The sequence below is a fragment of the Erinaceus europaeus genome, chromosome 4 (assembly GCF_950295315.1).
Source record: "Erinaceus europaeus chromosome 4, mEriEur2.1, whole genome shotgun sequence".
In the NCBI taxonomy this organism is placed as follows: Eukaryota; Metazoa; Chordata; class Mammalia; order Eulipotyphla; family Erinaceidae; genus Erinaceus; species Erinaceus europaeus.
In genome coordinates this window covers 50,034,016-50,322,373 of record NC_080165.1, presented here as the reverse complement: position 1 = coordinate 50,322,373, position 288,358 = coordinate 50,034,016, and the positions used below count along the sequence as shown (strand labels likewise).

Sequence of the window (288,358 nt, the reverse complement as noted above, 5' to 3'; positions counted from 1 at the left end):
ATGAGGCATCATTGCAAGGCCAATTAATAGATAACATAGTAAATCATGTTATAAAAAAGATGTTTTTGGCTGCTCTAAATGGATAAACTAAGAGCTGCAGCCACTCCCTTGCAACTATGATCCAACTGCAGGGTCACACAAATTTAAAAGCTTTTACATATCAAGAGAAAATTCTTATATTTTATTATCAACTGTAAACCATTAATCCCTCAATAAAGAAAAAAAAAGAAAATTCCATAAGGATAAACAGGAAACCCAGCAAATGGGAAAAGATATTTACACACTGCACTTCAGACAAGCAGTTGATATCAAACACCTATGAAGGGATACAGCTCAAAAAAAAAATAGCCCAATAAAAAAGTGGGCAGAAGATATGAATAGGCAATTCTCTAAAAGAAAAGATACACGTGGTCCACAGACATATGCGGAAATACTCCAATTCACTCATTATTAGAGAATAGCATAATGCCAGAGATGATGATCATAGTGTGGAAGCGCTCGCGCCCCATGAGGAGCTGGCCAGTCTTGCAATGATGTTATTCCTCGCGCCCACCTTTGCTGCAGTTTTTATGAGATGTTCGTGAAATAATAGAGTGCGATCGAGAGTAACGCCAAGATAGACTGGCTGGGCTTCATGCTGGATTCTCGTATCGCCAAGCTGCACATTAAGCTCACGCGAGGCCGAGGCATGGTGTAGATGGAAAACAGATGATACCATTTTTGCAGTGCTAGGGATTAGTCACCATTTTTTACAGTAATCAGATATCAGAGACATGTCTTTTGTGAGTGTTTCCTTGAGGATGTAGAACTTGGATGCCTGAGTTGCACAGCAGATGTCATTGGCGTAGATGAACTTCCTTGAAGAAGTTTCTGGGAGGTCATTGATGTAAATATTAAATAGCGTAGTAGCCAGAACAGAGCCCTGGGGGAGGCCACTTGAGACAAGTCTCCATCTGCTAGACTTGTCACCCAGATGCACCCGGAATCTTCTGTTTTGGAGAAGAAACAATATAGTGTTGGCCACATCATCTCTGGCATTATGCTATTCCACTGCAGAATACTGTGCCCCAGTATGGTTCCATAGCCCCCATGTCCACTTGGTCGATTCCAAATTATATTCCTCCATGAGGATAATTTCTGGAGCCATCCGTTCCACCCCGGTTCCATGGCTGCCAGTTCTTAGCAACATCGCCCCGCCAGATATTCGTCGGGATGCGGCATCATCTAAGTTCATTTCCCACGTCTACACTCGACCGGACCTGCCAATATACACGGATATCTTCGCCCACCCTGTCCAACACTTGACGTCTCGTCACCCAATCTGGTCTCCTACGCCTACACTGAACTTCTCTGTTCCAGACTCTTGGAAACAGAGTTGGCAGTCAGCTGAGGTAAAGAACAAACACCTCATCACAGACCCCTGCAAGTGTCAACCCGGCTTTGACCTAGCACGTTATGATTGGGCCCTCCTCAATCGCTATCTAACAGGCACCACTATGTTCCACCGCTGGGGAGCCAGAGTCGACCCGAACTGCCCCTGCGGCTACAGACAGACTATGACCCACATAGTCAACGACTGCCACCTCTCCAGATTCAAAGGAGGTCTCGAAACTACATCAGGCTCAACCTGACGCTGTTGACTGGCTACGGAAGAAGGGCAAACGCTAGAAGAAGAATCATTAGAGAAATGCAAATTAAAACCACATTGAGATTCAACCTCACACCTGTGAGAATGGGCTCCATTAATAAAACAAGGAAAGATAAGTGTTGGGGAGGATGTGGAGAGAGAGAGAGGGGAACTCTACTACACTGCTGGTGGGAGTGCAAACGGGTATAGCTATCATGTAGCACACTATGGAGAATCCTTAAACAACTACAGATGGAAATACATGCCTTATGATCCAGCAATTCCACTCCTAGGCATTTACCCAAAAGATATAATAACACTGACTTGAAGGGATATGACAGCTGGGGATGGTGGATTCATAATGCCAACACTAATCCCCAGAGATAATCCTGGTGGCAAAAAAAAAAAAAAAGAGAGAGAGAAGAGAGGAGAGGAGGGGAGAGGAGGGGAGGGGAGAGGAGGGGAGGGGAGGAGAGGAGGGGAGGGGAGGAGAGGAGGGGAGGGGAGGAGAGGAGAGAAGGAGGGGAGGGGAGGGGAAGAGAAGGGAAGGGAAGGGAAGGGAAGGGAAGGGGAGGGGGAAGGGAAGGGGGAAGGGAAAGGGAAAGGGGAAGGGAGGGGGAAGGGGAAGGGGAAGGAAAGGAAAGGGAAGGGAAGGGAAGGGAAGGGAAGGGAAGGGAAGGGAAGGGAAGGGAAGGGAAGGGAAGGGAAGGGAAGGGAAGGGAAGGGGCCACCTGGTGGCTCACCTGGTTGAGAGCACATGTTACAATGTTCAAGGACCTGGGTTCAAGCTCCCAATCCCTACCTATAAGAGGAAAGCTTTGCAAATGGTGAAGCAGTGCTGCATGTGTCTCTCTACCTCTCTATCTCCCCCTTCCCTCTCGATTAGTGTCTGTCTCTGATTAACAAATAAAGATTAAAAAATTCAAAAATAAAGTACAACATATATTTGGTGAATTTATTATATCATCCATCACAATTATTCTTGATGATTAAGAAGATAAGTTCTGGTAGTACAGCGGGTTCAGTGCACGTGGCACAAAGCACAAGGAACGGCATAAGGATCCAGGTTCAAGACCCCAGCTCCCCACCTGCAGGGGAGTCGCTTCACAGGCGGTGAAGCAGGTCTGCAGGTGTCTGACTTTCTCACCCCCGCTCTATCTTCCCGTCCTCTCTCCATTTCTTTCTGTCCTCTCCAACAACTATGACATCAGTAACAACCACAATAATAACTACAACAATAAAACAAAAAGTGCAACAAAAGGGAATAAATAAATATTTTTAAAAATTTTTAAAAAGAAGATAAGTTCTTATATTAGCTCTAATTGAAGACATACTAATGTCTATTATACTGTATGCTGTGAATGGTTGGATGGAAAATATTAAAGTTACCAACAGAGTAGTGGTTGGTAAAGCAAACATTTTATCACATCCTGTCTGCAAGAACCAAACTTCATAAGCGGAGCAGTGAAGCACTGTTTCAGTGTCTTTCTTTCTCTCTCCCTCTCTGTTTCCCCCTGACCTCTCAATTTTTCTGTCTTTATAAAAAAGAATTTAAAAGGGGGAAATAGCCACTGGGAGCAGTGGACTCATTGAACAAGTGCCAAGCCCTAGCACAATAACCCTGGGGCCAATAAATAAATGATTAAATAAATAACCAAATCTCTTTAGTCATTTTACCCTTTAAAATTAATTTTGAAGAAATACTGTTTTACAAGACTGTGGTTATCTCTGGGATATAATCTCATGTCTCCCAGAAATATGTATTTTTAAATTTTTTTGTATTTATTCCCTTTTGTTGTCCTGTTGTTTTATTGTTGTAGTTATTATTGTTGTCATTGTTGGATAGGACAGAGAAATGGAGAGAGGAGGGGAAGACAGAGAAGGGGAGAGGAAGATCGACACCTGCAGACCAACTTCACCACCTGTGAAGCGACTCCCCTGCAGTTGGGGAGCCAGGGGCTCGAACCCGGATCCTCCCACCATTCCTTGCGCTTTGTGCCACATGCGCTTAACCCGCTGTGCTACCGCCCAACTCCCCAGAAATATGTATTTACACAGCTCACCCAATGCCAGTATTTCCTGCCACTATAAAGTATTGAGCCCCCAAACCTCATTCAGGCCTCCCCCCACTAACTCTACACCCTCCATTCTTTATTCATAGAATAAAGGGGTTTTTTTTAGTGTCTTTAAAGTGGTAGAATGTTGGACATTTTAGGGAGTCAGGCAGTAACGCAGTGGGTTAAGCACAGGTGGCGCAAAGTGCAAGGACCAGCGTGAGGATCCCGGTTCGAGCCCCCGGCTCCCCACCTGCAGGGGCGTCACTTCACAAGTGGTAAAGCAGGTCTGCAGGTGTCTGTCTTTCTCTCCCCCTCTCTGTCTTCTCCTCTTCTCTCCATTTCTCTCTGTCCTATCCAACAACAACAACAATAATAATAACTACAACAATAAAACAACAGGGCAACAAAAGGGAATAAATAAATATTAAAAAAGAATGTTGGACATTTTAAAGATTCCATATTTATAGTCCAGTAAAATAAATCATTTGGATCGTAGTGTGCTGCTTTGCCATGTGCACAACGCAAGTTCAAACCCAGACCCCCTTGGACTGAAGTAAGCTTTGTTGTGGTGGTGTATTTTGCTCTCTCTCTCTCTCTCTGTCTCTCTCTCTCCATTTCTTCTTCTAAGTCTATCAAAAAATTCATAGTCTTTATATTCTGACATAATATTTTTTGCACTTTTGGCTGATTCATCATGTAAAGGTATCCTCATTGTAATAAGATATTCTTTGGTTAACTTCAATAATTATATAAATTCTATTGTTACAACTATTTCAAAGCAAAATTGTGCCTAGTCCTAATACTGGGTTTTACCTCAAGTAATCCCAATCACAGGAACATTAAAGTAGTTCATTTGACTAGCAAACCCAGGTTTGAACCCAGCCTCCACCACACTGAAGATTCAGTGCTACAATTTCTTTCACACATATTCTTTTTGCCTCCTTGTCTCTATCTAAAAAAAAAAAAAAAAAAAAACTTGTGATAATCTTAAAATATTCACTATAGAAGCTCTCAACTTTTGTATTTTTCTTTGTTTAAATCACTTTTTTTTTAAAGAAAATGTTGCTTTGCAAGGCTCTCATTGTCACAAGGATGCAGTTTCACATCCCCCTAAGACAGGTGTCAGCACTCCTCACCCACCACCAAAGACTCAAATGCACACACACACACACACACACACACACACTGTTTTAAAGTCCAGAAGCACACATAGTCCCATTACTGTTCCCAAAATGATTTCATATCAGCTTGACCAACCAATATTATTTCAAGTGTTTCCCCCGGTTGTTACCTCATAATGCTTTATCTGAGTCATGGGGCATATATTGTAGCTACAGCCTCCAGTGAACAGAGACAAAAATATTTCTCTCTTTAGAGTAACCTGTTTTCATTCTTTAAGGTAAGAAACTTTTTTTCAGGTTCCCCAAAATAGTATTTCATGCTTTATTACTTATTTTGAGAAGGAGCTTTCACATCTCCTTCTCATTTTGCCTGTCAAAATTCATCTGCAGCGGTCAACCTAGATGTTGTTATGGCCATTTGTCATATGTAAAAATCAGATTAAATCAATGTAAAGTCCCCAGGCAACTTTGATAAGAGTTTGAAGGAACTTATGATGAGAGAAAAAAATTGAAAATTATTGGTGAAAGTCCCCAGAAGGAGTTGGGTGCCTGAGTCAATACTTGCATTGCTCTGCTTGGTTCTGCAGAGAGAAAAGGTAGAAAGGTAGCAGATTATGTATCAAAGCAAATTATGTGAAGCTTCTCCTGAGCATGAGCACCATACCAGTGCATCATTCTTCTCATTCCCATGGGCTGATTTCAGAGTGAAATTCTTACTTTGTATTAAAGTAGTGCAATGTGGCTGGATTTCAAAGAGCGTCAGCTCTGAGGTCCAGTGGGCAATGAATGGGTCATGACTGGAGGCATTACAAGCACCAGAACTGTGGCCTAGAACTATTGTCACACAGTGGGGAGACCATGACCAAAGTATTAGTGAGCAGAGTAAGTAAAGTCTTAAATTGCCATCTTTGTGATTATCACAGGCAAACAAAAAAGAAGGAAAAGAGTGTTTAGAAATAAGCAAGCATGTGAATCTGGAAGAAACAAAGGGTAATGCATATATCTAAAGAACAGTATAGGAGGGACAATGACACAGCTCATCTGTAAAGCGTCTGCCTTACTATGTAGGGGGTCCTGGATTTGAGCTCTATTACTACACGGAAGCATCATGGTACCCAGGTAAACTCCATGAAGGGAAGAGCATTGTTGTGGTACCTCTCTCGCTTTCTGTCTGCTTCTCTCTTGGAAAATATCCACCCAGGAGCAGTAGAATCATGCATGCATGAAACCTCAGCACTGTATTTCAAAAACAACAGCAGTAAGATAAGGAGATTCTTGGAAAGATCATGAAGGATCTCATAAGACTTTGACCCTGTTTTCCAGCAGGGACGGGTCTGATTACACTTAGACTTTAGAAAGATTGATCTGCATGGAGTAGAAGGACAGCAGATTGGGACTGGATGGTAACAACAGGAGAAAAAAACAGGCCTGTTTGCCTGAAGTGGCAGTAGTGGCAGGAAGGAGAGATGCTTTGAACTTGGTGTGTGATTACTCATTAAGGACAAAGTATAGTATAGTACAAGTGGTTCTAGGTTTGGCAACTCATAGGCAATAGAATGAAATATTACCTGAATAGGAAGGAAAGAAGATGAATTAATTCATCTAGGGCCCTTTAAGCCTGGCACCCAGTGGGAGTATCAGAGGCAGTTAAAAAGGCATTGTGGTGGCAGGGCTGCAGTTCAGGAATGTGGTTAAGCAATAGAGCACGTCTTGCATGTGTGAGGCTTTCAGTTCTTTCTTAGCACTATATAAAATGGCACAGTAGGAGGCTGGGCCATAGTGCAGCGGGTTAAGCACACGTGGTGAGAAACACAAGGACCAGCGAAAGGATCCTGGTTCGAGCCCCCAGCTCCCTACCTGCAGGGAGGTTGCCTCCCAAGCAATGAAGCAGGACTGCAGGTGTCTATCTTTCACTCTCTGTCTTCCCCTCCTCTCTCAATTTCTCTCTGTCCTGTCCAACAACAATGACAGCAATGACAATAAAAATAACAACAGGAGGCTGGGCGGTAGCACCGTGGGTTAAGCGCACATGGCGCAAAATGCAAGGGCCAGTGTAAGGATGCCGGTTGGAGCCTCCAGCTCCCCACCTGCAGGGGAGTCACTTCACAGATGGTGAAGCAGGTCTGCAGGTGTCTGTCTTTCTCTCCCCTCTCTCTGTTTCTCTCTGTCCTATCCAACAACAATGACATCAATAACAACAACAATAATAACCACAACAATGATAAAACAAGGACAACAAAATGAAAAAAAAAAAAAAAAAAGAAAGAAAAGAAAGGCCTCCAGGAGCAGTGGATTCATAGTGCAGGCACCGAGCCCCAGCTTATAACCCTGGAGGCAAAATAAATAAATAAATAAATAAACAACAACAACAAGGGCAACAAACTGGGGAAAACTTGTGGAAGTTGCACAAGCAGTGAAGTAGTGCTACAGGTGCTCATTTTCTCTTTATCTCATCCTTCACTTTCAATTTTTCTGTCTCTAAAAAAGAGCTGCCAAGAGTGGTGGATTCCTCATGTAGGTACAAAGTCCCAGTAATTATCCTGGTTTGAAAAATAATAATAATAATAATAATAATAATAATAATAATAATAATAATAAAGGTTGTCTGGAACTTAAAAATACAACTGGGGTTTTCTAGATTTTTTAATTAATTAATTTTTATGAGTTATTTAATACTGATTTACAAAATTATAAGATAACAGGGGTATAATTCCACACCATTCCCACCACCAGAGTTCTGTGTTCTCATTCCCTCTGTTGGAAACTGCAGTAGCCTGTAGATGGTAACTGAGTCATAGGTATCACTGAGCTCATCCACCTAGTACATGTGGCATCAGATCTGGTCAGCTGTGGATTAGGTGATTACCATGTGGACACCTCATATACTCCATATACTTCCATAAGTCCTGTGGATATAGTGGTGATCAAGACAAACAAATCTCATAGCCATCACGGAATTAGCAGGTTTTCAGGAAAGAGGCCAAGGGGATAAAAGGCATTGCTTTTGACATGTCTCTTCCATGTTCCATTCCCCATCTGGAGCATCTGCTTTAAAAAAAAAAAACAAAAAACCTCCTCTTGCAGTAGGAGAGAAGACCTTCTTTGCTATCATGCTCCACTAGTGCCTTTCTATTTCCTTGTTTCATCTGTTTAAAAATGTACCTCCCTCTCAAATTCAAAATGCAGAAAATCAAAGGTAACTTTGTTTTTTATTTGCCCGAAGTGCTGGTGTACTTTCCCAGATCCAGACTTTAAAATCAGGGCTCTCAGAACAATAAGCAGGTTTGTAAACGCTAGTGAAAGCTGTGACCTTGCTCTTCTGCAGCTTGCAAAGGCTCATTAGTTTTGTGCAGCAGAATGAATTCTTGTCGGCTTCCATAAGTCAGTCCCAAAGCATACAAGGGTCTTGTCGCTTCTCTGGGGAAATAATGTAATTCACAAAGACAGCAGACAATACTCCCCTGCTCTGCATAGATTTCAAAACATTCTGCCACCGCATCTTGTGCCATTTGTCCTTACTGCATTTATTTTAGTCTTTTCATGTAAAAAAAAAATGTTTGTTTGGCTGGTTGTTAGTTTATGGCCACACTAGAGTTTTTTAGACTGACCAAAAAAAAAAAAAAAAACAATAAGGTGCATTTCTTAAATTTTGAAATAAAATAGAAGGCTCTTATATGGAAACTAAGAGAATGTAACATTTAATTGAGAACCTCATTTTTTTTTTCTGTTCACAGTAATTAGAAACCATTTAGTCATGCTGCATGGTAAAGAAGAAGTCATTTGAGGCATGAAAACCATTTTGTTGCCCATAGAGAGCTTATAAACCAGGGCCACATATCTTAAGAGGAAAGCTATTGAACTGGATCACTTGAAAGTGTATTAAATTCTTACCTTGAATAATTCATTTTACATAAAATTTAACTACCAAAATGGCCTCCCTTACCACTTAGCCTATGAATGGTTATGTCTAAATACATAACCTTGAAAAAATGCTTACTATTAGTCTATACCAGATGCTGTTATCTAAATCTGCTGCAAGGTGAGATTAAGAGATGCAATACATGCAGAAGATGCCTTTATTTTTATTCCTGTTATCACCTACTCCTTGATTATTTACAAAAACTGACTGGTAGGGCAGACAGAAGCTCAGAGGGGCAGGGGAGTTAAATAAGAGAGGGGGGCAGAGGGAGAGGAAGTCTTGCAGCAAAGCCTTACTGTTGATGAAGCTTCCCCCACTATAGGTGGGGAGTGGAGGTTTGAACTTGGTCCATGTATAAATTAATGTATGTGCCCAGTCCTTGGTGTGCCACTGCCCAGCTCTACACAATCGTTTATTTATGGGTCTTATAATGAATGAAGTCAGTAGCTATTTTTGTTCATGAATTTGACAGGTATCCTTGGGTTTGCCCCTAAAATTTTGAAGTTAGAACTTTATCACTTAGATTTATGAAAAGTAGTTCTATCTATGAGGAAAGGCAATATTTCTTATTTTACTAATATAAGCAATCTTTTTTATAGTCCAGTGTTAGAGTAGTAAAAATCATGTATAGGTACTATCCCACTTCCTAAATTTACAAACCTGCTTCCAGCACTCCCTCCAGATAGCCTCTTGTCATGATAAAGAGAGTTTTCTCCTCCAGTTGAAAAATAAGACTTTCTCTGTCTCTTAGGTCCCAACACCACGTTGCTTCCCAGGACTCTTACACTATCAGGTGAACTTTCTCCCTCTTTATGGGTTTAGTTTCTCACTATTGCCAGCACCACTTAATCTAAATTGGTCCCATTAAACATACTTATCCATTTCACATTTAAAAAATAGAAGCCTCTCGAGCCCCCGGCCCCTACCTGCAGGGGGGAAGCTTTGCAAGTGGTGAAACAGTGGGGCAGGTGTCTACCTCTCTTCCTCTATATCTCCTCTTTCCCTCTCAATTTCTGATTCTATATAATAAAGATAATAAAAATATACATAAGCCTCATCAAAGTTTTCTTTAGTCCAACTCTCTCATTCCCTTTTAAGCCAGATATTATAGATGAGTCCTCCATGATTTTTATAGCCTTTTTCTCACATCTTTTCTCAGGTCATGCCAGCTTGGTTCTTGTCACCATCAAGGCAAAGTCATTAATATCCTATATGGTGCTGATTCTACATGATATTGGCCTGAGTGGGCATTTTTATGGCCTCATCTTATTTCAATAGCTCATGCCCAATGTCTGTTCTGTGGTTTGATAGTCTAGCTCTTATCCTACTTCCACATGCTGTCCCTCCTCCAACTCCTTGGTATTTTTGCCCTCTTTACTTTGAGCATTAAATTCTGTAACACTCCATCCTAAACATTCTCTCTTCATTCAGTGCTCTCCATACTCCTGCTTGCAAATGTCATCTAGATTGCACACTGGTCACTAACCCCTCACTGATCTAGATTTCTCCTCTACTCAGCTTCACATATCCAACTGTTTACCTCCTTGCCACCTCCACTTTGATGTCACAAAAGCACTATGACTCAACAGATCTGAAAATAAACTTCCCTTACTTCCTTTTCCTATCTTTCTTCCAAATGCACTGGTTACCTTACCAGTGTTCACTGTCCTAGTGAATGGAATAGCACTACTATCCATCCAGTTATATCCTAAGAGTGTCCTCTGTATCTCCCCTCCCCATATATGAAGAGGCACTCTGTAAGTGATAGGTCCATTATCTTTCAACATGAATTTCTAAAGAACTTGAATATCTGACACCATAGCCTAGTCCAAGTAACCTCCACATGTGTGTGCATGTGCGTGCACATGTGTTTACCAGGGCCTCACATATGCACTTTCACTACTCCTGTACCAAAGTTTTCACTCTTTTAGAGAGGGAGAGACACCGTAGCATTAAAGTTTTCACTGGTGCTGTGGCACTCTCACATTTTAATGGAGCTCAAACTCAGAACCAGTATATGGCAAACCACATGCTTCCAGGGAAAGCTATCTTCTGACTACCTGTAGTAGCTTTTTAAAATTTCAGCTCAAACTGATTTTTGCTTCCTCACCCCAGCCCCAGTTCTTTCTACATGTAACAACATAACTTGTTAGAAATCTGAAATGTTCATTCATTCTGTCACCCATCCTAAAATTTAAAACTCTTCATTGATTTCACACTGATCCTTAAAAAGGATAAAAATCGTATACACATTATGATTCACACAGCATGAGCCTGCCTTATTATCTCATTCTACTTCATCCATCCTCTCCCCTCCAGCACACTGACTTCTCCATGCTTCAGATCTGGCACACATCATTTTTTTCTAGGGAACCTGTCTTGACTTTTACATTTGACCAGATCCCATTACAGATGCCTTTCCATGAAAGCCCCTACTACCATTCAGTGGTTATTTCTGTGACTGACTATTGACTCCTCTTCCACCCCACTGCAGTCTGTAAATTTCAGAAGGGCAAGCCCTTGGTCTGCTTTTTTCTTAAATACTCCATTATCTAATGCAGAACCTGACACAGAGTTGGCACTCAATTTGTTGAGTGAATGTGATTTTTGCATGTGACTGAGTATATAGTATCTACTTTTAAGAACAGCTTTTGACAGGACTGAGAATAGGAGTGGTGACATAATTTGAGGAATTGAAAGGGAAACAATCCAGAGCTGAGATAAGAGAGAATCCCAACAAAAACCTCTTCACAAATTTTTCTGACACCCTGCCCCACTTCCATATACCTACTGATCTATTTTTGGCTGACCTTGATGTCCATGCTGAGATGCTACTTGGATCTGCCAGTGTTAAGTAGATCAGTAGATGAAAGAAGTGAAACCAGTGTTAGTCTTAAGCTCAGAATCCTATAGAAACTGGTGACAATTAGAAAGGAAGAAAGCAGAATAGACATTTCTGAACTCACTTAAGTACTAGGAAAGGCTAACTGGAACCCACACAACCAGTTTAAGAACACGTGTGTGTGTGTGTGTGTGTGTGTGTGTGTGTGTGTGTGTGTGTGTGTGTGAATAGCTGATAGGGACTTAACCTCTGAGCATGCCAAAGAGAATTTATAGAGTCAAATTCAGCCCACCAAACTCCAGTTTGGAACTATAGACTAGGTATTCTGATGTTTGGCAAAATATCAGCATCCCCACAAGAATGTCCCAAACCTACAAATAAATTACCTTTCAATACAAATGAGACTTTGTGACTATGATTAAGTTAGAGATCCTGAAAGGAGATTATCCAGGATTATCTGATTGAACTTGATATAAACACAAGAGTTCTATAAGAGGAGATCCAGAGGGTCAAAGACAAAAAGAGATTGGAAGATGTTATATTATTGGCTATGAAGAGACAAGAAGAGATGTAAGGAGTATAGTCAGCCTCAATAAGCTAAAAAGGAAGGAATAGATTTTGCCTTCTTCCAGAAGGAATGCAGTCCTGTTGACACCTTGCTTTTAGCCAATGAAGCACTACTTGGACTTCTGACCTCCAGAACTGTAAGATAATTTTTGTTACTGTAAACTATTGCATGAGTGTTAATTTTTGTAAAACAACATTAAAGATGACCTGGAGAAAAAAATCACGGGGGTTGGGTGGTGGTGTACCTGGTTAAGTTCACATATTACCGAGCACAAGCACAAGGACTGGGGTTTGAGTCCCTGCTCCCCACCTACAGGGGGTCTGCTTCATAAGCCATGAAGCAGTGCTACAAGCATCTGTCCTAATAAAAATTAGGAGAAAAAAATTTTAAATGACCACCAGGAGCAATGGATTTGTAGTGCTAGCACCAAGCCCCAGTGATAAACCTGGAAGCAAAGAGAGAGAGAGAGGAAGGACTCACTAGATGTGACATATACTTTGCCATGGACAAAGTTAAAGCCCTAGTACCTACCACATGTAAATGTTGTGGTAGCAGGGAAGACTATGATGCTATGATATTCTCTCTCTCTCTCTCTCTCTCTCACTCGCTCTCTCTCGTCAGCCCAGGAACAAAATTACTCATAAATGAGGCCCTAGATTAGGAGATGGGTGGTGGTGGGGTTAGGGTAGTAGGAGGATGAGAAATAGAATTACTAGACTGACTAAGAGCTTTCAAACTATAGAGACAGATCAATGAGTTTAAGTCCTGGTTCTGTCCCTTACTAGCTGTGACCTGAGACAGTGTATGCAGCCAGTCTGTGCCTCCATTTTCCCATTTTGCAATAGAAATAATAATGGCGCTACTTCAAGGGATTGCTGTGGAATTAAATGATTTGCAAAGTCTAACTCCTAGAGCTGTACCTGTACGCTGTAGAAATTAAACCAGTAGTAGCTTGTTTAATGGCTATTTCTTATTTACAGAGAAAAGAATACAGATCTAGAGAGGTCTAATACTCTTTACAAGGAAAGCCGTTTCAGAGCAGAGCCTGGACTAGAACCCATAACCCTTAGCACCTAAGCTGTTCAGTGTTTTCTTAGTACTATACTATAGATTGCATTTTTCCTCCTGAGTCTCATTTTAAAAGTAAAAACTGACTATAGTGCATGTCTTTTAAAAGGACTTAACTCTTTTTTTTGCAACTGTGATCACTCTGGATATGCTCAGACCTGTCAAGAGAAATGAATCATAGAGAAGATAATTTGAAACACAAGTGTTTGACAACAAGGCTACCTAGTTAGTAACAGAACTTTCTATGTTTATGGTTCACTTGTTTTGCCCACTCCAAAACATAATTCATAAGATAAGCATAAAAGGCACCAAAGAACCATACAATGAGTCTGTGATGGATTCCAATCAAAGGCAACTCGGCACAGGCCAGTGAGGGAGCATACTACAGATAGACATACACCCAGCCCAAGCCCCTACTCTGGAGTACTTGTTCAAAACACACAACCCACCAAATCCTAGCTTTTTAATACTTGGGAGTTTTTTGTTTGTTTTGTCTCCTAATGACTTCATAAAGGGGACTGTGAATGCTTATGAAAGAAACAAAATATTCTTGGGGGAAATAAATGAAAAGTTGAGACAGAGTCTTTGTGAAGCATCTAAATGAAGCTAGTAATTGCCTTTCAGACCCCTGACACCAATTTCCTGTGTCATGTGACCTCAAGGCTCTTCTTACAGTATGAGAATGTTGCTCAGCCCGAATTTAGAACTTCTGATACTTGGCTTTTCAGATACTAGCTGACCTTTATTAATAGAAATAAATATTACCTTACTGGGATGTTCTGAGGGTAAAATGTATACTAAAATGTGACAATGTTCTTTTAACACCTTAGAAAACAATTGCCAGCCATTTCCAGGATTCTATAGAGTTTTCAGACAGGTGTCTAACAAAAAAAGTAATAATAAAATTCTTGTCTCTGGCATTGAAATGGCAGTTAATTGTTTTTCAGGCCCAAGACAACAAAGTGAAACACAAATGGCAACAAATACTGAGCATAAAATATTTAAACTTGCTTGGCAACTCCAAGGGATTTATATTTTTCACTCTAAGATCTCTGTTTAAATTCCATCATGCCAGTCATAGACAAGCTGCAACTATTTGGGAATAGGCTGCAACTTCTAGAAGGCGAGCTCCCTTTCCTACCCCTTCAGTTCCAAATGTAGGACTCCAACAAGGCTAAAATTTCTTCCTCAATTTCTACAACACACACACACACACACACACACACACACACACACACACACCTCAGTTACTAAAATGCAGTTGCTGAATAATCGCAGGGTTGCTAAATGATCTCCAAAGTCTTCAAATACCTGACAGCTGAGGCCCATTGTGTTTGTGTTGGTCATTCCTATAACTGTATGAAGTCTTCTCTTTGGTGACTTCTGTCATGGTATAGTGCTCAGACCCATGGTCTGTCCCCATATCCTGCTATTGCATCATAACAATTTCATGCCTTTGCCATAATGTTTCACTAGCTACGGCTAAATTATGAAGCTGGCAAGAGAAGTGTCACTTCTGCTCCTGTTCATTTATCATTCCAGGTCTAATAAAACCTTAGTAGTGATGGGTGGGGACAAAAAGAAGACAGCTATTGTTCCTTACAGACAAAACATGCTCTTTCATATTTCCCGGGGGGGGGGGGTGAGATGGGTGGGAATGGGCCTCTTCTATCTGGGTCTGCACAAGCATGGCAAGAAGCAACCTCTAGCCTCAGGGGTCAGGAGAGATAGACAGAGGCCACCATCCCAAAGTGAGGAGGTCAGGAGGAAAGAATGGGACTTCTGTGAGGAGAAGAGTCCTGTCTATGTTTCTGTCTACTTGCCTGGGGCACCAGTGGAGTTGAGCTGGGGAGGGGCCAGCAGGAGGAGGAAGGCGGAGGGTCAGCTTGGCATGACGTGACGCCTGGTGCCTTTCCTGGAGTTGAAATTGAGGAAGTGAGGAGGCAGGCGTTAGTGGTGAGTGTCAGTCTTTCTGAGCACAGAATGGAACAAGAACTCCAGCCTCAGACAAGGGCTCAAGAGATTAATGACCCAAGGAGGATATGATATGGTCCAAAAACTTTTCCTGGATTTTTTCCGCAGGCGACTGAGCCAGAGGCCAACTGCTGAGGAATTGGAGCAGAGGAATATTCTGAAACGTAAGTAGCTAGATATGGAGTGATGCTTTGTGGCGGCTTTGGTTATTTAACTGTGAGTCCCAGGCTTTCTCCCTCAGCTAGGGAAGAAATGATAGAGAATCTTTCTGATGCTTCGTCTTTATGTAGAACATTCATGACAGCTTTTCCAGAGAAGACAGGCTCTTGTATGTGTGGTTCACAAAAAGTTCACAGGCTACAAGAAGACCCTCCATTTACTGTGTTATAAAGTGAGAAGCTGCAAAACTAGACTGAGTGAGCTCACCGCTAATGTTTGTTTCAAAGCAAGCTAAGATATGAACTTTATTAAAAGCTAAAATAAGGGTATAGCCATTTAAAAGTTGGGGCTAGAAACCATGGCTTTCCATCGTAGTTGGCTGCTGTTGATAAAATCCCCACCTTTTGAAACATTAAATTTCAGGTCTAAGAAAGCACTTCCAAGAGAAAAAGCTGTATGCTTGTCTCAGACTTCCACTCCTGGCCTGTGATATGCATAATTATCTCATCACCATCACTTATGACCGGAAATAGTAAATAGCCTAGACCAGGACACATGGTTTAATTAAATACAGAGAATCTACTCTGTGTACATATACAAAAATGATACTAAAAGAAATTTGTATGTTAAATGGAAGTCAAGCATCCCATTAAAACTAACATGCCTTAACTGGGGGAGGTATTAAATAATTAAACAGCACAGCATCTGATTATTGATTATTACCACTCTCACCAATAATTTCCTTAAGATGATCAACAGTGCTATTTTGCTCAATTGTTAACCTATTGTACTGTATATATAAACACACATTTCCAATTTCCCTCCAGAAGTGAAAAATAAATACTTTGTAGAGCTTCATAAAAATGCTGCCATGTTTGTGCACACACACATACACACAGAAATGCACAAGTGTGTACATTAGTCACTTGAAACCTTAATTTGAGTAACCGGGTATTTCCACTTACTCCAAACTCAATTATTTTATCTTCTCGTGTTCTTGAAACTTGGTCTGCATGTATATTTGCTGAGCATAAGCTGTGGGATTCAGCCAGGAAGGGCTGTGAAAGGAGTCCCCTTCATTGCACTTGCCTGTCCAATGCCTGCTGTCTCAGAATCACCTGCCTCAACCACCCCACTCCAGAACCACTGCCACCTTCCCTGCTTCTCAGTGAGTGGTGATGTCCAGAGCAGCCTTCCTCAGTCTTGAGTGTACCTTGTGTATTTCCTAGGTCTCCAGAAATGTGTGTATATGTTTTTCTAACTAAAAGATTGTGATTTTAGTGGGCATGTAGTGGCACACTCTGTAGATTCTGCACATTACCATGTGCATGGACCCAAGTTTAGCCTGCATTCCCCACCTGCAGAAAGAAAGCTTCACAAGTAGGGCAGTACTGCAGGTGTCTCTCCCTCAGTCTCTTTCTTCCTATCTTTCTCTCTTACCATCTATTTTTTTTAAAAAATGCCAGGAGTCAGGCAGTAGTGCAGAGGGTTAAGCGCACATGGCACAAAGCACAAGAACCGGCATGAGGATCCCAGTTCGAGCCCCGGCTCCCCACCTGCAGGGGAGTCACTTCACAGGCAGTGGAGCAGGTCTGTAGGTGTCTATCTTTCTCTTCCCTTCTCTGTCTTCCCCTCCTCTTTCCATTTCTCTCTGTCCTAACAATGATGACATCAGTAACAACAACAAGAACAAGAACAATGAAAAACAAGGGCAACAAAAGGGAAAAATAAATAAAATAAATGCTACCAGGAAAGTTAAAGTGATGCAGGCACTGAGCCCTAGCAGTAACCCTGATGACCAAAAAAAAAAAAATCTTATTTTATAAGCAGGAAGGATAAAGGCAAATTCCCAAATACCAGATGATCTCACTCATATATGGGACTTAAGAAACAAAGCAAGAAAAATACAGGATAAAATATTAATAAGCTGTGGTCTATTTCAGAAGATTCAAGGGTTCAAAAGAGAGGTAGGAAAAGGGTCAAAAGTAGATCAAGGACCTGGTGAATGGAGTTAGCAATTTGGTGGTGGATGAAATGTTCTGACATCTGTTTTGGGAGGTACAAAACTACCTCTGTGACTATAGCAGTCTTGTAAGACAGATCTCCTCCATACATTTTAAAAGAAATGATTCTTAAGCTTTTAAGCTTAAAAAGTCTGTTATTTTACTATAGATTGGAATTCGAATACTTTTTCATTTAATTCCATAGTCAGGGAAACCTATATGATAGTGCTTTCTGCCCCAAACTACTCCCTGACTCTATTTACTGGGTAAAAACCAAAGCGTGTTCCACTTCTTCCTACCGTCAGAAATTGGGCAAATATGCCCCCTTCTCTTGCTGCCCCTTCACCACCACCACCCCAAACACACACACCACCTAACACAGATTTGTTTATTGCCTTCTGGACTCTATATAATGTCCTTCAGGGGGGTATAGCGTGCTCATGACCTCTGATCTGCAACCTAAACTCAAAAGAAGCTAAAAAAGTCTCTGGACAGTTGTTCAGGTTTCAAAAGTAGTGGTTTCAGCAAGGATAAAGGAGAGAAAAGATCTAAACAGTCTAGTCCCCCTTTACCTTCCAAAAGACACCCCAGTGGTTTTCCCTATCTGGGTCCCTGGGAAGGCAAGTTGACTCCTTTGGGAGTTGAGTTTTAACTGTCATCCAGGAGGTATTCTAATCTCAGAGATAGTGACTTGCATCTATCAAGTCTAGGGGACAGGGAGTCGGGAGACTGAATGACTGAAAGGAGTCTTTCTGTGTTGCCCCTTTCTTCTCTCCTCCTGTTGAGATAGTTTAAAGAACCACAGGGCCAAATTAAAATAGGCTCATCGCTTTCTAATTTGACTTTGCAAAAATGAACTTGGCTTCCCCATTCTTTTATTATCCCTGAGTCTTGGAACTTCATTGTCCTATATCTGTTTTTTTTTTAAATCCAGTTTGATTTTTTAATATTTATTTGATAGAAACAGAAAAATCAAAAAGGGAAGGGGAAGACAGGGAGACACTCGTAGCACTGTTTCACTGCTCATGAAACTTTCTTCCTGCAACTGGGGACTAGAAGCTTGAATCAAGGTCCTTGAACATTGTAATTCATGTGTTCAACTGGATATGTCACCATCCAGCCTCTTAGTTTCACTTTTTAAGCATGAAATACTTAGGGACATAAAACAACACTCTCACTTTATTCTAGAACTTACTTTTATGAGCTAACTCACTTGAGGAGCCATCTCTCCAAGGTTGTTAGATAGAGTAAGGATAGCATTACTTGTCATTGGAGTTTGGAATCTGCCTCTGACTTCCCAACCCTACCCTGCCTGCCTTATGGGTAGAACATACTTTGTTCTGCAGCCAATGAGACTCCCTGCACATTTGAGCACATAATGAACATACTCTGATGATGGCAACAAGCAATGACATCATGGGCCATACCTGGCCTGTCTTCCTGGTTGCCTAGTGGGGGTTGTCTTGGTATCTTCTGCCTGAGAATTAATGACCCTGGGTTTGTAAATGGATCTGAAGGTATAGATTCTCCCATCCAAGTACTAACCAAGCCTGACCTTGCTTAGCTTCTGAGATCAGATGAGACTAAGCTCATTCACGGTGGTATGGCCATAGACTAACATTATAGATTCTGTAGGAGGTTCCTTGTTGCCCTGACCCTTAGAAAGCTCTAAAGCAAACTGTAGGCGAGGATGGCCCCATGCTTTGACAGAGAAAGCCACTTTCATGGTTCAGAAGAGGGCCTATATGGTGAGGAGATCTTTCTAGTATCTTTGTAATAAGGAGAAGCGTAATCCCCAAGCAAATGTTGAAAGGAGTTGGGAGATTCAGTGAGTTTCAACAGAGAGAGAGAGAGCTGAACAATTTGTCTTAAGTAATTAGACACTTAGTATGTGACCAACCCCTTAGTTCCTCTGGGCTGTCACATCCTCATTTACAAACCAAGACTGGCAGGTGAGGTGAGCTCTCAGGCCTCACAGCCATAACACGCTATGACTCTGCATTTTAATTAAGAACATTCCTGGGCCCTAACCATCCAGACTGGATCTCTCCTTCCATCATCTCTTTCACCTCTAGACACAGCTCTCTGGGTCTCCCTTCTGGGGGGTTTTCTGCCTCCCAATTTATCTCTGATATATTAGTTCTTACTAAGATATTAGTGGCTGGCTAGTTGAATGGATTTTTTTTTCCCTAAGAGGAATTTGCATTTTTAAAGGAAAAGCTGGGAGGCAGATAAGATCTTTAAATCTCAAGGGAGAAGAGGGGGGTGGAGTAAGCTATACTGGACACCTCTGTAGACTCAGGCTCATTGCAGGATGTGGGCAGTTCTTGGACCATCTACAAATAAGAACCTGATCTTTGCAGGAAGACAGAGAAACCACATGATTCCAGGGGTATTGCACCAGGGCTAAAATTCTACTGTGGGCTACTATCAGTCCTGCATTCCTTCCAGTTGCCCTCTGCAGTGTGAGTTGGTTAGAGTGCTGCTTGCACATGTAAAACTGGCAAGAAAGGCAAAGTGACTCCCCCACCCCTTCTTTGCACTTGTTTAGTCACTGGGGATATTGCTATGACTCAGTGCCTGCAGGGCTCCACCATTCCTGGTGTCCATTCCTTTTGGACAAAGGGTTAGAGACAGATAAAGATAATGGGGAAGAGAGAAAGAGAAACCTGCAGCACTTCTGCACTGCTTATAAAGCCGCCTCACACACACAGCAAGTAAGGACCAGGGACTTAAACCTGGACCTACATATATGGTAATGTATGCACTCTGCTTTGTGTGCCAGTGGCCCTATAGGGGTTTCTTTTAAAGCTATGCCCTATACTGAGATGTCTGAGGAGCAAGTATTACACTGACATGATGTATTAAGTAGGCTACAGAAACATAATTTACCAACACTGATTTCAAAATGAGAGAGTAAGTGCCTGAAGCCTCTAAGTGTGTACCTGGAGCCAAAAACCAACTCAAAGCAGATTCTCTTTGTTAATGTTATTTTTCAATATAGGGACATTTTTGGATGCCGGTTGTTTTTCATTATTTTCTACAAGCTAGAAATATGACTTATTCCCATGCTTCTACACTCAGGCCCAGAAGGAAGGTGAGAGACTCAAGGTCATTCGTTTTACTTAAAGAGAGATGTAAGGTGTAAGCTCAGCTCCACTGTATTGAAGAAGCATATCTACTCTTCTCCTAGACCCTCTTACTATGACTCTTAACAGCAGATGAGTACGTCAACCCACATATCACATTGCCATCAGTTAGGCTCTGCTATCTGCTCTCCTAAGATACTCCTTCAGGGTCTAAATGCAGGCAATCATATCCCACACTCTGGCTTCCCAAATGTTCTATGGACTTCTTGGAAGATTCAAAGAATTAATGGAAGCAGGGCTTGCAAAAGGTGAGAGTTTTGAACTTTCTCTTCATAGAGCTAGTTTTGCAGTTGGTGTTACCCAGACTCCTGTTTCTACAGCTGACGCCAGGCACCCTCATGGGGCTTGTCTTCTGTTCCACTCCCACAATGCACTGACACAGGACCACATCATAATAAGCCCCCTTCAGTCTCTATGAAGGCTTGTCACTTTGACTATCCACAACACCCCTACTGTTTCAGGACCTCCCTCCTTGCCTTGTAGCCATACTCCTACTTGGAAACTCTAAAGCCTCAGTGATAGCAGGAAAACAAAATAAGGTCAACCTGCTCACCATCTATTTGAAACAAGGCAGGTGGTTTGGGAAATATCTTCCATTTACAAAAGGGTGGCTGAGCTAGAGCACAGGAACTAAGACTGTAAAGACCCAGAAGGGTGTGTGTGTGTGTGTGTGTGTGTGTGTGTGTGTGCGTGTGCGTGTGTGTGTGTGTTTAAATAGATCTTAAATGTGTCTTCCAGCTCGGAATGAACAAGAGGAACAAGAAGAGAAAAGAGAAATCAAGAGGAGGCTTACTCGAAAGGTGAGTAGATGCTTTCTCAGTGTCCTTACTTCTAGGTCTTCTGTTGGCTTCACCATGCTTGAAGCTACCTTGCTTGGTGGCATGGTCATCAGTGGTCCCTTTATTGGCATATCAAACCATGCAGTTCTTAACATTATCAGACCCCCTCAGGGAACAGTAGTCAACACATTTTCCTAATCATCTTTTTGACTGGTGACATTCTCTTGCTTAATTTTGTGGCACCCACTGATGCCCAAGGGACCTGATGTCAAAAACATTACATTTTTAATTACTGTGGTATTCTTTAATTCATATGACCTTATCAAGCTTTCAGAAATTCATTGTCTAAATTAGTATTTAGTAATCAGTATTAGCAAAGCAGTTTTCTGTGACCCTAAGAAAGTATTAGCTTTGCCTGTCTCCCAGTATGACTTTTTACCTATTAACGTGGATTTATCATTCTAAGTTCAGTTTAAATTAAGGAAATATCAGAAGCCTTCATAATTTTAACTGATGGCATTCAAAAGGCTCTTAGGTAAGTCTCATAGCTAACGTATAAATTTTAATACATACACACACACAGAAACACACCACATAGATAATTTGGCACTGGAATCTATACCCAAATAATTCTAGTTATATATCAGAAGTTTTTTGGTGCTTTTTAAAAGTGATTTCATAATTATCAACAAGACTGTGGGGTAAGAGGGGTGCAATTCCACACAATTCCCACCACCAGAGTTCCGCATCCCATCCCCTCCATTGGAAACGTTCCTATTCTTTAACCCTCTGAGAGCATGGACCAAAGGTATTTATGAGGTGCAGAACAGGGGAGGTCTGACTTCTGTAATTGCTTCACCACTGGATATGGGCATTGACAAGTCAATCCATACCCCTAGTTTGTTTCTTTCTTTCCATACTGGGGCAGGACTCTGGGGAAGTGGCATTCCAGGGCACATTAGTGAGGTTGTCTTCCCAGGGAAGTCAGGTTGGCATCATGGTAGCATCTGCAAGTTGGTGGCTGGAAAACATTAAGATATAAAAGAGAACAAACTGTTTAGTAAGCAGGAACCTACAGAAGTTTTTTTTTTTATGACTAACTTATTTAAGGCTGTTCTTGGGTGATATTGACATATTTAATTGATGGTGCAGTATAATAGTCCATTCCCTTCTGATTAGGGTGTTTTAATCAGCCACCTACAGTGACTATCTTGAGAGAAAGATACTCAAATTTTAGAAACAGTTGAGATCATTTCAAATTAATTTTTAAAAAGCTTATTAATGGATTTTTCCTCCCCAGAAATATCATACAAAGGAAGAAGTTCAGAGACCTTAAAATCACATAAGTATTATAGTGATGATTTCTATTTCTCAACACATGCTTTCCCTTAGAGCATATCTGACATCTAGTGACAAGCCAAATGCCACCCCCCAACTAAAAGGAGCAGGATAATCAAGTACCGAAAAGGTCAGGTGACAAGCTAGCATCCCCCTGGTGGGGACTAAAGCAAGAACTAAGTAACCTTACTCCAGTTGCTCTTTCCTCAATCAAAATCTGACTCTTAACATCCTTAATACCACCCAGTCTTTAGATATAGAGAAACTTTTTCCTGAGGCTAGTGAGGTAGACCAGGGAGATGTGTTAGCTTGTTCTTACTGTATACTTGAAGTGATAAGGGTATCAGGAGGAGGCTCATGATTACCCCTTCTTTCTTGATGCATAAAGTTCTAGAAACCTTTTTTTTTTTTTTTTTTGCCTCCAGGGTTATCACTGGGGCTCAGTGCCTACACTACGAATCCACTGCTTCTGGAGGCCATTTTTCACCATTTTTGTTGTCCTTGTTTCCATTGTTGTTGTTGTTGCTATTGCTGTCTGTCATTGTTGTTAGATAAGACAGAGAGAAATTGAGAGAGAAGAGGAAGACGGAGGGGGCAGAGAAAGATAGACACCTGCAGATCTGATTCACAGCTTGTGAAGCAATCCCCCTGCAGGTGGGGAGCCTGGGGCTCCAACCAGGATCATTATGCTAATCAGTGAGCTTCCTGTCATGTGTGCTTAATGCACTGCGCTACCGCCCAGCCCCCTCTAGAAACATTTTAAAGCAGAGTTCCTTAAAGTTCATTAGAGTTGATTGCTGAGGCCCCAAAATTTTCTTAAACTTTAGGGCATCTTGCTACAATTTAGTAATGGGAAATATTTAGATATACACTCAAATTTTGTCTCCTTAAAGAGGATGTAAGATGTGTCAAAGAAAAGCTTAACTTTTTTGCATAATGTAACAGGAAGAGGCAAGGTTAAGAGGGGTCCCCTTCCATATTCATCTACCCCAAGACAGGAATGCTGGAGATAGGTTCCTCCAGATAACCCAGGTTATCTGGGTTCCCAAGACAAAGCAAATGAGTCTTTTTTTTTTTTTGCAGTTTCCCAAGACAAAGCAATTAACTCCTTTTCTTCCAGGTCAGATCACTTTCCTTCCCCCAGAAGCTTTGTCTTGTAATCTCACCACTTGCCCTCCCCCATGGGAATTAGAAATAATGAGCTTGAGTAGAGGGACAATTGTTTCTATAGGGGAGACTTGGAGAAGCCATACATCTATTTTTATGAAGGAACATGAACAACAGGGAGTCTATCAACTCCTAACTCTGGGCAAGTTCTTTTCCTGAGAAGCCTTTATCTCACCAAGACTAAATGTCAGTGATGTGATTACTTTTCAGTTACTCTTCAACTATGGGTTTTTCAATATATTTCTACTTGATTTTAACATACTAGTGAGAAAAAATAAAATATAGTCACTGATGATGGTGGCAGAAGATCATTTTCTTCAATCAAAGGAAGACAAGCCTAAAAATTAAAATGATTCATTTTCTAATGCCTGCTTCTCCCTTTCAAAAAAAAAAGTTACCTGACTATAAGGACAGATAGATGGGGAAAAAATGCACTTGAATGAGGTTATATTAATAGTGGAATTTGGGTCTCAATTTATTTTTGTTAAGTATTTGCTTGCAAATGATATTGTTACTACCCTAGGCTAAACATAATGTCTACAATACCTGCTTCCTCCCTGTCCCCGTATGATCCTCAGAAAACTGACATCCGTAGCAGAGATTACTTCTTCAGCATCCAAGACTGATTCAATTCATGTGTCCCAAGGAATATAGCCAGCCATAGTCAGAGACACTTCTCCTGAGCCCCTGAGACTAGGCTCAGGGAAGACAGTCCTGATGGCAGGTGGTATTGGTTAGTTGAAACACACACCACCTGAGACTATCCCAGAGGAAGAAGTCAATTCTCTCTCTCTCTTTTTTTTAAAGAATTTATTTATATATTCATGAGAAAGATAGGAGGAGAGAAAGAACCAGACATCACTGTGGCACATGCGCTTCCAGGGATCGAACTCAGGACCTCATGGTTGAGAATCCAATGCTTTATCCACTGTGCCACTTCCCAGACCACAGAAGTCAATTCTCTTCTTACTCCCTCCTCTGGAGCATTGGGTTGGCATGAATTACTCATCTGAAAAAAGTCGTATCTAAGGTCCTCATGGGATTCAGGCATGAAAAACCATCCCTGACTTTCATATCTAATAATTTTCTGTTCACTCTAGAATATACTATTGGCAGGATATCAATAAAATCCAAATTGTGGTTTCCAGAGATACAAATGAGAAATTCCATGATTAACAGCCTTTCTCATGTCTTAGAAATAATGTTATTTACAAAATTTGGAACCTGCTAGTTCCAAGAAACAGTCTGGGAGTTCTGAATAGGTGCCCTCATTTATCAGGAATATAAAGGGCAAATGTTAAATGTTTGTCTATATTTTGATGATGGATAAGAGCTCCCTGCACTCATATTTTGTGACTGATGCAGCAAAATAACTCTCTAGGATGGTGTGCCTGCTCTGGCATGCACACGACCAGGTTTGAGCCTACTCCTCAGGTCACTGGAAGAAACTTTAATACTGTAGTCTCTCTCTCTCTCTCTCTCTCTCTCTCTCTCTGCCTCTCTCTTCTCTTCTCTCTCTCTCTCTCCCACTCCTCTCTCCCTCTCCCTCTCCCTCTCCTTCTTTCTCTCTATCTTTGCCTCTCTTTCCTTCTGAAAAATTTTGGGTCAGAGAAATTGTTTAATTATGCTCTTTTATTGTGGGCAGCAAGTTGGAACATTCTGGCACCAGTCAAAATGTATGTAGCAACTGCATGATAGTCGGAACAGCCAAGGTGGTTTGGATTCACTGATGTTTGTTTTACTTTGTGGTGAGATTCTCTCTGGCTGCATTTTCTATTAATAAAATTAAATACAGCACAGAACGTGGAGGGGGAAATGCTTTTAAATAATGTGTTGAACATGAATTGGCAGCATCCTCAAGAGAGACCAATTATGTTGCTCAAAAAAAATAATAACAAATAAACCTGGTGACAGAGATAATAGAAATGTCAGCCTTCTTTTGTGAAAGTACAAAGGAGAAGTGTCAGTGAATTACACTAGATGATTAAAGAAATGTGAATTTTTTTTCTTTTTTTTAATCTTTATTTATAAAAAGGAAACACTGACAAAAACCATAGGATAAGAGGGGTACGAGTTCACACAATTCCCACCACCAGAACTCCATATCCCATCCCCTTCCCTGATAGCTTTCCTATTCTTTATCCCACTGGGAGTATGGTCATTATGGGGTGCAAAAGGTCTGGCTTCAGTAACTGCTTCCTTGCTAAACATGCACATTGACAGGTCAGCCCGTACTTCCAGCCTGTCTCTCTTCTTCCATAGTGGGGCAGGGCTCTGGGGAAATGGGATTCCAGGACACAATGGTGAGGTCGTCTGCCCAGGGAAGACCAGTTGTCATTATGGTAGCTTCTGGAACCTGGTGGCTGAAAGAAAAGTACTTTTTTTTGGTACTTCACCACACACCTATCCCCTGGTTCTGTCTTGAGTTTTTTGTTGTTTGTTTGTTTGTTGGGGGGGGGCATGAACTCTTAGATTGCTCCTTCATTTGAATTTCACAAGGATCAGAGTCTTCTGTCTTAAATATTAGCATATTCCTGTTCCTATATTCCACACTGTTTTTGTGTCTAAAGGAACCAGAGTTATAGCTTACCTGACAGAATGCCTGCTTTGCTATGTACTCGACCGGGTTTGAACCTCTGGTACACTAAACGAGAGTACTGTGGCACACTCAGAAAGATTTAGTGCTTTGGCCTCTCTTTCTCTCTCTGGAAAAAAGTGACCCCAGAGCAGTGAAGCCTCAGCAACAGTGAAAAAAATTTTTTTAAGTAAACATATATGAAAGATATTACAAGCTTTTTCTACAGAGTACTAAATTGAACATATGAATGTGGACTCTCGGATTCAAAATGAGACAGAATCATGTGTAAGGTCCCTCTCACCTGCTGAGTGAAGGGACAGAGATAGATACTTCACAACAGACACCATATCCACAGTAAAGTCCAGCTACATGTATAGACTTAGACACTTCAGTGTTACTAAGAAAGAGACAACCAGCTGTCTATATGGCTAGGCCTAGAGGTAACTCAAGGGATATAAAGCCCTCTCTTAAGAATTCTAATAATGCCCAGGTCCAGGAGTCAAGATCCCTGAGTTTCAAGCCCAGCTCTGCTCCTCACTCTCCAGGTGGCATGTCAGTTGCCTCTCTGCGCCACCTCTCCCACACCTATAAATCCAGACAGGCCTGGTTGACTGATCTGTCTCTTCCTCTTTGTAGCTCAGTCAAAGGCCCACAGTGGAAGAACTTAGGGAAAGGAAGATCCTCATTCGCTTCAGTGACTATGTGGAGGTGGCTGATGCTCAGGACTATGACCGCAGAGCAGACAAGCCATGGACCCGCCTCACTGCTGCTGACAAAGTAAGGCAATGGGCTGCAGAGGATACTCATGCCCAGTGTGCCCCTACATGGCCTTCTCTTGCTTCTACAAGCCTGTACTGAGACCAGCAATGAAGGCAAGATTGCAGTCTTAGTAATGGAGTTGCCAGGTACCTGTAGGAAAGTCCAGTAGTGCTGCTGCTTCCCCAACACCCTGCAAGTCTTCAGATCATCCATGCTGAGGTCACTGAATCATCCCCTCACTGTTATAGAGATGGCACAAAGCAAAAACCAAAGATTTTCCTGCTTTGCTGGTGGCTGTACCCTGAGAAATAGAATTGTTCTATGAGGAGTTGGGCGGTAGTACAGCGGGTTAAGCACAGGTAGCACAAAGTGCAAGGATTGGCGTAAGGATCCCGGATCAAGCCCCACTAGCTCCCCACCTGCAGAGGAGTCGCTTCACAAGTGGTGAAGCAGATCTGCAGGTGTCTATCTTTCTCTCCCCCTCTCTGCCTTCCCCTCCTCTCTCCATTTCTCTCTGTCCTATCCAACTAAAATGACATCAATAATAACTACAACAATTAAAAAGTTAAAAAAAAATTGCTCTGTGTGGGCACAGAACAGTTGTGCTCAGGCTACCCTAGATGGTGTCTGTTGAGGACTCTATCCTCAGAACTCAAGGGAGATCTGCAAAAACAGACAAAGTCATTGTCTTTGGGTTCATGTAACCTCATAGCAAAAATAGGACAGAAGTCATAGAACTTTCATCAGTTTGGAAAACAGAAAGAATAATATGTCATTGAGTTTGTTTTTATATGAAATGTACTGATGCAAGCGATAAACTGTTCTTATTTGGCCACATATCAAAATGGACCTTCAATTGAAAAGCCTTTATGATTGTAGTCCAGTCACCATGAGGAACTTAGAGGCCTAGGAACCTTTATTTTTTAAGTCTTAATCGATATTAATAACAGTGTCCATTATAAGTGTAACAACAGGGAAGACTCCTGGGGACTTCTCCTAAAGTTTCCTGTCATCATCCCCATGAAACTCCAGGGTTAGTGGCTTCCTTACTCACAAAGCAGGAGAATCACCTATAACCAAGACACTAGCTGAGTTCAAGTATGACAGGAAGTAGGAGTGTAAGGCAGAGATACTGCTGTATTTGAGTGGACTTAAATACTACCAGGGCATCTATATCTCCCAGAAATAACCATGGGAGATCATTTGTCCAGCTCTTAATGGCAAATCATTCTGTCCTACTCTTAAACACAGCACTCATTGCTTCCCTATATAAAAAAACATGTGGTGAACAACCCCCAGAACTGGCCCCACCATGTATAAGGCAGGCAGGCAGACCCAGTCCTCCAGGCAGCTATGTCATTGAACTCTGAAGTAGGAGACCTTAGCTCTTCAACTCTTTTGTTGACACTTTCACTGCAATATACTTGCTTCCTAAGGATGAAAGCATCAGCAAATGGGAAGTACAACATGTCCACACACTGCTCATGCAAGCTACTGTTCTAAGTAGCCATGAGACAGGGAACATATCTACTTCCTCAAAGGCTGATGGGGACAGGAGAAAAGGAAGTGCCCCCCGAGCCCCAGCTGATACCAGGCACTTTAACCCAAGTATGTCTTCCTACCTTGTGGAGAGCCCCTCTAATCCAACCTCAAAAAACATACTTAGACTTTTGGTATATTTAATATTCCCACCAAATCAGACATCATAAATAGAGCTCGGCAAAAGCGCACACATTTACAATTTCAGCCCTTGAGATAAAGTCTCCTTCAGAGACTCCTTTATTCCAGTCCCTCTCTCACCTCTCTTAGCAATCTGTCTGCCTTCCCCATCAACTGCAACCCCATCTATGTACTGTACTTTAAGGATAAGGTTATTTGGTTTTATCTCAGAATGTCTATGGTTATTAAAAGCATATTCCATAAAATGCATCATCTAGAATCAAGGAAATTGTAATGTCATAAAGGTGTTATAAATAAAAGGAAAAAAGGGAGGTGGCCATTGTTCATTACCTTTATTTTGTTGGGAAAACGTGATCACTCATTCTAGAAGTATCCATTCTGAGGCTATAGTGTCCTTAATAAGTGAACTTCTTGTTGACCTAAGAAAGATGCTATGTTGATATGTAAATGTGTACTTGGGTCTGCAAGCCTTGTGGAGTTGAGAGTGGCAGATATATGTATTGTGCTTGCCTGGATGAAGCCATTCTAAGGAAAGAAAAGCTAGATACTCTGGGCAATTTCTCATTTGTAGTATAGATTGGGCTGAGGGAGGGATTCTTAGTAGAATATAAAGAATAAATTAGGTTTTTTTTTTCCCAATGAAAGAATTCATCTTATCTACTTAGAATTTTGATATATATTTCCTTTCCAACTGACTTATCTGTATATTCAATGACTTTTCTCTGTCAGGCTGCCATTCGAAAGGAACTCAATGAATTTAAAAGCACTGAAATGGAAGTTCATGAATTGAGTAGACATTTAACAAGGTTAGTACCAAGGATTATTTTTTCACCTTTGTTTCCTCTTAAATTGTAATATTAGCTTCCAAGCTAAAATATTCTATCACTTTCTGGATCTCAAGTGATATGGTGGGCGAAGTGGAGGAGAAGCTAGACATAAGGTCAACATGTAATTAAATAGTGGTTATAGAAAAAAAACATTAAACATCTTATTAATCCAACTCTTCTGAAAGGCAACTTACTAATTAATTCAAACTAAATTCATATATATATATATATATATATACATATATATGTATATATATATGGAGAAGGGAGAGGGAGGGGGGAATGTATAAATATCTCATCATTGCCAATTTACATTGAGTCAGTAGAAGCCAAACCTGTGAAACATATCAAATCTACCTGAGATTTTCAAAATAGTCTCACACCTGCAATCATAGTCATTCTCCCAGGCAGTCCTTTGAAATGGTATTTGAGAGAACTGAAGCAGGAAGAGAGTTAAGGGACTAATATCAAGTCACAAGGGTAGGTAGAGACAGAACCATTGACTTCATGCCTATTACTCTAGCCTTCAGTGAACATTTAGAGAAACAAGCAAGTGGTTAGTGCTTGTACTAACAACACAGTTGAGTTCCCCACAATGATGGTGATGGCAAACTCTCCACGGTGGTGGTGATCTAGACTGAGGCACAGGCTGATGATCTCCACAGCTGTCCCAGCTTCATGCTCAGGAACTCCAGAATCAAATATTTTTTAACTGAAGGTCATTTTGATGGGGCTCAAATATTTAAAGAGTTCTTGAGGAGTTCAGCCTCTGCTTGGAGATTTCAGCCTCCCTGCTTTTTGGTAGAAAGTGAAAAGAACATTAGGATGGAAAACTTGAACTGTTGACTACCCTTTGGTCATGACTTGATTGTTTGTTTTCCCAGGTTTCACCGACCTTAACAGTAAAATTCCTCTTGAGTGCTATGCTGTCTTCAAAACATAAATTTATAAGAACCATAAGTGCTGGTATTTATTCACTTCCCCATTATGATGTAAATCTTCTGAACTGCCTTTTTTTTTAAAGAAGACAAAGAAGAAGAAGAGAAAGAAAAAGAAAAAAGAAACACAACCAGGATTCTATTTGCAAGAACTTGGTGGTTACCGCTCCATGGTCAGAGCTGCTGGCACATGGCTGATATGGGAACATGTCTTGCCCTCAGAGCTGCTGAGGACACCAGCCTGGCCTCACTGAAGACTTCCATGCACTCATAGTTCCTGGGTCTCTCTACCAGGCCTGTAGGTGCTGTGTCCATTTAGGTTCCAGAAAAGTTCTTCCTTGAAAGTGTTTGGCACCTGAATCCAAAGAAAGTGGTTTGGCTTGGGGATGACCAGGAAAAGCAAATGATGTTGGCCATCTAAAGGCAAACATCTAAGGCCTTCGAGATTTGGCCAAACACTGGCTCCAAACCTGGCCTCTGGTTTGGGGGCCCCTTCTGAAGTGGCTGCCTAGAAGGAGCACTGTTCTCAGTTGCCCCTGACCTTTCTCCCTTTACACCATCAACCAGGAATGGCATTTTCCTGGGGGATACTGTGGTTAATGGTTAGTTCTAAAATATGTGTGCTCCCAGCTATGTGTCAGGTTAGATCTTGGCAACCCTCCCATCTCCTAATGCTGAGCTGAGCAACTTTCCAGGAGACTCTGGTTTGAAAATGGGATGTTATCTGCCCTGTTCAAATTAATTAACCCCATTAATGTTTTTAAAAATATTACAGGTGATCATATATACACACAAACAGCCATTGTGAAGGTGCTCCTGTGGAGTTTGTGCGTTTGAGTATCAAAGCCCTGCTGAAGACACAAAGGCCAGGGAGAAAAATTGTTCGCCTGATATTTATTTTTCTCTCTGCATCCCCAGAGCCAGTGACTGTTTGACTTGGAAGTCCACGCCCTCCTATTAGTATAGGACCAATGCATGCAGGCCAGAAACCATTCCTGTCAAGCTGGCCTTCCGGTCACTGAGGTACTGATCACCTGAGGACCTTTTGGCCTCCTTTCTTTGCACTGAAAAGTTAATGTGAAGAAGTCCCAGGTGCACAGAGCATATGCCAGGACCAGGCACACACCAGCCCTCCTGCCCATGCTGTTTCTCCCCACAGCTTCTATCTGGATAAAGTCCTCCTCCTCCCTCATTTGCTCATAAGGCTGGTGAGCAAAAGAGGAAATATTTCTGAAACTGCACACTAAAGATCACAAAATAGCAGTGCTTTCTTGACGGGGTCCTTGAGAGTTGGATGAGCTGTGAGAGAACGCCAACAACTCTCATGAGGCCCGACCGATATACTGCTTTGGTCTTCCTTACTGAGAGAGCAGAACAGGTAGGCCCTCTTTCATGATGCTCTCTGGCCTCCTGCTGTGGTCTCAGAGCTACTATCTTCTTTTCAGGAAGGCTCATTCCTTACCACATACGCCCAGGATTTAGACATGCTAGCTTGGCCTACACATGAAGCAAGAGTTGACTAGGCCCCACCAGAACTGTGTGGGAAGCAAGTTGCTCTAGGGATACAAAACCCTCAATGAGGCCATTTAATTTTCTACAGGCATTACCCTGTGGCCAGCATTAGCCCAGAAGCTGTGTGCACTGTGGGAAACCCAGGGCAGTACTTTAGGCAGTGCCTACCAGCCCTTGCAAAGCTGCTGTAGGCTTTTCCTCGCACCACCTAGAGCGAGCATGCCACTGCCCAGCCCCAGGAGCATGTTGGCACTTGATCTTTTTTTCTCCCCCCCCCCCACCTTTTTTTTCTTTGAATGCTGAATCTGCATAGTTACTGCCGCTGTGAGTAGAGGTATTGTTCAGGGAATATGTGGTCGGGATTTTAGTGTGGCTGTAAACACTTCCCGAAAGGCTTACTGACGTCTGAATGTGCAAATGGTATGGCGAAAGATGTAGGGCTCTTTCGTTTGACTTCTCTACAGCTGGCAGAGTTTCCAGGCCGAGGTGCCTGCCTTGCCAGGAGTTGAGTCTGGGCTCCCTCAAACTCGCAGCTGTGCTTCGGGAAGCTCACAGTGTGCCCTGGCATGATAGTGTGCCTGTCTCACAGTGTGCCCTGCCCAGGCCCAGGGGCGAGTCCTTAAGGGAACTTTCATTACCAGAACTCCTCCCATAAAGGCTAGTGGACTCTCTGTTGGCCTTGGATCTTGGGCCTTTCAGGTTCCCTGAGAACGTGATGCCCAAATCAGTTTTCCTACAGCCAACTAACCAGCCAACTAACAGTCCAGGTTTCCTGCCCGAAGTGCCCTATTGTTGCAGTTCACTTTGTGCATGGAAGGAATGGAACAGTTTCCACTTCTCTTCCTGCAGAGCACTCTTCTCCAGAAGTCACTTGCACAGAGTTAGGGGTGTACCCCCCTCCATTGCCACTGAAAGCACCATAATGGAGGCTAATTCAAGTGACTCAATTATCTCAATGGACCACAAGATGAGCCCCTTGCTGTCTCTTTTCTTCTTAAAGTCTTGAGGTCTTTATGGAGATCAATTCCTTTTTTTTTTTTTTTACCACACTTATAACCAGGAGATGTATGTAACTTTTCAAGATGAAAAATTGACACAAAAAAAAGTAGCAAGAGAGGGAGGGGCTAGATGATTTATGATGTATCCCTTTTCTTAACAAAAGATAGTTTTCAAGTAAGGATTTATTTCTGTGTGTCAAATTCCCAACTAAGTCTTTTGTCACTGGATTGGCATGAGTGGGGAGGGGGGAGTGAAACTTGTCAGATCAAAATGTTTCCCTCTTGAAATCTGGCATTGCCCTTAGCTTCCCACCACCCATTCCATAACAGAAGAGACCATGGGCCTACTCTCTCTTTCAAAATTGCTGATGTATCTCCATAGGCCCACAAAGCCTTGTAAAACTTTTAAACTTTAGCCTTTATGTCAGATTAGAGAAACCAAACGACGTGCTGGTAGATGTGATAAAAACCTCTGAGTTTATTTTTCTCCCACTTATGAACGTGTATTTATATTTGCCGAATGAAAATTGTGATGTGTGTGCTTCAATGAATGGAATTGCAGGCTCTCCTTGTGCACAGCCAGTGGGTGAAAGTCACCTTCAATAACTTTTTCTCCCCCTTTTGTCTGTCTGCCTCCCTCCACCCCCAAGCCAGTTGCTTTTTCCAGTTGCTTCCTGAGTGTTTGTATATAGTTTGTCTTTGTATAGGAGCGCATTCCTGTGTTCTAATTTAACAGATGATGGCTGTGTGAAGAAGACAATGTACATATAATACAAACTAAACTGGATCCCTATGGCCTAGGTTTTGTACATACAGAAACTGCATGGTATTTAAATTATTGTTTGTCTCTGATGATGTATGCAGTTTCTTTAAAAACAAACCAAAAAAAAAGTCTAAAAAAAAAAAAAAAACACTTTCTCGAATCCTGTGTGTTTTGTTAACCACCAGCAGGAACCACCAAAAATAATTTGTTCAGAGAGTCAGGGTTGCAGAGGAGGGGAGGGAGAGAGGGGTAGATAAACTGATCAGCAAAAAAAGAAAGAAAGAAAGAAAGAAAGAAAGAAAGAAAGAAAGAAAGAAAGAAAGAAAGAAAGAAAGAAAAGAAAGAAAGAAAGCATTATGGAGATACAAGATATCCTGTATATCTCACTATTGGGGAAGGAAAGACTCTTCCCCATAAATGAGTGTTCTAGTTAAATGCTTTCATATACTAGGACTTTTTGCTTCCAAGCATCCTTAAAAGGCTATCTGAAATGTGCTGTCAAATGTCCTTTAATGGTCCTACACTAATGAATATAAATGGATTTGTTAAATCACTCAGAATCATCTTGGTGTGATAACATAACAAACTGTCTTACTGAGCAGCAACTTGGGAGTTGGGGGAGGGGTGGTTTAGGCTGTCACTGCCTCTCAGCAAAAACCCCAGAAGATTTTGCTTGGTAAGCAATACATCTGTTTCCTTTCTGAAAAATCCTCCCTGAGTGTTTGTCATGTGAAGTTAAAAACTTCCAATCTTATGTTTTTTTTAATTATTTATAAAAAGGAAACACTGACAAAACCATAGGATAAGAGGGGTACAACTCCACACAATTCCCACCACCAGAACTCCATATCCCATCCCCTCCCCTGATAGCTTTCCTATCCTTTCTTTAACCCTCTGGGAGTATGGACCCAGGGTCATTGTGGGTTGCAGAAGGTGGAAGGTCTGGCTTCTGTAATTTCTTCTGCGCTGAACATGGGCATTAACAGGTTGGTCCATACTCCCAGCCTGCTTCTCTCTTTCCCTAGTAGGGTGGGGCTCTGGGGAAGCAGGGCTCCAGGACACATTGGTGGGGTTGTCTGTCCAGGGAAATCAGGTTGACATCATGCTAGCATCTGGAACCTGGTGACTGAAAAGAGAGTTAACACACAAGGCCAAACAAATTATTAATCAATCATGAACTTAAAGGCTGGAATAATAGTGCAGATGAAGAGTTGGGGGGCACTCCATTTTGTAGATAGATAGTGGGCATATTTTAGTTATATTCCAAAGGGCTTGTAGCTATGCTAGTTTTTGTTTCTTCCCTGAACCTGAAATCTGGTATGTAGGTGGATTCAAGCTATTGTCAGCGGAGATGGTGTTGTGGCTGGAAAAGGAACAGAAAGCTGGATCAAGGGAAGAGAGTAGCTCCCTAATGTGGGAAAGGGGTATAAATATTGTTGACTGTAAATATTGTTGATTTGATTTGATCTAGGGCCCATATTCAGCTTAAGAGCCTAACCCTAACCCCTAACCCTAACCCTAACCCTAAAAATATTGTTGACTGTAAATATTGTTGATTTGATTTGGTCTAGGGCCCATATTCAGCTTAAGAGCCTATGTGACCTCTGCATCCCTGTAGATCTGAGCTCACATTCTGTGGTCATGAGTGGGAACATTCCAAGCTGCCCTAATATCAACCCCTCTTCCTCAGGCATAGCATAGAGTATGTTTGTCCATCCTCCCTTCAGAGGATGGAACATTCTCCACCATTGTTGATCCAAGTTGAGAGCAAGGTCCTATGGGGGCCCACAAAAGGGTCTATTTTGTTGCTCCTGATAGAGATGATTGGTAACAATGGAGAGAGGGATTTATTTGAGGTCTAGACCCATCATGTCTGTTCGGGAATCTCAGGACTCTCCGAGTAGAGCGCCAGCTGATGGGGTGGCCTGATAGTGACTAAAGAGTCATCATTAAAGTATGCCAGTCTCTTGCCCTTATTCAGCTTTTGCAGTCCTTGCTTTGATAAGGTTAGCTTATGTTTCTAACTTGTCTTTTTAGAGGTTTGGGGGAAAAAGGTGTCTTAGTGCTTCCGGCTGCATTTCAGGTGGACAGAGTAACCGTGCAATATAACTTTAGTCCAGCAATGTAGGAAGGTGGCTCTGGGAAAGAATCAAACAGCACTGTTTCTCAGACACTTTTGAGGCTCTTATCAAAGTGCAAAGAACCATATGGTAGATCGGAACAGCACCTAAAATAATGGCCCAGGAATTACCCTCATAAGAAGTGCAGACCCAGGAGGTGGTGCAGTGAGTAAGGCACTGAATTTGGAAGCATGAGAGGTGTCCCTAATTCAATCCCTGACCTCCCATGAGCCATTTACCTACCTACCTACTTACCTACTTACCTACTTACCTACCTACCTACCTACCTACCTACTTACCTACCTACCTACTTACCTACCTACCTACCTACCTATCTTGTATTAATGAATCTCAAAAAAATAGACCAAACCTAGTCAATTTATTATTTATTGCCACCAGCATTTTCACTGGGGCTTGATACCAGCAATTTGAATCCACCACTCCTGGTGGTTATTTTTTCCCCTTTCTATTTTATTTGATAGAACAGAGAGAAATTGAGAGGGGAAGAGGTGATAATGAGATACCTGCAGACCTGCTTCAGCACTTGTGAAGCATCCCCCCTGTAGGTAGGGAGCAGGGACTTGAACCAGGGCCCTTGCATAAGATAGTGTAACCACTCAACTGACTGTGCCACTTCCTGGCCCCCTAAAACCTAATAAATCTTTATTAGAAATCCTGAGTAGCAGCCTAGGAGGTGGCACAGTGGTTTAAGTGTTGAACTGGAAAACATGAGTTCTAGAGTTCAATTCCTAGTTATGTATGTGCCAGAGTGGAGGTCTGGTTCTCTCATAATTTTTTAAGGGTCGAGGGTGCTGAAATAGCTCACTTGGACTGTGTACTTCTTTGTCATGTGTGCGGCCAAGGCTTGAGCCTCGCCCCTCACTGCAATGAAGGAAGCGTCTATGCTATGCTCTCTTTCACTCTGTCTGCTTCTCTACCTCTCTACCTCTACCTTAAAAAAAAAAAAAAAAAGGGAGTCGGGCTGTAGCGCAGCAGGTTAAGCACAGGTGGCACAAAGCATAAGGATCCCGGTTCGAACCCCAGCTCCCCACCTGCAGGGGAGTCGCTTCACAGGCAGTGAAGAAGATCTGCAGGTGACTTTCTTTCTCTCCTCCCCTCTGTCTTCCCCTCCTCTCTCCATTTCTCTCTGTCCTATCCAACAACGACAACAACAATAATAACTACAACAATAAAACAAGAGGGGCAACAAAAGGGAATAAAAAAATATTAAAAAAAAAAAAGTATGGGTATTGGAAAATCATTGAGAGGAAGCTTTTTTCTCCTTGTCTGGAGCTCTTTAGTCTCAAAAAATCACAATGAGCACATGCACTACTAATCACTATACTAAGCTACAGCAACAGCACCCATGCCTCCCCCCTTACCACCAACCTACTCAATTAGGAGTAAAGATCACATCACTGTCCCGCAATGTCACATCAGTGTCTGTTCTGGAGGACTCTGGAGTAGGAATGAACACCATCAAAAGGGTTGTGGCTTTCAAGTTTCAGGCTAAGAATCCCTCTCCCCTTGTCATGTCCTCTTTTCACTCCCCAGACAGAGTTCTCTGATCTGCAGAACTTGGCGCAGTTATCTAGGGAAGTGAAAGGTCTGGGGAGACAAGTTTTTCCTTGTAGGAGGGAAGGAAATGTAATCATTTTAGGAAGGAGTCCCCTCCAAAGTAATCTAAGATCACAGCTACACATTCTCAACAGGGAGAGGAAGCCATGGGTGTCCATCCTTGAACCTGTTTCAGAATCCTGTGACAAGGTGACTACCGTGATACTTTATTGGATAATTACAGCCAACATAGTTGTTCTTGGCCCGTATGTCTCTTTCCTGAAAAATAAGCCTGTTTAACTGGATGTCTTCTCTCTATGATTAGGTTGTCTGAATTTTTAAAACACAACACTTTGTGGGCTTATGGCTCACTTGGTGATGTTCACATTTTCCCATGTGCAAAGACCTAGGCTTGAAGCCCTAGTTACCACAGATGGACCTACCTTGGGGAAGCTTCATAAGTGGTGGAACAGCGGTGGTGTGGTGTCTCTCCTTTCTCAGTCTCTCCCTCACACCTATCTAAAATTTAAAATAATTTTATAGGGATCAGTGGAATCATGTAGGCACAGAGTACCAGTGATAACCCCTGTAGCAAACAAAACAAAACACACACACAACAAAACACGCAACAAACCAAAACACAAAAACAAAAAACTGTGCTTAGTTTTTGGAGGAGAGCGAGCTTCAGTGGATGCTGCTGGCTATCTCAAAGTTCAGATTCCTTTTCTCAAATCTGACATGAACTATCTTCCTGGAGATATGATTGGTACTAAGACCTGCCCTCCCTCATGGACCTTCCTGGGAGCTTGTCCTGATCTGCTGACAGCAGATTAGCTTACATTTTCCTGTCTAAGTTCCTCTGGAGAAGGTGCCAAGCAGCTCTATGGCCATGAGCAGTTATGTTTAAGACATAGCTTGGAGAGTCAGGCTGTAGCGCAGTGGGTAAAGCTCACGTGGCACAGAGTGCAAGGACCGGCGTAAGGATCCCAGTTTGAGCCCCAAGCTCCCCACCTGCGGGGGGGGGGGGGGGAGTTGCTTCACAGGCAGTGAAGCAGGTCTGCAGGTGTCTGTCTTTCTACCCCCTCTGTATTCCCCTCCTCTCTCCATTTCTCTCGGTCCTATCCAACAACAATGACATCAATAAGAACAACAATAATAACTACAACAATAAAAGGTAACAAAAGGGAAAATAAATAAATGAATAAATATCTAAAAAAAAAAAGACATAGCTTGATGTCCCCTACAGCACCTTCATATGTAATATTAGAAGTATACTATGGTGGGAGGCGAGAGGTAGTACAGAGGGTTAAGCTCAGGTGGCACAAAGCGCTAGGACCAGAGTAAGGATCCCGGTTTGAGCCCCTGGCTCCCCACCTGCAGGGGAGTCGCTTCACAAGCGGTGAAGCAGGTCTGCAGGTGTCTATCTTTCTCTTCCCCTCCCTGTCTTCCCCTCCTCTCTCCATTTCTCTCTGTCCTATCCAACAATAACATCAATAGTAACTACAATAATAAAACATCAAGGGCAACAAAGGGAATAAATAAATAACTATTAAAAATAATAAACATTAAAAAAAGAAATATCCCGTGGTCTGAGAGATGGTGCAGTGAATAAGGCACTGGCCTCTCAAGTATGAGGTCCTGAGTTCGATCGCCAAAAAAGCACATGTACCAGAGTGACTTCTGGTTCTTTCTCTCCTTCTATCTTTCTCATTAGTAAATAAATAAAAATATTTTTAAAAGAAGAAGAAGAAATATCCCTTCCTGGTTTTCCACTGACCTTAAGTGTTCTCTGGTTTCAGGTCACCCAATAGTTACAGCTGTGACTTACATGTGCTCTGCACTCCTTATCCAGCATTACAAATGTCAATGTCTATGGCTATTATAAACATCTGGTTGAAGAATCATCTAAGTTACTCTTTTGGTCAACCTAAAATAACAGCTAATGCAAGTAGATGAGTCATCTTAGACTTTAAATATCACTGTTCCTATGAAAAAGATTTTCATAAGTGGTAGGGGTGGCTAGGTTGTTCATCACAATATTCAGAGATTACCTTTTTAACAAAGTTACCACAGAAACACACCAGCCGATCTGCCTGAGACCCCAGCATCTGCAGGTTCAGTCCTTAGCATCACCTTATGTTAGAGCTCTCATCCTTTATCTCATTCTTCTCTCACTGTCTCGCAATAAATAAGAACTTTAAAAAAGAACAGGGGCAGACAGTGGTGCACCAGGTTAAGCACACATAGTGTGAAGCACAAAGGCCCTCACAAGGATCCCAGTTCGAGACTCCTGGCTCTCTACCTGCTGGGGGAGTGTTTCATGAGGAGTGAAGCAGGTCTGCAGGTGTCTTCTCTCTCCCTCTCTCTCTCTCTCTCTCTCTCTCTCTGTCTCTCTCTATTTTATTTATTTATTAATGAGAAAGATAGGAGGAGAGAGAGAAAGAACCAGACATCATTCTGGTGGTGCATGTGCTGCTGGCTATTGAACTTACAATGTCATGTTTGAGAGTCCAATGCTTTATCTACTGCACCACCCCCTGAACCACTCTCTCTCCCTCTCTATCTCCCACTCCTCTCTCAATTTCTCTCTGTCCTATCCAATAAAATGGATAGAATCACTGCCAGAAGAAGTGAATTTTTAGTGTAGGCACTGAGCCCCAGTAATAACCCTGGAGGGAAAAAAGAAAAAAGAACAGATTGTGCTAAGTTTACATGTCCTCTAATTTTGCACAAATTATTTAATCTAGCAACAGAAATCAAACAACCTTAATTGTGCCTTAATATCCTCATCTCTAAAATGGGAATATAACATTTTTATAGAAAGATGAAAATTAGCTGCAACAGAAAGTATGAGATATTTACAATGGCATCTGTAATATACTTAGAACTTATTATCAATATATGTTAGCACTGATACTTGGAATACCTGTCTGACAAAATCATTATGTTCCAGACTTTTTTCCCCCTATTTTCAAGGTCTACATCTGCCCCAATCTGCCAGGCTAGCATTGTGGGCGGGGAGAGAGGATCCAGGAACTCATGGCGGCGTGGTAATACAATTCTTTATTCACACAGGAACGTCCCAGTGTTGGGTGTGAGCACAGCAGGTTAAGGGACACTGGAGAAAAAAGAGAATGAAACCAGGAACAGAAGTGACTTTTATGGGGTAAAACCAGAAGTGGCAAGTCAGGAACAGAGATGGCTAGGAAAGGGGGTGAAAAAAGAAAAATGCACACTGGGAACTTCCTTAGCTACCTTTGCTATGGTTTTAGCTGGTGGGAATTAGTAATACCCTGAGGGGATAACATGGTGGGGAGACCTTTAGTCATTTATAAGACAAAGCAGAAGATTGGTATGTAGATAAAGGGACTGGCCATACTAGCATAAGGTGGTTTGTGGGCCCTGCCTAACTCAACCACATCTGCACAATTTCCCAACACCAATCCTTCCTTTTTTTGTGTATTTATTTATTTTCCCCTTTTTGTTGCCCTTTTTCATTGTTGTAGTTACTATTGTTGTTATTGATGTTGTTGTTGTTGGATAGGACAGAGAGAAATCGAGAGAGGAGGGGAAGACAGAGGGAGAGAGGAAGATAGACAACTGACCTGCAGCCCTGCTTCACGTGCTTCACTCCCCTGTATTGGAGAGCCGGAGGCTCGGACCGGGATTGTTAAGCTGGTGCTTGCCCTCTGCACCACATGTGCTTAACCCACTGCACTACCGCCTGACTCCCCCAATCCTTCCTTTTACAGTTAATGACATTTTTTTTTTAACTTGGAAGTTACCTGCTCCTCCACTTATAGCTCATTATGAACTTCTGATAGTTCTAGAAGCTACTCCAGTGCTCTTTCATTAAGACCCTCACCTTCCACCTGGATGATTATAGTCATGGTCTCTTCATATAAGTCCTGCCATGAGAGTCCTCTCACCAGACAGACTGCCCCACACTTCTTTCCTGTCTACAGCCACTCCCACTGTTTAGCCCATAAAATCTCATCTTCCAGTGTAGCAGCCTCAGTGCCAGTAGGGTCCATCTCCCACCGTGGTCTACTGCTTAGGGGGTCTGAGCAGGTCTATGTGGTGTGTATGCCCCAATAGCCCTATTGCCCTGCAGGGAAGAAAAAGAGCTTCTGACATCATGCTGTAAATCACCTCAGGGACAGGCAGACCTAGCAGAAGGTTTCAGAACAGAAACCTCAGATTCCAACAAAGACCTTAAGGTGGCAGCCTTAAATGCTAGTGAGAAGGTAGTACTTATGGATACTTATGCAAAGCAATACAAAATGGTGTGATACCCCGATTTCTTTTTTGTTTGTTTGTTTGTATTTTTTTTTAATTTTTATCTATAAAATGGAAATATTGACAGGACTGTAGGATAAGAGGGGTACATTTCCACACAATGCCCACCCCCAGAACTCTATATCTAATCCCCTCCCTTAATAGCTTCCCTATTCTTTATCCCTCTGAGAGTATGGACCCAGGATCATTATGGGGTGCAGAAGGTGGAAGGTCTGGATTCTGTAATTGCTTCCCCTCTGAACACGGGCACTGGCAGGTCCATCATACTCCTAGCCTGTCTCTCTTTCCCTAGGGGGGCAAAGGACTGGGGAGGTGGGGCTCCAGGACACATTGGTGGGGTCATCTGCCCAGGGAGGTCCGAGTGGCATCATGGTATCATCTGGAACTTGGTGGCTGAAAAAGAGTTAATAGCAGAACAAGTTGTTGACTAATCGTGAACCTAAAGTCAAGAGTATTGCAGATGAAGATTTGGGGTCTCTGTTTTGTAAAAAGCTAGTAGGTCTATTTTAGGTATATTACAAAGGACCCATGACTTTACTAGTTGTTGCCTGTGCCAGACATCTAGTATGCATGTGGACCCAAGTTATTGTCTGAGGAGATGGTGTCATAGTTGGAAAAGGGACTAGAAAGCTGGGTCAGGGAAGAGACTAGCTCCCAAATATGGACAGCCCTGATTTCTTAACTACAGCTCTCTAGACCTGTGCTTTTTACTGATACCACTGCTACATTCACAGTTCCAAATTGTTAAACACTCATATGTCCTTGGCACTATGTCACTTCACCTTGACTAGGTGTTTTATTTAAATGTTTATTATTTTTAATTTGACAGGGAAAATGAGAGAGAACAGAGACAACAGAGGCACCTGCAACACTATTTCACTGCTTATGAAGCCTCACCCCTTCAGGTGGGACTTGGAACTTGAACCCAGGCCCTTGAGTATGGTTAACATGTGCACTCAACTAGGTGTACCAGTGCTCAGTTCCCATGAATTGTTTCACTATTTCACTTACTCCTTGTTGTTAAAATTTCGGAGGCTCTTGCCGGGCTGGCTTGCTTCACGGCGGGTAACAGAGACGCGGAGACAACGGCTGGGCAGGGAAGCTGTATTTCTTTATTCAGGAACAACGATTCATAAACTAAGACAAACTAATCACCAAACAGAACTCTGCTGTCTCTGCGGCAGCACAAGCACTCTCTCTCTTACTCTGGAACTAAGGAACTCAGGAACCCTCCAACTCTGGCACTCTGAAACTCTTCAACTGTGGAACTCTCTCTTACTCTGTAACCCTGAAACTCTCGAACTCAGGAACTCTCTGACTCAGGAACCCTCTCTCGGGGTTCTCAAGCAGGCCCGCGAAATTAACAGGACTGATCCAATTCTCTTGGCGGGGGAGGGCTAGAACAAACCAATGTAAAGCATAGGACAACTCCTTACACATATCTACTTTTCTTTCTTTCTTTCTTTCTTTCTCTTTCTCTTTCTTCTTCTCCTTCTTCTTTTTTTTTTTTTTTTTGCTACAGGCAACCATTTTTTTTTCTTTCAACTTTTTTTTTCTGACAGGACAGAGAGAAATTGAGAGGGAGGAGGAGATAGAGAGGGCTCTGTCTATCTATCACTAAGACATCTGCAAACTTGTTTCACTACTTCTGGAGTGTACCCCCTGCAGGTGGGGAGCAGAGGCTCAAACCCGGGTTCTTAAGCATGGTGATATATGCACTTATCCAGGTGCTCCACCACCCAGACCCCTACACATATCTTCTGACTTCCAAACCCGGGTCTTTTTGCTTCTCAAGTTTCACTCTTGTAGCTGAGTGAACTTTTCAGCAGTAGAGCACCACACTTGCATTCACAAGGTCCTTGGTTCAATTCCTAAAATCCCTCAGAGCAGGAGTCGGGGCTTGCTTTCCATCTGCAAGTATCTTATAAACATAATAAATCTAGAAAATAAGTAAATCATCACTCTCGACTTTCCTGCTAAGTGAACTCCCACATCACTTAGCACCTCTACTCTTGAGTTTACATATTCTTGGCATTCATCCTGTTATCCCAATTTCCCCATCGTAAGTAATAACATCATCTGTGTGCATTATCAATGAAGCACAAAGCATGAAATATACCCAACTATATCTTCACCTCCAGGCAAGAAGAGGCAGTTTCTTTTTAAGCCAGCTCCTCCCTTCCACTCCTACCCCACAACTGACACACTTAGACACTGAGCATCTGTGGACAGGCTGATTTCCCACTGTAGTGACCTCTCACAACCATGAGACAGCCAATATTTATGACTTCCTGCCAGGGAAATAATGTTGAATGAGGCACTTACCCAGCATGGGCCCCACCTAAAGTTAAGGCAGAAACAGGAAGAGAGCAGTATGTTTCCTAATACCAGAGAGGAAAGCACATCCGACAATCAGTCACAAGCAAGCAGTCAATCCCTTTCCAAAATTCTATTTTGAGTCAAAGAAAAAGTGTTCTGTTCATTACACACCATTAATCAAAAAATACTCTGCTTCTTATAAGAGAACATCACAATCATTCAATATTTCCACAGTGCAACATCCAGAGTAAGGCAAAGGACCTTTATTGAATGAACTAATGGATTTGTAGAAGAGGCAAGACAAGTAAAGCAAAAAGTAGAATTTTACTGGCTCTTCTTCCAACCTGTGAGAGCAGTTGTAATGCATGCTACATAAGGCTGGGATACAAGATATTCATTTCTCTCCTCACCCTAATAGATGGAGACTTGTAAATCTCTCTCTCTCTCTGTGTGTGTGTGTGTGTGTGTGTGTGTCTGTCTGTCTGTCTGTCTGTCTCTCTCCCTCCCTTCCTCTCTCCCTCTCTCCTTTGCTCCCTCCCTCCCTCCCTCCCTCCAGGGTTATTGCTGGGGATAGGTGTGAATCCACTGCTCCTGGCTGACATTTTTTCCATTTTTTGGATAGGACAGAGAGAAATTGAAAGAGGAGTGGGAGATAGAGAGGGAAAGAGAAAGACAGCTGCATACCTGCTTCACCACTTGTGAACCCCCGTGCGCATGTGGGGAGCGAGGGGATCAAACCCAGATCCTTGGCAGGTCCTTGTGCTTAATACCATGTGTGCTTAACCCAGTGTGTCGCCACCTGGCCCCAAGACTCATTTATCTCTGAAGCTCAGTGATCTCAGAGGCAGAATGGTGAGAGGGAGGGAGACAGAGTTGGTCTACTCCTTCTTCTTCTTCTAGCATTTGCCCTTCTTCTGTAGCCAGTTAACAGCGTCAGGTTGAGCCTCCTTAATCACCATAGTAGGTAATTACCCATCTTAAGATGACTGTTGGGCAGGGGTAGATAGCATAATGGTTATGCAAAGATACTCTCATGCCTGAGGCTCTAAAGTCCCAGGTTCAATCCCCTGTACCACCATAAGGCAGAGCTGAGCAGTGCTCTGGTAAAAAAAAAAAAAAAAAAAAAAAAAAAAAGAAGAAGAAGAAGACTGTCACTCTGAAATCTTGTCCAGAGCTGGTCTCTGAGACCAGAAACCTGTCTTCAAAAGGTTTGGGTTGGGGGAGGGGAGCTCTGGGGTATCAGAGATGCACACCCATAAGAGGGTGAGCCTGTCTCTTCAGCTTTAAGGTAAATATGCTTTATCTGGGGCCAAGTGATGGTACACTTGGTAAAGCACATACACTATTGTACTGAAGGACCTGGGCTCAAACTCCCCACCCTCAGCCTGTAGGAGGGAAGCTTCATAAGCAGTGAAACAATGCTGCAGATACCTCTCTCTCTTTCTCTCTCTCTCTCTCCCTCCCTCCCTTTCAATTTCTGTCTGTATCCAAAATAAATACTTTTTTTCAAAGATACCATTCAAGGGTTAGTTTATTATCTCTGAAATCCTCAGCACACACCAGAGGTGGAATCAATAAAAGAATTATTCCCAGGGGCTGAGTAGTGGTGTACCTGATTAAGCACACACATTAAAATGTGCAAGAACCTGGGTTCAAGCCCCTAGTCCCCACCTGCAGAGGAGTAGCTTCACAAGTGATAAAACAGTACTGCAGGTATCTGTCTCTCTTCCTCTTAATCTCCCCCACCCCTTTCAATTTCTCTCTGTCTTTATCCAAAATAAATAAGTAAATACTAAGGGAAAAAAGGGATTACTCTCACATTCCAGTAGCTTTGTCTCCTTGTAGTACTTGGGGCAGTGCTATACAAGCGCTTCCCTATAGCTTCTGATCTCAACTACCTCACAAACACACCAGTGTTCTGGTCCTATAAGACTGTAGAGGATAAAACAGAAAATCTATTATTTATTAAGAGGTTGGCCTTCTTCTTCTAGCGTTTGCCCTTCTTCCGTAGCCAGTTAACAGCGTCAGGTTGAGCCTGATGTAAAGTTTCGAGACCTCCTTTGAATCTGGAGAGGTGGCAGTCGTTGACTATGTGGGTCATAGTCTGTCTGTAGCCGCAGGGGCAGTTCGGGTCGACTCTGGCTCCCCAGCGATGGAACATAGCAGCGCACCGGCCATGGCCTGTTCGATAGCGATTGAGGAGGGCCCAATCATAACGTGCTAGGTCAAAGCCGGGTTGACACTTGCAGGGGTCTGTGATGAGTTGTTTGTTCTTTACCTCAGCTGACTGCCAACTGTGTTTCCAGGAGTCTGGAACAGAGAAGTTCAGTGTAGGCGTAGGAGACCAGATTGGATGACGAGATGTCATGAGACACCTTGTTGCAGGCAGGGGTGGCTGAGGCACTCTCCTAAGCTGCCATTAAAATGTGTACTGTTTAAGTTTCACTTTGCATTTTCGCTCTATGTCCTTAATTCTTAAGTTCCATCTATAAGTGAGATCACCTGGTATTTATCCTTCACTTGTTAGCTTATCTTATGCAACCTGATTTCTTCAGGTGTGCTGTACTGTACCAGAGCAAAGGACTTTGAGGAAGGAGGGGAAGGGAGAAGGTGGCGAGGGGTTGGGGTCCTGCTCCATATGGTGGGGAAAGTCCTAAGTTGGAGATGAGAATGTTTTACAAACACCTGTCATGTAGAGAGGAGAAATTGTGCCCACATGTCAACTATAAACCTTTAGCCCTCTAATAAAATGATAAACAAGTAAATAAATATTTAAAATGCTTACTGTCAAGCAAGGAGGTTAGAGACAACTATTAGTTTAAATTACATGTCAAATACAGAGAATTGAAACATATACACTTGCAAAATAAATAAACAAATAAGTTGTCACTAAGACTTTTATGATGACTATCAGTAGGGAAAAGGGAAAGGCATAGAATTTTGCTGATGAATATAGTATAGAACTATTTCACCTTCTGCATCCCATAAAGAATTTTGGTCCATACTCACAGAAGGATAATGAATAAGGAAGCTTCCAATGGACGGGATGGGATAGGGAACTCTGGTGGTGGAAACTGTGTAGAATTGTACCCCTTTTATCTTATAGTCTTGTTAAATTACTATACCCCTGCAATCTCATAATCTTGTAAGCCACTATTAAATCATTAATTTAAAAAAGTACAAAAAAGGGGAGTTGGGCGGTAGCGCAGCGGGTTAAGCGCACGTGGCGCAAAGCGCAAGGACTGGCGTAAATATCCCGGTTCGAGCCCCCGGCTTCCCACCTGCAGGGGAGTCGCTTCACAGGTGGTGAAGCAGGTCTGCAGGTGTCTGTCTTTCTCTCCCCCTCTCTGTATTCCCCTCCTCTCTCCATTTCTTTCTGTCCTATCCAACAACAATAGCATTAATAATAATAATAGCAATAATAATAACAAAGGCAACAAAAAATGGGGGAAAAATAGCCTCCAGGAGCAGTGGATTTGCAGTGCCGGCACCGAGTCCTAGCAATAATGTTGGAGGCAAAAAAAAAAAAGGGGGGGGGGGGATTGGCCAGTAGCGCAGCGGGTTAAGCACACATGGCGCAAAGCGCCAGTTTGAGCCCCAGCCTCCCCACCTGGAAGGGGGTGGCTTCAGAAGCAGTGAAGCAGGTCTGCTGGTGTCTATCTTTCTCTCCTCCTCTCTGTCTTCCCCTCTTCTCTCCATTTCTCTCTGTCCTATCCAACAACAACAACAACAGCTATAACAATGACAACCATAACAAGGACAACAAAATGGGAAAAGTAGACTCCAGAAGCAGTGGATTCATAGTGCAGGCACCAATAACCCTGGAGGCAAAAATAATAATAATAATAATAATAATAATAATAATAATAATAATAAAGAAAAAAACAAAATTATCCCCCCAAAATGCTTACTGTTATCTCCACCAGCCCCAACTTTATCCCATCCAACCAGTCATAGCAAAAAGAAAAAAAAAAAGTAGTAATTTGTTGCAGTTTAACTATATTGGGTAATCTTTAACTCTGCCTCACTCCTCTAATTACAACAACCCCAGAGCAGATAGTACAAGCCCCTGTGCAATTACACCTTTTTTCTAGCAGAGTACACAGCGTTCTGTGCCAGTGTCAGACTGCTACTGAGGCCTAGTACTTGAGACATAGGTTTGGAATAAAGGCTTTTTTTTTCCTCCAGGGTTATTGTTGGGGCTCGGTACTTGCACTGCAAATCCACTGCTCCTAAAGGGTATTCTGTATACGAATCCACTACTCCTGGTGGCAATTTTTTATCATTGTTGTTACTGCTGCCATTGTTATTGGATAGAACAGAGAGAGATGGAAAGTGGAGGCGAAGACAGAGAGGGGAAGAGAAAGACAAACATCTGCAGACCTGCTTCATTGCCTGTGAAGTGACCGCCCCTGCAGTCTGCCGGGGCTTGAACTGGGATCCTACACCGGTCCTTGTGCTTGGAGCAAAGGCTTTTAATGCATTCTGGTTACCTGTTATCCCCCACATGCCTTTTCCATTTTTGCTACAATTTTTTAATTTGTTTTATTTTTATCATTTATTTATTTATTTTGCCACTAGGGTTATCACTGGGGCTTAGTGCCAGCACTATGAATCTGCTGATTCTGATGGCCATCTTTTTTCCTTTCTTTTCCCATAGGACAGAGAGGAAGAGAGAGAGACATGTAGACTTGCTTCACAGTTCATGAAGCACCCCCCAACCCACAGATAGGGAACATGGGATTGATCCCAGGTCCTTGCATATGGTAGTGTGTGCTCTCAACCAGGTGCACCACTGCCAGGCCACCTACAACAATTTTTTAAAAGATTTTTTTTCATTTATTCATCAGAAAGATAGGAGGAGAGAGAAAAAGAACCAGATATCACTCTGGCATATGTGCTGCTGGGGATTGAACTCAGGACCTCATGCTTGAGAGTCTGATGCTTTATCTACTGCGCCACCTCCTGGACCACCACCTACAATAATTTTAAAGGAAAAATTAAAAACACTGGGGCGGGGGGATTGGCAGTGCTGTATCTGGTTGAGCACACACATTACCATCCTTAAGGCTCAGGTCTGAGCCCCAGTTCCTCACCTGCAGGGGTTGGGAGATGCTTCAGGAGAGGTGAAGCAGGTCTGCAGGCGTCCTTCTCCTTCCCCACCTTGCCCTCCCCTCTCAATCTACCATTATCTTATAACATGAAATAAAAAGAAAGAAAAATAGCTTCCAGGAATGGTGGATTTGCAGTGCTGGCACAGAATCCCAGCAAGAGACCTGGTGGCAATAAAAGAATTGAAAACAATGTGCATAGAATGCTGGCTACTTCTAACCTTACCTGAATAAGGAAACCCACCTATGTGTACCATGCCCACTCAGACAGACCTTATTTCAATGTTATCCCGTTTAACCACCAAAGAACACCACACAATAAGGAGATACACACAGACATGTGCAGAAATGCTCTAGTTCACTCATCATCAAGAAATGCAGATTAAAAGTACATTGAGATTCCACCTCATACCTGTGAGAAATGGACTCCATCAATAAAACAAGGAAAGATAAGTGTTGGGGAGGATGTGGAGAGAGAAGAACTCTACTACACTGCTGGTGGGGATATAAACTGGTACAGTAACTCTGGAGAACAGTATGGAGAATCCTTAAACAAATACAAGCAGAAATGCCATATGACCCAGCAATTCCACTGTTGGGCACATACCCAAAAGATATAATAACACTGATTGAAAGGGATATATGCACCCACATGTTTATAGAGCTTTATTCACAATAGCAAAAACCTGAACAACCAAAATGCCCTTTGACATGACTGGATAGAAAAGTTATGGGACATATACTTAACAGAGTATTACACAACAATAAAAAGGAATGATATTGCACCTTTTGGGATAAAGTGTATGGAGTTGGAGAAGATTATGCTCAGTGAATCAAGTAAGGAGGTGAAGAACAACTACAGTATGACTTCACTCACATGCAGAATATAGAGAATTGAATATATAATGTGAAAACAACAAAATAGCAATCTATTTCCAAGACTCTGGAAGAACTATAGTGGTTATCTATGGTGGCAGGGATGGGAACACAGACCTTTGGTGATGGGAGTGGTGAAAAAAAAAAGTTGGATTAGGGGTGACGTGTGGGGGCAGGATTGGTTGAAGGGGGCACTGCTAGGATTTCGCGGGGCATGGTAAAACCTGGGGGCGGAGACTGCATCAGAATAATTCCTCAGCATCACAGAAGAGTAACAAGAGTTCAGGTCCTAGAACATGATGGTGAACAAGGATGTAGGTGGGGGGGGTTAGTGTTATGTGAAAAAGAGAAATCTTACACGTGTACTATTATCTTTACTGTCAGCTGTAAACCATTAATCCCCTCCAATTAAAACATTTTAATAGGAATGTCAAAACTGGGTCTGCACTGTCAAACTGTATATGTTTGGGTTATGTCAGTAAGCATTAAATTCAGTAGCCTCCAAGTGACAGAGAACCCAAGTTGTGGCCAGAACATCTGGAATTATTATTTTTTTCTTTCTTTCCCATCAGAACAGTCTCTAGGGTCCTGTGCCTGCATGACTCTACCACTCCCAGTGGCCATGCTTTTAACCTTCTTTCTTTCCTTTTTTTTTTTTTTTTTGTTTTTGATAGAGGCTGAAAGAGAGAGGTAAAAAGGTAGAGAGGGAGTGAGGGAAAGGGAAACAGAGAGAAAGAAACCTTTAGCACTGCTCCACCACTTTTGAAGCATCCTTCCAGGTGGGGACCAGGATCTCGAACCTAGGTCCTCATACATGTTAGTAATGTATGCTGTACCAGGTGAGTCACAACCTTGCCTCTGGCATTACTTTTAATGTAAATGAAGTCTGAAGTTAAGCAAGGAAGAATTTGTGACATGTGATATACCACACTCCTGTTTTTTTGCCTCATTATCCTTATAATATGGCACCTACCCTTGAGGTTATTTCATGCTCCAAAATGGTTACTGGAGCTCCAATTACTATGCATGTGTTCCAGACAGAAAGCAAGAGGAAACTTTACCTACTAGCTGAGTAAATCCCCTAGAAAACATTTTTATGAGGGAGTTGGGCGGTTAGCACAGCTGGTTAAGCGCATGTGGAGCAAAGCGCAAGGACTGGCAGAAAGATCTGGTTCGAGCCCCTGGCTTCCCACCTATAGGGGAGTCACTTCACAGGCGGTGAAGCAAGTCTGCAGGTGTCTATCTTTCTCTCCCCCATCTGTCTTCCCCTTCTCTCTCCATTTCTCTCTGTCCTACCCAACAATGACAACATCAATAACTACAACAATAAAACAACAAGGGCAACAAAGGGAAAAATAAATATTTAAAAAAATTCTTAAAAAAAATTTTTTTATGGAAGTCCCAACAAATGATTTCTCCTTTCACAGTTACTGTCTCTCCCTCTCTGTAAGAAAGGCCAAGAAATAAAGTTTTATTAGCCCACTCTTGCCTCACATAGTACTGAGATTCAGTTAGTAAGGAAAAAGGGAAGTACAGGCACTGGGAAAGTGATTGGCTAGCTGGCACAAAGCTAAGCTTGGTGTTCAACTGACTTGTGAGACAGAGTGAACACATTTCAGGTGACCTAGCCAGGAAAGAGGACAATGGGTAGAACACATCCATGTCTCAGTACAGAGACTACATTTGGGTTTTGATCAAGTGGCTTTATTAATTTTTAGCAATTCTCTCATCATTGCCTAGTTCATGCTAAGTATTTAAAAATGAGAAAACCATATGTGTGACATGCTTCTTTTTTCTTTTCTTTTCACCAGTCAGCCTTAAGTTTCACACAAAGTGAAATCAGCATTCCCTGGAGTCCTTGACCAAGATACCCCAGAAGCAGCAGGTTCCTCAGGGGATTTCAGCAGTGCACAGCCTTAAACCAGCCTAGAGCTGGTACATCAGAATCTGCATTTTAACAAAGACCCCAGGGGACTCCTAAGCACAATAAAGTTTTAGAAGCCCAGTTCAAACTCAGGGACTTAATGAACCTGAAACAGGCCTATAAGCTCCTGAAAATCTTTTCCTCTATAGCAAATCTGCTTTAAGATGTTTATTCTTTAGTGAAACGGTGAGGCATAATATCACCTCTCGGGAGAATAGGCATTGTAACTGTGACACAATGCTCCCTGGGTTGTGTGTGTATCCTGTGCCAGGCAGTCCTCTGAAGATTCTGTATTTCTGCACTGCACCATCCTGACTTTTCTGTGAGGTGGCTTCTATTACTATCATCTTTCCCACTTTATGGATAAGGACCAGAGATGCAGTTAGAAAGCAGTGACTTAGGGATATCTGGACAACACATTTTGTAGATGAGTTTATTCAGACAGATAAAGGGACTTTAAGAGTCAGAACAGAGGAACTGTGTTTCAGGATGAGAAAGTTTTCTCAAGTGGAGTGTACACGCTGGACAGGGAGTCGAGTACCTGGGGTCTAGAGCCTATTTCATTAACAGCAGCGACCTTGCACATTCCACTTTACCATTTGCACCTAACTTTTCATATCTAGGTCATGAGGAATGGCAGTGTGAATGCCCTGCAAGCTTTCCTCCCATCCTGACATTCCTCAGACCTAGGTGTGTCACCCCTGTAATCTTGGATCAGTGGGCCATAGCAGCTGTCTTCCGTGACTGATTGTGCCCAGGTGCACCCAACTGCCACGAGGCCTGGCCAGAGCCCAATTCAGTCTAGAGATGCAGAGGTCAGATACCCCTGAGGGACCCATACACCCTCCTAAGTTACCAGAGACACATATCTATACCTGCTTCTCTACTCAGGTAGAAGGCAGGAAGTTTCTTGCCTTCTACCCCAGACTTGTTCCTTCCCCTGGCACCCTATATGTCCTTTATGCCACCTTTACCACATAGGTTTAGAATGACTTACTTGTGTTCCTCACTAGCCCGTGACCTCTTTGAGGTAGAGATCATGTCTTATTTTCTTTTCAACTTCCTTGGTGCCAGGTACAACTCCTAGCACCCCTGGGCTCACAGTCACGCTAGAGTACTCCTGACAAAGAAGACAGTGAGCCTGACGACAGGTGAGGCAGCCTACTTTCTGGGAGAAAACACAAGAAACTGCCCCAGGCAAAACAGAAATGTTCCAAAAGGATAAAAAAAAAAAAAAAAAAAAAAAAAACCACAGTGTCTGGCTTCATTTTAGAGAGGAACCACACAGAATATTTGGTAAGATTTCAAGACAATCAGAAGAGAGACATCTAAAGTGTTACTGCTAATTAAGTGTGGTGCCTACAACATGACAGGAGCTCAGAGGAAGTTGACGAGAGACTGCTCCAAGTAAACCAAGTTGAAATAAGCTTAGTGCAGGTCCAAACACCTGGTCACACTTTGCAAGCCATGCTATGAAATAGTTAATGACCTGGTTAAATAGCTCAGTAGAATAATGTGTTGCATTGTCATGTTCACAGCACACATCACCCCACACTGCACTCACTGGAAGAAGCTCTGGAGGTATAGTGTCTTTCACTCTCTGCCTCTCCTTATCTAAAAATAATTAAATAAATAAGTATAAAATAATGATATGTACATATAACATGTACAAATTCCTGTAGGCTTTCACATTAAACTTGTTTGATGTGCTCAACATGCTGCTGAGGGGTAAGGATGTGAAATCCCAATGACTGAGGTTAGTCAAATAGCTCACTTGAATAGTGTGCCTGTTTTAGCCATGTGTGTGACCCAGATTTGAGTACACATACCATAGCACTGGAAAAAACTTTGGTCCTGTGTTGTCTTTCCCTCTCTGTGTGTCTCTGTCTCTCTGAAAAACAAAAGTCATAGTTGGAAAAAGGACTAGAAAGCTGGATCAGGGAAGAGAGTAGCTCCCAAATATGGGGAAAGTATATAAATATTGTTAACTATAAACCCCACCAGTTTGATCTGGGGCCCATATTCAGTACAGGAGCCTATGTAACCTCTGCATCCTTGTAGGTCTGAGCTCACACTCTGTGGTCACGGTTAGGAACATTCCAGGCTGCACTAATTTTGGGACCCATCTTCCTCAGGTAGTAGGTAGACTTCTACCTTCTGCATCCCACAATGATCCTGGGTCCATACTCCCAGAGGGATAAAGAATAGGGAAGCTATCAAGGGATGGGACTGGATATGAAGCTCTGGGGGTAGGTATTGTATGGAAATGTACCCCTCTTATCCTATAGTCTTGTCAATATTTCCATTTTATAAATAAAATCATTAAAGTCATCCTAGAGCAGTAAAGCCCCAGTGAGATGACAACAAAACACACACACACACACACACACACACACACACACACACACACACACACACACACACAATGTTTGTTTAAGGATGGGGGAACTGAGCTGAGACACAGACTAACACCTTTGAGGATCACAGAACTAGTGTACAAAGCAGACCCTCCTCCCTGTACCCTACCTGTCCCCAGCCATGCTCCTCTCACCTCTTCCATTACTAAAGGAGGAGAACAAAAGCTATGCAGCTCAGCGTAGTTCTACTCTTCCTCTGGAGATTCTGCCAACCTCCTTGTGCCAACTCAGGGGTGGAGAAGTGCTCTTAAAAATTTAAAGAATAAAATAATTTAATGCTGGCCTTTCCTGCATAATTATGTTTTAAAAGGATACTCTATCACTTGTTCAAGCAATTAAGCTTAGTGCTTGGTCTATAATTAGGCACACATACAAATCTGTTTTGTGATTGAATGGGAATGAATGAAAGAACAAATGAACCAAATAGTCTGGAAGAGAGATATATGGGAGGAGAGATGTAGGCTGGTCAAGGTGTAGAGTATAGACTCTGACATTACCAAGTGCCTCCTCCTGGATGCTCCCTTCACTTAACCTTCCTAATAGTCTATCCAGATGATAAGCAGGAGGGTAGGGAAAGGAAGATATGTTAAGATCACCAGTAAGTACCAGGGCTAAGGGACATAGCCAGGAAGAGACCTGTGAGGGAGGGAGCTCAGTGTATGTTTAGAAGTGCCTAGCATATGTCTATCTAAGGCCCTGATAAACCACAAAACTATTTTAAGTATGCCTTGGAGGTCTGAACACCAAGCTCTTTCTGTGACAGTCTGCTGGTTGTTCTTCTGTTGACAAGCTTCTTGAAGGATTTTTTTCCCCCGTGTCCTTGCCTATAATAAAACCTGGCCCAACCAGAGATAGGGAATTATCAGCTCACCTAGTAGTTAGCAGTTCATTATTTTTTTAACCTCCATTAAGACAAAAAAGGGGGGAAATAGTCGCTGGTTAAAAAACACTCCCTGCTTTCCCTCTAGTGCCCCCCCCAAATTCTCACCTCCCTCTACTCTCACTGTCCTCTCTTTTATCACCCACCTTCTCTCCCACTCACGTTGCTGCCAGCTCTGGATAAGCAACAGCTGATCTACAGAGGCACAGCTTCTTCCAAGAGCCACAAGCAGTTTCATTTGGCACGGAGTCTGAAAGACACAGCTCTTTGTTCCATCCACCAGAGGGAATGCCAATGACTCCTGCTACAAAATTCCCACATTCCCCTCTTTGTCAAGGTAGAGAAAAGTGTCCTTCAGCCCTTCCCAGCTATGAACTTGAAGCTAAAAACAAAGCTGCCTAGACTGTGTGACTATCCACTGACAGAAACAAAATGCAGAAGCAGGCACTAGATCGATCATCTGCCTGCCCCACATGCTCCCCAAGGATGCCTTTGGCTAAAGAACTCAAGACAGCATGGCTGCTTAAAATCTCAACGCACCCAGAGGCTGTCAGTTTGTGCAAGAGACTAATCTTTGGCTCCAGTCCTGGGTACATAAGCTCTATTTTTACTCCACTAGTCCTCATAGATTTCCTCCAGATTCTTTACTTCCAGGGAGGAAAATAACGCTCCAGTCACAATGCAAAGTGATAACCCTGTTGTCAGGGAGTGACCAGCAACAAAGACGTCTTATGCAATTCAACACAAGGCAAGAGCTTCTCACACCTGGAACAGGCATGCAAAGCTCATTCTGTGTATCATGTGATTTGATGTTGCCCCACATGTTCTAACAAACTTTCCATTAACAGAAAAAGCACTTCATTCAAATGAACCCTGACCTTCATTTCCTGAAACACACACACACTTACTTGTGTTTAAGAAGACACAGTAGAAGGAAAGGATTATAAACAAAATTTAATGTTGAATTCCACCTTTCCAAAGAAGAGGGAGAACTCCACATATTAGCCACAGCAGAAACCCTTGGCTTTAACATGGAGGGAACATTCTGCAGCATCCCAACAAACTTATTGCAATAAAGTGATTATTGGGGTATTTTCATTAGGAGCTGTTCTCTGGCAGTGGGTAGAAACACTTCAAAATAATTAGCACACAGCAAAATAAAGTTCCAACAACAACAAAAAAATAACAACAACATGACATTGGATCCTCACTTATCTCATCACTGTCTTCACAATAAGCATTAGAATGCTGAGGAAGAGAGGGGGAACCTGGATAGTACATGTAGTATTCTGCGAAGGAGCAAAGGACTCTCACAAGGATCCAGGTTGGAACCTCCACTCCCCACATGCATCAAGGACACTTCGTGAGTGGTGAAAACAGGTCTACAGGTGTTTATTCTTTCTCTCTCCCTTTCTACCCCTCCCCTCTCAAGTTCTGTTTTATCAAATCAAATCACTCTGCTGAGATGGTGCCATTTAACTTTCTAGTAACCTCTTGGGATGGTCTCAGACTGACTCACTTAAAAAAAAATCCTGCCCACACACTGTAGCCAGAAAGTTTACAAATTTAGCAAATTTGGTTTAGTGGAATACTTACTTTCTTTTTAAACTCTTAGCAATATAGTAATAGTGTTCCGTTTCATCTGGAACTCCCAAATTGTGAAGACTTCAGCCCCCTCCCCCCAAATATTCCTCCTCAGGGCCAGGTAGTGGTGCACCCAGCTGACCACAGTTATTACCATGTGCAAAGACCTGGATTCAGGCCCCACGTGCTGAGGGGAAGTTTCACAAGTGGTGAAACAGTACTATAGGTGTCTCTTTCTCAATTTATTTATATCCTATCAAATAAAAGTAAAACATGGCTGCAGGGAGCAGTGGATTCATGGCATAGGCACCAAGCTCCAGCAATAACCTTTGTATATAACAACTTAAGAGCCTCAACAACTGTTGTTTCAACACTCATCCTGTCCCCAATTGACCTCACACACTATGACTACATCTTACCTCAGCTTTAAAGGATGAGTAAGCATGAGTGCATACAGTGTAACCACCTCTTGTTGAGAGATTGTTAGCACTATTTTTACTTTTTTTCCTGGAGTTGGGATTCACTAACATCACCTTACTTTATAATGTCTATTTTACTGGAAGGCTGTAAATGCGGCAAATAACTTAAATATTCTTTGCTTTATAGTTTCTCTGTGAATTTCACATATGCCCCAAGGTCATTAGCTAGAAGACAATTGGGGCAGGAATTTCTTCATGGTGTGTGTGTGTGTGTGTGTGTTTCTATATATCCCAAACCAAATTGAAAACTCCTCAGGATTAAAGGTATCCATAGAATTTTTTTAGCGGCAACTATTAATTATTAGCAGAAGTTTCCTCTAAGAAGTTTCCCTCTGGCTCTGAGAGGTGGCTCAGTTGGTAGAGTACATGCCTCAAGTCCTGATTTCATCCCTGGCACCATGTGGAATTACCAAGGATAACCCATAGGTGGTGGAACAGTGCTTTGGTGTCTCCTACTCCTCCTCTTTTATCTAGTTATAAAATAAAAACAGGTCCAGAGAACAGCTCACAATATTGATGTATACAAAGCTCTGGGTTCATTCCCTAGCACTGGCATTAAAAAAAAGTTTTCCTCTGAGTATATTTTAATTAATATTTTATATTTAATAACACATCACTATACAGAAGTACCAGCTAGTTTCAACAACTCAGTTTACTCTGAATTTTCTCAACAGGTATTTTACACCTTAAGGAGGGACTGGATTCCTAGCGTTCTAACTCCATAATCCTTTGGGGGGTGGGAGAGAGAATCCAACTCATTACTCAGGTTCCCATGGGCCTGATATCTGAGCCAGTCTTCAGCAAAACATCCCCTTTCACTTACCAGCTTCAAAGTCTACAGCTGTCCAATAAATAGTGTATGGCATATTATAGTCCCCTGGGGGTGGAAAGGAGGTCTGCTTAATAACACCTGTTATTTCTCCCACTCTACTCTAGGTGACAGTGTGCTCCCTGACTCAGCATTTCATGATCCATCAGGACAAAGCATGAGTCAAACAACATTCTAAACAAATACTTTTTTTCCTGTTAGGCAAAGCTGGGTATTTGCTTTACTAATCGAGTCATCACAACTAGCACAAAGAAAGAGGGGGTTGGGGGTGGGAGGGAGGGAAACAATGTATATCCTTTATTTAAACCTACTTAGCAGGACAACTCCTGAGAAAACAGTTGACTTGGATTTCACCAAGTATAGCATCAACAAAAGCTGAATCTGAGTAATCAACAAAAGGAAGTTGTTCTTTATTCTAGAAATAGACCTTAGAAAGGAACCATCTTGGTACTAATTAGAAAGAAACAGGGCATGCTTGGTTATGCACCGCTTATTAAAGCAGCCACCCATCTTGACTGCAGTGTTTAAAAAAAAATTGGTAACATTTCATGAACTCTTTTTTAAAATGCTAATCAGAGCTCAACTCTGTACCTCTGTGCAATCAGATGTTCTTCCACAACACAGCAACACAAGGTATCTTAGTCAAATAATTTTACTGGGGAAAAACAACATACACTTTGAGCACCAAAGCAAAAAAACTCTATTTCCAATCAGATTAGTAGATCATATCCCATGAACAAAATGCTCAAGGTGGGCCTGGCAGATGGCCCCACCACCATCCAGAGAGTTCAGGCTGAATGCACTGGAGTCCCACAGTGTTTATGCCACAAGTCGATAGCCTTGCTCACGATCGCATCCGAGCTATCCTGGGGAATCTGTGAAGAAGCAAACCGGACAGACTTAGCAAAATGTCAGCACTCCAAAATCAAGATCTCCCTCATTCACTGTGTGTGAAACTTACTCCTATGGGAATTTTCATGAAAGTGGATCATACCTTTGGTTCACAAGCCATCTGAGGACAAGTTAAGAAGCTCTGGTAGAAGACTGCCTGGATTCAAGTCCTATATTGCTTGCTATGTGCTTCTGAGCAGGTTATCTAAGTCCCTTGGGTTCAGATCCTCCTCTCTGCTTTATAGAATTGCTAATAGAATAATATGAAATAACCTATGGATAATATCTAAAACAGACACTGGCACCGTATCCAATAATTATTACGTTATTTCATTCATTCAGCATACTTAGTGTTTATTATTGATCAGGTCACTGTTCAAATGTTCATACTGATTAATAAATAAACAAATGGGCCAGGAGGTGGCATCGTACACAAAGCACTGGACTCTCAAGGATGAGGATTTGAGTTCAATTTCCCACATCTTTTGTACCTGAATCATGCTCTGGTTCTCTACCCCCACCTCCTCCCATAAATAAAGAAATCTTTTGAAATGTTGTGGAAATATTTAAAAAAAAAAAAGACAAAGAAAGAAAAACCAAAGTAGATTTTTCTAGTCCAGTGAATTTCATTCAGGCATAAATCTTTTTACATCTACCTCCTGCCTGGTTAAGAGTATTCTAAGATACACAGTGAAGGAAAAGTTGACTCACTCAGGCCTTTTTTTTTTTCAGCATGTACAAATCCAGCTGGGGTTCTAGCAGAGATAGTAATAGAACTGAAAACACTTACACAAAGCCTTCCCAAATAGGAGGGTTTCATTTACATTAACAAAGATTACTCATTCTCAAGTGACAGACTTCACTTCTTCCATTTCTTGATGAGATTCCTAGTAATCACACAGAGTCGGGGGGGGGGGGTGTCTGTCTTTAGCAGAATATACTCACAGAGACAATCTTGATGCTCAGATCATCGACTCAGCCCCTCAAACAGGAAAGGCAAACTATAACCCACAGATAAATGTGAGCGGAGCTTTGTCAAAGGAAACAGGCTTCTTAAAACTCAAAATTACACTATAGGGGCCTGACACTGGCCAACACATTGAGCACACAAATTACCAAGTGCAAAGACCTGGGTTGCAGCTCCCTGTCCCCACATGCAAGGGATAAGCTTCATAAGCAGTGCAACAGGTCTGTCTCTCTTTCTCTTTCCCTCTCTATGTCTACTTCAGTGAATTTCTGTCTTATCTAGTTAAAAAACAAAAAAAGTGGGTGTGGGGGAGGAAAAATGGCCACCAGGAGTGGCAGATTCATTGTGTAGTGACTGAAGCCTAACAATAACCCTGGCGGCAATAAAAATAACAGTAATAGTAAAATTTTTAAAAATTAAGATACACTACAGTATTACTCTGAAATAACAAACTGTAGTATAAAAATCTGGCTTATTGGACTAACTTCCTTTCTAGATTCGAAATTAGATCAAATAAAGCATACTTACATTTTCCAGAAATTTTGTGATCTTCTCTGCACTATTCAGTGCCATCACTTTTATTTTAAAAGTTAGTAAAATTTCCACAGCTACGAAAACTAGAATCTTACAGGATCCACTCACAACTTTATCCCAAATCCTACAGAGATAAAAATATATCATCGAATTATATGAATTTGAAATGTATGTACCCAGATATCACACATAATAAAATTAAGTCAAATTACAACTTCTATTTCAAGTATTAATTTTAGAGAACTATAATAAAAATCATCACTCAAAATAACAAAACAAATCGGTGATCTGAAATCTATTTCAATCATAGTCAGCACTGAAAGAAAAAAAAAATTATATTCACTAAAAAGTGATCTGTTAGAAATTTGTCAGTGGCCATCCCTACCAATGACATTTTGAGGAAGGAATGTTCTAGAATCAAAATACTAATTTTACTAATAGTTTTCAATGCTTATAAACATTATTACAAACTAAGTAATAATAAGAGAGACATGAAAATTTGGGGACTGGGTGGTGGTACACCTAGTTGAGTGAACATATTATAGTGGGAAAGGGCCTGGATCAAGCCACCAGTCCCCATCTGCTGGGGGAAAGCTTCACAATCAATGAAACAATGCTAGATTTGTCTCTATTTCTCCTTCCCTCTCTACTCCCTTCCTTCTCTATTCCTGTCTGTCTCTATCCAGAAAATCAATGAATTATTTTAAAAAGGAACATGTGAAATGGCATTCACTCCATTTCATTTTCCACCAGCTCAAATTTCTTAAATTTGTCCAAAGATTTAATTAAGGAGATATTTACTGATCTATGAACTATGAAACCACTCTATAATAATTATTCTGATAGTTCCACTCTTAAAGTTGGTAATTTGCTCTATATGCCTAGTATATCTTGTTCTATAATAATTTCTATGTATTGCCTTTCTTCTCTACTACATTAAAAAGTCTTAGGCAGAAGAACCAGGACTCCAATGTCTGAAACTGATAAAGGAGTTAAATCTGAGTCTCTTTGACTATCTTGAGCTACATTTTTAAAGATGTCATGATAAAACTAAGAAATGTTGTGGTTTGGGAGGTGGCACAGTGGATAAAGCATTGGATTCTCAAGTGTGAGATTCCAAGTTCAATCCCCAGTAGCACATGTAACCATAGTGATGTCTGGTTCTTTCTCTCTCTTCTGTCTTTCTCATGAATAAATTTTAAAAAAACAACTAATAAATATCAGGATTTTCTTACTCTATATTAGGATCTACCATATTTCTGGGAATCAAAAGCCCTTGTTTATATAAACTCTGGAGATTTCTCTAGATGTGACAATTGTATAGCATCTAATACACCAAGGGCTTTCAATTTTAAACTATGTATTCTAATATTTCTAATAGTAACATTAGCTTATGCTAAAACTAAAATATATGTAAATATGTATCTATATGTGAGAATCATGTGTTATGTTAACTGCTGGAGAAGTTAGGTTCAAGTTACTGTTCTTTTCTAAGATAAATTTATATTCTGAGTGGTGGATGATGATCACATAAAAAAAAAATCCAGAATTCTTCTCTAACTTCAAGCCTTCATTATGTCTTTAAAAGAAATACTTGCCTCTGTAGACTGGATTCTGGCAAGCACCCCGCGAAGCATCTCTTGAACCAGAGATCATAAGGAAGTTTTGACACCGCAGAACACGTCTTCAGATGACTTAGCAGTCTGCTATCTTCCAGATTCAAGTAATGTTCAAACGCCTTTGGCTAATAATGCAACAGGAAGGCAGATTACTTGTTTCCTATGACATAGCATTACCTGATTTTACAGACCATGATGAAAAAAAATGTCAGGGCTAAATGTCAAGGAAGTGCTAGAGAATAAAACTTTAAAACAGTCCAAGTCACTGCTGATGTAGCAATTTCCATTTCAGGACTAGCCAGAAAAACCAACTGTCCCAAGATGAAGGAGGTGTTTGAGATGGTGTCAAATGACATAGATCATTTGGTTACCTCACTACAAACTGTACTAGTAGGATCAACAATCTCAGGTAAAGTAGACGTCAGCAGCTGTTCTGGGGAACTAAGTAAGGCCAGGCTATTTCTGGCTTTTCTGTAGCAAGAAAAAAGGGGAAAGAGGAGGAGTAAGACCAAAGCAATAGGAAGGGGACAGGTGGTGCTGGGTGGTGACGTACCCAGTTGAGTGCACCTGTTACCAGGCATATGGACTCAGATTCGAGTCCCCAGTCAGTCCCTATCTGCAGTAGGTGTGGAATGGGGGAAACCTTCACAAGTGGTGAAATTGTACTTTAGGTGTCTCTTTTTCCCTCTTGACTTCTCCTTCCCCTGTCAATTTCTCTCTGTCCTACTGAATAAAATAAATATTTAAAACAGTAAAAAACAAAGAAAGAGTAAAAGAGTAAGTGGGGTGAAGGAATCAGGAAAAATCAGACAAAAACCTGGAGATGAAAAGGCCCATCAGGCAGGGAGTGCACAGACGTCCACACTGAACTCTGCTGTACACCATACTGAGAAGGTTCATGTAATAGTGATGTCTAGAACCTACAAAGATGCCAATTACATAGGCTCCTGTGCTGACTATGGGCCCCAGATCAAATCCATGGGGTTTACAGTTAACAATAGTTATATACTTTCCCCATATTTGGGAGCTACTCTCTTCCCTGATCCAGATTTCTAGTCCTTTTTCCAACTATGACCATCTCCCCAGACACGGGTCCACCCACATACTAGATGTCAGGCACAGGCGAAAACTAGTAAAGCCACGGGCTCCTTGGAATACACCTAGAATAGGCTTTTTCTAAAAAACAGCTTTTTCCAAAACGAAGACCCCAAATCTTCACCTGTAATACTCTTGCCTTTAGGTTCATGATTAGTCAACAATTTATTCTGCTTTATATCTTAACTCTTTTTCAGCCACCAGGTTCCAGATGCTACCATGATGCCAACATAACTTCACTGGGAAGATAACCCCACCAATGTGTCCTGGAGCCCTGCCTCCCCAGACCCTTGCCCCACTAGGGAAAAAGAGAGACAGGCTGGGAGTATGGATCGAGCTGCCAATGCCCATGTTCAGCAGAGAAGCAATGACAGAAGCTAGACCTTCCACCTTCTGCACCCCATAATGACCCTGGGTCCATGATCCCAGAGGGATAAATAATAGGGAAGATGTCAAGGGAAGGAATTAGATAAGGAGCTCTGGGGGTGGGCACTGTGTGGAAATGTACCCCTCTTATCCTATAGTCTTGTCAATTAAAAAATAGTGGTGTCTAGAAATTTTATACCATCACAAAACAAATAGATGTCCCATTCCTTTTAAAAATATTTATTTTTATTTGATAGGATACAGAAAAATCAAGAGAGAAGGGGGATGGAGAGGGAGGGAGGGAGAGAGAGAGAGAAAGAGAGACCTGCAGGACCATTTCACCACTTGTGAAATTCCCTTCCTGTAGCTGGGAGCCATGGGCTTGAACCCAGTGTTTGAGCATGGTAAAGTGTACATTTAACCTGGTGCACCACCACCCAGCCCCAATTTCCTTTTCTTTAATGTTTTATATGTAGAGAGACCAAAGCACCTAGATTTTATCTGGTAGCCTTTCCCATATAAGGTGAAGAAACATCAATAGTAGAATAGGAAGCTAACAAAGCTGGTGCCCCAGACTGAGTCACAATATCTTGCACAGATTGCTGTATTTAGGGCCTATGGGATTAAAAAAAAAAAAAAAAAGGCCATATAGGTCAAAATCAAAAATCTGGACCCCTATCTCCAACACAGTAAACCAGATCCTATGTAACTTAAGCAAGTGCAAATATCTGATTAAATAAACAACTATATCTCTGTCCTCCTGCCAAAGGGAAAGTTCATAGCCCTTACAATGTCCCCCAAAATTTAGATGCTGTTAACTGTAGGGAACAGAAAAGATAATGATAAAAACCTACTTTCAAGGAGTTTATATGGTGGAAGATACAGATTTAAGAAAGGTAAATTATATGGGCTTTCGAAAATATTCCAGAGCTGAGCAGTGCTCTGGCCACAGCTTGCATGCTCCCACACTTCTCTCCCTTCTCTTTCATCTCTTTCTCTCATAATAAATATGTAAATATCCCTAGAAACAAAAATAGAAATAGGCACAAGTGCCACTTCACTAGAAACTGAGGATATGGGAACTAAACTAAGATACCATGTTACTGTTAGATTAACAAAAAATATCAGAGGTTGATATTACCAAGACTTAGTAGTGACAGAAAAACAGAAAACCTCAATACTGGGTGAAGCAAAAATTGGCAAAGCTTTCAGATGAGGAACCCAGAAGGTAAGGTATTTAAATGGCAAGCCTGAGGGGTCCGGATGGTGGCACACCTGGTAGAGTGCACACATTACAGAGTTCAACTCAGTGGACTGAATTTCTAAATTCTAAATATCAGCTTTGAGATATAGAAAAAAAATACTCTTGGACAGTGCTCTGTGAAGCTGAAGGATCTTGCAATTGTCCTGTGGACACTGTACCAGCAGGGGTCCTCAGGGCTCATGTGACCTTCACCAGTGGACCCTCATCTGATCTTGCACCCTTGGATCAGACTTACTATTTTCAGTAAAATTGCCTAGTGAAAAGACTTCATGCCTTAGAAAAACAGATTTATTTTTACAAATGAGGAAAAACAATGAACAAAACAATACAAGAAAATGCAAGACCACTAACTTATGTGATAAAACAAAAGAAAATGAGAGAAAGGGAGCCAGGTGGTGGCACACCTAGTTAAGCACTCACATTAAAAAAAAAAAAGAGAGAGAGAGAGACCACTGGCTCATAGGATGAGACCAGTATCGTTGAAGTCTATGGACTCCCCACTTTGAAGACAGTAGACAGTAGTTGCCTCCCTCATACCCACTCTTCCTCCTCTTCTTCAGTAACAGAATCCTAATCTGATGGGTGATTAAGTTGTACCAAGTTAAATACACACACACACACACACACACATTTTCCAGCTTCCACGGCTGACAGAGGTGGTCACACAACAGAGTCCTACTACTCATATGCATGAAAAAGGCAAGTCTGTTAAAGTGAGACAGGTGTCTGACCTTCTAGCAATGAGACCAACAGACTAGGTTAGCTTAGTACTTGGGGTCTGAGGCAGAAAATCGATCTATATTATTAATTTATTGGATATATATATAGAGAGAAATTGAGATGGAAGGGGGAAATAGAGGAGAAAGAGAGATGTATAGCACTGCTACTTCACTACTTGTGAAGCCTCTCTCCCTACAGGTGGAAACTGGGGGTAGGGGGGTGGACCCAGGCCCTTGCGCATTGTACATGTGTGCTCAACCTAGTGTGCCAACACCCACCCACCCCCAAGGCAGACTATTTCTACATGCATGGCACATGTCATGCCCAGTATTTATCTTGCAAGTATACAAGAAAGGACAGCACCTAAGATGCTGCAGCAAAAGGACAGGAGCCTGCGTTCTAGTCAGTATCACTGCCATCTTGACATCAATACTAAAATGCCTTTTCTCTGCTCTTTGATTACATGAAAGAAAACCATAAAGCTTGTGTTACACAGACTTCTCATTTTATACAGTCAAACTTAAATCTTAATAATACAAAATGATAATTCTAGATGAAACCAGGAGATTCTAGACTAGAAAAAGGAGAAAGGGTTGGCAAACTATAGCCTCCAACAGGCCACAACTATCATTTTATTATTGTCCAGGGCTGCTTTTGTGTGACAACAGAAATATATGGCTTCAACATGTTGGATAGTATGCCAGCTCCCCCTGGCTTCTGCTTAACCATATGCCTATATAGGGATAGATTTAATCCCATTCAAAGCTTTGGTCTATTTACATAAATCACTTTTACATTTACATAAAGCACTCCAGGGCATTGGTGGTTCAGTGATAGGATTCTCACCTGCTCTGCCCCCTCCTTGTCACACTCTGATTTTCACCAGTCACTTTTCTCTCCACCCTCTCTATGTCACATCCTGTTTCCACCCTACTTGGCAAGTATATATAAAGACAGCATTGTGAGTTTTACGGTACTTGAGTTTAGCTTAGCTCGTCTTAGATTGTGCTGCGTCCTGCATGAATAAAGAGATACTGCCTACAGCTCAACCATGAGTCCCTGGTCGTCTGTTACCCGCCCGTGAAGCCAGCCCGGCGAAAGCAACCTAGCCCGGCGAAAACAACACAACAGAGGCAGAAAAACCATGTGGCAAACCATGCTGGAAATATTTGCCAGTTGGCCTTCTACAGAAAACATCTGCTGACTCATACAATGGAGGGTCCACTAATAATTGTGCAGTATCAGCTGCTAAGAGCACTCCCGGAAGACTTCCATTATCATTGTTCATCTCCACTACCCAATAAGTCAAAGTAGAATCCCATTCCTCACCAGTTGGGGTAAAGCATCCTGGTGCTTATTTTTTAACTGGTTCACAAAACATCGGATGATCCAGTAACAGTCAACACTATCTTCCACCATCTCTTCCATGGATTTAGCAATGGCAAGAAATATTTCATCTTCTGACTCCTGAAAGATTAGTAATAAATCTCAAGAGAGATGCAGCAGAAGAGGGGAATATACAATTTTTAATAAAAATGAAATCTCACACCCGCAATTCTGGAGAGGTTGTATTAATAAATCAAAATGGGATGAAAAAGCACACAGTTAATCATTGAAGCAAAGACTCAGGAGAGATAAGGATGAGTAGCCAGAGAAATTGATCAGATTCAGTGTTGCTTATAAGTGTTCAGGTTTCAGGGTAAGGACTCAAAAGACTTTCTACCTTCTAATACTGGAGCCACTGGATAATCAACATAAATCATAAGTAAGGAGCAGACTCTACACCCAAAAACATTTTTTTAAAAGTCTCTTTTTAATTTTTATTTATTCCCTTTTGTTGCCCGTTTTATTGTAGTTATTAAATTATTGTTGTTGTTATTGATGTAGTCGTTATTGGATAGGACAGAGAGAAGTGGAGAGAGGAAGGGAAGATAGAGAGAGGGAGAGAAAGACAGACACCTGCAGACCTGCTTCACCGCCTGTGAAGGGACTCCCTTGCAGGTGGGGAGTTGGGGGCTCAAACCGGGATCCTTACACCAGTCCTTGCACTTTGCGCCTAGTTAAGCACTCACATTATAAAATAAAATGAGAGACCACTGGTTCATAGGATGAGACCAGTATCGTTGAAGTCTATGGACTCCCTACTTTGAATACAGTAGACAGCAGTTGCCTCCCTCATACTCACTCTTCCTCCTCTTCTTCAGTAACAGAATCCTAATCTGATGGGTGATTAAGTTGTACCAAGTTAAATACACACACACACACACACACACACACACACACATTTTCCAGCTTCCACTACTGACAGAGGTGGTCATGCAACAGAGTCCAACTACTCATATGCATGCAAAAGGGAAGTCTGTTAAAGTGAGACAGGCACTTCGTGCCACATGCACTTAACCCACTGCGCTACCGCCTGACTCTCCCAAAAACATTTTTAGTACTGGAGAATTTATTTCAAAAGGATACAGTGGGGCTTGTGAGAGGGATAGGCAAAGGAGACAGCATAATGTTCATGAAAGAGACTCTCATGCCTGAGGTTCCAAAGTCCCAGGTTCAGTCCCCTGCACCTCCATAAACAGTGCTCAGGTTAAAAAAAATAAATATCTTTCAAAAAGGTATGACGAATGGCACAAATAATAACTGGAGACAGTTATCAACACATTAATTTAATGGAAAAATCACATTAGTCCAAAAGATCTAATAAAGCCTTCTTTACTTCATAACTATCTTTAGAGTTTTGTTCTATCTTCAAGCACCTAAAAAAGTAAAATGCCCTTAGCATCAGGCTTTTAGGAATCAGAAGAATGCCATTTCTCAAACCTTTTGTCAATACTCAGAAGATGCAAATAAGTTTCAAGCAGAAAAAAAAAAAAATAAATGTTATAAAAACTTGGAATTTATTTGAAAATCTATTTTATTTTCAAACTCTGGTCTAATACAAGTAGCTTTATATTGTTTTCCAGAATTTAGTATCTAAAGTATTTTAATGTTATAAGGAAATCAAAAAGTATCTATTTGCCCTAAAAAGTCCCAAGTTAAATCAAAATTCCCATTTTAAATAAAAAGTATTATGGGACAGACAGTGATGCACACGGTTAAACACTCATATTATAGTGCACAAGGACCCAGATTCAAGCCCTTGGTCCCACTTGCAGGGAGAAAGTTTCACAAGTGGTGAAGCAGGGCTGCAGGTGTCTTTCTCCTTTCTCCCTCTCTATCCCCTTCCCTCTTTTTCTCTGTCCTATCAAATAAATAAAGTATAAAATAAATTAAAAATATTTCACTTTAGGCCTCCTTTCAACTTAATATTCTACAAAATGTCAAGGGTAACAGGTCTAGAATTACAGAAGAAAACCTTTTCCTAAGCATGTATTAATATGTTAGAGGAGGAGAGAGAAGAAGGAAATAAGGGAAAAAGAAGTCTCTTTTGTTCAGACTCCCACCAGATGAGCACTATAGGAGGAACTCATGAGTGTGGCCTGTCATTACTGTCCTGGCCATTCTGTGAAGCCAAAAGACATCCTTCAACAAACTGTGTATCTGTCATGTTCCAAACACTGTCACACAGCCTTAATAACAGATTAGAAAATGAGACTGAGTAGGCTTTTGTGAGTGGGGAGGTGTGGGCTGACAGGATCTCCTCAAATATCTGACAGCAGGTCTGCTGTAAGTCTCTGGATTTGAATCACTGACCATGGTGCTGTGGTCTCTCTCTCTCTCTCGTTCTCTCTCTCTCTGTGTATGTGTGTGTGTGTGTGTGTGTGTGTGTGTGTGTGTCTGACTGCATTGGCCCTGGACTCTGGACTCATACATGTGCCAGGTTCAGGAACTGCAGACAATAAACACATAAATATATAAACAAAATAATAATTTTAAAATATAATGAAAGCAGATCAGGGGCTGTAAAGCAGAGACCAAAGAAGGATCAGGGCCCAGGAGGTTGCCAAAGACTATAGGCAGGGACAAAGTAGTGGTAGTTACATACAGGGGAGTGAACAATAAAATAAATATATTGGAGGAGGCCAGTGGCAGTGCACCGGACTGAATGTGTATGGCATAATGCACAAGGACCCCCAGGTTTAAGCCACCTGTCCCTACCTGCAGGGGGAAACTTCATGAACAGTGAAGTAATATAGCAGGTGTCTCTCCTCTCTCTCCTTCTCTACCTCCCTCTTCCTTCTCAATTTTTCTATGCTTCTAATTAATAAGAAATAAAATATTTTAAAAGGTGTTATTGAGGGATATTAATGGTTTACGGTCAACAGTAAGTACAATTGTTGATACATGTGCAAAATTTCTCAGTTTTCTGCAAAACATCCTAACCCCCTGCTAGGTTCTCTTCCACCATCATGCACCAGGACTTGACAACTCCACTACCCACGCCCACAGGGTCCTTTACTTTGGTGCCATACACCAAACCCAGTCTAAGTTCTACTTTGTATTTCCCCTTACCGTTCTTATTTCTCAACTTCTATCCATGAGTAAGATCATCCCGTATTCATCCTTCTCTTTCTGGCTTATCTCACTTAACATGATTCCTTCAAGTTCCACCCAAGGTAAATCATCCTTAATAACTGAGTAGTATACCACAAGTTACTCAACCACTTATCTGTTGTTAGACACCTGGGTAACTTCCAGGTTGGGGCTCTTACAAATAGTGCTGCTATGAACATAGGTATACACAGATCTTTTTGGATGGGTTTTAAAATATTGTTTTTAAAAAAGTAAATATACTAGGGAGTTGGGCTGTAGCGCAGCGGGCTAAGCGCAGGTGGTGCAAAGCACAAGGACGGGCATAAGGATCCCGGTTCGAACCCCGGCTCCCCACCTGCAGGGGAGTCGCTTCACAAGCGGTGAAGCAGGTCTGCAGGTGTCTATCTTTCTCTCCTCCTCTCTGTCTTCCCCTCCTCTCTCCATTTCTCTCTGTTCTATCCAACAATGACAACAACAATAATAACTATAACAATAAAACAACAAGGGCAACAAAAGGGAATAAATAAAATAAATATAAAAAAATTAAATATACTGAAGATAAAAGGAGCTAACTCATATTAGCAACTGTCAAAGGAGGAAGTTGCAGACATAGGAATGGTAAAGGCTTCCAATACTGAATTGGAATGTGAAGCACTGAGCCTCATGAGCTCAGTTATTAATATAAAGAGATACATAAAATGTGTGTGTATGTATTCAAGCATATATACTTCCTAGTTCTATCTACTGAGGTCTAGAAGCAATAATACACCAGCAATAATGAATATATCTAGCGTCCTATTGTTGGCTGTTAAATACTACACTCTACTGAAAAAATTAATAGCCAATTCCTGGTCTGGGGTAAGGAAAAGAACAACAAAAACCTGAAATATATATATTTTTTTGTGTCAGACAGTCAGGAAATGTTCAAAATGATAAAGGACTGTCAAAAAGATAAAAAAGCCAGCTTAAGGGGCTCCCATTAATCAAATATGGTATAAAAAAAAAGTATCAAAATAAATAAAGTAGCACAAAATTTTTAAAAATCCATAAACTCATATGAATACAAATAATAAATGGAAAATCTTCCTTATAATAGAATGTCAACTAATATGAAAAAATGTTCAACATCATTGATTATTATAAAAATGCAAATCAAGACAATGAGATACCATCTCACACTTGTGAGAATCTCATGCTTCAGAAATGAAAGAAACAAGTGCTGACAAGCATGTGCTGAAACAGGAACCCTTTTAGATCGCTGATGGTAATGCAAATTGATCTAACCTCTCGAGAACCCTCAAAATATCAAAAATGCACCTATCATACAATTCAGTAAATCCTCCCCAAGGCATCTAATCAAAGAACACGAGAACACATAGCTGGAAAGATTTATGCACACCTGTGTTAATCAAAGAGCACTCCATAATAGCCAAGATTTAGAAACAACCCAGGTGTCTTAACAAGAGATGAGTGGATAATGGAAATGTGTGTATGTACACAATGGAATGCTACCCAGCTGTATGAAAAGATGAGCTATTTCCTTTTTGCTACAATACTGATGAGACTGTAAGGAATCATACCATGAGAAATAAACCAGAAAGAGGACAAGTATTAGATGATTTTACTCATAAGTGGGACATAAGAAACAAAGCAATGGAAAATACACGATGGGACAGCAATAAGTTGTGGAGTAGTATTCTGGCAGATCTAAAGACTCAAAAATGGAGGGGGAAACGTTTCCAAGGGGTCTGGGGGCCATGTTAAAAGGAAATGACAATTTGGTGGTGGGCGAGGTGTGCTAACACTTATCTTGGTGAGATAGGAAGTTGTATCCCTGTGGAATCAAGTCTGGTACATGAAGATTTCTTCAATATTAAGTGATCTAGGAGTCGGGCTGTAGCACAGCGGGTTAAGCGCAGGTGGCGCAAAGCACAAGGACCAGCATAAGGATCCCGGTTCGAACCCCGGCTCCCCACCTGCAGGGGAGTCGTTTCACAGGCGATGAAGCAGGTCTGCAGGTGTCTATCTTTCTCTCCTCCTCTCTGTCTTCCCCTCCCTCTCTCCATTTCTCTCTGTCCTATCCAACAACGACAACAATAATAATAACTACAACAATAAAACAACAAGGGCAACAAAAGGGAATAAATAAATTAAATAAATATTTAAAAAAGAAAGAAAGAAAAAAAAGAAGTAAAAAAAATATTAAGTGGTCTAGCTTTTTAAAAAAAATAATAAAGCCAACTAACTAATGCAGAAGAAATGAAAATATTAGAAAATTGCTATTTGGCAATCAACATAGTTAAAATTGATTCAGGCAAGAATTATTAGTGGTTTGATATTTACACTATCCCAAAGTACCTCCCCACAAGTTACCTATTAATAACAAAGAGAAAAATAGTAACCTACACTGGAGAAATCCGGCAGATGCCATCTTAACCAAGGATTAAAAATAGTAGCAACCAGAGTAGTATATTTCTGTTGAATTCCTGCCAAGTATGCATAACCAGATTATAATCATGCAGAAATATCAGATAAGTCCAAATTGAGAAACTACTGAACAGGCCTCTTAAAATTATCAAGATCAAGAAAGAAAGGGACTGTTTCAAATTAAAGGTGATTAAGAAAACATGACAATAAATTTAATGAGTAGTCCTTGACTGGGTCTTGGGCCAAAATAGAGACATGAGTGGGGCAATAATTAAGATTTCATTGTGGTGTATATATTAGCTTAGAATATCATTTCATTATTAATTTTATGGTTTTTGTAATTATGTGGGAACACCATACTACTTTTTCCTTTATGTAAAATGATGTTAAATGAACAGATAAAACAAATATATTTTTTTTAATCATCCTCAGCACTTCACCACTGTGGGTTGATTTTTTTCAGACAGGGAAAGAAAGAGAGGGAGAGACACCATAGCACTGAAGCTTCTCTCAGTGCAATGTGAACCAGGCTCAGACCTAGATTGCATGAATGGCAAAGCACGGTTGCTCCTTGGTGATCTTCCTTGACTAACCAAGTATGTTCAAAATTTAAATCATTAATAAATAGCATAACTAGTGGGGGAAGTTTAATAAGTAAATTTGCTAAGTTCTGAACCAGAGTTTTTACTGTTTGTTTATGATAAAGGGCATTACCAAGACAATAGTCAAATTTGAATAGAGCATGTGGATTCTTAGTACTGTATGAATGTCAACATTGTGGTTCTCTTGATTTTAACATGGCTATCTAAAGAAGTGTTCTTGTCTATAGGAAGTATGCATTGAAGAAAACTGAGGTAACGGAAGATCGTCTCTTCATTTTACTCTCAAATGTTCAGGCAAGAATATGTTTACAAATAGAAGGGGGAAATGGCAAAGCAAATGTAGCAAAGCACTAATAACTAAGGGGTCAGGATAAAGCATTGGGGATTTTTGGTAGTAGTCTTGCAAGTTTTCTATAAGTCTGCAATTACTACAAAGCAAAGTGCATTTTAAAAAGTTAAGAAGATTGGATCAGAACAAACATGATATTGAATGTCAGGGAAAGATGTGTTGCTGTCATGAGGCAGACAAAAGGAAGCCATTGAAAGTTTCCAAGGTAAGCATGTACAGCCAAAGGCTGGCAAGACAGGAAAATCTCAAGTTGAGCTAAGTGTCAAAACACTGTATCACTGACCAGTGGAAAGGAGGGACTTCGAGGCAACTTCCCAGATTCCAGTTGATACATACGGAGATAGATTTCAACCTGAGGAGTAGTTTCACTGATGAACCGAACAACTTTCAGAGCATGAAGGACATCAGAGTACTGTTCCTTGCGATATGTCATCACCTGAGCATGGGATTCATGGTGTGGAGGTAGTATTCCTATTTAGAAATCCAAGGGGAAAAGAAAAAGGACAAAAATATTTGGGTACTAATCCAAATCTCTCTATTTAGATGCTATCTGTGAGACTCAGTCCACAATAACTAGACTAGAAGTCATACACATATTTCATTACCACACTGATCTTCTTTTAAAAATCTTTACTTAATAAAGCAATCTTATATGTTTCAATATTATTTATATTTAAATATGGATATCATTGATATTGAAGAGATATGAAAAAACAACAGAGACATGAAGTAGCATTATAAAAGTATTTGAATAAGTATGGTTGTCAGTTTAAGGTCCCCTTAGCTCTGAGAAGCTTATCACCTGTTTTTGCCTTTGATCTCCACTATGGACTGAATCACAGCTCTCCAAAATTCATATGTTGTACTTGTAACCAATGTGTACTTACCCACCAATGTAGCTATAGTTGCCTTCCATAAGAAGGCAATTAAGACTGACTACAGTCAGAACAGTAGGACCCTAATCCAGCAGAGCTAGAGGTCATGGTAAAGTAGTGATGAATAGGTTTTATCTGTGTTAGCAGACTTGATAGTGATAATAAAAAAATCCTTTGCGCAAGAGAGATGCTGTCAGTCATTTGTAGTATCTAATATACTTCCCCCTCAAACCCACCCCCCCCACACACACAGACACACAAACAGTACACAAGATCTTTTCCCCTTTCCCTCCAACTAATCCTGGCTGAAATTTACTCAGTTGTGATTCTAGGAAGGAAATACTCTCCAAATCTCTTTGACCACTACAGTGGGAATCACAAACACTAACAAATTAAGACTTAAAACTTAGAGGAGTTAATTCAGCTCAATATCCTCATTTTTACCCAGCACTGGGGTCTGATGAAGACTATTCCAGTGTCACTCAGCTGACAGCAAAGCCTAGACCAACTCTGTCTTCTAGCCCTATTCTCACCCTTCCTTCACTTTGTCTCAAATTATGCATTACTTTTTCTCCTTTGAGTAATAAATTGACACTCAGAGTACTATTTAAAGTATTGCTGCTGAAGTCTCCTGAATGATTTTTGTTGTTTTTATTTTACTTTATTTTACTTCTTATTTCTTACCAGAGCACTACTCAGATCTGGCTTACAGTGATACTGAGGACTGAACCTAAGACTTTGGAGCCTCAGGAATGAGAGTGTTCTTTTTTTATAACCACTATGCATCTCCCCCACGCTTCCTGAAAGATTTTTATAGTAAGCAATAATTCAATATCTTTAAATTAATCCCATGATTCAGCAGTGGGTCTAAGAATTTTCTCTTACTAGTAAAATGACAGGTAATCTCATCACTCAACAACTTTGAAGATAAACCTTCTAATTCTTGGGTCTCATACCTAGAAGCACCTTCCATACCAATGCACGGTACATGGATGGGAGAGGGAACCTCTGACTAAAAGTACAGAGTTTCTCAATATCTAGAAGAAGAAAAAGAGAGTTAAAAGCTTTTCATGCTGATGACAAAAATATAAAAACTAATTCACTTTTTAAAAACTGAAAAGTAGAGTGAGACATTTATTCAGAGGAAGTCAACTATTTCCTGTCAGTAAATCTGGGAAGGGCAACATTAGCCATCAAGTAACATTCCAGCCTGGGTATTCCACCTGCTAGCTATTTTTCTAATTAGCATTTTACACTACGGAAAGATAGAAACAGGCTAGGGGTATGGATCAATCTGCCAACTCCCATGTCCAGTAGAGAAGCAATTACAGAAGTCAGATCTTCCACCTTCTACACCCCATAAAGAATTTTGGTTCATACTCACAGAGGGGTAAATGACCAGAGGGCTCTGAACTCTAATTCCATCAGGACCCAGAGAGAAAAAAAGGGGGGGAAGGGCATTCACAAGTAGTAGGTGTGACTTAGAAAGAAAGAAAAGGGGGACCAGGCAGTCACACAACTGGTTAAGTGCTCACATTATAGTGCACAAGAACCCAGGTTCAAGCCCCTGGTCCCCACCCGTAGGAGGAAAGCTTCATGAGTGGTGAAGCAAGGCTGCAGGTGTCTCTCTGTCTCTTTACCTATCTCCCCCTCCTCTCTCAATTTACCTGTTTCTATTCAAAAATAAATAAATAAATATTTAAGGAAGAAAAGGCAGAATCACTGAAAAAATAGACAAGTATATATAAATAGAGATAACTACAGATATAATAGCCAACACATATATTTTATCTTAAGAGAGCAAATACCGTTTCTAATGAAGAAAATGGGAATACAGAACTCTGATGGTGATAAAAGTGTGAAATTATAATATCCCTGTTATCTTATAATTTTGTAAATAAATATTAATCACTAATAAAAAATGAAAAATTAGCATTTTAGTACAGTAAAGTAAATTCACCTTTCATATATTATTTTGTTTCTCATAACATTAGCAGTAGTAACTACACCTAGAATTTATTTCATTTATTCTACATCAGAAGCTTGTGGAATAGTTATTATTGTAACGATGCAAAGACTTAAGTGAGAGTTGACTGAGTTGAAATAACTAGTGTGTGGCATGGTCAGCCCTCAAGCCCCCCCATTTTCCAGTAAATCACATCCAACCATCCTGCATCTCAATTCCCTATGTGTCAGACAAAATAATAATGTCAGCCACACTAATAGTGCAGACTGTCGAGTAAGGATCAAAGATCAGGTGGGAAATGTTTTGGAAACTTTGAAAGCACTCACATGTATACATGTACTATTTTAAACTGTGGTACAATATTTTTCACTCCAATCAATAGTAGAACAGACCTTAACTGGCATAGAAGAAACTAAGTTGCCAATACTTAGTGCAATGCTAATATTTCCATAAAAGAAAACCATGCCAATAATAGTTGCGAATTTACCTAAAAGCTGTGATGACACCTCTAGAAATTAAAAAGAAGAAGGAGGAAGAGGAGGAGGAGGAGGAGGAGGAGGAGGGAAGGGGAGAAGGAGGGGGAGGGAAGGGGAGAAGGAGAAGAAAGTATATTGGCTGAATAGAGAAATACTGACCTCTTATTAGGCCTTTTCAAGAAATGTCTAGCTCTGTCTTGATGAAATATAAATTTGAAAAAAAAAATTAGACAAACTTTGCCCATATTAATACCATCTTGCTGAAATCCTATCACTGAAAAACTTAAGCAAATAACTAATGCCTTTGGATGTCTTTCAGGGTAATATTTCTGAACAACCAAGATAACTGAGGATTTAATCATCTTAATGTAGTAAAACTCACCCAGACGATCATCTTTTAGAAGAATTTCTAATGATTTTTTTTCTTCAACTCCACGAAATCCCACTTTCTCATAATATACTGAACGAAAGTTCCTCTGAGAGTCTTCAGTCATGTTTCATTCTTGGTGGAGAGAGATAAGGGAGAAAAAGTCAGCCTAGAAACAAAGAGACAAGAAAAAATTGTAATTTTTTCCCGTAAAATGATATACTATTAAAAACTGCCTACACTTGAATAAATCCCAATATTAATCTTTGTTTTTACACAAACTAACCACCACTTGGCTGTACTGCTTGGCCCAAAACAAGGCAAAAAGCAAGTCTCCTGAGATACTAAAATAGCAGAACACTCACACAGTAGGATTCCCACTTTGCTTAGGAATTTCCTAGACATACATGTAAAAAGAAAAAAAAAACTTAAATGTCATGCAAGAAGGGTTATAAATCAGTAAGTACTGATTTTTTTTTTTTACAAACATACATTTAAAAATTAGAGAATATTCTGAAATGGTAACAAAGGTTAGATAGGATTGCACATGAAGGTGATTTTTTTCCTTTTGTGTTCTTTTCTAAAATAATTATCTTGTAAAATGAAAAAACTGTTACAAAAATGTGTAGTTACAAGCTCGTTTTTTTTTTACTTTAGACACAACCCTATCAAATATAATTATTACAACTCAAAAACCCACACAAGATTACCACCATTACATTACAAACAGAAATAGTTAATAATAATAGTAATAGGAATGTTACCAGTTGATAAGGGGTGCCACAGAGTTGAACGAAAGAATAAGGATTTAAGATCTGGTATTAGAACTCAGAAAATTAGGGGTCTCAAGTTCTTTAACAATAATCTTCGTAAGACTGATGCAAGTCACTAGGAAAAGGTCATAATCTTAGGTTGGTGTTTAAAGAATAGAATAGAGGTATAATGTATTTTCTAAATTCTGGTGTTCAGCCTGATCACAATGCTTTTAAGTGTGGGTGCAAAAGTGAATATAATCCTAAGGATTTTGGATTCTTGACTTTTACACTGTGACCAGGGTAGAATCTTGAGGTCTTTTTTACTGAAAAGTCAATCTCTGAATCCATTCAATCTCAGAAAAAGTTGTGACTCCTTCAAAATGAGAAACCCTACAGGATTTGAGATTTCTGAACCGAATTAAAAATAAAATCCCAAAGCGTTCAACTGATTATTAAAAAACAAAACAACATCATCCAAACAGCTACATGGCGATGCAATGCCTGTTTTCTCGTCTCAAAACACTCCAATGCAAAGGCGTCCTCTTAGAGGAAAGACTGTACATCGCAATCCTGCCCACCTGACGGGAAAAATAAATACAATCTGCTCAAGATCCCAGGTCCCACTCTCTCTACTATGCTTCACCTCTAGCAGTGAAAATCACACCCGGGTTGAGACTAACTGATGCGGGGGAGGCGGCTGAAACCAGGCCCAGCGCGCTGACCCGCCAGCACGGGTAGGCGGCCACCCCGGCTCACCCAGGGCCCGGGGGTAAGCTGCGAGAGACACCTGCTCGCCCCGCGACCCGCCTGGGACACAGGAACACACCACCAGCGCCGGACGTGATGTCAGCTCCAGGTCGAGAGGCGGTGTCAGAAGTGCGCCTGCGCCCAGAGCCGGAGCCAAAGCTCCACCCACCCGGCGGGGCCGAAATGCCGATTCCATCCCAGAGAGATAGAGAATGGGAAGGCGATCAGGGGAGGGGGTGGGATGTGGAGATCGGGTTATGGGAATTGTGCGGGATTGTACCCCTCTTATTCTATGGTTTTGTTAATGTCTCCTTTCTTAAATAAATAAGTAATAAATAAATAAATAAATAAATAAATAAATAAATAAGAATCGCTCCAGCCTGAGAACTGGATGTTTTCTTCCTTCTGCATCGTTTCCCCAAGTCTCCCACCGGCAGCACCTGTTTCCTAAGTCCGGGACTGACCCCCTGGAGTGGAGAATCTCAGGATCACCTTTCCCTCTTGTCCTGTCGTCCGTGTCTGTGATGTTCTTTGTCCCCCAGCCCCTGAAAATGCCTCTCTGGAGGCAAAAGCCCACAGTCCTAGGACAATGCTTCTCAAATCTGCTGGAGAGTGAGGACCTCTGCTATGTTTTGTTTACTTGCTGCTGGCACTCCCTTCACCTCCTTGAGAAACAAATGAGAAACACAAGCTTTACAGGGGTATCAGGCATCCTCTTGCATTTTGGCACAGACTCAAAGGCAGGCAGAGAAGTGGGGAAAATTGAATGGAACAAAGGGATGATTTCAAGTGACCCCTGATTGCAAGAAGCAGGCGAGCTTGTCAGAAGCAGACATCCTTTGTGATCTGAAAGTTGAGACGAAAATTAGAGAAGCTGTTAGTTATTAATAACGGCTATTTGGGACCAAGTGTTACTGTAGTTATTGGTGCATTGTTACTAAACCACATTGTGTTTTACTAGAGCTAGCAACCTGACTTCATACATCCTAGGCTGACTTGCTAAAGTGATTATTACAGATAGTGGATTAGTTTTCTGGACATGTGGCAAACTGTGGGTCAGTTAAATACATAATCTAACCACGTTATCTGTATATTCAGTTTCTCATGTAAAACCTCTGGGGTAAATCTAGTTCAGGTTTCTAGTTCTGCCTTTACAGAAACTCGTATCTATACAGAACAAACCCAATTCTAGGGAATTAGGAAGCAATGCTATACAAGTCAGTAGTATAGTTAGTTGGATTATCAACAAATCTGTGCTGCAGTGGCTAGACAGAACTGCTGAACCCGGGCAATTGTGCCTCTCCAAGACCCCCCCACTCCCATCACCATTTTTAGTTTCTCATGATTGGTCTACTTTGCTTAGACACTGTTTCTTCACATAATAAGTAGAGTTCATCAAGTTATGGACTTGAGAAATTACATTTATTTCATCTAAAATTTTGGACCGGCCACTAGCTTATATAATCTGCTTTTTCTTAAAATAATGCTAATACTGCTAACACAATCATGGAGGACACAGAAGGATAGATGAGGAATTATGTAAAGTGCTGGTACAGTACCTGGCATATGGCACAATGGGCCATATAGTTATTTGCTAAAAAAAAAAAAAAAATAGGGAGTTGCTTCACAAGCAGTGAAGCAGGTCTGCAAGTGTCTATCTTTCTCTCCCTCTCTCTGTCTTCCCCTCCTCTCTCCATTTCTCTCTGTCCTGTCCAACACTGACAACAATAATAGCTACAACAATAAAACAACAAGGGCAACAAAAGGGAATAAATAAATAAATATTGTTTAAAAAAACATTAGATAAAAAATTTAAAAATGACAATATAGTTACCTTTGTGGATTCTTGAAGCTTGTTTTTTAACTTTATTTATTTATTTATTTATTGAGAGCTTGTTTGGAGGTTCTAGCAGAGGAGCACAACTACTCGTGTACCCTCAATGGAAGAGCAGTTTGTCTCCATTCAGGGAAAGTTGTCCTCTTCAATCAAGCTTTGGGAGGGTTACATATGGACCAGAGAGGAAGGGGACACCTGCCTAGCCAGCCAGATCAGCCAAGTCAACCCTGGCAATCAGTGAAGTGACTGATGTTGCAGCCAGACATGGATTCTTTTTTCTAAAACATTCATTTATTTCTTTTTTACCTTTTATTTTTTAAATCTTACCAAATCACTTTCCATCTCTGGTTTATGGTACTGTCAGGGAATGAAACTGGTGCTATCTCCCAGGATATATATTTACTTATTTATTCATTAATGAGAAAAGGGGAAGAAAAGTGGTGCATCACTCTGGCATATACAATGCCTGGGATTGAACTTGGGACCTCACGCATGTAAGTCTGTCACTCTATCTGCTATGTAACCTCAAAGGACAACACTATGAGTTTTGATAAGCTATAAAAAGGAAATTTGGAAGCTGTTATAGGAGGTAAGTCTCGTGGAAAGTATCCTTATCCATTGCAGCCAGAGTGATCCTTGAAAACGTTTCCTCTTTTGCTCAAACTCTTGCAGTGGTCCCCCATTTTACACTGAGTGAAAAACCAAAGTTCTCACTAAAGTTTATAAGGATTTTATGAGCTGCCTCTTTTTACCTTCCATCTAGTACTAGGTATGTTAGGATATGCTCATGTCTGTTCCTGAAGCACAAACAGCCTAAACATTGTCCCTAGAGAGTAGTATTCTTTCACTTCAGTTTTGGCCAAATGTCCCTCCCTTAAAGGTTCTAATTGTACTCCCTCAAACTTCAACCCCCATTATCTTAGTCGAAAACCCCTCCTGCTCAGCTCTTCTTCAACGATACTTATCACCTTACACAGTACATACTTTAATTATTTATGGAGGTTTTTTTTTGTTATTATTGTTTTTGTTTGTTTTATTGCCTCCAGGGTTATTGATGGGGCTCTGTGCTGGCACTGCAGATCCACTGCTCCTGGAGGCCATTTTTTCCCCATCTTACTGGATAGGACAGAGAGAAACTGAGAGAGAAGAGGAAGATAGAGAGGGAGAGATCAAGATAGACACCTGCAGACCTGATTCACTGCTTGGGAGCTCAAACTGAGATCTTTGCACAGGTCCTCGCTCTTTGTACTATGTACACTTTACCAGATGCACCACCACCCGACCCCCTACTTATATTTGTTTTAATTTTGCCTATCATCCCATTAGAACACCAGTTTCAGAAGGTCAGGGGTCTTTTCTTTGCTGACTGATGCATTCTCTATTTCATAGAACAGTTTCTGGAACATAGCAAGTGCTTAGTACACTTACCATGAATGTAAATGGATGGAAATGTGAGTTACTGAACGCAAAACAAATCCCTCCAACCTGAGGATGGACAGCCTTTCTTTATTGGTGCCATATATTTGGGTCATGTGCTGTTGGTGAGCATTATTGGATTTCCAGAACAGAGAAGTGAGAGTAAAGCAGGCAGATGATACATTTCTCATGAAATTTGATTGAAATAAGGATTTTGCAAGTCACAAGCATGCTTCATTTTCATATAGACCCCTGATTCTCTTGGAACTTGAATGCCCTCTGGTGGTCAGCTATTCTAAGTAAATTATAGAAATAACTGCACTGTCAAAGAATCAAACCTCAAAGTTGAAAGGGACTGGAGAGATCAGCCAAATTCATTAAATATGGCACAGAAAGCTAGACTTCAGGGTGTGAAACAAAAGATCATGGTTTAATTTTGCTAAAAATGGAAAGAAAAAAAAACAGGATGGGAAATGGAGTAGTTTGCACAGGACTCCACTTAGACTTAATGCCCAAAGCAATCCAAAAACTTAGCCTTTATAATATCAATCTGGAGCAAGGTAAACTGTACAAGAACCCCTTAACCCCTACCATCCTCCCCTGAGGAAAGGTAGTTTTAGTGAAATGATCTTTTCATTTGCCAGTAACCTTGTCTCATTCTATTTATAAAACAAAACAAATAAAAGTAAGCAAATGAACAAAACCCTTCAGTTTTGTATTTGTCTGGGCAGGCCCTTCTAATTACTAGAAAGAAACATCTAATTAAACCAATGAAATCTCTAAATTTATAAATTTTGTTGTTGAAACAGTATGCTTCCTTTTTAAAGTAGGACATCATTTTTTAACTTTATTTACTTAATTTTGATAGCACAAATAAAAATTGAGAGGGAAGGTATGTAGAGTGGTTGAAAGAGACAGAGAGACACCTGCAGTATCTGCTTTACCGTGTGTGAGGTTTACCCCCTGCAAGTGGGAATTGGAGGCTTGAACCCAGGTTTTTGCACATGGTAACGTGTACTTCACCAAGGACACCACTGCCAGGCCCCTGAAACAGTATCTTTCAACTCTTAACTTTCATTTATGGTGGACTAGTATTTGTTAAACGCCACCATTCTCAAACCTATTTTTCCTTTTAGTAGATATTTTCTGCTTCTTTATTGGATAATAATAGAGAGAAATTAAGATGGCAAGGGTAGATAGGGAGGGAGAGAGAAAGAAAGGCAGTTGTAGCACTGCTTCCCCACTCATGGAGCTTTCCCACCTGCAGTGAAGAACTGTGAACTTAAACCTGAGTCCTTGCACAGTGTAACACACATGTTCTACTAGATGTACCACCACCCAAGTCCCTCCCTTACCCTCTCTGCTCCATCCCCTACTCCCCCCCCCCCCGAAGTGAAAAAAGCAAGATGAATCCAGTGAAGTTATTACTCTTAGGCAACTATAATCATCTTCAGCAGCAACTAAAATTGAATAATGTAGTAAAAATATGTTATAAGCTCCGTGATGAATCTATAAACTCTGGTGATTTATGTGTTAAATCACATCTCTAAAACATCAGAAGAGAAACAGTTCTGCTTGGTTCAGGAGACCCCTCTATGCCTGCGTTTTTATCATCTGGCCAAGATATGGCTTGTAGGGTTTGAGTTAGCTCATTTGAATATATAGAAATCAGTCTGTCTGTCTATGAGACCCCTCCTTTCCCTAGAGCCATATTTTCTACTTTACCACAACTCCATCCTTGTAAATTTCTATGATATTGAGGGCGTGAGGGTGTAAGGGCGTAGGAATACCTTTCTATTAGAATGTTGGCCACAATGCATTAGGCTCCCTGTGTCTGAGCCTAATTTGTGAGATAATTGGATTTAAGAGATTGCATGTGCTTCTAAACCATTTAAATCTGTCTAGTTGCTCTCAGTAATGCCTTCTAATTTTCAGTGTAATTAGGACTTGTGAATCTTTTTGTTAGATTCATCTGTTTACAAGGGCATTTAGAATTTTTCTGTTTCACTTCTTTGCTAGTATCTAGCAATATACTTGGTTTTGTATTTTTACCTTGTACTTTGTTAGTTTTTAAAGTCCAGATAATGTCATGTGCAAATAAAAACAAGCTCACTTCTTATTTTCACCTGCAGCACTGCTTCGCTATGTGTGAAGCTTCCCCCTGCAGATGAAGACCAAGTACTTTAACCTGGGTTCTTGCGAACTATAATAATATGTGTGCTCAACCAGCTGTACCACCATCTGACATTTATTTATTTATATATATATGTATTTATTGACACCAGGATTGTTGTTGGGAATTTAATGTTCTCAGTGGCCTTTTTTTTTTCTTTCTTATTTTTATTCAATAAGACAAAGAGATGTTGAGATGGGAAGGGGGGGTGAATAGAGAGGTAGAGAAAAAGAGAAACACCCTCAGACCTCCTTCACTTCTCTTGAAGCAGCCCCCCTGCAAGTGGAGAGCAAGGGCTAGAACCCAGGACTCTCTGCATGGTAGTATATGTGTTTAACTGGGTATGCCACCACCAAGCCCCCTTTATTTTTATGTTTTGTATTATTTTATTTATTTCTTAGATAGAAAAAGCCAGAAATTGAGAGGAAAGGGAGTGATAGAGAGTGAGAGATACAGAGAGACACCTGCAACACTGCTTCACCACTCACAAAGCTTTCCCCCTGCAGGTGGGGGGTAGGGGCTCAAACCCAAGCACTTGTGCATTATAACATGTGCGCTCAACCAGGTGTGCTACCACTGACACAATAACCCCCTTTATTTATTTATCTATCTATTTATAATTTAGTGTGTGACTTCCACATTTGTATTCAACTGTTCCATTCAGATAAAGAAATAATGGGAGAGAGAGAAACCACAACACTTCTTCATTGTCATAACCTCCCCCCATGTGATGCTAGGCCTCAAACCAGGGTGATTTACAAGCCATACCTAGTGAGTTGTCCCTCTGTATCCCTTCTTCATTTTTATATTTTTATCTTCTACTCATGACTCCATATTTCTACTTTCTTAAGCTCTGCTAGTTTAGTTCTTTAAAGGATTGTTTTTAATTTCATTTTATTTTGAAAAATATTTGTTATAAAAAATGTATAGCATCCTTATTAACCCTCTAGTGACTCTGTAGTATTTGTAGCTAAGTGTTCTATAGTGCTGCCATCTGAGTCATTCATTATATTGGTAATAAGGATCTTCTGTCCTTTTTTTTTTTCTTTTTTCTGATCATTCTGGCAGGTTTGTCTGCTTAATGACTGTCTAAAGGAATCAGCAATCGATGACACTCATTTTCTGTCTTATACTTCATGATTTTCACTTGATTTCTATTCTTCCTATAGTTGTGTAGTTTAAGTTGCTCTTTTGTAGTTTTGTAAGTTGAAAATGCTTTGAAAAGTTTCTCTTCCTTAATACATTTATTTAATGTTTAACTATCTAAAAAGTTACAGTACTGTAACTTTCCCCTAGAGATTACATTAATGGCGTCCTACAAATTTTAGTATGTTGGTTTTCATTTTCACTCTTTTCAAAATGTTTCCTAATCTCTCTTTTATATCTTTATGAGCAAATGGATTGCTTAGAAGTGTGCTGATCAGTCTGAAAAATTGTTCAAAGATCCTCATTTTTCTATTTCATTTAAATCCATTGTGGTCAGATAGCATAATTCTTATGATTTGAATTTTTAAACTGTTAAGAATTGTCTGCAGTCGGGGGGATGGAGGTAGATTTTCAAGTCCATCATAGGGGGTGGGGACACAAATCTATATATTTTTAAATTCTTTATGTAATTTTTATTTATAAAAAGGAAACACTGACAAAAACCATAGGATAAGAGGGCTACAACTCCACACAGTTCCAACCACCAGAACTCCGTATCCCATCCCCTCCCCTGATAGATTTCCTATTCTTTCTCCCTCTGGGAGCATGGACCAAGGGACAGTATGGGGTACAAAAGGTGGAAGGTCTGGCTTCTGTAATTGCTTCCCTGCTGAACATGAGCATTGACAGCTCAATCCATACTCCCAGCCTGTCTCTCTCTTTTCCTGTTGGGGCAGGACTCTGGGGAAGCAGGGCTCCAGGACATATTGGTGGGGTTGTCTGCCTAGGGAAGTCCGCTTGGCATAACAGTAGCATCTGGAACCTGGTGGCTGAAAGAAGAGTTAACATATAAAGCCAAGCAAATTGTTGACTAATCATGAATCTAAAGGCTGGAATAGTGCAGATGATGAGTAGGGGGGTCTCCATTTTGTAGTTAGTAGGCCTATTTTAGTTGTATTCCGAAGGGAATGACTATATTAGTGTTTTGTTTATTTGTTTGTTTGTTTGTTTTCTGAGCCTGACATCTGATATGCAGGTGGATCCAAGTTATTATCTGGGGAGATGACGTCATGGCTGGAAAAAGGACCAGAAAGCTGAATCAGGGAAAAGAGTAGCTCCCAAATATGGGAAAGGTGTATAAATGTTGTTGACTGTAAACCCCATCGATTTGATACGATCTGGGGCCCATATTCAGCTTAGGAGCCTATGTGACCTCTGCGTCCCTGTAGATCTGAGCTCACTTTCTGTGGCCATAAGTAAGAGTGTTCCAAGTTTCCCCAATTTCAGAACCCATCTTTCTCAGGTGGAAGATAAAGTATGGGACACAAACCTTTAGTGTTGGGAAAGATGTTAAACTACACTCCTATTCACTCATAGAATTATAAATCACTATTCAGTATACCATGGGAAAAGTAGATTGAATGTCTCAAGTTCTTTGCCTAGATTTCAGTTTTGAGTATATATTCCTTTAGTTTAAGCACTTAATGTTTCAAATTTATGAACTGATTGAATTCTGACAATGAGCTTAAATTGTTAAACCATTTTAAAAAATAACTTTTAAAAAATGCTAAGTTGCCTACAACTTTAGACCAGATAGATTGGAATCATCTGGTCCTTTCAGTATCTAAGATATAGCTATTAATAGACATAATTAAATGACATAAATCACGGTGAGGTCAAGGATAATATGGTAAATCCTAACCGTGGCATTTTCAAAGCAAACCAAGCTCCCAAGTAACTTGGCTATATTAATATTTATTGCTTTCTTAAACTCTAAAACTACAAAGAACCTTTCTCATTCTCTTTAAAATCCATACTTCTCCCAGTCCTGAAACCCCTGGGACTTTGCTTGTATTTCTTTACACCTCTCCTCTCAATTCATACGCCTGGTATACTGCCTCTACTGATCTCAACTAAATCAGTGCAGCCAGTACTGTCATGCCATGTTCTGACCAGAGGACTCTGAACTCCAAATCCATCAGGACCAAGAGAGAGAAGAGGAAAAAAAGGAAGATATATTTGGAAGTAGCAATAGGTATAGGTATGACTTAGAAAGGAAGGGAAGGCAGGACCATAGGGGAAAAATGGGCAAATATGTAAAAATATAGATAGTTTTAGAAATAATAGTCAACCCGTATCTGTGGCTTTGGGAGAAATACTGCAGCTTCCAGTGGGAGGGATGGAGACACAGAGCTCTGGTGGTGTGAACAGTGTGGAATTATACTCCTGTTATCTCATAATTTAGTAAATCAATATTAAATCACTAATTATATATATATTTATATGTACACATAGATATAGATAAGTAGCTATTGAGTCAGCCCTTATTGGTGACCTGGGGAGAACAACAGCAGTTTCCAATAGATGGAATGAGAACAGAACTCCAGTGGTGAAGCTTTATGATATTATTCCCCAGTTATCTTACAAGTTTGTAAATCAATATTAAATCACTAATAAAAAATAAATTAAAGAATTGTCTAATGGTCTATCTTGGTAAGCTCCATGTACTATTAATGTGAATCCTGCTGCTCATGGATGGGAGAGGGGACTTCTTCTTCTTCTAGCGTTTGCCCTTCTTCCATAGCCAGTCAACAGCATCAGGGGACTTACACATATCAACAAGGATGAATTGGTTGACTGGATAGTTCAAGTCTTCTCTGTCCTTACTGATTTTCTGAATACTTGTGCTATCTATTGTATAGTTTTCTCTACCTATGTTGAGGTACCACAAGAGCAGTTTTCAAGTATACAATACAATATTATCTGTATATATAGTCACCATACTGTACATCAGATCTCCAAAACATATAATTGAAAGTTATATCCTTTAACCTGTTAGTTTTTCTTGTTTTGTTTTGTTTTGATTTAATTATTGGATAGAGACAGAGAGAAATTGAGAAGGGAGAGGGACATAGAGGAGAGAGAGATAGAGATAGAAAGAGATAGATAGATAGAGAGAGAGAGAGAGAGAGAGAGAGAGAGAGAGAGAGAGGGAGAGACCTGTGGCCCTGCTTTACCACTCGTGAACTTTCCGCCTGCAGGTGAGGACCAGGGGCTTGAACCTGGGTCCTTGCTCACTTTAATGTGAGCACTTAACCATGTGTGTCACCACCCCCCATTGGTTTTTCAGTAGAATGTTGGCTAATGTTAATATATTTATATCAGTCTTCTAGTTTTCTTCTTACAGTTGATTTCTGGTTGCATATCATTGTGATCAAATGCTAATATTATGTCAATCTTCTTAAATTTATTAAGACTGGGTTTGTGACCTAACATATGATCTACCTGAAAGAATATTCCATGTATATTTGAAAGAATGTGTATTCTGTGCTTTTCTAGGGGGTATTTTTTATATTCTGTTAAATCCATCTGGTCTGACTTGTTGATTAAGGCCTATGTTTCCTTATTGTTTTTCACTCTAAATGATCAAGCCATTGACTAAGGTGTGGTATTAAAGTCCCCTGCCATTACTGTTTTGCTGGCTAATTTGCTCTTTGTTTTTGTTAACATTTGATTTATACAGAGATGCTTTTATATATTCACTTAAAGTACTTATTGATAGTTAAAATAAAGGCTTACTAATTTATTGTTTCATGGTCCTCTCTCTCATGCTGTCTTCCTTTGTCAATTATTTTCTGTGGTGGTGTGTTTTGATTTCCTTTCATCCTTTGTGTAGTAACTGTAGATTTTTGCTTTGTTATGTTATGTTATAATTACTGTGTATCTTATACATAAAACTTCTTTTTTTAAATATATATATATATATATACTTATTCCCTTTTGTTCCCCTTATTTATTGTTGTTGTTACTGCTGTCATTGTTGTTGGATAGGACAGAGAGAAATCAAGATGGGAGGGGAAGACGGAGATGGGGGAGAGAAAGATAGACACCTGCAGACCTGCTTCACCACCTGTGAAGCAACTCCCCTGCAGCTGAGGAGCCAGGGGCTCGAACCGGGATTCTTAAGCCTGTCCTTACGCTTTGCTTAACCCGCTGCGCTACCGCCCATTTCCCAAAACTTCTTATAGTTATAAAAAATATATTTTATCTGACAATAATGAAACCTTGACCACATGAAAAAAACCTTACCATGGGCTGGGGAGATAATGGATATGGAAACAGACTCTCATGCCTGAGGTTCCAAGGTCCCAGGTACAATCTCCTGTATCACCATAAATCAAAGCTGAGCAGTACTCTGATTAAAAAAAAAAAATCTTACCCTTTTACTCTCCCCAATATTTCATGTGTTTGATGTCACAATGTATCTCTTTTATCCTGTATATTCAGTAATAAGTCTGTAGCTGTTCTAATACTTTTGCTCTTTAACCTTTATGTTAGAGTTAAGCAACTAACACAACAATAGTATGTTATAGTCTTAAAGTAATTTGAGTTTTTCCTAATGCGAGAATTTTTTCTTTCGTTTTTTTAAAAAATAATTTATTAGATAGATACAGAAAGAAACTGAGAGGGAAGGAAGAGATAGAGAGGGAGAGATGAACACATACTTGCTGCATTGCTTCACCACTTCTGAACCTTTCCCCTTGCAGATGGGCACCAAGGGCTTGAATTTGAGTCTTTGCACACAGTAATGTATGCACTTAACCATGTGTGCCACTGCCTTGGACCTAGTGATTTAAGTTTTAATGTATGCTTAGCGTTACCAATGTTTGTAACTTCCAGTTTACCAACTGAATATATTTAAGTATGATTTTTAAAATAACTTTTACTCATGATTTAATAATGATTAACAAGATTGTGGTATAAGAGGGGTACAATTCCATACAATTCTTACCAGAGTTCTGTATCCCATCCCCTCCATTGGAAGTTTCCCTATTCTTTATCCCTCTGGGAATATGGAACAAGAACTTTATGGGGCACAAAAGTTCTGGCTTCTGTAACTGCTTCTCTGCTGGATGTGGATGTTGATAGGTCGATCCATACTCCCAGCCTGTTTCATGTCTTTCTACATACTATTTCTCATGGTCCGAACTCTTTGTGCTGGGTCATATTTTTAGCATGTATTATAGGTTGGGTCTGCTAGTGAGAACTTTTTTCTAGGTTTTAATATCTTAAAAAGTTTTTTGTACCTTCACTTGTTAAAGGTATTTCTACTGAGCATAGAATTCTGAATTAATGGGCTTTTTCTTTCATGACTTTCATCTCACTTGCATTATGTCTAATAAAAAGTTTTCTGCTCTCCTTATTTTTGCATTTTCACCTCTGGCTACTTTAAAAGTTTCTTATCACTATTTTTTTTTTTTGCCATCACTGGAACTTCACCACATTGAGTCATCCTTTAAATTTTCAGATGGATAGAAAGAAATAGAAACAGAGTGAGATTGAGAAAGATATTATAGCAACGAAACTTCTTCCTGTGCAGTGAGGGCCTGGCTTGCACTAGGTCATGCACATGACAAAGCAGATACACTATCTAGGAGAGCTATTCCCCCCATTTCTAAATTAGTGACTTAATAATGGTATATAAGATTATAATATTATAACTATATAGTTCCACACCACATTCATCACCAAAATTCTGTGATGTACCCCCCCAAACACACACACACACACACACACACACACACACACACACACACACACATCCATCAAATGGTAATAACCATAGTTTTCACAAAATCTTAGAAATAATTTGGTCACCTTTTTTTGAAAGCTCATGTGTTTCAATTCCTTATAGTCCACAATGGAAAGATAGATTAGATATAGATAGATAGATAGATAGATAGATAGATAGATGATAGATAGATGCCAACATACTGAACAATACATAAGAAACACATAGAAAAATAGGTACCATTTCTTGGAATGTTAAGAAAATTCTATGGAGAAGATAGCCTTGGAGTTGAGTTCTAAATAATTTTTGTGGAAAGGGGATTCACTCAAGTAACTACATCTATAGATACATAGATGATAGAGCTAGATAAGTGTAACAACAGCCTGAACAATACATAGGAAACACGTAGAAAAATAGGCACTGTTTCTTTGAATAGTAAGAAAATTTTGTGGCATAAATAACCTTGAAATTGAATCCTAAATAATTTTTGTAGAGAAGGGATTATTTTTGTCAAAAGAGGCAGCTATCGCTAAATACATAGAAAATGATGAGTTGAAGGATGGGAGGTGATTGTGGCAACTATGTGTTGAAGAAAAGTGAGTAGGAAGAGGCAGATGTAGAAGGCTAAAAGAACTTGTATCAAATGTGAGACATGAAGAGGCAACTCAGACCATAGAGAAACTTTAGGACAAGAGATTTCAAAGGCCTGTAATGGGCTCACAGATGGTGGTTAGTAGGGGCATATTTGGAGGCAGGAGGACCTCTCCAGAAGTGCTAAAGTCCTTGAGAGGAAAGGAAATATGGCTTTCAACAACTAATAGAATATGAGAGCTCACAGAGGACTTGGTACTCAGGGATAGTTGGCAGCGCACCTTGTTGAGTACACGTTACAATGCTCAAGGACCTGGGTTCAAGTCCCCAGTCCCCACCTGCAGGGGGAAAGCTTTGAAAGTGGTGAAGCAGTGCTGCAGATGTCTCTCTGTCTTTCTCTCTCTTTATCACCACTTCCTCCTCAATTTCTGGCTATCTCTATCCAAATAAAGAGATAAATATATTTTTTAAAAAAGAATCTGTACTCAAGTTTGGGAATTTGAAACATGGGGGCACAGAAAGCAAACATGAAGATGTCAGCAATGTGCTGCTTTGAGAACTGTTCGTGTTCAATTATAATGGCCTGAGCTTGAGGTAACAAAAACCATTTGAAGATAATGTGCAGAAATAGTTATTGATCATATGTTCATGCAAAGATTCAAAGCTATGATGTTAAAGACCCTGTAAAAAACTAATTATTCTAGGATATGTAATCAAATCCTGAATAAGGTACCTATTAATTCCCTACAAATGTAGTTAGATTTTGCTGTAAATTGTTTGGTGTAATTTTCAATGGAAGCAACAGAGGGCAGCAACAGTCAGTAGTTAGACTATCCCTCTCTCAATAAGGGGAATGTCATTCTAAAGGGGCATTTGCTCTACTGTCTCCAGCAACAGAAAGTCGTAGGTGGTGTGGAATTATATCCCTATTATCTTATAGTCTGTAATCACTATTCAATCACTAAAATGGAGGAGGAGAAGTTGTAGAAGAAGAAGAGGAGGAGGAAGAAGGAGGGAAAGAGAAAGGAGGAGAAGTAGTAGAAGACTAGCAAATTTAATGTCTACTGTTCTAAAACTGTAAGCATATGATGCATTTGATTGCCTTCATAGCTTGAGAAAGTTGGCATTATTACCATCTATATTTTTGCAGGAAATAAGTGCCAGAGGACACAAATTATAAATGTTTGATATTTGGCTCCAGAGCCCACATTCATAATTACTATATTATATTACTATACAAAGAAGTCTTATTATTGAGAAAGACAGGTAAATGCGTGTGTATGTGTGTGTTTGCTTGTGTCTCCGTGTACTCCTTGATGGTTAAAAGATTTTGTTAGTATAATTTGTAAGAACTTGTGTGTGTTTTAAGCCAAAACACTGTTAAGGCAGAACAGGCCTCTTTGTTTTACTGGGAAGTTTCTTAAAGTTTGGTCATCTGACTAGTCTGTGAACTATTTGTTATGGGTTTGGAAAAAGGTGAGTACAGAAACTCAGAGCAAGTTTTTAGACATTTTTAAGCAACTTGACAATTTTATGCCTGTTAACTCTGATAATAAAAATTGGGTTTTAATTTTTATTATCTTTATTTATGTATTGGATAGATACTGCCATAAATGTCAAGGGAAGGAGATAGAGAGGGAGAGAGACAGAGAAAGACCTGCAGCACTGCTTCACCACTTGCAAAGATTTCCCCCTTCTGATGGGGACTGGGGACTCAAACCCAGGTCCTTGAGCATTGTAACATGTGTACTCAATCAGGTGTACTACCACCCGATCCCATAAAAATTGGGGTTTTTAATTCTGTGTTTCATTTTATTCTGTTTATATATCTTTTCTAGTGATTCATGTTTATTGTATTTGAGAGCAGTTAAGTTCACAACAGACTGGAATTTTTTATTTCAGTTTTTTTTTAATAGTGAATTTTTTTTAATTTTTTTTATTTAAGAAAGGATTAATTGACAAAACCATAGGGTAGGAGGGGTACAACTCCACACAATTACCACCACCCAATCTCCATATCCCACCCCCTCCCCTGATAGCTTTCCCATTCTTTATCCCTCTGGGAGCATGGACCCAGGGTCATTGTGGGTTACAGAAGGTAGAAGGTCTGGCTTCTGTAATTGCTTCCCCGCTGAGCATGGGGCGTTGACTGGTCAGTCCATGCTCCCAGTCTGCCTCTCTCTTTCCCTAGTAGGGTGGGTCTCTGGGGAAGCTGAGCTCCAGGACACATTGGTGGGGTCTTCAATCCAGGGAAGCCTGGCTAGCATCCTGATGGCATCTGGAACCTGGTGATTGAAAAGAGAGTTAACATACAAAGCAAAACAAATTGTTGAGCAATCATGGACCCAAAGGTTGGAATAGTGGAGAGGAAGTGTTAGGGAGGTACTCACTGCAAACTCTAGTGTACTTCTGCTTTCAGGTATATATTTTGCAGTAGTTTATGGATACGTGTGAACATACGCTCTCTCTCACAGAAACTGGTGTATATCTAGGTTTTGGGACTTTGTTAGAAAGTGAACCACCTGAGACGAAATTAGAGTGTACTATAAAAGGAAAGGTCTCACCCGAGTAATGAAGCTGAAGGGTTGTCATTCCACACGTGTAGTCTCTGGACACAGTCTGAGGTGAAGCATGTTGAGGTGGCAATCATTGCATTGGTTAGGTTGTGGTAGGCAGATGCAATATTATTTGGTATGGATTGGGAGAGGCATACGGGAAAGTGGGCCCTATCCAAGGATTCCAGGACTGGGGGAAGTAGGGGCTCTATAGTGGAGATGTGAGGTTCCTGCTGTCTTAGGGTTCAAAAAGACGATCGATAGTTAATGTTATCATTACATTATTTGGTAATTGGGTTAACTTTGAAAAGTCCTTTTGTTATGGTTTGCTGTATAGTACAATTGTGATTCTTTGCTACAAGTTTGCTTGAGAAGAGTTGTGGTAGACTTTGAAACACAGATGCATAAGTCTGTAAGATTTTACAACATGGAGGAACTACTCCTTTAGATCCAGCTCCACTAACAGTTATGATTAAAATAAAGTGAAGGAGGATATGGAAGGGGAGGAGGAAAGAGTGAGGAGACAGGAGGTGGTAGGAGGAGAATAAAAAGGAGAGAAAGGAGAGATCTGAATAAAAATTAATGAACATGACATATTCACCAATTATACTGAGTTAGACCATTGCAGTCAGTACACGTAAAATGGATGGAGTATAACTTTTAAAAAATATTTATTTATTTATTTATTTATTCCCTTTTGTTGCCCTTGTTGTTTATTGTAGTTACTATTGCTGTTGTTACTGATTTCGTCTTTGCTGGCTAGGACAGAGAGAAATGGAGAGAGGAGGGGAAGACAGAGAGGGGGAGAGAAAGAGAGACACCTGCACACCTGCTTCACCGCTTGTGAAGTGACTCCCCTGGAGGTGGGAAGCCGGGGCTCGAACCAGGATGCTTAGGCTTGTCCTTGCACTTTGCGCCACCTGTGCTTAACTTGCTGCGCTACCGCCCAACTCCTTGAAGTATCACATTTTTTAAAAAAATTTACTTGTAGTTCATGAAATAATGTATCTAAACAGTTATTTTTTAATATTTATTTATTTTCCCTTTTGTTGCTCTTATTGTTTAACATTGTTGTGGTCATTGATGTCATTGTTTTTGGATAGGACAGAGAGAAATGGAGAGAGGAGGGGAAGACAGAGAGGAGGAGAGAAAGACAGACACCTGCAGACCTGCTTCACCGCTTGTGAAGCAACTCCCCGGCAGGTGGGGGCTCAAACGGCCACCTGTGCTTAAACTGCTGCGCCACTGCCCGACTCCCTGGAGTATAAGTTTAAAAAAAAATGTGTACTTTTAGATACTTCTGATGCATTTTTGCATGGTTTGATGCAGTAAAGGATCCTGAAACCCATGCAATAAACCAGGCTCCCACATGAATTTATTCTTACACAGTTGTCATGAAAAATACCGATTTTTAGTTGAAAGATGAGTGATGAGTTTCACTTCAGTTTTAACATCAGAATTGCTACTTATGAATCTTTAAAAAGCCTCTAGAAGTGACATTTCTCAAAAAGAAATACAAAATCAGGCTACATAACAACATTATAAGCCTGAGTCTCCAGAGGTTCAGTCTCCAGCATCTCCATGTACTGAGAAGTGTTCATCGTCCTGAGCTCCCTCTCTCTCAATCTAAAATTAAAAAAATGAAAATGTAGGCTGAGAAGCAGTGCATGTGTGGCCTGCCTAGGAACCAAAATAAAAATTTTTTTTAAAAAGGAAGGCAGGAAGGAAAGGAGGGAGGAAGGAAGGGAGGGAGAGAGAGAGCGAGAGAGGAAGAGAGAGAGGGAGAGGGAGAGGGAGAGAGAGAGAGAGAGAGAGAGAGAGAGAAAAGAGAGAGAACAGTATAAGGGATGGTAGTGGCTCACCTAATAGAGCTTGCATTTTACCCTGTGCAAGGACCCATGTTCAAGCCCAAGTTTCCCATCAAGGGGGAAGCTACACAAGCAGGAAACAGTGCTGCAAGTGTCTTTCTTTCTCTCCTTCTCTGTATATCCCCCTTGCTTCACAGTTTCTAACTCTATCAATAAGAGAAAGCAGGAAAGAAAGAAAAGAAAAAAAAGAAAGAGAGAGAGAAAAAAAGAAAGAGAGAGAGAGAGAGAGGGAAGGAGGGATAGAAGGTGAACAGGTTACCAGGAGCAATGGGTTCGTCATGCAGGCACCAAGCCCCAGAAATAACCCCAATGGGCAGAGATAAATGAATAAATAAATTAATACATGTTTAAAAAAAATTAAAAAAACACAAAAAAGGAACTTCTTAAGGCATAATTAAAGTTCATTCTTTACTTATAGTAAAGGAAATAAATAGAATAAGGCATAGTTGTGTCTTGGTTCAGGAGTACCTGGATCACACTGCATAAACAATAGATGCTCATCCATATATAATTTACCAGTAAATGTTTCCAGTCTTCCCTGAAACAATCTTTCCTCTCCTGTTGCTGCTCTACATTTAAATGTTCTTTCTGTGTTTTAATATTCCCTCCTGTTAGAAAACAAGTAAACAGTCCTGGGAGGATCGTTACATTCAACCAAATCAATCATCCATGCCCTAGTATATAAGAGTTTACTAGATTTTATCCTGAAAGCTTGATTTGATATGAGGACAATAGATGCACCTGGCAGGTGCATCTATTCATTCTTTAACAAAATTCTCCACTCTGTGCCTGGAAATACATGCACCAACCCCAAGAAGTTTACAATTTACCAGAAAAATTTAAAATAAAATAAAATAAAATAAAGCACCTCAGAAGACCACAGAGATTTGACGCTTCAATGCCTACATTAGGTAGTTTGTGGTGGACACAGGAGAATTCACTCAGACTGGGGAAAGGTAACAGAAAATGAAGGCATAAGAGATAAGATATGAGGCAATAGGAATGCATATAATACTTGCAAGTGATACAACTAGAGAAATTAGAGCCTGAGACACTGTACCCCAACTTTGTGTGCATACATCTGATGATGGTGTCAGGCTGCTCTAATTTATTTCCATTTATATCCATGAAGATTGATTAAGTACAGTTTACTTTGGAAAATCACATTTTGATTTCCACCCTCTGAATAATTAGCTCAAAGCTAATTTCTTGGTTAATTTTATTGGAGGGTTAATGGATTAATAATCTTTAACACATATGCATAACTTCTCATCTCTCCTTGACTGGTGCCTAAGAGACACACTAAGATCCCAACGTCCCTTCATCCTATTCCTCTCCCTCCTTCCCCAGAGTCCTTTGCTTTAGTGCAAATAAATAGTCCAAGTCCCACCTATGTTTTCTCTCACTGTTCTTTGACAAAACAATATCATTTTTTTTCACACACACCCCACATTTTATTAAGTGGTTAATCCAAATCAACCTTAAAAAAAGTAACACAGAGAAAGCAAAATATTCCTGTCACTATGAGGCACATATTCTAATTAAATAAACACTGTGAATATAATAAAATAGATTAATTTGGGGGGTAAATATTAGATGAGGGAATGCTGACTGGGTATTTGGGGTGAGGCTGCATGTCTTTACTTGAATTAAAAGCAAAGGCTGGTATGTTTGTAATTGGTGGTGGAAAGATGGGCGTGGGGCAGAGCAGTAAAAAGGATAGTCTGAAAGGTTAATGGCAGAGGTAATAGTGAAGACTTTGGTTTTTTTTCTTTGACTGAAATTGGAAGTTTTGTGTATACAGGTGACATAATCAGAAATATATATACATATATATCTTTATAAACATATATGTGTGAAATATATGTATTCACCACTTTTTTGTTTAATTTTTATTTTTTATTGCCACCAGGGTTATCACTGGGGCTCAGTGCAGGCACTAGGAATCCACCACTCCTGGCAGTCTTTTTCTCCCCTTTTTTTTTCTTTTCTATTTTTGGTAAGACAGAAAGAGACATTGAAGAGGAGATAGAGAGAGACAGAGAAAGAGAGAGACATTTGCAGCACTGCTTCACCACACGTGAAGTAACCCCCCACCCCAAGTATAGAGCTGGGACTTGAACTTGGGTCCTTGCAGAACATACTTTTTTTTCCCTCCAGGGTTATTGTTGAAGCTCAGTGCCAGCATTACGAATCCACTGCTCTTTCTTTTTTTGAGTGGTGAAGCCCCAGTATTGAAAGGGGGAAAAATGGATCTTTGACTTGGAGAAACAAGAAGAAATTATTGTTATAGCTCCTGTTTAACAAATGATATACCTGTAGTTTAAAAACTATCGGATGATTTAATTTCCTAAAGTCCTACGGCCAATAAGGGGGTGGGGAGTTAGTAAGAAATCCAAGATTCCTGGTCTGATCATGCTCTGTCCTGCATACTGCTACACCTCTGGCTAATGACTGGTCATGCTCAATTAAAAGGAATTAATTGCCTTTGTTCTGGGTGGAGTCTATGGGGGAGCACAGACAGGTTATTGACAAAATTAAGTAAAACTGCAAAGAACAGTGAGTAGTTCTTGAACCCTTGTGTTCATGCGAATCACTTGAACAGCTGTCACTGTAGATGTTAAATCAGAAGCTCTAAGGGTGGAAGAAGAGTATTTGTATTTTTTTAAAGCAATTCTTTTTTATATTTATTTTATTTATTTATTCCCTTTTATTGCCCTTGTTGTTTTATTGTTGTAGTTATTGTTGTTGTTGTTGTTGTTGTTGTTGGATAGGACAGAGAGAAATGGAGAGAGGGAGGGGAAGACAGAGAGGAGGAGAGAAAGACAGACACCTGCAGACCTGCTTCACCGCCTGTGAAGTGACTCCCCTGCAGGTGGGGAGCCGAAGTTCGAACCGGGATCCTTATGCAGGTCCTTGTGCTTTGCACCACCTGCGCTTAGCCCTCTGCACTACAGCCCAACTCCCAAGAGTATTTGTATTTTATATAAGTTCTCCCAGATGGTTCAAAGGTGCATCCAGGTTAAGAGTTATTAGAATGTAATTCTTTTTTATGTGATACTTAAATTCAAACACAGAATCTTATATATGCACTCAGTTTCTGGTGAACCATGTTCCCAGCACACTATTTATTTGCTTATTTAATTATTTCTTCGTGGGGGGGATTAATGGCTTACAGTCAACAGTAAAATACACATTTATTTAATTTTTAAATTAGTTAATTCCTTTTTGTTTGCCTTGTTGTGTTAATGTTGTAGTTATTAGTGTTGTTATAATGTCATTGTTGTTGGATAGGACAGAGAGAAATGGAGAGAGGAAGGGAAGACAGAGAGGGGAAGAGAAAGGCAGACACCTGCAGACCTGCTTCACCGCCTGTGAAGCGACTCCCCTGCAGGTGGGGAGCTGGGGGCTTGAACCAGGATCCTTCTGCTGGTCCTTGTGCTTTGCAGTGAGCTTAACCCGCTGTGCTACTGCCCGACTCCCAAGAATGTGATTTTAAATGCAAGTGGTGGGGTCAGGTAGAGAGAAGACAAAGATTGCCCTCACATCATTCCCCTGGAGGATTTGTTGGACCCAATGACGAAAGGGATTCAGTAGGTCTGGGCAGGACTAAGGATTTTTTAAACAAATCTCCCAAATTAATGCTACAGCTGCTGAAGTTTGTGTGTGGGGGGAGGGGGAGTTGTGAGGTGGGGGAAACTTTCACTTTATTTTTATTTTCAATATTATTAGTGATTTAATAATGGTTCACACTAAATTATGAGATTACAGAGGAATAGTTCCACACTGGAGGTGGAGGGCAGGTACTGTTAGAACTTGGCTTCGGTTTATTTCATCAAAGATGTCCTTGAGGTGTAGGTGGGAAAGTGTTTTACCAGTGTTTTCCTCTAAGTATTTGATTGTTTCTGGTCTGACATCCATGTCTTTGATCCATTTGGAGTTGGTTTTTGTTTCTGATGAGAAAAAGTGGTTCAATTTCATTCTTCTGCATGTTTCAACCCAGTTTTCCCAGCACCATTTATTGAAGAGAGCCTCCTTCTTCCATTTAATGCTTTGGGCCCCCTTATCAAAGATTAGATGTCCATAAGTGTAGGGATCTATTTCTGGGCTTTCAATTCTGTTCCACTGGTCTGTGTTCCTATTTTTGTTCCAGTACCATGCTGTTTTGATGATGATGGCTTTATAATATAGTTTGAGATCTGGGAGTGTGATGCCTTCATTTCTGTTTCTTTTTCTCAAGATGGTTTTGGAAATTCTAGGTGTTTTCAGGTTCCAGATAAATGATTGTAGTGGTTGTTCTATTCTTTTAAAGAAGCTTGGTGGAACTTTGATGGGTATTGCATTAAATTTGTATATGGCTCTGGGGAGAAAATTCATTTTGATGACATTTATTCTTCCAATCCATGAGCGTGGGATATCTTTCCATTTCTTGGTATCAGTTTCTATTTCCTTGAGTAGCGACTCATAGTTTTCAGCATACAAGTCTTTCACTTCTTTGGTCAACTTTATTCCTAGGTATTTTATTGATTTTGCTGAAACAGAACATGGGAGTGCTTTCTGGATGTCTTCTTCTTCAGATTTAGTGTTTGCATAAAGAAATGCCACTGATTTTGTACATTGATTTTGTAGCCTGACACTTTGCAGACTAAAGCAGAAACAAACCAATGGGACTACATCAAATTGAAAAGCTTCTGCACATCCAGAGAAACTATTAAATAAACAAAGAGACCCCTCACAGAATGGGAGAAGATCTTCACATGCCATATATCAAACAAGAAACTAATCACCAAAATATATAAATGGCTCAGCAAACTTAGCAACAAAAAAACAAATTACCCCATCCAAAAATGGGTAGAGGATATGAACAAAACATTCACCTCAGAGGAGATCCAAAAGGCTAACAAATATATGAAAAACTGCTCTGGGTCACTGATTGTCAGAGAAATGCAAATTAAGACAACACTGAGATACCACCTCACTCCTGTAAGAATGGCATACATCAAAAAGGACAGCAGCAACAAATGCTGGAGAGGCTGTGGGGACAGAGGAACCCTCTTACATTGTTGGTGGGAATGTAAATTGGTCCAGCCTCTGTGGAGAGCAGTCTGGAAAACTCTCACAAGGCTAGACATGGATCTTCCATATGATCCAGTAATTCCTCTCCTGGGGTTATACCCCAAGGACTCCATAACACCCAACCAAAAAGAGGTGTGTACTCTTATGTTCATAGCAGCACAATTCATAATAGCTAAAACCTGGAAGCAACCCAGGTGCCCAACAACAGATGAGTGGCTGAGAAAGCTGTGGTATATATACACAATGGAATACTATGCAGCTATCAAGAACAATGAACCCACCTTCTCTGACCCATCTTGGACACAGCTAGAAGGAATTATGTTAAGTGAGCTAAGTCAGAAAGATAAAGATGAGTATGGGATGATCCGACTCATCAACAGAAGTTGAGAAAGAAGATCTGAAAGGGAAACTAAAAGCAGGATCTGACTAAATTGAAAGTAGGGCACCAAAGTAAAAACTCTGTGGTGAGGGGGAGCGTGGACATGCGGCTTCCTGGGCCGGTGGGGGTGGGTGGGTGGGATGGGACATAGTCTTTTGGTGGTGGGAATGTTGTTTATGTACACTCCTAGTAAAGTGTAGTCATATAAATCACTAGTTAATTAATATGAGAGGGGAAAAATTAATTGTATGTCTCGATGTTTTTCAAACACAGACCGAGTCTTTTTAATATATAGGCTGTCTAGTTGATATGTGGACTCTCTCAAAAGCCTAGACCAAGTAGATCAGAAACAACCAATGGCACAGCTACATACAAGATACTGGGTACTATACAGCAAACCCTAACAAAAGGACTTTTCAAAGTTAATCCAATTACCAAATAATGTGATGATAACATTAATTATCCATTGTCTTTTTGAACCCTAAGACAGCAGGAACCTCACATCTCCACTATAGAGCCTATATTTCCCCCAGTCCTGGAACCTTCGGATAGGGCCCACTTTTCCGCATGCCTCTCCCAATTCATATCAAATAATATAGCATCTGCCGATCGCAACCTAATCAACGCAACAATTGCCACCTCAACATGCTTCAGCTCAGACTGTGTCCAGAGACTTCACGTGTGGAATGACAACCCTTCAGCTTCATTACTCAGGTGAGACCTTTCCTTACATAGTATTCTCTAATTCCATCCCAGGTGGTTCACTTTCTAACAAAGTCCCAAAACCTAGATATAGACCAGGTTCTGTGAGAGAGAGCATATGTTCACATGTATCCATAAACTAGTGCAAAATATATACTTGAAAGCAGAAGTACACTAGAGTTTGCAGTGAGTACCCCCCTAACACTCTCTCTCCACTATTCCAGCCTTTGGGTCCATGATTGCTCAACAATTTGTTTGGCTTTGTATGTTAACTCTCTTTTCAGCCACCAGGTTCCAGATGTCATCAGGATGCCGGCCAGGCTTTCCTGGACTGAAGACCCCATCAATGTGTCCTAGAGCTCTGCTTCCCCAGAGACCCACCCTACTAGGGAAAGAGAGAGGCAGACTGGGAGTGTGGACTGACCAGTCAACGTCCATGTTCAGCGGGGAAGCAATTACAGAAGACAGACCTTCCACCTTCTGTAACCCACAATGACCCTGGGTCCATGCTCCCAGAGGGATAGAGAATGGGACAGCTATCAGGGGAGGGGGTGGGATATGGAGATTGGGTGGTGGGAATTATGTGGAGTTGTACCCCTCCTACCCTATGGTTTTGTTAATTTATCCTTTCTTAGATAAAAAATAAATTAAAAAAAAAGAACTTGGCCTCGAGGTATCTTTTAAAACTATATTTGCCAGTCCCCAAACTATGGGTTTTTTTTTTAATACCCTATATAGTAGACTTGGGGTACATGGATATGGAAAGAGGAGCACTCTATTTAAGAATTCAAATAAAGATGATTATCATTTGTGCTATCTCTTTAGTGTCCTAGAGCAGAAAAATGTTGCAAGTACCAACCCAGGACATACAAACCAGAATTGAAAGTTGATTACATTTTTTTTCCTCAGCTAAAACTATAGGTTCTCAAAACTCATTCTACAATGAGTTAATCTTTGGAAAATAGCTGTTAAAAGGGGTAGCAAATTGTCTACTATAAAGCACCAGGACAAGCCAGCTACTGGAAGCAAGATCTTTTATCTCATGATAAAGCAGCTGACCAAGAGATGGAGCCTGCTTTGACCTCCCTGGGGCATGGCGTGTCTCCCTTGCCTTATAGGTAATTACGGGGATGTAAGTCCCAGAATGAAACTGATCTCAGAGGAAAAGCAGCAGTGCAGTGAAAGCATGAGGGGTGTGGCCCTGGGACCTACAAATCAGGTCTCTGCTGTTCCCTGGATTCCATTTCTTGAAGATGAACCATGCCTCAAGGCAGGCAAGACTACACAGGGACCAGGGAATGAATGAGCAGCTAAAAAAAAAAATCTGATGAACAGACAGTGGAACAGATCTCTGAAAGCATGGCAGACAGGATTGGTAATGTGAGAATGAGAGATGCCTTGTGTGACGCTACAAAAAGGTGGCTGTTGGTAGGAAATAGAAAACTGACTAGACGGGCCAAGGAAATAGCTTATTTGCATAGTGTGCTGCTGCACCACATATTTGACCCAGGTTGGAATCGGCCCACACTACAATGAAAGGAAACGTTAGTGTTGCAGTCTCTCTCTATTAATTCATCTCTGATTTCATCTCCATTTCTCTTTCCAGAAAGAAAGATAAAAATAAATAAATAAATAAATAAATAAATAAATAAATAAATAAATAAAATGAAGGAGCGAAGTAAGTTGTTAAGAGTCTGCAATACTCTCCTAGACTCAGAACCATACTGTTAAGGTGCTGCTTAGGGAGGGAGTCCTGTAGGAAAGACATTAGATACCCCTCACTCTGTATCCTGCAAGTAGTCAAGAAAAAGGTCTAGCAGTGCCAATGTGTCTGCATCCTGCACTGGCAGTGTCTCCCTCTCTATCTGACTACCAAGGCCATAAATGCAAATCAGCACCTGAAATTTAAGGTGAAATAAATCCCCTCATGGTCCCTCGGATCCTGGAAGCCACAATAAAAGTTAGAAGACAATGAGACTTGGGACCCTTGCTTCTCTCTTTCTTTCTCTGCCAGTCCCCAATCTATGAGGTTTATCTTATACCCTATATAGTAGACGTTGGGGTACATGGATGTGGAAAGAGGAGCATTCTATTTAAGAATTCAAATAAAGATGATTGTCATTTGTGCTATCTCTCCAGTGTCCTAGAGCAGAAAAGGGTTGCCAAGTACCCCCCCCTCCCTTTTTTTCTCTCTCTCTCCTCCTCCTCCTTTTTACCAGAGCACTGCTCAGCTCTGGCTTATAGTGGTGTGGCAGATTGAACCTAGACTTCAGTGCCTCAGGCATTCTCTCTCTTGCTCTCTTTCCTGGGTCTGCACAACTCTAAAGCATGTATTTTTTTATTTCTCTTTTCAATCCAAGCTTTGCCTCAATAAGTGCTTATCTCCCTGAAACATTGCTGTTTCTCTTGTGATTCTTCCTTGTAGATGAAAGTCAGGAACCCTACCAGTGGAGCTTAGAGGAGACCTCTGTGTCCTTTGCCCTGTTCCCTCTTTCTTCTCTGCTGTAATACTTACCACAACAAATATCAAAGCACTCAATGGCACGGCAACACTTTCTAGGGAGTAACAAAACAGTGGGAAAATTCCAGGTCTTCAACAGAGTGGTTTCACTCACCAGCAAGACCCTACAGATAAAGATTTAGACGAATCTGTGTCCCATCTGCTTGAATGTAGGAGACTGTCAGACTTTGACAACTGAGTTTTAAGTGATTTCTTATTAGGGAGAACAAGAACTTTTGGCAACTTTTCTAGGTCACAGAAGTCCTTTGATTAAGAGTCTGATTCCTTTCAGTCAGTCAGTGAGCAAAATGAGACTTCCCTGAACTATGGGTGAAAAAGGCACTGGGACAATAGGCCTAGGATTAAAGATTTTACAACAGTGATAATTTCTGGGTCAGTTTTTGTTCCCTAAAATGGGAGCTGTTCCCTGAGCCCTTGGATAAATGGCAGTACATTAAACCATACAGATACACCACATGGTACTGAATTTCAGGGGATTTAACCTATCTGAACATGTTACTTGTAAAAAGTCTTTTTCTAAGCCCTTTAGCTGGGTCAAGGATACCAAAATGCCCATTAGAGAAAGGACACAGAGTCTTTACCACAGACCGCAGGGTTGTTTGTGACCAGACCTGAATTGTTTCACAAGTTTTGGCCTAATTTCCACAAAGCTTTCAACCCTGAGGATGAAAGGCATTCCTGAGTTGAAAAGTAGTCTCTCCTCACCAATGCTGAGCTGTTAGAGGTAATGCCAGCTTCTGACAGGCTTCTCCCCTCGGGAGAGAAGCCTTTCATGCCACTCAAACTCTGTCTTAACAGCCACCCAGGGAAAGGAGAGGATTTGTTTCTCTAAAGAAAAACAAATAGCTTGTTTTCTTTTAGGTTCTGCAGAACAAGAGAGTATGAATGGTGTCAGAGGAAAATGAGAATTCAATGTCAAAAAAACTGTCAGGTTGACTGACCAGACCAGGAGGGGTGTGTGTGTGTGTGTGTGTGTGTGTGTGTGTGTGTGTGTGTGTGTGTGTATGTGTGTTTATGTTGTTATTCATTTCCTTTTGTTGCCCTTGTTGTAGTTATTATTGCTGTTGTTACTGATGTTATTGTTGGATAGGACAGAGAGAAATGGAGAGAGGAGGAGAAGACAGAGTGGGGGAGAGAAAGATAGGCACCTGCAGAACTGCTTCACCACTTGTGAAGAGACTCCTCTGTAGGTGGGGAGCCTGGGGCTCAAACCGAGATCCTTTTGCCAGTCCTTGTGCTTTGTGCCACGTGCACTTAACCCACTGTGCTACCGGCCGATCCCTGATTGTTTTTGTTTTTGTTTTTTATGATACCACCTGGGTTCTTACTGAAGCTCAGTGATTGTACAACAAATCTACCACTTCCAGCAGCCATGTTTTTTCTTCTTCTCCTTCTCCTATTTCTTCTCCTCTTTCTCTTTCTTTTTATTTTTTATTTGATAGGACAGAGATAAATTGAGAGGGGAAGGAGAAGTAGAGAAGAAGCAAGACAGAGACACACCTGCAACACTGCTTCACTAATCTTGAAACACGCCACCCACCCCTCGCCGTAGGCAGGCCTTAAATCTAGGTCCTTGCTCATGGTAACATGTGTGTGCCATTGTCCAGCCCCATAACTTTAGCTTTTTAAAGCCTATGGGGTTATATCAAGGTTCAAGCCTGACTACCAACACTTTGCACTTTGGAAGAAGCTTCAGTGCTGTGTACCTCCTGTTTTTCTCTCTCTCTCCATATATATATATATATTTAGAGTAGTAAAGTCTCAGTGATGATGAAAAGAAAGTTATGGGAGACAATATCACACATTAAAATTAACCACATAATTTTAAGTGCATATTTTAGTGATTTTGTTATATTCACATGCTTGTATAACTATCAGGGTTGTCTTATCTCCAGAAATTTTTTAAAAAATGCTTATTAAAATGTTAATGTAGATTTCCTTCAGTAAACTAAAGAGAAGAGGCTTGTATGTTGATAGAAAAAGATGTTAAAAATATTTCATCAGGGGCTGAGCAGTGGCATAACCGGTAAAGTGCTTTTATTACAGTGTGTAAGAACCTAGGTTTAAGTCCCCGCTCTCTCCTATGGAAGGGGATGCTTCATGAGCAGTACATCAAGTTACAAATGTCTCTTTCTCCTTCATTCTTTCTCCTGCCATCTCACTCTATTTCTCTCCAGAAAGAGAGAAAGAGAGAGAGAGAGAGAGAGAGAGAGAGAGAGAGAGAGAGAGAGAAAGGAAGGAAAGAAGGGGGAAAACAAGAAAGAAAGAAAGAAAGAAAGAAAGAAAGAAAGAAAGAAAGAAAGAGAGAGAGAGAGAGAAAGAAAGAAAGAAAGAGGGAAAGAAAGAAAGGGAAGGAGGGAGGAAGGAAAAGAAGAAAGAAGGAAGGAAGGAAGGGAGAGAGAGAAAGAAAGAAAGAAAGAAAGAAAGAAAGAAAGAAAGAAAGAAAGAGAGAGAGAGAGAGAAGGAAAAAAGAAAGAGAAAGGAAGGAAGGAAGGAAGGAAGGAAGAGCAGGCCAGGTGGTGGTGCATTGGGTTAAGCGCACATAGTACGACGTGCAAGGACCCACACAAGGATCTTAGTTCAAGCCCCTGGATCCCCACCTGCAGGGTGTTTGCTTCACAAGCTGGTAAAGCAGGAGCAGGACTGCAGGTCTCTATCTTTCCCTCTGCCTTTCAACCTTCTCCTCCCCTCTCAATTTCTCTCTGTTCTATCCAATAAAATGGAAAAAGTGGCCACCAAGAGCAGTGGATTCGTTATGCTAGCACCCAACCCCATCAATAAGTCTAGTGGCAATAATAATAATTTTAAAAAGTTAAATTTATTTCTGTATGTGCAGTAAACCCAGAGTCTCACAATGCAAATCCTGCACTTTACTATTGAGTCACCTCCCCACCCACTATTTATATCATTTTGAATAAGCAAAGAAAAAAATTTATAACTGAGAGTTAAGGATCTTACCAAGGCCCATTCTGCCATATTTGGGGATTCTAAATATTTTTGTGCTATGCATATTTTTGGAAGTCTGGTGAAGCCAATGAGTCCCTCCTTACAAAAGTATTTTTCCTTCCTAGAATATTTACTCGGGCCAGTGAATTACCTCAGTTCTGCAACCTACGTTCAAGCCCAGGCCCTACCACATTGAAGGAAGGTGCTATAGTCACTTTCATTCTGTATCTCTGCCTCTATCTAAAAAAAAGATGATGGTGATGTCTCTAGCGATACATATTAATACAAAATAACAAATATATTAATATAGAGTTAGACCTGAGATTTTTTTATTGACAGAACAAATATGTACATTTAACTGAAGTATTAAATCATAATCTTTGTAACCTAATGATTTTTATGATTTCAGGGAAATGATTATAAATGTCAAAATATAGTTGATCCTTATACAACAAGGGCTTAAAATTCACAGATTCAATTACATGTGGATTTATCTTAATCCAAAAGTTCTGCATTCTTGAATTCACCCAACTGTTGTTGTCAGATGTTGGTTGGTTTGAATAGCTGGATGTGAAACCCAGAGATACTGAGATACAATTATAAGGAAGTTGAGTATCTATGGAATTCAGTATGGAGTGGGAGTGGTTTCTGAAATCAATCCCCCATAGATATCTAACTTAACTTTTAGAGGAGACAAAAGTTATATGAAGATTTTCTATTGTGCATATTTATACCTCTCTGTAAAACCATAATGGGATCTAAAAATATATGTAGATATCTACTGGGGACCAAGGCACAAATACTGCTAGTACAATTGTTTTTATTGAATAAAAAGCTAGTGTAGGGAAACTGAGGACATGGTTGAGCTGGGTGTAACCTCCCATTGAAAGACGGGCGCCTGTCAGCCTCTCTCTACCAGAGATTGAGCATGGGAGAGAACGGCCTTCAGCTTTACCTGTCAGACTCTCTGCCTCACAGGGACTCTGCATTCCCAATACAATAGCTTACTCCCTTGTCTTTAAACCAAATGGTCTGCTTATTCAAAAGCTATCTCCTTCTGCAACCCCTTAAATGCCTTGCCCCTCTGATCAATAAACAGATCATTGCTATCAGCTTGGTCTCCGGGTCATCTCTTGTCGCGGACACAGAGTGAGCCCCTGCTGCCTTGGATGACATTCTCTAGACCCCTGCATCTGATGCGAAACAGGGTGGGCACGCCCGGAGTCTGCACCCGAGAAGAGGCCTCCCCACAAGAAGAATGGCATACTAGATTTTAGAGTGAGGGAAATCAAGATATATATTTCTTCATTAAAGTTTAATGAATCCATGCATCCCTATTCCAATCAGAAGGATGAAGGGAAGAATTCAATGAACAGGGAGAAAGATGCAAAGGTGGGGAATGAGAGCAATCTGGGGAAGAAATGAAACCAAAATTAAAGGAAAAGAAGGCTGCTTTTGCTTTCTCTAAGAAGGATAGGAAAGCTATCTGGGCATGGGCATAGGAAGTGGTCAGGAAAACACATGGAGAGGTTCATATCAAATGATCTTAGTTTGAATGAATGAAAGGAAAAGGCCTCCCTTGCAAACAATGGGGAAACCTGGATGTTACAGGCCCTGATAAGAAAGCAAGAACAGAATGGAGTTGAGGAGGTGAGGATGAGGTGAGGCAAGGTTAGATCTACCCCTGAATTTTCATTCATTTTAGGTCAGGCTCAATCCTCCAGGAGATATATAAATTTTATTCTATTTTATGAGAGAAGGAGGAAGATCAGAGCACCACTGCATTGTGTATGCTACTGGGGATCAAACCCAGGACCTTATGCTGGCAAAATAGCTCACTCAGATTGTATGCCTACTTTTTCATGTGCACAGTGCAGGTTTGAACTCGACCCTGTGCACTGGAGGAAGCTCCGGTACTACAGTTTCTTTCTTTATCTCTGTCTATCTAGAAAAATAGAAGGGAAAGTGGGAACAAAGGTTTCTTGGTGATATTAAAACAAATTAATTAATAATAATATATCAGGGCCTTGTGTGTACTTGGCATATGGGCATATGTTCTTTGCACTGAGACATCTTTCCAGTCTTGGTTGTGCTGGAGAGTTTCTTCAGAAATGGCCTATTATGAGAGGAGAAGACAGAATATAATGAGGACCTGGTGAGCAGCACCCCTGAAAAAAATGCATTAAATTGCAGATTCCTGAGTGGACAATATAAGAGTCCCTAGGAGGAAACTAACGGACAAGATAGAGTTAAGCCCATGAAGACATCATGCTTGGAGGAATTGTAAACAGGAACAGTAATAAGAAAAGAAGATGGGATCCGAAGTACATGTGGGTTCTATAGCTCAGCAAATATGTTGTTTGGCATTAAAATTCTTCTAGCAAGTGTCAGCTACTTGATAGCTTTGAATAACTCAAGAAGTGAGTCAGCCAGACATTTTAAAGTTTCTGTGAGAATTCCTCCCTCATTTCATCTCAGCTGCCATCCTCCTCCTCATACAAGCTGTTCTCAGAGTGCAGATTAAGGCCTGTCAGCCACAGGCAAACCACATCTCCTGTAACATTTGCTTATCTTTTGAACTTTCCCTTTCTTAGATACACACCCTCTGGCTTATCATCTCTCTCTCTCTTTGTTCCCCCTTCTTTATTTTTACCCTTGGCATGGTCTCCACTTGTTTTCCTGCTCTCTGTTCTCTCTGATGTGCTGCCCCCGTCACTGCCAGTTCTTTCTCTCTTTTTCTCCCACTCCTCCTCTCCCACCACCATTTGTCTTTTCAGTGATACATACAACTTTAGCACTTTTCAGTAGGACTGAATCACAGCTTCTTTTCCCAAGGTAATTCTTTTTCAGTTCACAGTGGGAACCTGACTGTCAAGTCCAGGTCACTTAGCTTAGTACAGTGAGAAGTGCCTGGCTTTTGCAGGCTTACTTGTTAGATGCCACATCGGAGACAAGTGATGTCAAAAGACCTAGAAAGACAGCAATGCTTGAGTCTTGATCCGTTTCCCTCCATATAGTCTGATTTTGTTTGTTTGTTTGTTTGTTTTGTTTGTGTTTCTTTGCTTTACCAGACTACTGGTCAGCTCTAGTTATTGGTGATGGTGAGATTAAACCTGGGACTTCTCATATATAAGTCCTGTGAACTATTTCCTTGGCCCCCTCCCTTATAGTCTCACCTAGCTGCTATTCCTGCTAGGTCTTTAATGGTGTGTGTGTATGTGTTGAGTGTGTGTGTTGAGTGTCTCACTACTCCCAAGGCAGCCTCCAGCAGCGGGAGAGAGTCAAGACTGAGAATTGTCTTCATGGTCTCCTTAACAGCTGTAATTTACTCAAGGCTTTTTTAGGGCCCCTTTTTCCCAGGTTGCCCTTCCTCCAAGGCTCTGATGGTCAGTGATAAATGGGTCAGAGACAATGAGGTTTACACACAAAGATAGTAGAGATTATAATTCTGGGTTTTGAGCCCCATCAATATACAAATCATCGAAAAGGAATTGAATTAATCTTTACTTGTGCAAGGTTGCTAAAAGTTCTTTATTCTTTTATTTTCATTCATGACTAAAGAAATGTATTTGGTTTAATCCAAGGAAATCAGAATCTGTGGCAATTTAGGAGAGTAAGGCATTCCCATGTTTAGGATGACCTTTTAGAGTAAATCCAACCAAAACTAAGCTAGTTAGATACGGTAAATTGGTGGAGCCATATCAATGTTACTAGAGCTGTCACAGATCAAGTCATCTCTCAGGAATTTATCCAGCAGATGTAAACTCAGATAGCATTCAAGAGGAAGCTGAAACTTGAATGAATATGACAAAGAATTATGAATGTTCTGCATTGGCTTTTTTTTTTTTTAACAGAGTTTTTGGCTCATGTAGCATTATCAGTCAAATCCTGACTTGTCTTGAATTCTTTGAAGTGGCGTCTTTTTCATCACTGATGTCTAGACTTTTTTGATAGTCTTTCAGTAAGAGACACTTCTGTAGCCAAATGCTTATAGGGGCTGCTTAGGAATATCTAAGTAGAGGGATCTTTTCTGCTTAAGTAAGTTCAGGTAAATGTGAATCTATTGCTCAGAGTGAGGTAAAATTATTTTTTTCATTTCTATGCAAAGTCCTGTAATCTTTAGAATTCATTTCCGTAACAATTGTGGTCATTTACTTTCTGCACTGAATCACTTAGGTTTGTCAGAAAAGGTGCTCGCTCATAATGAACAAGAGAACAGAAGAGGCAAAGCTAGGATGCGGTTCTGTGTAATCTATCTGTGTTAACTGCGGGTGGTTGGGTGTAGCTTTTTTGAGGAAGATAGACATTTCTCTTTCCTCTTACTGATAAAGAACAACCTAAATGATTTATCATGCAAACACATCTGTTCTTTAAAAACAATAATCCTAATCCGAAGACTATAAAAGAAACACTGATCATAGCCTGTGATTTAGTAGGAGACAGTATAATCCCTGGTTTATAAAACAAGAAATGTGCCTAAATTGAGAAAAAACAGTATCACAGAAAAAGGAAGAAAGAAAGAGAGAGAGAGAGAGAAAGAAGAAAGAAAGAAAGAAAGAAAGAAAGAAAGAGAGGAAGGAAGGAAGGAAGGAAGGAAGGAAGGAAAGAAGGAAGGAATTGAAGGTACAGCTAACCTAGGGCTTAAGATGAAAAAAAAATTCTAGGAGAGTGAATTTTTCTATCAAGGACTGGTAGAAATGGGGAATGCTCAGAGGACAGGTCACTACAACATCATTTTACATTTAAGCAGGTGGTATGATGAGTTTTGACAATGCACTGTCCCTTAGTGCTTTGCTCAGAACTGCTCCTGCATTTCTGATCGGCAAAGTATGAGAATGTCATGGGTGTGTGTCCTAATAATGATCCATAGGGACACAGGAATTTGCTTCAAATTCATTGTTTTCATGGACAGGTTTTGTTTGGAATGCATTAACATAAGGACTGATGATGAGGAAATAGCAAATAACAAGATTTCAGTTTTGGATAATTATCTTTCATTCTTTTCTTTGTTTTTAAATAGGAGAGGGTGGAAAGACAGTAAAAGACAGAGACAGGGAAAGACACCAGACAGAATACCTACTCTGACATGTGTGGCTCTGAACCTGGACTTTAAACAAATGTACAAATCCTGCACACCTCCTGCAGGCACATCTGAGACAGCAATTTCCTGGTTAACTGTCTTCAACTGAAAGGAAAGTTTGTGCCAGAAGAATGAGCTGTATGCATTCTCTGAGATAACAGAGGGTAATAAGGAAAGGCCAGCCTGTCCGTGAGAGGCTTTTTATTGAGTAGAACTGAAAATATTCTGAGCTAGGTTCAAGAAGGCTGCCCTTCTACATTGCTAAGAAATAAGTGAAGATTCTCTTGAAAATAATCAAGTATACCTCAGGAACATGTCTTTTACAGTAGTAGAAAAATTCTAAAGTGTGTTTCTCTCATCTGATGTCTGTGTTGTCATCTTCCTGTTATCTAGACTAGCCTTTCTCTCTCTCTCACACACACACACACACACACACACACACACCCCACAACACACAAGCAATATAAATACACACATCCTAAATATAACACTATTATTCCTACCCCCACCCTTGCTTCAGAGCCCACAATCTGGCCAGGTATCCAGTTCATGAGTAAGAATTAATAAACAGGAACACAACTGGAATGGTATCTTCTATTTAATCTTTATTTGCTACTTTCACTCCTTCATCCCACCAATACAAATTGTGGAGGGCGGCAGGAAGCCATGTTTGAAGTGGCTCATGCCAACCAGCTGAGTTGTGCTAACCATGGCTGCAGAGCGCAGAGCCAGTGGCTTCATGGGGAAGGCCCTCTCCCACAGTAGTTTGGCCTTTTAGACCTGAAGAACAGCTATACTCACTGCCCTCCCATTTTTTGCTTTAATAATAAAAGAGAAAATCAAAAACATTCTATAATTTATAAGCTATTTTTGCTATCTACATTATATATAAAATATAGACTCTGTTTGCTTTATAACACACATCTTTTCCCTTGATAAATAACTCTTTAAAATATCTAGTATACATGCCTTGACTTTTTATAATATAACTTTGCATTTATACATATACATACTCATGTTGTAAAACACAATAAATATATACTTGACAATGACAACCAAACAAATACAATTTTGGTAAGAAGGAAAAAAAAATGAAGTACTGTAGAAGCACCAGGCAGCAAACAGAACACTATAATTGCTAGAAATTCTCCCTCCCCTGGGCAAGGCACAGGACAGAATACTAAATACTTATGGATGCTTGAAAAAAATGGGAGGGGGCAATGGGGTCACTGCAGGTCACTTGCTTTGTTTTTTGAACCTGGAAATAGACTAGATCACAAACACATCATCTCATTTGGAAGAAGAAAACAAGGAGCTCATTCAATAACTGAGCCTGCTGAGGGCTGCAGGGGGCAACAGAGACTTGGACAGGGAAGGAGAAAGTCAGTGGCAGCATGCTACCATCATTATTCTGTCATCCTGCCTCCAATGCTGTAGTGAGACTTTGATTGGCACACTAAGTGTAGGCTACTGTCTATAAAATAGCCTTGGTATTATTGTAAACAGAAAACGGGTGCCACAAATTCAAGAGCACTCAGTAGAATAACACTTATGTAGCCTAAGAGCTAGATATTTTTGGTGGCCTTCTGAAGTACTCTAGCACAGAGGGGCTAGACTATGAGAAAAGAAAATGTTAGTAGGCCACTGTTTTCTGCTGCTAATGATTGTGGTCGCCTGGCTACAGTACTGACTTCACTTCTAGGTCTATCAAGGAAACTGATTCACGAGTTCTTGCAGAACCTCATGGGTGAGGGGTCTTCTCTGCTTACGTGAGAAATCCTAGAAACTGTCTAAATTATGCTGTCTCCTTAAATTAAGAGCACCACCCATCTGCCCACTTCTCTGCCCAGAATGGGGTATGCACCTGCTGGTGGAGGCTAAAGTTATACTGTAGATGTTATACACTTTCTCTCACCACCCTCTCCCCATCCCTAAATGTAATTGAGAGGCAGGACTCTGATAGTTAATTTTTATTTTATTTTATTTTATTTTATGAGCTCTGTCCTTTGAACTTCAGGGCACTGATGATCAAAAAATGTAGCAGTGAGTGGAGTAGGAATCCTCAGCTGCTCAAGGCCTAGATATGAATTTGAGGGTGGGGAAGGTGTAGTCTAAGTAGAACTGGCCTCAGGAACTTCCTACAATGAGCATCTGAATAAGTGACCACTATCCTCACCATGCCCAATATAAATTAGAGATAACTGCTCACATTCTAGCCACAATGGGAGAATTTCAATGGCTAGTTTTCTAAGTACATCCAAGACATAAATGAATTTCTTAAAAAAAAAAAAAAAAGAAAGAAAATAGCTTAACTGCGACTGTTTAGTTACAACCTGCTGCAAGATGAGTTCTAATTACAGCTGCTCTACCAATTAGCCATAGAACTTCAGACAAGTCACGGTAGTTCTCTGAACCTCCCTCATCCCATCTGAGAATGCTGACAGTATGGTGTGAGGCAAGGTGTGTAGCTTAGTGTCAGAAACCTGAGCTCTACCCCTGAAAAGCAATGTGACTTTGACCATTACTTAGCTTCTCTGGGACACAAAAATCAAAGAACTGAATATATTGTGTACTAAGATCCTTTTTAGATAGTACTGGGTTTTACTTTCTTCTTACTATATAGGTAGCAATGCTAAGTCCTTCCTTCATCTCATATCCACCAGAATAAAAATAATCTGATCAGAAACCTCCTTTATGGCTATAGGTCAAATTTAACAGCTGCTGCTATGAGCTATGAGTTAAGAGAGAGTACAGGTATGAACGTAATGCACAGATAAATCAGTCACAAATGAACACTGAAAAGCCCCACTCCCTGAGAAAAGGTATTTTCCTATGTTAGACCACCAAGAATAAATGCCAAGGTCATCTATAATAAGTGACCAGCAAGGTCTTTGAAAATCCTCAGCTCTGAGGTTAGTTGTATCACTTGCATCCAAATCAGCTTAGGAATTCTGCTTTAAAAGAATCTGACTGACATTTCCATTTTGGAAGGGAAAGAAAAATTGACTTCTCTGTGTAGTTCTATGGCTTGCTTCTGGTGGAACACTGAATGTATTATCCTGTTTAACAGGTATTGACAGCAGTTATCTTATCGTATTTGCTCTACATAGCATCCCCTAGCTTGTTGGACAAAAAGCACTTTCCTGCATGTCAAGAACTGTAGAGACCAAAATTTCTCTGCTTGTGAGGGAACATGGTCTAAAGAAGAAGAAAGGTTTTGGATTCAGGTCACTCCAAGAGTTGTGTGACTTTCAGCAAATTGCTTTCCCTTTAGAATTCTTTTTTTTTTTTTAAATGTGTAAAGTGGGTATAACAATGCCCACCACCATAGGGTTTCCTTATGGATTAAATGAAGAAATCTTAAAATATTTTGCACACAGTGGAAAATAAAACAATATTGGCACACAGAGGGTACTTTGATGGTACACAGGAATTCTTTGCCAGGCAGGCTAAGGGTTATCTATAGCCATCTGCAATGCCTCTTCCATCTCCAGGCTAAGTCACAAAGAAGTGAACAATAGTCAAAGACACTCCAGAAGGAAGCTCAGAGAACCCAAATTTTCAAAACAAACCCGGAGTATTCCTAAACACATGTAGATACCAGCTGAGAAACCCTGACATATACTTTCAAAATTTGGAATTTGGGGCATTTACAGAATCTATCAGTGGCATTTGTCAAACTGTCCAGCACCAGAGGCATCTATCTACAAAATGATGGGGAAAAATCAGCTATGTTATTAACTCTGGACACATTAAAGAGATACCTTCTTTTCTCTAGGTCATTAACACACAGTAAGCAAAGCAGAAAGGGTCTAGACTATTGCTGGGACTTAGGCCCATATGAAAGTTAATTGATATGGCCATGACACCTGAGGGCACAATTGGTGTGCTAGGGCTGAAACAAAGCCCTTCTACAAAATGTTGTTGAAAGCTTGAAATTTTAGTTTCATAATGGCTCTCCTCATTAAATTCTTGCCTGTGTAAGACAGGGTTAAAAGAAACAATAAAGAAGTATCCCAAACCTATTTGCTTGTGTGTTTGAAAAAAAAAAAAAAAAAGAACTATCTAGGGTTTTTCTTCCTCTCATTCTTTCATCTACCTACTACATGCATTTCAGTAGGTAAAATTTAAGTATGCCTACTAGATTATTTTTTTCATGCTTTTAAAAAAGAATATATATTCTCTCTATATACTCCAGCCTCAAGTGTGAATTTTTGTCTTAGACACTGAATATTTACTACATAGCTCAGAGTCATTTGGGAGAAAAAGAAATATCCCAAGCATTACAGTTCAGTTTAGAAACATAAAATTGTTTTTCAACTTCGGCCTGAGAGTGAGATCATCCCGTATTCATCCTTCTGTTTCTGACTTATTTCACTCAACATGATTTTTTCAAGGTCCATCCAAGATTGGCTGAAAACGGTGAAGTCACCATTTTTTACAGCTGAGTAGTATTCCATTGTGTATATAGACCACAACTTGCTCAGTTGAAAAACAAGATTAGAAAAGAAAACACAGGGGCAGGTGGTGGCGCACCTGGTTGAGCGGCACATGTTACAGTGCGCACGAACCCAGGTTCGAGCTCCCAGCCCCCACCTGCAAGGGGAAAGCTTCACAAGTGGTGAAGCAGGGCTGCAGGTGTCTTTCTGACTTTCCTCTCTATCACCTCCTTCCCTCTCGATTTCTGGCTGTCTCTATGCAATAAATAAATATAATAAAAAAAATTAAAAAAAAAAAAAAAGAAAAGAAAACACAAGTCAAACCTGAAATGGAATTGGAGTATTACACCAAAGTGAAAGACTCTGGGGTGGGTGGGTGTGTGGGGAGAATACAGGTCCATGAAAAAATGATGAATGAAATAGTGGGGGTTGTATTGTTAAATGGAAATCTGGGGAATGTTATGCATGTAAAAAAAAAAAAAAAGAAGTAGAAACGCAAAAAAAAAAAGTGCAACAAAAGAGAAGAAACAAATAAATATTTTTATTTTATTAAAAAAAAGAAACATAAAATTGAATGCCTAGAATTATCCATAGTTATATTATAAATGACTTTGAACATTGAGTCCTCTATTGTCATCTAGTGTTATTTCCTTTCTTCCTCAGTCATGACCTTTCAGACAACTAGAAAAAAAATCTTTCTATTCAGTTTCCACAAAAAAATATTTATCCAGAAGGCAATTTAGGGGAACCTGAACTAGAATAGTCTATGGAATGACCCTGTGCTCAAACTGTTACTGAGAGACTTCCATTCTATCAGATCTCTATAGTTTTGAACTGGTAGTTAGTAAAGCTAGGATGTCTGTGAAGTCTGTCAGCGAATTCGGACCATAAGGTAATACTGAAAGTTTCTGTTGACAAACCTTACCTTTTGAAGTAAGGCCCAAAGAAACTTCTTTCTGAACAGGTAATCCTAATCTTCTGTGCTAGAAAATGATCATCATTCTGGGGCTGGGTGGCGGCGCACCTGGTTGAGTGTACATGCTGCAATGCTCAAGAAACTGGGTTCAAGTGCCCAGTCCCCAATTCAGGGGGAAATTTTTGCAAGTGGTGAAGTAGTGCTACAGGTGTCTCTCTTGTCTCTTTCTCTCTTTGTTTCCCCCTTCTTCTTGACTTCTGGCTGTCTCTATCCAATAAATAAAGAAAATTTAAAAAATTAATTTTAAAAAGCCATCATCATTCTTATGACGTTTTCTTTGTATTGCTGGACAACCAGAACTTCACAGGATACTGATCCTGGGAAAATGGAGGATACAATTGACAGTAATGTTCTTTTTGAATTCTGCTTCCTCAGATACTGGGAGTCCACTGCTGGTTCTAAGTGCCCTTCTAGTTTTCTTTCAGTTACCTCAATTATATGCCAAAGATAACTACTGGAGGATTTCGGTGAGCTATCAATAAAGCTTGTGTAGGTTTACAAGGAGACTCCACATTCAACTTCCACAGATGTATTATCTGGGGTGGAGATTTAAGAAAAGTTTAAAAAGAAGAGCAACAATTCCCTATTTTCAGAATGTAATTGATTTGGTGTTTCCTTTAAGACCAGATCTGACATTTGGTGGTACTATGCATTTACAAACCCGTGTGTGTGTGTGTGTGTGTGTGTGTGTGTGTGTGTGTGTGTGTGTGTGTGTGTGTGTTACATTTGGGCACTGCCTATGCAAGCCTGCAGTTGGCCATCTCTAATAAAAGCTCTGTAAACAAAGATGACAAGACCAGAAAGACAGAACTTCATGGAATAATATGTTTTTCACTACATTAACCTCTCAACTCTATGTGATATGAACTCCTCGGACAGTTCTAAACACTATTTGAGAAACACTGAAAACTATAATCCTTGTTTTTCTTTTTGCTTTGTTTAATACCTGTTCAAACATTTCCAGAGGTCAGGATAATGAAAACAAAGGTCAGAACTACAGAAAGAGACTTGACCTTTCCCCCACCCCTTTAAATGAAGAAGATTCTTCTGGAAAGAACTTAAAAGGTTTGCTTCCCTTTAAAACACACAAGTACTGACTTGGTGGATTTCCTCAAATTTCTTCCCCACTTTAGAAAGAAAAATGGTTGAGTATTTGTGCAAGAAACAAGTCTAAGGCTGACTCACTTTCCCTGCTGGTTGGTGAATTCCCACTGCAACACCAGAGCTCCCAGCTGACCATAGCCTTTGAGAACAGCTTATAACTTGTGAGCAAACTCCGAGATCCTACCTGTGTCCTTGAATCTGCCTGAAGAGTCATATAAAGTGAAATGAACTCACTTTAGCACCAAACGCCTTTCATAGTCATTTCTATTTGTTAATCATAAAGGTGGCTCCTTGATCTCTTCCCCATCTGTTTGCACACACTTGTGTGCATTTGCTCTCTCCTTTGAGTTTAAGGAACCCCTCTCTCTGCTTGCTCTACTCAACATTCTTTTACCCCACCTCAGGCCTGCTGGGGGGCTATGAACCGCTTAGGAAAACACTCCTATGTGTTTCCCATAAAGAAGGCCAATCAATCATGAAAACTGTACACTTTGAAACCATATGCTTTTTTTCCCCCTTTAGATATTTTAAGTGACTTCCTGGGATTTAAGTTATATGACCTGCCCACCCCCTACACACCATCACCACCACCATAGCCACGACCAATCCCCAGCTTAACAGGTTTGTCTAGACAAGATGTGCCTTCTCCTGCCAGTGGTAGGTATTGTGGAAAACCATTGCCAAGGAACTTGCTATAGGATACAGTGCCTTAACCTCCCAAGAGCATCTGATTGCACAAGAGGTCAAGGTGGAGGTGGGAAGGGTGTAGTTTGAAGGAAAGCTATCCCTCCTTGCTTTTCACAGTAGTGTGATAGAGGCAGCTAACTTTCCCCTCATACAAATGACAGGGAGGGGCTGATTCCAAGAATACCTTCAAGGCTATTAGCTCAATTTATCAAAAGTTCTGTTTGGAACGCGGGTGGGGTTCCGCCTTCCCAGATGCCAATTCCTCACTCTGCCCCTCTACCTCCCTATTCCCACACTCCATAAGGGGACCTCTCCCCTCGGCCTTTCTCCATTCCATGGGTCCAGACAGAAGTCCGACTTCTGCACTAACAGTACAGGGACATCCTGCTCCTGCGCATTGCCTCGCTGATCAGGTAGGCGGGACTCAGTTCGGGCTCCTCTGTCATGATGGCAATGTTCTGCCACTCGCCGGTCTGGCTGGACCTCTTGATGGTGTCCACCACACACAGTGCATACAGGCAGTCATCAAAGGTGGCGGCCATGGTCAGCGGCCGCCCATCCCACGTGCGCCGGTCGTCCTGGTCCTGGAAGGCCTGGCGCACCGCCTGCATCATCTTGATGGTACCACGCAAGTAGGGCGAGGGGATGTCACTGAAGGCCTTCTCCGGCAGCAGAGAACTGCTGACAGGCGTGGCGTCCTGGAGCAGCAGTTCCTGCTCGGGGGCGCAGTTGCGCTGCCCATACAGGTCGGTGCCCACGGCCAGAAGGCGCCCGGCGGAGCCCACCACCGTCACATCCTGCTTGAACTCCCCAGGCACGTTGAAGTTGAGGGTGACCGTGCAGCACACTCCGCCCTCCAGCACCATCTGGAAGGTGCAGAAGTCATCGCTGGTGATCTGGCGGATGCCCTTGATGTGGTCTGTCTGCTTTACAAAGGTCTTGAGCAGCCCGTGGACCTTGACGGCCTTCTGGCCAGTGAGGAAGGTGAGCAGGTCGATGATGTAGGTGCCCACCGAGTGCAGGCCGCCGCCGCCCATCAGATCATCACAGCTCCAGTTGTACTTCTTGCCCAGCAGGCTGCCGCTGTGCACTTGCACCTCGCACACCAGCAGCTCGCCCACATATCCCTCCTCGATGAGCTGCTTCATGTGCACAAAGGCGGGCAGGAAGCGCAGCACGTTGCCCATGATGCTCATGAGCTTGGGGTAGTAGTGTGCAGCAGACATCATGCGGAAGGCGTCCAGGGGGGTCGCCGTCCGGTCGCAGATGACATTCTTGCCGATGCCTGCCAGCAGGAGGAAAAAGAAAATCAGAACTATAGATAAAGGGAGTAATATAGGTGGGTGTTGTGGCTTCTACACAATAATCTTTAAAGCCTTCTGATAAGATATGCGTATTACAATTTTAAGACATTTTATACAACCTTTTATTTATTTAACAATAACATTCTGTACGTCTCAATTATTACTACCAACATTCACGTCAAATTACTTAATTTTAGTATTATACCATTAGCATTGATGTAAACATTAAGATTGATTTGAATATACTTTAAATAGTGTGCCCCAGAAATATTTTAAAATTTTTGCCAAAGCAATGTATATGAATTTATATGTATCTGTACCAATTTATATGCAAGTATATTTTACTATGAGGATATAGAATTAAAATATTATTTAACTAAAAGAAAGTTCTATTAAAGTATACACTATAAATTAAATATACTTTCATCATATTTTTGAAGATTTATTTGGGGAAGAGTGAATAAGAGAGGAAAAAAGAAGTAGAGAGGGCCAGAGCACTGCTAAACTCTTCCATAAGGTAATGCCAGGGATTGAGCCTGGAGCCTCTGGAGCCTCAAACACAGACTGATGTTTTAACAGGCTGAGTTATCTCCCCAATCCTAAGGTTATCTTACATATGAAATGTTCTGTTTTGCCTTATAGGTAAAATATAATTTTAATTAAAAATTTCTAGAGAATTCTGTCTTTATTTGAATAGAGCCAGAATACACGAGCTTAAGTCCCAGTAAAGGCTAGTATGATTGAGTATGAGGAAGAATCTCTGAATGATATCCTTCACAGGTCTAAGCTTTTACCTATCTTCCCCATGCTCCAACAACCACTAACAATAGGCAATATTTTGGTGTTAGCTTGCTTGCTTGCTTATTTTGAATTATGGATTAAAGCTGCTAGTGGTCACAGATGTGTTTATTTAATGTTTTCCTGCTCTTTACAGGAAGAGCAGATATTCCCTGAATCAGAGGGGTGGGCAGGGCCTGTTTTCCTGCCATCCCATCCATGCTACAATGGAGTTTGGTGTCTTTCACTAGTGGACTTGAGGCCAACTAAGTATTAAGCCTATTAAATGAGTGTAGTGGGTATGCAAATCACAGGAAAATACAGCTCTTTAGGATATTAAGAGGTCCTAGGTATGGAGGGTTTGGGGGAGGAGGTAGTATCAAAGGAAAAAAGAGTGGCAGAGAATGAAAAAGGGCTTCATTCTGTAGAACACAAGAGTTAGGTTTGAAAAGTGATTGAGATGAATTGAAAAATGGTCAAGTAAAACTCAAAAATATAGTTAGGAATAAAGAATAATGGGGATTTCTTAGTAAAGCAGATGAAGGGATGCTAGCTGAAAAGATCTGAGGACCTTTTTTTAAACTTGTATATTTAATTACTTGATTAATTTTTATGAGACAGGGAGAATTTGCAAGAGATGGGAGATAGCGATAGAGCTAGAGACCACTTGCAGCAAGTTTTACCACTTGTGAAGTTTGCCCACTGCAGAGGAGGACCAAGGACTTGAACCAGGCCCTTGTACACTGTCATGTGTGTGCTCAACCAGGTGCACCTTCACCCATCCCTGAACTTCTAAATCAATCTGTAGCTTTCTGTTGTCCATTTGTGTTCTGTACAAGGACTCTTTATTGGGGTCACAGGTAATGAAGCTATAGATGCCAGGAGATACCACTGGGAAATGAGGTGAAGAGATAGATACACACGCTCACCTCGGTTGTTCTAACTGCAGGCACTACACTAAACAAAACAAATCCCATGAAACCTTGCAACAAACTGTGCTAAGTTAAGTTCTGTGGATATCTTGCAACTGCAGGTGTCTATCTAATGGGGACTTCTGGACAAAGACATAGCCTGGCACAGGGATGGCTCTCTTCTTTTCTTTTCGTTTCTTTCTTTTTTTTTTTTTTTCCTCCAGTGTTATTGCTGGGGCTCCGGTGCCTTCACTACAAATCCACTGCTCCTAGAGGCCATTTTCGTTGCCCTTGTTGTTATTGCTGTTGTTGAATAGGATAGGGCGAAATTGAAGGAGAAGGGGGAGACAGAGAGGTGGAGAGAAAGATAGACATCTGCACAGACCATGAAGCAAACCTCCCTGTAGGTGGGGAGCCTGGGGCTCGAACCAGGATCCCTACGCGGGTCCCTGCACTTTGTACCAGGTGCGCTTAACCCGCTGCGCTACCACCAGGCCCCCTCTCTTATTTTCCTATGGGAAAAACTAGACAAGTAGAAATGGTCAGCACAGATGGAGGGGGTGGCTGGGTGGTAGCACACATAATGCAAAATGCAAGGAATGGCACAAGAGTCCCAGTTTTAGCCCCCAGCTCCATTTGCAGGAGGGTTGATTCACGTGTAGTGAAGCAGGTCCGCAGGTGTTTTTCTCTCCCCCTCTCTTGTCTTCCCATCCTCTCTTGATTTCTATCTGTCTTGTCCAACAACAACAGCAGCAGCAACAACAATAATAACAACAGCAGCAACAACAATAATGGAAAGAAAACATGGCCACCAGAAACAGTAGATTCATAGTGCAGGCACTGAACCCCAGCTGTAACCCTGGTGATTAAGAAAAAAGAAAGAAAGAAATGATCTGCATGACTCGGAGAAGACACATATATCTGGTGACTGTTACTCTGTGCGTGTCTAATCCTTTTCCTGAGTGAAAGGTCTGGGGGCTGCATTATATTATATCTCCTTGCCTTTCCCAGATTGGCAGAAGTGGATTGGATTTCTTTTTTAATTTAATTAATTAATTAGCTAATTAATTATTTTTTAATTATTTTTACCACAGCACTGATCAGCTCTGGCTTATGATGGTACAGAGGATTCAACCTGAGACTTCGGAGCCTCAAGCATCAGAGTCTCTTTGCATAACCATTGTGTTATCTACTAAAATCATGAATAAGCAGTAAGAAGTTCATTTATTTTGAGCAACAGTGAAAGAACTGAGGCTCTGGCACAGGAATAAGGAAACATTGGTCTGTATTACCAAATTATCATGTATCTGTGTAACACAATGTTCTGGCAATATGATTCTGTCGGTATTAGGGTAATGTAACACAGGTCTTTCTGGTAGGAGTAGATTTCTATGTAAACAGATTGGTAGGTCACTGAAGGGACAGGTGAAAAATGCTGCCAAAACCCGACTCACAGTTGGTGGATATGGGCTGTGGTTTCTCCTGTACCTCACCTTAAGGACCCCCCACACCAGGGCCCTGACTACCATTCTCCTAGTACATTGTGATTGTCATGTTAATGGTGAATGTAAATAATTCTTCTCTCTCTTTTTTAAAATAATTCTTTAAAAACTTTTTTATTATCTTCATTTATTTATTGGACAGAGGTGGCCAGAAGTTGAGATGATGGGGGAGACAGAGAGGTAGAGAGACAGAGAGACACCTACAGCCCTACTTCACCACTTGCAAAGCTCTTCCCCCTGCAGGTGGGGACCGGGGACTTGAAGCTGGGTCCTTGAGCATTGCAACGTGTGGGCTCAACCAGGTGCGCCACTACCCAGTCCCAATCTTTCAATTTTATAAGTACTACAAAATAAGCTAGAAAAAGAAAAAAAAAAAAAAGGAAATTAAGAAAAACAGTTCATCCCCTCTCTATGTATGCAAAACATTCATTTGGTGGGAAATTTCTTGTAACTTTTTGTAACTCTACAAATGAGAAAAATTCCAATGAAAGCTATGGACTGACCCCCTCTCTAGTAAATATAATCTAAGCACACATAACTCTACTCTATCTGAAATCTCATGTGTGCAACTCAATACACAAGGTTTTGAGAAACAGGGTGACTTCCTATAGGCTATTTTGTATATTGTGGTTTACCCTATATAGTAAAAGTCTGTCAAAGGTAAAGGTAGGGTCTACCCATTTCTTGAGTCTCTTTATGCCCAAGAAGCCAGTGGACACTACTGCCCGTTCATATCTCTCTACTCCCAGTCTTATGCCATGTCCACACTTAATAGATTGGTACCAGCAACATCTGATACATCTGATACATAATATCTTCAAAGTCAAGAGACTTCTAGGGATCTGTCATAGAGACATAATCTAAAATGTAAATATAGCCTCTTGCCCTAAATGCTTCTCACTGCATTATTTATTAAAGTGAAAAGCTGGGAATAATGCAAATGCCCTACAATAGAATGAACAAGTAAATTGTACTACAGCCATATAATGGGATATTGTACTGCCAGTGAAAATGATATTCATAAAGACTTTCTAAATGCCAAGCAAGATGATTCTGATGTAATGATAAGTGAAAAGGGGCTCTATTCATAGACATACTATGATCTCAACTCTTTCAAAGGACAAAAGAAATAGGAAAAAGCCTGTTTACTTATAAAGACAATGTTTAGTTATAAGGGTTAACACTGATTAGTTGAACTATGATCACTTTTTATTTCTTCACTACATTTTCCATTTTCTATGCTTCTTTAAAAAAATTTATTTATGTATTTTATTTGATAGGACAGAGAGAAATTGAGAGGAGAAGGGGAAATAAACAGGGAGAGAGAAAAAAGAGACACCTGCAGCACTGCTTCACCACTTACAAAGCTTCCCCCCGCAGGTGGGTCCTGGGGACTTTAACCCAGGTCCTTGTGTACGGTAATGTGTGCACTCACTCAGGTGCACCATTGCCTGTCCCCTAATTCTCTAAGTGCCTATGTTTTTTATTAGAAAAATAAAAAATAAAATTTTCCATACAAAGTCCATTGAAAAGTGGTGCTTCTGGATGGCAGAAAGACTCTTCATGGCCCAGGGTAACTGACCTGGTCCCTGAGGTAATGGGACTATCCTAGTACTTGTGCCCCGGAAGCTAATGAAAGCCTCAACCATGCTGAACTATGAATGCTTCGGAGCCCTGGGCAATATGACAGGACTTCTTTTTTTTTTTTTTATTTTTTATTTTATTTTATTTTTTTTTTTAAATTTTATTTATTTATTCATTCCCTTTTGTTACCCTTGCTGTTTTATTGTTGTAGTTATTATTATTGTTGTTGTCATTGTTGGATAGGACAGAGAGAAATGGAGAGAGGAGGGGAAGACAGAGAGGGGGAGAGAAAGATAGACACCTGCAGACCTGCTTCACCGCCTGTGAAATGACTCCCCTGCAGGTGGGGGGCTGGGGGCTCGAACCGGGATCCTTACACCAGTCCTTTTGCTTTGCGCCACCTGCGCTTAACCCGCTGTGCTACTGCCCAACTCCCCATGACAGGACTTCTTACTCCAAATTAAAAAAAAAAAATAGCTCCAAATCCTTAGTATATCCTTATGATATTGATGAAAGCTATGGATTCTCCCACCCCACCCACCCAAGTTGCAATTCAGCTGTGCACATAAACCTTTACTCAGATCCCCAACTCCACAAATAACACCATCAGATACCTGAGGAGCAGGCATCTCCATCATAAACCAACGACGTTTTGAACCCCCATGACAAACTTGTGAAAAAGCAAATGCAGGCTATTTAAGTAGCTCACTTGAAAGTGTGCTGCCTTAAAAATGGAGGGAAAATCTAATGATTTGAATTTTCAAAGGAGCTAGTAGTCCCTTCACAGATTTGTAAAGCCAGACTAGTTTTCTCTCCCTTTGAGTCATCTTCTTATCTCTGGGTGGGGCTTATGTAAAGCCCACTGTGGATTCATTTTCCCAAACAAAAATCTCTCCTACCAAAGTGCTGAGAACCTGAAGTTCCAAGGTTCTTAATTAAATAACAAGAATCCAGCAAAGACTCAGTTAAAGGAATACAATTCTATTTTTGGCCTTTTTTTTTTTTAACTTTATGGATGTGTAATTGGCATAGAATAGTGTAAGAAATCACACTATGTATCTTGACGATTGATGTACCTTGCAGAGGGAATCAGCCCATCTAGATAATTAACATATCTACCACCTTACCTGTTATAGTTTGAGAGATTTTTGTAAATATATGAGAACATTTAAATTTGATTTATAGATTTCAATTGCACAATACATTGCTATCAACTTTAGTCACCATGTTTTACACTAGCTACTCAGCTACTATTCATCTCATAGTTGGACATTTCTATCTTTAAAAAGACACTTTTAACTGTAAATAGAGTGTGTATGTGTGATTTATTGCTGTAACACAGACCATTCCCCTCATCTCTATAAACATATTCATTACAAAAGGATTTGAATTTTTAAAAGACATCTATGTTCTTGTTTTTGTTTTATGGACAAGCTTTAAAAAGTGCCATTTTGGTTTTCAAGACCTACAACAGTTATGAAAATCTGATAACAATTTTGATAACAACAGTTATCAAATTCTGAAATAAAAATGCTGCTGTGGCTCAGACCTTGGCCTGCTAATCTGCGTGCACAACTCTTCTGACCCACACAGACACAGGCACATGGAGCTTTTGCTATCTGACCCCTCAGTCCAAACTCATAGGCCCTGTGTGATAGAGGCTGTCATGCATGGACTGCCCCTGTGATGCCCAAGAGCCTAAGGGACTTGCATTGCTAATGCTGAGCTTGCCTCCTATCATACTGCTCATGCCCAGTGCCATTGAATGTACACTGATATTTCCTCCAAAGAAAGCAGAGAGACGATTGCCTTCCAATGGCTTGGGCTTTAGAACTGGCTACCTAAAAAAACACCATAGATGTTTAACTTTATGAAAAGCACAGAAGATCATCTCTACATTTTACATTCAAGCATCTTTCAGTGTACCACACAAAATACACTTTTTGGTTTGTGTACCCTTATGGCAAAATGTTTTCCTTCTGAGACAAAAAAAAACCTCTGAAAACTTTGGAACCTTAATCTTAGAGAGAATCAAGAAAAAAATTAATCACATGGGCTCACCTTTACTCTTGTCAGGCACTGCAAAGTGAACAAACAGGCAAAAATACTAAGGGCCCAGCACAAAATTTTTGTATTTTGCCGAGCCCTGAGCATTCCCTTATTGGTGGTCAATGTTCAGTGAAAGTCACCTAACTCACAATGACAGAGGAACAGTAGGCACTTTTTAGGCACTGGGGGGCTAAGGGAGATAGATAGTGGTGACTCTTCCACTTCTCTGGAGGTCTTGAGCCACAGCTCCAGCATTTCTTGCTCAGCTCCAGCATTTCTTGCTCAGCTCATTCCTTCAAGGGCCCTGTTTCTGACTTAGAAACAAATAAATGTTACTTCATTTGTCAGTGTAGTATGGTGTGATGACTACAGGTGGATGACAAAGAATGCACTTGGACTGGACATTCTAGAGTCGTCTTCATAAAGCATCTCCCTCCATAGAGATCATTTCCCCTTTTTGCATGAAGACAAAGAACTTAGATTGGATCCTTTGGGGCCTTTTGACTGGAACCAACTTAATTTTGTAAGTTGGAAACCCTGTGTCAGCACATGAAGTGAGAGCTCCTTATCTCTATAAGGTTGGGGCTACTGGTTCCTCCCCTTTGCTAAGAAGCTGCAGTTGGCAGAGGAGATGAAGATGATGACAAACTCCAGGAGGGTAAAAGTGCACTGTGTAAGGTCATGTGGCTGCTCTTTGTCAGAAGCTTTTAAATTAAATAATTTCAGAAGGACCTTTACTGCCCTCCTGAGATCCCTCATGGGGAAATGGAAAATGGCCTTCCTCCAAAGCCTGATGAGTGTGTTCTTGGTCACTGAGCCAAAGTATACACTGCCCCAAGGAGGGCTTAGTGCTATAGGGAAGGAATTTGCAGCCAATAAATCTAAAGGCTACCTCCAGACAACTGCTCCCCTCACATCCTCTAAGCTCTAAACCTCAAAGCTGTGACTAAGTACCCACCCTTTATTGACACCAGTATTTATATGAAGGTGTTATTCCATCTAAAAGGGCTCCTCAAGCAAGGGTCTTTCCATGGTCTCCCTAAGGGGAAAACCACGTGTTCTATTCTATCCCATGGAGCAGCTGCCCTTCCTGCCATAGAGTAGGTAGTGATCTCTGGGTAGTTGGGTTATATCTGCCACCAGGCTATAAGACATAAGTGCCATTCCATAGTACAGTCAGCCTGGAACTTCAAAGCATCATTCTCTGCCAGCATACTCCCAATTATGCACTCTTTTATTTAATTAAAAGTGGAAATCTACAAGACCCATGCTGCTTTCCCATCAGACCTTCTTGATTATCTCACTTGTGTTAACAGTCCCTTTATCTTCTGAAAGCCAGAATGGATACTGGTCCTGCAGGCAGGACTGCGGCTGGCTGAGCAGCTATGCAGAAATCTCACATTGTCCCATCAGATAGGGCTTCCTATTTTTTCCCTGGCTATCAAACAAGAAATCCATTATCTTCCTTGATACTTTATTCCTTCAACATTCCTGTGCTAGATATGAGGGGGGAAAAAAGATTAAAAGTGAATAGGAACTCACAGCCTAGTAGAGGAAGGACACCAGCCAGAAAGCAAGTGATTAAAAGATCTAATAGTTTATATCCCCAGTGCTAGAACAGTGGATAAGGTAGTAGACTCTCAAGTATGAGTTCCTGAGTTTGATCCCTGGCATTGCATGTGTCTGACTGATGCTCTGATTCTCTCCCCTATTCCCATTCTCATAAATAAATCCTTTTAAAAATATACTAGATTGCAAGAGTTACAGTATTTAATAGAGGGATGAACAGTAAGATCACAATGGAGGGGCCATCTAGATGATTTAAGTGTGGCTTAAAGTGTTACTCAAGAGGTAACATTTGAGTCAGCTTCTGAAACATATATAAGAAGACTGGGTGGTGATATGCCTGTTCAGTACACATGTCACCATGCACAAGGACCTGAGTTCAAACCCGTTTTCCACCTGCAGGGTGGGGGCAGGGGGACTTCACAAATTGTGAAGCAGTGCTTCTCCCTGATTTCTCTCTGTTCTATCAAAAAAAAAAAAAAAAAGGAAGGTGGGTGGGGTGGGGGAGAAGGAAAGAGAGTGAGTTGCTGCTGGGAGCAGGCACCAAGCCCCAGCAACAACCCTGTGGCAGAAAGAAAGAGAAGGAAAGGAAGGGAGGGAGGGAGAAGAAAGTGTAAGAGTTTGACCATCCATTACCTATTTATTCAGACAGAAGCTTTAGGAATCAGTCAGGAAATAGGCTAAGATGTGTATTTATCCTGGGATCTGAACATTAAAATTAAACTTTTTACATAAATTTTGTATATGTATACTTCAATGTTCTATTTTCTAAGAGAGAGCATTTACTAGAATTTTCTTTTAAAGTCCAGTTCTCAACACTGACACCATCTTCCCAGACAATACTTTTAGTCTACCTGCATGTTAGCTATCAGGCTCAGGCTAAAATTACTAAAGTTATAGGAAATATACCTAAAGTAGACTCCCTAGCTTCTTCCCACACAAAAACCCTTAGTTCCATTTGCTGTATTCTTTCCTTTAGGGTCCTGATTATTAAACAATTTGCCCTGCTTTATATCTTACTTCTTGTCAATCACCAAATTACAGATGCTATCATGATGCCATCCTTATTTCCCTGGGCAAACAACCTCACCAGTGTGTCCTGGAACCTCATCTCCCCAGATCCCTATCCCACTAGGGAAAAACAGAGATAGGCTGGGGGTATGGATAGACCTGGCAACCTTCAGTGGAAAAGTGGAAAAGCAATTACAGAAGCCAGACCTTCTACCTTCTGAACCTCATAAAGATTGTTGGTCCATACTCCCAGAAGGATAAAAAATAGGGAAACTTCCAGTGAAGGGGATGGGACACAGAACTTTAGTGGTGGAAACTGTATTGAACTTCACTCCTCCTATTCTATAATCTTTTTACTTATTATTAAATCACATTTAAAAAGTATGATTCAAAGGATATCAAGCCTAATTGGAGTTTGAAGAGGTCAAGGGGTATCACTCCTGGTTGAGCACACACATTACAGTGTTCAAAGACCCAGGTTCAAGCCCCCAGTTCCCACTTGCAGAGAGTAAGCTTCATGAACAGTTAAATAGTGCTGCAAGTCTCTGTCTCTCTGTATCTCTCTCTCTGTCTCTCCTTCCCTCTCAATTTCTCTCTATCTCTATCCAAAATAAAGTAAAATAAAAAAATTAAAATAACAAGAGTTTGGTGTGAAAAAAACATAAACAAGTCAAATCTCTGCTTTTGACACAATGAAGTGTCTGAATGAATAAACTAATAGTTCCTTGTCTGCAGCCTGAGAGGCAGAGCATTTAGTCAGTTTCAATCATTCACTGCAACACTTCATTTAGAATTGTTCTGTCTCTTTCTTCTTTCATTGTCCCCTTTACAGTATCTTCTCCCTGCCCTTTCAACACATACTTAAATATCACATAGAGACACAGTGTGACACACAAAGAAATAACTTTTATTTCTTTATTGCCACAATGGTTATTGCTAGGGCTTGGTACAGGCACTACAAATCCATCACTCCTGGCAGCAATTTTTCTTTCTTTCTATTTTTATTTTCACTTAATAGAACAGAGAGAAAATGAGAGGAGAGGAGAGAAAAAGAGGCACCTGCAGCACTGCTTGCTCATGAAGCCTCCCCCCTGCAGGTGGGGAACAAGATCTTGAACCTGGGTCTTTGCACATGGTAATGTGTGTGCTCAAACAGATACACTACTACCCAAACCTAACTTCTGCATTCTGACTGACAGAATTAAGATAATACTTGATTTACAATTTTAATGCAAGTTTGTTCTTTGCACTCCACACTGAAATTTTTGGGACTGAGTGGTGGTGCACTTGGGTGGGCACATATTAACATATGCTCAAGGACCTGGGTTCAAGCCCCCGGTCCCCACCTGCAGGGGGAAAGCTTTGCAAGTGGTGAAGCAGTGCTGCAAGGTGTCTCTCTTTCTCTCTCTCTCTCTCTCTGTCTCTCCTACTGTCTCAATTTCTGGCTGTGTCTATTCAATAAGTAAACATAATAATAATAAAAAAGAAATTGTTTACATCACCTGGAGAAACAACATCCACTGGCCAGAAATATAGCCCCATTCTTGCTGGTCACGTGTACCTGTGCATACACATGCAATTCTTGTACCATATGATACCATGGGCTAGGGGTATGTGTGTAAAAGACTCATGGGACTGATTGGGTGGGCACCAGAAACCAGAGTGCTGGGGCTGAGAGTGCCTACTGTCCAGCTAACTGACTGTCCAAAGTCCCAGCATAACTTTATGTAGTTCTTCCTTAATTTCAAATTTGAGGTGGAAATGGACCAATCAATCCCTTTTTCAAGTCCCTGCTGCTGACAGTGAGCTCTGAAAGAAGCAACTAACCAGTGTGGCAAATATTGACATAACTTGCTATTTAACAGAATCAGATAATTAAGTGATGTTTTAATAGCCAGCCCCAATCCCATCAGCCTTCAGTGAACTGGCCCCCACTGCTCAGGCCTGTTAGCTGAATCTTTCCTTTACCTAGGAATCAAGGTCTGGTAGTTAAACTTTCTCAGATTGTTTCAAGGGCACTAGTATTATCTAATCATTGAACTTGTAGCATGTATAAGAGTGATAGTAGTCTTGAACTGTTTTGTAGTTTTTGGTTTCCTAATGAGTAAACCTAGTATATCTCTATCACAATGGTGTTCCTACATTTTGAGAATGAGGACAGAATTTTGGGAAATCACTAGCCAGCTCCTTCTAACCTGGGAATTTTCCAGGAGAGAAGAGCAAAGCCTGCCACTTCTAGCTTAGGAGAGACAGAGGGTTAGAAACAGTTGGCAGGGATGTGGGAACCAGAAGGCCTCCAGACTAGTGGTGAGTTTTCCAAAAAGGAAGACCTGAGACAATTCTTATCTACAACAGGTGACACATACTGACCCATGTGTGAGGAGCAAGGAGGTTGTGAGAAAGTCCAAGGGAGTAGCAGAAAGGCCCAAAGTGGACAGATGCCAAAAAACTAATTCTGGTTGGTTCAACAAATGATATTCAGTGTTTAAACAACTGGGAGAAAGTTTAAGGTCATCAGATAGAGAGGACTATAAAAGTTGGATAAGGGCAAGAGACTGGCTCACTTATTAATGGTCCTTTTGGTCAATATCACACCACCTCATCATCTGGGTCCCTAATTAGGAAATCCTTGGATTCCCATATAAACATGATGGGCCTAGAACTCTAATGGATCCCTCTCTGCACTACTACTGGTCACTTCTATCAGGAATGTCATCATAAGCCCTCTTGTGGGCCTCCCTTTCCTTACCATAAAGCAGCAATGGTAGGGACTTCCCAAGTCTCTGAAGGGAGGCTGGGGTATCCTACCCTGCCACTCAAGGAAGACTGGTCCTGAAATGAGTGCAGCCTGCAATGTTCTCAGCTGTGACCATGAGCTGTGGGCTCAGACCAATAGGGACTTGGCAGGTACACAGACTCTGGTGCTAAATATAAATATGTATATGGGCCCTAGGTTGGGTGGATGGAGGTAAGTAGTTCAATTTATCCATAGCATTTTTTCAAGATGGAAGCTACTCTCTGCTCTAATCCACCTTTCTAGCCCTTTTCTCTACTCTGACACCATTTCTCAGACAATATTTTTATCCACCTTCATGTTAACTTTCAAGCTCAAGCAAAAACTACCATAGTTGTGGGCCCTGAGAAACATGTCAAAAATGGACTTCCTAGCTTTCTTCCACCCTAAGATACCTAATGTAATCTGCTCTGTTCCTACATTTTTGGTTCCTGTTCATTAACCATTTTGTCACACGTTATGTCCTACAACCTTCCAGACAACAAGTTGCAGACACTACCATGATTCCATCCTGACTTCTCTGGGTGGATGAGCGTGTCCTGGAAACTTGCCTCTTCAGAGCTCTACCCCACTAGGGAAAGATGGAAGCAAGTTGGGGATATGGATCAACCTGCCAACACCCACATCCAGGGGAGAAGCAATTACAGAAGCCAAATCTATTTTCTGCACTCCCAAAACAATTTTGATCCATAATCCCAGTGGGGTAGAGGTAATAGGAGGGAGAGGATAAGAGGGCCCTGAACTCTAGCTCTAGCAGGACCCAGAGAAAGAGAAGGGAAAAGGGGGGAGGGACATTTGGATGTAGTAATAGGGTCACAAGTGGGTTGGAGGGGAAGAGAAGACTGTGACTGGAAGAAAAGGGATCAGTTACGTACAAATGTAGTTGTAGAGATGATGTCTGCAACCTTAGGAGAAATGTGGTGTCTTTCAATGGAGGGATTGGGGATTCAGAACTCTGGTGGTGGGAACGGCATGGAATTATACCCCTGTTGACAAATAATTTTGTAAATCAACATTAAATCACTAATAAAAGTTTTAAAAAAGAAAGTCCAAGAGAGAAAATGTATGGGGTTGGTAGTAGGACTATAGTGGTCAGAGGCTTGGGACAGAGGAAAATAGTCAGGACTAAGAAACTTACCAGTTGAGTCCTGCTACATTGGTCTCAAATAGTCAAATAACACCGAGTAAACCTTTGGTGGTTATTATTCTGGATAGTGGCCCAGAGCAGACTATCCAACGTGAAGTGCCATTTCACACCTAGACTGGTTAGGATCCAGAGTGCAGCACCCAGACACAAGGAGCATAGTCCACTATATAAGTCATTCTCTCTCCATAAAAGCAGGCACCCTCGTACATGAAAGGCAGAAAAGGGCAGAATGCTGAATAAGTGGGTGACCGGATACTTAATAGAAAATGTAAGTCATTGGATGAGTGAGATTAGAAGTGTATTGTGATTCTATTCCCTATGCACTCATTTAGCTGGATGGGGGCCTTAAATAGCAATCACACTGACTGCAGAGGAACAAAATTATACCTTCTCTTTCTAAGTATACTGTGAATTCTCATCCCATCTCCCAAAAGGCAGGAATTTCAATTTTTCAAATGGTCTGCCATAAGATCTCAGCACTTAATTGTCAGTTGCAAGTGGACATGTGAAACAAACCTAGCCCCACTATTCTCTATGCATATAGTATTTAAAAAAGCAATGAGCTTTAAATGAAACAAATAAGCAAACAAAAAGTAAGGAATTCTCCATTCAAGTGGGACTACACTACAGTAAAGGAATATAGTTATATTTACCCAGCAGATGCCCCCTTTTCTTTTTAAATCCTGATATTTTACACAGTCAACAACTGCCCTCTATCATTTAGAAAAAAGTAGTTTATTTTTATTTTATTGGGAGAGTCAGAAATCAAGTGGGAAAGGGGATAATAGAGAAGCAAAGAGAAATAGAGACACTTACATTATTGCTTCACTGCTCTCAAGCTTTCCCCCTGCAAGTGGGGACTGGTGGCTTGAATTCAAGACCTTGTGCATGATAATGTTTGCTTAATTCAGAAAATGGAAAGATCTAGAAACACTAGCTTTCCTCTCCAGCGTTTTCTGTTCAACAACAATGAGCTGGAGCAGAAAGTTCATTTCCAGTATGTTACAGTCCCCACAAGTACCTACTACCTATCTATGTTAGTTTTCTGTTGCTATCATAACAAACTTCCACTAACTTACTAACTTTTGTTGCTTAGTAAAATACTCATTCATTATTTTTCAGTTCTTTCAATCAGAAGTCCACCTGGACTGAGCTGGGTCTGTGTTTAAGTTTTCATAAAGTCACTATAGGAAGAAGTATACTCCTGAGTTCAGCAGAGGTTGTTGGCCAACTACAGTTTGTCCAGCCTCTAGCAGTACCTTCCTTCCTCAAGTGCCAGGCTATCTTCCGACCACCAAAAGCCTGTGGAAGCCAAATCCTTCTCACGCTGGGAATTCCTCTGGCTTCCTCTTTTATCACCAGCAGAGAGAACATTGCCTTTAAAGGGATCCTGTGACTACATTAGAGCCACCCAATCGTCTCTTTTTCCACATAACTAATCATGGCAGTGACACCAGGGGGTGAAGGATATCATAAAATTATTCCAGCTCTGCCCACTCATTTACATGTGAGTTCCAGAAAGCAGTCAAGTGGAAGATTCCTAAGTATTCTCACTCCAAGATAGGACCTGGTTTTCTTTTCAATTGTTATATCAGTAATTTTCACTCTAACGAGGGGGGGGGGAGGAAGGAAAAAGGAAAGAAAGAAGGAAATAAAGAGGAAGGGAGAAAAAGAAAAACCTTAATGAGGTACTCTAGGCATTTAAAAACCTATTATTAATGTCCTTGTTATCACAGAGATTGTGTCCCCAATTCAAGGCTCCCTGTAGACAGCAAGAAGAGGAACAGTGAAGGCTAACTAGTCGCTAACTCCAGAGGCTGAAATGAGCACAAGAAAATGAGGAGGAGATGAAGCTGTAATGTATCCACCAGGAGCTAAGGATTTCCCAAAGGCTCTCAGTAAAGCACCAGACCAACACCATTATCTCTATTTGTCAAGAATAGGGACCTGAAGCTTAGAGAGACTAAACCCAAGGTCACAGATATGTGTGTCAAGTTCCAGTTACAAATGCACTTCCATTATCCCAAAACATTTCCCATGATTCATTTATAGAACTGCTATAAATGGGATCAGGGGTAAAGGACTGAGCCTGGGAGCTATTATATAGGTTAATTTTTAAAAGTCCTAAAACTCTGGAGTCTTAAAATACCTCAATGTGGAGTTGAGAAATGATTTGGGAAGGCAATGGAGAGAGGGCAGAGGTTAGTGCTTGAGGGAAGAATGCCTGGAAAACAAGACTGGTTAGACTGAGAACTACAGCTGTTGTAACTCCTAAAAGACAGATGTCTAATTGCTCCACCTGTATGGCAAAAAGCTGTCCAGAGCAACTGAAATAATATTATCAGAAAGCAGGTAGTCAGATGGATCACCTGTTAGATCACAAGGACCAGAGTTTGAGCCCTGGGCCACCACAAAGAAGAGCTTGCAGGGGTTGGGGAGTTTCATAAGCTGTGGAGCAGTGCTGCAATGTCTCTCTTCTTCTCTATGTGTGTTTCTTTCCCTGTCTGTCTCTTGCTGTTTCTCTCCCTCTTCCTGAAAAAGAAAAATAAATGGCCACCATGAGTGGCAAAGTTGTACAGGCACTGAGTCCTATAGGTAACCCTGGTAGCAAGATAGGCATATATATATTTTACCAGGAAGAAGAGTGAGTGAGAAAACCGGCTGCTATGGTGACTGACTGAGCTCCCACAGGTGAATAAAGAAGACTAAGCAAGAGTTTTATCCTCAAAACGTGTGGTGCACCTGATTAAGCACACTTAAGTGCACACAGACCCTGATTCAAGCCCTTGGTCCCCACCTACAGAAGGAAAGATACACGAATGGCGAAGCAGGGCTCTGTCTCTTTCCTTCTCTATCTCCCTATGTTCTCTCTGTCTCAATTAAATGGTAAATAAATAATTTTTAAAAAGAGTTCTACTCTTTGACAGGGAGTAGCCACTTGCTTAGCAATAGAAGGAGGGCAGAAGCAGGCTTTGCGTGCTTCACGTCTGAGAAAAGGTGTGCCTGGGTTAGGAGGTGGTGCACCTGGTTAAGTGCACACATTACAGTGTGCAAGGTCCCAGGTTTAAGCCCCTGGTCCTTACCTGCATGGGAAAAGCTTTCAAGTGGTAGAGCAGGGCTGCAGGTGTCTCCCTGTCTCTCTTCCTATCTCCCCTTCCCTTCTCAGTTTCTCTCTGTATCCATCCAAGAATAAATAAATAAATAAAGATTTTTCAGAAAGTGTGCCCACAGTAAAACCTCAATGGGCCCTTGGAGAGTCCAGGGAAAAACACATTAATGTTAACAAAACCTGTCCAGAAAAGGAAAACCATTATAGAAGGGATGATACCTCACGAATAAGGCATCTCACCCCCAGTCAGAAGTACAGGGAAAGACATCACTGTGAGAATTTCTGGTTCAGGGATGCTGTGTTCCTGCGAGACAGCCAAGAGGCAAGCAAAAACTCAGCTCCCTAATATCAGATCAGGAAAATCACTAGCAAACCACTTCCCAAAATTCCTTCATTGCCATCATCTCTATATATTAGAATAAGTCTGTGATACTGTGGGGGAATTATGGGAAGATGGCAATGGTTAAAAGCAGACCTTTGTGGTCCAGGAGGTGGCGCAGTGGCTAAGGCACCAGACTCTCAAGCATGAGGTCCTGAGTTCAATGCCCAGTAGCACATGTACCAGAGTGATGTCTGGTTCTTTATCTCTCTCCTATCTTTCTCATTAATAAATAAATAAAATCTTTTTTAAAACAACAGACCTTCTGCTGGAGAACCCACACAATGCTAGAAATGGACCTTCCTTATGATCCAGTAATTACTCTCCAGAGATACATCCTAAAGAGTAAAACACACCATCCAAAAAGATAGGTGTACGTCTATGTTCATAGCAGCACAATTCATAATAGCCCAAACTTCGAAACAACCCAGGTGTCCGACAACAGATGAATAGCTGAGAAAGTTGTGATATATATACATAATGGAATATTACTCAGCTAATAAGAATAATGAACCCAGGAGTCAGGCAGTAGCGCAGCAGGTTAAGCACACATGGTGCAAAGCACAAGGACCAGCAGAAGGATCCTGGTTCGAGCCTCCGGCTCCCCACCTACAGGGGAGTCGCTTCACAGGCGGTGAAGCAGGTCCGCAGGTGTCTATCTTTCTCTCCCTCTTTCTGTCTTCCCCTCCTCTCTCCATTTCTCTCTGTCCTAACCAACAATGACAACATCAATAACAACAACAATAATAACTACAACAACAATAAAAAGACAAGGGCAACAAAAGGGAAAATAAATAAATAAGAATTAAAAAAAATAATGAACCCATCTTCTTCAACCCATATTGGATGGAGCTAGAAGGAATTATGTTAAGTGAGATAAGCCAGAAAGAGAAAGATGAACATGGGGTGATCTCACTCATCAACAGAAGTTGAGAAAGAAGAACAGAAAGGGAAACACAAAGCTGAATTTGACCGAGTTTGGAGTAAACCTGGGGGGCCGGGGTGGGGAAGGGTAGGTTTTTCAGCTCCACTGTAGGGGTGTGAGGGTAGGCACACAGACCTTTGGTGGTGGGAACGGTGTTAATATATAATCCTGCTAACTTATAGTTTTATAGATCACTATTTAATCAATATGAGAGGGGAAAATAAATTGACTGTCTTGAGCTTTTTAATGCATAGACTTCAGTTCTGAGTATATATTCCTTCAGTCTATACACCTAAGGTTTCAAATTAGTAAGCTGATTGAATTTCAACACTGGGCTCAAGTTGTTAATGCATTTTTAATAATAGCTTTTTTTTTGAAGCATTAAATCACCTATGATCGTAGACCAGGGAGACCAGAAGCAAATGGTCTTCTCAGTAGATAAGATGTGGCTCCACAATGGTAAGGACTATTCCATTATCCGAAGGGAGGTTGGATAACATACTTTATCTACCACTCGAGGAAGATGGGTCCTGAAATTAGTGCAGCCTGGAATGTTTCTAGCCATGACCACAGAATGCGAGCTCAGACCTACATAGGTTACATAGGTTCCTGTGCTGAATATGGGATGCAGAGGTTACATAGGTTCCTGTGCTGAATATGCAGAGGTTACATAGGTTCCTGTGCTGAATATGGGCCTTAGATAAAATGCAGAGGTTACATAGGTTCCTGTGCTGAATGCAGAGGTTACATAGGTTCCTGTGCTGAATATGGGCCTTAGATAAAATCGATGGGGTTTACAATTAACAATATTTATAAACTTTCGCTGTATTTGCGAGCTACTCTCTTCTCAGAGGCAGATTTCTAGTCCTTTTCCCAACTATGACACCATCTCCCCAGACCAATAACTTGGGTCCACCTGCATATTAGATGTCAGGCTCAGGCAAAAATCAATGAAGTCATGGGCTCCTTGGAATATACCTAAAACAGATAATACTAGCTTTTTCCAAAACGGAAACCCCAAATCTTCCTCTGCAATAGTCTTGCCTTTAGGTTCATGAATAGTCAAGAATTTGTTCTGCTTTTATATTAACTATTTTTCAGCCACCAGGTTCCAGATGCTACCATGATGCCAACCTGACTTCGCTGGGCAGACAACTCCACCAATGTGTCCTAGAGCCCTGCTTCCCCAGACCCCTGCCCCACTAGGGAAACAGAGAGACAGGCTGGGAGTATGGATTGGCCTGCCAACACTCATGTTCAGTGGGGAAGCAGTTACAGAAGCCAGACCTTCCACCTTCTGAACCCCCTAATGATCCTAAGTCCATACTCCCAGAGGGATAGAGAATAGGAAAGCTTTCAAGGGAGGGGATGGTATACAGAGGGGGATGGTGGTGGGAACTGTGTGGAATTGTAGCCCTCTTATCCTATGGTATTGTCACTATTTCCATTTTTTAAATAAAAATTTTAAAAAAGAATTTGTATATGGGAGAAAAAAAAAGATATAGTTATTTGTAAATAGCCTTAAATGACATAAATCATGGTACGTTCTTATACGGAACCTCTGGGGCTTTGCTTGTTTTCCTTCATGCTTCTTTTGATCCATACCATTTGCTACTACATCTGCTGATCTCAACCAAATCAATGCAACCAGTACCACCTCGACAGGTTTCACTTCAGACTGTGACCGGAAACACCAGACCTACGATGTCAACACTGTAGCTCCAATACTTCAGTGAGACCTTTCCTAGCTCATAGGACTCTTTAAGTTCCATTATGGGTGGCACACCTCCTGGCAGAGTTATAGAACCTAGATATAGACCAGGGCCCATGAGATAGGGCACATGTACACATGTATCCATAAGTTGGGGGAAAATATGTACCTTAAAGCAAAAGCACACAATAGTTTTCAATGAGTCAATAAGTGCAACAAGCAACTAGAAAGACCTTAAAAAAAAAAAGACAACATAAAGTACTTAGACCTAGACACTCTCCTCACCTATCCTGTTTCACTTTCCTCAATCACTCTAAGTCCAACTGTGTCAGATAAAGTAAGGACTACAAAAACTGGATAAGGGCAAGAAATTGGCATACTTTAATGATGGCTGTTTTGGTCACTACCAGGCCACCCCATCATATGGGCACCAGTCAGGAATCTTGGGATTCCAACAGATATGATGGGCCTAGACCTCTAACAAATCCCTCTCTACATCATTACTGGTCATCTCCATCAGGAACAACATCATAAACCCTCTTGTGGGCCTCTACAGGACTTTGCCCTCAATGTAAAACAACAATAGTAGGGACTGCCCGACTCTCCGAATGGGTGGTTGAGTCAACATACTCTGCCATTTGAGGAAGATGGGTCCTGCAATGAGTGCAATCTAGTATGTTCCTAGTTATGACCATGGAAGGCAGCTGTGCTCACCATTATGCCACCAAAGCCATATAGCTATGACCATGGAGTGTTAAGTACCTAAGGGACATGGAGGTTACACAGGCTTCTGTTTTAAGTATGGATAAAGTTCCTAGGTCAGATTGATGGGGTTTACAGTTAGCGGTATCTATATTCCATTCCCATATTTGGGAGCTACTCCCTGCCCTGCACAGCTTTGACACTATCTTCCTAGACAATACTTTCAGCCCACCTGCATGTTAGCTATCAAGCTCAGGTAAAATAAAGTCTTGGGCCCCTTGGAATATACCAAAAATAGACTTCCTAGCTTTAGTCAACACGAAGACCCCAAATCTCATCTGCTACATTCTTACCCTTAGGTTCTGGATTACTGAACAACTGTTCTGCTTTATATCTTAATACTTCTCAGCTACCAAGTTGCAGACGGTACCATGACACCAACCTGACTTCTCTGGGCAGAAGACCTCACCAATGAGTTCTGGAACCCTACCTCTCCAGAGCCCTACACCACTAGGGAAACAGGCTGGGAGTATGAATCGATCTGCCAGTGCCTATGTCCAGTAGAGAAGCAATTACAGAAGCCAGACTTCCCACCTTCTGCACCCCATAAAGATCTTTGGTCCATGATCCCAGAGGGATAAAGAATAAGAAAGCTTCCAATGGAGGGGATAGGATGTGAAAGTCTGGTGGTGGGAATTGTATGGAATTGTACCCCTCTTATTCCACAATCTTGTCAATCATTATTAAGTCTCGAATAAAAGAGAGAGACTTTCAAATACACACTTAAAAAAAAAAAAAACAGTCCTTCTGTCATTCTGTTAGGTGTTGTGCATGTATTTATTTGAGAGTGGGTAGGAATAGTAGAGATTTGTTACTTTCAGGGACTGACTGCCCAGAAAATGAATCTCCTTCCTCCACCTGTGTGGTTTGGTGGCAGAGATTCTTCCTATTTTGGAGTTAGAGTCAGAGAATAATTTTCCCAGAGGTCTTTGCAGTGAAGACAGGGGCACACATCCAGCCTTGACCAACATGGGGCACTTCCTGGAATTGGCACACACAAGGAAGGAGGAAGGTGGAGAACCCATGCCGGCAGTATGGGTAACCACATCCAGTTTCCTAGGGCTGACAGTGGTGACAGTGATGTCAATAATAGCACCTAGGGCACAGTGCCAGCATCATGACTAGCTGCAGTGTCCATGCTCATGGACTGGCTTCCCCCAGCACATTCTAGACTATGATTTCAGCTGCCATGCCTTTCTTTGCACCTCTGGTCTCCCAAAACTAATTCCCCTTCCTATCATTTCTTTGGTGAACTAATGACCTTTCCAAAAATGTCATTGTGATAAAATCAGTTAGGCAGTTTCTGTCAAAGGCAATTAAAATGCTTCTCTAGTAAAACAGGTTTGCAAGCTTTCTGAAAAGATTGGTTTGGGCACTGAGGAGTCTTTGCATGTGTGTTAATGAAGCAACCCCAGTCTCAACATGATTTATTAGAAAGGGAAATGAAGTGAAGAGCAGGGGATTGAGGATTTAAGTTCCGATTTGGAAATTATCAACTGTGTAACCCAGGCAAAGCACTTGACATAGAAATACAGTCCCCATATCTATAAAACTGGAATAAGAAAGTCTTCAAAAGGCTGCTCCTAGGAGGGAATGACATAAAGATATTTCAAGTGCTAGGCCAGGTGGTCAGTAGAGCACACACATTACCATGTCTGAAGACCTGGATTTAAGCCCCCAGTCCCCACCGACAGGGGAAAGCTTCAGAGGTGGAGCAGTGTTACAAGTATCCTTCCCTCTCTCTCCCTGACCCTATCTTTCACCCTTTATCAAAAACAGAAAGAAAAAGATAAAGTGTTCATGAATATCTGAAGTCAATGAACTTAACAGATAATCTTTGGACTCTCTAGCATAAAGTAAAACAACCACTGCCTCTTAAAGAGTTTGGACTATAAATTCAGATAAAAGATTTTAATACAAATCACTTTATATTCCTCTGGAACTAGATTAATTGGTCCATGTGGTAGAGATTCAGTTTTCTTTAAGCTGAATCTATTCTTGTATAATTGATCCAAATGATTCTCTAGTCTCAAAAGGTAGACCACACCTTCAGGAAGAAGTGACCCTTAGAATGAATGGAAAGGTCAGGGCTTCTGGAACTTTCCATCAGGAGTTGCAGGTCTGCAGAGCAGGAGATATGCTAATTTGATGGTTGCTTAGCAATAGTACAACCTCTGTATTTGTGGGGGTGGGATGGAGTGGCAGGGGCTGTCCAGAGTGAGGCTGACAGTCTAATCTCAGGAATGTTCCAGTCTTCTGTGTGTCTATCTCTAAACAGGACAGGCAGGGTAGGGCTATCAAAGCACTTGCTTCCATGGGTCTCTGATTTTAACAAGCTGCAGATGGTATCATTCACCTAAAAATGCCACTGGAAACCATTAGGAGAGCACACAGAACTGTTTTCAAAACCTGCAAGTGGTGAAAGTGGAAAGCTGTAGAGATCAACAATTCTGCCATGAGAAATTGTTGGGCTCCCATGTGGGGCTGGGGCTGGGGCTCAAGGTACACTCATACTCTGCATTCATGCTAGGCTTGAAAGAGGGATAATAATAATTTTTCTGTTATTTCAATGTATCAAAATTAAGCAGTCATCAAGGACTTCAGGAGAATTAGTTGCATTGTTCTAGTAGCTCATTGCACAATTATTTTATTTTATTGTTCACTCTGTTCGGTGCATCGTTACCCCACCTCATCTTTGTTAGCTTTTTTATTTCAACCCTATCTTGATCTAACTACTTAAGACACTAAGAGAGATTGCACCTTCTCCTCCTCTGTTTCTGTATGTTTTTGTCTTGATGGGTTTTAAAGTAAAATAGGCACAAATAAAATACACTATAGTTTAAGCCCCCAGTCCCCAAAGCAAAGATATCTGTAGCAAGGGAAGGAGGAAAGAAATTCAGAGGATAACTTGAAAGCATACTTTAATCATGATATTCAATAACAGAAAGGATTACAGTGCACAGTGATTAGTCAGTTGTTTGTGTCATTGAAGGAAGAAGAGAAACAGGGGACTTAAATTTCAGGGACTCTGGCTCGACCTTCCTGATGATACAGAATTGCAGTAGAAAGGACACAGGCCAGTGAGCCAGGACTGCTTCAGACTCAAAAGATCTATCAGCTATGTGGAGTTTTTACTTTACTTCTCAAAGCCTGTAAAATCTAAATAATAAAGAGTACCAACTTTATTCATTGGAGACTTGAGAATACCATTTCAAAGCTAACCACAGGGTCTGGAAAACAGTAAGAATTCCATAAATGCTATTCATGAAGTCATTGTACTAATACTGTGGTAATTTGTTTATTTTAAATGGATGAAAAACATTTAGTGCTAGTGGATAGTTAGTTAACAGACCTTACTGATGCCTATGGGCAAACAATGTGCAGTTCTGAAATTTATTAGACAAGAGGTCATCCTGGCAGCAAAAAAGAAAAAGAAAAAGAAAAAAAGGAAAAAAAAAATAGGTCTGCTGAGTGAATATACATGCAGCTTATGCCTTCTTGATTCATTAAGAACTATCTTTTTTGGTCAATACATTTTTACCCTGAATCTGGGAAGGCCACAACTTACTTACTGACTGACTGACTTATTTTCTTTCTTTCTTTCTTTCTTTCTTTCTCTCTCTCTCTCTCTCTCTTTTTTCTTTTTCTTTCTTTCTTTTCTCCTTTCTTTCTTTCTCCCTTTCTTTCTTTCTTTCTTTCTTTCTCTCTCTCTTTTTTCTCTTTCTTTCTTTTCTCCTTTCTTTCTTTCTTCCTTTCTTTCTCCCTTCCTTCCTTCCTTTCTTCCTTCCTTTCTTTCTTTCTTTCTTTCTCTCTCTCTCTTTTTTCTTTCTTTCTTTTCTCCTTTCTTTCTTTCTTCCTTTCTTTCTCCCTTCCTTCCTTCCTCCCTTTCTCCCTTTCTTTCTTTCTTTTCTCCTTTCTTTCTTTCTTCCTTTCTTTCTCCCTTTCTTTCTTTCTTTCTTTCTCTCTCTCTTTTTTCTCTTTCTTTCTTTTCTCCTTTCTTTCTTTCTTCCTTTCTTTCTCCCTTCCTTCCTTCCTTTCTTTCTATCTTTCTTTCTCTCTCTCTTTTTTCTTTCTTTCTTTTCTCCTTTCTTTCTTTCTTTCTTCCTTTCTTTCTCCCTTCCTTCCTTCCTCCCTTTCTCCCTTTCTTTCTTTCTTTCTTTTCTCCTTTCTTTCTTTCTTTCTTCCTTTCTTTCTCCCTTTCTTTCTTTCTTTCTTTCTCTCTCTCTTTTTTCTCTTTCTTTCTTTTCTCCTTTCTTTCTTTCTTCCTTTCTTTCTCCCTTCCTTCCTTCCTCCCTTTCTCCCTTTCTTTCTTTCTTTCTTTCTTTCTTTCTTTCTTTCTTTCTTTTTCTCTCTCTCTTTTTTTCCCACAAGGTTATTGCTGAGGGCTTGGTGCCAGTAGTACTCTACCACTCCTGGCAGACTTTCTTTTTCTTTCTTTTTTTGCTAGAGGATGCGATATAGAGAGGGAGAGACATATAGAGAAAAGGGGAGATACCTGCAGCATTGCCCAAACATTTCTGAAGCCCTATCAACCACTGTGAGATTTTCCCAAGGGGCCAGGCATTAGTATACCTGGTTCAGCACATATATTACATGGTGCAAGGACCCAGGTTTAAGCTCCTGGTCCCCACCTGAAGTAGGACTGCAGATGTGTCTATCTCTTTCCTCCTCTACCTCCCTCTCCCTTCTCAAGTTCACTGTCTCTACCCAATAATAAATAAATAAAATGTTTAAAAAAGAAAGAGCTTTTCTAGTGTTCTAGAGGCACTGGTTGCCCTAAAGGTACATCATTCATCATTATTATTATTATTATTTTATTTATAAAATAGAAACACTGACAAAGCCATAGGATAAGAGGGGCACCATTTATAGAGGACAAAGAGACCCAGGCTTGTCTTGCTTTGTTCTTGGTGGAGAGGGACGTAGCTAAGGCCTTCTCAGAGCAGAGGTCCTCTGCCAGAGTGGCTTGCCGTGGCTTGTCCCAGTCTCTCTTGGCAAGGCATGTCTTCCACCACAGCCCTCACCCATCCACCTCCCAAGAAAAGCTTGCCCTAACAGGCACTCTGGAGTCTGAACACCTGTATCAAGCATAAGAATGGCAGAAATGACTAACACTTGATTAAAGCACTGACTGGGCACCAAGCATGCAGGTGCACAGATCACCCGAGTAGTCCCATTCCCCTGTAGAGTCACTGTCATTCCACTTCCACTGATGATGAAGCCAAACTCTGAAGAGTTGATGTGAAAAGTGACACCCTTAAAAGCGGTAAAGCCAGAATCCAAACCTACACAGTCTGTCTTCAATATGCCTTGCTCCACTTGAATGGTGTGTTACAATTTGACAGGCAGTAAAACACAATAGCATAACTGTGGATTTCTAAGTAACCATTCTTTCAATCTACAAGAACTTAATAAGCCCCTACCGGAGAAGAAAAAGTGGAAAAGAGAGAATTACCAGGCTTTCATCTGATCTTGTATTTTCTGATAAAAGTTTCTGCACTTCAGAATCATAGCTCCCAACCTGGTTACCTTAGCACCTAGAGCTCCTGTTAGGGGGACTCAACCTGAATCCCCAAAGTGAACTTACTGGGACTCTGCTGTACATTTTAATTTTTCAAGGCAAACCCAGTGATACTTAGCATCTCTTGCCCACTGTTGGCATTAAGAGTCCTAACACATTCGTCATTTCAATATTCGATTGCAATATCACTACCAATAGCATACTGTCTCTGTGAAGCTCGGTGTTGGGTAATTGCTATAATAAAACAAATAGGGTCAGGGAGATAGTGCCATTGGTAGCACAACAGACTATCATGCTGAGAGGTCCTAGGTTCAGTCCCTGGCATTACCATAAAGGAGAGTTGAGCAGCGTTGTGATTAAAAAAAATAAAGATAAATAATAAAGTAAGTAAGCAAAAACACCAGACAAAAATCAAAGTGGGTTAGGAAATGAATGTGGTAGTGTTTTTTAGTCTTCTAAGATTTAAGACATTATCCTATGCCCAACAAGAATATATTCAATTACAACTTACTATAGTTACTTAAAAAATACAAATTATTATTATTTGTGTTATTTTTTTCTTTCTTATAAAATTCTAAGTACTTACTACTTGAGTCTTATTACTTGGACGTACTGGGAAATTAGTAGGTTGTTTTGTTGTTTTTTTGTTGTTGTTTCCTAGTAACACCAAGGAAAAACTTGCTGAGACACCAGAGTTGTTGGGAATGGAGAATGTTTAGGACCTTCTGTTATAATGCATCCTGAATACTCCCTTCCCATAATAAATTCTTTAAAGGTAAGAAAAATCTTAATCTCGCCAATGTTCTGGACCCCATCTCAGTACTTGGGTTGTTAGAAATATGTCTAAGTACTTCTTCACAATAAAAAAATTGAATCTTGCCACAGGAAGTTTTTAGAGATCCAGTAAGGTCCAGTGAGGTGTGAATGAGAGAAAACTCACACTCCAACCCAAAGGCCCTACAAGCTGAGGGCCAAAGATGTGTAAAATACTTTCTTGAACGTAACAGAGGCTTAAATCTAGATACATACACATAGTAACACAGTTCAATCAGTCACCACCTGGCCCCTCTAACTTATCTTTTTTATCATAATGAACAGTGCTAAAGTTAAAAAATAAATAAAAGCGGGGTGAATGGGTGGTGGCACACCTATTTGAGCACATGTTACAATGCACAGGCAGTGCTGCAGGTGTCTCTCTGTCTCTCTTCCTCTCTATCCTCCCTCCCCTCCTGATTTCTGGCTGTCTCTACCCAATAAATAAAGATAATTAAAAGAAAAGAAACAAAAAATTAAAAACAGTGTGTGTGCATGTGTGCATGTAGTCATTAGTAATTCAATTAATTTGAACTTTAGAAAACAGTATAGCATTTTTCTTGACCAATTTTTCTCTTGGTAGATTTCTGAAAGAAACCATTTACACATAGTTTGCAAGCCAGCTAACTGATAAATCTATGAGATGTTTTTGAAAATTTTACTTACATTGTCATTAAATGTGATTTTCATCATTTTACAATCTTTAATTTTTTACTTACTTGTTTACTTTTGATACAGACACAGAGAAATTGAGAGGTAAAGGAGATGCAGAGAGGGCAAGAGAAAGAGAGACACCTGCAGTACTGCTGTATCACTCATGAAGCTTCACACCCTGTAGGTAGGGAGTGGGGGTTTGAACCCATGTCCTTGTGCAAGGTAACATTAGAGCTCTCCTGGGTGTAATTTTTGTCTTTTGTATAAAAAAATAAGAAAGTTCTTTGTGTCCCCACCTGCAGGGGGAAAGCTTCACAACTGGTGAAGCAGGACTGCAGGTGTCTCTCCTTCTCTGTCTCTTGCCCTTCTCAATTTCTCTCTGTCTCTATCTAATTTTAAAAAAAGTTTAAAAAATAAAAGAAAGTTCTTTGTGTATGGTATGGAAAATTAAGAAGGGCAAGATGCACAACTGATATTTTACTTATGTAAAATATCTCTAGAAGGGAGCTCTGAAGTCAGAAGTTGTCTTTCTGTACAGAGGATGGGAGAGACCTTCTGCACCTCAAAAAGAATGTTGGTCCATACTCTCAGTGGGGAAGAAATTATAGGGGGAAGATGAACAGAGGGTTCTGACCTCAAACTCCATCAGGACCCAGAAAGAGAAGTGGAAAAAAGAAAGCACATTTGGAAATAGTAATAGATGTAGGTGTGACTTAGAAAGGAAGAGAAGACAGGACTATGAGGGAAAAATGTGTATATATATATATATATATATATATATATATATATATATATATATATATGTATGTATTATAGTCAACCCATATCTATGACCCTGGGAGCTTCCAATGGAGGGAATGGGGACACAGAACTCTGGTGGTGGGAACAGTGTGGAATTATTCCCCTGTTATCTTATAATTTTGTAAATCAATATTAAGTCACTAATAACATTTGTTTTAAAAAAGATGGGAGGGGCTTTTCAAGCTGCCTGTTTTCATATTCTTTGAGTTCCGATTCACATGGCTACATTACCATTTCAAAAATGATTAAAATTTTCCTTCAAAAACAACAAACAAACTCTTACAATATCCTTTGGTTGAGAAGTGGGGCCTACATTCCAGGAGGTAGGGTCAGGGCTGATTAAACAAGGAACAGGCCTGTCTAGCTGCTGACAGTCACAGCCTTCAGCATGGCCTCTGGCCACAAGGACCCAGGGTATGTGATAAAAAACCCATAAATCACCTGATAAAACTCATACATCATGGCATTACCTCTGATAGAGAACCTTATTTTTCCTTTCTTGTAATTCAATAGATTCACAAATTATCTAGAAATGTAGCTATTGCTGTGTCAGGGCTGACTGGCTGAGAAGTCGGACAGATGACAGAACTGAGCCTTATTAACTACACGCCTGCAGTTAACCAATCAGGACTTGCGCTTCCTCATCAGTAAAATATGGACAGCAGTATTGTGAGCAGCAAGTGACAATAACTGCTATATAGTGACTGGCTGCTAGTGCTTACTCATAAATGTTTGCTCCTTCCATTGTGATAAAGAACCTAGACGTTCCCACAGAGGCATTTTCCTGTTCTTTGCTCTCCCCGCCCCCAAAGAAACTTCCTCAGCATACATACTAGCTATGTTCACCCCCATAGGAGTTAATGTCGAGCCATAAACAAGGATTCTCTCATATGGAGGTCCTCCTCAATTTTAAGTAGTACTGGTACTGGCATGGAGGTGGGGGGGAGGTGTTAGGCAATTCCAGATCTATCTTGGGGTTCATTCATTCCAGGGAATCTGATCTTGTTTCCAGCCACTAAGCCTGGGATCAGGAGCAAGCTGAAGAGAATGCTGGAATACAATCATAATCCATCACTGTCCACTGTCTTTCTTAGCTTACAGTAGTGGGTTTTAGCATTTGGCAGTCTGGGGGCCAGCATTTATATTTCCTTTTTTTTATATAATCATCTAAATAGCCATGAAATCATCTAACATGCAGACTGAACTGAGCAGCATCAGTTCCACATCTGTGTAACAGATTCTCCAAATAATTATTCGCATCATTTACTGAGCACCTATTAAATGAGCACAAAAGATTGCTTTCTTCCTTTTGCATTTGAACAAACTGTGACCCAGAGATAGTATATTCAATTTATGAAAAGACTCAGAGCTAACATCTGGGTCAGGACTTGAACTTGGATTTGCGTGTCTATGAACTTTAAAAGTATATATTAGGGACTGGCTGGTGGTGTACCTGGTTGAACGCACATGTCACAATGCACAAGGACCTAGATTCAAGACCAAGGTCCCCACCTTCAGTAGGACTGTAGGTGTCTCTCTGTCTCTCTCCCTCTCTATATTCCCCTCCCTCTTGATTGCTGTCTGTCTCTATCAAATACATAATAATTTTTAAATAAACAAATATGTATATATTACTTTATTTTATTTATTGTATAAATACAGTGAGAAGTTGAGAGGGAAATAAAAGGGAAAGAGAAAAAGAAACACCTGTAGCACTGTTTCACTGCTCACAAAGCTTCCCTCTGGCAGGTGGGGACTGGGGACTTGAATCTGGCTCCTTGCACATGATAACATGTAGTCTCTGCCAGGTGTGCCACTGCCCAGCCAACTCCATGTGCTTTCAAAATCTCCTTTCAAGGCCAGTGGCACAATGAGCATTTAAGTTCACACTAAGTAACTATTTTGAATGATAACTTACAGTAGGACAGGCATCTTTTCTAGGAGTCAGTTGGTGCAAAGAAATTTCTATCTCCTAAGTTGATAGACTGAATGCCAACATCTTAATACTCAGTCTATGAATGTTCCCTTATTTGATGGCAAAGGGGCTTTGCAGATGTCATAGTAGTAAGGATTTTGAGATTATCCTGGATTATCCAGGTGCCTAATATAATCTTAGGACCCTCATAAGAAGGAGGTAGGAGATCAGAAAGGATCACAGGAAGTCCCTGGGCAAGCGACCTCATCAAAGAATCCTGGAACCCCACCACCTCTCCAGAGCCCTGCCCCACAAGGAAAAGACAGAAACAGGCTGGGGATATGGATCTATTTGCCAACGCACATGTCCTGGAGAAGCAATTACAAAAGCCAGACCTTCTACCTTTTGCACCCCATAATGATCCTGAGTCCATACTCCCAGAGGAATAAAGAAAAGGAAAGCTTCCAGTGGAGGGGGTGGGATGGAGAACTCTGGTGTTGGAAATTGTGTAGAATTGTACCCCTCTTGTCCAACGGACTTGTTCATTATCATATAAAACAAATTTAAAATAATAATAGAAAAGGTCACAAGAGATGTTTCATAAAAGAAGATGTTAGAAAGATATAACTTAGGAAGGAACACAATAAAGGCATCTTTAAGAATCTAGAATGGGACGCTTTCCTGGATTTTTTGGAAGGAATACAATCCTGCAGTACTTTGAATTTAGACTCCTTACCTTCTCAGAGAATAAATGTTGTACTTTAAGCTACTAAGTGTATGATAATTTATTATAGCAGCAATAGGAAACTGATATACTTGGGATGTTTCATGTCAGAGAGGGAGACATTTACCTTTCTGGAAGAAGGTAAACAAAAAGGTTCCTGATGGGGGCCAGGTGGTAGTGCACCTTGTTAAACACTCACATTACAGAGAGCAAGGATTCAGGCTCAAGACTCCGGTCCCCAACTATGGGGGGGGGGGTGCTTTTTGAGCGGTGGAGCAGGGCTACTAGTTTTTCTCTGTTTCTCTCTCTCTCTCTCTCTCTCTCTCTCTCTCTCTCCTCTCTCTCCTCTCTCTCTCTTCTCTCTCAACTTCTCTGTCTCTATCCAATAATAAATAAATAAATAAAAATGATAAAAGAAAGGTTCTTGATTGGCATGGATAGTAGGTAGACAGAGAGACCTGGTCCTACTCGTCCAGAGAAAGTGTTCAGTAGAGAAACAAGGGCAGCTGTGACTGTCCCTTTGCAAGCTCATAGCATGACTGGGAACTGTGAGGCCCTGTGAAAGCTGACATTTGAAAAACAAGGGATTTCAGGTTTCAGGCCCTTTGCCTCACTGAGGATAGAATGCGCTCTGTGGGAAATTTATCCACACCTTTACTCTGAGAATTTCACTTCCTTTTTCACTCTCAAGCCTCTGGCATATCCTGAAAGTGTGGGAGTCCAGCCCAGTGCTGGGTCATAAAACCCACAGAGGAGAGGTGAGGGGCCTGTTACAACCTGGTATGGCAAACATTTACCTTCGCTGCTCTCACAATAGAAGCCAATGTGAAACAGAAGAATGGGTGGGAAACAGGAAATCAATTCAGTCAGATACTAATTCAGTCTTAGTTATGAGAAGATGCTGGTGTCCTGAAGTACATGTGATGGGAAGGAGGGATGTATGTCACATCTCTCAGCAGTTTCCTTTGACCTAACGATTTAGGGAGATGGGACATTTTTTAATGTTAAACATATATCACAATTAACATAGGCATATGTGGAACCAAATGTAAAGTTTGCATTAACATTTAAAAGAAATTTCAGACATTGTACCATATCCCCAAAGGTTCTATCTCCTAAAACACTATCTTTTCTCAGTTAATATTTCAGAACAAAGTCTGAGAACCCTGGTACAAAAAGAAAAGAAAAGAAGAGAGAAGAAAAGAGAAGGGTATCGACACTTAAGTTTCCACTCCTGTGGTTGACTCCTACTATGTCCAGTGGCCATCTATATCATGGTAGTTACTTTGTTATATAGCATATTTGATAAGCATCATATATATAGTCTGAGTTGCATATATATTATAGAATGTTACATATTGTGTGTGATGTATTGTGTTGCCAGAAAAATCATGGTGCATTTTTAAATTTTTCTATGCAAAAAAAAATGTGCTATGACTTTTCTGGAAACCAAATATATGCAATCTATATACTACATACAGTGTGTACTATGTACACACACTACATATACACACACATGCACACAATGTATTAGTCATTTCTCTAAGCTTTAGTTTCTTCATTTATACACTGAAAATCAATGGGAACTCACCAGGCTGTTTTGAGCCTTAAGTGAGACCCAATAGGGATAAAACCAGCAATGGCTCAGCGCCTAGTACCATAGTAACAGTGTTACCAGACACCTAATTTCGGATGTGTGACAAGGCTGACTTCCTCACCCAAGCCTGGACTCTGCTAGTCTGGGCTGGATGAGAATCAGTGAAACCTTCGGTTTTATACAAGTCCAAGTGGGACTTCTGTTACAAGTTTACCTATTGAAGTGTTCCTAATCTTGACTGGAGTAGTTAATATGTCTCTAAGTAATCAAAACCCATTTAGCTGCATATTGACTGTATGTTTCACTATACATAAATTTATCTCAGTAAACAATGATTTTTCAAAGGAATTGTTTGAACTCAAACGCTAATTTACATATTAACCCACAGTGCCTCATGAGTGAACAAATGCAGATACAGGATGTTTGGTTTTTACTAACAAGATTCCCTAAAGTTAGAAAGGAAGGAACTTGGTCTCCCAGGGCCTGAAGCCTAGTTGTAGTTCTGGAAAGCATCGAGCCCTTCTCAGCCACCTGCTCAGTCTATTGAGTTCAACGAATGGTGATCTCTCTCTGGAGCCAGGCAAGGATGGTTATTAAGAGAATACCCTGGGGCGGGGTGGGGGGGGGGGAGTTAGAGTATTATTTGGAAAACTGAGAAATGTTATACATGTACTACCTACTGTGTTTTACTGTCAACTGTAAACCTTAAATGCCCCCAATAAAGGGGGAAAAAAATAAAGTAAGTGTTAGAGGAAGAGAGAGGGATAGGGAGAGAAAGGGAGAGAGAGAATACCCTGGAACAAGGACCACAGTGATTTTTTTAAAATCATTTTTTATAACCTCTCTTCTGACTGACTCTCCTCAGTCTCTTGATTTTTTTTTTCAGAAAGCCTGAACTAGTAAACAGTTACCCAGGATATAAAAGGAGAGGGGCTGTGCAAATATGTTAGAAAATAGTTACGTTTTTGATAATGTAAAACATAGATTGATGCCTTAAAAAGCCCAGTAATTTTGCTCCTAGAAACTTAATGAAGAGAAATGAAAATATACATTTACATAAAAGACCTATTCATGATGTTCGTAGCATATGCTGTTTGCTTCTGTGATATTTGCCTTGCTGAAGCTTGAGATAGAGTAGAATTGAAATCACATTGTTCCAAGATAGAGGGGATGGGGAGAAAATTCAAGGCATCTATTTTCACTGTTGCTTCTACTTTTGTCCCACCTAATCTTTATATGTAGGGTGTGGGATCTGGCAAAGGGAAAGAAAAAAATGAGCCAAGAGGAGTAGAGGGTGGAGATGAAAGAGCTTAATTTCTAATATCTATCTCTGATTCAAGTCCACCCCAACTCATCAGAGGCTTAAAGGCTGCAGGGGTGGCAGGAGGCTTTTTCCTAACCCTCCTGAGCCTTCCCTCCCCAACTTCTGTGGAACTTTTTCTAACTGAAAGCAGCACTTCTGCTACTGCTGTACAAGGAATGTTATGTTCTCCCAACTGTGATATTTTGGGTCTTTTTGGCAGGAGGTGGGATGGGCAGGGTGGAAATAACTCACAAATGTTCTCTGAACAAGGAATCGGTAAAGTACAGACATCTGGCCCCAGGAATTTGCTGGCTCCAGGGACATCACTGTAAACCCACTAACACTAATTGCTTTCACGTCTGCTCCTATATCTACTGGAAATAAAATGCCTCTCTTGCTAATGGAAAATGAAATACCCGTTCACTGTTTGTTTACCACATTTTCTAAGAGTTCTCTGTACCACCACTCCTCCTCTGAGCTCCCAGCCTGGAAACCTTTAAGGGCATTTTGCACAAAGCCCCTAAGGGTTCTACATGTACAGAGTGACACAGAAAGAGTAGCTTCATTCTTGCCAGACTTGCAGGACTCTTTCACTCTAGACCATCCAACAGGTGGGGAAATCAGAAAGAAGAAACACAGAAAAGGGAAGTTGCTTTTAATTTGTGTCCCAGGATTATTTTAGATCTCTGTACTCAATGTTAGGTAAACAAATCTAGACTAGGCCAGTGAACCCAACTTCTGATTTCCATATCACTGATGCAAGAAAATACTGGTTTGGTTGAAACTGGGCTTAAATGCTTAGATCTATGTAATGGTATCTGAAATTATATACTTAAGGTTTTTATCTGTTGGTGAGAAGAAAGGCAGACATGTTTAAAAATTGATAATCGGCACAGCTATATACAAGATACTGGGTACTATACAGCAAACCCTAACAAAAGGACTTTTCAGAGTTAATCCAATTACCAAATAATGTGATGATAACATTAACTATCCATTGTCTTTTTGAACCCTAAGACAGCAGGAACCTCACATCTCCACTATAGAGCCTATATTTCCCCCAGCCCTGGAACCTTAGGATAGGGCCCACTTTCCCGCATACCTCTCCCAATCCATATCAAATAATATAGTATCTGCCGATCGCAACCTAATCAACGCAACGATTGCCACCTCAACATGCTTCAGCTCAGACTGTGTCCAGAGACTTCATGTGTGGAATGACAACCCTTCAGCTTCATTACTTGGGTGAGACCTTTCCTTTCATAGTATTCTCTAATTCCATCCCAGGTGGTTCACTTTCTAACAAAGTCCCAAAACCTAGATATAGACCAGGTTCTGTGAGAGAGAACATATGTTCACACTTATCCATAAACTAGTGCAAAATATATACCTGAAAGCAGAAGTACACTTGAGTTTACAGTGAGTACCCCCCTAACACTTCCTCTCCACTATTCCAACCTTTGGGTCCATGATTGCTCAACAATTTGTTTGGCTTTGTATGTTAACTCTCTTTTCAGCCACCAGGTTCCAGATGCCATCAGGATGCTGGCCAGGCTTCCCTGGACTGAAGACCCCACCAATGTGCCCTGGAGCTCAGCTTCCCCAGAGACCCACCCTACTAGGGAAAGAGAAAGGCATACTGGGAGTATGGATCGACCAGTCAACGTCCATGTTCAGCGGGGAAGCAATTACAGAAGCCAGACCTTCCACCTTCTGCAACCCACAGTGACCCTGGGTCCATGCTCCCAGAGGGATAGAGAATGGGAAAGCTATCAGGGGAGGGGAGGGGATATGGAGATTGGGTGGTGGGAATAGTACCCCTCCTACCCTATGGTTTTGTTAATTTATCCTTTCTTAAATAAAAAATAAATTAAAAATATTCAGATTCAAATAAATATAGTCTTAACTAAAAATAAATAAATAAATAAATAAAATTGATAATTGGGGTGTCCGGGCAGTAGCATGATAGGTTAAGCACACATTGCACCAAGCACAAGGGTCAGCATAAGGATCCCAGTTTGAGTCCCTGGCTCCCCACCTGCAGTGGCATCACTTCACAAGTGGTGAATCAGGTCTACAGGTATCTGTATCTCCCGATCTCTGTCTTCCCCTCCTCTCTCAATTTCTCTCCTATCCAACAACAGCAGCAACAACAACAATAATAACAATAACAACAACAAAATGGAAAAAATGGCCACCAGGAGCAGTGGATTTGTAGTGCAGGTACCAAGCACCAGCAATAACTCTGGAGGCAAAAAAAAAAAAAAAAGATAATCCTGCTATGACTGGTATGACTGGACCTCAGTTACTCAGATATTTGTTCAGTTATTCTGGATGTTTCAGTATAAAAATAATACATAAATTGGTCAACTACATATAGCAGGTCTCCCTCCTAATGTGAATCAAAGACATAAGTAAGACAAAAATGCTGCGTCAGAGGGAACGCCTCCTGTTTGAATGCTTTAACGGTGACTTGGGTCTTTCTCTGCCTCTGGGCATAATACTGAAATATCTTGGATTTCAAGTCTTCTGATTTTTGGCCTAGAAGTTATACCATATGCCCACTTGGTTCTCAGGTCTTTGGACTCATAGTAGACCTGTGACATCAGTTCTGTTGGCCTCCAGCTTGCTGACTGTAGCTCTTGGATATTCTCAACCTCTCATTGCATAACCCAATTCCTTATAATATTTTCTTTTTTTCTTGACAACTGTTGGGTCTAGTTAAAGATTAATGACTTTGTTACTACAGAATTAGAAGAGAGCTTATTGGGTAAAGAGATGGGGTAGCCAAATGTCTTTACCATATGTATGATTTGTTTAGACAAGTGCTCCAGAGAGAGGTGTATAAGATTCAGTCCTGGGGCCGGGTGGTGGCGCACCTGGTTGAGCGGCACGTTTCAGTGCGAAAGGACCTGGGCTCGAGTTCCTGACCCCCACCTGCAGGGGGAAAGCTTTGCAAATGGTGAAGCAGGGCTGCAGGTGTTTCTCTGTTCTAACTCAGACACTTTCTTATGATGACCATGAAAATTATTAAAGATCACCTAGTTCAAAAGGATTTGATGAAGATGAAAATATTCAAAACAGAAATTGGAATTTGACATAAACACCTTCAGTCTATACCTATGAGGTCCTATGTAGCACACTTTGGTCAAAATTAACATCAAACAGAACTCATATATCTATTACACTAAGATTGAGTCTGATGTTTTTTTTCTGAGTCATGCTACTCTATCAGAAGAGAGCTGAAAGCACAAACTGTTTATTTAACATAGATGCTGGTAAAATAAATGAGTGGTCTTCTATTCAACCATCCCCTTCTTCATACCCACCCAAGAAACTCTCCCAGATTGCTCAACCAAAAAGCAGTTCACAAAAGATATCTTCCTAGGTCAACTTTCAAAGGTTGGAAGCAGTTGGCTGTGCTCCCAGAAAAACTGATCTGGCAAAGTTATGTGAAGAATGTGCCTTTTTCTCATGAACACTGCATAAGAGAGAGGCTGAGAGCCTGGCATGGTCATATTTATTCTCTACACTGAGTGTTTATGAACTGACACATTCTCTCACCAGTTCAAGAAACAGCCACCTGATCAGAACACAATTGAGCACAACCTTGGGCCCAGCTGTGGCAGGCTAAGGTTAATTTCCTTTCCTCCTCAGGGCAGGACCTAGTTCCAATTGTCTTGCTTTGCCTAATTAAATTTTCTGCACAATATAGCAAGCCTCTTGAGCAATGAAGCAAAAACTTTCTCTTATTCCTGGCTGTGACTTAAATCACAAGCTTGACAAAGGGCACATCTTGCTTTTTTTGTTTGTTTGTTTGTTTTGTTTTTTGCTGTTTGTTTTTCTGCCAGTGTATGCTATTCCACTGAAAATTTATATTTTCCTGTAAGGATGTTTCCCATGTGGCATGGCAAAGAAGATAAACTGATCTGAAGGAGCTCAGGTGAGCAATCTACGACCTGAAGCAAAGTAGGTCAGTGGGTCATAATAAAGTCCATCCACCAGAAAACAGAAAGATTTAATAAACAGGAGAAAATATGATAAGTATACAATCCTCAAACTCTACTTTTAGAATTTTTATGGCCAAGCATGCTCAATGCTCACCTGGTTAACACAGTTCTGTTGGTATAGTAGTTAGGCACATATGTATGGTTACTTTACAAATATACTCCTTTGAAAATGCCTGGTCATGTTAAATTATTTTGGAATGACTTTATTTTCTTTTTTTAGAGAAAGAGCTCAAATATTTTTTAAACAAATTCAGAAAAGCCTAAAGAGAAAAAATGATGCAACAGGTTCCCCGTTCAATTCCCAGCAACGCAGATGCCACAGTGGTGCTCTGATTTTCTCTCTTTCACTCTCTTTCTGTGTGTGTGTGTGTGTGTGTGTGTGTGTGCGTGTGTGTGTGTGTGTGTGTGTGTGTATGTGTATGTTTCTCTCTCATTAATAAGCAAATAATAAAAATGTATAGAGACAGATAGAGTTATAACTTAAAAAATTTTAAAGGGTGTATATCCCACACTATCTTTAATGAAGAAGATGGCATTATTTGGGCTCAGCTGTTTATAAAAAAATGAAATGGAATCTGCTGAATTCCTAAAATGATACAGATATACAGGGGACAGGGAAGACAGAGTGAAAGGTCAAGGCAAAGGGAAGTAGATGACATCAGAAAGGCAGATAACAAAAGCAAATAAAGTCCCTAGCTCCAAGTAATTAAAAAATGTTTTTCTTGGTACTCTGGAGAGATGACTTCCACTGAGATAAAGGCAACAAATTACTCTGGACTCAGTGTTCTGGGCATCTAACAGCTTGCTTGCCCTCTCTTTTGGTAGATAATCTGACTTTTTCAGAAGAAAATATCTAGCTATCACTGGGCAAGTCCTAACAACAATAAAAAATGGAAGGAAGGGTGTCAATTATCTAAAATACCAGGAGGGAAATGGTGAACAATTTGAAAACTCATAACTAATGTCAGATGACTCCCAAGCTTGACCACTTTAATAAAAACATTAAAAGATAAGAGAAAGAAAAGATGAGGAGAAAGGGAAGGAGAAAAGACAAGTCTTAGAACTTTGACCCTGAGAACAAAAAACACTCTTACCCTCAAATGCAATTCCTCACCCTTTATTTTTTTATTAATTTTTTCATTTACTTGTTACAGATAGAGAGAAATTGCGGGAAGCTAAAGGGAGAGAGAGAGAGAAAGAGAGAGAGAGAGAGAGACCTGTAGCCCTGCTTCACCATTTGTGAGTCTTCCTCCCTGCAGGTGCAAAGCAGGGCTCAAACTCCCAGGTTCCTGCACACTATAATGTGTGAGTTCAACCTGGTGTGCCGCTACTTGGCCCCCTAACCCTCTAAATTTGATTCAGGGCAATTATTCACACAGCACAGCACAGCAGTGGGGTCAAAAAAAGAGAAAGAGAAATGCTTTCCCATTGTAACAAGGAGCTCTAACACAATTGCAGGAGGTAAAAGGAAAAGCCTTCAGCTCTCACCAGGAAGAGCCAAGGTTAAGCATATGTTTGTATAGTCTTTATAAGCTTGTTGTCTCATAGCTCCACCAAAAAGTATATGGGGTGGGGAGAGCTTTACAACAGAAGGAAGGCTCCAGACAAAGGAACACCTTGAACAGAAAAGGCAGTTGTAAAAATAGCTGCGTACAAAGCCTGAGGGAATCAAACCTGTGGTTGTGTGTGTCTTCTTTCCTCACCATCCAGTGAGGGCCCACATAGATGTTGGCCACCCATGTTCATCCAGTTGTAACTTGTACCCCTTTTTCCTTTTTCCAAAGGAGTTTCACCTGAATGACTCCCCTTCCCATAATGGAAGGAGTGGTAGCAGGCCTTCTCCAAACATGAGAAGTATGAAGGTCAATCACACCAGCCTGTGACAGAAACCAGGCATGGATGTGAACGGGCATCTCTCTATTTCCTTCTCTCCGGTGAATCAGGATTATACATCTTTTCAACCAGTTCACTAACATAATTTTTGCAGTGAGAAATGTGGACAAAGCCTTTACTTCAGAGACTGCATGCCATGGTTCAATGTGTGGGCTTCGGAAACATTCTGCCTAGTTCGAATACCAGTTCTGCCATGTTTTAGTTGTTGGAAGCAAAGTACTTAACTTCTTTATGCCTTTTTTTTTTATCATTTGTTTTGTTTTAAAGAACTGGGGCATTGTACATGAGTAATTTCACTGTTCCAGGCCACATTTTCATTCAGATAGAGAGGTGGAGAGAGAGATAGAGACCAAAGTATCAGAGCTTACTCCAGTGACATAGCTCTTCCCATGTGGTGCCAGGGCTGGAATCTGGGCTGTCAGCATGGCAGGGTAGGAATCCTACCCAGTAAGCCATCTCTCTGAACCTGTTTCCTCATTGGTAAGATGAGAAAAATACTGGTAGCTGCTTAGAGTTGTGACATGGAATAGACAAGATGATCCACACAAGTGCAGAGGGTAGTTTCATGTATACCAAGGGCTGTGATGTCATCACTTCACACGTCATGACTAATAAAGACAAAGCTGTGTCCCTGAATGTTCTAAGCCCCAGAACCTGAGAGCATGACTCCAACTATTGAAGCAGAGCCTTGATAGAGTCAATTCAGGAAAAAGAAGTCATTAGGGTGGGAGCTAATACAATAGCTCCTTATAAGAATAGGGAATAGATAGGGGACACACACACACACACACACACACACGATGATGTGCCATGTGAGGACTCAGGAAGAGACTGCCACCTGCAATTCAATTAGAGAGGACTGAGAAGTAAACCCTGTCCACAAGCTCAGATTGCTAACAGCCAGAACTGTTACAAAATAGATTCTGTTGTTTAAGCCCCCAGTCTGTGTATACACTGCTATGACACACCCATCAGAAACATACAACACACAAAGGTTAAATACTGCACAGAACTGACATTTACCCAGTATGGACCAGTACTGAAGTAGGACCAGTATTGCATCTAATTGGTAATGCCAGTTATAAAATACTTCACATCATGTTAAATGAGATAGTCCAGAAAGAGAAGGATAAATATGGGATGATCTCAGTCGTAAACAGACATTGAGAAATAAGAATGGAAGGGAAAACACAAAGCAGAACTTGGACTGGGTTCAGTGCATTGCACCAAAATAAAGGACCCAGGGAAGGGTGTTGATTCAGATGCTCGTACCTGATGGTGGAGGAGGACATGGGGAGGGGTGGCAGAGTGTTTTGCAGAAAACTTGCAGAAATTTGACACATGTACCAACAACTGTGTTTACTGTTGACTGTAAACCATTAATTCCTCCAATAAAAACATTTAAAAATATATTTCACATATGTTTACATCTTCCCCTCCTTGCACTTGGTAAGTTTTCTGCCAGTGGTGCTGACTGGGTGAGAGAATCAGCCTTTGTCCACAGAAGTCAGTAAGAACATGTTAGCTTTCCTTGCCCACCCTCCACCCAACACACACACACATTTTGCTTTCTTCTCTGGCTTATCCAGCACAGTGAACTGTATGCTCAGAGCCCACCTCTCTCCTCCTTTTAAAGTATGAAAACTGTGATGACCTAAGGGTGAGAAGTCTCTTCTGAGCAGAACCATCTCTGACCCTGAGAAGAGCCCTTCAGGTCCTTGCCAGCTTCAGAGCATGTGCAGCTCTGACATGGTTGCTAGGCAATGTACAAGCTCATGTTTCTTCTGCACCATTCACATTCTCTCAAGTGGTCTCAGGGGTACCCATTGTACACACAAGAAGACCAGATAAATTTGAACCAAAGAAGAAGTTGTACCAGAGCATGGGGTATATTCAGGCTTTGGAACATTTTTAAGGTAGCCTGTGCCAACATGTATATTCCCCTGAATCATCTGTACCTGAGACTGCTGGTTTTTTACCTGATGTTCTCTATTTTTATACAGTCTGGTGGAACATTTGACTAGTTTCCTGACCCTTTCCCACTCTATAGGAGTAGCAAGAGGAAGAAGCAGAAGTGACCCATCAGACTTCAAAATCCACTTGGGGCCAGGCACACCAGTCACCTGCTTGTTTGGTGTTTCTTTCTTTTTTTAATTTTTAAAAATTATCTTTATTTACTTATTGGATAGAGATAGCCAGAAATTGAGAAGGAAGGGGGGTGAGGTAGAGGGCGAGACACCTACAGCTTTGTTTCACCACTCGTGAAGCTTTTACCCTGTAGCAGAGGCCAGGGGCTTGAACCAGGGTCCTTGCATGTTGTAACATGTGCTCTCAACCAGGTCTGCTGCTATCCATCCCCCTCATTTGATGTTTCTTATCTTGTTGCTGCTAAGTTCTCAACCCTGATTTCAAGGGATATGAACAGTCACCGTGAATGACAACACCGTAATAAATGTGCAACCCTTATGTAAGGACAATCAAAAGAAAAGGTCTGATCCAAGAAAAACTAATAAAATCTTTTCTGTTGGAAGGACCCCACAGTGATAGTGCCAGATGGGTGTAATGTAGCTCTTTATCTCTTCATCCATGGTAAGCTCAGGGTAAGGCAAGCTAAAGATAATGCCTGAGTATTTTTCTCATGCAAAATGAGAAAAATATGAGTGTCATTCTGAAACATGCATTGTCTCTTCCTTCTCATATCATACTAGTCACCCCACCCCAAACCCAAGCTCCCTGTGCTGGTCCACTAAGGAATAGCCCATACTTTCCCCCCCAAAAAAAAATGTATAAACCAAAAAAAATCTAGTCAGTCAGGTCCCAGAATTCTGCTGAGCAAACCAGGTTTAACCATAGAGTTCAACTGGTTTCTGTCTTTTGAACAGACTTCTGGAATCAGCAGTTGCCTCAGGAATTGTACAGCATGAAGATGCCTGATACCAAAAGACCAATATAAAATACACTAAATGGCCAAATCCTTGAAAATCTCTGAAAAAAAAAATCAGGTTTGGGGGTCTACAAATGATATTTTTCATCTGCTCTACAGCTGCCAAAGCAAATCCCATCTGTTCTTCAAAGGGATAAGAGATTTTTGGTGCCATCTATTGTACGTTTTACCCATTTCTAGAAGGTTGTCACTTGCATGGAGGTTTCTCTGCCCCTTAGTCAAGCATTAACAGGACAGGAGCTTTGGGAATTAAGAAAAAAAATAATAAAACACCTCAAGATGTCAGTACAGTCACACTGGACAGAGTGCCAGATTGTGACACTGGTCTGTGTCATAAGGACTCAGAGAGAAGCTGAATTGGTTAGCCCCACTGAAAATCCAACCAACAAACAAAATTAGCTATCAAAGGCTTAACTGACCAGAGTGCTATTGTTTGTCTTAAATAAGGAGGGTCACAGGGGCCAGGTGGTGATGCACCTGGTTAAGTGCTCATGTTACAGTGCACAAGGACCCAGGTTCAAGCCTGTGGTCCCCACCTGCAGGGGGAAAATTTCACAAGTGTTGAAGTAGGGCTGCAGGTGTCTCTCTGTCTCTCTCCCTTTCTGTTTCCCCCTTCACTTTCAAAGTCTCTCTGTCTCCATCCAATAATAAAATAAATAAAAAACTAAAAAAAAAAAAAAAGGAGGGTAATGGATTAGGTAACTCAGGGTTGCCACCACTGTCTGGCAGGACATGTTGCCCAGCATAGAAGAGAGCAAGTCTGAGAGCCACTCTGTGCACTTTCAATTCCTGCACCTTCACTCACAAGTTAAGTCACTTTGGGTCCTCACATACTTTTGTGTCTCCACAGCTTCACCTGTGATGTGGAGACCAAAAAATATCCTTGGCTTGTTGTAGAAAGAGAGTTAGCTGCTTGTTATTTTCATGGTCCTGAACACCTAAAAGAGATATTTTTGCTATTTTTTTTTCTCCAGGGTTATTTTGGGGCTTGGTACCAGCACTATGAATCCACTGCTTCTGGAGGCCTTTTTTTTTCTGGTTTATTGGACAGAACAGAAAGAGATTGAGAGGAGAGGGGAAAATAGAGAAGGGGAGAGAAGGGTAGACACCTGCAGACCTGCTTTACAACCTGTGAAGTGAGTCTCCTCCAAAGGTGGGGAGCGAGCTGGGGGCTCAAATCAATCAGGATCCTTGTGTGGGTCCTTGTGCTTCGGGCTATGTGCACTGAACCTGGCGATCCACCTCTCGACCCCAAAAGGAGGTCCTTTTAGTTAGTAGCATCAATCTAGATAATCAGACTATGTCCTATAAAAAAAAAAGTGATGCAACAGAAAGTAATTTTAATTTGAAATGACATTGTCTTGTATGAGGGATAAGGAAGAGGCAGATTATGGTGTGAGAAGAGGTTATAGCTTTAAGGGCAGTCACTGTAAAGCAGCTCATGCTGTGGCCCAGTTAACAGAATTATCTGCTATTCCTGTTGGTAGTCAGAGGTCAAAGTGTGCAGTCAAGAAATAGAAATCCACATTGGTAGGAACTTACATCAATAATAATGCCCCAGGACATATATTGGTGGAGAAAGAGCCCACCTATCTGTCCAAAATATTCATTTTTCACTGCCAAGATTCAGAACTCCCCCAAGATTCAGACCTCCCGCATCACAGCTAGCCTTCTGTAGCAAAGCCATCAAAGCCTAGACCCAAAACCTCATTTTTCAATTTTTCTCATGTCCTCTTAAAATCAGTCCTCATCTATGTTAACCCTTTTCCAGGACTTGAACATGTAAGTTAGGAAACAGTTCCAAAACATGTTTGACTATGAAAAAAAAAAGATCTCTCTTTGACAGGTGAGCTTTTTGTGACCTCCACCCAATAAGCCCTCTTCCACACTGACATCCCTTCAAGAGAGAGCATCCCCTTTGTTGTGTTAAAGACAGTATCTCTGAATCACTCCACCACCCACCTTGTCTTGACTACTCAAGCTTGAGACCCAAAACAAAGTTCTCAGAAGGTGGAGACTTTGGGCATACATGGCCCAGCCCCAGCCCCAGTCCCAGGAATAAGGGCTGTCCTCAGATGCCTTACCATCTCTCATCTTTCCTCGGGATGAGATGTCTGTCCATGTCCTGGATCCAAAAGGGATTTAACTCAACCTCCATGGGGTATCAAGTAATAAATCAGACCTTCTGTAGGTCTGGAGTGAATCACTCGGCAAGCTAACCTATCTAATGGCTCGTCATCACATGAATAACTATTTTGAACTGTGTAAGTGGCTAAATGAGATAATGAACACAAAGCATGTTGTTTAGAATTTGGCATGTAATGATCATCCACCCAAATAATCATTAGCATTATCTCCGCTTATTATGATTAACATCTAATTTTCTATTCACCCGTTCAACAATTATTTACCATGCCAGACACAAAGTGGTAAGAAACAGATATGGTCCCAACCTATGTGGAATTGAGTGTTTGGTGGGAAATCTCAATAGAAAATAAACAAGTAAACAAAGAGAGAACACTATTTCAGGTCATGGAACTTCAATGGCAGAATCAAGTGATGTTAGTGGTAGAGAGCAAGAAGGAGCCCGCTTCAGATAAAATGATGATGAACAGCTTTTCTAAAGTGACATTTAAGCTAGACACTTAACAATAAGGAAAAAATTAGCCACTTGAAGAGGAGGAGCAGGGCACCTTGAGTAGAAAGAACACCAAACATTAAAGCCCTGGGTTGTCTTTGTTGCATGCGAGAAGTTTGATGAGTTTAAGAACTAGAAGGAAGTCAGTATGACTGGTATTCTATAACAAAAAGGAAAAAGGGTTATTGGGTGAGATGGGAGAGTTGGGCATGAGTTAGAGCTTTAGGGAAAATATTCTTCCCGAGATGTTGGATTTTTTTTTTACCATAAGTGTAACAGGGAGTATCTGAAAGATTTTAATCAGAAAAAAATGGTACCTCATTATAAATGTGTCAGAGCTTCTTCAGTTATTCACAATGAATATTTTATGTCTAGCTCTTGTTGAGCACTCACTGTGGCCAAACTCTACATGAAGAATTTCACAGTTGGGGCATGACAGTAATGGTCTAGGATGATGATAGTGCTGGGGACAGATGGAAGTGGCTAGATATGAAAGGTAGATAAGAGATAAAAGAATGGTCAGGCTTTGCTGATAGAATCAATACCAGGGAAGAACCCAGTTCTGATACTGCCACTGCTTTTATTCTCAAACTATCCCATTATCCTCATCATCTCCAAGTCACAATTAACACTTTAGGAAAGATTAAATCAATTCATCAACTTCTTTATAAGGTACCTACACTAGACAATGTGCTCAATAAGCACATGCTCAATCATTCTAGCAGATTCTAATAATCCATGTTTGGGCAGTTTATCTTTACATAATTCCAATATCTGAGTAGTCTGAGTATATAAATAATGTTTAAAAGAACCTTGTGACTGCTGAATGATCCAATCAACTGAGGTCAGCTCCAAGAACAAAGTCAGAGAGCTAATCTAACAACAAAGTACAAAATACTACTACTATTTACCGATGCAGTGGTATTGCTAATACAGCAGACATCACTTCTCATGGCAGCTTCTTATTGAGTTATTCAGCCTGTTAGACAAAGTCCCAGGACAATGTCAGGCTCAAAACATCAACAAAGCTCTGAGCCTGAAGATAACTTCTCATAAGTACAGCAAGAATTACAGGAACATGTTTTTTTTTTCTTTTGTTTAAGCCATAGCATGAATAATGTTATCAGTTGCCACATCACCACTGAAACAATCATTCATGTCAGGACTAGGAATTTATTGGGAAATGATTAAGTTGAAGGAGTCTAATGCAGTCCTCACTGTAAAACACATACACTTACTTTAGTAAGAAATAATTCTAGAAAACATAGACTACTTTCATCAACATGATGAATTTCACAACCTGTAGCAAGCTCATGAGAAATGGCAAAAAGGGGCCAGATGGTGGTGCATACATGTTGAGCATACTGGTTGAGCATACATGTTACAATGCGTAAGGTCCTGGGTTTGAACCCCCAGTCCCCACCTGCAGGTGGAAGGCTTTTTGGGTGGTGAAGCAGTGCTGCAGGTATCTCTCTGTCTCTCTCCTTTCCCTCTTGATTTCTGGCTGTCTCTATCCAATAAAAAAATAAAAGATAATAAAAAAATTTTTAAAGAGAGAAATGGCAATAAACTAAAAGAAGAAAAAGACTTTCTTCTTATTATTATTATTACTACTACTAGTAGTAGTAGCAGTGATTTAATAATGATTGACAAGATTGTGGAATAAGAGGGGCACAATTCCCACCACCAGAGTTCCACATCCCATCCCCTCCATTGGAAGTTTCCCTATTCTTTATCCCTGTAGGAGCATGGACCAAAGATCTTTAGGGTGCAAAAGGTGGAAAGTCTGACTTCTGTAATCGCTTCTCCACTGGAGATGGGCATTGACAGATTGATCCATATCCCCAGCCTGTCTCTAGTGGGGCAGGGCTCTGGAGGGGTGGGGTTCCAGAACACATTGGTGAGGTCATCTGCCCAGGGAAGTTAGGTTGGCATCATGGTAGCATCTCCAACTTGGTGGGACTTTCTAATATGAATGTCTATGGAGTTTTTCAACCTTTCATCATCCCAGTCCCGGAAGAAGGTGTTCACTTGTAGGTATGTGGAGAGAAAGGTATCAGGTTTACCTGACCTGGCTTTAGCCCCAGACCTGGTCTAAGGTTGTCCATTTCAGAAGCCAGCTATCCACTTACTCATTAAAACTTTAAACTATTACAGAAGCCAAGAAAAACTATAAATCATAACAAAATAGAGAATGAACCAAACTAAAGGAAGTAGCCATCTCTTCAGTGGGTAATTTTCCCTCTCTCTCTCTCTCTATCTCATTATTCTCCTAGTATTTAAAAATTCAACCTTGTCAGGAAAATCTGGCTTACACATGTTCAATATCAAGCCAGGTCATTCTGTAGCCATCAAGGATAATTTTTGTTTTTTGGCATGGTTTAAGTTTCTTACAGCAAACTTCAGTTTACTTATAAGAATGAATCAAGTTATACAGTCTCTGACATATTGAAAACAATGAATGTGGAGGTCTAAATAGTGGCCAATAGGAGCCTGCTCTAACTTCTGACTTGGGACACTATCCAGATGAGTCTCTCTCAAGAAGCTAAAGAGCATTGATTTGATCAGTCACCTCTGCCCCTCCTTTCTCATTTATACTCTTACTGAGAATTATAAGATGTTAAAGCTAAAGACATCTTACACATCAAGCTGTCTAGGATTCACATTAAAGAGTAAGAAGCTATCCTACAGACTCACATCTAGTGGAGTAGCAATGAAAACCTAGATTATCTTAGCACTGCCCTTTCTGTTACACAGGAAATGTTTTTCAGTTCTTTTTATTATTATCACTAATGCAAAGCCTTTGAAGGAAGTTGAACAGGTGCTGAAGCTGACAGACATTAAAAATGTCTCCTTCCTGACAATTATCTGTTCAGTGTTTCCATCTCAGACTGTGTCACTGGAAAGCTCTAGCAGGTGGTTCCTGGCTTTGTGTGTCTGGGGGGGTTCTTATGTTCCTATGCAGCAGAAGGTCTGGCACAGAGAAAAAGAAGCAGATTGTTTTCTCTCCAGTCTATGCTGCTATGCTGGACTTCTAGCACATGTCCTGTTGAAGGAAGAACTTGCAAGGATTCATGCCAATATGAGAGGTATCCTCCCAAAGGGAGGTGATTTGTTAGAGAACTAGAAGTGAAGATTCCAAAAAGGAAATCAACTAGAAGTTCCTACACTTTCCAGGTGAAGGAAAAAAATTATTCAGAGTTCCACCAGCAAGACTCCCTACTCCCAAGAGACTGAGTGAAAACAAACAGCCTGACCACTATCTAATGTATGCTCCCACATCAGCTATTTCTGACTCTTAACAACTACCAGTACCCTCCCCCACCTGGACTATGGAAGTAGCCCCTGGCTCCTGCTTATTGTTGAGTCAAAGAGCCTGAGTCAGTCTCTCAAAACAGGACTCCATCAATATTTATGTCATCCCTAATGACTTTGCTGTATCTTTAAACAGAAGCCGAGTCTTCACTATGGCTTGTGGACCATCTAGGAAGCCTCCTGCTCTACAGCCCCAGGCCACCACTCCTCTCGTTTCCCCTTCTTCTACATCTGGAAACACACTAAGTGATAAAATCTCATTTTTTCTTTCTCATACCTGGATTGTGAATTGTGAATGTCTCCAGCGTTCACAAGCGGCTCTCTCATTTCCTTCAAATTTCTACTCAAGTGTCAGAGAACCCTTCTCTAAACACCCAAGAGAGCCAGCACCTACCCAACCTAACAGCTCTCTTCCCTCCTTGTTCCATTCTTAATCATTGTACTTACAGCCAGTGGAGGGACTGTAGTCATTTCATTAGTGCTTTCCTTTGCTCCTGTGTGGGTTCCAATCCAAATAGATAGGAGTTGACTGTTTCCTGCCCTTTCTTCAATGACTGGGACAGTGCCAAGATAGGATACTCAAGTATATGTACTGCTTTTTTATGAAAGCAAACCATTACAACTAGGACTGGATGAAGAAACTGATTTCTACTGAAAAACTCAAAGCCAGCTGGGATCTCTGGTTTCATGGTAAACATAGGCTTATTGCCAAATATAAAACCTCCTATTTGTCCACATGGTCTTGCTCTGAAAGGCCAGCAAGTCACGGGTGTGCTACACAGAGAATTGGCATGGACACCCAGGAAGAAAGACAGCAGAGGACTTCCCACAGGAAGAAGGTCTTATATGCTAAATTCCCAAGTGTGGTCCAGACTCCCAGGCATCTCTCAGGGGACTCTTGGATCCCATCTATTTCTGAGATACAACTAATTTAACACTGAAATGTTAGGGAAGTTAAGAATGAAAGAGAAGAATGCTGCTTCATGTGCCAAGAGAGACCCTTTCGCCCTCCTGAAAACACCCAGTTCTATGAGAATAGACATGCTCTTCCATTCTCAATGCATTGTCTCTAATTTATGACACACAGAAACACAGTAGAAAAGCTACTATTTTTTCTTAAGTCTAGAATTATCTTTCTCAGGTAGTTATATTAACTTTCAGGGTTTCTATTTATGTAGCAGGCTGATACTCCACTTCAACAAAGAGCTAGGTTTTCTGAGTCTTTAGGAGAAAAGAGACAAAGGTACTTGCCTCCTTCATATGGGAGTATAACATGGCACTAAAGCAATACTTCAAGGGTGTGTGTGTTTTTTTTTAAATTATATTCCCAGTAATTGTGCTTAATGAAACCCATTCTAAACAGGATGTCATAAATCAGGCAAAAAGTTATATGCAAAGATATTCATCAAAACACTGTAACAGAAAAGGAAAGCTGGAAACAATATAAATACCTAAAAATAAGAAAAATCAAAGGGGTTGGGTTGTGACTTGCCCAGTCGAAAACACACACACACACACACACACACACACACACACACACACACACACTACCCCATAAGCAAGGACTCTGATTTGAGACTCAGATCCTCAGCTACAGGAAGGTAAGTGCCACAAGCCAAGGAACAGTGCTCCTGGTGCCTTTCATTTTATCTACCTCTCTCTCCTTCCCTCTTTCTCTCTCTTTATATTTACCTTTACCTCCTTTCTCCCCCTCTATATTTCTCTCTGTCTCTATATTTCTATCTGTCTCTAAATAAAGAGAAGTGGGTTCCATGAGCAGCAGTGGAGTTATACCGTCACTAAGTTCCAGTGATAACCGTGGTGACAGAAAAAGCAAATAAACAAGTTTTGTAAATGATTTCAAAAAGCATGGTACATTCTATAATGGATCATACTAAAGCTTTTCTTTTCCTATCAGTAATGTCATATGCACATAAAAATCTAAGCCAAAGAAACACCTAAACAGGGGAGTCAGGTGGTAGCGCAGCGGGTTAAGCGCACATAGCGTAAAGCGCAAGGACCGGTTTAAGGATCCCAGTTCGAGCCCCCGGCTCCCCACCTGCAGGAGAGTCACTTCACAGGCAGTGAAACAGGTCTACAGGTGTCTACCTTTCTCTCCTCCTCTCTGTCTACCCCTCCTCTCTCCATTTCTCTCTGTCCTATCCAACAAGGACGACAACAAGAATAACTATAACAATAAAACAACAAGGGCAACAAAAGGGAATAAATAAATATCTTTTAAAAATACCTAAACAATTACCCCTTTGCAAGAGACCTATATATTCACCTGTATTTTCATAATAGTCTCATTAATCATTTCCTAACTATCCTAGCCCCACAATTGACAACTCCACACAAGACATATGCCATCCAACAGATCTGCTGTCTTCACTTTGACTACTGCTGGATTAGTGTTCCCTCAGAAAGACAGGTGGGAAAGAGAATCCTCCTATAATTAAAGCAGCATTTTTAACATTAATCATGATTTAAGACATAGCTAGGCTGAATGTCATAAAAAGAGACTGTTCAGACTGTCTTAAGGAGGGTCATATCTGAGAGAGAAGGGTTTATCTGACAAGTGCTACCATTCTCCAGAGCCATCAGTCAAATAAATAGCAGCCTGTCACCAATGACTGGTCTGTTCCTCTGGGAAGAATCAATGGGTAAAAATCCCAAATTACAAGCTATCATTTTAAGGAAGGAAAAGAATAAGTTAATAGCTTTTTCAGAATGCTGAGTGGTTGAGACTTAGCTTCCTTTTCATATATACACCCATAGGAACAAACCCACTCATATATTAATTTACACACTCACATACATGCCAAACACATACCTTCACTGACACACTTGTAAATACACATGCACACACCAAACATACAATACACAAACACACATATTGTCCCTTTCTCTGATCACATCCTTTTCTAAGTAAGTTTGCCAATTAAGTTAGCTTCTACTGACAACAAAAGGGACAAGTAATCTTAATGGTTTCTTTTTCTTTTTTAATTAATTTTTTTTTTTTTTTTGCCTCCAGGGTTATCGCTGGGACTTGGTGCCTGCATTACAAATCCACTGCTCCTGGAGGTCATTTTTTCCCTTTTGTTGCCCTTGTTGTTTATTGTTTATTGTTGTTATTTTTGCTGTCCTTGTTGTTGGATAGAACAGAAAGAGATACAGAGGAGAGAAAGATAGACACTTGCAGACCTGCCTCACTGCCGGTGAAATGACCCCCCCACCCCCAGTCCGCAGGTGGGGATCTGGGGGCTCGAACCGGGATCCTTACACTGGTCTTCAAGTGTGCTTAACCCACTGTGCCACCACCCAGGACCCTCTTTTCAAAATATTTTATTTATTATCAAGGGAGAGATGTACAGAAAGAGACATACAAGAGAGAGAGAGAAAGAGAGAGAGAGAGAGAGAGAGATCCCAGTGCTCTGCTCAGCTCTTGCTTCTGGTGGTACTGGGGATTAAGTCTGGGACCTCAGAGCCTCAGGCATGAGAATCTTTTGCATAACCATTATGCTATCTCCTCAGCCCACTTAAATACTTTCTGAGGCTTTGAAAATCTCAAGTGACTTGCCAACGCCCATGTTCAGCGGGGAAGCAATTACAGAAGCCAGACCTTCCACCTTATGTACCCCATAATGACCTTGGGTCCATATTCCCAGAGGGTTAAAGAATAGGAAAGTTATCAGGGGAGGGGATGGGATACGGAGTTCTGATGGTGGGAACTGTGTGGAGTTGTACCCCTCTTATCCTATGGTTTTGTCAATGTTTTATTTTTATAAATAGAAAAAAGAAAAAAAAAAAAACCTCAAGTGGAGGAGCTGGTGGCCTAGCAGGTTAAGCACACATAGCAGAAAGCACAAGGACTGGCATCAGGATCCGGGTTCCAGCCTCCCAGCTCCCCACGTGCAGGGGAGTCATTTCACAGGCACTCTGCAGGTGTCTTTCTCTCCCCCTCTGTCTTCCTGTCCTCTTTCGAATTCTCTCTGTCCTGTCCAACAACAACATCAATAACAACAACGATGATGATAAACAAGAACAACAAAAGGGAAAAAAAATTAAAAAGAAAACCTCAAGTGGAACAGCAGGCCCATGGAACGCATGAGGGTCAGACATATTCTCAGCAGTGTGGAAGGGTATGACTGAAGCATAGTGAGACCACCCATCTGCAGAGGACTCTGATGCTCACTGAGAGTCTCTACTCCGTCCCCTGCTCCAATCCTAGTCACCACCAAATAAATCCTCTCCTCTAACTCCCACTTCCATTTACTCAAAATGGTTTATTTTAAATAATGTCTCCACACGATTAAAGCAGGAGATTAAACTAGCCACTTCCTATAAAAATAAGGATGCTTATGTATCTGCACTTTGACCCTTTTCAAACAAGTCACTAACAGTTTCAGTTGGATGAGAGAAAAAAAGAAAGAGAGAAAGAAAGAGAGAGAGAGAGAGAAAGAAAGAAAGAAAGAAAGAAAGAAAGAAAGAAAGAAAGAGGAAGCCCATGTTCCTTTTGATTCAGATGATTCCCATCTCAGTAGGAAGTATGTGTTCATGCAGATAGCTGGCTCCTTTACAAAAGGCTTTCCTGAAAGCTGCAGGGGACCTGAGGGCAAGAATTCACTGTAAGAATTTTCTTTTAGTGGAAGCCAAGGTGTTCTGATGGGAATCCTTATCTTGACTGGAAATTTAGCCCACAGTGTAGATGGTGTGGGATTCACCCCATGAACTGTTTTAAATCTAACTTGTTTTAATTGATTTCTTTTTCTACCTCAAATGCTTTAATTGCAAATCCTCCAGAGGAAGAGTGAGCCTGGGAATAAACGTGGAACTCTTAAATGCTGATGTGCCACACACCCTTAGAACTGTGTTACTAGAAAGCAGTCAAGTGAATGCCTTTGAAAGCTTGTTTAATTTTCAAAGCCAAATGCCGGAGTGAAACCCCATATAACATTACACTAATGAAGAAACCCAGTGTCCGCCATAGTACCTAGCAGACAGAAAGCAAAATAAACACCAGTGTTCTCACTCCATGTTCACTGGAGACCAGATTTGCAAGGATGGCTGACATTCACACAGGATTACACTGGCACAGACACTCCTGAGAAATGGGGTAGATCTGTGTATTAACTACAACTGTGTGTAAAGAACGAAGCTAGCTGCTCTCTACAAACATCACAAGTCAGCCAGAGTGGTCAGACACACTTTTCCATTAAGGAGGATGCTGAGAAGGCCCAGATTACTAGTCACTCAGTGAGTTAAATAGCAGTAGAGCCCGGACTGAACCCACTGTGACCCAGAAGACATGCTCGTCCCACTATGTAATACTACCTCACATGAATAAGTTTCTCAGTTCAGTTTAGAGGTGGGAGCCTTCCTTAGAGACCCTTTTTTTTTTCACCTCCCTCCCACCTAAAGAAGAAACATCCCCAGCATACTGTAATCCACCCTTTGCTTAAAAAATTAAAATAATGTGAGGAGACTTCCGGAGGCAGAGCTACGAGCAGCAGCAAATCACTTTCTCTCCTCTCCTCTCCTCTCCTCTCCTCTCCTTTCCTCTCCTCTCCTCTCCTCTCCTGGATCAACTAGGAATACCAAAGGAGATCACCGGGACCGACACAAGACAGGACTAGAACGACCACAGGAACCCAGTAAATCACCCGTGAGTACAAACACATGTGGCTGGTGAGAGAGGAGAGAGGAGCCTAAGGAGAGATTAAGTGACTGCTAACAGTCCAGCAGTTTATCAGCTGAGACACCACCTCCAGTCTGCTCCACCAACAAGGGGACAGGGAGGAGAGGACTCCCCAGAGACTCACCAAGTGCAACTCTGAGTCTCCATTGCTACTGCCCTCAAAATCTGGAGCAGTGACAGAGAAGGACACCAGGGGACAGAGATCTAACCCGGAAACTGAGGAAAAGACCTATACTTTGGTGGCATAGTTGACGGGCTGTGAAAGTCTCTTTGCATAACCACTGGATTATCTCTGCCACACCCTGCTTTATCTCTTGGTCAGGAGTCAGTGATTAAGCTAAGAAGCCTATTGATAGTTTAAAATCCCTCAGGTTCTCATAGCCTACAGGGAAGAAAAAAAAAAGAGGCTTTTAAACCACTGAGTTCCAACTCAGGGATTCAAATACTATTGAAACAACTGTTAACTTCCACCACTGTGAACCCTTTAATTAACTTACCTAGACACAAGTTAATCCAGGCAATAGTGATCAGTGATTTGAAAAGTAATGATAAAGGGAATTCATAACATAATATATAAAATGGTTAAAACAACAAGAAGAAATATTGAAGAATCGAACCAGGACAAGAGTCCAGCTAAAAGTCCTCCAGAGGGTGAAGCACAAAATAACGAGTACAACATCCAAACATTATCTAAGGAAATAATAACAGGAGTGAGTAAAGAATTTGAAAAAAATTGTAATCAGAAATGCAGGAACAACAAATGAGACTATAGAAGAAAATACTAATTATCTCATGGTTATTAGAGAGCTGAAATCTGAAATCGCTGAGCTAAGAACGCAGCTAGTTGAACAAGCTAAAACAGTATCAGAACAGGGTAACAAAATAGATGAACTCCAGAAAACAGTAGAGGGCAGAGAGAATAGAATCAATGAGGCTGAAGACAGAATTAGCAAGATTGAGGATGAATTAGAGACAACTAAAAAAGAAGTAAGAGATCTCAAAAAGAGATTAATAGATGCTGAAAACAACAACAGAGTCCTATGGAATGACTTCAAAAGAAACAATATATGCATTATTGGCATACAAGAGGAAGAAAGAGAAGGAGAGGAAGAAAGCATCTTCCAGGACATAATAGCTGAAAACTACTCTAGTCTAGACAACATCAAAGACATAAAGATTCAAGAAGCCCAGAGGGTCCCAAACAGAATTAACCCAGACCTAAAGAAACCAAGACATATCATACATAGAATGGAAAGGAATAAGGATAAAGAAAGGATCCTGAAGGCTGCAAGAGAAAAACAAAGAGTCGCCTACAAAGGAAAACCCATAAGATTAGCGGCAGACATCTCCACACAAACACTATAGGCCAGAAGAGAATGGCAAGCTATCTATTGTGTGCTCAATAAGAAAGGATTTCAACCAAGACTACTGTATCCTGCTAGACTGTCATTCAGACTAGATGGAGACATCAAAACTTTCTCAGACAAGCAACAGTTGAAAGAATCAACTATCACCAAGGCTGCCCTGAAAAAAGTTTTAAAAGGTCTCCTATAAATAGTCAGACTATCATAAATATGTCATATATCACAACATTCTAAAAATCTACAAGAATAGTGTTAAATTATCTTTAATCTTTGGTATCAAGAATGTCAATGGCCTGAATTCACCTATTAAAAGGCACAGAGTAGGAAGATGGATCAGAAAACGCAACCCAAAAATATGCTGTCTACAGGAAACCCACCTAACTCAACAAGACAAACACAGACTCAAAGTGAAAGGATGGAAAACTATCATACAAGCAAATGGCCCACAAAAAAGGGCAGGAACAGCTATTCTCATATCTGACACGATAGACTTTAAAATAAATAAGATTAAAAAAGATAGGAATGGACACTACTTAATGCTCAGTGGATCAGTCAATCAAGAGGACTTAACAATTATTAACATCTATGCACCCAGTGAGAAGCCATCTAAATACATCAAACGTCTACTGAAAGAGCTACAGCAATATATTAACAGTAACACAATCATAGTAGGGGACTTCAACACCCCACTCTCTCAACCTGACAGATCATCCAGGAAGAAAATCAATAAAGACATAAGGGAGCTAAATAAAGAGATAAATAAACTAGAACTATTGGACATTTTCAGAGTCATTCATCCCAAGAAACTGGAATACACATTTTACTCAAATCCACATGGGTCATTCTCAAGGATAGACCATATGTTAGGCCACAAAGACAGCATCAGCCAGTTCAAGAGCATTGAAATCATCCCAAGCATCTTCTCAGACCACAGTGGAATTAAACTAACACTTAACAATCAACAAAAGATTAGTAACAGACCCAAAATGTGGAAGCTCAACAGTACACTTCTTAACAACTTGTGGGTCAAAGAGGAAATAAAGGAAGAAATCAAAATGTTTCGAGACTTCAATGAAAATGAAGACACAAGCTATCAAAATATTTGGGACACAGCTAAAGCAGTACTAAGAGGGAAGTTCATAGCTATATAAGCACACATTAAGAAACAAGAAAAAGCACAAATAAACAGCCTGATTGCACATCTTAAAGACCTAGAAGAAGAAGAAGAACAAAGGAACCCTAAAGCAACCAGAAGGATAGAAATCACTAAAGTTAGGGCAGAAATAAATAACATTGAGAATAAGAAAACCATACAAAAGATCAACAAAAGTAAATGTTGGTTCTTCGAAAGAGTAAACAAAATTGACAAACCTTTAGCCAGACTCACAAAACAAAAAAGGGAGAAGACCCAAATAAATCAGATAGTAAATGAAAGAGGAGATATCACAACAGACACCGCAGAAATTCAACATATCATGCGAGGCTTCTATGAACAACTATATGCCACCAAGCTAGAGAAACTGGAAGAAATGGACAATTTCCTAGATTACCTACCAACTTCCAAAACTGAGTAAAGAGGAAGTGGATAACATGAACAGGCCCATCACAGCTAATGAAATTGAGACAGTTATCAAAAATCTCCCCAAAATAAAAGTCCTGGACCAGAAATGGTTTTACAAATGAATTCTACAAAACTTTCAAAGAAGAACAATGACCTCTATTTTTAAAAGTCTTCCAGAAGATTGAAGACAGTGGAATACTCCCTGCCAGCTTCTATGAGGCCAACATCACTCTGATACCAAAAGCAGACAGGGACACAACCAAAAAAGAAAACTACAGACCAATATCTCTGATGAACACAGATGCTAAAATATTGAACAAAATTCTAGCCAACCAGATACAGCAGTATATCAAAAGGATTGTTCATCATGACCAAGTGGGGTTTATCCCAGGCATGCAAGGTTGGTTTAATATACATAAATCAATCAATGTGATCCACCACATCAACAAAAGCAAGACCAAAAACCACATGGTCATATCAATAGATGCAGAGAAAGCCTTTGACAAAATACAACATCCCTTTATGATCAAAACACTACAAAAAATGGGAATAGATGGAAAATTCCTGAAGATAGTGGAGTCTATATATAGCAAACCTACAGCCAACATCATACTCAATGGTGAAAAACTGGAAGCATTTCCCCTCAGATCAGGTACTAGACAGGGATGCCCACTATCACCATTACTATTCAACATAGTGTTGGAAGTTCTTGCCATAGCAATCAGGCAGGAGCAAGGAATGAAAGGGATACAGATTGGAAGAGAAAAGTCAAACTCTCCTTATTTGCAGATGACATGATAGTATACATGGAAAAACCTAAGGAATCCAGCAAGAAGCTTTTGGAAATCATCAGGCAATACAATAAGGTGTCAAGCTATAAAATTAACATTCAAAAGTCAGTGGCATTCCTCTATGCAAACACTAAGTTAGAAGAAATTGAAATCCAGAAATCAATTTATTTTACTATACCAACAAAAACAATAAAATATCTAGGAGTAAATCTAACCAAAGGAGTGAAAGACTTGTATACTGAAAAGTGTGAGTCATTACTCAAGGAAATTGGAAAAGACACAAAGAAGTGGAAAGATATTCCATGTTCATGGGTTGGAAGAATTAACATCATCAAAATGAATATATTACCCAGAGCCATCTACAAATTTAATGCTATCCCCATGAAGATCCCAAGCACATTTTTTAGGAGAATAGGAAAAAATGCTACAAATGTTTATCTGGAACCAGAAAAGACCTAGAATTGACAAAACAATCTTGAGAAAAAACAACAGAACCGGAGGCATCACACTCCCAGATCTCAAACTGTATTATAGGGCCATTGTCATCAAAACTGCTTGGTATTGGAACATGAATAGACACACTGACCAGTGGAATAGAATTGAGAGCCCAGAAATGACACACCTATGGACATCTAATCTTTAACAAAGGTGCCCAGACTATTAAATGGGGAAAGCAGAGTCTCTTCAACAAATGGTGTTGGAAACAATGGGTTGAAACATGCAGAAGAATGAAACTGAATCACTGTATTTCACCAAATACAAAAGTAAATTCCAAGTGGATCAAGGACTTGGATGTTAGACCACAAACTATCAGATACTTAGAGGAAAATATTGGCAGAATTCTTTTCTGCATAAATTTTAAAGACATTTTCAATGAAACGAATCCAATTACAAAGAAGACTAAGGCAAGTATAAACCAATGGGACTACATCAAATTAAAAAGCTTCTTCACAGCAAAAGAAACCACTACCCAAACCAAGAGACCCCTCACAGAATGGGAGAAGATCTTTACATGCCATACATCAGATAAGAGTTTAATAACCAACATATATAAAGAGCTTGCCAGACTCAACAACAAGACAACAAATAACCCCATCCAAAAATGGGGGGAGGACTTGGACAGAATATTCACCACAGAAGAGATCCAAAAGGCCGAGAAACACATGAAAAAATGCTCCAAGTCTCTGATTGTCAGAGAAATGCAAATAAAGACAATAATGAGATATCACTTCACTCCTGTGAGAATGTCATACATCAGAAAAGGTAACAGCAGCAAATGCTGGAGAGGTTGTGGGGTCAAAGGGACCCTCCTACACTACTGGTGGGAATCTCAATTGGTCCAACCTCTGTGGAGAACAGTCTGGAGAACTCTCAGAAGGCTTGAAATGGACCTACCCCATGACCCTGCAATTTCTCTCCTGGGGATATATCCTAAGGAAACCAACACATCCATCCAAAAAGATCTGTGTACACATATGTTCTTGGCAGCACAATTTGTAATAGCCAAAACCTGGAAGCAACCCAGGTGTCCAACAACAGATGAGTGACTGAGCAAGTTGTGGTATATATACACAATGGAATACTACTCAGCTTTAAAAACTGGTGACTTCACTGTTTTCAGCTGATCTTGGATGGACCTTGAAAAATTCATGTTATGTGAAATAAGTCAGAAACAGAAGGATAAATATGAGATGATCTCGCTCTCAGGCAGAAGTTGAAAAACAAGATCAGAAACGAAAACACAAGTAGAACCTGAAATGGAATTGGCATATCGCACCAAAGTGAAAGACTCTGGGGTGGGTGGGTGGGGAGAATACAGGTCCATGAAGGATGATAAATGACATAGTGGGGGTTGTATTGTTAAATGGGAAACTGGGGAATGTTATGCATGTACAAACTATTGTATTTACTGTTGAATGTAAAACATTAATTCCCCAATAAAGAAATAAATTTAAAAAAATTAAAATAATGTGGTTTGGATGGTAGCACAGTAGCTAAGAGCATGAGATTCTGAGTTTGATCCTCAGCATTGCGTATACTAGAGTGATGCTCTGATTCTCTCTCTGCCCCCAATCTCTCTCCATATATATCTTTAGTAAATAAATCAATTTAAAATGTATAGTGACACTAGATTCAGAGAGTTGTTCCTCCACAGTTGAACTGTGACCCTGTGATCAAAATTTGTTATAGGACTGGATTGAAAGCTTTCCCTATATAACATTGTTCCCTTGATTTTCCGTGGGGTCAGTTCTGCACATTTTTCAAACATTAGGAAGATGATGTTGACAATAATAATAACACCAATATCTATTTAGAAAAAAGCCAGATGTCAGGAAATTCTCTTTTAAACCTCACACCCCATTATACAGATACTGGCATTATTTAGATTTACAAGAGAGAAATCTAAATAGGTCATATCTCATAAAATAAAGGAATATCATAAAACTATTAAACTAAGATTTCAAAAGATTTTCCATACCATATATAAGAAACTGTCCACCACTACCATTAGTGAGGATGTTATAAAAGCACTATTTTTAATTAGTAGATCACTTTATTGGGGAAATACTGACTTATAAGACTAATCTTGTCACAGGTGTATAATTTCATATATGCCCATCTGGTCTACTTCTGAGTATAAATCCAAAACAACTGAAATCAGGATCTCGAAAAGTTATTCGCCTGATACCAGGAGCTGTCTCACTCTACAAAGTACATACTTTACCATGCATGTGGACCTGGGAGCACCACACAGAGAAAGCTTTGCAGAGTCATTCACAATAGTTAAGATGTGGGGGGGGGGGGGAATCTAAATATCCATTGAAAGATGAATGGATAAAGAAAATGCTATAGATATATAAATAGAAAGATAGATAGATAGATAGATAGATAGATAGATAGATAGATAGGGGGCCAGGTGCTGATGAATCTGGTTGAGTGTACATGTTACAGTGCGCAAGGACCCAGGGTTTGAGCCCTCAGTCCCCACCTGCAGGGGGAAAAGCTTCATGAGTGGTGAGGCAGGGCTGCAGGTGTCTGTCTCTTTCCCTCTCTAACACCCTTTTCCCTCTCAATTTCTGGCTGTTTGTATCCAATAAATAAATAAAGATAACAAAAAAATTTTTAGATAGGTAAATAGATAGACAGACATAACCATAGGTATGAAAGTAAGTAGGTGGACAGATACACAGGTACATAGTCACATATAACATAGATATGATAAAATAATATTTAGCTTTATTAAGAAAAGAAATTCTGGTATGCTATAACATGAGTTATCATTTTAAATGAACACTGAGAACAAAATGCTGAACAAAATAAACCCATATGGAAGAACAAATAGTATATGATTCTGTTTATATGAGGCACCTAGAGTGGTCATAATCAAGACAGCAGAATGGTGGTTGTAAGGGGCAGGGCTAGAGAAAGAGGGAAACGGGCTGCTGTTGATTATTGGGTACAGAACTTCAGATTTATGTAAGTGCTTTTGCTAGGGAAGGTGACTAGTGCCACCTACTAACATTTTAAGTATGTTTAATACCACTGAACTGTACATTTAAAATTGGTGAGATGGTAACTTTTATGCTATGTGTATTTAACCATGATTAAATATTTAACAACAACAAGAAAAAGACAACTCATTTGAAGATTGTGAGCTTGTTAAAGTCCTCTGTGGGGTTTCTCAGAGAGAAAGTACTAGGGCAATTTCAAATCTAAAAGCACCAGGGTCTTCACACCATAACCCTTCCTGACAAATACACCTGCTCAAGCTCTCTGGCTCCTGTCAAATTATTTATTTATTTTTAATTTTTTTTAAATATTTATTTTCCCTTTTGTTGTCCTTGTTTTTTTATTATTATTGTTGTTATTGATGTCATTGTTGTTAGATAGGACAGAGAGAAATGGAGAGAGGAGGGGAAGACAGAGAGAGAGAGAAAGATAGACACCTGCAGACATCCTTCACCACTTGTGAAGCAACTCCCCTGCAGGTGGGGAGCCAGGGGCTCGAACTGGGATCCTTTTGCCGGTCCTTGCGCTTTGCGCCACACGCGCTACTGCCCAACTCCCTATTTATTTATTTTTAATAACATTTATTTATTGGATAAAGACAGCCAGAAGTTGAGAAAGGAGGGGGAGATAGAGAAGGAGATAGACAGAGAGACACCTGCACACTGCTTCACTATTTGCAAAGCTTTTCCCCCTGCAGGTAGGGATCTGGGGCTCAAACCCAGCTCCTTGTGAATTGTAACAGGTGCACTCAACCAAGTGTGCCACCACCCGGCCTCTGCTCCTGTCAAATCTCACCAAGAAGCCAACCAAAACCTGTCTCCACATGGCAGTTCTGGAAATTAAAATTTAAAATGGTCATGTTTACACTGTTGTAGGCACAGTAGCCACCAAGTTTCATGGGGGCCATTGGACGTGGGTGAGCTAGGATGAATCTCTATCTTTGGCTCTCTCTCTCTCTCCCCTCCCACCTTGCTTGGCTTTGCCTCCTTCAATACAGTTCTGGGCTATGAAGACCATATAAAAGGCAAACCCTGGGCCCATTCTGACTGGTCCTAGAACACAGCAGATAATGATGCCAGGATATCACAGGAACTGTCATGGATGTGGGTTGGTATTATATACTTGATCCTGAGGCTATTCTACCCCAGCCTTTCCCAGTTATCTGGGTCACAAGGTGAGGTGGAAGCTTTGAGGAGGCAAGACACAGACTTGTCCACTTCCCCATAAGATGACTACAGCCTCTCTTTCAGTCTCCTGAAGTTTATAGATAGTTGTTACATTGCCTGCCTTTTCACTCCTGGGAAGTTACCCCAATTTCAGAGTAAAAGGAAGAATTCCCTGGGGTTAAAAAGGTAGAGGTGTGGGGAGCCAGGTGGTGGTGCACTAAGCACACATAGTATCAAGTGCAAGGACCTTCACAAGATTCCTGGTTCTAGACCCTGGCTCCCCACCTGCAGAGGAGTTGTTTCACAGGCAGTGAAGCAGGTCTGCAGATGTCTTTCTGTGTTTCTTACTCTCTATCTCCCCTTCCCTATCCCCCTCTCAATTTCTCTCTGTCCTATCCAATAAAATGAAAAAAAAAAAAAAAAAAAAGGCCTTCAGGAGCAGTGAATTTGTTGTGCTGGCACAGAGCCCCAGTGATAACCCTGGAGGGGAAAAAAAAAAAGTAGAGGTCTGGGTGGTTTCATATAGTAGATCCTAATAAAGGGACAACCCAGAACCCCCAAAGCAGGGTAGGGACTGGGAACTAAACTAGAGACTGAGTCCTCAACCAGATGTTTGCCACAGCTCTCTCCTGCTTTAGGAATGACTGGGAGGGGCCAGGTGGTGGCACACCTGGTTGAGTGCACATGCTACAATGTTCAGGAACCTGGGTTCAAGCCCCTGTCCCTATCTGCAGGGGGAAAGCTTTGCTAGTGGTAAAGCAGTGTGGCAGGTAGGTCTCTCTGTCTCTATCCTTCTCTATTATGCCCTTCCCTCTCAATTTTTAATTGCCTCTATCCAATAAATAAATAAGGATTTATGGCTGGAGAGAACAAGTCCCTTGTTCCAGGAGGTTAGGGTCTAAATCTCAGGTTTTCTTATTCCCCTGTCTTCCTCTGTTTTCTGTTCTGCAAAGTAGGTATATGAGAATATTTATTTTATGTGGTTACTGTGATGAGCAAAACTGTGGGAAAACATCTTTGGAGACCACAAGGAAGTTAGAGATGGCCCAGATGTCATGTAGTATGGAAATCCACAAAACAAAGTTGAGGTAACGGAGCTCACAGCATACTGACTTTTTTGTTTCATTTAATCATGTGAAATGACATGGTCATGTAGAGTCTGCCCAGAAGCCAGGAACTTGTATCTCCTGTACACCTGGAGACTTCAAAGAGAGAATGAGCATGCAGGAGGATTTGGCTTTCAGAAAATCCAAAAATAACAAAAGTGACAAGATGGGATGATAAGTGTGAGCGAAGTTTAAGGAGTTAAAAATCGGGGCTGAGGAATAACATAATGGTTATGTAAAGGACTTTCATGCCTAAGGCACCGAAGGTCCCAGATTTAGTCCCCAGTACTACTAGAAGCCAGAGCAGTACACTGGTAAAATAAATAAATAAGGAGTTAAAACATGATTTTAAAAAAAAAAAGAATGCTTGGGAACAGGGAGGTGACTCATATGCTGCTATATATGCCTTGATTGTGTGAGGTCCTTAGTTTACTTATTATATGACACCATTTAAAATAATAGAGTATTATTTTATTGCTCTATTCATTGCCTCATTAAAAATATTGATTTATTTTTGATAGAGGGTGAGATACAGAGAGATAAAAAGGGAGAGAGAGAGAGACCTATAGCACTGTTCTACAATTTAGGAAGCTTCCCCCTGCAAGTGGGGACCAGGAGTTTGAACCTGGGTCCTCATGTGTGTGCTCTACAGTGTGAGTCACCATGCAGGCCCACTATTCTTTCTTTCTTTTTCCTAAAAAGAAGAAAAAGGAGTACTGCTTGTAGCAAACTTCACTGGTGTCTTTAAGCCATTCTATTTCCATGAGTCTAAGATAGCTACATTTGTCAAATGTTACATCACATTTAATAACAAAATTTATGTCCCCACTTGCTATGCTGGGAGCACACTGGAGCCATACACATATCAGATTTTGGGTGGAGGGAGTTGGGGGACATCTCTCCAGAAGATTCCAGGACACCAGGTTGAGGCTTGTGAGGCTGAGTCCACAAGCAAGGAAAGGGACTGTTAAACATGGATGTCAATTCTGCCAAAGGAAAACAATGGCAAATCTCTGACAGATAGCTATTGACTGTTGCCTTTTCAAAAGGCCTGCCAGCTCCACACATAGTCAACATTCAAATGTACATATGCCTGGGAACTCGGCACAAGATAGGAAAGTCCAGGTAGAAACAAGTTGCTCTTCCACTTCCCCAGAGGCCAACCCCACTGGGGAAAGAGAAAGGCAGTATGGATCAAACTGTCAATGTCCATGTTCAGCGGGGAAGCAATTACAGAAGCCAGACCTTCCACCTTCTGCATCCCACAATGGCCTTGGTTCCATACTCCCAGAGAGATAAAGAATAGGAAAGCTATCAGGGGAGAGGATAGGATACTGAGTTCTGGTGGTGGGAATTGTGTGGAGCTGTACCCCTCTTATCCTATGGTTTTGTCAATGTTTCCTTTTTATAAATAAAAATAAATAAAAAACAAAATAAAGGTGTTGAACAGAAAACAAAACAAAAAGAAACAAGTTGCTCTAGCAATCATGTTCCAATTCTGAACTCTCTTTTCTTTGTAACATTAAAAATGGGAAAGAAAATCAGCTCACGTCTGATCTGTGTAGACTCCAAATTGAGCTGCCTTTCAGCCCAGGGTAATTCTAGACCCTGAGCAGTGTGAAAACTGGGGGCTAGAGAGGAAGTGGGGAGGATGTGTGAGAGGGAGGAGGTGCCACTGACAGCTCTGTGGCAATGGAAACTCAAACTCAATGTTTTCATTTTCCTGTCGTCCTCTGATCTCAGTCTCGCCTTGTGACTGTGCTGGCTTCTCATTTCCACGATCTGCTACACCCAGCACATTAAAGATCACTTCAAAGGGAAAGAAAGACTCAAGTGTTGAAATCATAAAGCTGAGAAAATCCAAAAGATACTTTTTTCTAGGTCCTTCTTCTAGAGCCTTCTCAGAAGGAATTCCCTGGACAGGGAAAGGAGCACAGCTGTGGACTGTTTTACACTGTACCGTCATGCTTCCTGCTCTCAACAGTGCCCAGCTTTGAGCTAACAGAATTCCCATTGTTTCTCCATTAAGAGCAGAGAACTTTCTGAAGCTATACTACTAATAATTTCTACCATGTGTCATATAGCATACAACTTCCTACCTGCTTTTTTTTCTAGACTGATTAAGAAGTACTATGTTGGAACTGGGTGGTGGAGCATCTAGAAGAATGAACACATTCCCATGCCCAAGGATCTAGCTGAGTTCAAGCCCCTCATTCCCACCTGCAGGGGGAAACTTCATAAGCCGTGGAGCAGTACTACAGGTATCTCTCTTTTTCTCTGCCTCTCTACCCCCCTCCCCCCTCAATTTCCCTCTGTCCTATAAATGTTAAAGAAAAAAGTGCTACATCAGATATAAAGACTCTTGGCCATGCATAAAATGCAAATAAATATATTAATCAATACCAAGATCCTTTTATATGCAATACTAACTCACAAGGAACCCAAATATGCACTTCCAGGAGAAAGCAAAATGAGTAGGAGCCATACACTCAATGAAAGAGAGAAAACTTGGATCATCTCTTATACAGCCATACTGTTCTCTCTAGTCATTGGCCTTGGCTGCCTTTTTTGATAAGCAGCCCAACATGATACATGGAAGACCTGATTTTTTGTGTGGCAGAGGTTGGCACTGTCAAAGGACTGTGTGGCCTCAATGCAAAAGGGTGTGTACCATCAAAGAAGACATCCTGCCAGCTTGTTGTAGTTTCAAGAACTTCCAACTAATATTTATTAATTGCAAAAAAAAAAAAAAAAAGGAAAAGGAAAGAAAAAGGAAAAAAAGAAGAAGATTTCAGAGCCTGTGAAGGGGTGAGCTCCATCATCCTTTCAAACAGAAGGGTCTGAGTTTCTTGCTGGCCAAGTATCAGGAGTCACTCAGCTACTACTAACATAAAATATGGGGGCCAGGTTAGGCACCCAGTAAACAATGATAGAAGAAAACTTAAGTTGGTGGTGGGAGTGGTATGCACACACTTATCACAGGAAAATAAATTGTGCTCATTGGCTGAGTAAGTTGTGGTATATATGCACAATGGAATACTACTCAGTTCTTAAACATGGCGAATTCACTTTCTTCACCTCATCTTGGATGGAGCTCAAAGATATCATATTAAGTGAGATAAATAAGAAATAAAAGGATGAATATGGGATGATCTCACTCATAGACAGAAGCTGAAAAACAAGATCAGAAGGGAAAACACTAAGCAAAACTTTGGTTGGAGTTGGTGTACTATAGCAAAGTAAAAGACTCTGGGGTGGGGGGAGGGAATTCAGGTCCTGGAACATGATGGCAGAGGACCTAGTGGGGGTTGTATTGTTATGTGGAAATGTTATGCATGTACAGACTATTGTATTTTACTGTCGACAGTAAACCATTAATCCTCCAACAAAGAAATAAAAAAGTGTGCTTATGTGAAAACAACTGTCTTGTAAATCATTATTTCCCCCCAAATAATGTGATATGGAAAATATATGTGACCAGAAACTTAGGGCAGGTGATACCCTAGGTCTCTGATCAGGGCTCAAATACTGTGGTTTTAATAAATAGTTCCTAGCCCAGTATTTTCTGGGAAAAAAAAAAAATCAGAGCACAACCCAATCACTTGTCCTGAAATAAGTTGAGTGGGTTAGTGAAGAGAATTTTTTCTTAAAAATTCTTAAGAATTTTTCTTAAAATTTTCTTTTTTCTTAAATTAAAAAAAAAAATTTTAATTCTCAAAATTTTTCTTATATGTACTGCATATAGTAAGGGAAATATTATCTTACAAATTTTTTATATGTTCATATAGTTTATACTTACATGTATAAATTACATAAGATATACAAATATTCATGTATATATTGGTGTAGCAAATCATATCATTCAAGGGCTGAGCAGTGGCACACCCAGTTAAGTACAAATAGTACTAAGCACAAGGACTTGCACAAGTTCAAGTCCCTGCTCCCTGACACTTTCACAAGTGGTGAAGCAAGTCTGCAAGTCTGCACATGTATATCTTCCTCTCTCTCTCTCTCTCTCTCTCTCTCTCTTTCTCTCCCTTACTCCCTCCTTCCCTCCCTCCCTCTTCTCTCAATTTTTCTCTCTCCTATAGAATGAAAATGAAATGGCCTCCAGGAGCAGTGGGTTTATAGTGTTTGCACCAAGCCATAGCAATAACTCTGGAGGCAAAAGGAAAAAAAAAGCAAATCATATCATTCATTCAAATATGATTCCAATATGACTAGTCTCATATGTTCTTCTAGGAACTTCATGATAAAGTGGTAAAAATCTATAGTTCCCCACTTGCTTGTGGGTGGGTCTTCGTAACACACACACAACACACACACATACACAAACACACTGTGAAAATGATACCTAGTGACTTCCAGTGGTCAGTCCATGCTGGGAAATTGTGCCAATGCAGTCACATCTGCCATGTTGTCCCCTCAGGCTACTGCTAGTTCCCTGGAGAGTTGGGACATTCTTGGAGTGCCTGTTCAGCCATGTTGTGCCCTCAGGACATTGTCTATATCCCCGCGATATCTGGAGTGCTCTGGTTACTCCTCCACCCTCCCATTCTCACGAGAGTTATCATCCTATCCTGGAGGGCTATGGTTACTCCTCCCCCTTCCCATTCTCGCGAAAGCTACTCCTATAAAAACCTTTCGTTTTCCACACCTCGCTCTCTTGCTGGCGCTCCACTCTGGTGTTCAGACGCAGGAAAGGTTACTGCGTGAGGCGGCCATTTTCTCTACCTCCATGTGGCCCAACCTGCTTCTCTAACACCCAACTCTGAGGTGCCAGCGCGAATAAAGATTTGTGTTTCCTCTTCGCTCCGGACCCTCTCTCTCTCTTCTCTGCGGCCCGCGCACTACAACATCTGGCTCTACAACAAGTCCAAAAGGGTGGTACAATTTCTGAGTGACTTGTATACTTTTGTGATGATGATCACTTTAAGGATACAGCAACCAAGCTGTGAGAAAGCTAGGGCCTCATTCTGGTATTTCTACTGACAGCCCCAGCTGACATCCCAGTGAAGAGCAAATGTCAACTCACAAAAATGAGTGAGGAAGGCTTCCAGTGACTCCAATTTCCCACCTGCTTTAGAGGCACCCAGTTGATGAAGCCTGAAAAAGAGATGACCTGTCCCCACCAATCTTGCCCAAATTACACATTTGAAAGATAATGTGTGACTGGTATTTTTCAAATTATAAAGTTTTGGGACCATTGACTATGCAACAACTAAAAAGCAGAGTCATTGGAGACTAAAGGTATCCTTTTCTGCAGTTCAAATTGAAAACGTCTGGGCAACATTGAACTAGACCATCTATATGAACAAGACTTAAGTGTATCGATTTCCTAGTCATTCACTCACCTATTTACAAACATTTACAGAGTTGGATTCTCTACTCAGCATACTAAACATTGTTCATTAAGGCTTCCCAGTCTGCCTTATAATCAGTCCTGACTTACAGGGGAGGATATAATTGAATCCCTTGGCCCTAGATACTGCAGAAACTCTCAGCCCTGCCTAGGGCAAGAGGATGAACAGGAGGGGATTACAGGAGGAGAGATATAACAGAGCTGACTGCTTCCTGAAGTACTTCTCCATTAAGGTAAGCTTTCAAGAACATATGGATTAAAATTTAGAATGAGTATTAAAAATCATCTAGCCTAAACTTTCCCCCTTCAGATGAGAAATCACACTATCAGAAAAACCAAGAGATTTGCCTGCTCAAGATTACAGAGCTAACGCATAGCAGAGTAAGGACCCACATCTCAATACCTAAGTTACCAATCTAGTCCTTTCTACCATATGACACCTTTTCAGCACTATCTCTGATTTCATCAGAGATCAAAATAGTCTTCTAAAAAGGACAGTAAACACAGGGCAAAATGAGATTATTAAGAACAGATACAGGAGGAGAGATAGCATAGTGGTTATGTAGAAAGACAGCTACACCTGAAGCACCAAAGGTTCCAAGTTCATTCCCCAACACCACCTCATGGCAGAGTTTAACAGAGTTCTAGTACAAAAACTAAAAATAAATCTTAATAAAGAAAGAATTAAAGAATTTCAAGAGAGGGATGACTCTGTTGTTAAATTTACCTACTATAACATGTCACTAACCACACCCCAGTGTCCTTACTGTGGGGGTCCCATGAAGACCAACAACTTTCATAAAATGGGAGTACTCCAATAAAGAAACAAAGTGAAAGAAGCTCTTTACCCACCTACTGCAGGGTAAAGTAAGACAGCAGACAAGGAAGGAGTGGCCCTTGTCCTCGTTAGCATTGAAGCCCCCAGCACAACCACCACAATGAAAAGGAAAGGTGCTTGCACATCTGAGGTTGCTCCCCTGGTCACTACCTTTCCTTTCAAGATGGCTACCAAACTCTATCACACATAACATCTACTGGCTCCTCTCCAAAGAGGACTATTCCCTCCTGGCAGGTCACAGACACTAAGGAATCTCATCTCAAACTTTGCAAGCAATCCTTACTTCTCCTTTTCTATAATCCAGAAATTGTACTAAAACTTTGTGGTTAGTCACATTTTCATCTTCACAACCTTATTTATACTTAAGAAAACAGAAAAAAGGTTAAGGCATTTGTCTAAGGCCAAACAACTAGCAAGTGATAGAAATGAAACAGAACTGGGCCTAAAGGCCTATTTCAAATCACTATGAAATATACTCTGTGATGAAAAATGAGTCAGAGATGGGACACTAAAGTCTGTGGTTCCTTGGAGTGGTGATAGTAGTGATGGGGAGACTTGGGGTCACTCTGCCAGCTTGTGCTGAGTGATGCACTGTCAAGTTTCTAATCTTCACCAGTTCAGTCACATGAGGGTTATTCTTATTGCCTATTTTGAAGAAAAGGAAACTGAGATTCAGAAGTGCTAAGAAATGTTTCCAAGATCATTGAGCCAGAGTAAGAATTCAACCACCGACCTAATCTTTCCACCCCGTGGCTTGCATCCTCCCATCATACAGAGAGAACGCTATTGTACCCTACCTTGACTAGTAACACTTTCGCATTTCTTAAGACTTTCCACGTTCTCTCTGCTCTTCCTTTAAAGTCACAAGTCCTTGCCCCCTCTCCTGCCATACCTTTAAGTCATTTGGGGTGAATTTCCCAGGTCATCACCAAATCTCCTTAATCCTACAATGCAATTCTCCTTAATCCTACGATGCAATTCTCCCTCCAAGTGATCTTCATTCTCATCAACAGGACCACCTGCCCCATTAGTTACAAAGCTGGGAAACATATTTCTAGTCAGTCCACTCTCATCTCTAAATGGCCTCATTATGAGTGGCAATCTGTTAATTGCATCTTATATATAAAGCTTTTCATTGATGAAGAAAATCCCAAAGCAATTACCCAGTGCTTCAATACAAACTCGAGTGACCATTTATATACATTTCATTCCCAAGTTGCCACCAAGCTAGAAGAACCTCACCAGCTAAGACAGCTCATTAAGCTCCTCTCCCCAAGGTCCCTCATCCCTCTTGCTGCTTTCAAAACCCAGAGCTTGGCAGAAACAATAGATTGCTCAGAGCCTCCGCTGCCAGTGGCAAATTTCACAGAAAAAGCAACTTGGTTCCACACATCTACTCAGATTAAAACCATTCCCCTGTGTGGTCCTCAAGAGCAGTTTCAGTAAAGCTCATAAAGGAGTACTCCATACTCCTCGCTGACACAGCCCCATTGGGCTCTAGCACACCTGATGCTCAGAACCCACCCCAGCAGGCAAACAGAAAAACATGAACCACAAGGGCAACTGCACAGATAGATCTCAAGAAACCAAAGGCAGTGATTTCCACACAACCAACAATGAGACTTGATCCTGGTTAAATAATGTTCCAAAAAGATAAGACTTAATGGAGGGGGCGGGGTGTGGACAGAAAAGGGAGACAAAAGGAACTCCTTTGTGAATAAGAGGCGGCTCAGTGGATGAGGTGTTAAGACTCTCAAGTTTGAGCCCTGACATTGCATGTGCTAGAATGCTATCCCTCTCCTCTCTCTCTCTCTCTCTCTCTCTCTCTCTCTCTCTCTCTCATTAATTAATAAATAGACTTTTATGGGCTGGGTGGTGACTCGGTTAAGCGTACATGTTACCATGTGCAAAGACCTGGGTTTGAGCCCCAGCTCCCCACCTGCAGGGGGGAAGTTACATGAGCAGTAAAGCAAGTACTGCAGGTACTCCTTCTCTATCTCATCCTCCCTTTTAATTTCTCTTTATCCTATCAAATAAAGATAATAAAATTGTCCTTAAGCCCCAGAGATAACCCTGGTGGTAAATAAATAAAAGGACCGTTAAAAAAAAATAATAACTTCTCTTTTCTTTAAGTACTTATTTATTTATTCCCTTTTTTTGTTTTATTGTTGTAGTTATTGTTGTCTGTCTTCATTGTTGGATAGGACAGAGAGAAATGGAGAGAGGAGGAGGAGAAAGAGAGAGAAAGAAAGATAGACACCTGCAGAAATGCTTCACCACTTGTGAAGCAACTCCTCTCCAGGTGGGGAGCCAGGGACTAGAACCTGGATCCTTAGTCAAGTTCTTGTACTTTGTGCCATGTGCACTTAACCTGCTGCGCTACCGCCAGACTCCCAGAACTTCTCTTTTCATGTGTACTGTGAAGCTCATGCTAAAGTGAAGCATTAGGAATGGTTGAGTAAAAAAAATAAAAATTCCCCATGCACAGCCTTTACTTTCTGTCTCAGTGAGTATGTCCTGATATAACAAGAAACTGTAGAACCAGGAGCTTAAATATTCAGTTGTCACAGTTCTGTAGGTAGGATGTTCAGGGTCAAGGTGCTGGCATAACTGGGTTCCTGACTTGCAGGTGGCTGCTTTCTCCCTCTGTGCTCATGTGGGGGTTAGGGGCAGATGGCCTCTCATATCTCTTCCTGAGAGAGCATTAATCTCTTCATGGGGATCACAGTCTCATGGTCTCATCTAAATCTTATCACATCCCAAGACCACATGTTCAAATACCATTGCATTGGAAATTAGTGCTCTGACATAAGAAAAATCTTGGTCTCCAGCACCTCCTTCTCATCAGGGATGTCCTCCTATGGGGCTCCTTTGTGAGAAATCCCCTGCATATCAGAGGCCTGCACAGAGGAGTTTGTACTTTTTGTATGTGGCGCAATCTGCCTCCCAAAACACTTCCACTCCAGCACCTCTGGTCATAAAATATTCCTTATCGAACATGACTGTTCCTATGTACAGGTTAATTAGAAACATGTACTATTTACTCTCCTCAGTCTACTCTATCATCACTGTGGCTAAATCAAAGTCCATTTAAGTCAGGGTTTCTCAGCAGCAGTGCATTTGACATTGCATGCCAGAATATTCTTTGTTGTAGGACCAAATGCCCTAATACATTGTAGGGCATTCAACACTTCCCTGGGATAACCTGCAGGAAGACTTATGAGCAAAAGCCCAAAGGAAAGTTTTCACATGGTAGCCATGCTTTGCTCCATTCCACCTTCACTCACCCCCAACACACACACACACACACACACACACACACACCTACCTACCTCATAGTCTCTCTTCCATGTATTTCCACTACCTTTACCCAGATACTTGTGGCTTCCTTTCCATTCCTGCAAAAGTCAACAGAAAACATCTCCCTTCACTGAAGCTTTTTATGCTTCTCTAGTCCATAAAGCATCACCAGGTTTGGTTCCTAAAGGCATTTGTCTGAATACTGTTCAGTCAATAAACTGAATTTCTGAGGCTTCTACTAGTTTTTTTGTTTTAGAATTTTTTATGTATACTTATCTATTGGGTGGAAACATAGAGAAATTTAAAGGAAGAGGAAGTTAGAGAAAGAGAGAGAAAGAGAAACACCTGCAGCACTGATTCACTGCTCTTTAGGCTTCCCCTCTGCAGGTGGGGACCGGGGGCTTGTCCCCAGGCTCTTTCACACTGTAACATGTGTACTCAGCCAGGTGCATCACCACCTAGCCCCTAAATCTTTCTTATATGGTCAGCCATATATCAAGTGAGTATCAAACACAGAGTCAAGAAACATTGTCCTTGAAAAGAAATGAAATGCCAGACAGAGTCAGGCCTAGTCAGGGCATTTGTCAAACACAAGAGTCAAGAACATGACTCTGGAACAATTATTCTACATATAAATAATGCTCAAGCTGAATTTTCTTGGGGAGAGAGGTATTGGGGGCCAATCCACCATAGTGCTTATACATGAAAATCATATGCTGTGTCACTGAACTACATCCCCAGCCAATCCAGTGTTTAAAAGGCCACTAGAAATCAGCTAGGCAGATGGAGCACAGAGCAAATTCTTTGAAGACAGGGTGGAGGGAAATACAATGAGTTCTCCTAAGAGCATGCTGGAGGCCAGTGGCAGGTGCACCAGAAACATATTACAGGACAATGTGCTTGAAAAGTCAGAGGCCCACATGCTCTAGGGCATTTGAGTCACTTCAGCTTTCCATTTGTAATAGCAAAGGTCACAGATCATGAGTGGCACAGGTTTTTAATGAATTCCCACCTCTACCTCCTGGCAACCACAAAGCTTTCCTTTCCAGGAAGTTTTTCTTTGGGGGACCCTTTACATGGTGTGCTACAGTAGAGACCACCACCACCCCCTTTTCATGTAGGCAGCAGAGGGCCCATAGCCTTGGGCTGAATACTGTCATGCCTGTTTATCTACCTGAGAAGAGCTTGCCAATGAAGAGAACCAAGTAAGATAACTCAAATACAGTGGAGCAGGGTGCTCTTGAAGCCTGTATCTCTGATTTGCAAAATGATGTGGTAGAGGTGCTGTAAACCCTCTGTGTGCATCCAGAGGAACTTATCTTGTGAAACCTTCACACCCACACCGGCTATTCCTGTAGCCTGGAATACTGTTCACTCCCTTCCCCAACCCCTGACCCCTCTTCCTCCATTCTCCTTTGAAACACAAACTTCCTCTGCTGATGAACTGATTCAGAACCTTAGTCTATGCTCTTGTTTTTCCTTCAGCTCACTCTCTAGAATTGTAATTAAATAAACCCTTGTGTGTTTTGCTCCACTAGACTGTCCTCTCCACACCAGCAAAAACCTATGACAATCTCGGACAGCAATCTCCAGGTGGGTCTGCTCAGGTGTGACTTCCAACCAAGCAGATTGTTAGACTGTTGACACAATTCTGTACTAATTGGTACAGTCACTGTGCCAAACCATTGCATGACTACCCAGGATCAAAATTCAGTCCAGACTATGCAATGACTTTTCACAAAACAATGTCAGTGTACTTCTATAAATAAAATGAAGTCCCTACATAGAGGGCTAGCCTAGGACTTGCAGTTATTGTTTTTTTATTCACAGATAAAAGACTTGGAACTTTTGGTTTTCTTCTCCATCTAGTTTTGTTTTGAAATCCAGCATTATAAATCCAAATATGGAAAAAGGGGGAAGAATGATAGAGGAAAATTTTAATATGCATTCAAGTTCCCATGTAGAGTTAGAAAGTTACTGTATGCATCTATTTGTGTACATTAATAGAATGATCCAGGAGGCGATCCACAAAACAGAAAACACTGGAGGAGGGCAGGCAATCAAAACAAAGGGAAAGATTAGTATTTGCTTATACCTTGATACTTTTGGGATTTGAATCACATGCATGTATTCCCTGGATAAAAAATATACACATGAAATCAGGGTGTTTTGCTGTTGTTGTTTTGTTTTTGCCTCCAGGGTTACAGCTGGGGCTGGGTGTATCAGCACTACGAATCCACTGCTCTTGGTGGCCATTTTTTCCATTTTATTGGATAGGATAGAGGGAAATTGAGAGGGGAGAGGGAGAGAAAGGGGGAGAAAGAAAGACACCTGCAGACCTTCTGCACTACTTGTGAAGTGACCCCCACCCCACCCCATCCCACAGGCTTGAACTGGAATCTTTGCATGGGTCTTTGCACTTCATACTATGTGTGCTCAACCAGGTGCATCACCACCTTACTCCCCATGAAATAAATTTTTAAAAATAAAATTTGAAAGCTTATAAATAAAATTTAATTTTAAAATGAAAGCAAAAATGAAAAAAATAGCCAACCTGTCTTAAAGACTTGGAGAAAACTACAGTTGGAGAGGAGGTTTGGGGACACTCAGGACGTTGGTGGTGGGTATCATGTGGAATCATATCTCTGTGATCTTTTAATCTTGTAAAATACTATTAAATTGCTAATTAAAAATTAAGGCAAATATGAAGATGTTGAATCTAACACAATATAGGATAGAAGATAAAGACAGACTTTTACCTCTCAAACAGTTCTCCATTACACACACACAGAAAATGACTGTTAGCACTTTTTGTATATCCTCTAAAACTGTCTGGTTTTAAAGTATTTAATCTGGATGAAGTCATAGTACAATCTTTATTCCATATCTTAATTTTCCATTAATGATAAATCGTAGGAATATTTCTATTCTACGTTGCATGCAAACTGAAATTTTACAGATTGCATGTCACACTGTAATAACATAATGAAATTCATATAATCCACCTTTCTACACAGACAGTACGTTTTCAGTTACTCAACATTATAACTAATGCCACAATAAACAGGTAGACTCGCATAGCTAAATAAATTCCCAAATGTGGAATTACAGGGTGAAATGTGGTTATGTTTTTAACTTTGATTGCTATTGTAGAAATTTCAGAGCACATATTAAATCACTATGTGGCTTCATTTTTTCCATTTGCAATTCAAGAAAATATTGATGGGCTTTCAGATTACTTCCCTAAAAGGTTTGGCTTGCCTGAGAAATAAATACAAACCAAGATCATTTCGTGTGACATTCAGTCAAAGGCACTGTGCTCATACCAAGTTCCAACCTAGAAGTCTCTCTGAGACTAGACATTAAGCTGGCTGCAGGTTCAACAGCATTGATCTCACTGGCCCTGGCTACTGGCCAAGTAACATATCTTCTGTGTCTGAACTTTGTATTTTCTTCCTAAAATTGCAGAGGGAAAGATTTTACCTTGAATAAGATCAGAGAGAATGGAGAAGGTCTCAGTGAAGGCAATGCTGAAAAGCAGAGGGGGCGGAGGGAGTCCCTGCATCAACACCTGGAGTTTTGGAATAAAACAAAAGAAAGAAAAGAAGAGAAGTGAAGAGAAGAGAAGAGAAGAGAAGAGAAGGGAAGGGAAGGGAAGGGAAGGGAAGGGAAGGGAAGGGAAGGGAAGGGAAGGGAAGGGAAGGGAAGGGAAGAGAAGAGAAGAGAAGAGAAGAGAAGAGAAGAGAAGAGAAGAGAAGAGAAGAGAAGAGAAGAGAAATCCAGGAAATGTTGGGCGCTCACTGCTTTTTTCTTTATCATTCTCTGTCATCAAGTTCCCATGGTGATATGAAGAATTTAATTTTGAAAACTTCTTTCTTTTGATCATGGCAAGTGGAGTAGATGGGTTGAAGAGGGCTCTGAAACCCACTCTGCAGTTCAGCACTGTCCAACAGAAAGCTTTGTAGTAATAACTTTATTTTTTCTCTGTACAGCCACAGACCCTGGGCAGCTACATGTGACCTGTGGTTACTATACCACCAGGTAAACACCATGTAATGGCTTCACAAGTGCATGTCCCAAAGTCATTTAAGAAGATAAAAATTCTAACTATCCCATAACAGTGAATGTATATGGATGCATAGCAATGAAAACACCATAGGCTAAAATGTTAATTGTGACTTTCCCCAGTCATCACTGTGTCTGGTGCATATTGTTCCACACTAGGCACCAAAAAAGAGCACACTGCGCATTAGTGTACTTGAGTCTAGAGAAAAAAAAAAAGCCATTCCTGCCTTCTTCATTCAACAAGCTGCTATTACATCTGTGCAGGGCTGATTAGGTGCAGGGATTACAGATATATGAGATATTAAGGGAAAGCACATAGGGAGGAAGAGAGAGGGAAAATGCAGGCATGCAGAGAGCAGACAAACCACATGATGAGCGTGGTGTCTTTCTGCAGGTGTCATTTCACTTACTCAGCTCAGTAAAGAGGATACTTAAATGCCAAGTGAAAACCTGACATAATGAAGGTGCGAAAAATCCATGTACAGAAAACACAGAGAGCCTCAGGGGACATGCAGTGAGTTGAGAGACCACTGCCATTCCCAAGTGTGGTGTTGTAGATTTAATACTGATGATGCCAGCCAGCATGGGACACCTCCGTTCACATCCACATCTCCCATCCACAGCTGTGCCTGATCTATTAGGACCTACGATAAAGACACTATAATATAGTGTTTACATGACAAGGTGTGGAAAAGAAAATCAGTTTCAATATGAAAGGCTAGAGAGCAAAGATTACATCTAGGAATGGGTACACAGTCATGTTCTCTACATAGAAAACCACTTACAATCACACCATGGACTTTTATTACATCTTGAAACCTCTAGAGACCATTTTCCTAGCCTCAGAGAAAACTCAGTGCATCTAGGAATATTGAATTATACCTACTGAAAACATGAATGGAAAAAAGAAATTTAATATAAAAAACACGATTTATACGTCAACTAGTGTATTAAGATAAATTATAACAATACACAAAATGTACTATGCATATATTATATATAATTATCACTACACTATTAACCTACTCTACTGACTATTATGATGTACCTGATATATATTATTTATCTTTGTCACGTGTCACTGAGTAAAACAAACAAAAAATTGCTACTATCTGCAGAGGAGGAAACTGAGGCTCAGTGGTCAAGTTTAACTTGGGATCCCCAGACTTTCTGAAGTCTCTCTATTTAAAAAAAATATTTATTTTTATATTCTAGAATTACACGTCAACAAGGGTTTGAATCCACACTATTCCCACCACCAGAGTACTGGATCTTCCATGTTGTCACCTGACCTTGCAGCAGTGCCATAAATCTTTTTTCACCATGACAATAATTGCAGTATCCCCTACACACCAATAAAGGGCAAAAATCTCAACACTAGGTAAATATTAATAAAACTTGCTGGGCAGTGAGTCTATGTCAGATTTGGTACTAGAGTGAAGGTAGTATCTTATATTCTGAAAGCATAATTATTAACCTGGATACCATATGCTAATAATTAAGATTTATGGAAGTGATACAGATGATTTCATATCAGTGAATACAAATAAAAATGACAGTTGGGAGTCAGGCAGTAGCGCTATCCAAAAACGACAACATCAATAACAACAACAATAATAACTTCAAAAATAAAGCAAGGGCAACAAAAAGGAATAAATAAATATTTTAAAAAATATAAATAACAGAAACAGAAATCAAACTGCTTCTTGTCTTCCAAAAGAATCTTTTCCTACAGTCACAACATTTGAGAATTAACTATTTCAGATGTCCAGATAGAAGACTCAAGTTAAATTGTCTAAACTTGTATTTGATTTTCTTGAGCATATCCTTAACATTATAATAGGATAGATTAAAAAAAACCTGCCATGGTGACTAGGAATAGGAGAGTGAAAGCCAGAGAATAAAAATATAAAAATAAAAACAACAAGGGCAACAAAAGGGAGAATAAATAAATAAAATAAAATAAACAATTAAAAAAATATATATATATAAATAAATGAGTGGAGGCAAACCTATTTAAGAGTACATGTTACAATACAAAAAGGCCTAGGTTCAAGTCCCAGCCCCCACCTACACAGGGAAAACTTCCAGAGCAATGAAGCAATGCCATAGGTGTCTTCCTGTCTCCTTCTCTATCTCCCTTTTCCCTTTTGATTTCTATCTCTATTAAATAAATAAATAAACAAACAAATAAACATCTAGTTCAGTGGTTTCACATGGAATGAGCTGTGGATACATGTCTGAAATAGGCAACAGAAGCACAGTGGCCCTATGCAGGCCTCACCCAGAAGGGACTCCCATGCTCAGCCCTACCTCGCAACACCACTGCGGGTCTATAGGATGTCAGTCTATCTGTCTCAAAGAAATGCGTTTTCCTTTGTGGATTTGAGAAATAGCACATTTTCAGTCCAGAAGTTATCTCTGCATGTCAAGTAACTATGCTAGTGATGTGGGGTAGCATTTTTAATAGACTTACGAGGTGCTGGATGAGTATCTCCCATGTAATATCTCTTTGTATCTTCACATAAATTGTGTGTGCTCAAAACACTTTATGCAAGAGGAACACAACTTCTGAGCTAGTATGCTTCTCCAAAGGTCTTACGTGAATAGTGCCTCTCAGTACAATTATCATTAAAAGGAAAAAAGGAAAGTGTTTTTTAAGTAAAATCCCCATGTCAGTATTCCATTTTCAGAGATCTATCCACACTAACTCTAAGATGCAGCCTAGATACCCAGAGGTGTCAAGGTCTTAGGAATATGTAATGTGTAGTCAAGATTGAGATACACTGCAATAAGGCATGTAGTCAGAAGAGGTAGAACCTGAAACCAGGTCTCTCCCATTCTAAAACCTGTGACCTTGACTGCTTACCTATACCACCCTCTCTGCTGACATTAAACGCACCACACGCTAGAAATCAATGGTGGTTGTTATAGGAAACCCAAGTTAGACCAACTTGTCCATTCTGGGTTGCCTGGTCTTTCATGCAGTTCCAGGCTTTCCATGTAAGGGTTAACATGAGTTCTTTGTGAACCCTGCCCACCTCCTGACTATAATGAATCAATCTTCAGATGGCCAGTCTCATAGTCCTGCCTCTGGGGAACACTCCTCATTTCTAGAAAACCAAGTGCTCAGACATCCTCCCATTTCAAGAAGGCCTGGTCTCCTGGCAGCAATTTTGCTAACAAATGTTTTCAGAAATCAAAACCAGATATGTTTCCTATTAAATTAGAGAACAGCTTTCAATGTATACAGTACTTGACTTATTACTTAAACACCCCCAGTTAATTCTGAGAAAAACAAAGATCTTTAAATATGTTACTTAAACACAAGTGCTCTTATGTTGTTATCTTTTAATGCACCAGTCTTGCCAAAAACTGTCCTGGTTTTTTGTTCTGCCTGTAACACATTCTCTATTTTCACCACCTCCCTCCTAATTCCCTCCCCTCCATGACAGGCAGGAACCTTAAGTTATCTGGATAGTCAGGTGAACTAGAATTCCAAGAAGGCCTGCTGCACTGATTGCTTTTTCTGTTAATCTAAAAGTAATCAGATCGTTACAAAGGAGTCACTCCACAGTTCATATCTGCTAGTGGTTAATAGAATTTCATTACAGAGAATGAATGTAATGTTAAGTTCTCCTCCTTCAGTCTACCCTGCAGAGATCAAGGCAGTGTTGTATCTATAATGGCACGCTCAACAAAGAAGAGTAAAATAGGGGTTGGGTAGTGGTTCACCAAGTAAAGCACATATGTTACCCTGGTTCAAGTGCCAGGTCCTCATCTGCAGGAGGAAAGCTTCACAAGCAGCAGAGGTGTGCAAGGTGTCTCTCTCACTGTCTCTCATGCTCTATAAAAAGTGAAATCAAATAATATAAAATAAAATATGAGAAAAATGGCCACCAGGAGCAGTAGAATCATATAGGCACCAAATCCTAGAGACCCTGGTGACAAACAAAACAAAACAAAAAAGAGGAGTAGAAAAGATCACAGACATGTTTGATATGAGGTCCTAAGACAGGGAGGTAAAAAGCAACTCATCTGTAGGCTATAGTAAACACTGCCCATCCTTGAGTTGAAGTAGTCTGTCCTTAGTGTTCATGAAGAACTGACCAAGTCCATAGCTTCAGGGAGGACAACAGGTTGAGAAGACTTGAAGCTTACATCACCAGACATTTCCCTTATGACTATCTGTAGCTGTAGGTAAATTATCTAGGACCTCTGGGACCCATGTCTCACCATAGATCCTGAGATGGCTCTACCTCCCCAGGTCTGAAAGCCAGAAAGGACCATCTCCTTCTTCTTCCACCCATGATGCTGCTATGACATGCAGGCTTCAGCTTCCCCTTATTTCTTAATAGTGGAGTTTTCGGTGGAAAATAAGAAAACAATTAATCTGAGACACCATCACAACCGGTAACTCTCATTAAAATGAATTGGAGCAGATAGATAGCATACAACCCACAGATACCTATCCACAAGAAGTGTTCTCTTAGAGTCTGTACTTCCTATGAAGAATTTACTTTTTCTTCAATTCCATTATAAAAAAAAATCAACCTCCTCTAATTAAGTGAATTTTTCCAGAAGTTAATCAATAATATAAATGCTGATCCCCTTATAGTAGCATGTTTATCATTGGTAGCATAGCAATGTGTCGAAGGAGCAGAGTGGAAGGGATTAAGAACAACAAAAATGCAGCTCAGCACATTAAGAAGTCAAGGATTTTCCAAGATGTTCCATAACTTCTATCTTCAAAAAAGGGCCAGATTTCTTGGTGTTCACAAGGCTCCACTTCCCCTATGCATCTCAAGACCAGAGACTCCACAGCCATAATCTCTTGTTGATAACTGTAGTAATGTTCTGCATACCCAGGGCCCTTTTCTAGAACAGTCACAGAATTCAAACAATTTAGGAGCATAAGCTCTTTTTTTCACATTTTCCAGAATCAAAGGCAATATAGATCATGACTTCTGACATTGCCTAGTTTCTTGGCTCTCAGAAATGGATCTGAAATGGCCATAATCCAGTCAGAGTGACAGCTATGTATGCACCACTGTTCTTTGTAACAAGTTTGCTTTTCCAAAGCAAGATAATGTGAGCATGTTTAACATAAATGAAACTAAACTACAATATCAGAGCCCCATGCTACTAGGAAAAGAGAGAAGCAGGCTGGGAGTATGGATCAATGCCCATGCTCAGCAGGGAAGCAATTACAGAAGCCAGACCTTCCACCTTCTGCACCCCACAATGACCTTGGGTCCATGCTCCCAGAGGGATAGAGAATAGGAAAGCTATCAAGAGAGGGGATGGATACAGAGATATGGTGGTGGGAATTATGTGGAGTTGTACCCCTCTTATCCTATGGTTTTGTCAATGTTTCCTTTTTATAAATAAAAAAATAAAATAAAATAAAATATAAATAAAAAGGAAAAAGGAAGTGGCTCTTCATGCCCTGAGCAGAGATTAGGAAGAAAGGAGAGCAAGATGATCTGGTAGAGAAAGGAAATGATTCTGGATAAACTATTAACATTATTAATTCCTTCAGAAATCTTTCTTAATAATTTCCCTAAGCAGCCACACATGCTTCTGGCAACAAGTCATCCATTCTCTGTAAAGAATGCATGCAGGCATTTTCTGTTAATTTATATCTTCACTTTGCAAATACTAATTAAAGTCCCCCCTCCAGCCCTGCCACCCCACCTAGCTGATAGCAGGGACTGTGGTGTGATCTTCTTACTAGGTCAAAGGGGAAATTTAAAAGGAGGAGTAGAAGCTTCTCTTCTCATATGTCTATCCACCCCTAAGATAACAGTGAGTTCTTGGAGTTCCTCAGGTTTAAAAGAGAAAAAAGTGTTCCACACTAATGACTGGCTAGCTATATATGTCGGGCTTCTTTTTTGTCATTCTATCATTTAAGCTTCCCCCCAACCCCCCAGTAAAGGTGAACCTCAACCCCACAACACACCCCTTCAGCTACCACTAGATGCTATTACTAGAATTTCACCAAATAAGGATCATGTAGACAATTTTAAGAAGAAAATGGGGGTTGGGTGGTGACATACCTGGTTGAGTGCAGATGTTACAATGCACAAGGACCCAGGTTTGAGCCCCCAGTCTCCATCTGTAGGAGGAACGCTTCACTAGGGCTGCAAGTGTCTCTCTATCCCTGTTCCTCTCAATTTTTGGCTGTCTCTATCAAATAAATAAAGATAATAAAACATTTAAAAATAAATTTTATAAAGCTATTTAAAAAGAAGAAGTAGAAGAAGGAGGAGGAAGAGATGGAGTACAGGACATGGGAGACAGCCTAGTAGCCTAGTAGCCTAGTGGCCTAGTAGTGACTTTTAAGCCTGAGACTTCGAGCTCTCAGGTTCAATCCCTAGTAACACCACAAATCAGATTTTAGCAGTGGTCTGGTAGAAAAAAAAAATGAAGGAAGAAAGAGAAAATGGATTATATTCAAATACTAGGCCTATAATGTTGCATAATAATATCATATTATTATACATGAGTGTAATAATGCAAATGTTATATCAATAAAAGTAATTTGAAAAAGTTCAATTTTTTTATTAAAAAAAGAAATATTTCAAAATATATGGCAATACCCAGATGTCTTCTTAAACATCTGTCTGCTCCTAGCATGCTGTTGGCAGGGCCTCCTGTGAGGTTCAATGCCTGTTCTTCCAAGAGGAAAGTAAACTGTCTGATTTACACAGAGATAAAGGCAATGTCTCATGCCACTAAAAATGCCATGGAATTTCCAGACTCTTAGAACCGCCTCTCAGGGTTCTGCTTCTACCAAATGAGGAAGAATGGAGGTCTAGGGATACTTTGTGCTTATAGATACTAACTTTTGACTACAGCTCTAAGGACAGCACCAAAAGCTTCACTAAGGCAGCTCACATGTGAGGAGTGGTAGTGAGCTCCTTCTGCCCTTGAACAGCCAGATACTTAACTATCTGGCCAACCTAATCTAATTGCAAGCAAAAAAAAAAAAAAGTCAGCTGCTTAAAGAACCATATATTATGATTTGAATTCTCTTGGTTTATAAAAAACACAACAGCCGGGAGTCGGGCAGTACTGCAGTGGGTTAAGCACAGGTGGCGCAAAGCGCAAGGACCAGCGTAAGGATCCCGGTTCGAGCCCCCAGCTCCCCACCTGCAGGGGAGTCGCTTCACTTCACAGGCGGTGAAGTAGGTCTGCAGGTGTCTATCTTTCTCGCCCCTTCTCTGTCTTCCCCTCCTCTCTCCATTTCTCTCTGTCCTATCCAACAACAACGACATCAGTAACAACAATAATAACTATAACAATAAAACAACAAGGGTAACAAAAGGGAATAAATAAATAAATACAAAAAAAAAACCCAGCCAAATACCATAGTTCATACCGTCTCTTCTTACTTGGTAATAATCACAGTTCTTACTACTAAAGATGCAAGACCCTTTCATGGCCAGAGAGATGACTCAGTGGATGTGTGAGGCCTTGGGTTGGTCCCAGCATTGCATATGACAGAGCAGTAATCTGGCCTTTTTCTCATAATAAATAAAGTATTTTTTAATGATTCTGCCCTCCCCACCACCCTGCCCCCCAAAAAAACTATTGTAAGCAGAATGCTGTCATAATGCATTCAGGAAAAGGTATGTGGTTTCTATTCAAAGTTCAAAGAGTCTAAGTATGCAAAATTTAAGATCTTGCGTTTCCTCTTAAACAATCATTCCTCCATCAATGATTTCTTCCTAACTTACACAAGATCACCTGGCTTTTCTGACATGGCTCTGAAAAAAAAAAAATCTATAATCATTGTTTGATCAAGAATCCTGCTGCTACCCTTCCCAAAACATGTTGTTGAGTTGCCCCAGTGAGGTGAGAAGTTATGCTCTGTTTCAGAAAATCCCCTCCACATGCTGTAATGCTAAGTGAGCCGAAGATTCCTTGCTAAATTTTTTACCCCAAGCCACAAATAATGTGACCTCTCTGTGGACAGCAACACTGGTTTTCGCGTGGTGCTGTGGCAGAGGACAAACATTAGAGCTCAGGACACAACTGTCACAAATGCTAAACTAAGCTAGAGCTGCTATTAAAATAGGACAATCACTAGTTACATAGTCATGATACAATTTTGTGTCTTTCTTGTTTGTATCTTCCAAATTAAGTATTGACTTTTGATTTACTGTTTTAAAAAGTTATTCGCACAAGTTAGAAACATTAAAATAAACTGCTTTTTCATTGAAATAATAATAAAAAAAAACCAAGAACTTTTGTTTATGAATTAGCACCGGGAAACTGCACAGGAGCAAGAAGCTTCTCTTTGCTTGTTCTCAGTCATTTTACAGTATGTCAAGGTTCTCCAAGACCACTCCCAATCTTGGCAAGAGGTGACGTAGTAAGGGAATTCACAGCACTCAGCATAAGACCATATCCACCCTGGGAGTGATTATAATAAATATATATATGAAAACTGGATACGGGGAAAAGGAACATGGGAAAAAATCTGAGGAACCAGGCACAAGAGTCAAAGACTTGGGCCAGCTGATGGGGCATCCAATACAGTTCAAGCATTTAAGGACCCAGGTTCAAACTCCCTGTCCCTACCTGTAGGGGGGAAGCGTCACATGCTATGAAGCAGTTCTACAGGTATCATGCTTTCTCTCCCTCTTTTTTTTATCTCCCTTTCCTCTCTCAGCAGAGTAGGGGGAGGATGAAATAAAGACACGGAGGGAAGGAGAAAGAGAGACAGAGAGATAAAAAGAAAATGGCCTCTGAGAATGGTAGATTCATCATGCAGATGCCAAGATCCAGTGATAAACCTGGTGGCAATAAAAAACAAAATACAATAAAAACTACAAGACTCCTACAGCACTGATTTTTGACCACAGATGTAAAGTGTCATCTAGCAGGGAAGTCCTCCAGACACTCAGTGTACAGGGTTTCTGTTGAGCGCTGGTCACTTAGGCACCCTTTGCCTGGCAAGTACCAACATTCCAGAATTTAAACAAGTTTAGGCACAACAAGCCACATTCATGTTTAAGGAAAACTTTTATCTTTGGCCTTTGTCTTTTTGAATATATAACGGCTCATCTCTAACTCATGGTAGTGCAGGGGGTTGAACCTGAGGTCTCCAGTGCCTCAGGCATGAGAGTCTGTTAGGTAAACCATTTTGTTTTTTCCTCACCCCAGATGACTTTATCTTTGTATGGGGAAGGCTACCTGCTGTGTCTGGACATTAGAGTGCCTCTCATCCAAGGTTGGCCCACTTTGACATGGACACATCCTCTTTATCAGCTTTGTATACCTGCCAGAGTTTTTAGTGGCCTTCCCAGAAATTCTCAGGACCAGTAAGGCCTTAGAATAATTGTTTTTCATTCCCAAAGGGATGCAGATGAGTCAAAAGACTCACAAGGAAATTAGGTGACTTGACCAGAGCAAGTCTAGATTTGAAAGTATATTTTCCTCTTCTAGCCCCTCCTGGCCTCTGACACAACTAACCCTTACCCTTAGCCCTCAGTCTTGATCCATAAGCCTAGAAAGAGAAGCGGGCCAGCACTAAGGAGGTTGAAGCCTCGAGGCATCTCAGCTGTATGTTGAATTGGTAAGGTCAGGGAGGAGTGGGAGGTCATAGAGCATACAGGATCAAGCCCAGTGCATCTTGATAAACAATGGGTCACCCTGAAATGGCTTGAGACTTCACCAGTAAATTCCTCTAAGTAGTTGTGGAGCAAGTAATGATGTGGTAACTCCAGGAGCCACTCCATTTGAAGTCAGTATCTTAGGGACAGCCTAAGGCTACTCCCATCACAGTTCTAAGCAAACAGGGTACACCATCATCCCAAGGCAGCAAGAATGTCAGTCAGCAACAGGGACAGAGGCATCAGGCCAAGAGCAGGGAAATGTTCATCCTTAAAACACCGGATACTAGGCTAAGGACAGACAGACTGACAATCCTGGATCAAGCCAGCATGAATGACAGTGAGGGTACCTGCATGTCATATTTTCTTTTTTTTTTTTTTAAGAAAGGACCAATTAATATTTTCTTTAATTGGACTCCAATTCTTCATCCTTACACACAAAGGGCAATGGATGAAACTGGAGATATTCTAGCTCAGTTTAGCTACTGTCTTGAATTGAGGATGTATAAAGTGGGATTTCACTGGTGGTAGCCATTTTCTAAAAGTGAAGAAGATGGCTGCCATCATCTTTTTATCTGAAAGCAGAAAAAGTAAGTGGTCAAGAACAGCATATCAAATAGGACACAAATTGTTGGATGCTTCTAAATTCTGCTTATAAGACCTTCTGTTTTGATCATCACATTAGGTTCGCTTATATTGCTTAACGCTGTGGTTTATTTACATAATCATTGTTTTCGTTGGTTTAATCCCCACTGTTTCCTGCGCTTTTTCCTTCTCCCCACCTCCTATCCTACGTACTTCTTCTTGACACTTCCCGCCTCAGGAGATAGAAAGGACAGTATTTTCTAATGAAGAGAGATTAGATTGTTGAACTGCATTCCCCACTCGTCAATAAAGATTGAACTGTGTTTCCAGCTCAGCCCATGAGTCCCTGGTCATCTCTTTCCTGCCCGTGAAGCTAGCCTGGCAACTGATGCCTGAATAGGGACCGGCAACAAATGACAAAACTCCATGGATTTCCATATAGCCCTGGTTCTACTCCTTCCCAAGACTGAGCCATATCTCTGTCTGGGACACAAAAGACATATGATGCTCTAATCACACCTCACCTACCCTACCCCCACTCCTGCCATGCCTATTCCTGGTGTCTGTGATTCACAAACAAAGCAAGTTTAATAAACATGGGTCAGAGTTGGCTGACCCAAGCTTGCAGAGTTAGAGGATTTTTTTGTTTTTGTTTTTTTGCCTCCAGGATTAATGCTAGGGCTCGGTGCCTGCACCACAAATCCACTGCTCCTGGAGGCTTTTTTACCCCTTTTGTTGCCTTTTTTTTTTTATCATTGTTGTGGTTATTATTATTCTCATCACTAATCTCATTGTTGTTGGACAGGACAGAGAGAAATGGAGAGAAGAGGGGAAGACAGAGAGGTGGAGAGAAAGATAGACACCTGCAGACCTGCTTCACCACCTGTGAAGCGAGCCCCCTGCAGGTGGGGAGCCTGGGGCTCGAACAGGGATCCTTACACCTGTCCTGTGCTTCGTTTGGTATACCCGCTGCACTACCGCCCAACCCCCAGAGGCTTTATTCTTAAAACAGAGAAAGGCTGTAGAAATGTTCTAGATTAAAGGAATCTAAGGAGACTTTGGCCAGGACCTGACAGGTAAAATCTTTGCTCTTAGTCTTTCCCCAGGATTGATCTTCCATCTCAGACTCACAGTGGCTAAACTCAGACCCTGGAGCCAGGTTGTGGTTCCAGAGGCTGATTCCACTACTTGAAAGCTCTGAGATCTAAAGCCACTATACTCCTCTGGACCTCAGGTTCCTTGTCTGTAAAATAGTTAATTGTGCAACTGTCCCTTTTCTAAAATGTCTAGGGTCAGATGTTAATTAGTATTTCCTAGAGTCTTGAAAGAAAATGTGGTGCATTTATTGGATTTTCTGTATTATTCCCAGTGTCTTTCTACAGAAAACTATATGAACAGTCATCTGGTGTGTGTGTGTGTGTGTGTGTGTGTGTGTGTGTGTGTGTGTATTATAAGGGGAACAACAAAATGCTGAATCATGTCAGTTCAATTCAAGTTCTATAAGCAATTAAATGTATGTCAAACCAAAGGAAAATCCAATTTTCAATTTTCTGAGTTATTTTTTTTTTAATTCAGATTTGAGGATTAGGGATCTTGGCCCTAAATCTATGGTGTCAGATTATTCTGAGGATTACATGGGTTAATCCAAGTGTAGCTCCTTGCAGAAGTCTGTTATCGCCTATGACGGTAGCACTTCACCCATGTTTCTCACTAAGCTACAAGCTCCTTAAAACCCAGGATATTATCACAGCTTTTTTTTTTTTTTTGCCTTAGTGCCTAGGAAACCATTTTGTTCAAGTCAAGGCTTGAATAAAAGCTTGTGAAATAAATAAATCTAGGTTCAAAAGTAATATTTTTCCAGCATTCAAAATCTAGTGGATCTTTGTTGATTCCCCAGAGGGGACAATTATGTTTTCATTTGAAGATATGTAATACTAGAAATTCAGGTTGTAACATCCTTACAGCCTTTAACTATTAATCACTTTTTTATATTTATTTATTTATTTATTTTCCCTTTTGTTGCCCTTGTTGTTTAACATTGTTGTAGTTATTGCTATAGATGTCATTGTTGTTGGATAGGACAGAGAGAAATGGAGAGAGGAGGGAAAGACAGAAAGGGGGAAAGAAAGACACCTGAAGACCTGCTTCACCTCTTGTGAAGCGACTCCTCTGCAGGTGGGGAGCCCGAGGCTCGAACCAGGATCCTTAAGCCTGTCCTTGCACTTTGCTTAACCTGCTGTGCCATCGCCCAACTCCCAGCTAACTTTTTAAATATCTTTGATAATGTGACGTTGTATAACTTTGATTAAACAAATGAATTAATAGAAGTTGCAGTGGCAGTAATAAAATATTTAGCAAGAGCTATACTGTGTTATTCAAAGAACTTCATATACTGTCACTTTTTTCTAATCCTGTTCATTTTTGTTAATTTATTTACTTATTTATTATATGTACTAATTTTATTGATATGGAAGCCAAGCAGGCAAGCAAGATCATCAGATGCTATAACCTATAATCCCTGGGCCCCTCACATAAGGTGACCACAAAAACCCTTTTTGTTCCTGTGTGTAGAACTGTGTCTCCTGCAAGAGATACTGAAACTGTATCATCTAGTAATGGTGACTGTGACCTTACTTAGTGATGAAGTATTTGAAGATGATGAAGTCAAAATAAGGTAACTGGGTGAACTCTAATCCAATAGGGTTCACTAAAAGAGAACATTTAGATAGAAAGATGGACATGCACATGGGAAAATGCATCAAATATGAAAGCGGAGGTAGGCTGATACTTCCAATAAGTCGAGCAATGACAAAAATGGCCAGCAGGCTACCACATAGCAGGATTGAAGCATGAGGCAGATTCTCCCTCACAGCCCTCAGAAGGAACCAGACCTACTGACACTTTGATCTCTGACTTCTGGCCTCCAGGATTATAAGAAAATACATTTCTGTCATTGAAGATAGCCAATGTGCTATGGCAGCCCCATTTGATAAAGTGAATGTACTGGAACAGGCAAAATAAGTCAAAGTCACCATCTAATAGGTAGGTTCACAGGTAAAGGTATAACACAGTAATACACCTTTGTTGGACTGGAAGCAAAGGATATAATGAGGTATCTTGCTCATTGACATACTCTGGAGTCCTACTTTCTGGCCTTTCTGTGACTATTTATTTTTACACCCACCAAGAAATCAAAGGAAAAGACATTTCCATGCGACTCACCAGCTCCTCAGAATGAGTAATAGCACAACTCCTATCCATGAACATTCTCACACTCACACTCACACACCACCCACGGAGCAGAAATTTCCCTCTCCACCATGTCAGCCCACCACTGCTATCTCTACCTCCTACTGACCATGATTCAGTGGTTACAGCTGGCAGCCAGGGGCAGACCATAATGACTCTAGGTCCTGTGTGCTGTAAGGGGAGGCAGAGCCTGTGAAATAGCTCACTTGGGTAGTGTGCTGCTTTGCCATGTGTGTGATCTAGGTTCAAGACCTGGCCCCCACTACACTGAAGGAAGCTTAAGAGCTGTTCTCTCTCTCTCCTTTCCTCTGCTCCTTCTCTATCTCTATTTACAAAAAAAAAAAAAAGAGGAAAAGGAAGAGGAGAAGGAAAGATAAAGGTGACCCATTCCATCCCTACGGTATAATAGAATAAGACTGGGGAGGTAGTGGCAGGGATGATATGAGCCTCTAGAACTTGTGCTTTATTCATCCTTCAGAACTGTTACTCACAGCAAACCTCTGACTTCCCTGGAAAAACAAAACAAACAAAAAACGGGGAAAAAAAAAAAAACCTCAACTAGACTTACATGCATTTGGAGGGGGAGATTTTATGATTTTATAACAACCAAAACCTTGGCTTCCACTAAAGTTTAGGGTTTAGGGGTTTAGTCACTTGAGGTCCTATGATTTAAATTTCTCTACACATCTACATTTGTGTCTGACACACTAGGATGCGCCTCCCTTCCCAGGCTTCCATCTCTGCAAAGTCTAATCAGAAGCACACACCTCCTGAAAGATACTAACAGCTTGGCAGTGAGCAGATACACTCAGAGAGGCATACAGAGGGTAAGGTTTCTTACCCGATCTGGAGTTTTAGCTGCAGGGATAGTTCTTTCAGGAGTCCCTATCACTAAATCACCTTGGTAATTCCAGACAGCCAGTGGGGTTTTGTTTCCTTAGAGTGAAGCCAACCTCCAGCACAGAGGCTGCAGAGAATCATCCAGGGCAGGGAGGGAGGCTACCAGAACTGAGGACGTCTCCTTGTTTGTGTCTGGTCTAAAGTCAGCTGCAGTCACCAAAGATTTGAGCACAGTGTTCTAAGCAAAAAGTCCTCATCAAATTTTACCAAAGGTTAGCTGACTGACAGGGGAATGTCTGCAACTAAGAGCAAAGGATGGCATTAAGCCCAAGAATGGCAAATCCTGACACTGCCCATCAAAAGCACCACACATGGACCACTGGTCATTCTTCTGCAACTAAGGAAGCACATGCACTAGAAAAAATAAAAGTCTTGGCCAGATTCAGCAGATGTCTACACAAAGAGCCACAGAGATCAGGAAGTACACAGAAGGTCAAATTGCCTGCATCCTGCCTGTGCCTTTGTGTTCACATCCACGAGGGTTGGAATCAGGCTAAAAGGGATGACTAGCAAAGGCACTCTCATGTGAATGGCCAGTCAGTCCCAGTCAGCCCTCTGCCAGTATCGTTCACTGACTGCACTGGAGCTGCAGTGAACAGCACTTACATACAGACAGTATGACAGTCTGAAGCACCAGTCTCCTGAGTTCACTAATGCTCAGTCTTGAAATCTTGCTAGGTATAATTCACCAACATCAAGAGCAGGCCTGGCAAGCTGGGGACTCCCTTATTCAGTCCAGTTCAGTCCATCAGCCCAGAAATTACACGATGGCTGTCGTTTCATGTACAGCTACCCTATCTCCCAGCAAAAGCCCAAAGGATGAGGAAGATATGAGGCTTCCTAAAGATTCTTTTAGCTCTTTAAATGTTTGACAACTACCATCCTGGTATACCAGGTTTATTCCACTTTCTTTTACCTGTCAAATAGAGACAAATATTTAAACTACACATCACAGTCACCTCTAGCCCTTTCTATAATAAAACAAGAATCTAAACAGATATCTAGATAGCGCCCTCAGCTCTCTCCATCACTGCAGATGATCAGATCCAGACAGAATGTACACACAAACACACACACACACACACACACACACACACACTTCAGATAGAATAATAGTTTCTCCTTAAAATAAAAGCCTTCAGATTCAGCAGTCATTGGAGCTTCATTGAGTAGAATGAAACATTCACAAAAACTTTTCACATAAGAGCAGATACCTTTACTGCCCCTGTAGTAGGTGCTGGGTTGAGCTTCTCCCTTACCCTCTCAGTACCTGAATGGGGGGAGTGGATTAAGCCAGGATATTCCACACCGTCCTGTGCCTATGACTAATAGGTAGCTTCAGCAGCCCACATAGGAAAATCAGAGATTGGGTTGTTATAAACATGAGGCCAAGGAGTGGCACTTCATAGCTCTGCACACTAAAATCAGAGCTGTTCCATATGGAAAGTGAAAAAGACTAGGAGGCGAACTAAACCTTCCCTGTAGATCCTGAGTCAGACTCACCAGAAGCAGTTGGGCAACTGCCAGGGATTAGAAGGGACAATCTGGGCTTCCTGCAATTTTCCAGAGACTAAACTAGAGGCACAGTCTCTACAAACCTCTATAACATGTAGATATTTAGCTGGTAGATAACAGGTGCTCCATAAATGTCTGGGAATGATGATAAATAAGCCTGCCACCAGTAGAAAGCCAGCCAAGGAATAGAGCTCTTTCATCCACCTAGACTGTACCTAATAGCAGGAGATAGGGCACACAGACTCAACTTTCAATATGTCCCTTGCTCACACCATCCAGAGTCCTCATGAAGTTGTCCTCAGAAACATTTTGAATAACACTGGAGCAGAAAAAAAGCCACACACTCAAGGAATGATGCATCTGGACTGGAGCCTGGAACTGGGTGATGCTACACTTGATACTCCCTCTCTATGCCAGCAGCATTATTGATTATTGATGGGGAGTAGGTATTTGCCACTAAATGTTAGCAACCATCTGTAACACATTCCTTCAGCTGGACGTGATTCAGATTAAGAAAGACATCCTTGGTGCATTGGTATACTGGACTCTATAATTTGGCTTCTTTGGAAGTGGTTATTGCTTGGTCTTGCAAGAAAAATAAACATGGGGTTACATCTGGCTCTGTCTTCTGAGATCCTAAATAATTTCTTTAAGCTACTTAAGCAACAGTCTTCAGTTGAAACCAAGAAGCATTTTTTTTTTATTCAGATAACAACAGAGGTTCCAGATGTGATTCCTGGAACTCAGACAGCAGTCTCTGGCTTAAAAGGATGCTTTTGCTCTGTCCCGTCAATCTATCCTTCCCTACAACACTTGGGGATTCAGTTCACCCAAAAAAGTGTTTGAATTTGAGATAAAGTTCAAATTTAATTGAATGTTTTATAGTTCGTTGACCCTATTTCCTTTATCCATGTATTGAAAAAAATGTTTTGATATGTATATATGTGTGAGAGCAAGAGGAAAGAGAGAACTTTATTGCTCTAGCACCTGTATGCCAGGGATGGAGCTCAGGATCTCATGCTTGAACATCTGACACTTTATCCTGGCTGCACCATCAATATAGTTTTGATTTTTTTTCCTAATGTGTTACTAGAGAATGAACTCAAGGCCTCAAACATGCATAATATTGTCTTCCAGCCTAATGCTTCCTTTTTCTTTTAATTTGGAAAGAAAGAGGATAGAAGAAGAGACATGGATGGAGGAGAGATACCATATTCTAGTTCCACCATCCATGAAGCCCCCTCACCCCTTATCCTGTCCATGGCGCTCTCATGTGGCACTGGGACTCACACCCAAGTCCTCCCATATGGTAAAGTTGCTCTATACTGAATGAACTATCTCCTGACCTCACATTCACATTTTTTAAAACACTGTATATATCTTTTTTTTTTTTTACACCAGTCATTGCTAGGGTCCAGTGCCTATACCACTTCACTGTTTCAGTGGCTATTTTTTCTTTCTTTCTTTCTTTCTTTTTTTTAAATACAGGTTGAGGACCAGAGAGAGAGATAGAAAGAAGAGATACTTGGATCACTGTACCACTGTTGCAGGTAAGGACAAAGGGCTCAAATTCAAGTCCTTGCACACAGTAACATAAGTATAACAAGTAAGCCATCATTTTGAGCTGAAGCAACTGGGAGGGAGAGAGGATGCTCAGAGAGGGGTGGGAAATGTCTGCCCCCAGATGTCTGCAGATGTCTCCCACACATACACAGCAGAGGCCTGGCCTGCATAGAGCTTCAGCAGAATGCCTTCTGACATATCCCAGGTTTCCACAGTTAGTTGCCACAGCTGGGACTCCTCCAGAGCAGCTTCCTCCTTGTTTTCCACCCAGCATCAGCTCATACCTTCCACCCCAGAGCAGGGCAGGCCTACTCTGCCCCCACACTGCCCATTCTCCTTCAGTCAGCTGATTCTTGTCAGCTGCATCTGTGAGTGGTGTGCTGTTTTTATTATTATTATTCCCCCATTATATTGTATGCATGGTGTGCATGCTTTCTCCTTCTCTCTCTCTCTCCTCTCTTCTCACTTCAGAGAAAAAAAAAATCTTCCACTACCTGCCTCCCACCCAGACTCAGACTTAGCTCTTCTAGAAAAATACAGGAGCCAGATTCAGCTGCCTCCAAGAAATTCAGAATCCCTTTGCCAGTGAGGAATGATATTCCCACCTCTTACCTAACCAAAGAAGATAACTTGTGCCTATCATACCATCTGCCTGAACTAGGATGGTGCATTAAGTCACCCATAACCTGGGGTCTCAATAGGCTCCCCTCAGTTGTCAGGCCTGTGGTTGAGTCAGGACAGCAGTTTAATAGCCCCAATAGCAGGCATCAGTGCTGCCAGTTTCTAGCTGTTTAACACTGAGAAAGTTACTTAACATCTTTGTTTTTCCATCTATACATGACAACAATCACTTTCTTGTAATAGTAAAATTTAAGCAAGTGTAATAGTAAAAATTAAGCAAGGTGCCTGGTACATTCCAAATACGTGATTTCTAACAAAAAGGCTGACATAGCTCAACTCCAATGCTACCTTCACACTGCTTTTAAAACACTGCCCCATCCCCCACCCCCAATGTAGATACACAGAGGAGACAAGAAGTAAACAAGAAAAAAAATGGTTCTAGCAGTCTGGTATCACTTGATTCCAACCAGGGACTGATTATTTTTGTCCTGAATATCATGAATTGAGGCGTCCTAGAATTTTGGTCCCTCTTTTTACCCCTCCCATTGGAGCCAAAATGAATTGGCAGAACATCTCAGATCATTTCTGGGCTCAGAATAATCACTGGGCTGTGTGCCTTTCACCCAGTTCACCTTCAGTCTGGAAAAATGTGATGCTTGAGAAATAAAAAATCACCTTCTGAAAAGTAAAGTAAACTGACTTATGTGCTTTGTCAAATTCATCACCTCAAATACAGTTGACTTTTATTTCCAAGACTACTTAGAGAGTAAGGAAGATACCGTCCCTACCTCGTGCCTTTCCTAGATTCTGTGATTTTTTTTCCAGTGATAATGATAAGTGTTTGTTTGTTTTTTCCCTAATTCCAACATCTAGAGTTTAAACAAATTTTTCCACCATGTCTCAAACAGACCCACTGGCTGTATAAACAGCACAAAGCAAAACAAGCCTATTCTGATGGTGAAACAATTCACCCAAATTTCTGTGTCTTCATTTGAACCATTACACCTGTCTGTTTCCTATGCTAGAGAAGAAAGTAAATGGGGAAAGCAAAGCACCCCCTGTTCAGGTTGCAGATGTCATCCACAGAGCTAGTGAGTTCGTGAAGACAGGCTGCTAAGATTTCATTAAGCTGAAAGCAGCTCTCTCTTCAAACTGTCAAGTCACACAGGTAAGCAATTGCTAGTGAAAGGGAAGAAGGGAACAGTTTCTCCAAAAGCACTTAAAAATGCAAAGCACGTTATCTGTAATACCATCCAGGGCACTTAATTAACTATATGTTCCAGGCAAACATTAACCCTGGCTTTTCTGACCATCAGAATCCAGAAAGGATTGTGGCAGATACAATGAGGAGCAGTGAGTCACAGTGAGGGGTGCTGAATCTACTCTCTCAGTTGGTGGATGTTGCACTGAAATTTGGGGGGACAGGAGGATGAGAACTCATTACCCTACAGCTAGTTAGAGGTAAAGTAAGGAAAGTGCCCCAAATTTGTGCTGTCCACCACAGGGTGTGAACACTTATGTTTAAATCAAAGTGATATCACATTTAAAGTTCAGATTCCAAGGCTAGGCAGTGCCACACCTGGCTAAGCACACACATTACAGTGCAAAAAGACCAGGGTTCAAGCCCTTGGTCCCTATCTGCAGAGGGAAAGATTCTCAAGTGGTGAAGCAGAGCTGCAAGTGTCTCTGTCTCTTTCCCTTAATCTCCCCCTCCTTTCTCAGTTTCTGTCTCTATCAAATAAATAAATATTTTTTTAAAAAAAATTCAGATTCCTATTTATTGAGTCACACCCAAAATGCTTGGTAGCCACAGAGAACCAGTGACATTTTCATCATCCAGAGTGGATAGTGCCACTCTGATCAAAAGCTTCTCCAACACAGGCTCCTAAGCTGAATATGGGCCCCAGGTCACATCAAATCGATGGGGTTTATAGTCAACAATATTTATACACCTTTCCCATATTTGGGAGCTACTCTCTTCCCTGATCCAGCTTTCTGATCTTTTTTCCAGCCATGACATCATCTCCCCAGATAATAACTTGGACCCACCTGCATACCAGAGTTCAGGCTCAGGGAAAAAAAAAACTAGTATAGCCACAGGCCCTTTGGAATATAACTAAAATATGCCTACTAGCTATCTACAAAACGGAGACACGCCCCCCACACACACATACCAACTCTTCATCTGCACTACTCTAGCCTTTAGGTTCATGATTAGTCAACAACTTGTCTGGCTTTATATGCTAACTCTCTTTTCAGCCACCAGGTTCCAGATACTAGCATGATGCCACCCAGACTTCCCTGGACAGACAACCCCACCAATGTGTCCTGGAGCTCTGATTCCCCAGAACCCTACCCCACTAGGGAAAGAGAGAGGCAGGCTGGGAGTAAGGATTGACCAGTCAATGCCCATGTTCATCAGGGAAGCAATTACAGATGCCAGACATTCCATCTTCTGCATCCCACTGACCTTGGGTCCATACTCCCAGAGAGATAAAGAATAGGAAAGCTATCAGGGGAGGGGATGGGATACGAAGTTCTGGTGGTAGGAATTGTGTGGAGTTGTACCCCTCTTATCCTATGGTTTTTGTCAGTGTTTCTTTTTTATTAAAAGATAAAATAAAATAAAAATAAAAAGCCTCTCCAAGTTCCTTCTTTACCACTAGAGTCTGGGGCTCTTTATTTTCCATAGTGAAATCCATCAAGCACTATGAAATGGGGTCAGTAGGGCAGAAGCAACATTGCCTTCTTGATGAAATAGAAGAAGATAGTAAAAAAGCACAGGGAATCTGTGCCCATGAAACTTTCAATTCAGTTCAATTATATTTATATGCATGCATTATGTTTAAAGATATAGCATTCCAGCATCACCATGTAAAATGTATTTCTTCCTAAGTTAGGAGCAGGAAAATTTCCACTCCTTACAATAGAGATTGCTATGACAATTGGGAGCGTTTGCCCTATTCATTTTCCCCTTTTCTAGTTGACTCAGATCATGAAAGAGTGAGGAAGAGTGGGAGTTGGGCGGTAGCTCAGTGGGTTAAGCACACATGGCGCAAAGTCATAAGGATCCCGGTTCGAGCCCCCGGCTCCCCACCTGCAGGGAGTCGCTTCACAGGAGGTGAAGCAGGTCTGCATGTGTCTATCTTTCTCTCCCCCCTCTCTGTCTTCCCTTCCTCTCTCCACTTCTCTCTGTCCTATCCAACAAGGACGACATCAATAACAACATCAATAATAACTACAACAACAATTAAAAAAAGCAAGGGCAACAAAAAGGAAATTAAAAAAAAAAAAGTGAGTAAGAGTGTCTTCTCCCAGACCTGATTTTTTTTTTCTGCATGCTCATCCCTGTTCATCCATTTCCCCTGGGCACACAGCCAGGCAGCTTGAAAGCTCCAGATGCTCTTCAGGGCTCCTGTGTCCACATGTGAGTTAGGGAAAAGGGAAGGGCACACAAATAGACCCATAACTGAGCTGGCACTGGACTTATGAAGAATATTGCCTTTGAACCGGAACTGCAGCATTAATTCTGCATGCAGTCTCCATCGAGTCTGCAGGTCTGTCCTATAGACCTTAGATTTGCCAGTATCCACAGTGTTTTAGAATAAATAATCTCTATCTATATACACACATACACTCACTCAAATGGTTTCCCTAACTTGTAAATACTCATATTCTGCCACCTCCTCTGTGTAGCAACCCCCCAATTTCTTCTGCCAGGATACTATCTGCTTCTGCTGTGCTCATTTTTATATATGTGCATATAAATATTTGTATATATTTGCATACACATAAATATATGCAAACATAGTCACAACACCTCATACCATGGTTAAGATTTAGACTCTAAACCTTATTACTCAAAGCTTGGTTTATGAGCCAGCAGCATCAGCATCCCTAAAACTCATTTGACATGGAAACTCTCAGACTCCACCCCAGCCTTATGGAAACCAGACTGAACATTTTAACAAGAGGTTCATGTGATTCATTTCACATTAAACTTGAGAAGCACTCTTATAAAACAGACCTCTGCAACTCTGAGTTTTTTTTTTTTTTTAAAAGACTCATATAATTGGTCTGAGATACAATTTGGGTCTCAGGATGTCCAAAAATCTTCCCAGGGCTCTTAATGGGAGCCAAGCCTGGGAGCCATTGTAGATGAGTACCTACTTTTATAAGAGGAGTTGAGTCCAGCAAAGCCATGGCAATGTATAAGGCCACAAAGTAAGCAAGTATCAGGAATAAGACACCACCCAGATTCCTATATCCCTAAAAATGTTTTAAAGAGGGGGCTGGACAGTAGCAGCGGGTTAAGTGCACGTGATGCGAAGCACAAGGACCTGCGTAAGGATCCCTGTTCGAGCCCCTGGCTCCACACCTGCAAGGAAGCAGGTCTGCATGTTTCTATCTTTCTCTCCCCCTCTTTGTCTCCCCCTCCTCTCTCTATTTCTCTCTCTTTTATCCAACAATGATGACATCATTAACAACAATAACTACAACAACAATAAAAAAAAAAGGGCAACAAAAAGGGTAAAAGTGTCTTGAAGAAAGAAGGGTAAAGATCTATATGTAATTTCAGCAAATTGAAAAGGAAACTTGGGTCATCCGATGCAGGGTTTTGCCATTATAACAAGTGTCTGCTCTGTAAAGAGGCCCCAGCAAGGTGCCTTCTGTGACTATGAAGAACTCCTCCATTTGCATTGGCTCTTTCTGCTTGTGATGATTATCAAACACTGAAGCCAAATGTGCAACTAACAACCGGGGAGATGGTGTAGTGCTAGACACTTTAATACTTGTCTCCCTCCCTCTCCCTTCTTTCTCTTTCATGAAATAAGTATCTCTAAAAAGGTAAGATTAATGCTGAGAAAAAGAAGAGAATCCCCCAGTTTAGGGTGACCCCCCCAAAAAAAAAAAAGATCCCATATGACACAAATATTGCCTTTGCTGTCTCCTTTCTCTGTGGGGTGATGACCCTGTGGTTATGTAACTTTTGTTGAAGGTACAATATGATGATATAGTGAACCTTCTTAGTGTGGCCATATGGAATCAAGTAAGGAGGCAAGGTAGGAGAGGTAAACAGAGTTCTCTTCAAGACCCTGTCTGGGTTTTATCTTTATGAGATCTAGTGAAGTTCACTAATTCCTCCAGCAGGATTAGAACCAGTCCAACAAGCTTTTCTCTATGTCACATGTTCTATCTTTCAGGAAGGATGACTACAAACATAGGGGACCCATCTTGTAAAGACACCAGCACAGAAAGTGGCTGCACCCAGTCAATTACTCAAGTATGACAGGGTGACATTCCCTATTGATTGCCTCCCTCTAGTTGCCAATAAACTGTCCCCAGTACAAATTCTGGCCTGAAGTTGCCAGAATGAATAGTCCTTTGATCTGCTGCTGACAGTGCAGTAGTTCTTCTTGGGCAACAGTACATTTTTCCTCAGTGCAATGAAGCACAAACTGCTTAATGAGTCACCTGCAGAAAAAGCTAACACCAAGCGCCCAAACACCCACATGTTGAGATATGTGAGCCCAGAAATTAGACAAGCTCCACTGAAATGCTAACTAGGTGGCTGCTGGTGGGAGCTACTCATACAGATGTGTTCTCAGTAGTGATGTTAGAGGACACACACACACACACACATACACACACACATGCATTGCACAGACACTGCTGGCAAGCAGCCTTTCCATCAAACAACACCAGCCTAGCCACTTTGACTCCAGGAGGTAACTTCTCCCTCATGGATAAAGGGAAAACTCCTCATACATGAAAGTAGTATGTGTTTGTGGAACAAATTAATTAATTTTTTATGTATGTATGTATGTATTTTACTAGAGCAGTACTCGCCTCTGGCTTATAGTGATGGCAGGGATTGAATTTGGGACCTTGGAGCCTCAGGTATGACACTTTTTGCATAACCACTGTGTAATCTCCCCAGCCCACAGATTTTTTTTAAGTCAAAGCCAAACTAATTAGATTAACCATATTGCATATATAAAAATATTTACCAGGGGCTACATGGTGGTGCATCTGGTTGAGCATACATGTTACAGTGAGCAAGGACCCAGGTTCAAGCCCTCAGTCCCCACCTGCAGAGGGAAAGCTTCACAAGTGGTGAAGCAGGGTTGCAAATGTCTCTCTGTCTCTCTCCCTTTCTATCTCCCCTTCCCTCTTAATTTCTGTCTGCCTCCAACTAATAAATAAAGATAATAAAAAAAAATACCAAACCAAATAATATGCCCATTCAGTGTCAAGAATTTTAAGTCTGTTCTTAGAATAAATTGAGGGGGTCAGGTGGTAGCGCAAGGACCGGCTTAAGGATCCCAGTTCGAGCCCCTGGCTCCCCACCTGCGGTGGGGAGGGTTGCTTTACAAGTGGTGAAGTAGGTCTGCAAGTGTCTGTCTTTCTCGCCCCCTCTCTGCCTTCCCCTCTTCTCTCCATTTCTCTCTGTCCTATCCAACAATGAGGACAACAATAATTACAAAAACAATAAGGGTAATAAATGGGGAGAGCAAATAAAAAAACATTAAAAAAAGAATAAATTGAAAAAGGCAGGAATGGGCAGGGACTCTTTTAAAACAACCCCTCAGCACTTGCATTTCAAGATTAGAGACGCAAAAGGTAAGAGAGGTGAGGCCACCGGTCCAAAGTCACACAGCTAATTAGTTGTGGTGTGGGGGCAAGAACTGCCTCTTGAGGCTTCCCAGGCTACTGCTCTTCAGGGAGCATCACACACATGAGCCAGGAAGAGGCTGTGGAAAATGGTGGCAGATTTTCTCTGAACCAGGGTTCTAAGGCAGCTAACCCACCACATCATTTGGGCTGGGAAAAGAAAAAAAAAATCCTGCACAGAAAAAGGGAAATGGACCCTGGAAAATCTGCATCTTCACTATCTCTGCATTTTGGAGAAAGGCTAGAGTCAACAAGGCTTCACTTGTCATCTTGTGGCCAGATGAGAGGAAGAAAAAAAAGGACTGGAAGCTCACCAGTCCTTTCCAGCAGGATTTTGGCTGAGGATTTTAAGTAAATCACCCAACCTATGAGTCTGCCTCACAGTCAAGACCACATCCAACTATCCCCTGAATATTAATTAAGCTCCTAGACCTCTATGCAACCACTGATGATGAAATAACTTTTTCTTCACCATAAACTTCTGCACATCCAGATCCACAGGATTGAAGTATGTAAGAACAAGACAGTCTCTGTAAACACGAACATCTCTCCTTGCTATTATCTTTCTATTTTTAAAAAAAGCTAATTTTTAGGGCACCAAAGTAAAAACCCTGTGTTGAGGGGTAGACATGCAGCTTCCTGGGCCAGTGGGGGGTGGGAGTGGGTGGGAGTGGGTGGAAGGGATGGGTCACAGTCTTTTGGTGGTGGGAATGGTGTTTATGTACACTCCTAGCAAAATGTAGACATACAAATCAGTAGTTAATTAATATGAGAGGGGGAAAATCAATTGTATGTCTCAAAGTTTCTCAAAACACAAACTGAATCTTTTTAATATATAGGCTGTGTATTTGATATGCGGACTCTCTCAAAAGCCTAGACCAAGTAGATTAGAAGCATCCAATAGCACAGCTATATACAAGATTCTGGATACTGTACAGCAAACCCTAACAAAAGGACTTTTCAAAGTTAACCCAATTACCAAATAATGTGATGATAACATTAACTATCAATTGTCTTTTGGAACCCTAAGACAGCAGGAACCTCACATCTCCACTATAGAGCCCCTACCTCCCCCAGTCCTGGAACTCTTGGATAGGGCCCACTTTCCCGTATGCGTCTCCCAATCCATACCAAATAATATTGCATCCACCGATCACAACCTAACCAACGCAACGACTGCCACCTCAATATGCTTCACTTCAGACTGTGTCCAGAGACTTCACGTTTGGAATGACAACCCTTCAGCTTCATTACTCGGGTGAGACCTTTCCTTTTATAGTACACTCTAATTTCATCTCAGGTGGTTCACTTTCTAACAAAGTCCCAAAACCTAGATATACACCAGTTTCTGTGAGAGAGAGCTTATGTTCACACGTATCCATAAACTACTGCAAAATATATACCTGAAAGCAGAAGTACACTAGAGTTTGCAGTGAGTATCTCCCTAACACTTCCTCTCCACTATTCCAAGCTTGGGATCCATGATTGCTCAACAATTTGTTTGGCTTCGTATGTTAACTCTCTTTTCAATCACCAGGTTCCAGATGCCATCAGGATGCTGGCCAGGCTTCCCTGGATTGAAGACCCCACCACTGTGTCCTGGAGCTCAGCTTCCCCAGAGACACACCTTACTAGGGAAAGAGAGAGGCAGACTGGGAGTATGGACCGACCAGTCAATGCCCATGTTCAGCGGGGAAGCAATTACAGAAGCCAGACCTTCTACCTTCTGCAGCCTTCAATGACCCTGGGTCCATGCTCCCAGAGGGATGGAGAATGGGAAAGCTATCATGGGAGGGGGTGGGTTATGGAGATTGGGTGGTGGGAATTGTGCGGAGTTGTACCCCTCCTACCTTATGGTTTTGTTCATTAATCCTTTCTTAAATAAAAAAATTTTTTTAAAAAGCTAATTTTTCCATTGAAAGGTTGAAAATTTAGATAAGAAAATTGACCCATAACCCCATAGAAATGTCACTGAGATTTTGATTTATTGCTTATGAGATGCTAATTGTGTGTGTGTGTGTGTGTGTACATGTGTTTATGCTTAAAAAAAAAAACCATTAGGTTTGAGAGATAATTTGCCCAGCAGAGCATACACCATACATAATATGCGTGTGGTCCAGAGTTCAATTCCAGACAATATGTGAAAGTACCATGGACAGTGGAGTGTTGTAGTGGTATCTCTCTCTTTCTTTTCTCTTCTTCTCCCTCCCTTTTCTTTCTAAGAAACATAGAACACTTTTTTTTTAGGACTGGGCAGGCTATTCAGTGGTTTAGCATGCACGTGAGGATCTTTTACTTTAAAAATAATAATTGTTTAATTAAACAGAATTATCATCATATAGATAAATACTTCTGAATCATTTTATTTATAAGTATAGTATTAAAAAACATGCCCATTTTGTGCTACAGTGTTTCTACGTGCAAGCCAATTGACTAATCAAAAAAATGTATTGAACAGGTTTACCTAAGCATCCTTCCCTTGAAATTTTATGTTTGTTTCCTAGTGTTTCAGTAACATAAATAAAGCTTCGCTGAACACTATTGTGTATGCAGGGTTTTTTTTTTTTTCATAGCTGTTATATTAGGTTATTTCCTTAGGAGAGCTTCCCAGAAGTCAACTTCCCCATATTCCTCATTGTTGGAGAAACACAAGCCCCCAAGTGATTGAATATCGGATAAAGTAAAAGGAACAGCTTCAGGAGAGTTGGTTTTGTGTGAGTACAAGATACTCAACTCCTCTGAGACTCAGTTTCCCTCAGGTGTTAGGGGCTATATCCCTCCAAGGCCTGACAGGAATATTCTGATCAACAGGGATGGCTTCTTTCCACTGTTCATACAGTTTTCCATGAAACACCAAAATCATCCAGCCAATATCTTCTCTGCTCCTTTGCTGCCACATCAGCTGCTCAGGCAAACAACTTGGTAAAGTCCTTTATGAGATCAGCTTTGTTTAAGCTGTGTGTGTGTGTGTGTGTGTGTGTGTGTGTGTGTATACAGATCATCAAATCTAAGATATGCCAAAATGAAACAACTGTATTGACCTACACACACACACACACACACACACACACACACACACACACCTACCTTTCTTTCTTGGCTGCTTAATGAATGAATCTAGGTCACCCATGGAATTTCATAAACTTTACTTCATACCTGGCAGTGTTGACCACAGGATACTATCACAGTGATGAGCAGACATAGGCAAGCGCATGGAGACATCCCAGAATTCAGGTTTGTTGGCCTGCAGTTCCTATCATGGTTCTACAGGACAGAAGCTCCTAGATCTGTGACCACTAGTCATTTCCCTAATGTATCCCTGTTGGAAAACCACCCCACTCAGAGAGCACCAGAAAAATTAGGGAATACATCACTCTCCTTCCTATGTTCTAATCTATATGTCAACGTGCTATTCATTTTCATCCCTTTAGTTTATTTTAATTCTTTGTGTGATGTGGGGGGCACCTCCCCTGCCCCCACCCGTCCTCCTGCACACATGCAACCATGTAGAAAGGTTGTGCACTGTAACCTGTGCTCTGGGTTAGCAGGAGCTATGACAACTCAGCTTCACACAAATGTAGCATTGTGGTACTCATGGGCCTCTGGGGAGAGCCAGGCAGCCACTGTGCCCTAGATGTGAACGGCTATGCATATTAAGTCAGACAGGCTATGTCCCTGAGGGCTGAAAATTTGTCCCTCAAGACTCTGAGAGCTGCATCCTGGTGTAAACAGATAAACCACATGGGTGGTGCTAGAAAGAGCAGAATTTCAGACAAGCAGAACCACATGGGTTGTCTCCCCCACCCTCCCGCAATGTTTAAGTCAGCTGCATTTCATTCAGTGTCCCACTCTGTTGAAATGAGGGAGGAGATCAAGTGAGCAAGGCGGGGGGAAATCTCATTTTTCAACACCCACTTTTGGTTATTCATGTTCATGTGGGAGATGAGAAGAGCTGCCAATGTCAAATTTAAACTACAAGTAATCTAAAATCTTTATTTTGCCCTTGACTGTTATCAAGAGACATTCTGTTGGAGGCACACTGGAGCATGTGTGTGCTCACACCCTCACAAGTGCTCACTCTTCCTCCACGCTCCAACTAGCTGTGACTTCACAGTCCCAGTTCCCTAAGGAATGTTCACACAAATGGATAGAGCTCTCACAAAATTAATGAGATCTGAAAAAGAAAAAAAATAGTCATAATAATTATCAAAACAGTAACTGCATATCTTTTAAGGCTGTATGTTTAGTACTTATTTAGCCTTTCCCTTCAGATGAAGAGAGGGGCAGGAGGAAGAGAAATTCAGCCAGAAAACTTCATTCCCTCACGTCACATAGCATGCTAGCAATAGAATATAAAACAACTTTCCTCTGAAATTGGTATTTTTCCTTGGGCTAGATTCTCAGGAACTGGCTATGAGTGTTATCTGGAATTCCTTACCCCTTGCCACCCCCACCCTTTTCTCAAGTCCTTCTGTGTCTAGGTTCTTTGGGCCTTAAACTGACCACATTTACAGGGTTTCTGAAGAGGCTAAGGAAACATCTCCTGGAGAGAAAGCTGAATTCCTGCCTGGCATCCCTCCAACCTCATCTGTGCCATCTGCTGCGCAAAGTCTCTGTGATGACACTAAGATGGGTGGAGGTGTCATTTATCTGCTTTTTCATGCTCAACATCTAATGGGGACTTTAGAAAACTTTTCATAGCAATTCTTCTTATTAATTGTAGAATCTTTACTAATAAGAAAAAAATATTCATTCCTATACCTCACTAAATCTCTACTAATTAGCTGAAAATATCAACACAAATAACTCATTGTAAGAACTATCCCCCCATTCCTTGGAAAAAGCAGAACACCCAAAAGTTTAAATATCTCATATGTTTACATCCATGAGGGCTATGTTCACCCTGAAATAAGAGTGAAGAGTTAGACAGAGATAACACAGCCACGTAGATCATGGCAAAGCCAAGACTGTACTCCAGACAGCACAAGTAACAACCTCTTAAAATTGGTTGACTTTTCCACTGACACAAATCATGCTCCATTGTCTCCTTTTACTTTCAACAAGGTGATCATTTCTCAGCTTCTTGGCTAAAGTCAAGTGTGGTACTTTCAACAGGATGACATTAAATTCCCCCAAGATTTTTTTATTTTGAAATACAGTGATCAAGATGTATGGCGTGTCATATCTAGTGAGCTTCTAAAATTACCTTAGCCAGGGGGTCAGGTGGTGGTATACCCAATAGAGTGTACATGTTACCATGAAGGAGGACTTGAGTTCAAGCCTCTGAATGATGGAACAACACTGTAGGTATCTCTCCTTTTCTGTCTCTCCTACCTTCTAAAAAAAAAAAAAGGAAGGAAGGAAAAGAAGAAGGAGGAGAAGGAGAAAAAGAACAGAAAAGGGAGGATAATAAATCAGAATGGTGAGCCCCTGTAGCCAGTGAGCATCAGCCACAAAGCTGGCAGCAAAAAATAAAATAATAATTAAATAAACACCTAGCCAGCACTCATCTAGCAAAGCTCCTTTGACTTGCTGACCTGAAGTCAAGAACTAATTACTCATTCTACCTCTGTGAACTTTTCCTAAAATCAAGGTCAACTGCTACTATGCAGTAGCCCAACCATAATCACCAGTTCTTAACCTCCCAGAGTACTCTGTGTAAATAAAACTTTCCCCAGGAAGATTATCCTTTCTCATTCAGTAAATCACAGTCCCAGCCCAGCACTGACCCTCTAGTCACAAAGGGTTCAACTGCATAACAAAGTCATGAGTTTCCACTAACATCACACACAGCACAAAACCAGGAATTGAACCTAACTGACATCTGCTCTGTTAACCCTACTCTCCATCACAGATACTCCATCATACAAAGAACTTTGGTCTTTGCATGTTTCTTGTTGAGTTGATTTTGATGGTTATCCCCAAAGTTCCCACAATCTATTTCTTCTGTCTGCCCCAGCCTGTGTCATCTGCTGCTATCACCATCTGGGAGCCCAGGAGAAAGACACCAGTGAAACTTCCTGCATATGAAAAGGATGGGAAATTTGCTGGTGCATGCAAGCTCTCTCACTCTCTTCTCTCACACACTTAATTCTAGGTAAGAAAAAAAAAATTCTCTTTTAATTTTTGAATATTCTTGAATATTTCCCACAGCAATTAACTATAGAAAATAATTTTCCGGAGGCTAGGCTGTGATGCACTAGGTTAAACATGCATATTGCTATGCACAAGATCCAATTTCAAACCCCGCTCCCCATCTGCAAGGGGTACACTTCACAAATGATTAAGCAGGTCTGCAGGTGTCTTTCTCTCCTTCTCTATCTCCCTCCTCCTCTCAATTTTTCTGTCCTATCAAAAAAAATGGGAAAGAAAGAAAAAAAAAAGCTTCCAGGACAGGTGGATTCATTGTGCCCAAACAGATCACCACAGATAACCCTGATAGCAGAAAAAGAAGGAAGGAAAAGAAAAAAAAAAAAAACACTCCTCAAAGTATTGCTACAAAATAGCATAGTCCCTTGAAGAGGATTTCATATCAGACTTCTACATCTTCCTTTTCAGTTATCAAAATATCAGCTCCTTGGTCCAGTACAAGGTCCACCTCTGCTGAAAGGTCTTCACAGAACATTCCCACTCCCTGGAGTTTCTCTTTTCTCAACTTTTAAGCAGCAGCATCATCTGCAGGGTTACCTCCTGAGGGACCCTCCCTGCCTGACAGATAAAGCACTAGATGATTGCGGCCTTTCCTCACAGCACTTCCCCCTGCACATTTTATCTCTAACCACAAATTCAAGTTCCGACACTTAGCAAAACAAAAGATCCTCAGTAAACTAGAAGTATACCCCACTAGAGGAAGCCCCTTCCAGGTCTTACTTTGCTATGAGGCCCTTACACAGGTAGCATCTTTGTTGCCTTCCTTCCTTCTTTCCTTCCTTTTTTAAGATTTAATTATTTATTTTATTATGAGAGAGATTAAGGGGGGTGGGGCAGAGACAGTTTAAGGTAGTGCTGGGGATTGAACATGTAATCTCTGGGGCATTAAAGTTGATCTCCAATAAACTGAGCCATTCTCCAAGTCTTACACAAAGCACTTTTTATATTTTATTTATTTATTCCCTTTTGTTGTCCTTGTTGTTTTATTGTTGTAGTTATTATTGATGTTGTTGTTGTTGGATAGGTCAGAGAGAAATGGAAAGAGGAGGGGAAGACAGAGAGGGGGAGAGAAGGATAGACACCTGCATACCTGCTTCACCACCTGTGTAGTGACTCCCCTGCAGGTGGGGAGCCGGGGGCTGGAACCAGGATCCTTATGTCGGTCCTTGCGCTTCGCGCTTTTTATAAGAAAAAGCGCTGTCCCTACGTTTAATTTATTTTCCCCTTTGTTTTAGTGCCTTAGTGTTTAGTGTTTTCTCTCCTCAACCCCCTCTTTATTGATGGCTACCCAGGTGGCTGACTCTTAATCCAATAATAGTCTTTTGGGGCTACCCATTGCTTTACAGAAACACTTCCAGGCATTGCAGTATAATAATTTATTCTGTATTGAATTACATATGTAACTGCATTATTGTATGTTTACATATGAATGCTTTCTTTTTGTCAAGGACAAAATCATATCTCACAATCTGGGGTATTTTTTCACACAACTATCAGAGCTAGAGGCATTTTAAGGCACTATTAAACAAATAAATAAATGGGGGAAAAAGAGCAATAGTCCATCTGCTGAGTAAATTAAATGACCAAAAGATCCTGGAGCACCACAGATAATCTCTAAATTAGAAATTCCCTTCAAAGAATAGTTATCTCATAAACAGAACCCAGGACAAAGCTGGAGGCACTGGTCATTAGGAAGCCATGTGCTCATATGATTGTCTTTACTCTTCTAAGCAACAAACCATGTCAGTGAATATTTGGCAAAGTAAATTTTACTTGGGTTAATTCAGCTATATCTAGTGCCAAAATAAACACTAAAGGGAAATATCTGAAAACCAAAAGATCCTAACTCTTTCCCAAATGGTCTAAAAGCTTAACTGAAATATAGTATACACACAGTATAATACATATAATGATATATAATATAACAAGATCATGAAGTCAATGCTTCCAACTCAGTAAGAAGAAGATGAGTTTAGAAATGGGCAGGAGATTTGAACGAACATTTCACTGAAGAAGATATATGACAGGTTAACAATTATATTAAAAGTGTTTACTAGGGAGTCGGGCGGTAGTGCAGCAGGTTAAGCGCAGGTGGCACAGAGCACAAGGACCGGCATAAGGATCCCGGTTCAAGCCCCCAGCTCCCCACCTGCAGGGGAGTCGCTTCATAGGTGGTGAAGCAGGTCTGCAGGTGTCTCTCCTTCTCTCCCCCTCTTTGTCTTCCCCTCCTCTCTCCATTTCTCTCTGTCCTATCCAACAACAACAACATCAATCATAACTACAACAAGGGCAACAAAAGGGAATAAATAATAAATAAATATTTTTAAAGTGTTTACCATCTTATATCACTAAGGAAATGAGAATGGTCAATGTGTCTCTAAGCAGCAAAGGCTGTGATCCTCTTTGGATTATGTTTGAACCAGAAGAACTTTCACCTAATTCAAGGTAGTGCTGCTTTGAGGATCATGCTCAGAGAATGTTGTGTGCTCTAGAGGCCCACGCCTGCCAGTTAAACTCACTGGAGCAGCTTCTCCACCAAGACTTTCTAGACCCACACCTATATGACACATCAGATGTCTCATCAACCAGCTTGTCTGACCAGGTAAACTTGATCTAGCCAAATTTGTAGTTGTCAGGGTACTTAAACAGAAGAAGCAGTTTGTGTATGTACGTTGGTATGCTTCTAATTCTGCTTCTAAAACCCCTTCTGTTTCATTGGTTTAATCTCCCCTGCTTAACACTGTATTCTATTTACATAACCACTGTTAACTAAGCACCGCCCTGCCTGCAAGGCATTGGTTTAATCCCCACTGGTTCATGATGTCTTTTTGCTCCGCCCTCTCTCCTAGAACACCCTGATTTCCACCAGTCTTTTTTGCTCCACCCTCTCTATGTCACATCCTGTCTCCACCCTACTTGGCGAGTATATATATAAGGACAGGATTGTGAGTCGAGATAGTTTAGATTGCACTGCGGTCCACATGAATAAAGAGATACTGCTTCCCAGCTCAGCCATGAGTCCCTGGTTGTCTCTCTCTCCCGCCCGCAAAGCTAGCCTGGCATATGTATATATTACTTGTTAGACAACTAGATAGATATCTCTACAGAAGCTATCAAAGGTATTATCTAGATGCATGTATGCACACACACACACAGGATTATTTTATTTTTTTAAATTGGGTTTACACAATTATGGGAACTAGTTAAGTGCAAAATTTGTTGGGATGGTTAGTAAGCTGGAGACCCAAGGAAGAGTTGATATTGCCATTTATAATTTGAAGGCAGAAATTATTCTTCCTTTAGGAACTCCTATCTTTTCCTGGGCTCAAAGACATAAGATAACATTTGAGCGCAAAGGAGCTATGCCTCATCACAGTCCTCTGCTAGCACATGCAATGCAGGGTGAAAGGTTTTCAAACTAACAAAGAACCATCAAATATCAGTGGGTCAGTCATGGTTACCTTTTTCTCACTATGTATCATAAAACAAAGTTAATATCATTTGATCATTAGATATAGTGTCCTTCCCGCTGTGTTACTGTTTATAAAAGCAGTGAAATGCCTTGGATGTGTTACAAAAATTGGGCATAGAGCCTTCATTACTGAAAATATATTTTCAATATCTTCAACCAGATTAGTGTTTTTTTTTAATTTTTATTATCTTTATTTATTGGATAGCGACAGCCAGAAATTGAGAAGGAAGGGTGGGATATAGAGAAAAAGAGACAGAGAGACACCTGCAGCACTGCTTCACCACTTGTGAAGTTTTCCTCCTGCAGATGGGGACCGTGGACTCAAACCTGGGTCCTTGTGCACTGTAACATGTGCACTCAACCAGGTGCACCACCACCTGGCCCCCAGAGTAGTGTTTTTATAGTCATTATTTTTGGAGTGTGGCCCAGCTGAAAAACACTGCCCTAAACACCTCTACCACCTAACATCCTCCTATAGATCGATCGATTGTTGCAGCCTTTTTGGTGATATATTCCATGAAGCCTCCCCACAAAAACCTAAGCCTAGAAAAGCATCAGGCACAAAGCATCAAGGAGTGGCAACAAAGATGAGACTATCAATCAATCAAACCTGCAGTATTTGAATTTGGGTGCTGCATGTGAACACCTACCTCATGGGTCCCTGAGGCAAAGGTGACTGCTCTGTTTAGGAATGAATGATAAAGATGACACACAGAAAGGAACAAACCACCAAGTGGTAAAGCTCTGGGAGTTCATGGTTCACAGGTATCCACAAATGCTATATTCTACCCCTGACCCACCACTCTGGCCTCAAGAGTTCTATAAGAGATCCAACTACATTCTAGGTCCCAGATTTGCATGGCACAACCTTATCTTATTGTCTCAATGGTAATAACTCTTCAGAGGAGTCTGGTGAGTTCCTAGTAACACTATCACTACTTTCTTGATCATGTCTCTGTAAAACAATACTGGACTCTTAGCAAACAGGGCATCTCTAACTTGGTCAATAATCAGTAGTGATACTTTCAACTGAGAAAGTACAGTTCCATTAAAAACATGACAAATCAAAAGCAGAAAAGGGAAACACAAAGTAAAGCTTGGACTGGTTTGGTGTGTCGTACCAAAGCAAAGGACTCTGAGGAAGGACAGGGAGAGGGGTTGGAGGATGGGGCTTTGAGGCCCTGGTATATGATGATGGAAAAGAACTTAAACTGGGAGTGAGAGTATTTTTCAGACACCTATCATGGCGAGATGAGAAAATGGATCCATGTGCCAACAACTGTACTGTAGACCATTAGCCTCCCCAAAGGAACATGGGAAATCAACGATGAAAAACTGTGAAACTTATTCTGAAATACAGACTAACTGTTAAGCTTTTAGCAAATTATTAAAGTACAATAAAAATAAAACTTCACTTATGCATCTTCCATCTAAAGACATTCATCTATATTTTCTGAAAGTAGGAGGATAGAAACATTTTTCAGAAAATACAAAAGAAACCTTCAAAAGCATCATTTGGCATAGGCCAAAGAAATGATCACATTGGGGTAAAGTAAACAAACCTTTATTTAATATATGCAACAAACTAAAGAGCTAGGTCTTACGTCACCTGTCATTTTAATTATCATCGCAGCTTTACATGGTAGTATCTTTAATTCCATTTTATCCCTGACAAAACTGAGACTGAGAAAAGTGCTTACTTCTCATAATGCCACAGACAAAAAAATGTTGCCTGCCAATTTTTCATATCATTTTTCATTGGCTAGTTTTGTGGATCACAACATCTTATATAGAGATGTTCTTTGCCAGAGCATGATTTCCTGGAATCAAACTATAGAACTAATTTCCTCTAGTTTTTGCTTGGTAGAACCTAAATGCATGCTATTTAGCTCCTCTTTTTAGGTGGATGGGTGGGGGGTACTTCCCTAGTTTCGGGTATCAAGATGTCCAACTTCTTTTGGCTTTTTCCAGCTCCAGCTTAGACTTTAGCAGGTTTGGGCATTATCAAAGCCAGCTTTCACTGACAAAATAATTACTCAACTCTGCCTAATTTCAGTTAGATGAAAGGTGACAAGTGATGCTTGACTTTTTCTAACAGTAAATAGAATCATTTCTTTCATTTACATAATGCCCCAGGGCTTCCTTAATGCTAAACCAAACAGGACAAAATCATTCCACTCAGTTCTCAGAGGCAGAAATTTAGAGACAAACGTCACCCTCTCTTAATTTTTCCCCACTGTTTTCACAGAGGAAAAAATCAAGAAGAAACATTAAAGGAAGAATCAGAAATACTGAGTTTGGAAGATTTCAGAATGGTTACGATCAAGTTCAAATGAACTGTTTTGTTATCTGCAACTGATCTCAGCTAGTGAGACAACCAGGGCCAGAGGGGCCCTTTCTCAACTCTGTTTCCTAACCACCTCTCACCCTGTCCAGAAGACTTCCTTAGTATTAAGCAATTTCTGACACTGTGAAGTAGGACAAGAAAGGGAATATGTTCCAGATCCTTGCCTAATGTTGTCAATCAAGTTGACACAAAGTCATGTACATTAAGATCAAAGCTCAGGAAATCCCTATCAGCTCATTTGCCATCCCCAAAAAGCCTTTGGAGGATAATCCACGTACAGTCTTTTCCAACAACTAGAACAAGGTTAAAGACTAAAAAGTGTGGCAAAAGACTTTTGACCAGAAAGATAGGTGCTGAATGGCCTTTGTCCTAATATAACAGTTGAGCCAAAACTTAAACATGAGAGCAAACCAGCCAATCAAAAAAGTCAGAGGAGACCCTCCTAGGCAAGGGTTAGTGCGTTCTCAAAAAACCAGCACAGGAACCATGACAACAGATGCCCTCATATTACATACAAAGGCAATAGGATTTTAACACACTTCCCCTTCCAGGCTCACAGAGTGGAGATTCTTCACCCAAAAGCAGAGGGCCATAACACCTCTGTATCTGACTATGACAGCAATCACATCACTTGGAGACTGAATAAAAATTCTGAAACTTGGGTCCTACACCAAAATCTGCATTTTGATAAGATCCCTGGTCATGTGAGAGCACATTAAAGTTGCACTGAGATACTGCATGCAAAGAAAAAATGTTATGTATTGATTGACACATCCTGTTTATATCTGTCTACTTTTCCCAGACATTTGTTCATTCAGTGAAAACACATTCATTCGTCATTCAACAAATATTTATATGTACCTCCTCAGTGATTCAGTGCCTGGCACTGTCTAGGGGAGATAAGCCTACCGAGGAAAACAGAGCAGACTTGGGCCCTATCTCAGATAACTTGTATTCTATTAGCTGGAGAGATAAATAGCTAAAAGAGAACAAAAATAAATTAATTAATTAAATTACATTTGTTGAAAAACAAATTGTGACAGTGCCACCAAGAAGACAATAAAAACAATAGGTATGTGACTGAGAAGTGTGGTAAAGACTTTGATTGGGAAGGTAGGTGCTGAATAGCCTTTGTCCTACTATAATATATTTGAGCCAAAACTTAAAGGTGAGACCAAACCAACCATTCAAAAAAGTTAGAGGAGACACTTCTAGACAAGGGTTAGCATGATTTCAGAACAGAAGAGGTCCAAATATCTACAAAATCATGTCCCCCAAAGCACATGTGACCATTGAAAATATGAGAGGAAGGGTTATTTCAGGCAAAACAAGTCAAAGTCAGGGATCTTGAATGTTTTCCAAGACCAAAGGACTCACAGTGTCTTAAGCCAGCAGTGACACTGTCATTCACACAGATGTCACTTCTGCTGTGGAATAGAGAACTAAGACTAGACTTCAAGATGCTGATAGATAATTTGTTGAATAGTCCATGTATCAATAGATGGCTATGAAAAAAAAATAGATAGATATGAAGACAAATTAGATATATGTTTTTTTACTGTGCTTTAGTTTATTTCTTTATTTTTTATTAGTGACTTAATAATAGTTAACAAAATTATAAGATAAAAGGGGTACAGTTCTACACAGTTCCCACCACTAGAGTTCTATGTCCCATTCCCTCCATTAGAAGCTACCCACCCAGAGCCACATACAGATTTAATGCTATCCCCAACCACATTGAAAAATTGCTATAAATGTTTATCTGGAACCAGAAAAGACCTAGAATTGTCAAAACAATCTTGAGAAGAAAGAACAGAACTGGAGGCATCACACTCCCAGATCTCAGATTGTATTATAGGGCCATTGTCATCAAAACTGCGTAGTATTGGTCTTCAACAAATGGTGTTGGAAAAAAATGAGTTGAAACATTCAGAAGAATGAAACTGAACCACTATATTTCACCAAATACAAAAGTAAATTCCAAGTGAATCAAAGACTTGGATGTTAGACCACAAACTATCAGATACTTAAGAGAAAAATACTGGCAGAACCCTTTTCTGCATAAATTTTAAAGACATCTTCAATGAAATGAATCCAATTACAAAGAAGACTAAGGCAAGCATAAACCTATGGGACTACATCAAATTAAAAAGCCTCTGCACAGCAAAAGAAACCAATACCTAAACAAAGAGACCCCTCACAGTATGGGAGAAGATACATACATACCATACATCAGACCAGAGTTTAATAACCAAAATATATAAAGAGCTTACCAAACACAACAAGAAAACAAATAACCCCATCTAAAAATGGGGAGAGGACATGGACAGAATATTCACCACAGAAGAGATCCAAAAGGCCAAAAAACACATGAAAAAATGCTCCAAGTCTCTGATTGTCAGAGAAATGCAAATAAAAACAACAGTGAGATACCACTTCACTCCTGTAAGAATGTCATACATCAGAAAAGGTAACAGCAGCAAATGCTGGAGAGGTTGTAGGGTCAAAGGGACCCTCCTGCACTGCTGGTGGGAATGTTAATTGGTCCAACCTCTGTGGAGAACAGTCTGGAGAACTCTCAGAAGGCTAGAAATGGACCCACCTGATGATCCTGCAATTTCTCTCCTGGGGATATATCCTAAGGAACCCAACACACCCATCCAAAAAGATCTGTGTACATATATGTTCTTAGCAGCACAATTTGTAATAGCCAAAACCTGAAAGCAACCTAGATGTCCAACAACAGATGAGTGGCTGAGCAAGTTGTGGTATATATACACAATGGAATACTACTCAGCTATCAAAAATGGTGACTTCACTGTTTTCAGCTGATCTTGGATGAAGCTTGAAAAAAAATCATGTAAAGTGAAATAAGTCAGGAACAGAAGGAGAATATGGGATGATCTCACTCACAGGCAGAATCTGAAAAACAAGATCAGAAGAGCAAACACAAGTAGAACCTGAACTGGAGTTGGTGCATTGCACCAAAGTAAAAGACTCTGGGGTGGGTGGGAAAAGGGAGAATACAGGTTCAAAAAGGATGACAGAGGTCCTAGTGAGGGTTGTATTGTTATATGGAAAACTGGGAAATGTTATGCATGTACAAACTATTGTTTTTACTATGGAATGTAAAACATTAATTCCCAATAAAGAAATTAGAAGAAGAAGAAGAGGAGGAGGAGGAGGAGGAGGAAGAGGAGGAAGAAGAAGAAGAAGAAGAAGAAGAAGAAGAAGAAGAAGAAGAAGAAGAAGAAGAAGAAGAAGAAGAAGAAGAAGGAGAAGGAGAAGGAGAAGGAGAAGGAGAAGGAGAAGGAGAAGGAGAAGGAGAAGGAGAAGAAGAAGAAGAAGCTTCCCTATTATTTATCCCTCTCTGGGAGTATGGAGCAAAATTCTTTTTAAAAAATTATTTCTTTATTAATGAGAAAGATCAGAGGAAAGAGAGAAAGAGGGAGTCAGGGGGTAGCGCCATGGGTTAAGCGCGGGTGGCGCAAAGCACAAGGACTGGTGTAAGGATCCCGGTTCGAGCCCCCGGCTCCCCACCTGCAGGGAAGTCGCTTCACAAGCGGTGAAGCAGGTCTGCAGATGTCTATCTTTCTCTCCCCCCCTCTGTCTTCCCCTCTTCTTTCCTTTCTCTATGTCCTATCCAACAACAACAGCATCAATAACTACAACAATAAAACAACAAGGGCAACAAGAGGGAAAAATAAATATTAAAAAAAGAGAGAGAGAGAAAGAACCAGACATCACTATGGTACATGTACTGCTGGGTATCAAACTCAGGACCTCATGCTTGAGAGTCCAATGCCCTATCCACTGTGCTACCTCCCAGACCACTGGAGCAAAATTCTTTATGGGGTTCAGAAGGTTGAAGGTCTGGCTTCTATAATTACTGTAGAGATATGTTCTGACTGATCTTATAGGGAAAGAGTCAACCCGGCTTTGACCTAGCACGTTATGATTGGGCCCTCCTCAATCGCTATCGAACAGGCCATGGCCGGTGTGCCGCTATGTTCCATCGCTGGGGAGCCAGAGACAACCCGAACTGCCCCTGCAGCTACAGACAGACTATAACCCACATAGTCAACGACTGCCACCTCTCCAGATTCAAAGGAGGTCTCGAAACTCTACATCAGGCTCAACCTGACGCTGCTGACTGGCTACGGAAGAAGGGCAAACGCTAGAAGAAGATAGGGTGATTGAAGAGTGTTCAGGGCCATGTGCCCCAGGTTGCTCTAGATACAAAAGTAAGCTAGCACTGTGATCTTTAGGCATGTGAAAGTCAAAGGGTTTGCAGATAGAGACACATAAGATAATTGTCAAAATACAGTATAATTTCATGTGACAACATCTTTGCTAAGTAAAACAGACGTGCATCTTGACAAGCAGTTTATGTACTTATCCTACAAGCAAATTGTTGTGTATACAAAATGCCACGTGCTTTTATGACATGTTTGTATAATCATAAGATTAGAAGTAACCCAAATGTTGTACAAAAGGAAATTGGTTAAGTAGGGTTTTGAATACATACACTGAAAATACTATGCACCAACAACAAAACAAAAAAAGAGATCAAGGATCTTTTCACATTCTGTCTGTGTATATGTAAATGAACAGACAGACAAATTTTTTTAAGATAATAGTTTTACTTAAAAAGCAAACTATATAGCAATTTGCAGTTGTGTAGAACTAGTTTAGAGTTCTCACACATATATTTACCAGTACATATCTCAAAATATCTTCAAAAAGAGATATGAAAACTGGTAAGCATGATTGCCTCTTATTGAAGGACAAGAACTAGGGAACATATATCTCCTTACTGTGTACTTTCATAATATTTGGTACTTGTGGCAATGCAAATATGTGATCTATTTGATTTAACTAAATAAAACTAAATTTTAAACAAATGCATTGAAATAATTGCAAGGGTTGGAGCTGTAGTACAGTAGTAGAGCATATGCCTTGCATGTGTAAGGTCCTGGATTCAATCTCTAGCACCATATTTTAAAAGGTGCAAGAGAAGATGGGATATGCTGTGCTGAGATGACAAAAGTGTATTTGTGTGTGATAGGATTAGGGGGTGGAACTAGGGAAGAGGAAGATTTTCAATAGCAGTTAATACTTCTGCTGAATCATGATGAATGAGTTTGTATCGGCCACAAATACAGGGCAAGGGCGTCTCTTACCCCCTGCATGGACATTCAAGGAAGCCCAAGTAGTTTGGAACCTAAGAGGGATTCCAGAAGGCCCAGTAGGACATGACATTGGATTAGCTCATCAGGGGAGTATTTCTTGCTTATCAACTTGGGATTCTTCCCAAAAGTGATGAAAGGAGAGATGTGACATGGTCAAGGATGGTATGGCAACAGTATGGGTGGCAGGTAAAAGCTATTCTGAACTACATGAGCACCCAGTTCCTTCTATGGGGGAGAGCCATGATACCTAAGAGAAAACAGATATAAAAGGGTCAAGATGGTATCACCCAGAGGTAGGAACTGATTTCTAGGGTGGAGGAAGCAGCAACAAAGGATAACTTCAACAATCTCATCAGTGCTGTCATTATCTAAAAGAAGAAACAGGCCAAGATGCAAGTTTAAGGGATGGAAGAAGAAGAAAAGACTCTGAGGGAGGTTGAGTAGTGGGGTTCAAACCTCTAGCTATGTGTCTTAAGCAAACTAACTTTCAGCAATTCAGGTGGTTTATAACCCACCCTTGGACTCTGATTTTAGTTGTTCCATGTGTGAAATTGGACAGATCTCCTACTTAGAGGGCTGAGTTCAGAAATGAAAAGTTTTATATACAGCACCTAACACATTGTCTGGTACATGATAGATACTTAACAAGAAATCCTACAACAGAGATGTACTAATCCACCAAGATAGGGATTTCAAGGAATAATTTTTTAATTAAAGGAGAATGCAGGTGATTAGGTTAATTCTAAATTTTAGATCTCTTTTGTCCCTGTGCCTGCCCTTCATTTTGACAGGCCTGTGACCAGTTATGGTTATAATTTAAGGTCACAGATGTATCACCACTTTTGGGAAAGTATCTCAAAATCTGGGCCTTTGCTATAAGAAAAATAATTCTTCAGGATGGGTTAAGATTGACTTGCTTCAACTGTAGGTAAACACTAGTCTCTATAAACCTCCAACGGCCAGACCAGCCAAAAAACTGTTTGGGGTTTTTTTACTTCCTGTATTGTGTATGGTGGAACCTCTAACCGTGACAGTGATGCAAACCAAGCCCATCCCTCCACAGGCACAGTTTGGAAAGCCACGTCTGGGGATTTTCCAGTGAAGATGAAGTCTGGAAGAGGAACATAATTCACCTACATCTAAATAAAATACTTCTGCATTTTCTATACACACAAAGTACCTTAAGCTACCTATGACATCAGGAGTGAAAAGAGTCCAAGGCCTACCACAAAAAATATGAATAAAACTCTAGTCCAGTCATGATAATCAACCTATTTCTTATACCTCTTACACTTGGTTCTAAAGAGATCATTCTTCAAGACAAGCCATGATAGTCTTGTCAAGGAAAGAAAAATTACACATAGTATGCTTAAATATTATGGGCTTTGCCATGCATAAGACCCAGGCTCAAGCATGCTCCCCACCCCCCCTCCAACCCCCAGCTTGGAATGAAGTTTAAAGCTGTAGTCTCTCTCATTCTCTTTACTTCTCTGTTCCTATTTAATTGAAAAGGAGGAGGAGTAGGAAGAGAGATGTCTTGAAAAATGAGAAAGGGAAGTATTCTTAAATGTACAGTTTGTGCCATTTCTCTCAAAGTTGGAGTCCCCAGGCATGTGTATTTCTAAAATAACAGATGATCAGAGAATCCATACTTCCTTGATCCTCAAATTGTCACTCTCTTAGAGCACTACAATTGCTGAGCTGTGGCTTAAGGCGCTATAGAGGTGGGAGCAATGTTACAACAAGATCTTTAATGTGGCCTATCACAAGCCCTCTAGTTGAATGGAGACCTATTCTACACCAACTCTGAAGACAATATACAATCTATTACCATAACAGATTCATGTTATAGGATAGTTATACTCTACCTAATATATCAATATATCCATTAGACACTCAGGGGTTAGCTAACTAACATCTATATTAGATCAAACAGATAAGATATATTAGCCATAACTCTAATGACATTTGATTCAATGCCAGAAAAATCATGCACTAAAGACCCGAAACTTATATAATAAAATTTATGTGAAACCTGACATACCTGGGCAGCCTTTTTAAGAATTCTGTCAGATATCCCATCTATATCAAGAGCAAAGCCAGATAAAAAGTGTTATTCTCAGCAGAAAGAGTTCTATGTTGGATGGGGGGGTCGGGCAGTAGCGCAGCGGGTAAAGCGCACATTGCTCAAAGCTCAAGGCTCCCAGTTAGAGCCCCTGACTCCCCACCTGCAGGGGGGTCGCTTCACAAGCGGTGAAGCAGGTCTGCAGGTGTCTATCTTTCTCTCCCCCTCTCTGTCTTCCCCACCTCTCTCCATTTCTCTCAGTTCTACCTGGCAACAAAGACTTCAATAACAACAATAATAATAACCACAACAACGATTAAAAAAAAGTTCCATGTTAGATATAGAACCCAAATATGCACACCTTTCAACTACCCTGACTCCACATCTGTTTTTCAAAACAAAGCATTCTTTCCAAAATCACATAGATTGCCAATGGTTTCTGGGTGCTCTCCCTGTTTCCCCTCAATTTTCCCTTCTAATTCATCCCTAAGAAGCCTTACATGCTGTAAGCTTTGTCTCTGCTACCCAATAGCAACATCAACTTTCAGGCTTGGTACTTGGGAGAAAGCATGGAGTAACTGATTTTCCTGGGATTGTTTTGAGAACGTGTAAAACCTACTGATGGGCAAAACATGCATTTGTTTTCCTCTTGATATGGCACAGAGGATGATACTCTGCTCTGAGATTGTTCAGCCGGCCTGGGTGAGGTGATCGTATGTGTGTGTGTGTGGGGTGGGGGGTTGGCAGAGCTGTAAGGTATGGGGTTCTAGTTCACACCATGCCTGGAAAACTATTTTCAAAGAGAATTAAGAAGGCGTCCAAGTGAAACGCGCAGTTGGGCGTTTTCCCACACAAAGCATCCCAGCTTCCAGAATTACTGTTCTCAACCGCTAACAATTTAAATCTATTCCGCTGAATCTATGCAAAAGACATCGTAGAGCTGCCTCGCTCACTCAAAAGTTAAATCCCTTTGGCTTCATCAAACCATTCCATACTAATCTGTGACCCCCCCCCCCCAAAGACGTTCCAAAGGATCCCACCCCTAACCCCCATCCACTCCCGCCATCCCGGCTTTCTATGAAGACGAAAGAATTCCAGTTGGTAGTCACAGCTCTATTTTCACACTAAACTACCTCACAGGATAAAGAAACAAACTATCCTCCCAGGGTGCCACAGCATCTAAATATCAGGGAGACAGTCTATCGCCCTGAGGAAAAGCTGAGACACGTGGGAGCCCTTTATTCAGGCGTCTCTGCGCGCACTCGCCTCTCACAGGCGCGCACGCACGCACACACTTAGGCTCTACACACACACAGCATATGACTTAGTTTATCTCTTCCTCAGAGCAGTGCATCTACCAGTCCCCAGAATTTGATCCAGCCGGTTCCCACCACCAGAACACGCCCGTCCTCCAGCCACCGCGACACACACATATGCCGAAGTGCTACCAGGTGGTAAAAGCACAGACCTGTGGGGAGGTCAGGGATGAGGAAGAGGGAAGTCCAAGAGAGATGTGCACTCAAAGGTCCCCAGGTCAGGGTAAATGCTATGTAAGCTTCTGGGCTGGAGATGGGGAGAGGAGAAAGCCAGCGGGGAAGGAAAGGGCAACGTGCTGGAGGAGAGACGGGGGGGGGGGGGGGGTCGCTCACCCAGGGTTTTGACTGCGATCTGTCTGGTGAGGGGCGGTGGCAGGTTGATGCACACCAAGTCTACGTCTTGATGAAGCAGCACCTCGTCAATACGGCTGGTATAGAAGGGGACGCTCATCTCCTTGGCCAGCTCCTCCGCTTCCTCTGGCGTGCGGCCCCACAGAGCCTTCACGGAGAAACCCTCGTCTTTCAGCAGCGGGATGATGACACGAGCCGTGAGGCTGGTGCCGAACACGCCCACCCCGGGAAGCATGGCTGCTCAGGTCCGCCGGGTTCAGCTTCAGCTTGGATCTCCAGTCCAGACCGCCCGCACACACCCCTCTATCCAGTCCTGCACTCGGCTCGCCGCCGTGCGCCAGCAGCCGTGCACCAGGAAAGGTGCCCGGGTGCCGTGAGCGCACTGAGCTGCAGCCCGAGCAGGCTCTCCCGGGAGGACCTCAATCCGATGAGTGCTGCAGTGTCCGCCACGCGGGACTCTTGCCCTTCCTGGATGCTGAGGCGGAGACCCCCCCAGGCTGCCCCAGGCCCTGAAGCCCAGAGGAGCTTCGGCTCAGACGGCTCCCCCGCGACAGCGACAGCCGGCTGCGCGCGCCCAGTTGAGGCCGCTCCATGGCCGGCTCATCCCAGCGTCCGCGGCGCCGCAGCCAGGGATCGGTCCTCTCCCGAGTGGTTCCCGCAGCAGGCGAGTAGACAACAGACGCCTCTACACCCAGTCAGACCTAGGACCGGCTCTGCTGCTGCTGCTGCTGGGTCCCGCGTTTCCCCCGCCCTCCGCTCGGAATGAAATAACCCAGCGGCCACCAGGAGGCCAGCTAAGCATGCGGCGGCGCTGGGGGCGCCGGGCGCGGATCTCGAGCTGCAGCGTGGTGGCAGCCAGGACCCGACTCTACGCTTCTCATTCTGCTGCCATGTTCGCTCGCTGCGCGGCTTTGGCCGCCCGGGTTCTAGGCCGGCTCGGGCTCCGGGATCCCGCGGGGACAAGGGCGGAGTTGGGGAGTTTGGCTGTCAGTGGACTGGGGTTCCTGCACCGCCTCCGCTGCAGCGCCGCGCGCCATTGGCCGCCGTATGCGGCCTCCGCCTCCGCTGCAGTGAGCTCCTGGTGCGAGCGTCTCTGGGACCCGGGAACCCGGCCCGGCTCCTCCCCGGCCCCGCCTCGCTCTCTTCCAGCCCTCCTGCTTCTTTTCTTTGCCCTCAACCACCCCCAGGCCTCCTCGCTTCTTTCCAAACCCCGCCCCAGTCAAGCAAATAAATCTGCCACGGCCAGGCGTGCCCTAATAGACTAGCTGTGGGTCCAATGGAAGCGAGCTGGTGCCGTCGCAGCCCCAGGGAAGCCTGGAGAGCCAGCGAGATGTGAGCCACGGGAAATTGCTGGAGCGTCCCCGACGTGCCGGGAAACCGGGGGGGGGGGGGTTGTCAGCACCCCCTTTTTAATCCTCGCAACAGCCTTAAGGTTCTTTGAGAACCCTTTTAATCGGCCATGTATATGAGTCCCGGAGGCTACTCAACAGGTAAGCAGCAGACCTGCGGATGGAATCAAAACTCCAGAGTGTGAGCAGTGAAGCCGTTCTATCTCCATGTGAGTCTGCACGCCTCGGGCGCCACCCTCCCTCAGCTCACGCACCGTCCAGCCGCCTTTCTCTGAGACAGTCCTGCTTTAGCAAACCCTGCAAATCCCAGAGAGACCAGCGCTGATTCATGCGCATTGTGCTCAGCGTCTGCAGCAAGCTGGGGGGTTCCAGGAGAAACCCAGGTTCAGCAAGTATGTCTACGAGCTTGGTTTCCATATAGAGAGGTCGCACTGGCCATTGCTTTCTGCAGCCTCCACTCCCTTGCTTCCTGCCTCTGTTCCCAACCCCTTAGGAAGCTCCGATTATATATATATAGTTTGATGTCACATCCTCAACACGTGTCACAGTTAAACTCTGGCATGTATACGGTGCTCAACAAACATATATTAAATTAATTTTTGTTGGACTGATCTTTGCTTTGCACCCACTTGGAGGGAGGTGTGGGTGGGCAGATCATGGTGTATCCGAAACTGAAAGGTGTGAACCTAGCTGGCCCCTACTTCAGACACTCCAATTGGTCAAGACTTCTGCCCTACTGGTGTCCTGAGTTCAATGCTCAGTACAATGAGGCACAAGGTCTGATTCAACGCTTGAATGGAAACCGTGATATTTGCAATCTTTTAAAGCAACTGACAATGAAGAGGACGCTTGGAAAGTGCAAAAGAAAAAAAGAGAAAGAAAGAAAGAAAGAAAGAGAAAGAGAAAAAACGGAGAGAGAAAGGAAGAGAGAAGGAGGAAGAGGAGGAGAAGATAAAGAAAGAGGAGGAAGAGCAGCAGCAGCAACCGCTGCTACCTCATGTGTGGCTCTGCAAGGAGGAGACTGACTTCAGGGCATTAGAAGAAAAGCACCCAGGATTCTGAGTATCCCAGGTGGCTGCCAAATGCCTGGAAAAGTCTGAGATAAAATGGCAAGTTGCCATCAGGACTGACAGATTTGATCTGATTGAAGTTTTTTAGGAACTGGAGCAGAAACCAAGAGTGCAGGCAATAATGTTGGATACAAGTATCTTCTGGGTGCACTGGAAGCAGGGTCCTATGTCAGAGATGGCCTACTCACACTGAGCAAGGAATGTGAAACTTGGCATTGGGGTTAGATGCAGAGCCAGAACAGCTGGAGTTGACTTCCGGCTCTGTCTCTGCCATTTACTACCTTGGAACTTTAAGCAAAGTACTTCTTCTGTTTAGTTCCATTTGTAAAAGGGGGTAATAGTGATATAAGCTACAGATCCAACTTGGACTCTATTAATCTTTATAATAGTGTCTCATACATAAGCATGATATAAGTGATAAATATGGAGAATAGTTCTGTAACCATATCATATATTTCTCTTTTAATATTTATTTATTTATTTTTCCCCCTTTGTTGCCCTTGTCATTTTATTGTTGTAGTTATTATTGTTCTTGTTATTGATGTCATCATTGTTGGATAGAACAGAGAGAAATGGAGAGAGGACAGGAAGACAGAGAGGGGGAGAGAAAGACACCTGCAGACCTGCTTCACTCCCCTGCAGGTGGGGAGCCGAGGGCTCAAACTGGGACCCTTACGTGGGTCCTTGTGCTTTGCACCACATGCACTTAACCCACTGTACTACCGCCTGACTCCCATCATATTTCTTGATATGAAAGACAATTGTATAAGGACAGCAGTATCGAGTCCACAAGAGGGAGTTCTGTTTGTGTCCTGTTAAAGTTAAGCAAATTATTTTAGTAGGTCTGTCATAAACAATTAGTATAGTAGGCTGTTATCACCATCATTTCTTGATATTTGAAATAGTTATATAGCCATAACAATATCTAGCCCCACTACATTTTGCTTGTTTGTTTTCTGAAGCAAACTCTACCCTTAGCTCCAAGTGAAAAGTAAACGGTCCATCTACATAATGCCAAAAGAAGATGATCACATTTGATTCTTACTAGAAATGTGTAAAGCAAACACCCCATTTTACAGAAGAGAAAACTAGAGCCAGATAGCAACTCAAACTTACGAATCTCCCTCTTCAGTTCTCTGTTTTGATCCAATACAAAATAAGTAAAATATTTAAAAATAAACAATAGGGGTCACTTAAGATGCATCTTGTCCTCATAAACTCAATATATTACATAAGGGTCAATATATTATATAAGGGTCTAGATATAGATGAAATAATTAAACTTCACTTTTAAAATCTAAAAATGTAAGTTTTTAACCTAAAATGCACTTTTGTTCAAATAAAATATTCCAATCATTCTAGAATTTTCCTACTTGGATAAAACTATTTGAAATAATAGCCTAGTGATTTAAATACGCTATTAAAATGTTAAACAGGCATTTAGTAGTGATGTATCCCATAGACTGATTACACAAGTTACCATGTGTGAGGACCCAGATTCAAGCACCTGGTCTCCACTGGTAGGAGGACACTTCACAAGCAGTGAAGCAGTGCTGCAGGTGTCTCTCTTTCTCTCTTCCTCTCCATTTCCCTGTGACTCTATCAGAAAAGAGAAAAAAAAAAAAAAGAAAGGGCCACGGGCGGTAGAATAATAAAGGCTTAGTGCAGCCACCAAGTCGCAGTGATAAACCTGGTGACAATAAGAAAAGAAAGAAAGAAGAGGAGAAGGAGGAGGGGAGAGGAAGCCAGGGAGAAGGAGCCAACTGAGAAAAAGATAAATAACTGGTTTTGATTCATAAACCTGTGATCTGAACAGTTTTTGATCATTTTTACCAACATATAAAACCTATACCCATATCATTAAGACGAAAAAATCAAGTTAAAGCTCATGTGCCCTTTAAATTCCCAAAAGTTAAACACAAAGAAAAAAAAAAGTCAATTATACATATAGCAGAAATTTCAAAGAATGAAATCTACCTTAAATTTTTCTTTTTACATAACAACTGTAAATCATTTTTAGTGCTTTCACAATTTTAGAAATATTTTCATGAAAAATCATAAGAAAATTTCTTTAGTTGGTTCACTTACAGTTCTTTTGACACAAAGCAGAAACAAGCTTTTGTTAATCTTACCCATGTATACATATCCAGTATCCATATTCATATTAATATTTTGGGGGTGAGGTATTTTAGCTCTTTATAGAAATAAAATGTAATACAGAGAATTAAAACATATGAATTTTCAAAAAGAAAAAGTAACCAAACTGAAAACTGTCTCTAAGACTGTGAGAACTATGGTGCTTATGGGTGTGTGTGTGTGTGTGTGTGTGTGTGTGTGTGTGTGTGTCTGTGTGTGTGTGTTCGGGATGAATGATGGGACAGAATTTTGGTGGTGAGTGTGTCGTGGAACTATACGCTGGTAATTTTGCAATCTTGTAAACTACTATTAAGTCAATAATGAAATTTTATAAAGGAAATAAAACTTTTCCAAATTGAAAAACCTGAATAGTTTTGACTGTGCACTCTTCCAGAACAGTTCTCCTAATAATCTCTAATAAACATAGTGCTGGCTTTGTATATTAACTCTCTTTTCAGCCACCAGGTTTCAGATGCTACCATGATGCCAACCAGACTTCCCTGGACAGACAACCCCACCAATGTGTCCTGGAGCTCCCCCAGAGCCCCACCCTACTAGGGAAAGAGAGAGGCAGGCTGGGAGTATGGATCGACGAGTCAACGCCCATGTTCAGCAGGGAAGCAATTACAGAAGCCTGACCTTCTACCTTCTGCAACCCACAATGTCCTTGGGTCCATACTCCCAGAGGGATAGAGAATGGGAAACCTATCAGGGGAGGGGATGGGATATAGAGATCTGGTGGTAGGAATTATGTGGAGTTGTACATCTCTTATCCTATGGTTTTGTCAATGTTTCATTTTTATAAATAAAAAAGATTAAAAAACATAGTGCTAGAGTGTATTCTTGAATTTACTTTCATTTATAAAGTTTTTAGAAATTTCAGCTCATCATTTACTTTCAACTCTTTGGGGAATTTTGTGTTAATAATAGTTACCATGTATTGAGTGCTTGCAGTATGAGATATTGAGCCAAGCACTTTGTGTGCATTTATAGCCTATAGCCTTTTCAGATCATTACAATTATCCCCATTATTGCAAATAAAGAAACTGCTATGAAGAAAATTTAAGTGACTTGTCTGAGGTCAGGCATAAAGACAAGCATCTGACCAAAATCACAGTATGTAACCACAAAGTTTACTGTCCTTGAACTTAAGTATTGCCCTGGACACTGCAACAAAGCAGCTGGCCTCTAGAGAAAAGAAACATACCTGTTTTTCTCCTATACCCTCACCTTCTAACTAAAGTCAACTGACTCCCTGAGGAAGGGTGACCAGGGTTGCCAGCCAGGCCAGGAAAGCAGTATTGAGCTTGTGCCAATGTTCCTGCTAAGGGTGGGGGGAGAGGGGGAGCAGGGAAGGTATTGCCCATAGTTCTCTGTCTCCCTGGATTCTTTGCAGTCAGTCCAGTCGTAGCCCTGAGCTCCAGCCTCACTCCCTGGATTCCTAACAGGACCGACCCTCACCCTTGTGCATCCTCCCATTCACAAATAAGCAGAAAACATTTTTAAAAGCATTGACTGAGTCACTGACATGTATAAGGCCCTCACCTGCTTTCCTCTACTTGAAATACAAGCTAAATCCCTCAAAGTGTCCCAGGAGGCTCTCTGCCCTGTCCTTTCCCCTAATTTGTCTGATGCTACTCACTCTTGAACTGTCAGTCCCACTGTGCCAGTCATACTCGCCTCTTGATGCCTCTTGATTCTGCGGTCTCATCTGGTTCTCTCCTGCCTGAAGACATATGTTGTGCTGGAATGCTGTTCTTCAGCCTTTTATTTGACTGCTGACTTGTTCTCAGCCATGTGATTTTAACTCACAAGTTACATTTCTGCCAGCACTCTAAGGAGAGTTGTCTTTTCCAGGCAAACACAATCTTAGTTTTGCTTTCTTTACCATTATCTGTTTCCATGGTTGGGGTATAATCTCCTCAAAACTAGGAGTATTGCTGATTTTATTTTTTGCTGTATCTCTACAAACTAACAGTGTAGTTATACCTAAGTCATAACACAGTAAGAGGAGATGGGGTGGGGGGGGAAGGATAACATAATTATTATGCAAGACTTTTATGCCTGAGGCTCCAAAATCCCAGACTCAATCCCAGACATCACTTCCAGAGTTGAACAGTGTTCTGGTAAAATTCATTAACTAACTAATTAACTAATTAATTAACTATAGCACAATAAGTCCTTGCTGAATGAGTAGAAAAGCCACATAAGCATTAAAATGCTTCTAATATATAATGGCATGTTAACATGCTTATACTATAATGTTATATCTAAAAGACCAAAACAAGGGGCCAGATGGTGGTGCACCTGGTTAAGTGCACATATTACTATGCACAATGACATGGGTTTGAGTCCCAGCTCTCCACCTGTAGGGAGAACATTTCATGAGTGGTAAAGCAGGCCTACAGGTATCTCTCTTTTTCTCTCCCTCTCTACTTCCCCCTCCCTCTCAATTTCTCTCTGTCCTAGTCTATTAAAAACTTTTTTAAAAGATCAAAACATTGCATATATAATACAGTTGCAACTTTTTATTTTTGCCTATGGCTGTATGTTGGTATGCATGAGACCCCTTCTGTTTCATTTGGTTTAAATCCCCCCTGCTTAACACTATTCTATTTACATAATCACTGTTAACAAGTTCCACCCTCCCTCCAGGGCATTGTGGTTCAGTGATAGGATTCTCTCCTGCTCTGCCCCTTCTTTGTCACACTCTGATTTTCACCAGTCACTTTTCTCTCCACCCTCTCTATGTCACATCCTGTTTCCACCCTACTTGGGAAGTATATATAAAGACAGCATTGTGAGTTTTAGAGTACTTTACCTTGAGTTTAGCTTAGCTCATCTTAGATTGTGCTGCGTCCTGCATGAATAAAGAGATACTGCCTACAGCTCAACTATGAGTCCCTGGTCGTCTGTTACCTGCCTGTGAAGCTATCCCGGTGAAAACAACCTAACCCGTCGAAAACGACAGCTGTAGTAAAATCAACACTACATGAAATTTGTCATTTTACCCATTTTACGTGTGCAATTAATCCTGTAATATACCCAACTATTTATTTTTTATTTTCTAATAATTCTTTTTTAATATTACTTATTAATGACAGAGATAGGGGGAGAGAGAGAAACAATCAGACTTCACTCTGCTACTTGTGCTGCCAGAGATTGAACTGGAGCCCTCATGCTTGAGAGTTCAATGCTTTACCCACTGCACCACCTCCCAGACCACCCTCACTATTTATTTATTTATTTTTAATATTTATTTATTTATTCCCCTTTGTTGCCCTTATTGTTGTTTTTTTATTTTAAACAAATAAACTATTTTATTGAGGCAATAGTAATGTAATAAACATAATATAAAAATAACATAATAAATAATATAATAATACTATAATAAAAAACTCTTAGCATCCAGCATATCATGGACACTAACTTATCCAAACAAATGATGATCTCCCTAGAGCAGATCTAAAGCTAGATCAAGCATCAGCCTTCCCTCTTTCTATTATTTTTATTATATTATTATTATTATAATACCTGACACTTTTATTTTATTTTAATGCCATCAGGGTTATCACTGAGGCCCTGTGTCTACACTAATATTCCACTGCTCCCGATGTCCTTCTTTTTATACAAAGTGAGGCAGAGAGATAAAGAGGCAAAGAGAGAGAGGCACCTGTAGCTTTTCCTCACGCAGGTGGGGACCAGGCACTTTCATCCAGTTCCTCACACCAAGGAGCAGGTGTGCAATCAACAGAGTAAACCCATACCCAGCTTCATACCTGAAACTTTTAAACAATACTTTGCAGAGGGCTTGAAACTAGTGGCAGAGAAATTGAGCCAGGAAAACATGAGCCTTGAGACTGTTACTTACAAATGAAAGCATGTTTATCTTCATCTTCAGAACCCTTTGTAGAGCATCTCTGCCTTTACTGCAACACAGCACACAGAAAATTAGTGTTTAACAATACACTGGAGTAAGCTGGAGAAGGCTTCGTGAATCTAATGTTGACCTGCCTACAGACCCTGAGGGAAAAGGGACCACTTTCCAATCACATTTCTAACTTAGTGGTACACAATGGATCCTCTGCCCCATGGGTTAGAAAACTTATGTGTGCCTTGACTAGAGGAGTGTTTTGGAGAGGTGGAAGGGCATTCATGTGAAAAATCATAGCCAAAGAAAGAAAAGAAAAAGCAAATGAAGTTCTCTCTACGGAAGAGCTTATTGATAATACTTAAAGAGGAAAATCTTGTCCACAAGAGTCCAAGCTGAGAAACTTAGAATAAAGTAAAGTGGGGACAGGGAGGAAAGTTCCTGCCTGCTCCAAAAGCAAAAGCGAACAAGTGGAACTACATGAAACTAAAAAGCTCACATCAGACGGCCAGCACGTAGGTGGAACAATGCTGCAGGAGTGCTCCTTGTCTGTGTGTATATCTCTCCCTCTCTATCTCTCTGCCTCTCAGCCTCTATCAAAAAAGAAAACATATGAGCTCCAGGAGTAATGGTAGAGTCATGCAAGCACTAAGTCTCAACAATAACCCCAGGAGAAAAAAAATTAATAAACTACACATTATGGAAAACCATCAACAAGATGAGGAAGTAACCTACTGAATGGGGGAAAATATTGGCAAATCATATATCCCCCAACGGATAAGGGACTAATATCCAAAACATGTAAAGGACATAAACACTCAATAACACAAAAACAAAAACAGTCTGATTTAAAATGGGCAAAGAGGGTTGGGCAGTGGCACACCGGGTTAAGCACACACAGTACAAAAATGGGCAAAGGCGCTTTTTCATATACGAGACATACAAATGGTCAAATGAATCTATTAAGTTCAATACAAGATAACTTTGAAAAAGAAGATAATAGATAGAAGAAAAGAAAAAAAGTTATTTTGGTTGTCCACTGATGTGTAACAAACCTCCCCTGAGCATCAAGGCGTAAGCCACCATTAGGACTCTGCTGTCTGGGCAGCGCTGCTGTCCAAGCAGGTTGTACATAGGTGGCTACATTCAGCTGGAGGTCCAGTTCAAGCTGGAACTCAGCTGACTTGCTAAGATGACCTGCTTTCTCTCTTTCTAGGAGTCCTGGACCTCTTTCTGTTGACCTTGTCAAACAGGGTAGATAGACTACTTAAAATGCAGAAGGTGAGGGCCAGGAACCAATATAGTATTACTCAATCTCATTTTAAGATTAAAGTAAGTCATAAGAAAAACTATATTTAAGAGTTTGGGGCTATTTTATATATATATTCTTTATATATAGGTGAGTCATTCATTGGCAACTTACCACCAGAGACTAAACACACATCAGCATTTATAAAGTTCTAATATGGTCTTGTTGTAGGGCTAGATAAATATAGATCAGAACAGAGATTCCAAATAGACATCTGCTTATGTGGAAATCTTATTAATGTTGGAAGTCTCATTATAAATCAATAAGAAAAAGGATATTTATAAAAATAAGTACAAAGACAAATGACTTTGCTATTTATGGTGGATTTCAATTCTACAAATTCTTTGAAACTCCTTTTAAAGTGCAGAGAGTGATTCCCATGAAGACTGGACTTAGTGAACAGAAGTGGGTTTACTTCTAATGAAGAGAATAAAGTCGAAGTGACAGTGTGTGACTTCAGAAACTGTATCATAAAAGGAAGCTTCCTACTTGCTAGTACTATCTCTTGAATAGATCACTCACTCTGAGAGAAGCTCACTACCATGTACAAGTGACTTTCAGGAAACCTTGTAGAGAGGTTTCAGTGGGGAAGGAATTGAATTATATTGCAAACAGTCATGTAATCAATCATCTTGGAAGCCTACTTTTCAGATGGTTTGCTCCCCATCTAAACCCTAAACCCCTATCTGATTGCAATCTCAGGAAATACCCTGAATCACAACAAACCCAGCACAGCGCGTTGCTCTTGGATTCCCAATCTCTTACAAATTCTGAGGTAAAACATTTCTGTGGTTCTAAACTGCCACATTTGGGGAATAATTTGTTATAGATAACTGATACAATATCTCATCACCCATCCTTGGCCTCACTTCCCTGAAAAAATAAAACTGGATTCTTCTTCATGCCAGACAGAAGCTTAGTTTGTAGACAATAATGTGAAGTGATATCAACAGATTTAGAAAAAAAACCCAACTCAAATATATGTAACCATACACAGATATGTCATAAAAGACCCTATAACCAAGGGTAAAAGATAATGACAAACGTCCAAAAGTTATTTACAACCTATGGTATCCTGAACATACAAAGAAATCCTACAAGTAACTAAGTAAAACATAAACATTCCAACAAAATAGGTAAATGCAATAAAGAAGTAACTCATGGAAAAGTCAATCTAAATGAACAATAATCTATTCCACTAAAAACCAGAGCAATGAAAGTTAAATTAGAATGAGATTCCATTTCTCATCCATCAAATTGACAACAATTAACAAGTGTTAAAATATCCAAGTTTGACTAGTATTTGGACAATGAGATTCTCACATATTGCTGCCAGCACTGTGGAAGCACCTCGGCAGAACCAGAGTATGTGGGGCACTCCAGTATATGAGGTGTCAGAGATTGAACTCAGGACCTCATGAGGGCTGGTGAAAGAGCTCACCTGTGTAGTGTGCTGTGTTGCCATGTGCACGACCCAGATTAGAACCCAGAGCCCACCATATTCAATGATATTTGGTTCTATGGTCTCTTTCACTCTCGCTGTCTCTATTTAAAAGAAATCAATTTTTTCTTTATTGGTTGGATTAATGGTTTACAGTCGACAGTAAAATATAGTAGTTGGTACATGTGTAACATTTCTCATCTTTCCACATAACACTCTAACCCCTCACCCCTCACCCCACCTACACAATTTCCACCACCCCCTCCCTTGAAAGCTTTCCTATTCTTTGTCCCTCTGGGAGCATGGACCCAGGATCATTATGGGGTGCAGAAGGTGGTCTGGCTTCTGTAACTGCTTCTCTGCTGAACATGGACGTTGGCAAGTTGATCTATACTCCCAGCCTGTCTCTCTCTTTCCATAATGGGGTAGGGCTCTGGAGAGGTGGGGTCCCAGGATACATTGGTACAGTCATCTGCCCAGGGAAGTCAGGTTGGCGTTATGGTAGTATCTGCAACTTGGTGGCTGAAAAAGCATTATGATATAAAGCAGAATAAAATGTTAAATAATCTGGAACCTAAAGTCAAGAATATAGTAGATGAGATTTGGGGTCTCCATTTTGGAAAATGTTTTTAGGTCTATTTTAGGTATATTCCAAGGGGTCCCTGACTTTACTAATTTTTGCATGAGCATGCAGGTGGACCAAAGGTATCATCTGGGGAGGTGGTGTCAGAGTTGGAAATAGGACCAGAAATCTGGACCAGGGAAGAAAGTAGCTATCAAATACAGGAAAAGTATATAAATATTCTTAACTGTAAACCCCACCAATTTGATCTGGGCCCATATTCAGCACAGGAGCCTGTGTAACCTCTGCATCCCTGTAGGTGTGAGTTCATATTCTGTGATTGTAGCTAGGAACATTCTAAGCTACACTCATTGCCAGACCCATCTTCTTTGAGTGGTAGAGTATGCTGACCCAACCTCCCTTCAGAGAATGAGGCAGTCCTTACTATTGTTGATCCACATTGAGGGCAAGGTCCTGTAGGGGCCCACAAAGGGCTTCTGGGTGGAAGTGACCAGTGACAGTAGAGAGAGGGATTTGTTAGAGGTCTAGGCTCTTCATGTCTGTGTGGGAATCCCAGGATTCCCTGAGTAAGACCCTGGGTGATGAGGTGCCCTGGTAATAACCAAAAGAGTCATCAATTAAAGTATGCCAGTCTCTGGCTTTTATTCAGCTTTTGTAGTCTTTCCTTTGTCTGACAAAGTTAGTCTTGGAATGATTGATGGAAGTGAAATAGGAAGTAGGTGAGAAGGGTACCTAGGTCTAAGTAGAAACTATTTGATTAGGTACTTTATGTGTCTTTTTTAGGTCTTTCTACTTGCTTGCTGCACTTATTATCACTGCAAACTATTGTGCACTTTTACTTTAAGGTATATATTTCCCCTAACTTATGGATACATATGCATATGTGCTCTATCTCTTGGACCCCAGTCAAAATTAAATTTAAAAAAATCCTCATATATGCAAATCCTATGCTCTACCACTGAGATAGTTTTGGGCTTCAGTTTTTCTATAAGTTTAAGGTTATGTGGGGTTTGTGACTGCTTAAAGAAAATTAGAAGAATTCATAAAAAGATATTGAAACTGCATAAATTAAACCTCACTATGTAGTTTCAATAACTTGGGAAGTAGACAGGGAAGTCACTTAGATGATAAAGTACATTCCTTGTATTCATAAGCCAAGTGCTTGACCCTTGCATCACCTGGAATGGAGTTCTGAGCTTGAGCTGTCTTTCTCTCCCTCTCTCTCTCCCTGCCCCCCCAAACACACACACAATGGATTTTTCTTAATAGGTGAAACTGTGATAGCTAAATCATGTGTCAACTTGACTGAACCACAGAGTACCCAGAAATTTGGACAAACATCTCTTTCTTTTTTAAAGATACTTTAGCTATTTGTATATATTTATTATTGGATAGAGACAGAGAAAGACTGAGGTGGGGGGGGACAGAGAAGGAAAGAGCAGAGAAACAGCTGCAGCCCTACTTCACCACTCACAAAACATCATTTCAATATATATTATTATACATATCAGAAAATATTAACTATAGATTTCATGAACGGATAGACATGTATTGAGTCAATGTAGTTATAGACATTTACAATGGTCCTAAGGTCTTGTTTCTGCTTAGACTAATGACATTTCATCTTGTTTGAGAGTTGCACATTTTAATTTCAAACATTCTCTCAAGGTGCCTAGAATTGTTAACCAAATTCTGATCCCTTTTCAAAATGAGACATGTACTCATGCAAGTCACAGGACATCAGGTATTGATGGTGACATCTTACCTAGGCATGCCCCTATGAGGTTCATGAACCAGGACACTGAGGATCTAAATTAAGGCAAGGGCTCTTCCCAGTGGCACCATTGCCATGCTATTCAAGGGTGCCCAGAGGTAAACACGTCAGTTTGACTTTAAATTATTTGCTCATCTATCTGCTCAGGATTTCTTCCTCTATAAATAACTTTAGTGTTATATTCAACTTGCACAAGGACTCTGACTTGTCCCTGTGAGTAGATAGCCTATCCCTTCTTTGCAGAAACATAAATAAAGCCATATTTCTACATCTTGTAAAAAGTATCAGTAGAATATTTCACAGTACCAGCTGAAACTTCTTAGCATCTGTTCAATGCTGGTAAAAAGACAAGAACTAAGACAGGCTGGAGATCATAGTATCTATTTATAACTCTCTGTAGAGTTAAGAGGGTCAGACTCAAAAGAAACATCTGAGGTTGGCAATTTGAAAAGTGGAGGCTCAGGGCAGAGTCCTAGGGGTAGAAGGATGACAAAAGAGATTTTTAAAGTCAACTATAATTTTTATGAATGGGCATCAGGGTGACAAGAACTGGGAAGTCTTCTACTGTGGCCTCTGATTTTCAGATCAGTGTCTCTACTGAAAGTTCTTCTAAGCAGGGAAGGAAGCCCTATTCAGTCCACAAGAGGTCAAAAAGAGAAATAGACAAAACCAATCTCTATAGCTGGTTCCTGTTGACTGATCCTGAAGGTTGTTCATCTAAGAAAATGAGAGAAATGTGTGAATAGCTGTTTAAGATCACAACCAGTTTTCATAAACCAATATCTATGGTCTTATATATTCCATCAAGTATTGTGCTATACCATTCTGAAAATGTCTTGCCATAGGAAAAAAAAAAAAGAGAGAAGAGAAACTGAAAAATCAACATAATCAAGACTTTTTTTAAGTATCCATAAATTAGTGAAACTACAGACCAGTCCATATCTTGATCTTGAAAGCAAAAGGTTGGCTTTACTTCTCTTCCTCCTTTACCCTGAGTCCCTTTAACCATACAATGGTATTTATAATAAGTATGTAGACATTACCTGCAGTTATATAGAATACTCCTTAAAATCTGGCTCCCAGACTGGGGGTATGGACCGACCAGTCAACGCCCATGTTCAGCGGGGAAGCAATTACAGAAGCCAGACCTTCTACCTTCTGCAACCCTCAACGACCCTGGGTCCATGCTCCCAGAGGGATAGACAATGGGAAAGCTACCATGGGAGGGGGTGGATTATGGGGATTGGGTGTTGGGAATTGTGTGGAGTTGTACCCCTCCTACCTTATGCTTTTGTTCACTAATCCTTTCTTAAATAAAAAATTAAAAAAAAAAAAAATCTGGCTCCCAAACTCAGAAACCACATTTCTCTTCTGTGAGAACAATTAAAGGACTATTACTATATTCATTAAGTGAAGATCTAACTGTCCAAATATGCCCATATTGGACACTATGCCAACCACATTAATATTCATGAGATGTCAAAGCCACAGAGGCTTTGAAAATAAAACTTTTGAAAATAAAATAAAATAGGTGGTTGGTTTTACTTTTTCAAGGCCTTATTGAATAGTCTCTCTTGGAAAAGAGAAGTAGCACACCAGGATGAGAGCACATATTACCATGTGCAAGGACCAGGGTTCAAGCCCCAACTCCCCACCTGCAAGGGGATGATTTACAAATGTTGAAGCAATGCTAACTATTTCTCCCCTTCCCTCTCCCCTCCCTCTCCCTCTCCCTCTTTCTTTCTCTCTCCCTCTTTCTCTCTTTCCCCTCCCTCCACCTTCCCTCTCAAATTCTCTCTATATCCAAAGTAAATTTAAAAATATATAAAATACTAAAAAAATTAATCCTTTGGGCCCCCTTATCAAAGATTAGATGTCCATAGGTGTGGGGATTTATTTCTGGGCTTTCAATTCTGTTCCACTGGTCTGTGTGCCTATTTTTGTTCCAGTACCATGCTGTTTTGATGATGATGGCTTTATAATATAGTTTAAGGTCTGGGAGTGTGATGCCTCCATTTCTGTTTCTTTTCCTCAAGATGGTTTTGGAAATTCTAGGTGTTTTCAGGTTCCAGATAAATGAAATTGTAGTGTTTGTTCTATTCTCTTAAAGAAGCTGGGTGGAACTTTGATGGGTATTGCATTAAATTTGTATATGGCTCTGGGGAGAATATTCATTTTGATGACATTTATTCTTCCAATCCATGAGCATGGGATATCTTTCCATTTCTTGGTATCAGTTTCTATTTCCTTGAGTAGCGACTCATAGTTTTCAGCATACAAGTCTTTCACTTCTTTGGTCAACTTTATTCCTAGGTATTTGATTGATTTTGCTGAAACAGAACATGGGAGTGCTTTCTGGATGTCTTCTTCTTCAGATTTAGTGTTTGCATAAAGAAATGCCACTGATTTTGTACATTGATTTTGTAGCCTGACACTTTGCAGACTAAAGCAGAAACAAACCAATGGGACTACATCAAATTGAAAAGCTTCTGCACATCCAGAGAAACTATTAAATAAACAAAGAGACCCCTCACAGAATGGGAGAAGATCTTCACATGCCATATATCAAACAAGAAACTAATCACCAAAATATATAAATGGCTCAGCAAACTTAGCAACAAAAAAACAAATTACCCCATCCAAAAATGGGTAGAGGATATGAACAAAACATTCACCTCAGAGGAGATCCAAAAGGCTAACAAATATATGAAAAACTGCTCTAGGTCACTGACTGTCAGGGAAATGCAAATTAAGACAACACTAAGATACCACCTCACTCCTGTAAGAATGGCATACATCAAAAAGGACAGCAGCAACAAATGCTGGAGAGGCTGTGGGGACAGAGGAACCCTTTTACATTGTTGGTGGGAATGTAAATTGGTCCAGCCTCTGTGGAGAGCAGTCTGGAAAACTCTCACAAGGCTAGACATGGATATTCCATATGATCCAGTAATTCCTCTCCTGGGGTTATACCCCAAGGACTCCATAACACCCAACCAAAAAGAGGTGTGTACTCCTATGTTCATAGAAGCATAATTCATAATAGCTAAAACCTGGAAGCAACCCAGGTGCCCAACAACAGATGAGTGGCTGAGAAAGCTGTGGTATATATACACAATGGAATACTATGCAGCTATCAAGAACAATGAACCCACCTTCTCTGACCCATCTTGGACAGAGCTAGAAGGAATTATGTTAAGTGAGCTAAGTCAGAAAGATAAAGATGAGTATGGGATGATCCCACTCATCAACAGAAGTTGACTAAGAAGATCTGAAAGGGAAACTAAAAGCAGGACCTGATCAAATTATAAGTAGGGCACCAAAGTAAAAACCCTGTGGTGAGGGGCAGACATGCAGCTTCCTGGGCCAGTGGGGGGTGGGAGTGGGTGGGAGGGATGGGTCACAGTCTTTTGGTGGTGGGAATGGTGTTTATGTACACTCCTAGCAAAATGTAGACATATAAATCAGTAGTTAATTAATATGAGAGGGGGAAAATCAATTGTATGTCTCAAAGTTTTTCAAAACACAAACTGAATCTTTTTAATATATAGGCTGTGTATTTGATATGTGGACTCTCTCAAAAGCCTAGACCAAGTAGATTAGAAGCATCCAATAGCACAGCTATATACAAGATACTGGGTACAGTACAGCAAACCCTAACAAAAGGACTTTTCAAAGTTAACCCAATTACCAAATAATGTGATGATAACATTAACTATCGATTGTCTTTTGGAACCCTAAGACAGCAGGAACCTCACATCTCCACTATAGAGCCCCTACTTCCCCCAGTCCTGGAACCCTTGGATAGGGCCCACTTTCCCGTATGCCTCTCCCAATCCATACCAAATAATATTGCATCCGCCGATCACAACCTAACGAATGCAACGATTGCCACCTCAACATGCTTCAGCTCAGACTGTGTCCAGAGACTTCACGTGTGGAATGACAACCCTTCAGCTTCATTACTCGGGTGAGACCTTTCCTTTTATAGTACACTCTAATTTCATCTCAGGTGGTTCACTTTCTAACAAAGTCCCAAAACCTAGATATACACCAGTTTCTGTGAGAGAGAGCTTATGTTCACATGTATCCATAAACTACTGCAAAATATATACCTGAAAGCAGAAGTACACTAGAGTTTGTAGTGAGTACATCCCGAACACTTCCTCTCCACTATTCCAACCTTTGGGTTCATGATTGCTCAACAATTTGGCTTTCTTTGTATGTTAACTCTCTTTTCAGTCACCAGGTTCCAGATGCCATCAGGATGCTGGCCAGGCTTCCCTGGATTGAAGACCCCACCAATGTGTCCTGGAGCTCAGCTTCCCCAGAGACACACCCTACTAGGGAAAGAGAGAGGCAGACTGGGAGTATGGACCGACCAGTCAACGCCCATGTTCAGCGGGGAAGCAATTACAGAAGCCAGACCTTCTACCTTCTGCAACTCTCAATGACCCTGGGTCCATGCTCCCAGAGGGATAGAGAATGGGAAAGCTATCAGGGGAGGGGGTGGGATATGGAGACTGGGTGGTGGGAATTGTGCAGAGTTGTACCCCTCCTAACCTATGGTTTTGTTAATTAATCCTTTCTTAAATAAAAAATTAATAAAAAAATAATAAAAATACTAAAAAATAAAAATAGCTACTCTTAGAAGGAAAATTAGCTCATGCGTAAGCAAACTGAAGCACACACAAAAAAAATAATATCATTTAAAGACTATGATTTTCCATACAGACACTTGTGCTTCAATTCCATGTCAACATTTCAAAAACCATACTATACTATCAGTATATTAAATTGTCTAGAGATGACTTTTTTTCCCCTTTTTTAACTTATGAATAAGTTACAAGAAAGCTACAGTTTATATACAAAGAGAACTATAAAAATCTTATCTACTCATTCAAGAGTACACATTAAAATGTTCATGGACCAAGATTCAAGTCCCCAGTCCCCACCTGTAATAGGGGAGAAGCTTCATGAGCAGTGAAACATTGCTACAGATTTCTTTCTCTCTCTCTCCCCACTACCTCTCTCTCTCTCTCGCTCCCTCTCTCTCTCTGACTGTCTTCCCCTTCCCTCTCAATTTCTCTCTGTCTTTTAAAAGTATTTTTTATTAATTTCCCTTTTTGTTGCCCTTGTTTTATTGCTGTATTTATTATTGTAGTTGTTATTGATGTCGTCATTGTTATATAGGACAGAGAGGAATGGAGACAGAAAGGGAAGACAGAGAGGGGGAGATAAAGATAGACACCTGCAGACCTTTTTCACCGCTTGTGAAGCGACTCCCCTGCAGGTGGGGAACCAGGGCTGCAACCGGGACCCTTGAGCTGGTCCTTGCACTTTGTGCCACTTGTGCTTAACCCCCTGTGCTACAGCCCAGTCCCCAATTTCTCTCTGTCTTTATCCCAAATAAAATTTTAAAATATATTTTTAAAGAGCCTTATCTACTCTACAATCAGGAGACTATCAGATTAACTGTTTTTACTGTAACATGCTATGTTGATGTCTACTCAGGACACTCCAAATGATTCACATCAGCACCAGAGCTTTCTCTGTTGCCATAGCACTTCTTGTGTGGTGTTGGAGTTTAATGGCTTGGGTTGTCTGCATGGCAGGGCATGTTCCCTACCTAGTGAACTATGTCTCCAGTTCTTAAAAATTCTGTATGTGAAAAAGTCCACCAATAAAAAGTGAAGAGTGAATCAACTCAAAACGTTCACATCTGTGTAACTGCCTCTCAGATCAATAAGTAAAGCATCACCAGCATCCTGGAAAGTCTCCTTGAATCCTCTCTGTCACTACTTTCCTCAAAAGTAAGCCACTGTTTTCAACTAAAAACAAAAATTAGCTTTTCCAGTTTTAAGATACTTATATAGATAGGATGATATAATTTTTACCCTTTCTTTAAAGTTCATTTATTTGATCACTATATAAAATTCCATCATCTGGATAAATCTAGCAAAATACATATGTTCACTATTCATACACATGACTGTTCATGACTATTTTGTTTGCTTTCAACTTAGACTTGTTAGAAATTGTGCTGGTCTGAACATATTTTAAATTTACTTATTCTATTGAATAGAAAGAGAAATTGAGAGGGTGATGGGGAGGTAGAGAGTGGTTTGAATATTTTGGTCATGTCTTCTAGTGCTTTTCTCTGCAAGGGTTACTATTGGGAGTATACCCAGGAGTGAAATTGCTGGGTCATAGGTTATGTGAATGTTCAATTTTGAAAAACAATGCCAAACAGTTTTAAAAAGTGTTATGAATCTTCATTTGTTCTTGGCAGACACTCTTTTTTCTATTTCTGCCAAGAGAAAGCAGAGTGAATAGGATTTTTAATGCCTTACAGGTTTCTTGGAACAAAATATCTTTTTACAAACTGCTTGAATTAGTTAAGTTTAAAGTAATTAAAGTTTTCAAGATTACATTTCTTTCTAAGCCACAGACATTTTTTTTAAAAAAGAGCTATAAAAGTGTTTGGGGCAAATATATTCAGGATTGCCTTGTTGCCAAAAATATCTGAAAAAGTACTTCCAGCTGCTCAACTAAAATAATCCACAGCTGGGTTGATCAACTTCTGATCTGATATCCTAGAGTTTTCAGTAAAACAAAGAAGCAAAATATAAAGGGGAACAAAAGGCAGCTTACCTGGGAGGCAGTATGCCCAGTAAATTCCCTAAGTTTCTTTACCAGATTATTTTAAAAAATGAATCAAATCCCAGTGTAAAATCTCAGCATTTTTGTATGTATATAAACATTTAGTTAAGAAAAGTATTCCGGGGGAGAGGAGTGGTTGGGCGGTAGCAAAGCGCAAGGACCTGTGGAAGGATTCCAGTTCAAGCCCCCAGTTCCCCACCTGCATTGGGGTCTCTTCAGAAGCAGTGAAGCAGGTCTGCAAGTGTCTGTCTTTCTCTCCCCCTCTCTGTCTTCCCCTCCTCTCTCCATTTCTCTCTGTCCTATCCAACAACAATGACATCAATAACAGCAATAATAATAACCACAACAAGGGCAACAAGGGAAAAATAAAAAGAAAAGTGTACAGGAACATGCCTGGCCATATATGAGGTCCTGGGTTTGAGCAGTAGAATCATTTGAGGTTATTATGGATGACACAAAGGGAGCTCCTCAGGTGGAGGAATGGTGCTATGGAGTGGTTCTCCACTCTCATTGACCTTCTATCCCTTTATTCTATTCTTGCTGAGGGAGAGAGAGAGAGAGAGAGAGAGAGAGAGAGAAAGACCCATCTGCAAAGGAGGGGAGAACCTTCTGGGAATAGTGCTGCTGATGTCTCTCCTTACCCTTCCTATTTCTCTTTGTCTCTATCAAGAAAGAAAAAAACAATGGCTGTCAGGAATGGTAAATTCTTCTTTCTAGCAGTAAGCCCCAAAATAAAACCTTAGTGGCAGGAAGAATGTGTGGGTGAGATGTGGAAAGAGAGGAGGAAAGAGGAAGGAGGAAGGAAAAAAGGGAGGAAGGAAAGAAGGAAGGTCTGGGAGCTGGCATATGGTTATGTAAAAGATTTTCATGCCTAAGTCTCTGAGGTTCCAGGTTCAATATATATCACTACCATAAGCTAGGACTGAGCAGTGCTGTGGTGGGGGGGGGGGAGAAGTTGACATATGCCATATTAAAAAAAAAAAATTTCCCTCCATGGCTATAGGTGGGGCTCAGTGTCTGCACTATCAACTGCTCCTGGAGGCCATTTTTTTTATTTTGTTCTTCTTATTGTTGTTGCTGTTATTGCTATTGTTGTTTGCAGGTCATCCTGGGCCTCTCTGCCTTCCTGGCCACTGGCTGTGGAGACTAGAGTAGCCCCTGGGGGCCCTAGGGAGGTCCTGGCGACAAAAGTAGAGAGCACAGAGAGGAAACACACAACCAGCTCTGGGAGAAGCCTCATGGACGGCTTGTTTATTGAGGGGTACAAGCAGACAGATATACTCAAAAGGTTTGAGAGAGGTTAAGATAATCGTTAAGCTATACACACAGTGCAGAGTTAAATCTTGACCTGTCAGGTGTTTGATCTTAGCTGGGAAGTTACCATACACGATCCAGTCATGAGCTCACAATGCCTAGGTAGGCCTTTTTCTTTAAGGGTGGATTACAAGCACCTCCAGGCAGGGGGTGGAGGGGGCAGTAGAGCAAAATCAGGATATTTGTGGTGGGTTTCAGGTTGGCCATTTACAGTAATTCATGGCTCTTGTTCAAAGGGAATGGAGTAGCATGTACCTGAAGGTACCCCTTCCAGAAAAGCCAATCCATTATAAATTCACAAGGTCAGGAGGACCAGCCTACCGCCCCTCAGAGAGAGGGGGCTCAGGGTCAACCCACTCAGACTCTCATGGAAATAATGGCTTGGACTTCCCAGACAGTGGGCCCTTTCCCCACAGTTGTTGTTGGATAGGACAGAAAGAAATCGAGAGAGATGGGGAAGACAGAGAGGGAGAAAGAATTCTATACAGACACTTGCAGACCTGCTTCACAGATTGTGAAGCAACCCACCCCCACAAGTGGGGAGCCAGGGCTCAAACCTGGATCTTTACACAGGTCCTTGCACTTCACACCATGTGCACTTAAAAAAAAACTGCTTTTAAAAGAGACAGTATAATGGTTATGTAAAAAACTCTTTCTTATGCCTGAGGCTATGAAATCCAAGGTTCCATCCCCCACAACACCATAAGTCAGAGCATTTTCTTTTTACCAGAGGGGAAAAAATTACAGTTAAAAAGGATAAATTATTTTACAGTATATTTTTATAATGGAAAACTATATAGCAATGATCATTAACAAACTACAGCCACAAGGAATAGTATAAGTAAATCTCAGAGTAATAGTGAGCCATAAAGGAAGCCAGACACAAGAGAACACTTACAGCAAAGTTTCACATACAGAAAACTCAAAGCAGGAAACACTACTAAGTCAGAATAATGCACCAGAAGTGGGGATTGACTGTACCTCTGGTTGCTTTTTACGTACTTGAGCTGAGTATTGGTTATATAGATGTTTTCACTTTGCAAAAGGTTAGCAAAATATGCACTTTGAATTAGTGCACTTTTTCTGTGCTGCTGCTGCTGCTGCTGATTTTAGAGACAGAGGCAGAGAAAGAGTCAGAGACCATAACACCAGCTTCCTTCAGTGTAGTCGGAGCTGGTCTGGGATCTGGATCATGCATATGGCAAAGTGGTACACTATTCAAGTGAATTATTTCACCAGTCTATCAGCTGTACATTTAGGATGTGAACTCATTTATTCCTGCCTTTGCAGCCTGTGTTCCTAGATGATGGTCTATTATAGAGTTGACTGCCCATATCTAAGACTGTGGGAGAACTTTAGAACTATTTAAGGAACTGGGGGTGGGGACACAGACCTTTGATGATGGGAGTGGTGAGAAACTCAGCTCCTAATGAGAAAAAAAATGAATGAAAGATACAGGAAACTGAGAAATGTTACACATGTACCAACAACTATTTTTATTATAATCCATTAATGCAGCCAATTTTTTTTTAAAGTTGACTATGGGGTAGGGGAAATTCACAGTGATGATATTACACACTTTTTAACACTCTTTTTTTATAAAGTGTAAGTATCTTTATGTTTTCCCCAAATCTAGACTCCTTCAGCTCTATCTCTTTCTACTCTATCTCTCTTTCTACTCTTTCTACTCTATCTCTCTTTCTACTTTCAGTAAACTGCTGTTATCTGTATTACCTAGCAGCTCCTTAATCATCATGCACAGTTGTGCAAAAAGCATGTTAGAAGGTCTATATTTTGGGAGTCGGGCTGTAGCACAGCGGGTTAAGTGCAGGTGGCACAAAGCACAAGGACCAGCATAAGGATCCCGGTACGAACCCCGGCTCCCCACCTGCAGGGGAGTCGCTTCACAGGCGGTGAAGCAGGTCTACAGGTGTCTATCTTTCTCTCCTCCTCTCTGTCTTCCCCTCCTCTCTCCATTTCTCTCTGTCCTATCCAACAATGACAACAATAATAACTACAACAATAAAACAACAAGGGCAACAAAAGGGAATAAATAAATAAAATAAATATTTTTTTAAAAAAAGAAGGTCTATATTTTAATTAATGAAATTCATAGAGCTGATGTGGTATGTTCAAAATCACACAGCTGTGAAATAACAGATGAACCCCCGGTCACATAATAGTAGGTTAGCTCCTATTCCTAGTGGGTCAGAGCAGTCAATACTCAGGTATCATCAAGTGGACTAGCATTTGAGGCAGAGTATAAAAGAAAACTGGAGCATATTTTTAGACCTTTAAAAGTGCACAGAAAAAAAAAAACTATTAATGATCCCTGTCTTTCAGAAGTGTCCCTGTGCTTTCCACCAGAAGATAGTTACCTAGAACAACATTCCCAATCTCCTGCATGAAGTTTCACTTTTTGTAAAAAATCATTTTGTGGATGTATGCCCAATATTCAAAACTGTAAATATGTAGTATATTCAGTGTTTTGAGTTTGAAGATGTTGACCTCAAACAAAGGCAATCAGGTATGACAACTACAAACAGGGTTTATTCAGAAGTAAAACAAAAGAGAAGAGTGGTTGAAATCATTCATGACTAGACCCATGAGACACATGTATGTCCCTGAGTCCAAGGCTTGCAATTTATTCTAACCATGGGAAAAAATACCAAACTAATCCCAGCTGAGCCATAATCTACAAAACAGCTGCAAAAACATCAAAATGTTCACAAATTGTCTCAACCAAAAGGAATCTAAAGAGAATATCAAATGTATCCTATAGGGCTGGGGAGATAGCATAATGGTTATGCAAAAGGCCTTCCACAGCCGAGGCACCAGAGCTCCCAGGCTCAATCCCCAACACCGCCCTAAAGCAGAACTGAGCAGTGATCCAGTAAAAAATAAATAAATAAATAAATAAATAAATAAATAAATAAATAAATAAATAAATGCAATCTGAACCCAAGGAGCCCTGATTCCCCAGAGTCCTGCCCCAACAGGGAAAGAGAGAAACAGGCTAGGAGTATGGATCAAACTATCAATGTCCATGTTCAGCGGGGAAACAATTACAGATGCCAGACCTTCCACCTTCTGCACCCCATACTGTCCCTTGGTTCATGTTCCCAGAGGGATAAAGAATAGGAAATCTATCAGGGGAGGCAGTATGGGAGTACGAATTGACCTGTTAACGCCTATGTTCAACGGGGAAGCAATTACAGAAGCCAGACCTTCCATCTTCTGCATCCCATAATGATCCTGGGTCCATACTCACACGGGGTTAAAGAATAGGAAAGCTATTAGGGGAGGGGATGTGATATGGAGTTCTGGTGGTGGGAATTGTGTGGAGTTGTACCCCTCTTATCCTATGGTTTTTGTCAGTGTTTTCTTTTTATAAATGAAAATTTAAAAAATAAGACTATTTCATTAATTAGAGCACATTTACATACTAATGTAAGATGTTAATCATCTATAAGTGTATATCTGGCATATATGGACACTGAATAAATCTTTGCAATTTTTGGTAAATACAAAACTGTTCTTAGGATGTTTTTTTAAAAATAATACTCATAATTTTTAAAAAGAAAGTGAAACTGGGGTTTAAAGGGAAAAAACATAGACATCAAGGATCAATATGACAGAGTAAAAAAGCACATTAAGAAGGGTTCTCTTGGGAGTCCGGCTGTAGCGCAGCGGGTTAAGCGCAGCGGGTTAAGCGCAGGTGATGCAAAGCACAAGAACCCGCGTAAGGATCCTGGTTTGAGCCCTGGCTCCCCACCTGCAGGGGAGTCGCTTCACAAGCGGTGAAGCGACAGGTCTGCAGGTGTTTGTCTTTCTCTCCCCCCTCTCTGTCTTCCCGTCCTCTCTCCATTTCTCTCTGTCCTATCCAAAAATGACAACAATAACTACAACAATAAAACAAGGACAACAAAAAGGGAATAAATAAATAAAGGATTCTCTTTGTTTAAATTTATTTATTATTGGATAGAAACAGAGAGAAATTGAGAGGGGAGAGGGAGATAGACAGAGATATCTGCAGCCCTGCTTTACCATTCTTGAAGCTTTCCCCCGGCAGGTGGGTAACAGGGGCTAGAACCCAGGCCCTTGAGCACTGTAATGTGTGCACTTAACCAGGTGTGCCACCACCTGGCCCCAAGAAGGATTCTCCAAGACACAGTCTGTAGCACATGACTAAAGGGTTATGACCTATGAAAAAGCCATCAGGCAGATCTCAGAATGTTAACAAATCCTTGACTTCACCTCTGGTTTGGGGCACTACAGAGCTAAAAGTAAAAAAAAAAAAAAAAAAAAAAAAAAAAAAAGGCGTAAATCATCTATCATGTGGACCCAAGTGAGTAGGCTTACAGGTATACTGTGTCCACAGTCCTCTCTCTGGGAGATGTCTGTCATTCTTTTCACTAATGATGGCACCCCCTGTGACGGTAGGTCCTATGATTGGCACAGAAGAAGCAAAGGTAAACACAATGGAAATGATCTCTCCCTCTCGACCCTAATCTAAATATCACACAAATAAATGTTGAATTACAACCTAGCAGGTGCTAAAAAGGAAAGGTTAGCACACTGGGAGAATATGTGGTAGGACATCGCCAAGTCTAAGGACCAAGAAATGTTTGCCTGAGAAGGTGATAACTGAACTGAGATCTGAAGTGAATAAAAGGTAATTGTGTTGGAATGTGTGTTGAGGTGGTGGGTAGCACCAGGCTGCATAAACAACAGAGTAGAAACTTTGAGGCAGAACCATGGAGGAATGAGCTTGAAGAATTCAGGGTCATGGAATATTCAGTTGAATATTCATTCTTTAAAAAAAAAAAGTTCAGGGAGTCTAGCGGTAGTGCAGCGGGTTAAGTGCACGTGGCACAAAGCACAAGGATCTCGGTTCGAGCCCGGGCTCCCCACCTGCAGGGGAGTCGCTTCACAGGTGGTGAAGCAGGTCTGCAGGTGCCTATCTTTCTCTCCCCCTCTCTGTCTTCCTCTCCCCTCTCCATTTCTCTCTGTCCTATCTAACAATGACGACATCAATAACAACAATAATAACTACAACAACAATGAAGAAACAACAAGGATAACAAAAGGGAAAATAAATATAAAAAAGATAAAAATAAAAAAGGTTCAAGTGATTACAAACAAAATTAAGCTAATGTTCATTCAGTGTTCTAGATAGTAAGATGATTCCCTCCTCAAATGATTAAAATAATGAGCTACCTCAAAGAGAGGTCATTGACCTTGCAAGCAGTGTCTCCCTCCTGATAAAGGATTTTTTTTTTCACCACCAGAATTATTGTTGGAACTTAATGCCTGCACAGATTCACCATTCCAGGTAGCCATTTCTTTATTTTTGATAGAGGATGAGAAACAAAAAGAAGGGAAGAAAGAGGGGGAGGGAGAGGGGAGAGAAGAAAGACATTAAGAGACACCTGAGCACTAGCCCATCGTTCATGAAGCTTCCCCCCTGCAGATGGGGACCAGGGACTTGAATCTGGATCTTTATACATGGTAACATGTGCCCTCTACTATGTGAACCACCACCCATCTCCGGAAAAAGGAATCTTGGTGGGCTTGTCAGTCTAACATGTAATCTGAGATTGTCTAGAAATTCAGCTTTTTCATTTCATCCAGTTAATTAGATTCAGAGGGGTGATTCACATTAGCCAAAATCATAGAGAACAGATATATCAATCAAAATGACTAGGTAGAATTTTATAGTAAGAAATGCATTCTAAAGGTGGGGGAGATAGCAAAACAGTTATGCAAACAACTTTCATACCTGAGGCTCTGAAGTCTCAGGTTCAATAACCAATACCACTATAAGACAAAAAGAAAGAAAAAAAATGCTATCTGCCTAGCAGTATTCCCCATAAAACAGTTCACAGAAGGCAAATAACGATTATAAAGTTAATGGATTAGTAGGAAGAAGAACAAAGCCTAATGGTCAACTAATCTAATAGTGACCATTTGTTACACATTCTACACTAGAAATATATTTTCTGACCCCTAAATCAGAGCATAGGGCTTAACAAAGAACTACAGTCTGATATGTGAGTGTCACTCATTTAACCGTATTTATTGGACTTTTAATAAATAATATTACTAAGTATTTAACATAATTAAATAATATACTAATGTTACAAAGTAATTAAAATAATATTTATATATTGACTAAAGCCACCATTCCTAGAAAGAATAAAACAACAAGGAAAGAATTACAAAATTAAAAAAACTATGTAATAGTTAAATATTTGCCATCACTTTTATAAAACTTTGTTTATTCAAGTTGACAGTCCGATTTTCTACCAGCACTTGTTTTTTTCACTAAGCTTTTAAAATGATTTGTTTCTCTTAGTTGAAAGTATTTCTTGAAAAGCCTTTAGATATTTGAAATATTTTTATTCATCTTTGAAGGCATTTTTAATGTAACATAGGTGCTCAACCAGGTGAACCACCACCCAGCCCCATTTTTAAAAATATTTTATTAGGAGTCGGGTGGTAGGGCAGCGGGTTAAGAGCACGTGACACAAAGCACAAGGACTGGCATAAGGATCCCGGTTCAAGCCCCCAGCTCCCCACCTACAGGGGAGTCGCTTCACAGGCGGTGAAGCAGGTCTGCAGGTGTCTATCTTTCTCTCCTCCTCTCTGTCTTCCCCTTCTCTCTCCATTTCTCTCTGTCCTATCCAACAACGACGACATCAATAATAACTACAACAATAAAAAGGGCAACAAAAGAGAATAAATATTAAAAAAAGAAAGTATTTATAAAAATATTTTACTTACTTATTTATTATTAGATAGAGACAGAGAAATTAAGAGGAGAGAGAAAGATAAAGAGGGAGAGAGAGAGCACACCTGCAGTCCTGCTTCACTACTTGTGAAGCTTTCCCCCTACAGGTGGGGACCAGGGACTTGAACCTGGGTCCTTGTATACTGTAATGTATGCGCTTCAACAGGTTCGCCACCACCTGGCACCCAAAGGCATTTTCAATTCCTTAATTTATTCATCAGACTAAGAAGCAGTGACATTTCAGTGGCAATGAGCAATTCAAATTCCAGATGTAGTTTTTAAACATCATTCCTCACTAAAGGAAATCAGAGTGCCTAGTAGAAACAACTTACTCAATGTCTTGGGGAAAGAATTGTTCTAGAGGGGAGTCGAGCAGTTGCACAGCCGGTTAAGCGCATGTGGCGCAAAGCACAAGGACCAGCCTAAGGATCCCAGTTCCAGCCCCGGCTCTCCACCTGTAGGGGAGTCACTTCACAGGCGGTGAAGCAGGTCTGCAAGTGTCCCTCTTTCTCTCCCCCTCTCTGTCTTCCCTTCCTCTTTCCATTACTCTCTGTCCTATTCAACAATGATGACAACAATAATAACTATAACAATAAAACAACAAGGGCAACAAAAGGGAATAAATAAGTATTAAAAAATTGTTCTAGGTTAGGCCTTAAAGACTCCTGAGATCAGGGCAAAAGGATACAGAAACTAACCTGAAGGGCTTTCCTTCACGAGTGGTCATTTTGAACAGTCATAATAGATTGAGAGCAAACACATAAATATCTAATAGCTCTTATTATTATAAACAAAGTATTGGTCTCTTTTGGAGATTTCTAGGGTAACAATTCTTCATAGACAGAAAGCTGAAGGAAAGGATCTCACCATGTCTTTTCTATACAAACTTTAAGGATAACCAAATAGTTTATATGAAAACTTCTTTCTTTATGGAGGGACCACAGTTAATAAAATTCAGAAAGAATGACAGAATTAGAAAGTCATCATTCTCAAATCCTTATGGATTAATGTATCTAGGACATGGACATCAATAGCTAGTAAGCCTATTCGGTGAAAGGTTCATGGGCCAACAAGTCAGAACCACCAGGCAATTTTAAATTACTTAAAGTGTAAGCATAAGGCATCATATTTTTTCTCAGAATCCCTCACTGAAAGAATTTACCTTTAAAGAATTCTTTTCAAAATGAACCTAAGTCTGCAGATCTAAGTGTTATTCTCACTCAAGATAAATGAATATATAAATTAAAAACACCTTCATAACCATTGAGATAGCTCGGTGACAGAACACAGGGCATACAAGCCTGAGGTCCCAAGTTCAGTCCCTGATATTGCATATGCCGAAGTTGAATGATGCTCTGTTCTCTCATTCTCTTCTGTCCCTCCCATAAGAGTAAATATAAAGGGGGCAGGCTGGTGATGCACCCCATAAAGCACACATGATAAAATGCACAAGGATCCAGGCTCAAGCCCCGACCCCTACCTCACCTGCAGGGAGAAAGCTCCTTGAACAGTGAAATAGTGCTGCAGGTGTCTTTCTATCTCCTCCTTCCCTCTCGATTTCTGTATCTATCAAATAAATAAATAAAATAAGAAAATCACAAAAAAACCTAAAAAATAAATAAATAAATACATACATAAATCCTTTTTTAAAGCCTTCATACAGGCATCCAGAGCAGTATTTGACCAAATATCTGAGCACCATGGCTGCTATATGAGGAGTTGTGCTGCATATTCTCCTCATTCCCAAAATCCTTATCTTGAAATTCTAACACCCAATTTGATTGCATTTGGAGATAGAGTCTTTAGGGTTAAAAGGCTGTGTGAGGTTGCAAGGTGTGGGCTTTGATTCATTAAATTTGGTGCTCACAACACTCAGAGTGGAAACCTTGGCAGACCCTATCTGTAGCCAATCAGCTTGCACTACACCCAATTTGGAAAGGATAAAAAACTAGTTACTGAGGCAGAAGATTACTCAGGCCTGGTAGAAATCGACCTGAAACTCCTTAACTCCTTAACGAGAAATAAATGTAACTCCCTGTGCTCCTATTTAAAAAAATGCTCACAACAAAGAGATCATATGGACACATAGCAAGATGAGAAATTTACAAGCCAAAAAGAGAAACAGCACAATGAAATGTGTCTGGCAGTTTGACCTTAGACTTCTCAACCTCTTGGATAAGAGAACAATATTTCTGCTATCGAACCTATCTGTGAACTTGGACTGGAGTTGGTGTATGGCACCAAAGTAAAAGACTCGGGAGTGGGGGTGGGTTCAGGTCTTGGAACATGATGACAGAGGAGGACCTAGTGGGATGGAAATGTTATGCATGTACAAACTATTGTATTTTACTGTTGACTGTAAACCATTAATACCCCAAATAAAGAAAGTTTAAAAATACACACATACATACAAATATTTTGAAATAAATTTTCATGAGATTATTATATTCCAAGAAGAATTCACACAACCTCTTTGTACTTGGAAGTTGAATATATTAATAGTGAAAAACTTTTCTCCAGTCCTGATCCATAGCTTCTGTTTCCCTATTTAGTCAGCAAGTCCTCATTAAGATATGTTTCGGGGTCCTGCTCCAAGCTGCACCTCTCTGCTCATCAGTATGCAAGCCGCCACCGCCACGCTGTGCCCCCCGCTCCCCGCTCACCCCCATCGTGGACCCCAAACAGCTGCAGCTCTCACCCCTGAAAAAGCTCTTCCTGGCGGACTGGACTAGGAGAACACGCCCCCGAGCCTCAGCGCGAGGAGGATCCTGCAGGAGGAGCCCGAGCCGAAAACCTAGGCCCCTGTCCCCAGCCTCGAAGAGGAGCCACTCCTAAGAGAAAACCCCCGTCGCTTTGTCATCTTTCCCATCGAATACCATGATATCTGGCAGATGTATAAGAAGGCCGAGGCCTCATTTTGGACAGCTGAGGAGGTGGACCTTTCCAGGGACATCCAGCACTGGGAGGCCCCTGAAACCTGAGGAGAGATATTTTATATCCCATGTCCTGGCTTTCTTCGCAGCCAGTGATGGCATAGTGAGTGAAAACTTGGTGGAGCGGTTTAGCCAAGAAGTTCAGATTACAGAAGCCTGCTGTTTCTATGGCTTCCAGATTGCCATGGAAAACATACACTCTGAAATGTACAGTCTCCTCATCGATACTTACGTTAAAGATTCCAAAGAGAGGGAATTCCTCTTCAACGCTATTGAGACAATGCCTTGTGTAAAGAAGAAGGCAGATTGGGCCTTGTGTTGGATTGGGGACAAAGAAGCCACCCATGGAGAATGTGTAGTAGCCTTTGCAGCAGTTGAAGGAATCTTCTTTTCTGGTTCTTTTGCATCCATATTCTGGCTCAAGAAACGAGGACTGATGCCCGGTCTTACATTTTCGAATGAGCTAATTAGCAGAGATGAGGGACTCCATTGTGATTTTGCGTGTTTAATGTTCAAACATCTGCTACATAAACCTTCGGAGCAGAGAGTCAGAGAAATAATTGTCAATGCTGTCAGGATAGAACAGGAGTTCCTCACAGAGGCCTTGCCGGTTAATCTCATCGGGATGAACTGCTCTTTAATGAAGCGGTACATTGAATTCGTGGCCGACAGACTCATACTGGAGCTGGGCTTCAGCAAGGTTTTCAGAGTAGAGAATCCATTTGACTTTATGGAGAACATTTCATTGGAAGGCAAAACTAACTTCTTTAAGAAGAGACTAGGCGAGTATCAGAGGATGGGTGTGATGTCAAGTTCAACGGACAACTCTTTTACCTTGGATGCTGACTTCTAAATGAACTGAAGGTGTGCTGATATTTTTTTTTCCTTTCTCATCACAAAAATTATAAAAAAAGAAAAACAACAACTACTTGAAGTTCATCAATCAGTCAGCTACACCATGAATTATCTATAGTGACATCTGTGAAGCTGTGTAGCTACCTCAGTCAAAGCCTGTTGAATAGTGCCAGTGATGCCATCTAGAACAAAGCCAGCCCCAACTTTTAGAATTCTTTAAATTCTTTTTGAGTACGGGGACTCAAGGGATAAGTGATCCCGCAAGAGTTGATTATCACAAGGCCACAGGCAGGTGTCACTCTCCACTGCTTGAAAGCAGACTTTCAGCCTTACCCATTTGTATATTCATAACACCGGCACTTTATACGTAAGGGAAAGCCTAGAATTGTAATTACCACTAATTCAGAATTTACTAGGTAACCAAAATAAGTTAAACTCATGTAAATTATAAGTGTACTACATTTTTTTTCTTTAATAATTGAGGTACGTTTAAATCAGTCCTGTGCACTTATAAAGTATCCTGTTGTGTAGCCTAGGTGAAGTATCTAGGATAGAGTTACAGGAGAAAGGAACTGTAACTGAAGGCAGGAATAAAGTGTGATCTGGACTGACTGCAGTAACCTGGGCATGCGTGAAGGGGGGCACAATGTTTATTTCAAGTTGCATTGGAATCACTATGTAAGATCCTTGGGAGATTCTTGCACACAGGAGATCTCTAGGAATAAGATAGTATTAAACTGGCTTTCAGTATAGCCCACCTAATATCTTAGTCCTTTAAGTGGTAAAAACCAGAGCTAAAATGGGCTTTCCTAAAAGTTGAATTTATTATTTTTTTTTATGTATTGAAATGCCAACTGTTTGTACTTACAACTTTTCTATTAGAAGGTGTATGTTTGCTACACAAAGGAAAATGCTTTACTGTGTCCTTTTAGAGTATATCTGTTCATGCTTTGAAGTGTTTATAGTTGGTTAAATCTGTTTAGTGTGATTCTAATGTTTATCTAAATTTGAGCATTACCTGGTGAATTCTTAAACTAGAAAACAAGTATTCCATGAGCTGTTAATAGAAGTTCCATTCAAATACTGACTTTAGATGGAAGTATGAACTAATAGATTATACCTAAGAACCTTTCAAAAAGCCAAGACATATTATGGAAGATGGCGTACGACCTACAGCAGCTGCACCTGTTAGCAACCATTGTGCTGACCGTGGGCCTCTCCTGTTATCATCTGTTGTATAGTCAAATAGTTTTTTTTTTTTTAATTTCTGTAGTATGGTACCCTTTTCTTTGTTTTAAATTATTGCTAACCATATAGTTAGTCCTTACTATGTGGTCTTTACACTTGTGTAAAAAAGATAAAGATTAATAAAAAAAATTAAAAAATTTAAAAAAAGATATGTCTCAAAAAAACACAGAGTTCAGTATGATGATCATCATAATACAATGTGGAAAAAATGCCATCAAAAAAAATTCACACTCTTTGGAAGAGCTTACCATTCAGGGTTTCCTGCAATTCAGACGGAATAACTAAGAAGGGCATTTGAGATTTGTCTTCCGCAGACCTGGAAGAGATACCATGTTATCATATGAATCCCTATAGCAAGATTGAAAATGCATTAAATAGCACTGCTGCACTTGTATTCTTCTCATACTTTTCCCTGTAAAAGCATAGGATTATCTTCTAAAATTGCATATCAGTGTAAACTTTTGTATACATTTTCCCACTACTGCATTTTTGTTTCAGCTAGGTAGATGCTAAATGGTACAGTTAGTTAAAATTTTAAAAAGCAACCAAATTTTAGGGGGGTTGATTTTGTAAATTAAAATAATAGTCTTGTGGTCTGGGAGGTGGCACAGTGGCTAAGGCACTGAACTCTCAAGCATGAGGTCACAAGATCGATCCCCAGCAGCACATGTACCAGAGTGATGGCTGGTTCTTTCTCTTCTCCTATCTTTCTCATGAATAAATAAATAAATTATTCAAAAATAATAATAGTCTCTTCTCCTAATAAGTGCACTCCTGAAGGTTTGAACACTTATTATTTTAAGAATAGGCATTTTCAAAAATATTATTTACAATATTGAAAATTTCACATTAAGATTATAACATGATTTCATCATAGTTTTCATCAGAACCGGGTCAGAGAACTTGCTCACGTGGACAGAAAGGAGTCTTCTGACTTCTCTGTCCTCCAATGAATTTATCAGTAGAATATAGGCTGGAAAGATGGGACTCAGCTTAATTTTTCCTAAATGGAAGTGAAATTAGATTTCTTAATTTTCCTTAGGTAAATGGTTCAATCAATATATTAAGACCCTTGCCTTCTAGGTGCTCTGATTTGATATTTCTGTGCACAGTTCCATACCTCTGACCACTGCCTTGGGCTCTAAGCTGTGTGAGTTGCATCAGGCCAGAACCCTGCTTCCCCTGCGACCACTGACCTTCATTAGTCTGTGTGGAAAGCCACTCTTCAGTCTCCCAGGCTTGACCTCAGCAAATCTGAAATAGTGTTTGATTGACTAAGAATGCTATGAGAGACAGGCAGGCTGGACACTCATGGCTGCAGGCATTCTATCACCTGAAAAACAAAACAAACAAAAAGCACCAAAACATTCTGGGAAAGTGGAGTGGCTTATTCTGTCAGCTACCAAAATTATCCAAGAAGGGACATAGAAAAGGCAATCCATCATTCGAGGGCAACCCAGTGAAAGTGATAGAAAAGTATGTTTAAAAAATTAAGAAGAGGGCAGTGGGAGAAGAAGAGTGTCAGAGATGAATATAATGTGCATCTGGGTCACTCAAACATTGGCACAATAGCCCTCAGGGGCCAGACGCTGGAAGAGCTTCATAAATAGCCTTTGGTTCATTGCCAGTCAGAGTATTTGTGTCAAGCCAGCAAGTCCAGCTGGGAGCACCGTGGGTGCTCTGGGTCTGAGTCCAACAATAGGAAGTCAGCAAGATCACAGAGGAGCCACGTGGACTCCAGCTAGTCTGAGCCAGCAGGATTTTTCTGCAGTCACCTAGAACAAGGAAAAATGGTCATATCAATATGATCTGGAGTTCAGAATTTGGGGGATAAACCCAGAAAAAGTCACAGCCATCTTTGTTCACCTTTTGTCCAGAAACAGCATGGGCAAAGGACCATTTGGGGGAGGAGGGAGGAGAATGGATACGGCTAGTATTGGCAAGTGTAAAGGTACACTTGAGAGGAAATGCAAATGTAAACATCATAGGACAGCTTAAAGCTCACTCAGGGTCACTGGAGCCATGTGGACTGACCCCTTTTTCAAGTAAGCAAGTATGATCCTGCAGCTTTCTGTCCACTCCATTATGACCATGTCTATTATGGTGGCTGAATATTCCAGGTCTTCTCTGGGATATCTGTCCTTACAAAGGACTCACTCCAATAATCCAGCATAATCTCCCCATCTCAATATCCTTAATTTAATTACATCCAGAAAGTTCCTTTTGTCATAAAAGATAATGTAGTCACAAAGTATGAACATTAAGATGGAGGCACCTTTAAATGTTTTGGGGTTTTTTTGTTTTGTTTTGCCTCCAGGGTTGTTCTTGGGGCTTGGTATCTGCACTGTGAACCCATTGCTCCTAGAGGCCATTTTTTTCCATTTTGTTGCCCTTGTTGTTGCATTGTTGTTATTATTGCCACTCTTGTCGTTGTTGTTGGACAGGACAGAGAGAAATCGAGAGAGAAGGGGAGACAAAGAAGGGGAGAGAAAGATAGACACCTGCAGACTTGCTTCACTGCTTGTGAAGCGACTCCCCTGCAGGTGGGGATTCTGGGGCTCTAACCAGGATCCTTGAGCCAGTCCTTGCACTTCACACCATGTGTGCTTAACCCACTGTGCTACTGCCCCATCCCAGGAGGCACCTCAGAGGGTCATTAATCTCTCTCCCATTCTCAGGGTTTTATGGGAAGGAGATAGTGAACTAAAGATATGAATTCAGGCTCTGCAACTTACAGAAGAAGCCATGTCTTCCCTCTCACTCTGGTTGTTTTGTTTGGTCTTTCTGCAAACGCCAGCTTCTCATACGAGTGATATCTACTTATACTGGGGACCCAGCTCACACTGACCTTTTTTTTGGAAAATCTTATGTTAGAATTCTTTCCCTACTCCTCTACACTGTACCAGTCAGCTGGACTGGATATCCCTCCTCTGTGCTCCCAGGTACCAGAGCTCACTAATAAAATATCACTTATCACTCTAAATGGGAACTGGCTTCCTACAGAGAATACTTTGATCCTAACAAATAACCACAGAAGAATCCTTAATTGGTCCTAATTTGGCACTTTGATACCACCACCAGTCTATTTAGGGGTTTAATTTATCCCCTTTACAAACTGATTAGAAACATTGACTCAATGTTTTCAATGCTTTTTATTATAAGTGAAGATAATTAACATTAGCTCTGCCTATGGCAAACACTAGAAGAAGAAGCTCTGCCTATTACCCCCAAACTGCAACCACTGATTGCTCTTTACTCATTACCACAAGATAGAAGTCAGGGGGCACCAGATAAATGGAGCACAGTGTTTATCTTCTCAGCACTAAGGGAGGGAGATCTGAGTCCACAGTGGCCGTGATATTGTGAAGAGATACTTAGTGACTCACATCACCTATGTCAGAGCAGTAAATACATCCATGAGAAATAACCCCATGACAGGTAATTTCCTAAATGAGTCATACATTCCCTTTTCCTGACAACCTGTGTGATGGGAATTCTGACTCTATGTAACTGGCCAGGAACTCAATGTTCAAAGAACCAAAGGACTTTATCAAGCGTGACTCTCCAGTAAGTTCCAGAACCAAGTTCCTGAGGCCACAAAGGCCTGAAATTCTGCTTAAGACTCCATTGTCCTTGGAAGTTAGGGATTAAACAAGTCTGCTCTAGCCTCTTGTTTTAAGGATTGATGAGATAACAACTAAAAGCAGTATAAAAAACTAAATAAAATAGAAAGACAGAAGCTATGTTAGTGAACTCTTTTGCTCACCAGTAAGATTATATGCTACCTGGGGAGTGGTATCCATGCACACTGGAATCCTCCCAGAGATTCTGACCTAATTCATCTTCAGAGGACCTGCACATATTATTATGGTGCCCCCACAAACCTACTGTGCAACCAAGATCAAGATTCTTGGGGTGGGGAGACAGCATACTGATTACACAAAGAGACCTTTATGTGAGAGACTCTGAGGTCCCAGGCTCAATCCTCAGCACCACCATAAACCAAGGCTGAGCAGTGCTCTGGTTTTCCTTTCTGCATCTTTCTTCTTGTATGTGTCTTTAATTCATTCGTTAATTAAAAAAATAAATAAATTGCAATTCTATGACTTAATGCTGCTTCCTTTATCAAGTCAGTCCAACCTGAACCAGTCTGTAACTGTGTCTCTTCCACATTTTCCCACTTTCTGCAGCTGCTTTTTGCAGCCAACAGTCATAGGGGAGTTGGAACTCCAGTTTTCTCTCTTCTAATTTATGTGCAAATTAAAATCAATACCACTGTAAGTTGTCAGTCATTTTTACCTTTGTACATTTCTGCCTGTGTTTTCTCTAGGCAGCAGTCTTTGGAAAATTGACTGATAGATTGCTAGTGGCTATCAGAAGAGGACAGCAAGGCAACAACAACAGATCAACATCGTTCTTTGATCTGAACCATTCTGTCAACTCTCAGAATTCTATGGAACTTTCTTTTTTCACTTCAAATGCCATCCACCTGTGGGACAGTAAGTAGGCAGTGTGAGAATGACCTCAAACTATTCACACAGGAAGCAGTCCCCCAAAATGAGAGCTCCCGGTGAGGATCAGTGAAGCCAGAGTTATGTGTGTGTAAGCACAGGAATCTGGGACAGTTCACACGCTTTGTAGAAAAAGGAACTGTTTCTGACCTCGAACAATATGGATAAGAACTGCACAGGTCCACATACACATGGATTTTTTCCCCCAATAAATACAGTAGACTCTTCTTATCTGGGGTTCTGCTTTCATGAATTCAACCAACCACTGAAGTCAGATTGATTGAATCCACAAAGGTGGACCTGCTAGGTATGGAGGGCTGATTATGAGGCACTTGAAAACCTACAGATTTTGGAAACTAAACCTCTGAGGATACCAAAATAATATTATAGTATTGGAATAAGAAGTCTTAAGCTCCACAAAACCTTTGCAACCTTTCAAAGCTCTGGAGTGGCAACATGCTTTGTTTAGTTACTCTTAACATTTTCTTCCTCTTTGAACTGAAAACTATTATGCAAAACATATAAGTAGCATTAGCTGCCATGCATTTATTTTGTGATTAACTGAACTTTAGTATTTCAGAAAACTAGAATATTGTTGTTTTTATTTAAATGTATTTCTTCAAGGTTTGTTGCTATCTTAAAGATAATTGTCTTCACTTGGGAAAGAAGGCAACAGGGAGGGGCTTTGGAATTGACCTGCCAATACTCATGTCAGCAGAGAAGCAATTAGAGAAGCCACACCTCCTACGTTCTACACCCCAAAAAGAATTTTGGTCCATACTTCCAGAAAGGAAGAAATGTTAGGGGAAGATGACTGAAACCCAATTCCACCAGGACCCAAAGAGAGAAGAAGAAAAAAAGAAAAGACATTTGGAAGTAGTAGAAAATTTAGCTGTGACTTAAAATGGAAAAGAAGGCAGGACCATATGTAAAAACGGGGGAAATATAGGTAGGTAGGTAGGTAGGTAGGTAGGTAGATAGATAGATAGATAGATAGATAGATAGATAGATAGATAGACAGACAGATATACAGACAGTTATAGAAATACTAGCCAACCCATATCTATAACTTTGAGAGAATCATTGCAGTTGCTAAAGGAGGGAATGGGGACACAACTCTGGTTATAGGAACAGTGTGGAATTCTACCCCTGTTATTTTGTAATTTTCTAAATCACTAATAAAAATAAAACAAAATACTGATTTAATTGGAGTCAGGTAGTGTTGTACCTGGGCAACCACACACATTACCTGGCGCAAGGACCCAATTTGAGTCCCCACCCTTCACTTACAGGGAGATGCTTCACAAGCAGGTCTGCAAGTGTCTGTCTTTCTCTCTCCCTCCCTCCTTCTTCTTTATCAATATCTCTCTGTCCTATCAAATAAAATAGAAAGAAAAAAGAAATGGGGGATGGCTACCAGAAAAGGCAGTTTTGCTGTGCTAACACCAAGACCCAGTGACAATCCTGGTGGCATTTTTTTAAAGAGTGATTTTCTCCTGTAAGAATGGCATACATCTAAAAGGACAGCAGCAACAAATGTTGGAGAGGCTGTGGGGACAGAGAAACCCTTCTACACTGCTGGTGGGAATGTAAATTGGTCCAGCCTCTGTGGAGAGCAGTCTGGAGAACTATCACAAGACTAGACATAGACCTTCCATATGAACCAGTAATTCCTTTCCTGAGGATATACCCCAATGACTCCATAACACCCAACCAAAAAGATATGTGTACACCTATGTTCATAGCAGCTATTATTATAGCTAAAACCTGGAAGGAACCCAGGTGCCCAACAACAGATGAGTGGCTGATAAAGCTGTGGTATATATACACAATGGAATACTATGCAGCTATCAAGAACAATGAACCCACCTTCTCTGACCCATCTTGGACATAGCTATAAGGAATTATGTTAAGTGAGCTAAGTCAGAAAGATAAAGATGAGTATGGGATGATCCCACTCATTAACAGAAGTTGACTAAGAAGATCTGAAAGGGAAACTAAAAGCAGGATCTGATTAAATCTAGAGTAGGGCACCAAAGTAAAAACCCTGTGGTGGGGGGAGGGTGGACATTCAGCTCCCTGGGGTGGGGTTGGGGGCAGGGGTGGGATGGGACACAGTCTTTTGGTGGTGGGAATGGTGTTTATGTACACTTCTATTAAAGTGTAGTCATATAAACCACTATTTAATTAATATGAGAGGCAAAAATTGATTGTATGTCTCGAACTTCTTAAAACACAAACTGAGTCTTTTTAATGCATAGGCTGAGTCTTTGATATTTTGACTCTCTCAAAAGTCTAGACCAGGTAGAACAGAAGCAACTGGTGGCACAGCTATATACAAGATGCTGGGTATTATACAGCAAACCCTAACAAAGGGACTTTTCAAAGTTAACGCAATTACCAAATAATGTGATGATAACACTAACTATCCATTGTCTTCTTGAACCCTAAGACAGCAGGAACCTCACATTTCCACTAAAAAGCCTATATTTCCCCCAGTCCTGGAACCTTAGGGTGGGGCCCACTTCCCTGCATGCTTCTCTCAATTCATATCAAATAATATTGCATCTGCCGATCGCAACCTAATCAACACAATGAGTGCCACCCCAGCATGCTTCACTCCAGACTGTGTCCAGAGACTTCAGGTGTGGAATGTGGCTTCATCACTGAGCCACCAGGTTCCGGATGCCAGCGTAATGCCAACAAGACTTCCCTGGACTGACAATCCCACCAATGTGTCCTGGAGCCCCGCTTCCCCAGAGCCCCACCCTACTAGGGAAAGAGAGAGGTAGACTGAGAGTATGGATCCACCAGTCAATGCCTATGTTCATCAAGGAAGCAATTACAGAAGCCAGACCTTCTACCTTCTGCAACCCACAATGACTCTGGGTCCATACTCCCAGAGGGATAGAGAATGGGAAGGGTATCAGGGGAGGGGATGGGATATGGAGATTGGGTGGTGGGAATTGTGTGTAGTTGTACCCCTCCTACGGTTTTGTTAATGTCTCCTTTCATAAATAAGTAAATAAAATAAATTAAAAAGAGTGATTTTATTAAGTTTATAAAATGAAAATGTACAGATAATAAAATTATATCTATAGAAATTCAGTCTATGGGCAAATTTGAACAAATTTGTTTTTTTTAATGTGTCCTTATGCTTAGTTGGTTTGCCCTACAATTATTTACTTTTTTTTCCACAAGGCTCCCCCTGGTGTTTAATCAAGTCCAATCTACACCGATTCTTATTAATATACTCAAAATTGAATGATATGTGTTAAAATCAAGAGAAGGATAAATATTTGATAAAATTTTTCATTAAAAAAATATTCTAGAGGCAAGCCTATGGAGCAGCAGCAGCAGCTGTGTTTCTCTCCATTCTTCTCCCAGGTCAACTAGGAATACCAAAGGAGACCACCGGGGAGCACAACAAGACAGGACTAGAACAACTTCAGGAACCCACCAAATCACCTGTGAGTTCAAACACATGTGGCTCGTGGACAGAGAGGAGCCTAGGGAGAGATTAACTGGCTGGTAACAGTCAGCAGTTTACCACTTGACATACCACCTAAAGTCTGTTTCACCAACAAAAAGACTGCTGAATGGGAGGAAAGGACTCCCCTAAAACTCACCAAATGCAACTGTGATTCTCCATTGCTACTGCCCTCAGAATCTGGAGCAGTGACAGGGAGGCTCTGTGCTGGCACCAGGGGACAGAGAACTAATCAGGAAACTCAGGAGAAGATCTATACCTTGGTGGCCTAGCGGTGGGGCTGTGAAAGTCTCTTTGCACAACCACTAGATTATCTCTTCCTCACCTTGCTTTATCTCTTGGTCAGGAGTGAGGGATGGATTAAGCTAAGAAGCCTACTTATAGGTTCCCATAGCCTACAGGGAAGAAAAAGAACAAAAAAGAGGCTTTTAAGCCACTGAGCTCCAATTCAGGGATTAAAATACTATTGAAACAACTGTCAGTTTCCACAACTGTGAACCCTTTAAGTACCTTACTTAGACTCAAGTCAATCCAGGCAACAGTGATCAGTAATTTGAAAAGTACTGAGAGAGGGATCTCATAACATACTATATAAAATGGTTAAAACAACAAGAAGAAATATTGAAGAATAGAACCAGGATAAGAGCCCAGCTAAAAGCCCCCCAAAAAGTGAAGCACAAAATAATGAGGTCAAGATACAAACACCAGTTAAGGAAATAATCACAGGAGTGATTAAAGAGTTTGAAAGAATTGTCATCAGAAATGCAGAAACAACAAATGAGACTCTGGAAGAAAACACTAATTACCTCAAGGTTATTAGAGAGCTGAAAGCTGAAATAACTGAACTAAGAACACAACTATCCGAACAAGCTAAAACAGTATCAGAACAGGGAAACAAAATAGATGAACTCCAGAAAACAGTAGAGGGAGAGAATATAGAATAAATGAGGCTGAAGACAGAATTAGCAAGATCGAGGACAAATTAGAGACAACTAAAAAAGAAGTAAGAGATCTCAAAAAGAGATTAAGAGATACTGAAAACAACAACAGAGACCTATGGGATGATTTCAAAAGAAATAATATACACATTATTGGCTTACCAGAGGAAGAAAGAGAGGGAGGGGAAGAAAGCATTCTTTAGAACATAATAGCTGAGAACATCTCTAGTCTAGACAATATAAAAGACATAAAGGTTCAAGAAGCCCAGAGAGTCCCAAATAGAATTAATCCAGACTTAAAGACACCAAGGCACATCATATTTAGAATGGAAAGGAATAAGGATAAAGAAAGGATCCTAAAGGCTGCAAGAGAAAAACAAAGAGTCACCTACAGAGGAAAACCCATAAGATTAGCAGCAGACATCTCCACACAAACACTACAGGCCAGAAGAGAATGGCAAGCTATCTATTGTGTGCTCAGTGAGAAAGGATTTCAACCAAGACTACTGTATCCTGCTAGACTGTCATTCAGACTAGATGGAGGCATCAAAACTTTCTCAGACAAGCAACAGTTGAAAGAATCAACTATCACCAAGGCTGCCCTGAAAGAAGTTTTGAAAGGTCTCCTATAAATAGTCAGACTATCATAAATATGTCATATATCACAACACTCTAAAAATCTACAAGAATAGTGTTAAATTATCTTTAATCTTTGGTATCAAGAATGTAAATGGCCTGAATTCACCTATTAAAAGGCACAGAGTAGGAAGATGGATCAGAAAACGCAACCCAACAATATGCTGTCTACAGGAAACCCACCTAACTCAACAAGACAAACACAGACTCAAAGTGAAAGGATGGAAAACTATCATACAAGCAAATGGTCCACAAAAAAGGGCAGGAACAGCTATTCTCATATCTGACACGATAGACTTTAAAATAAATAAGATTTAAAAAGATAGGAATGGACACTACTTAATGCTCAGTGGATCAGTCAATCAAGAGGACTTAACAATTATTAACATCTATGCACCCAATGAGAAGCCATCTAAATACATCAAACGTCTACTGAAAGAGCTACAGCAATATATTAATAGCAACACAGTCATAGTAGAGGACTTCAACACCCCACTCTCTCAACTTGACAGATCATCCAGGCAGAAAATAAAGACATGAGGGAGTTAAATGAGGAGATAGATAAACTAGAAATATTGAAAAGGAAACAATAAGCATACCAAGTCAGTAGAGAACATGTTACAATATGCAAGGACCATGGATGTTGGAGTAGTAATTTGGTCTTTCTCATTCTAAAAAAAAAGAGAGAGAGAAATATATAGTGATAGGCAGAGGCTGGACATTGCTTAGGCTGATATCTCTATAGTTCTGGCGAACTTATCCATGTACTTATAAAACTTGTCACAGCTCTATCATCTCAACATGTCAGCAAAAAAAAAAAAAGTAGTGCCAGCAACTTATAATACTTTTATCAATAAAACCATAGCTTTTCCAAACTTCCAAAATGGAGTCATTTGACAACCCAAAAAGAACATAATTCTTCTAACTGGCTTGAATCAATGATGATTCATCATCTAGAACTGGGGCACATTATCACCTTGAATAGACTTAGGGCTCTATTAAAAAGAAAAACAGAAGGTGCAGGATATGTTACAGTTTTTCTGTCACATGATGACTTCCCTCCTAAATCATTGTGTGTGCATTCTTGTCTGAGACTGAGGTATTTCAAAAAGCTGGTAGGGAGCAAGCAGACACTGAACATGGCTTGTTATGGGGCAGGTCTCATATTAAGATGAGTAGCTGGTGGGAAAAGACCTAAATTGTAGATGGGATTGTTTTGCAGACACCTCTCATGGGGAGATGATAAATAATAGCCATGTGCCAACATCTATACTGTAGTCATCCAGGTGTGAATCCATTAATCCTCCAGTAAAGGAAAAAAAAAAATACTAACAGCTAGAGTTGGCTCTTCTTTTTCAGAATTGCAAATATTAGTTTGGAGAGTGACTTTTGTAACCTTATTCAGTTTCTCCAGAAGAGAAGAGGATGTGACTGAAGATAGTGGACCAGAGGTAAGGGGATAAGGTTAGATGATTCCATTCCTAGGTTTGCAGTTAATCAGGCAATCAATTACATTATGATCTGGCAATACCACTCTTATTAAAGTATTTATGCCAAGGACACTCAAACACTAATTCAAAAATCATATGCACCCCTATGTTCATAGCTGCATGAT

General features: G+C 40.8%; 3 protein-coding genes, 1 long non-coding RNA gene and 1 pseudogene across 18 annotated transcripts in view; 2 read left to right on the top strand and 3 right to left on the bottom strand.

Annotated features, from left to right (window-relative positions):
* The window catches only part of PHACTR1 (phosphatase and actin regulator 1), a 348,094-nt gene extending 317,519 nt beyond the window's left edge, over positions 1-30,575 (top strand). For all 3 annotated transcript variants that reach the window (XM_060189337.1, XM_060189335.1, XM_060189336.1), the window contains 5 exons: positions 15,285-15,340; positions 21,226-21,287; positions 26,986-27,126; positions 29,518-29,594; positions 30,500-30,575. In XM_060189337.1, coding sequence (XP_060045320.1) covers positions 15,285-15,340; positions 21,226-21,287; positions 26,986-27,126; positions 29,518-29,594; positions 30,500-30,515 — 352 coding nt within the window. In that variant the 3' untranslated portion in view covers positions 30,516-30,575. The remainder of the gene's footprint in view (positions 1-15,284; positions 15,341-21,225; positions 21,288-26,985; positions 27,127-29,517; positions 29,595-30,499) is intronic.
* A 28,026-nt stretch (positions 30,576-58,601) lies between these two features.
* On the bottom strand, positions 58,602-79,176 carry TBC1D7 (TBC1 domain family member 7). Of its 13 annotated transcripts, none has more exons than XM_060189350.1 (9): positions 78,614-78,745; positions 77,231-77,384; positions 75,363-75,443; positions 73,815-74,002; positions 67,007-67,144; positions 62,212-62,357; positions 60,608-60,737; positions 60,058-60,113; positions 58,602-59,096 (listed from the first exon to the last, which is right to left on the bottom strand). In XM_060189350.1, the coding sequence occupies exons 2-8, from the start codon at positions 77,340-77,342 to the stop codon at positions 60,096-60,098; spliced, it is 813 nt and encodes a 270-aa protein (XP_060045333.1). In that variant the 5' UTR covers positions 77,343-77,384; positions 78,614-78,745; the 3' UTR covers positions 58,602-59,096; positions 60,058-60,095. The 13 variants fall into 13 exon arrangements, 12 of the variants coding, with proteins under 12 accessions (XP_060045333.1, XP_060045332.1, XP_060045331.1 ...); XR_001601882.2 differs by lacking the exon at positions 60,058-60,113 and adding an exon at positions 59,903-59,999 and having other exon boundaries at positions 58,990-59,096; XM_060189349.1 differs by lacking the exons at positions 60,058-60,113; positions 78,614-78,745 and adding an exon at positions 79,158-79,176 and having other exon boundaries at positions 77,231-77,350.
* Positions 79,177-117,586: 38,410 nt separating this feature from the next.
* Positions 117,587-244,782, bottom strand: GFOD1 (Gfo/Idh/MocA-like oxidoreductase domain containing 1). Its single transcript, XM_007539261.3, has 2 exons — positions 243,812-244,782; positions 117,587-121,070 (listed from the first exon to the last, which is right to left on the bottom strand). Exons 1-2 carry the CDS (start codon positions 244,062-244,064, stop codon positions 120,151-120,153), a joined length of 1,173 nt encoding a protein of 390 aa, XP_007539323.1. The 5' UTR covers positions 244,065-244,782; the 3' UTR covers positions 117,587-120,150.
* A 13,135-nt stretch (positions 244,783-257,917) lies between these two features.
* Positions 257,918-278,636, bottom strand: LOC132538058 (uncharacterized). Its single transcript, XR_009549471.1, has 3 exons — positions 278,365-278,636; positions 277,417-277,484; positions 257,918-258,079 (listed from the first exon to the last, which is right to left on the bottom strand). It is a non-coding gene; the product is annotated as an uncharacterized LOC132538058 (long non-coding RNA).
* LOC103128453 (ribonucleoside-diphosphate reductase subunit M2-like) lies at positions 274,895-277,449 on the top strand (annotated as a pseudogene).
* Positions 278,637-288,358: the final 9,722 nt, after the last annotated feature.

Bases quoted from the DNA above. Each gene is read 5' to 3' on its own strand.
- TBC1D7 (XM_060189349.1), bottom strand. From the start codon at position 77,342: ATGACTGAAGACTCTCAGAGGAACTTTCGTTCAGTATATTATGAGAAA. The intron at 74,003-75,362 runs GTATGAGACCCA...ATTTCTAAATAG, and splicing joins GGTATGGAAGGTGCTTCTAG to GAATACTACCTCCACACCAT. The intron at 59,097-60,607 runs GTAAGTATGCTT...GCTTCTTCACAG, and splicing joins TCACAAAATTTCTGGAAAAT to ATTCCCCAGGATAGCTCGGA.
- GFOD1 (XM_007539261.3), bottom strand. From the start codon at position 244,064: ATGCTTCCCGGGGTGGGCGTGTTCGGCACCAGCCTCACGGCTCGTGTC. The intron at 121,071-243,811 runs GTGAGCGACCCC...TCCTGCTGGCAG, and splicing joins GATCGCAGTCAAAACCCTGG to GCATCGGCAAGAATGTCATC.